We start from the raw sequence: 287425 nt of genomic DNA on the forward strand, positions 1-287425 counted from the left end.
TTACCTGTCCCCTGGAGAATCACCTTATGGGTCCTTCAGTGTTCACAAATGTCACAGCTGAGTGCCGGGGTCCTGAGCAGTGCAGGAACAGCAAGGGACTGCTGACATTTCTATGCCACTTTAGGGATGCATGCCCTGCAATGCCTGAGCTAATCACCAGTGCACAGCTCACCACCTGGAGCAGCCCTACAACCCCTGAGCAAACAAATCATGCACTCTCTTACTGATCCCAAAAAAAATTTATCCATGGCAAACCTAACAGCTTCATCCCAGTGGTTAGAATTTCTCTGGACAGATATTTACACATAGGGAATGTGTTACTAATAGAACAGTTCCTCCAACTTCAGGAACTCTCAGAGCTCATTTTAAATACAATCAAATGCATGGATTAGCTAACATTTGATTAAATGTCTCCAGTGACAGACTCCTTTGGTGCTTGATGCCTTTTGTGGATTCCTTGCACTACTCTTTACAGAGCCTGGCCTCAGGCAGGTATAATTTGCTTGCATTTACAGATAGGCTTTATGACAGTTTACTACCTGAGGAATAAACCCTTGTCTCAAACTAGGAGTTCTCTGTGCTAGGCACTGTATGGGGAAGAGGAAGACAGTTCCTGCTCTGGTCCTTACTTCCTCCCTTCCGTGTTGCTTTAAATATGAGCATTTATCATATGAAATCAGTCCTAAAACTACCATGTATTAGTTCTTCCATCTTACTGCATACCTAAAATACATCTAGGAACCTCTTAAAACCTGAGCCTCCTCCTAAGTGCTAACAGCACGTTCTCAAATACTTTGTCTAGACTCGAAATATGTTCAAGTATCAAGGTCCAAGTGGGGACAGACAACGTGTTTAGTTCACGATAAATTAACTGGAATGAAAGCTAATCTTCAAGGCTGACACGTTCTGCCTCACTTCAGCAGCCTGAAGGCAGGAATGCAGTTGACTAAAACTTTTTGCACAGGACATGGGAATTCCCAAAAAAGCTGATCTGATCATCTGTGGGCTCAAACATATTTTCCCAGTATGTCTGTTCTCCAATGCTTTGAAATAAGTCCAACCAATTGCACTCTCAACTTGAGATCCCCACATCAATGGCTACAGACAGCTACGCTATACAAACACGAGTCTAATTCAGATTTTTAAGCACATACAGAACAACGACCTCTCTCCAATGCCTGAAAGGAGGAAAAATGTAAGCATTTTCCTACACTCTTACTACAAAACAACACCTACAAGACTTCAGCGTTTTGTTACTATGAAAATATTCTGGATGCAAGGCTTCCCTCTAGTGGAAAATCCACGAATTTTTCATTAGGAGCTGCAGTTAAGGCATGGAAAAACAAACGCCGTAAGTACATATGATGTTGCTGCTGAAACAGCAAGTGGCAAGTGCATTCACACATGCCAACACAATTATGTTTCAACCTTCTGGGTCACTCTTAACACTTGACCTCCTCCTAGCTGCTACAGCTGCAAAGATGTGAGAAACAGCCCCTTCGACCTTAATTGCCAGTTCAGGACTAAAGGTTTGCTATCGACACACATATCAGGTCAGGATTTTCCATTAGGGCCTGGGTTTTGGAACAAGCTTATTTTCTATGATGAGAAGTTTGTCAGCCTTGGGGTATGTCTGCCTGCTGGAACATGAGAAGGAAAGAGGGTGTACTGTGTGAGGTGGCAGGACCCTTTTGCGAGATTAGCTCCTGAGTCAATGAGTTCTCTTGACATTTATGCTGTTAAAACAATTATTTGGTTGGTGCAGGGATCAGCAATAGGAATTTTAGAAAAACCACTACAAACCACTCTAAACAAAAGGTTTTCAAAGATCCAAAAAACAAGACAGGCAAGTAAACAAATGTACTGTAATTAATAGTAATCATAATCAAGGCATCTATAGCTTCACATCCAAACAGTGAAGGAAATTTGAAGGTGTTGCTAAGACTAGTGAAGAGCAAATGAAGCTTAATTAACCACAGAATACTTCAACAATCATAGGACTGCAGAACATCTGATGGGGGTGGGCAGAAAATCTAAGGTCAAATCAGAATTGTGCCCAAGCCTTGTTGCACACATATCCCAGTGGTGTTAGTCCTACATTCTTCATTACGTATTCAGGAAACACTGCTGCTACTCCTGTTGTTCTCAGCTCCTCCTTATGTGGTTTCACAGACCGTGAGGAAGGGCACAGCCACAGCAGAGCCAGACTGAAAGGCCAAGCCAGATAGGCAGCTTCTTGCACCAGAGGTGCAACATTTTTGATACCCTGCTAGTCATCAGGGATGAATCCTGAGCCATGCTAGCTCACAGTGCTGGCACAGTGTCCCAAGCAGCAGCACTGCAACAATAGAGGAGCTGCCCTGCTTCAGACCACTGCTGCCACACTTCCCCTGCACTGGGTTCTGGCCAGATGAGTCTGATGAACTCATTAACCACCAAATCAGAGCAGTCAAAACACAAAACACCTCTATCAGTTCAGGAAGCTCAATTTAGCTCATCTCTCTGAATGATCTAATGCTGCCAGGCTTGTTTAGATAAACGAGGTCTTGCATTCTGCCAGCCGCCTTGTGCTGCATTTGCATATTTTCCTTCTTTGTGCCGGGACACCTTAAGGTGTTAGGGTACACAGCACACCCTATCCAACTGCAACAAAGATGAAATTTGGAGGAGATCAGACTGCCAAGCATTTGTTACCCCAAGAAGTTCACACCTGCAATGACAGTCCTGAGGAAAACTCAGCAGGCTGCATGCCTCCAGCAATTCTAAGAGAAAACCAAACCACTCACTGCATGACAGAAGACTCAATTTCCAGAATTCTCTTAAGTTCCTATAACTGAAGAGGTACCCTGGGTGTTTTTTTTAAAGTCTGACTTCAAGTGTCAAGCTAAACAGCACAGGACTGGATAAGCAGTCCTATCTAGAGTGCCATAGCCTCTTTCTGAAGGCCTGAATTAAACCTCTAGCAAGAGAAGTATTATCACTAAAAAAAGAAGACACTGTATCACTTATAATGTCTTCGTGGTATGGTGCAAGTGCTTTTCAGGTGCTGCTGAGCCAAAACAATCCTATTATGGTCCACCTTTCCCTGCCTGAGACATCTTTGAACCAGCTGTTCCAGAGCAAACAGCACATGGCGAATACTTAAGACAAAATCACATCACCACTTCTCAGTGTAGTGTGTTACTATCACAGAACCACGGAACGGTTTGTGTTGGAAGGGACCTTTAACACTGCCTGGTTCCAACCCCCTGCCATGGGCAGGGACACCTTCCTCAGACCAGGTTGCTCAGAACTCCATCCAACCTGGCCTGGAACACTGCCAGGGATGGGGCATCCACACCCCATTCAAGTGCCTCACCATCCTCACAGGAAAGAATCTCTCCCTGCTATCTGATCTAAATCTACTGACTGCAGTCTGAAGCCATTACTATTTATAGATACAGATCTCAATCTGCTAAACAGTAATTTTTTTTCATAACTACTTACAGAGTTAACATTAAACCAGTGAATGTTGCAACTCAATATAAAAAAATGAGAATGATGGGTTAAAGTTTGATGTCCATAAATATGCAAAAATTCCAAACCAAAGACAAATGTGTACAAAATAATTTATTACAGCATAACATATGTTGGCAATATTTTACAGTGACTTTTCCATTCAACAATTTTTTTAATCTAAACAGATGACACACAAAGGAGAATTTTAATTAGAACAGTTTATTTGTCTTAATAAAATCCCCTCTTCATGAACTGGTATTTGCCTTTGAGGGGCTAGTTAATATTACTGAAATTATTTACACTGCAGTGAAATAAAAACAAACCGAGATTGAATAATTCCATTACAGTTTCCAGAAATTTTCTGTACAAGCCACAGTATAATTATGTTTCGATAGCAGTCTTTATAGAATGTAAAGCTGTCATGTGATATGTAGCCATTTTGTCTAGCAATGCTATGCTTTAAATAGGTATATTAGATTTAAACTTCCATTTTGATGTGTTGTATATTTAATAGTTAATGCACCAGAATAAAAAGTAAGAAAAAGGTTCATTATGATTTGCAGTCAGCCTCTTTGTGCTCCCTTAAACAGTTTTAAAATGTAAAACATATTTCTCTGTTTTGCCTTTCAGCACCTACAGCAATAGCATTTAGTCAGGAGAAATTCTGGAGTATTGGCCATAATACTTAAGTAGACAACTAAGACTTTTAATGGAGGTAATACAGCACACCCACCAGTGAGTTTTTATGATGTAGAGAAAAACTGTATTCCCCATTACTGTACCTTTTGCACTTGCACAAAATTGGAGCAGCTTTTTCATCCTAAGTGTCAACAGGTGAACAAATGGGGAGAAACCAGAAGGAAGAAGAGGAAAGCGGAGATGGAACAAAGGACAAACAACAGTATTCAAATTTGTTATGTCTTCTCAGGGAATTGCTTCAGGATATTAAAACTTTAAAATGTTAAACTGACCATAAAACTAAGGAAACAATAGCTATGGAACACAAAGTAGAGGGAATCGTTTTCCAAAAGCCTTAGATATTTGTTGGTTTGGGTTTTTTTACACAAACCTAATCGTCATATCTGTCAACACTGGTTCCATATAAGACACACACCTGACAAAAACATGCAACCCCCCTCCCGCCAATGCTTTCATTGTTGCTGCGCTTCAAAAGAAACCAAACTGACCAAAGATTAAAAAAGAAATCCAACCAAAACAACCCAGAAAAAAACCCCTAAAGAACAGTAAAGACAAAGAGGGCAATTCAAGCAGCACTTCAGTCTCAATCTGCTAAAAACTCTCAAATGATAATTTATTAACAATATATGTTCACATATACCTGCATATGTAACAACACTTAAGTGAAAGCAGTCTTTAATATCCATATTATTGTGAGGGAGGGCTGATGAATTATTAAAAGACTTAAACCTGTACAAGTATAAACATGAAAAATGCTGATTAAAGATGTTTACATAAATATTGGCAGTTTTCATTGGGAAGAAAAAAACCCTAATAGCATACTCCATTTAACTATCCAAATATTTTGTTTTAGATACCTGTTATAGATATTAAAATACAACCTGGAAAAGTAACCCTGATCTGTATCCAGCCAGCATGTAATGAGAGTCAGAGTTTCATATACATGTGTGCATGTAGGTATACACACACACAGGGGCTTGCACACACTACTTCAGATTTCATTGGACAGCAAATCATGGTTAATGGCCGTGTGATTCACAGACGCAATGCTGCTGTTGTCTTCGTTTGTGGCAGGCATGAAGGCAGACGTAAAAGGAAACAGTTTATGACATGCTGCTTGATATTCTTCACATTGAGCATGGCAGCTTCCAAAACTGCCATCAAGCAACGCCTCAAAAACCTTTGTTAATGTCTAAAGAACAAAAGCATCAGTTAATAAATGCAATTCAAAATTGTTTTAAGGGCACATATTGTTAACCATCACTAGTTTGAGCAAACAGGTTTCTCCATTGTATTTATGCATCTTTTACTTACAGGAAAAATTTGAAACCTTGCTCTTTCAAGTAATCATTTATCATGGTAAATGAAGCATGCACATTATCCTGCACTAAATTATACACTATTTAAGATCCCACACAGTTGTGGCTTTATATACTGTATCTTTTACCTTCACATTTTTGTCTCTCATATTTTTGTCCAATCTCGTTGCAACAGCAATTGCTTTTTCTTGTCTTGATTTGTCCAGGAAATACATCATCTTTGCACCTTATCACAAGACAAAACCCACAATGTTTAGTTTTTCTCAATGCCATACAACATATACAGACACACAGAACCTGAAAACTTACACATAAATGTGAATTAGACTTCTTACAAGTTTTAATAAACTATATCTTCCTCCCCGATTTGCAACCGGAAATTAATGAAACTAAAGCCATTTTGAAATTTATTAGAAGCATAAGGATTGAATAAAACAGGAGACCTGTTCCTGCAAAAGTGACACGCCTCACTTGACTGACAGATCTGCAGTAGAGAAAAGTATCACAGAGTACACTGATCTCAAGCCCTTCAAATCAGCAGGCTAAATGAAATCCATCCAACAAATACAGGAGTCAGTAATTCTCAGAGACACACTGAATTCTCTTTAGAAGTACTGGAGCTAAGTGAACAACAGTTACCAAACTGTGGAACATGGCCCAATAAAAGTTCAGGCCAGTCCACATGGCAGAACACAGGGCCATGGCTCACCTGGAGCTAAGGACACAGCTCAGGTATAAGGAAAGCGCAGCACAAGTTTGGTGCTTTGCCTGGACCAGACTACAGTGGTGGAAAGGAAAACACTGCATTATGGAACTACACAGCTTCTCAGACCACAGTTTACCAAAACTGGCCTGGGCATCTCTGCAAAATTCTATTCCTTGTATCATAGCTGCCTTATTTTAAAATCTCATCCTAATGTGCTGGCATTTAATGTCTTTTCCTTTGCCCAAGTACAGAGTCCAGAACCATCCCACTATGTAATCTACTGGAAAACCCAAAAAGCTTAATCATTTTACTGGAAAAGTTAAAACCCCACATTCTGGATGTTTTGTCTTTTGGTTTTGCTCAACTCATTTTCCCAATTATTAGTTTTCCCAATTAAATAAAGTTTCCTAGTTCTTACTGCTTTTTGTAGGTTTAAGAAAATAAATTGCTAGACTCAATGCAGAGCCATAACTGCCCAAAACACTTACATTAGCCTAGTTACTCTTGCCTAAAGTTAGGGAGGCTATGGTACAGAAATTGGAAAGAGGTTAGAAGTCTGCTTACAGTTTTTTACTAGTAATTTTAAGCTGAGAAAGCATTCATTTGTCCTCTCACTTAGGGTTTAGGTCTTCCAGATCTTCATATCTGCAAACTTTAATTAAAGATAACTGCTCAGGAAACTTAAAAATTGTACAGTAGGTAAGTCAATTGCCTCAAACCTGCTGCAGCATAAAGAGAAGACTGATACACAGCTGAAGTCCTAAAGCTACCAAAAACCTAGCCAGTGACTGTAGTGTTTTCCATAACACTGGAGGATCAGAAAATAAGATCTGTAAAGTAGCCAGTGAGATGCTCAACAGTTACAAGAGTGGAAGAACACATCTCTAAGAATTAGGAGCAACTGACTGCTGAAATATCTGTACTTGACTTCCCAAGTCTTGAGCCTGCTTGCAGGAAAGAGGTGAAAGTATTTCTCAAAAAATGCTGTCCTGAAACACAGATCTTATAGAAGCCAATGGAAGTTTGTGGTATTCTACCTAACCTTCCTTTAGAGCGATGAGCAATCCTCTGAAACGAAGTTCTTCCAGTTATTCTGGACAGACCCTGCACAACTTTTAAAGACCAGGTGAGGTTAGCAGTAAGCACTTGAAGTGCCTGATAAAACTACACTTGCTTTTGTTTCTTAACTGCTGGAATTGCATTTTATTTTCTCTACCAGCTTATCAAGCCACAGCAATATTTCAAAACTTTCTGTAATCATCCAATTCCATTTTCCTTTGACTTAGTTCCAGCAGCTACTTGTGGCTCTTCTATATAAATATTGTCTGAGTGTCAGATTTCAATATTTTCACTGCTGACCATGAAGCAGAAAAGCAAAGGCTGCATAACAAGGTCATCATGGTACTTTTATTGATGCTGTTGCTACATGATAAAGTTATGAGTAGGAACAGAAACATTCCAGCTGAAAAGAAAACAGGGAAAAGCACTTGCTGATGTATATAGGATTTTGTTTTATATTCTCTAATACTTAAAAAAAGCTGTAACAGGAAGGATGACAGTGCTCAAAACTTGAGTATCCATAGTGGTTTGACTGCACTTTTTGAAGGTAAGGAGCAGATTTCTTATGCATCTAATGAAAAAGTGAAGTACATTTAAAAAAAACTGTACAAGCAGACAGAAATGCCCCCCCGAACCCCCCCATATAAACATGCAATTTTACATCTCATTAGAATTTGTGTATGAATTCATAGAATGGTTTGATTTGAAGGAACCTTAAAGATCATCTAGTTCCACATGCTCTTCCATTCCCAGGGCCACCTTACACTGGACCAGGATGCCCTAAGCTCCATCCAACCTGATCTTGCAGACTACAGATAAAGATTCTGGATTTACATCACTTAAATCATCTCTTTTTCAAGAGCATGAAAAAGTTAGACAAACCTGACAGCTGGTGCTGAATGGAGGTAGCATTGTGTTTGAGAAATTCTTCATTAAAACTCTCCAAGTTTTTATTAACAAAGATTTTCTGCATTTCTTGAGTTAGGACCTTGCTCACAATTTCTGGGAGGTTACTATGGTCAGACACTAGAAGAGGGAAGGCGGAGGGGGAGAGAAGCAAAAAATTGCCATTTAAACAACTGTAGAAAACACTGAAATCGCATAAATCACTGCTAAAAGTTCCAGTTTTAAAATTTGTGCGCAGAAACACAAATCTCAGATCAAGATGTGTCAACACAAACACTGCTGATGCATTTATTGAGGAAACATTCATAAATTTACTGAAACATTCATACAAGGTGCTCTGTCATGTAAACTTTCTATTGCAAGTTCACCACACAAATTGTTTCAGTCAGAATCATTCTCCTGTATCTGCCACTTATTTTCTTAAATCTTAAGGTTTTCCAGGATCCTTAGAACACTCACTTTTCTGTGAAATCTAGCCAAAATGAGTTGTTGGGTCCACCTGGTGGATTAATAGAGGAAGGTGTAATACACAGTACACTGGGTAACACAGCCTATGTTTTCTTTGGTGAAAAAAAATCTATTTGTTTTTATTTTTCTTTGTATCAGTGTATGTTCCAAGAGTATACATCACAAAAATAGGAAATTATGTCCTTGCAAAATGTAACTTCTTATATCTTTATAATTACATATTTCCTACACACATACCAGCTTTAGAGAATTTAATCAAGCACTCATGTAGCCATGGATTATTCCTGTTGATAGCAAAAGCTCTTTTGACAGACTGTAACATTAACAGAAACTTTCCTGTAAGAAGGAGAAAAAAATATTAGGAAACCAAGATTAAGAATACAGAACATTTTCTCTTCATAATAAATTACTGTTTTCTTTAGTAAATCTAGTACAAATACTAGAAACATCAATTTCTATACAGAATTACAAATGAAGCTTATTTTCCCATTCAAATTGCTTAATAAAACAGAAGTTCTTGCTGCTCCAACTCTGGCAACACTGCACAGATGTTACCGCCTTTTTAGCTTTGGTCTCCTCTAGATAATTAAAGATCACACCACAAATACCATTCCACAGTATTTAAGAGTATATACCACAATATAATCTGCTGTTAGGGCTTTCTTTGTTTAAGGGTGACTAAACAAAAACAGTATTTACTCTATTATTATTGGATATGATGCACACCTCAGCTTCAGTCAGGTAAGTATTCCAGATCATTTTCTACTACACTTGAGTAACACAGGCTGAACTGAAGTACTAAAATTTTGCAAAGCAAAAATAAAATTAAGCAGTACTTTACCTTTTCTAAAGTATATTTCAAATGCTAATAAGTGTGTTTCTATATCATCTCCAATAAGATTCTTAAGTGGTATAAGGAACTTAATGGCTTCTTCTAATGGATTTTCTACCTGTTTTAATAAAAGAACAGTGAAAATTATGGCTTCAAATAAACATCAAACACAACCCACCAATAGTTTCTGTTATTCAAAGCACTTAAATAATCAGATGTCAAAGGTGAACTGAAGCTAGCTTTCTGAATTCAACTACACCATAAAAAATCTTGCTGTTTAAATAAAAATGTTAAAGTGTTTATTCATCATTTCATGTTGACAAAGACAACATCATTGCTAACTCTGGCACTGCTTGTGCACTCAGTACTGTAATTTAGCACTTAGGAAACTATTAAATACAGCCACCTTAGACAACAAGCATGAAGTTTACTGTGATAACAGAGGTAGTTCTTCATGCATAGTAAAATACTGGCTCATGCCTTCAAACTTTTCAAATTGCAATAATTTCTGTTACTTTTTCCTCAATTCACTGTATGAAAAGCAGATTTCTTCAAGAAAAATGCATCTGTTTGTTCAGTATCTATTTTAATGAAGCATGATCTACTGCTTGGGAAAAAAATCCTGAGAACTAAGGAAAGTAACAATATTAATATACAACTTGGATTTACTGAGGAAAAATACTTCTCTTTAGTGTAAAAAGAGATGGACAACAAAGAAGTACCTCTGCCTGCAAAAATGATTTTATAAAAATACCTAGATTCTTTTAGGAGAATCTGACAGCAAACCCATATGATAGCTTTTCATGATAATCATGAGAGTTTAACAAGGAAGACCATGCTAACCCTTTCCAGTTTTTCAGGAACCAGCTCTTCCCTGGGTCCACTAGTTTCCTCCTCCTCTTCATCTCTCTTTTTCTTTTGATTTTTTTGCTGTCGTTCTCTTTCTGCATGCTTTCTTTCTTCTTCAAGTTTTGCTTTCTTCTGTGCTCTTCTTTGCTTACTAAGCATTTTCTTCAATTCTTTGGCTGAGAGATTTTCTACAGATTAAAGTAACAGACAACATATAACGTATTTAATTCAAAATCTTGTTTCTCTCAAACAAGTCAGGTCATTATGCTTCTCCACACCTCAATAGGGCAAACTTTTAAGTGATTTCCATAACTACCAACAGTCACGAGAGTATCAGCACTACACAGGCCAACACTTCTGCTGGACTGGTATTTACAGCCTAACACAACACTTGATCTTGCATATTTTCTCTTACATGGCTGTTACAGAAACCTCAGTGATTCAAACCTCTGTGATTTTATGTCAGCTACATAAAGTTGTTACATCTGTCACAGGTTTTACCTTAGAAAATGAACAACAGTAATACTAAGCTCTCATTTTGACTTCAGCTCAGCTTGCTTCTAATGCCATCTAGAAACATCCAGGTGGATTTACACTCCATCTGAAAACATGCTAAACTTGGTACTTTTCATTAAAGTATCTAATACACAGCCATGAAAACTGCACTGATTTCATGCAAATGTCATGGAATAACTACATGGAAATTATCAGTTTAGCCAGAATAAAACTGCAGCTACCAGTCTGTTTACTGTGGTGTTTCACTGAGAGTAGGATTTTTGCTATATGTGGCAAGGCACAAAAAAACAGGCTCCCAAGGGACTAACACATCTTTTTTGTGGCTATGGCAGCATGACCTCCCTGCTTGGGTCATCCCTATTCTGATGCAAGGAAGCAAGTGCTCTTTTTACCCCATCCCCACAGTGCTGCCTACTCCCACAGATAAGCCTACTGGATCCCAATGAGCAGCAGGCAAATGAACTAACATGACTTCTTAGACACCACCCACCTTTATGATATATTGCTATCCTCTCTGCCACACTCTGTATATAATGTAAGATATATATATCTGTCTATCTTACATTATATACAGAAGCAAATTAAAGCTGGAGAGAAAAAAGTGCAAGTTCAACTGTTCAAATATGCCTCTTAATTGTTCATAGGCAGGTATAGAAAAACTTATTCACCTCCAAATAAAGGTAAGATTTTATTTGCAATATTAATTGGCACTTTTAGTTTAGCTTCCCTTTTCCCCCGTGTCAAATTTTTTTCCCTTTGAAAAAAGCCAGACATGAATTTCACTGCTTTAGTCAACAGCCACTGCAATGCTGGCAGTAACTGCGATTCCACTAAAGGAGAAGCGGCTATTTATCTGAAAGTAAAAAAAAAAAAAAAAAAATCTTAAATAACCAGCCATTGAATCCTCAGATTTCCAAACGACACCCCACTGCCTTCCTAATAATGTCTGTTTTCCATTAATACTAGTTTTAAATAATGTTCTAAATGTATTAATATTGCTAACACATTTACCCATTTATTCTTTGGTCCTCAAGTTGTGTGAAAAGTGGTAAAATTGAATGCAGTAGTAACTAGTATTACCATGTAATGTAAATACACAAGACAAAAATCAAATTCTTACAATTTAGACTGCTTTTCCACAAAATCTATTAACTGCTTCATAACTCATTAGTTAATATTTATCTAATGGCTGAACTGAATCTGATTTTAATGTTCTGAAATGTCACTCCTCCCCAAGTACTCCAAAACTACAGCTAGGTTCATTCATGTTCTAGCTCTACAAATAATGGGATGTGAACAGAGAGAACTGTAGCCTGTTATTCATGATCTCTTTTCAGTTATTGTGACAGAAGAAAAGAAAAATTTGTGTTCTATTTACTCTGTAACACATAACTTACTTAGCCTAAGCTTTTACATGTGTCATAGACATATGAGCCTTCATTAAAGTGTATATACCTGAATTCACTTCTTGCTCTTTGCTTTCATTGGTAAGAGGATTATCATGGAGCTTCAAGTAAATTTCAATTGCTGATCGGGCAGCCCTGAAGTAGAAGGCATGTTTCCTGAGCACATCTTCTAATCTCAGAAGGTCTACATAGGCACGGAGAGTCATCTTTCTCATGCAGTACGTGTGGAAGTCAAATTGATCATCTGTTATCTCAAAAAAATGCTTAAAAAAGAAAGAACACACACATATACTCATCCTTTACTTAGTCTGCTTTTTATTAGACAGAGGTGAATAAAGTTACAATTGATATTATTTACAGACAATATTTAACAAGTATAGACGTATCCTTGTAATACTGACTGGTCAAGAGAATCCATCGGTAGAGAAAAATCTCAGTTAAAGCCTATAATGTGATTATTCAAAGACTTAGGCACTCTAAAAGCCAACTGAAATGTGACTATTCTGATTAGAAACACAATTGTTAAAAGTCAGCGTAAAGTTAATGTAGGAATAGCTGCACAGAAGATATGGTATTTCATATTGAAACCTTTTCACTTCAATAAGTCTTTCACATAATAGTTAGAGAAGACATCTGTTAGAAATCATCAAGTATTAACGTGCTGTTAAAAGCCATTATACTAGAAGTTTTATATGCTTCTAGCATACAAAACTGTGCTGATTAAATCAATAAATATCTTCATTTGCATATGACCAATACTGGGGAAGCAGTGGGTGGTGTTTGTACCTACTTACCCTTTCTACTTCATGACATTTTTTCAAGGCATCACCGTACTTCCCAAGCCTTTGATAAGCAGCGGCACATTCTGTCTGGAACCACATACACTGCATCTCGTTAAGGTTCTCCATAGCAGAAGTTCCTTCCTGAAATAAGAGTCATCACCAGGTTTTGCTATTGTAATTTACCAACTGCATCTTTCAACCGTGCCTGGTTTCAGGCCATCAGGAGCAAACAATCAATCCTTCAATGTGTTTGGAATACAAAAGGAAATGAACCCAGTGTTCAAGTAAGAATAACACTTGTGATATTCTATGCTCCCCCAGACAGTCAAAGATTGAAATGATTTTAAAACCCCAATTACCTGAAGACTAATGTCTCAACAGAGTTTTTAAGATTAACTCATGCTTGTACACAGAGCCTCGCTTCTACAATTTGGGGGCACAAAATAACATTATTTAAAAATATTCCTTGAGTTCAGCAAACAATTTTAGCTGGCTTTTCTCAATCAGCTAAGTGGCATCCAGCAGTCTAAAAATCCACCAATATATTCACTGCTTTATCACGCAGTATGAGCAATTACACATTTCTTAGAACTTCTTTGTCTAAATAAGCGAAGTTAGATTTATACATGATGTTTTGACAAGAAAAAAAAATCCTAGGATTGAGACTTTATAATAGTTGTAATGCTCTAGACTAAGTGAACTGTTAAAACATCACATATATCATTATTATTATCATCCATTAGGTTTTCAGAACGGTCTATAGCAGAAAAAAGACCCAATTACACTCAACATTTAGTTACTAAGGATGATATCCTGTCTTTCCAGATGTCTATGATAAAGTTCTGTCTTTAACACTTCAGACAAGCAAACATTATGAGTTTTAGTAATCAAATTTTCAATCATTCCTAGAAATACCTAACAAGCTTGAATCCAATTTCGAGTGTTAACACACCTAGAATTTAAAAGAATGAAGGAGCCTAATTTATGTACTCCAGGATATCCCACAAAGTAGTCTTCATATTTAGTTCCATAAGTTATATGAAAATCTGGTATTTATGAATCCAAATTTTGCCCAATGTCAAAAAAATAGAATTTTAACTGCTTATTCCATCTTTTAGGGACAGACTCTGTTTTAACAAAATCTTTGTGTGTAATACTAGCTTAAAGGAATGAAATGTTCAAATATATATTAATTTAGGTTAATACTAAATCATAACAAATATAGTACACACTCCTGTGCAGTTAGATCAGATGGTACCAAAAGGAAACAAGGTATCCATCAGATGCATTTCAAAACCAGTATTTTGAAGTATGGCAAAAAAAATACTTCTGGACAACTACCCTTGAACATCCATTGTTTCCAGTATTTAGTGGGTGTAGACAACCGCAGTACTGTGTCTATGTCTGGGGCCCCCAGAGGGACATGGGCCTGTCAGAAGAGATTCAGAGAAAGGCCATGAAAAATCAAAAGGCTGGAACACCTGTCCTGTGACAAAAGGCTGAGAGCATTGAGGCTCACCCTGGAGAAGAGCAGGCAGGCTCCAGGGTGACCTTACTGTAGCCTGCCAATATATAAAGGAAGTTCATATGACAGAAAGACTTTTCACCAGGATCAGTAGCAACATCAACAGAGCAAAAGATATGAACTTAAAGAGGGCAGCTTTAAACTGAATGCAAGGAAAAAAAAATATTTTCTGTGAGAATGTGGCAATACACCGGATTGTAGCTGCCCAGGAAAGTTGTGGATGTCCTGTCCCTGGAAGTGTTCAAGATGGGGATAGACACAGCTTTGAGCAACTTGAGTTAGCCAAACATGTCCACACCCATGATAGTGGCATTGGACTATTCCATCTTTAAAAAGCTCTTTCCAACACAAACTGTTCTACGATTCTGTGTAGCTCCTTACCATCAGGCAGAGAAGTATTATAATAAAAATGGATATTAATAAATGATATTTGATCAAAAGTTATGAGTGAAAAATCATCAGAGGCAAGCAAAACACCTCTTAGTTAAAGCAATGTACTTGCCCTTGTGAATTTAGAGCACATCTCCTCTGCATCCTTCACCATATTTGCTCGCAGCATGTACTTAGCACATTTAGAATTGATAAATCTGTCTGCAGTATCCAAAGACTGTGCTTCATCCATCCATTTGGCAGCTTCCTTGATGTTACCTACATGCTGTTAGGGAGAAATTAAATAGTTAACTTTCAGTTGAGGCCCGCTATTGACCATCTCCTGAAATCTGTATTTGTTACTGGTATTTCTCCATCAGAACCCAAAGCCAGTGTTACCCTCACTCCCCCCACTCCCAGATTTTCTTCAGAATTAAAATTCCCTGTAATTTGTGACTGGCTTCGCAAAACCCAGACAAAAGGGTTTTAATTTCCTTCTTGACAAAACAGTGCCCAAAAAGAAACCCACATGAAAACTGATGCCTGTAACAACTGCTAACTGAAATATTACCCAAATAGTCACACCAGTCTGATGGGTTGATTTTTTTTTTTTTAAATACACTAGGTACTCCACGTGTCCAAATTCCCCTTTTACCTTGTAAATTTTTGCTTTTAAATAGAATAGCTCTATTAATGTTGGAGTGCTTGCAATTGCAGCATTAATGTAATCCAAGGCCAAAGAACACTGGCCAAGTTTGTCAAAGTGCTGTGCCAGGAAATACCGAACCCAAAGCAGTGTTGTTGGGGGCTCTTTCTCTCCATTTTCTGCAACAAAATGGGAAAGGTTACAATAACTAGTAAAGCTGAAGACTGCATTTGAAAAACGAACACAAAAACAAAGCTTGGCAAATTCAGCAAATATTTCTTGTGATGAATTATTTTACTAGAAAATATAGTAACTATTTTTTTGCAAGAAGTATCAGCACTTCAACAGTTCTTGATAACTTTCATGAACAGTATTAGTAGCTACAGGGTGATTAACGTAAGACCATAGAAACTTACCACTTGTACTAAAAAGGTCACAAGTTTTCAAAGAGGCTTCATAACCAGTAACAAGTTCCTGGATTGTAGAAACCTACATATAAAAAATAGTATGTGTTTAAGTTTTGCTTCACTATCATTTTAATAGTAACTAATACACTAGAAGAACACTTGAGCAAATTAGAGAAACTATACAAAAATAACTACTTAATTTGGAAAAAAATAGATGTATCTTCACATAGTTTACTTCACCTTTTGCAGATATTTTGATCACCCATTTTAACTAGTGATGCAGCAGGGAAACAGGGTTAATCTCAGGCAGCTTACAGCAGAAGGTATTCAAGTGCATATGATTAGTATCTTATGTAAAAATTCCAAAATGTAACTTAATTTAGGCTATTCATTTGCAAGCATTGAAACTGAGCCAATTTTTAAAAAAAGTGCTTTAAAAAGACCATTCATGAACTTCCCATAACAATGATGACACAGACTTCTGTGGTTTTTTTGGCAGATTGATCTCTACTATTAATGACTGCCATTTTGTTTGAAAAGTATTGTTGCCTAGAATGCAGGTTCCATCTTCTGACAAAAATCTCTACATTGACTGACTGAAGGGTAATACTTCCTGAAATCAGACCTTGTCAACAATATTGGTTTTCATTTCTAGGTTTAAGACTCAAAATTCATCCATGCATTTTTAACACACTATATAGGTCTGACATTCACAGTAAGTACAAACGTTAGTATCTGTGCATTTCATGGCAAGTATTCCAATTCCAGGTCCATGGCTCGAAAATGCCACTTAGTATTTCTAGACATTTTATGAAGTGCTCAACCTGTTTTGTACCTTCATTCAAAACATGCCTGCCATAGCCAGCAAGTAACCAATGAGCCTCTTCAGGTAACAAGAACAATATTACAGTAAAAATATGATCTATGTATATACACCCAAAATACAGAAGGGACTTAAAAATCTAAGACTCAACTGTAAGCACAGCAGGATAATGGCTACATTCACCATATGGTGAAATCTCCACATAGTAAAGACCTAAAACTTCAATGGTTAAAACTAAAGACGAACCCACATTTAAAAAGCCGATTGCAAGAGTAAAATAGAATTATAGGTAGACAGCAAAATTTTAAAAAGGCACGAACTGACAATGCATGCATTCATTTCAATATATACTTTGGGAGAGAAGGGAGAAGAGAATAAACCTTGTTCCAGAAGATCGAAGTATACAATTTGAAGGAATACCACTTTATTTAACCTAATCCAGCAAAATAGGCAAAAATGCTTTCAAGGAGAGCAGAGAAAACGACAAGCCCAAGTCACACACAGCCACTGTAAGTATCTCAGAAGTGTAATAAAATGTATAAACACATACATTCTGGAAAGCTCTGGGCAAATCTCATAAGAAATGAGTTTCAGTAGCAAAATCTCATAAAATATAATAAAATGCCACTGGACTTCAAATAACTACAAAGTGATTAAGGAATATGAAGAAGTCACAAGTAAATGGATGAAGGCAAACAAATGCATTAAGTTGTTCCCTTGCCTACCTCAGACATCTGTTCACTGGAAGAAATCAACACCCTCAAAATATTTGAAGATTCTTTTCTCTAAAAAAAGTTTAAAAGCAGAAACATCTGCTTTGGGTAGCAGGGTTGCATTGTGTATATGCAACTGTGTACGTGTTATTTTCTTGCTGATTTTCACTGCAATTTCCAAGTATTCCCAAAGTTTTCCTCATGTGGCTGCCACTAACCTCATAATCAGTGAGCTGTGCGTAAAGGGAGAAAGACTGCTTCATTTCTTGCATAAGCACACCCCACCACCAAATTCTACATATAAATGTTTAAATTATTGCACACCTGGGAGTACAGCTTCACATCTGGACAAAGACCAAGCTAGCACCAAAAAGAATGATATCACCATCCCTGAGCCACATGTGCCTGGGTCCCTGCTTTGGCTGAGTGCTAGTGACAGCAAATTACTCATTCCATCAGCAGCAGGCAGGGGCAGTGGGCAGACCTGGGACGTCCTTGTATAAGGGTCTTCAATCAGCTGACATGAACAATGAAATAAAATACTCTGAATCTTGAGGAGATGGAGAATACCAAGATGTGTCCCCTTGTAAAAGATGCCAAGTTCTCCCAAATTCAGAACTCTGCAGTGGTTCTGGCTTTTGCAGCTCAAGAAAATGCACTGTAATTGTCATTCTGGAAGCTACTATGAACAATACATTTGGAAACAAGTATTCTGTGAAAGCAACAGCTAAGAAAATGCAAATGGAATAGCTAGATTCTTGCAGACATATTCAATGAAAATGGCAGTATCTTTTTCCCTTACTTTTTATGCTTATGCTTCAGTCTGTTGCTAGTAATTTAGGAAAATAATTCTAGGTTGATGTGCCACTTCAGGGAGCAAATAATCTGGAAATATGAACTGTAATTTGTGTCCATATTAACTGCAAATTTAGTTGCAAAATCTGTCTCTTGAATTTGCTATTATCTGTATTCTAGAGATACCACTGCCATCATAAAGGCAATAACATTTACTATTTCTAAAAGCCACAGCATTCTTCATAATTTTATAATTTTCAAAATTTGAGCTGAGGTATCTGGAAATACCATAATACTGACCACAAGCTAATTTCAAACAGAATTATTCTAGGAAACCAGTGTGTTCTCTTGCCATTGATTTGAGAAAGCTTAAGGTATCACAAAAGTCATCAACAAATCTCTCATTTCATTACAAAAAGACTGAATTGATTCCTGGGGTCACCAGTTTCAGAAGCCTCTTAACCAAAATTCAAGCCTCAAACCTTTTCATAGGTCATTATCTACATCTTCCATTCATTATGGAAGAACAATGAGCTGAGCAGCAAGAATCCAAGAAGGAGGAAATGGGCTTTAGCCTTCTCATTTGCACAAAAAAGTGAAGTGCTCATTTTTCCTCCTATATCCTAAAGATTGAAATTGTACATGCTCACAAACCACTATATATTCTTGCCAACTGCAGTAATCCTGAAAGTTAAAAAAGCATCTTCCACACTTGGTACTATGTCAGCCAGAGACTCCACAAAGGTGGCAATGCTCTTCCATTCCTGTGCAGTTTATTTCCATTGGAAAGGACAATTTTTGTAAAGTAAACTTTCAGTAAATGTCTTAAAATGAATAGTTGAGAAATACAAACAGACTGTAATAAACATAATGCACACACACCTTAATTTCTTTTTAAATTAAATTTTAAATTATAAGTAATTATAAGAATCCAATTGACTTACATCCCAACTCTGAAATATCTTTTTCCATGATCACTAGTTTGCAATTACCTGATCACACCAAGATATGTTTTGTGTCCTCTTTTGTAAGGGACAGTTTAAGGGACTGTTTTCCAGGTAAATAAGTGATGACCAGAATTCTTCTACCATCTTTTGTAGCTATCACAGTGGCACCTACAGGCCAGCCATGAAATCAAAATATGTGCTGCATGCTATGCCATACACCAAATGACTCCTGCTACAGAAATTTCTCTTTAGAGATAAAGAGGGCTATGCAAGGTAAAAAAAAAAGGTAAAAACTACAGTAGCTTAAATTTTAGCTTTTTTTTTTTTTCTATATTCCATGTTATTACATGGAATTAAGTTGAATGAAATTACAAATGTGGGGTGAAATACATAATGGAAGACGAACTCAACAGCCCACTACCAAAAAGCAAGGATGCAAATTTTTCAAGTAAAAGGCTTAAATTCTCTGGTTTATTTATGCAACCTAGAACCTAACTAGATTCCATATTCTATTAAAACTATAATAGACTTCTGTTTCAATGACAACCTTCCAAACACCAATACAGTATTTCCTTCAATGAGACAACTGCAAAAGAAGGAAATGAATTATTGCAATGTACTATGAAGTGGTTAGACTTAAGCTGTATCAATAGTAATTTTCAGCTTGTTCATTTATCCATTATAAACACTTCATTTAAGTATTTTTGTTTTCAGTTGCTCCCATTAGAATTCTGTAAGAAGTTACTAGCACTTCCAGCACAAGCACAAGTCAAAAGCTACCCTATAAAGGCAGTTTGGGAAGCAGTCCACATGCTGACATTTGGCACAGGTTTGCCTTTGGATATCCTGAAGACACATTTAGTATGATCTGCTCTGTTCTCAAAGCCAAATGACCAAAAGGGAAACTGAATCCTGGTACTGAAATGTACACACAATAACCCCTGCAACTTTATAGGCTGGGGACAGTGTGGCTGGACAGTGCCCAGGCAGAAAGGGACCTGGGGGTACTGGTCAAAAGCCGGCTGAACATGAGCCAGCAGTGTGCCCTGGTGGCCAAGAAGGCCAATGGCATCCTGGCCTGGATCAGGAATAGCATGGCCAGCAGAAGCAGGGTCGTCATCCTCCCCTTGTACTCGGCACTGGTGAGGCCACACCTCGAGCGCTGTGTCCAGTTCTGGGCCCCTCAATTTTGGAAGGATGTTGAGATGCTTGAGTGCATCGAGAGAAGAGCAACAAGGCTGATGAGGGGCTTGGAACACAAGCCCTGTGAGGAACAACTGAGGGAACTGGGTTGTTTAGCCTGGAGAAAAGGAGAACCTTATCACTCTCTACAACTCCCTGAAAGGTGGCTGTAGTCAGGTGGAGGTTGGTCTCTTTCTCCAGACAGCAACTGACAGAAGGAGAGGACACAGTCTCAAGCTGCTCCAAGCTTAATATAAGTTGATTAGGAAAGTCTTTAATAGAAAGGGTGATAAAATGGTCTGCCTGGGGAGGTGGTAAAATTGCCATCCCTGGATGCGTTTAAAAAAAAGACTGGATATGGCACTCGATGCCATGGTTTAGTTGAGGTGTTGGAGCATGGGTTGGACTCGAAGGTCTCTTCCAACCTCATGAGTCTGTTCCGTGTGTTAATGAAAGTCACTTTCAAGCACAGTCTACTGCAGCCTACTCCTAAACAGCAAACAGTGTCTCTAAGAAGGTGATGCTGCTGCCTCAGAAAACAGTTTCACCTCAGTGCCAAATCCACAAGCTTCTTAAATATCAGTGTCTAATATTGTACCTTGATCTTTTAACAGAATTCAATGGATTCTGTAAGTTTGAAATCTCCTGGAGCTGGAGACTCTTTCATGTGGGAAAACTTAGGCTAATCCTTCTCATAACCTCCTACAAAGGGCAAGAGGAGAAAAACAGCTTTTCATGAGGTGACCTAACAATGCTTCTCTTAAGCAACTTCTGGGTACTTACTTGGTAATAATTAAAGTAGGTAGGTAGTGGAAAAATAAAAATTTAACAAGACTCTCACCTACTCAGGTTCCTCTGTCTCAGAAAGCTCCTGAACAAAAATATAAGAGAAGGATGACATAGAAGAAGCATTCTACTTTCAAAAGCCATCTAGTATCAGACTGGAAAAAACAGAGTGAAAGTTTTTGGTGCTTCTTATTCTGCACCTAAGCAACAGAACTCATTTGAGACATCCAGTCCTGAAGTACATCAACCTTCAGTTGCAGGAAAAAGACCTGCAACACTCAGGAATCAAAAATTGCCTTGGTAATTGGTTTACTGAGCAGGTATCTTCCAAACAGTTAGCAGCCTGAAAGTTCAAACACTAACTGTATTCTGGCACAAGGATCAGATATATTCTCTATGGGCAGGCCCTTCATTTCACAGACCGTGTTACATAGAGCATTACTTTCTGAATTTCAATATGCAGACAATTTCAAAGACAACTGTAGCACTTTCCTGAGGACAACGGTTTGCTGCTGCCCAACTTTTCTCCCTCCTTCAAACTAAGGGAGTAATTTCAGAAGAATATCACCTTATATTGATAAATAACTTCTACTGTTCTAGCAAAAGGACTTCTAATGCAGAAAAGCCTGGAAAAGAGAGGGAAAACAGCTGGGAGGAGGGGGTACCCTTTATGAACTTGCTCTTCCTCCACAGGATGAAGGTATTCTGTGCTGTAAAGTAAACAGGACAATTCCTAAAACAGACGTTCTCTAATCTGGAATCTGACGATCTCACTCAGATGGCAGGCAGCTTCTTATGATTTGAAGTGTTGATATGGGTGGTCTTCACCACTGGGAAGATGGATTTTTCAGTTGGTTCTGAAGCTCTGGAGCAGGAGAAGGACTGCAGAAACCAACCTGAAAAGGCAGTATTTCCTCATATTGCATTTTCACTTAAGGCAAAATGATGCATACAGGGGGAAAAAGAGCATATGTTCTTGCCCTTCAAGGAAAGGTTATGTCATCTGTCCTGGAAAGCAGGGACTGAATGACGTTTCTGCTTAAACAGAGAATTCTCCACTGAAGCATCTTTCCTGAACAAAACTTGTTTCTTGCAGATAATGCATGGTGCTGACAACACTGGTCCTGCCAGTCACAGAAACTGATCCCAAAGCAGCACTTGCTTTATAATCAGCAAATCAAATATCTCTGAATCAAGTGAGTACTTGTTTTTGAGAAACCAACTCCTAAAGATGCAAAAACTCCACTTCAATAGCAGAAAAGGATGTCTCAAAGGTAAATCAATCGCTAGGTTTACACTTCAAAGTACAACTGAATTTTTCCAGTATCTCTCTTCACTGGCTTTGCTAGTAGTGGTGCTGAAAGTGAAAGTTCTCTGGTTCCACAAGAATAGTATTATTTATTGAAGAATATGGAATTTTGTTGAGTCTGTGACATTGCTTTTCCAGCCCAGCAGAAGCAACATCCATTAAACTTATGTCTATTTGTCACTCTTATGCCTATTTGAGAAACTGAAAAATAGCTCTACTTATCAAAATATCTAAACCCCCTACATCTAGATATCCCCGTATCAACGGACTGAGATATTCAGAAACCATTTGCAAATGGCTTTGCCACAGAGTACCCAAAGGAAACTGCTGTTGTGCAACTTCAAAATAGTCAGTCCTCATCATCTAGAAGAAATGGAATACCTAGAGACTGAAAGACAAACAGCCTTTTAAGAGCAGTTAAGTATTATCCTTGTGCCAGAAAACATGTAGACATTAACAGAAAGTCCTTGTGACCAAATTAGGAATATCTTTCACAACACAAAGGAGCATCTACTGCATGCCCTTAGGCAATACTATAAATGTCTCTTGGGAAATGGAGAAGCAACAATAAAAACAGTCCACAAGAGTCCTATGCCAATAATTGAAGTCTGTCCCACAACAAGATTTTATTTAAGAGAGTGATAAGAAGGTGCATGAAGCAGTAACAGTATCACATTGTGCAGAAGTGGTATCAATACACCCTGAGTAACATTTATGAGCTTAGTACCAAATAAATTAAGACTGAAAAAAATATAACACAGTTGCTAGCTTAGAGTTCTGGAGAAGGCCATTGATGACAACATTGTCAACATTGACAACAGGGTTTGCAGCTGAAGCCTTTCTTCAGCTTTCTCCAGTATCAGTCCATTTCTGAGACAGTGCTAATCATTCACACACACACAAAGTGAGCCAACACAACAGAGCTGAAAGCTGAACCCACAAAAAAATGAAGATTCCCACTATAATAGGTGCTTCCTTCTTTTGATTCTATGTTCTCCATACCATTCTAAAGTGAACCTTCCCAGAAACAGCTTAGCACTAGAAAAAGCTCTGACACAGTGACAGCACAAACAAGAATGTCTCCTGGTGCTCACAGACACTTTCATAGTCTCCCTGGAAAGGGTTACTTGATTGCTTGTGATGGATGAGCCAGACATACAGCCTGGCAAGAAACTTGTACTCCCTTCTTGAGAAGGGTCTCTGGAAACACTGTGATGCAAGATCCCAGGTTCAGACCCAGTTAAGCTCTGCCCATATGGCAAATCTGCAATCTAAAGTTGCCATCCCTACAAATGCTGATGCTTAGATGTGAATTTTCAGGCCTGCAGAAATACTTAAGAATGGTAGCAGAGGCACACTTCTGATAATCTCTACTTAGCATGACCCCATCACATGATATTTAGCATGACCCCAACACATCATATGGTATTTCAGTCCAGGGCACTTTGACCATGGATTCCTTTCTGGATGGAAAAGGGAAGGAAGTTTCAAATAAAGAAGCTGCCAAAAGACTCAAAAAGAAAAAAAAAAAGATCATAAATTCAATTAACTACATGGGGGGAGGAGGGAAGGGCAGTAGGAAAAGTAAATTAAGTAAAACTTCAGTTCAGTTTACTTCAGTAAACTGAAGTAAAACACTTCCGTTTTTGAAGTGTTTTACTACAGCCTAATGAAGACAAGAAGCATGCTCATCTATAGCCAAGAGGTGATTGGCATGAATTGAGATCTACTTTATACCCAGACAAAGAACAAAACATGCCAAACATGAGCCAGTGTGCTCTGCACAAAAGGTTTGAGTTTGTGCTCTCCCAATGTAATCCACACAGGAAGGTGTTTATGGGCAGCCACCTAAGAAGTTGCATTTCCTATTACTTATTAGAATTCTATATAAATTAATATCTAAGATCACAGCACCTATAAGCTTAGTTTAGAGAAAAACCAAAAAAAACCAAAAAAAAAAAACAAACTCTGCAGCAAGGCTCAGACTGATTGATTTTGATTTTTTTTAAAGAAACATTTCTCCATTGTTTTAAAAATGCCATATCTACCTGCTTTCAAACATAAGATATTAACATTCAGAGTTATCAGTGTAAAAAGTAAAAGGTGTAGGGTATGCAAATGACTGAATATTTCCATTTTTAGTCATGGCAGCTATACACTAACTTGCAACTGCTTCCTTTGTCTCACTTGAAAAGTTTCTGCTCCACAACTTTTTATATAGCAGACACACCCTTCCCTTATCCAATGTGGTATGAACAAGTCCACAGAAAATATTCAAATAAGTTACTCCAATTGTGAAAGCGTAGTCAGCCTCATACAGACAACTTCCATTGCTTGCGTGTTAGGCTAACATCTGAATGCAATAAAAAAGTCACAATCAAAAAATATTCTACAACCATGAAAATCAAACCAGAAAAACAGGACAAGCACAACTTGTCCTTTACTTAACACAAGTCACCTTAAATTTTTTGTTCATCTTTGACATATACAGATATCAAGGATGTAGCTTTACTGTTTTGTGTAACACTCAATGAAATAGTTGCTTTAAAACTAACAGCAATTCACATATAGGTACATCTCTATTTTTAAATTTATTCAACTGAGCCATCAATACTCCCTTCTGCTTCCCTGAGAAAACCATTTTTAAATGCGTGCATATGCTTATGTTACACAGGGAAAGACAAAAATATGTAAACTGCAGTAGAACACATATCTTATGGTATCATGGTTAGTCACCAACTTCAGCATTTCTCAGTGTGCAGACATTTACTCTCAGGAATTTAGCCACAGAGCTACCAGCTTGTAAGGACTGGCTAACCACAAAGCAGTAATTCTGCACTACCATATTTAAAACCACTGGTGTCCATTGCTGCTAGCACTGCTAAAAGCTAATCTTGAAATAAAACAAATTATACTTCTCCTAGTGTCAACAGCACAAATGAACACACAGGCTATCTGAAACTAAACTCCAGAACAAAAAACTTCCTCCATTTATCTAAGTGAGTCTAGTTTGCATTTGTCATTCAAAAAATAACTTGTAACAGCTATTCTGTATGCTTGCTCTGGTGAAGCAACATGCCCTTAAAAATAATGCTATGTACAAGCATAACCAATTAGAAAATTTATAGCAGCTGTAGTACAATACAAATACAAATTCAGAGCACACCAATACTCTATCTAAGATGACACTGTGGTCATCACATGACTCATTTAATGAGAATCTGGTTTTCTGAAAGCTTTTCGACAAGTCTGGGGACTGCAGTAAAGAAAGCACATCACATAAGCAAAACATCAGTAGGAACAATCATGAGCAGAGATATGTAGAGCATTTCTTGTGAGTCTCCAAATAGGTTAATCCCAAGATAGATCACTCAAACTAGACAAGCTCTCTTGATCGAATAGTTCATAAATCAACTGCTACACCTGTCAGCTCCTGGCTTACATATTACCTCACAGACCCAAACTGTCAGCCATCAGCATGTTTTACACTCTCCATTCTCACTGCAGAGTGGACGCATTGCATCCTTGCTGTACCCACAATGACATTTCCATGCCTGCCCCTTCCTCTACTTATTTTAAGATATTTCCTTACTCCTCCTTATGATCCAGCAGCACAACACAAATGCTATCTTTCACAATGAATGTACCAGTTGTCAGACAGATCCTGGGTAAGTCCACTTAGCAAATCCCCCTCCTGGAATTTTAACTCAAAGACATTACTTCCTAACACTTGAAATGATGGAGCCAGTATGAACAAAGGGCTGTCCTTAGTTAATCTTTCAGAAATATTTCTTCTTAAAATGCAGAGTTTCCTCTGAACTAATGTTTTTTACTTCCCTATGTAATCTACCAATAATCTGTTAGTTCCTAACAGAACTAATGTTTTTTACTTCGTTATGTAATCTACCAATAATCTGCAGAGAACATCTAACTAAAAAAAATAAAAATCAACCAACAGTGGCAACTTGCTTTATATTGCTTTAGCTTTCCACATTAAGGAAGAAATATGGCTTCTTTCCAGAAAGGTTAAAGAAAGATCTTCACTGAAGACAGCCTACCTTCCTGTGTAGACAGTCTTACACCTTTTTTTGAGACTGTTGTTTCTGATGTTTCTTCCAGCCAGACATTTTCTGTCATCCAGTATTTCCTCACAGTCTCCATGATTTTAGATACTCAGAAAAAGGGCACATGTGCACTAATGTCGAGCTTCAATGGAATCAACCAATGCACCTGCAACACAATCGACGTAAACCTTGATGTTGACTAATTGAAGATCTTCACTCTTTGGATTTTTTATCTCATGGATACAGAGACCAGCATGTATGGGGAACCAAAGAGGATTTCTGAGCATTGATCAAGTACAAAGAGAATTTTCGGGGGAGGAGGTGAGGGTAGCACTTCAAGATCCATTTCTTGTGAGGAAGAGTAACAAACGAGGCTTTCCACATATATTTCTAATACACCTGGACTGTAGCTTACAGAATGTGAAAATTACTTTATCTCATGTAACTGCTTATACTTCAGGTTATTAGCTTCCAGCAGAAACATTCGGCCAAGAGCCACAGTTACATTCACCCTTGGCATAAACAACTCATAATAATAAAGTGGTACTCCTAAATCCTAGTTTTTACTTCTCAAACATACAAAGCCTACAGCTTATTCCTGACATAAGGATTATACCAACTACGCAAATTTTATTCAAGCAGAAAGATATCAATAGGATGTAATTTAGTCAAGTAGTCTTGCTGATTAGAAGCTAAAAAAAAAACTGATTAAAAGATTTAATAAACCTCCATGTTATACAGTAGGCTTTTTAAATGAGAAGTTTCACATAACTCAAGGAAACTCGGGAAAAATGGCTATACTTTGCTGATATCAGTATTTTTATAATAACAAAGCACAAAGCAAAGTATAAAAGCTATGAAACCACTTGCAGTATATAAAAAAAAAAGCCCAGCAGCTAGACAGAAAATCTCTTTGCCTGCACAGGAGACTAAGACACATCACAGTACTTAAATTTACACACAGACTATATTGTGTTGAGACATTTTCCTTGTAAATGCTCCATGTTTCTCAGCATATAAAAAAACCCCATATATACAGTCACATTTCACAACCTTTCATTCACCTTTCAGTAGTAGTTTAGGTGATTTTCCCAAAAAATGATCAACAAATGATGAAAATTAAATTGTTTATACCATTACAGAAATATAAACTATAAGTAAAAAAATATACTATATTTATATTTTTTAAAGCTGTGTTTTAAGTAACATTTCAAAGCTGTAGAGGAAAGCAGGATACCTTGTTAATAAAACTCCCAAAACACAATCACGTAAGTTTCTTCATGTTGGATGAAGTTTTACTATTATAGCCTCCCTGCTATCCTCCCATGGATCTCCCCTGCATAGAATTAGTTCACTGTAATTAGCCACCTACAATTCTTACTACATAGTCTTTTGGTTAAAAGTCACACAGACCAGAAATTCACTTTAAAATACATGTTTCCTCCAAGTATATTTATGAATTGATGATGCAAAAAACTTAGTATTTTATGGCAAGATCATCAAGTGAATAAATCTCTAACGGCAATATGAGAACTACATGTCTTAAGTGTTCTTAAGAAACTACTTTTTTTCAGAAATAACTGCAATTCTTCAAAACACACTATCATAATTGGCCCCAATACACACAAGCGCCTCTCATAGATTTTTTTTTTTAATCGTGTCTGTGGACTTTCCAAATTAGGACAGCTAGTATTTTTTTTTTCCTATTTTCACATGTTTAATCCATGCATCTTTTCAAGTTTGGCATTGCAGAAATGCTTTGATTAGCAACTCCACTTTTAGCTTATTAGCACATACAAAGAAAAAAAACTGAGTACAAATTTAAAGCTTTACAGACTCAGACACTGGTACTCAAACACTTGCACTGTTCTTTCAGCAAAAATGGCAGGGTGGAACAGACAATTGGGAATGTGAACTACTCTGTCTGCAAGTCAGGCTCTTAGATAATCCATTCTGAACTGCATGAGAGACTCATAAATCAGCTCCCTAAGAACATAATCTGCTAGAGTCCTATAAATTCTGTGTCTTTTATTCTCCCCTTCAAAATACGCAGTATAGAAAGAGCAAGAACTTTTCTGGTGCAGAATTTCTATATATTAAAACTCCAAGATGAAGATGCCAGCTCATGGGATTTGTGTTATCACCTCCCATAAAGCAAGCTATTTTTTTGGGCTAAAGGCCGTCTTCTTTTTAAACATATGGCATTGTAGTTGCCACTGTAGATCACAGTAAGGCACCAGGTACTGGGAACAGCAAATATAGGTAACTGTATCAGTTGGTAAAATTTGAAGTGCTGATCTCCAAAGCACAGCACCTCATTTATAAACTCACATATGACATCTTTCAAGCCTTAGACAACCGTGCCACTGAGCACCTCCCAACAGCTGTGCACTTACACAGTACATCAAGGGCAGGGCAACAGTACACTGACCCCACCAGTGTCACACCCACGGTCCCTGCTCCATCATGTTACCAACACCAGCAGCTTTGCTAGAAGAAACTGACTCCCTCAGCATAAACCTACTCAAAGTGAACATGAGCTATCCAACCTAAGAAATTAATCTGGATGCAATTATGACTTTATTAGACTTTTATTAGTATTTTGTTCTCCAGTTTTCCTTCATCATCTAGATGGGGGAAAACTCATATTCAGTGAGCATCTACATCAACAGCCTGGCCAAATGATTGCTGATTTCTAAGCTGGAAGTTTTCTTTGCACAGCTCTTTTTCTTTAATTGAGACTACGAGCAGATGATCACTGACAAAATACCAAATGCACAACACTTTCTATTAGAATTTGCACTGTGAAATTCTGCAGAAATAAAGACAGATACCATATGTGCCACTGAGAGCTCCAAAATCAAGGCTGATGAAGGACTGTATGGAAACAATTGTATGTGATCTGCTGATCACATCCCCAGCCTAACCCCGCTGCACTCTTTAATAAACAACCTGTTCTTGTGAAGCATCAGCTTCATGTGACCTGTAGTGAACCATGCATTTACTCACATTTAACATAAACCTAATGTGGGTCTACAGTTATTCAGCTGTGTTTTGAAGTTAAACTATGTCTAAAAGGCAGATTCTGTGACAAGTTTTTTCCCCTTGTGAATAGCCTACAGCAAGACATTCTAGGAAGTGATTAGGGCTCTGCTGTCAAATGGATATAAAAATCACAGCTGGAGATTCCAAATTACAGTATGTGGATTAGGGATCTCAGTGCTTCTGTACATAGGCATTCATGCATATCAGCATGTCAGTCTTTACTGCGCATTTCTGCACTGTTTGTTGTAGTGTCTCAGTGCTGCCACACTTAGATAAAATGCACTTGCCCTGGCACTGCAGCAGCAGTTCAGACAAGCTTGCCTGTTGGCAAGTGAACGGCAACAAGCTGATCCTGGACTTGCAGGTGAAACACAGTAAGAAGATTAAGAATCATGAAGGTTTGAAGAGACCTCTACAGCATGACTGGTTCAACCCCTTGTTACAGAACAGGGACAGCTGAAGCAGACTATTCCTGGCCATGACCAGTCATATTTTGACCATCTCCAAGAAGGCAACTTCACTACCTCTCAACAATCTGTTCTTATGTTTGACAACCTCTATAACAATTGTCTTTTCTTTTGCTCAAATATTCTCTTGTATTTTAATTCATGCATATAATACCTTGTCTCTGAGCAGTAATGAGAAGCATCTGCCTTGTCTTTTTTTCATTCTTGCCTTCAGTTAGTTACATACACAACATCCCATCTAAGCCTTCTCTTTGCCAGGCTGAACTAAATCACTACACAAAGATGTTCCCCACTACTGGCTGGAGTTCATGCAGCAGATGACAACACTGAGCCTGGCAGTTCAGTCAGTATTCAGTACAAATTACTGTCTACTAAGATGTACTTCAACATGTTGTCTGTGTTGTCACAGATGGTGCCAAAAGCCTTGCTAATACACAGGGATCAACTGCTGTCCCCTTGTATGGTGAGATAGTAATTTTGTTACAGAAGGCTATTAAGTTAATCAGGCATGAATTGCCCTTCATAAATCCATCCTATCTACTGTCCTTTGTGTTTGGTAATGGTTTCCAGGATTATTTGCCTTATCAGCTTCACAAAGATTGAGATCAACCTGACTGGCTCATAGCTCTTCAGATCCTCCTTTTTGTACTTGAAAACAGGAGACATTCACTCTTCTCAAGACTTTAGCGAACTCCATCTATCATGATGATCTCTCAAAGACTGAGTAGAAGTGCAATTACATTATCTAGCTCTGCTAAGAGCTGGGAATGCATCCCAATCAAATTTGACGTGCATACCTAGTATGTTTAGACATTCTATCCTCTAGTACCAAGATGTGTGTATTTAAGAAAGCAAAGGAAGTGACACCCAGATACTCTCAAAATTCACAGAAGTGGTGTACATTCTCTGCTGCCTTGATATACCAAACCTGATACTTCATGAGCAACTCTTAGAAGACTACCACAAGTGTTGAATTTGAAATGAGAATCTTGTTAGAAAAGATGACAAAAAACTACCATGGAAGGTGCTTTATATTTTACTGGATCCTGTCTTACGAAGAAGTGTGAAGTTGTGTTTCATTTGTTTTCCTTTTTCTTTTTTTAGCACACCAGCAAAGTTGTCAATGAAGTCACTGACAATTGGTACCTTCTGCTTCTCCTTGATACACAACAGGAATCCACTCTTGTACATGTGAAAGAATAAACACATATATCATCCAAGACAGCACTACATGCACCAACTAGGCATCAGCTGAGCAACGCACTGAAGTTGTGTTGTATGCAGTCAACTACAGAATGTATGCAGGTGCCTTAACTGAGTCTCCTGATTTAAAAAGTGTCCTACCAGAGGTGCAAAAGTGTCCTAGAAGATGAAAAGATAAATATCACCGTATCCAATGTTTGTCTTGGTGCTAACAGATATGAAGATGGCAGTTGAGAAGGTAAAAGAAACTTAAGTACCTGCTTGGGACAGGTCTTCCTCCCAGGAAGATGAGGCACATGCTGTATCTACCAATTAAAGCCATAGATGCAATACATGAAGAATAAAGTTTAAACTGCAGATTTAGTGTCACCATGTCAACACCACCATGATGTTCTCTATCACAGAGTGCTTTGCCTTTACAGGTAACTGTTACCCCAGAATTCTTCCATTTTATGATAAAAATTATCCAAATAAAGTTAACATGGGGGACAAAAAGGTCTGAGAAACAAACATGGAATGAACTTAGAGAGTTTTGTAGAGCAGTAAGACATTCATAGGGTTCCCTCAAGATGTCTTAGATAACAGCCAGGACCAAGAATGTGTTTCAAGGGGAATGATATGAACAGGCAAAGGCTGGTATTTGAGAAGTTGACTAAACTCAAGATTAGGTAAGAAAAATTAATATCAAGCTCAGAACACAAGTTCTTTAACACTAGTAACCTGTAGAGGAAGCTCTCAGGTCTTGTCCAGATCAGCCATTTCCTTCCTCCAAACCTCACGGGCGAGCAGAATCTGGAGTAATGCTTTTTACCATTTGTGAACCCTGCCTTAATGCCAGACTCATTTACACTACTTCATTATAACCCAGGGTTTTCACATTTAAAAAGCCTCAGGCTGCCATATATTGAATCGAAGGAAAGCATAGCTAATTTCTTCACAATGTACAATGGTTACTTCAAGAATCATCTGAAACAAACTGGTAGTGATGAACACTATACTTCAAGCATTTTTTTAACACAAAGCCATGAAGACAGTGTTGCATCAAATGATTTCTCTAATATTTTGCAGATAAAAAGTGATCTATGAGTATCAGCAATGATGTACCACTGAAAATAGTCTATATGATACTATAAACTTCCTTTGAATGAGACACTGGAAAATAGTGTAAGACTGAGCCCAGCAGTCTCTATCACCCTCCAACTGACCTTGCCTTCAGCTGGAAAGACACAGAATCTGGCTCCGTACCAGTGCAGCAAGTTAGGAAGTGATTAGTACATGCCTTTGGTATCTACAAACAGGGAGCACAGTAACAATTATCACTTGAGAAATAACTTGAACTCTTTACATCCTAACTCCTTTTACTCCTTTTTCATGCACATAACCCATACAAAATCAACTGCCAATATTACAAAAAAAGTAAGCAGACATTGACTCAAATGGTCTTTGTCCAACTGTTCATCCTGCAATTCAATGCCCCTCTCCTTATTCCAATATTAAAAGTAATTTTATGCTACAGCATGGTATAGAACTGGACTCAGGATACTAAATAGCTGGCACGATTTTTTAAAGTATTTTTATATTTTCTGTATTTTATGTTATTTGCAGTATTTTTATAATGAAAAGTTCTATCCACAGCACAATACACTGATCAAGTTAACATGACAGTACAGTTTCTAGGCAAAAGGCAATTGTTAGCTTCTTTTCTTATGGCTTCTCACCCTTCAGCCTGAACTACTTATGTCTCCTCCAGTCTAGGTGGCTTGACAAAGAAGAAACAGTAAAAAATGAAACCAGTTCACACACTACTTTCTCGCAGTAGCTTAACAGCACAAAACCTGAAGAAATCACAACCTCATCTGAAGGATTAAACCATGTCTTGTATAACTCCCTTCTAAAACTATGGAGAAAAACATAAGTCAGATCACTGACTTGCAAGCAGTGATGTACCACAAGTCTGAAACTGGGTCTTGCTGCAAAAGCATACACAGTAATTTACAGCAAAGCCAGGTTAATACCATCTACACATGAGGTTCTGTAGTTCTTTTAAAGTCTGCTTTAACATAATCATTAGTGGGTTAGCAACTTCCTCCTAAGAGGCATCAGTATTGCTGGGAGTGATGAAATCCAGCACCGCTTGTCCCAGGTTTTACCACACCATCTCTGTCAACTTTCTCAAGCATCCAAGTTTCACAGTTACCAAATCTTGAAGTTTCCTTTTCAACCCAACTGGGCAGTCAGATATAAGCCTCTGTACATCACAAACTGAACACAAGGCCAACACATATAATTTTTTTCTGCTCCAGAATTACAGGAAAGGCATAGATTGCATAATGCAATATGAAGCATATTTTAACTAGAGACTTATTAAGGAATGATTTACTTCTAAACAAGTCTTTGAGTATACATAGAGCTTTGTTGCTTTTTGGCAGTCTTTCTTTATTGAAGGTATTTCAGATTCTCATGTCTGGTTGCTGAAACAAAGTTTCTTCCAGCGATAACCTTAAGATTACTTTTTTAATGAAACAAACAGCTTTACATTTCCTACTTACAGCACCCTTCTGAGACTTCATCCAAAGGATCCTAGACAGTTCTACTTGCACTGTGAAGGAAGATTAAAACCACCTTTCCTACTTAATCAAAGTAAGGGGCTCATTCTTTATGACGTGATGAAGAGCAAGTTGCAATCCACACCCTTAATTTACACCAGTATTTGCACCAGTATGTAAACAAATTCCAAACCAGTAGCTGAAAAAAATAACATGCCATGCACCCAGTTGGCACTGCAGTGATTTCAGTTTTATTTTTGGTAGGGCACTCATTAATTCTTTCCAGAAGCAGCTGGGAAAGCTTCCTCAATGTTAGTTTCATAGATATGAAGTGCTCATGTAATAGATACCTAGCACAGCCAAAAGGCCAAGTACCATCTTAGAGCAATTAGTTAATAAACATTTTCCTGAACACATCTAACAAATGTTTGCCTTCTATACAACCACTCTTTTCTCCCTGCTGTTCATGAATCACAGACCTACCTTGAGCTCCAGAAAGAAGGAACTTCCTAGGCTTAAATACCAACTCTTTCATCAAGTCTTCATACCTATGCCACTTCAAAATCCAACCACAGATGACTGCACCAAACTACACTTGCTTCCAAAGAAACACAGGGGTAACTTTCTTCCCAACTGGTAGAGAAATCAGAATTTTGCTAGGTATTTTCTGGAAGGCATAACAATACTGACTACAATCCTCTTTCAGTCAAACTACACAAGTAATTTATGTGAGAAGCTAGTACTAAGCACCAACTTAGACAAATTAGATAAAAAATAGAATAGTTTCCTGAAAGATGTAGCACACATTAGTTTGTCACAATTTTCTGCCCTCGGCCCCTGAATTTTAGTAATTCTAAAATTAACTGTGAGGGAATAAAATTAAAGTTTCTTTTAGTTTCAAAGATTCTTCTGTCACACTATAGGTATAGGTAAACCTAACCAAGTGAAATGTAAAAGACAGCCTGCTTTAGTAAGAAAATAATTTGAAATATGACAAAAATGCTTTGCAGAAGTTAGCAGTACAAATAAATCTCAAGCAAGTTTGGAAAAGGCAAAGCTCTTGATTTTAATTAGTTTTTAGCATTAAGCTGGCAGTTTTGAGCAGCACTGATTTGGTATAATGAAGATGACTACCAGAAAGGAAACTTTCTGTATAAGTTTGCCTCAAAATATGGTAGCCCTCTTTTTTAACCCATCATGTCAAATACTAATTAAGTGCTAAAAATCTTTTCAGATGTCAAATGAATTAACACGTATCTTTCAACATCAAGATTCTTCACACTTCAAATAGCAGAGGTTAGACTTCCCTAGCACTGACTGTGCTTCTATCTAGATACCCCATGTATCATGACGTAAAAAATTTCAATTCCATTTCGCTTACATTGATAAGTGTGCATTAGCAATAGGCACTGTAAAAAAGCCTGTACTACACAAGTATCTTGTTTTCAGCTGGGATAGAGTTAATTTGCTTCTTAGTAGCCAGTACAGTGCTGTCTTTGGAACTTAGCATGAGTACAATGCTGATAAGACACTGATGCTTCAGTTGTTGCTGAGGTGTGCTTGCACTGAGGTGAGGACTGCTCAGGTTCCCATGGTCTGTGAGGCACCAGGGGAACAAGAAGCCAAGAAGAAGCATGGCCAGGACATATGACCTGAAGTAGCCAAAAGGATATTCCACACTATACAGTGTCATGGCCAGTATATAAATGGGGGGAATTGGCTGTGAGCTGTCAATCACTGCTCAAGGATGGGCAGGGCACTGGTCAGCAAATGGAGAGCAGTTGTCCCACGCATGATTTGTTTCTCTTGAATTTTATTCTTCCCTCTCCCCTTTTCATTACAATTATTAGTATTATTATAGTTTATTTTGATTCAACATTGAAGTTAAGTCCTTATCTCAGTTCACAAGGTTTAGGTATTCTTGATTTTACTCCCCATCAGGTGGGGTAGAGTGAGCAAGCAGCTGCATGGTACTTAAGTTGCCAGTTGAGGTTAAACTGCAACAACACGATACCAGAATTTACTAAAATTATGACAACCACAGAAAAAGTAGACATTACAGAAGTGTACTGAAGATTTCATGTTACAACCCTAGCAAATAAACTCTTTGGAAGAAGAATAATTTTAGTCCAAATAAAGGAGTATTCAATTCTGGTTGAAAAACTGCATCACGTATTTAGGGTTTTTCCAGATAGAAACCCCCTCTTTTCACCTAGTCATGAATGGATTAGAATACCTATAATGTTTGTGGCAAAGATCTGAAGAGATATTTGAAGAGACTGATCTAAATTATTCTGTTCTCTACACATTCCATTAACATGCTTTAGTTCAAAAAGTTTTTTTTTTTGGTATACCTTACTGTCAAGTTTGGAAGGAAGAATTACATCTGAAACAACAGCTCTTTTGTAACACAATTACACCAAAACAGAGTTTAGAAGTACAAAAATTATACACTGAAGTTTCAGCGAAAGACTGAAAAAGGAAACAAGCCTTTGTGGAAAATACTAATGTATTCATGCAATTCAGAAATGTACATAGAACAATAGCCACCTATTATTTTAAAAGCAATACTTCTGGTGACATCATAAACCATAAGTTGAAAGAATTCTGCAACACTTGCACTCAAAGCACACAAAATTAATGATCATCTTTGCATTTTCAAGAACCTCAGTGCACTCTGCACAAATCTGACTTCAAGCATTTGGACATCAAGTGATCATTCACAGATGATAAAAATAGCACATTAGGGAAAAAATGTTCAAAAACTCTAATTGGTAGTTTACAGGGAAAGCTACAAAAACTCTTAGATAGTCTATTAACAATTCAATACAGAAGACTTCATTAAAACCAAATAAATACTAAATTTTACCTTTTCTGGATTGTAATATAAAGATTTCAAAGTGGTAAACAAGGGTGGACAGCCTTTACTGAAGTTAACCCTCAGGAACTTATCCGTTAGTTCTCTAAATTTTTCACCTAGGAACAAAAGTGTGTTTGGTTATATGTCAGTGATTGCAAGTGTTATATAAATATATGCACTAACTGCTGTGCAACTCTGGATAACAGAGGAACTGAGAAACTGCAATTGAGGGCTTTAGTTTTTCCTGTTATTAAATAAGACACAAATATGCTCCACTTTAAAAAAAAAAAAAAAAAAAAAACACCAAACCGAACAGGGTAAAATGCTTAAGTTGCTAGTGTTTAGGAGTCTGCTGACAGACATGGTAACAGTCCTCAAACCTGCAGTGTATTAGAAAGAGAAAATAAGAAGTGCTGACTACAGAGGATGTAGCAAAAGCTATTTAAACAAACACTGAAAACACCCTATAATATTAAGAATAACAATGGAAAACTTGCAAAAGCTCCATCATCACAGGTTTTTATGAGTAAATTAGACAAATATGTATTAGGAGTAGTGCAGATATAAAGTATCCTGATTTGAGGAAGAAGGATGGATGACATGAATCCTTTGCCACTCTTCTAGTCCTATTTTTATTAGTAGGACATGACTTGTGATAGGATTGTTTCTGGAATTAGAAACAAGACTTACTGTTTCAGAAACATAAGCTCCATATCAGAATCACCTATATCAAAATATACTCAAGAAAGCTAAAAATCTGATCCAATTATATTTTCAGTTAAAAATTACAGTGCTAGCCTTCTGATAAATGCTGTTAAAAAAAAAAAAAAGCAGTACTTTGAACAGAAGACAGGCAGCCAGAAAAACAGCTGGTTTTCTTTGTTTATTCCTATGATAAAAGTGATTGATTACGGCTGGAGGGAGTGGGTAGTTGTTGTTGTTTGGCTGTGCTTTTTTCTATTATTTTTATTGACTGTGTTTGCTTTGCATAGGGATGAACTTTTTCCACACTTCAGTGCCTCCTCTGTTGTGGACTTCCCTAACTTTCTCAACAAGGAAGTACCACACTTCATGTAATACTAAGATTCACCCACAAAACTGACAAAACTGTTGAAATAAACTTAACTTTAATAAGAACACATCAACAATTTTAATAACAGCTTTTTTTTAGATATTCAGAAAATGCAGACACTACTGCTTTGTATATAGCATTTTCATTTACTTCTATCAGTTCTCAATTGTCCTACACTTACTGTTATCAGCAGTGTTGCTAATAAATACTGAGACTAATGAAAGTAATTCATGTTCTCACCTTGCTGTACTAAACCAAACTGCTGTATATAGAAACTCCTACTACCTGTGGATGGGGATCCATAACTGGACTGTAAGCACATGCTTTATTACAGAAGGATTAATTAAAATGTGTTGTCTCACAGTACAGAAACTCCCCTATTTAAAGAAAAAATGCAACTCAGTTTCTCCTGTTGAACTCTTCTAATTTATTATCTTGCTGGAAGAACCATAATTTAGAATTTCAGAAAGCAAGATTCAAGTGTCCATTAGAAAACAACAGGTTTAAAACAAATTAAAAAAAAAAAAAAAAAAAAAAAAAGGCACACAGCTGGGTACCCACCTATGACAAGAAGCAGAGTTACAATTTAGTCTGAGGCACACACCTTACCACAAGAGCATAAACAAATCTAAAAATGTGTGCACACGCACTTGATCAGTGAAATTGATGGTAACAGCCTTCCTCCATAAAGGTGGTTTCCAGCTCAATCAAGGAGCTGATTTGTTTCAAATACAAGGTTAGGATTCACAGCAGAGTCTGGACAAGAACTTGTCCTTTTAGCATAAGCCTGGATTTTAGAGCATTTTAATTTTTAAAAGCAATTTAATTTTGAATCAAATAGTGACAGCTGTAACTGCTCAGTGACCACACTGGAACAGTAACTGCATTTAATCAGAAATTCTATCCTCTTGAAACATGCCAACATTTTTCTGCAAAGATGTTCCTTTGTACACCTTCACATTCTCACTATCAAATTCCAGCCAAAAGAAATTCTTGTCTCCTGTACTTGTAAATATAGCAAATAATTTAGTAAACAGACTAATCTCTACAGGATCAAAAACAGTCTTACACATTCATGCCTGACAGGCTTAATAAATAAGTTAGCAGAAACAAATTTTAATTTTGAAAAATTCTTATTTGTTATAAAATGCTACAGAAAGTAGCCAAGAGATTTTTCTCGACCAATCTAATAATGGATTTTGCTTTCATTTATCCTATTGTTCCAGCATGTGCAACTAATTCTTGTTACTACACATATTTCTACTTAAATGAACATAAGCTGTGAAACTACACTGTCAGGTGTAAGGCCACCTAGAGCAAAACACAGTGAAATGAAGTCAACAGCAAAACACTATTAATAAAGATAGAGGAAAGCATTTTGCAGGTTATTTCCTTATTTTCTGTGTTACATAACAATCTTATTATATATTAAAAAAAACCAAAACAAACAATTACCCAAAACCCTCCTTTTCAAAATTAGCTGAAAAGCCGTAAAATTTGCCCCTGTATCTACAAATAAACTGAAGTATGCAGGATGATAAAAGGCACAAGTGGCAACTTTTTATGAAGCAGTTGAAATCTTTTTATTTTACACAGGAAATGTGTATGCACATTCAGACACATGAGCAACAGCAGGGGAGTGGACTAGATGCTCTGGAACATTAAAAGGTAGCAAAAAATGTGGCGCTCAGCAAATGAGCTAAACTAACCTTAAAAAGTTAAAAGCATGAGGAGGTATGTTGGGAATTTGCAACTGATCTCAAATTTATTGATATTTGATATCTAGCTTATGTACTTTCCCAAAGTCTTCTACTGTAATTTCAGCAGCTAGACAGCTACACACTAATTATACATTTTTATGGTATTTACCATTTCATTTAATTTCCTTCCTTCCATTTTAGAAGAGCCCAGCTTTCTATTTTAACAAGGATGCACACATTTTCCTTCCAAAACTGAGGATATTTGTGCACCATACTTCAAAACAAAAAATTTTGAAAGCGTAAAGTCACAAAGAACTTAGCTATAAAATGAAATAATTTGGGCTACGTAACACTGCAGATATTTTTCTTCCTTATCACATTAGCAGCACAAAGGTAGTTTTTGTTGTCAAATTAAGTTCTAATTGCTCTACAAGAAAGTAGGCGTACATTTTAATAGTAGAAGTATTCCTATTAAAGATACAGGAGGGAGTATGCATACATATATACACTCACACATTGAATTCAAGTGTACTATACCCTACATTTTTACTCATGATTCTTGACTTGAATGAAGCAGAAAAATTATGTACAGAAATTCCTACAATCTACATATTATTCTGTACTGTAGTTGTATCATCACAAATATTACATAGCTCATATCATATTTGAGTGTATGAAACTTTTCTATCAAGTCCTAAAACATAAAAGAATTATGTCTAACCCAAGAGAAATGCATACATTTGATTTGTCTACATTGTTCAAGTAGTATTAAATGCACAAGTAGGTATTAAATACACATTAAACAGCCTGATGAAAACTGCAGAAAAAATAGGGGAAAAAACTATTATAGAACAGATATGCAACTTGTTACCTGAAACAAAGTTTAAAGGTAATCTTCTAGGTGAAACTGCTCTGGGATGTCTTTTACTAACTTCTTCATAAATCTGAAGCCTCTCTTCTAAAGTGCCTATTATTAGCAAATACAATAGATATAAGTAAGAGACATAAAAACCTATTCTTCTAAATGTCTTTAAATTTTGAGAATTTAAGTGTCGAGAATTAATTGAGCTCAACTCCTTATGTGGATTTGGAACAATTTAAACATTTCATGTTACTTTTTCCAGTTAATCATAAACAAAAACTGTACTGAGAACACACTGTATATACAATACACAACTACCAGCATTAGCCACTCTAAGGATAAACTGTAAACAGGAGCATTACTTTGCACATTCAATCACACAGAGCTTGAGTTTGGTTTCTTTCAGTTGCATGATCGTTCAGACCCATTCAGACATTGTATTACATTCATAGCTTCAATTAACCCTTTTTCACTATGCATTCATTTCAGACACACTCAAAGCATTCAGAGAAACATGCTGCATTTCTAAACCATAAGTATACAGAGAGCACACTATACAAGTACACCTGTATTATAGGTCCTCTGGTGACAGCACAACCAGGGTACAATACTACCAAGTAAGTACTGAGCACCAAAACTCTTTATACCTTAATGTTTAACAAAAATTAAGCTACTTGAAGATTTTCTGCCCACTCCTCCCCTTTCCCCCATAATACGCTTTGGAGCTCCAATGTGGTTAGAACTTAAATAACACTAATCTTTTGCTTTAAAATGCCATTTTTTAATGTAAATAAAATCGATTTTGCTTAAATATTCATCAAATAATTTAAAACTGAATGTACAGATCAAGGCTACAATACACATGTATTAAATGTATCTGTTTTCCTTTCATAAGAAAAACAGTTTATCTTGTCACTGAGCTCAGATGTTGGGGAAGGGGGGGGAATCTATTACCCAGTGTCTCCAACAGATGTAGAGTTATAAAAGTAATAATAAAATATTGTTTGGTCTGGAACTAAAGCATATAAAAGCCCTAATTGAAGTCACAAGTTGGAGCTCCAGAACTTACCATGGGGGAGGAAATAGTCCTAAGACCACCTAAAAAATAAAGTAGCATTATTAGTTTTATAGAATTAGTATAGTTTTAGTCTACACAGGATTTTAATATGTCAAAAACTACGGGACTGGTTCTTTGTTAAAAACTACATGCATTCATCAACATATTTGTTGTATCAGAGAGAATAACTGAGTTCCTGGGTAGCTCAGTTTCTGAGACAGTAACTGTGTGATTCAACTCTATGGATTCACTGGGAAAACCACTCAAAGAGGAACACTACACTCTGAATATATGTAGCAAATTAAATAAATTTCATTACCCAATCACTAGCTGTATTCTCAGACCTCATGAGACCTAATGGTAAAACTTTCTAGAAGAAAGTTGGTTGAGAAATGTAATGCAGCTATAACATCTACAAATAATATAACTGTGAGCTTATGATTTATGATGTCATCAGAATAATTCCAATAAATTTTCAGTAATTAGTGAAAAAATAAATGCAAAGAAACCATTCCTGTATAAATATAAACACTCTGGAAAGTTATCCCTGCAAAACACTTAATATAGCATAAATAGTTGCAATATTGTAGTTTTGAAAAATGATCTATTTTTTCTGGAAAAACACAATAGTAGAAATGTGAGCCGGCACTGAAGCAACAAAGGCTTTAACACATTTATCACCTTTACCTTCTAAAGTGCCAACTTAAAAAAATAGGAAAAAAGGCATTTTTTTCAGATGGTCTATCTTAAAAGGCCATCTTAAATAGATATTTGGGTACTTCCTACGTGCCCCTAGAAGGAGGCAATACAAACCTAAACACGTTTTAAAATTCTAATTACATAAAATTGTGGCACATGATAGCAGTCTGATAATCAACTACTAGACAGGAATTATTAGCCATGTGGTTTCCAAGTTCACGTGTGGAAAGGGCATGTTCCTCATATAAGCATCTTAGTAAATGCCACCCTTAGTAAATGCCACGATAAATACTTGGTATTGGTATTTTCATATTTCAGCATACAAGTTTTTCAGTGAACATTTTAAAAATGAACTAACATACTACGTAATAGTCAATATCAGAAGGAACATCGTTTTCTGCCAAGTAGAACTTTCTAATCTAAAGCAGTACCATATCAAACAGTGTATCCTGTATCATACATATTTTCACTGTATCTGTGTAGCTTAACTTACTGGGTTGTAGGGCCTTTTCCAAGCCTTCATAATAATACCAGTTTTCTGCATTACGCTCAATTAACTCTTTGTATACTTCACCAGCTTCTTTCAGTCTTCCTAACTTCAGTAACATCTCTCCTAGAAACAACACAGTACAGAACTATGAATTACATCAGAAAACACATGTGAGTAAAGATATAATAAAGATATCTAATACAAAAACATAGATTCTAGATATATAAAATATACATCCTAGATATATAAAATTGTTCTTAAGCATACACAGATTATTAAAAAGAGGTCCTATTTTCCCAAAGGCACATGCTGTGTGTTATGAATCCTACTTGAAGCTACCACATACAGAGCTCAGAACACCCATCAGCTGTGAAAATAAAGACTATCTGAATGTCTGTATCTGAGTATTTAAAATAGCTATTGGCAATGTCAAATAAAAGCAACTCCCCCTTCCAGGACTTCATCATACAACTAGACCAGTTTTTATCAAGCTGTTTACTTAAGCACATTTTTCTCATCAACTAATCAGTTTTGTTAAATCACACTGGTTTGCTGCTAAGTAAATCGTTCTACCAGGTCTAGCTTGAAGGGAATTAATTTTCTTCACAGCAGCTCATGCCAGGCTGTGTTTTGGGATTTGTGACTAAATGTAGATAAATACACCAACATTTCCACCACTGCTAAGCAGTACTTGTAGACCATTAAGGCTTTGTCATTTTATTCCCACTCTGCCACTCAGCAACTAGACCAGGGTGGACAATAACGCAGGAGTGGACACAACCTGGCCAGCTGATCCAAGCTGGCCAAAGAGGTATTTTGTGCTATTTAGTTTCATACTAAGCAATAAAAATTAAGGAGGAGTGTTGGGGTAGGTAGCCGCTGCCGGGAGACTAGCTGAGCATCAGTCTGTGGGAAGTGTACAGAGAGCGTAAATTGACGAGCTGGGTTTGATTTTCCTTCCTTCCCCTTTCCATCACTCAAGCTATCTTCATCTCAATGCAATAGTTCTCTTCCTTTTGCTCTTCCTATTCTCTCCTGATTTGACGAGTGAGGCTGGGTGAAGTGAGTGGGCAGCTGTACAAGCAAGGAGTAGCTGAAGAACACATGCCATTACTCACACATATTCAGAACTCAGTATTAGCACTTCAAATCCACAAAACAACTGAGAGTTATTTTTAACCAAAAAGGTGAACTTCAGTATTCACTTCAATAAGTAAGTGCATTAGGAAGCTTGAAAAGGAAACAAGAACTTGATACTTCCAGCATAAAACAAGAAAAATTTGTTTGTACTTCGAACAAGTATTCTTTATGAAATTCTTTTTCGTAAGATTAAACCTGGATTGTAATAGTTCCGATTTATGGAAAGCTACTGTAGTGTACCAACATAATCTCTGAGATTTCTTCTATTCCCATGTCAAACCCAGAGAGACTACCTGCATCCACTACCAACTTTGGCAGGAAAAGTTATTTACTTGTGCACAAAATTGTAAATCTGTTAGTACCAGTTTTTCTATAGTAATTGTTACAAATAAATTGAAGACTTTACATGCTGTATTTTCTTCCTTTCACTGCTTTATCGTATCTGAAAGCTATTAGCAAAAATTTCTAACAAAACTGGGTAAGGGAAGAATACTTATGACTTACCTTTGATTTCTTCTACTATTAATTTATCACATATTTGCTTTTCATATGTCTCTATATGTTCCAAAGACTCCTGAAAAAGATCTGCCTCTCTCATCACTTGATTCTGATACAAAATCAGTTCACTATATTCATAATCTATTTTATTAGGAGGAACCTGGGGGGAAGAAAACAATGTATCAGTTAACATTTACCTGTACCTCAAATGCATGCTGTATTACAGAATACAAGAATTAAGCTAGGGAACATAATCAGGTCTGTTTATACACACCACCTGGACATTCAAAATGTACAACTTCCAATACTCACAATCAAATCAGATTCATTTAAGGATATCCATTGTAGTTAACATTTTAGAAGAAATCCTTTAGTTCTCCTTTTTCTATCACTGTGGCAAGCTAATTAAAAACTGAATTGTAAGAGTAAAAAGCAAAGATCTTCATACATTTTCTTTCTGAAGGACTTATGCACTGCACCACAATTTTGACATAAGTTCTACAGCAGATGGCTGGGGTCTAACAGCATCGTTTTCAGTATACCAGAGTTCTGGATCAAACTATTTCCAAGAGGAATGACCCATCCATAGCTTGACAACTGGAATTTTTCAGATAGAAAACTTACACCATTTCTTTCTAACCAAGTGTTCTCTACTAAACTTCAATCCCCCAGAAAATACAGCGCACAAGCATACAGAATTTTTCAAGCAACAGATAATTATTTTTAGGTCTGCCTGCAGTTGCAAACCTAGGACTTTCTAGAGGCTACAGTACAAGTAGTGGCTCATCCACCTTGCAGTGCTACAACAGCCAAGGAAGCAGGGCGACATTGAAAATTATTCCTTTCAGAGATAACTGCCTAAAGCGGATTTGGGCAATGAAAAGTCTTGCCAGAGTTATAGTAATTCTTTTCATACTAAATGCTCTTCTCTAATATACAAAACACTTCTCCAACTGCAAGAAAGTTAGAGAGCAAACGCAATCTCCAGAAAAAGCCCAGCAGATCAATAAAATCGTATTAAATGTACTGTTCCAACAAATCTGATTTTTTACAAAATAAAAGATGAAAAGCAGTTGAATTTCATAAATGTTAATGATATCTTTTCCTGTGACACTACATACTTTGTTTCTTCCCGAGCAATCAACACTTCAAAGTCACATCGGTCACTAAACAGTTTACTATAATTTTCTGTTCCCTAAAAAAGGCTTTGCCTTGGTCTTTAAAGACACAAATTATTTAGTAAGAAAAAAAGAACAGAAACAACCAAAACATTATACTGGCTGAAAGGAACTTTCTTATTAAGAATACTGTCCTAAACCATGACTTCCAGCCCTTTCTGAAGCACAAACTGATTCCATAGGATTTAGCATTTGTGACTACATTCTCTTTAGATTTTGAGAGCCAACTTTTACAGTATTGCTGGGCATTTTTAGAAATGTTTCCTTTTATATATAAGTGGTCTGAAAAACAGTATAACTAAATAAAATACTGTAAAGATGTGTGTATCTGACAATGAACTATGAAAATAATACCATTCAAGTACATTTTTTAGCAGCTAATACAGTATAGCAAATGATCACTGATGGAACAAGACTATACCATACACAAACTAGTCCACAGGTAACATGAAATTCTATACACTTCTCAAAGTAGCTCTCTCATCTACAGCTCCACTTCCATTTCCACCTTCGCTCAATTTTTGGTCTATATCACTCACTAGAAATCACTAATAAAAACATTGTTACCAGGAAAGCATTTTTTACTTCACAGAATGGACTCATGGAACAGGGGTTGAGCACTAAGCATGTCTTCCTGTTTATCCTTACTGCAATATCACGGAACCAAACTACAGAGCACCAATTCAGTTCTTTCTCCTTCACCTCCTCCTAAAAATATCCTTTCCTCCAATACAATACACCTATCTAAATTCCACAAGTAGCACAGCTTTTTTGGCACATCATGAATCGTTTTTAGGCCTTTGAAACACAGATTACCCAAAAACCCATAAAAAAATATATACACAATAAACAAACAGATATCAGTTGACCTCCTTGTGGCTGTTCTGGCTCAACAGGATTACAAAACAAACAAACAAATAACAAAAAAAATCACAAAAAAAAAAACAAACAAAAAAAAAATAACCAAAAAAAATCAAAGTAGCTCTCTCATCTACAGCTCCACTTCCACCTTCGCTCAATTTTTAGTCTATATCACTCACTAGAAATCACTAATAAAAACATTGTTACCAGGAAAGCATTTTTTACTTCACAGAATGGACTCATGGAACAGGGGTTGAGCACTAAGCATGTCTTCCTGTTTATCCTTACTGCAATATCACGGAACCAAACTACAGAGCACCAATTCAGTTCTTTCTCCTTCACCTCCTCCTAAAAATATCCTTTCCTCCAATACAATACACCTATCTAAATTCCACAAGTAGCACAGCTTTTTTGGCACATCATGAATCGTTTTTAGGCCTTTGAAACACAGATTACCCAAAAACCCATAAAAAAATATATACACAATAAACAAACAGATATCAGTTGACCTCCTTGTGGCTGTTCTGGCTCAACAGGATAACAAAACAAACAAACAAAAAAAAACCACAAAAAACCCAAACAAACAAACAAAAAAAAACCCAAAAAAAAATCACCAAAAAACCCCTAGAAAACAAAAAAAAAACAAACATCCTGAAAAAACCCCAAAACAAAACAAAAAAAAACCCCAAAACCACCAAAAAAACCCACAACAACCAAAAAAACCCCAAACACCCAACAAAACAATTAAATTATTCTTACACATAGAGTAAATCTACCAGAAAGATATCGCACTTACTATCACTCCATTTAAAAAGTTATTTTTAAAAGTAATTGTAAGGAAAGTCCGTTTTCAAAGATACTTTGACATCTCATCAATTTAACGAAGACTTAAATCTGTAATTCATCAGAAGGCAAGCTGTTAACAACCCCAGTAGTTAATCTGAATAATCAGATTGTTTATAAAGAATAAGATACTCTATAAAGACAATGTCCACACCATTGTCATTGCTGCTCAATACATCTTTACTCCTCCCCCCCCCCAGAAAAGTTGTGATTCTTCCACAGGAGATGTCCAACTTTCCCCTGAACTCAATTCTGCTGCTCCAGAATAATTTTTTTCCTCTCCTCCTGGACCAAAGAAGGAACAGCTTTTCAACCACAGGTCCCCTAACAACTGTCACTGAAAGAATGTGACAAGATGCAGCCAAAACATACCTAAGAGCAGACCCCCAAAACTCCAGAGGTTTTCTGTCCATATCTGTATTTGTGGGCCTGATGCAAAAATTAGGAATAAAATAAAAAAAAATTAAGAATAAAAAGTTGTTCTGGAAAAGAAGAAAGAAAAAATGGGACATACAACAGTAAAACAAATTGCATAGTTGTTTTACACCTTGGTTCCCAAAATTTTAATTCTGAACTGACTCTTACATAATTTTGACTTAAGCTGGGACAGCACAAGCTGTTACATTTCCTGCAGTGATGTCTACCTTTAACCTCATAACCTGTTTTTGACTGAAATATTGTGTGCATCTGGCCAATTTACAGCTTTCAGATGACAGGCAACATTGATCTTAACACACTAAGAGAAAATACACGATTTCCAGCGATAACTTAGCCACTAGAATAAAACTGTCAAGGATAAAAAGCAATTTATCACTTTAATTTGTTGATCAGCTTCCTGACACTATTCCTTCATTTTCCCTGCTAAGCAAGCTTCTTAGCTATTACTCGTCCCAAACCCAGCATACGGTTTTTACTAACATCACCTAGGGTTTTTTTTCTGTCTACAGTAAACAAAGGGACTCTGCCCTTGAGACAGCTTTCTCTGTAGTCATCTATCTTGCCATATTGTTCTTTTTTTGACAATAGGCTCATCAGTAAGTCTTGTTCTCTCAGTAATGAGTAATTTATGGATAAAAATCCCTGCTTGTCTGAACTAAGAGTGTACTTTACTTTTCACCCATAAGCTTGCCCTGAGGGATAGTTTTACAGTGAACTGAGTCAGACTAACTGCAGCCTGGATCAACAAAGGCAGCTCACTTCCCTCTATTATTCCCCTTCCTCTCTCCCCTCTCACCTCACAGTTATTCAGTTCAGCCAATCAATCCTTCCCAAGAGTAATTATCTTTCTGGCACTTAGTCTTCCTGAACCAACCCTCCACAAGTCAGCCAGTGCTGCACAAGGAAGTGGTGTGAGCACAGACGAAAAACTCAGATTGCTGGTTTTGGCAACAACTTGTAGCTAGATCAGCTGCATTTTTTGGTAATACTGCATCTTCAGAGATATTCATCTACAATCACTAAAATGACAGTTCCTTGATTTCTTTCTTAGTTTTACTGCTTAGTCTTGGCTGTTTGCATTCATATTTGAAAGGACAGAGTTGCCTGAGAAATTCAAGTAAATAAATATCATCATCCTACATTACCATTATTTCTCAATTATTATGACAACAGTGTTTTATGCAACGTGTTACATTTCTTTGTCTATTCATTAACGTGAATGGTAGACAGTATCAGGCCTAATACAGATTACCATAAAACTCCTCAAAAAGATCCATTTGTTAAAGAGTGCTGCTCACGAGTCATTTGGATACCCATCTTTTAACCCTCCTTTTAAACTAACACTCTTCTATTGCAGTCACATGCAATAGTCTGTAAAGTCCATCACAGAAGTTCACCTATCAAGCCGAGTGCACACAAATTACAGGCCAAGCAGGGAGATTTGGAAAGGAAAGTAAGCAAGATGTGTATCTCCTCAAAGATCCGTGCAATGTCCTGAACTTAATTATTTTAACTGCAGGACTGAAAAATCCAGACACCGCAAAAGCAGTATGGTTTGGGAATACTGTGGAAGAGCCAACGTACGGCAAAACTGAGCTGTGAGTTCGCCTGGGCTCTCCTGACTGTTCTGGACCCAACACATTGATTCTCTCTTTCAGTGTTTGGGGTTCCACCCGGGCCTGCATTCATCAGGGAGCTGGCACAACGAAACACAAGACTATTTTCAAGAGAAACGGAACTGATGTGTTCATATGTATTTTTAGTGTTTTGGAGAAGAAAAGAAAATATACCACTTAACTGTCTCTAACAATCTCAGGAAAAGAGGACAGGTTTGATGGGACTAATTTCCTACAAAACTATGTTGTCCAACATTCATAGCATATTCCTGTCCTTCAATGCTTAAGCAGCTTTTCCACCACTTACCTCTGACTGACACAATGCTAATCAACAGTTAAACCAGCTCATTGTACAAGTACAAGCCATCTTCCTATTTACACAAATTTCCCAAATAGCTCCAGCTTTATCAGAAAATGGCATCAGTGTTTGCGCTCATCTTAGGATCGTCTTTGTTTTAGGGTGAGATTTGAGATGGTGGTAACTTGCACAGCAGACTCAACCAATACAATGCACTCATCTACAGTACTTAAATCTGGCTTAGTCACTAGACTGCACAGTGTATCACGACAGCCCTCAAACAACCATATTTGCACACAACCTTTTAGAAAAGACAACAGCACTAACAGCATCACTTCCAAGGGGCCAATACGACTACTAAGCTCTCTTAGTCCTTGAAGAGCCTCAGTTTCTTATGCAACATTTTCTGAGTTTCCATCTACTATATATTCTTTCTTTCTAAGTCAGTCATTTTGACACCAAACTCACACTGGGCACTGCTGACTCATTTGAGAATGACAACTTTTTGGTTGCCAAAAACTCACAGAAGATGACCCAATTTTGATTGAAACTTATTCTTTTCAGTTTTTACTCAATGCTGAAGTCACAGCTCTTTTGAAATATCAAGCAGATATACCCAGCTTGCAACATCCTTTTTTTGACCATGATATGTGAACAAGACAAACACTGGTCTCTCCTAGCCATTTATTTCCTTTCTTACACTTAATCTCATATATAGCAACTCAGAAAGGATGTGAGATTTTTGTTTTAAAAACACAGTTTAGACATCAGGTAATATCTTAGTATTTTTACACAGTACTTCCCAGATGCCTCCCCAGCTGAATGGATCTATAAACATGTTTCTTTTTCTTTCCACATTGCAGAATAATCAATGCATCCACTCTGTTCTGCTAATTTAGACTTTGTAGCTCTGCATTATCACTAACAGAACAAGGGAATAGCCTCTCTCAAAAAAAGGTTACACTCAGTGATTTTAGGATTGTATACCATTTGATTTACTCTGGTCTCATCAACACCACATCTGACCAAAGAATCTCCATCTACGCATTCTTGTTACTCTGAAACCAAGCATTGATTTTAAGTGTACTAGATAGAGATACAAACCATTGACAATATTTATTTCATTATTTGTAGAGATGCAATGGCATGAGAAATGGCAGACTGGGTGGCAGGAGAAACGGCAAATGACCACATCCAAAATACTAGAAGTATTTTCTGTAGTTTCATCTACTGTAAAGGGGCAGGATCATCACAGGTTTTCTCTAGCTACAAGTCTCACAAACATTAAGTTACTTCACGTGAGACTACTCTTATAAATTCAACTCTAACAGTTTATTTCTCAAAGCAGAAATCTCCACAAATAACAAATTTATTCCCAATTCATAAATTATTTCTATTTCCAAAGAACTAATTCCTCAGATTCTATCCCTTATAAAAAAAGTGTTCTCTTGCCAGACCAGAAAATCTTACCTGCTGGGTTTTCCTAAACTCTTCAAGTAATTTTAAGGCCATATCATAATCTTTTAGTAAGTGGTATGCAATGGCATATCCAATCCAGGAAGCGCGTTGTGTGGGGCGCAATTGAAGCAGCTGGTATCTTGTCTCCTTCAGTAAAAGAAAAGCTATTTTAAAAGAAGAATTTTTAACCAGTACACACGTATCATGATTTAACACCAAGACAGCTAGTATTTTAAAAGAACTTTTGAAAGCCCTAGGCAACCTTTGAAATTCTAATAGCATGGCAAAAAGCTACACATTTCTGTTTCATAAATTTGGAGGTTACATTCTAAATACACAAGTCATGGAACAAAGCATAAAATCAATTTGTGGAGACACAGAAGGTGTAATTTCAAGAGCACCTCCTAAGGGCCCAAATTATTTCCAAAGATAGAGCTTTGAAATCTCAAAAAGCCCTTTCCACCAGAAAGCAGGAGCTCACTGCCACTGAAAGAGTGGCATTCATTCTCATAGACACAAAGTCCCCACAAACTACTGCAACACTTCTCAGAACTTCTTCCCGAGTCAAATCATATCCTCGGATCAGCGATTCTATTTTCCCTTTGCATTAGCAAATTCAAGGGAATTAACATCCTTAGTAAGGAGACCAACTAATGCAAAGCCCACAGTCCAGTCCTCTACTTCATATGAAACAGACAAATCAGTTCAGCCATTTTGAAACTACTCATTAACTTTGGATAAATTTTAAGGTTTTCTTTATAATAATCATCACTGGGATTCCAGAATCAGTCATCATGGGACAAGTTACTCACATACTAACAAGAAATGTGATAGTGTATTTCTTACCAAAAACACCTTCAGCATTTGCACCCAAAACACAGTTTGTAGGGTTCACAATTGCTTGGTAAATACTTGCTAATTTAAGTACTGTACCTTTTTCTTACTGTTTTAGTAAATAATTAGTTAAGAACTATTTTTACAAAGTGACTAGTGAATCCAACTGCACAGAGAAATATTTCTAGTTCTGCTCTCAACCTTATATAGAGCTTTACTGCAATATCTTTTCCTGGTTTCCTAAACAATAGTTTAAAATATTTTTGAAACAGATAAAGAGTAGCAATAGAAATACTACCAATAAAAGGCTTCACAGAGGAATAGAACGAGCGAAAGTGAGCAGCAATGAGTGGGAATTCAAAGATAATACTTACTCTATATCCTTCTAAATCCCTCATCTGAATCTGCAATAGAGAGAGATCTCTCAAGATCTGTAGGTTATCTTTATCTAGTTTGAGTGCATTCCGGTAACACTTGATGGCTTCATCATATTTCTTATCAGAACGCTGCAGAAGACCATAGACATGCCAACCTAATACAGGTTAAGGAAGATACATTTACAATTTTCACAAAGTATCTGCAGTGCGCTTGTGTTACAGGCCAAACAACTTGACATCTTCCTTGAAGATCAGTAATACCCTTACAAGTGAAGAAGGATTACTGCAGCCAGACTTTACTAACACACTGTAAAATATTAAATGCTTCCAAACTTGTTTTTAAATGACATGTTACTGCTTAAGTCACAATCAGAACCCCCTGAGCACTGTTACACAAACTACATTATCCAAACTCCACAAGACTGTAAGAGTTAGTCACAGATTTATTTAAAGCATGCTACCACAATTACAGTAGGAATTCTTACTCATAGAAGTGTTTCATTCTAACAATGGAATTCATGTACGATTTCAACTTTTCCTTGCTTGCTTATCTGTAACCTCAATTAGACTCCAGCTTTTACAGTAAGGAAAAAATACAGAACTCCACTTGATTCACTGACAAGGGGAAACTTAGCATTTTGTGCATCAGGAGTCTTTGTGACAATCTCAGCATCTTAGATTTCCATCAACAGTGTGGCATAGCAAAACAATCAGGTTTTGTACTACAAAGGATACAGACATGACTCTTCACATCGTTACGAAGTCCTTTACGAACAAATTCATATGCTTCCTCCTTCTTCCCTAAGCAGTTCAAGGTCAGTCCTTTCATCGCAAGTGTCTCTGTAAGAAGTATCAGATACTTATGTTTCTGACTTCCCATATGCCAGCTTCACAGTGCAGATACCCTTTGAAGTTGTTACACACTCAAGTCCCCCATTAAAAAATAAATTTAGATCACAATAGCAGCCTAGCACAGCTGAAGACTATTACATGGATCATTTCCTCTCTTAAAACTGGTCTTAAAAAGATCACTTGTAGAGCATAATGCAGATGTGACAAAAACAGACAACACAAACTTTTATTAATTAAAAAATACACTTAGCTGACTTTGAGGGAGTTAACAATAAGCTAAAGCAAATTTAGAGAGCTCCTCAATGTGTATTAAAGTTCTCGATGCAAAGACTAATGGGATAAAAGGCTGTGTCCACCACAAGAAACAAATCTGTCACAGACCGTTCCTCTGTTACAGACTCCTTACAAAGCATTAGTTAAGGGAAGCGTATTTACTGCTACCATATTAGGAGTGTAAGAGACCTCAATGCAGTAACATTTTAATCAACATTCTGAGAGGCACAGGATTTCAAACAGTATGTTGGTATGACTACTGCTCTCCCTCTTCCCCCACTCTTCAAGGCACGCAGTAGACAAGTAATTTGCATGTAATGCCTGAAAGCTGTTCCAGATTCATCTTTCAGTGTTTTTGTTAAATAAGAGGCCACTTGTTTTCGTCCCTGCCAGAAGATCAGTCACCTTTTTCATCATAATGCTCTGGTTTTCTTCCAACTACAACCTCTTCCCCAGTATTAATAGCAACAGACTATCTCAAGGTCAGCTGTAACAGCAGTTTGAAGTTTCATTGATAGACCCATTTAACACTTTTTCTGTACAGTACACCTATAAGTGAACGATGACCCAAAATTAGTAAGGGCTTTTTTTGGTTGTTTTTTAGCTGTCCTACATCCACACTGTAAGAACAGAGAAAGCCAGAATGATACCTTTCAAATAATATTAAGACATTTTAAAAAGAGTATCTGCACTGTGGGGAAGGGAGCAAGCTAATCCTGCCTTCCCACACCAGGGAGATAACTGCCCAGCCACATCAATCCATCTGTTTTGACACCTTCTCACTAAACTTGTGAAACTCCTTTTCTCTGAGGCTAAGGGTGACAAGTGCAGCTTTCCATCAGATCATTTTACTGGCTTAGTTCTGCCTCAGCTGTCCATTCCAGGCTTTACTCCCAAGCTTCAAAGCCATTAGTGGCTCAAAGCCACGTAGTATGTGGATTGCCAAGGCAGCTAGCTGTCCTGGAAAAGTTTAAGAGGCAGCAAGAGCAGAAAATACACATCTGTATACTGAGATGTTACAAAACCAGAAGTGCTAGTAGAGACAAATGCATTAGGTCAGAGCTGAAAAACCACTCTAGCTTTGAAGCAACAAAAAAACTACTTTTATCTCTAGGGAAGTAATGAAGACAACAAACAAACAGCAGACATGGATGGAAGCATGAAAAGGATTAGTCAAATATTTTGATAAGATTTGACAACATCAAGTAGGAAAATAATTTTACTGACACAGTACATGCACACTCAGTGTTAGGTTGCTTCAACACTAAAAAAAAAAAACCCAAAAAAATCCACTGTATCAGAAGGAAAGAGTCTGAATAATGTATCAGAAACCTGTAATACAGTAAGACTAGAGTATCCTATTGAGAATGTAAATAGAATTTAACAGATGTAAATAGAAGCAATATTCTGCTTCCCTGTTTCTACAATATTTATCAGAGTAGGATCACCAGATTCTGTCTTCAGCTTCAAGTATTTTAACACCAACAGTATTACACTTAACTCTGCTCCCTTCAAGCAACAACTTGGTATGCAGTACAGAAAATTTAAGCCTATGAACGTAACAAAAAACCCTCCAGATTTTTAATTTATTGGCAGAACACGTTCATATAATATTCAAAAAAAGGCTGGGCTTGCTTTAAATAGGAATGTAAGGAAAACCCACACTAGCATTCTGACCCAGAAACCTAGAAAGACAAGTTGGAAGCTTGACTGAAGTGCTGCTTCCACCATGTATTTCAACATTCCTGTGCACAGGAGTGTTTCACTGAGGCAGAGTGGAAACCTGATCTGAATGCACAAAGACTGAAAATCCAGAGTAATTATTCAGTCATAACAACAGAATCACATTCCACAACAGGCTCTTTTCTTTCTCAATAGTATGATATAGACTAATAAAACATTTAAGCTCTTGACAGAAGACAAAAAAATAATCTTGAGTCTGCAGTTACCTCCATGCTCAGCAAATTTTGGGTTAGAAAGGATCATCTTGCAGAACTTGAGTCCATTTTTGTACTGTTTTTGTTCGTAACATTTCTGTAAAAGATGTGAAATATAATCATTGAAATGCATTTAAAACCACAGTACCTTAACTACTATTACAAATGTAGTCACTCGTCCAGCAAGGCATGGTTATAAGATCACTAACAAACTCTAGGCAAATATCCCTATTCATATTAAATTGCTTCTTCTCAGCATTCAGAACATGCAACAAACACCCTACCTCATCGTCTACTTTTTAATCAAAAAAGTAATGCCTTTCCAACAAAAATAGGAAAGGGAAGTAGCAATATCTACTTCAACTTGGAAATTCTTAATAGAATATAAAATAAAAATCAGAGTCAGGAATCTTGACTCAACAGAATTTTTGAGGAGAATTAAACTCAACAGTATTGACATTCCTTTCAAAATCCCATTTCCCTGGCCTAGTGACTCCCCAACAAGACATCTCAAGACAGAAAACTTTCCTAGTTGCCAATACAGGCTTTTAGAAAAAAGAGAGAAACTATGAAGTAGGATACTCTTATAATAAACCTCAGAAATTGATACAGAGGTATCAGGGTGGCAGAATTTACCTGGGTATTAAAACAATAAAACATTCAATTTCTACCTGTAATAGTACAGCTAAGGGCTACTTATAGATATACTTAGAATACAATTTACCTAATTACTAGGTAAACTGGCAAACTCTATGGTTCAACTGCGGGAACACATGGAAGAAACAAAATGTGAATGTGGGTCCCTTTTCTCCTTTAGGAAGATACTACCTAAATCACTAAAGTTTTAGCAATTTAAATCAACTACTGATCACTACAGTGGATCACTAAGACCAATCTGTTTAAATCAGTTAAAGGCATGCTTGTGTCAGTAAGTATGAAAGCAATTTCAGGTCACTTAAGCTTTTTAACTGTAGAAAAACCACCAAACCAGGCGTAACTTGGCACCATTTTTGGTTAATAAGGAGTGTTGTCCTGCTGTAATTTAGATAGCTATTCTCAGGAGAAGACATGTAATTTCAGTTATGTGCTTGAGTGCTTTAGCAGTCTCTCATAGATCATCCCCACTCCATCAGTCTTCCAAGACAAATGCAAAACCTGTGTTAAATTAATATGGCAACAGCAACTCCTTTGCAATCAGAACAGATTATCCCATTACTTAAAAAATGTAATACAGAAGGTAAAAGCAATACAGAAACATACATATGCTCACTTTGGGGTAATTGGCTAAGGTAGCAAAATAAGGGTCCTCCCCAGTCTGTGAGGAAGGGCTTAACTGCAGACAGTTTTTTGGTTCTTGTTGCCTGCAACTCGAGACACTTGCAGCTAACCATGACTAAGTGCAGATTAAATCATAAAATAATTTAGGTCAGCAAGAACCCTTGGAAGTCACCAAAATCAACTCTCAAAACAAAAGAGAGCTAACCTTGATATTAGATCAGGGTGATCTGCCTGACTGCTTCTCTAGCCATCCTGCCAGAAGTCAAACAGTTATACTATGGGAATTCACATTTAAACAACAGCAACAGAAAAGCTCTGAGTGTTTGGCTTTTTTTTGTTTGTTTGTTTGGTTGGTTGGTTTTGTGGTTTTTTTTTTTTTGTTTGTTTTTGTTTTTTTTTTAACTGAGAACTAGTGTCAACGTATTTTACCAGAAATAACCTAGGTTGTGACAAAACTTGGAGTCCCCTCTAGGGGAAGGTGAAATTGTCCTATTCATCCTACCTTCTTTATTAACTTACGATGCTTTGTATAATTTTTAAGGAATCCTAGGAAAATACCAACATTGTGCTATGTACGCTTTCTAAACTTATTCGAGTATGCCTAAAAATTAGCAATAGTGAACATGCATTCACTGTTCTACAACTCTTGCAATGTTGAGTGAAACCCCAAATATACAGCAGTGCTTAACCAGAAGCTATCTGAGACAAGTGTGCACTTAAAATAGATTAACTACTGGATAAAATCAGATCCATTATCCTTGTTCTGACATTTTTATTCTATAGAGTTCAGTCTCAGGCCTAGAATAAGAACTGAATTGAAGATAATCAGAGACAAACGTGATTTTTGAAGGACAGACAAGATCACATTTTCTAAAGCCCAAGAGATGAATGGGAGAGAGAAATTAGTGCCCTCCACACTGAGAGGAAATGTAAGTTCAATATTCAGTTTTTTGGCTTGCTGACAAGACAACCAGCATCCTTCATTTAGGTTGAGAGAAGACCTCAGAAGCCCAAGTCCAATCTTTAGTCCAGTACACCCAAGTCCACCACTAAACCATGTCCCCAGGTGCCACATTTACACACCTTTTAAATATCTCTAGGGTTGGTGATCTACACCACTCCCTTGGCAGCCTCTTCCAATGCTGGACAACCCTTTCAAGTGAAGAAGTTTTTCCTCATATCAAATTTAAACCTCCCCTGGTGCAACTTGAGGTCATTTCCTCTTACCCTGAAGCTTTTAGGAGAAAATACCAACCCCCATGTCACTACAGCCTCCTTTCAGGTAGTTGTAGCACAGATGGACACTTAATAATTGGGAAGCCTGATGCCTCCATACATGTTCTTAAGTTTTTTAACTTATCAGGACAAATGTAGCTGAAATGCATTTGTTAGAATCTGTCCCACTGCATTGTCCTTGGTTCACTAAAAGCTCAAGTTAATTTGCTGAGTTGCTTTTTTTTTTTAAACTGTCTTATCAGTAGTGCTTAATGTGATGCCCCCATCACCCCTTTATGGCCATCATTTCCTCCTAAAGCTAAAATCAAATTGTGAATGTTTACACACTTGAAACCTCAAGAGGAAATTGTGGCAAGACCAAAATATTATTCAGAACTTCTGCTACAAAATGTTCCTAGAAAGATCCTACCTCACCTGGCAAAAATCTCATTTATTCCCTTTTTCAACACTAACTCAACAATATAATCTGCTTGTAGACTGCCATACCAATCTAGATACCATTTTGTGTACTTTCAGGTAAGTATCAAGTGCCTCTACACAGATGTCAAATTGGCATTGCATCTAAGAAGTAACTGTAACGGTAAAAAATCCTACTAACAAGGATACAACAATAAAAAACAAGAAAATATTTGATTCCTGTATTAGAATCCTTTGCTGCATCTACTTAGCAAAATGCCATTCATACATTCTAATTTTTTGTATGATGTCATTTTTTTAAAGACCTAAAATCCCTTCCACAACTAAATATAAAGAGAATCAAGGATTTGAATCTCCAGCATTACCTGTAAAACAGAAGGACTTCACATATCACTATCAATCACGTGTCATTTATATCTTACTTATATTTAACTCTTTACAACATCAGGTTAGTGCAGGGATGATTTAACAAACTGTATCTCCCTAGACATAGCATCTGCTGCTTTGAAGAAGGTTCTGCATTGAAAGAACAGTTACTTTTTTCACATACATAGTTTAAAACACAGTTAGGCAATTTTATGGCTGAAGAACATCCCATTGTCTCAGACATTAACACTCACTTCCAAGAAGTCATTTTAACAAAAAATAATCTCAACTGGTGACTTGAAGAGAGACTGCAGCTGCAGCAACCAATTCCCTTCCTCACTCCATGGCCCCAGTGCCTCTGAAGGTATTCAAGTGATGCATTATTTCACAAAGCATTTTTATGCGAAGACTAGATAAAGAGTGGCATGACATTCAAAGACTCAGGACAGCTATTGCATCAAACCAAGTAGTGTTAAACATAGCAAACTGACTTCCCGATCAGCTTAAATGTTTTAATAATTTAAAGTTGTTTAAGATGGTCTGTGACTGTAACAAAGCCGCACTGAAGTTCAATCCCAATTGTACACTGACCCGTCTAATGGTGAGCTTGTGTAAAGGGGGCTTGTAAGAAAGGTGGGGACAACATTTTAGCAGGGCCTTTGTGATAAGCTAAGGGCTGATGTTTCTAGGCTAAAAGGCCAATTAGGCTAATAGGCTAAAAGATCAATTCAGACTAGACATGAAGAAGACTTTTTATTATTATAGTGGTGAAATTGGAATAGATTGCCCACAAAGGTGACAGATGACCCCTTCCCGGAAATATTCAAGGGGATCTCATTTCTGAGCCATCAGATCTGGTCAAAGACGTCACTCCTAATGGCAGGGGGAGTGGACAACATGGCCTTTAAAGGTTCCTTCCAATCCAAGCTGCTCTGTAATTCTATGCGAAATTTCTTTAATAACAACACTGCAATTTAAAAACTAATTCTGCTGTCTCTTGATAAGAACTTATCAAACACAAAATCCAAACCTTGACCAGCATTTTAACATTATTCTCCGATTCTACTTGTACAGCCCACACTCTGTTGAGACATGTCTGCACATCAATAGGCTGCCTTGCCAGAAACATCATGGAGCATCAGAACCACCAAAAAGAAAAATAAGCACTTCAAACCAATTAAAGAATTTTAACATAGCTGCATAAATACAGCTTCAAGTTTTATTAGAAGAACAAATGAGAGAAACATTAGGCTGGAAAAGACCTCTATAATTGCCAAGTCCAGCTGTAATGTTCTCATTGAACCACGTTCCCAAGTGCCATATTTACATGCCTTTGTAAATACACCCAGGTTGGTGACTCAACCACTTCCCTGGGAAGCCTGTTCCAGTGCTTAACCACCCTTTCAGCGTGGAAATTTTTCCCCATATCCAATCTAAACCTCCCCTGATGCAACTTGAGGCCATTTCTTCTTGTCCTGTCACTTGTTACCTGGAGAAAATACTGACTCCCACCTCAACTACCACCTCCTTTCAGGCAGTTGTAGCAAGTGATAAGGTCTCCCTTGAGCCTCCTTTTCTCCAGGCTAAACATCCACAACTCCCTTGGCTACTCCTCAATAAGACTTCTTCAAAACATCATTTGTTTTAGTCTTCCCTGCTACTGTACTTCCATATAATCCTGGCTGCAGACCTCTCAGCACTCAACAGTTTCAACTTTCTTCTTGCCAGGTAGTGTCTTGGCTCCTGTTGCCAAGATTTTGGTGTTGAACTCAGGGAAGATTTTGGCAACACCTTGGATTCATTTTAAAAAAATTACTCTTCTCAATACTCTGTAACACTGATGAAAGTGCTGCTTAAAGAAGGAGACCAAGGACTAAATGTGGAACTTCACAGTCTAGGGAAAAAAGGCAAGGCTTCCATCAAGCCTTATGGAAAGAGTGTTGGAAATCAGTTATACTGGAAATCTCTCCCAGTCACGACGGTGGTCAAGTTCAGTACTAAAAAACCCTCAGAGTTATCAATGACACAGATTCTGATCAGCACCTTTTCCTAGGAGCTATCTCACAAGCACTTTTGGGCTGATCAAATTACTCATACACGTTTCTGACCAAAACCAGGCACAATCAATACAGGAACATCAGCACACTGTCAGTATTCTTAATTGGCATTTAACACTCGGACCTTCTAAAAAACCTTGTTTTACTGCACATCTATAAAAAAATGCCATCAGCATAAAACAGGCAATCTACTTCCTACAGCAGCTGACAAAATTAGTTGTCTAAGTACCTTAGATTTAGCAACACTCAGTAGTTACTGCTTCTAAGCTAATAAATAATTATTAAATTATTCACCAGTTTGATAGCAAGGTCTGTCCATCTTGTTTGAAGGCGTTCAGCATCTGTGTTGGAAATGCTCCTCTTATTACAAACTATGCGGATATTTCCAATGCTGATACACAAAAAGAAAGTATCATGATACCACTGAAGTTCAGAGACAGACTAGAAACCTCTCCATGAGGTTTTCCAAACAGCATCCCTCACTCCACACTGACTTCAGTTCACCAGTGTTTTAGAGAATGAAAAAAAAGTATCAGCTGGGAGGGGCTTCGGGTCATGGAGGCCAAGAAAGCCTTGTCTCAAGCATCTTAAACTTCTAGTCCCAGGGCAACCATTCCAGAGTATCAATGTTTTTCTACCCATTCTCCATACCCTACCAGGATTTCATATATGCATGGCCACCCCATGTCTGCTATTACTCCACTGATAAGAGCAGTTAACCTCATCATCTGAAATAAAAAGAGGAACACAATCTAGATACATCCTTGCTTGCTTTGATTGTTAAAATGGACAGGCTACATCATTCTTCCCCAGACCTGGGGACTTAGCAATGCAGAACAGTGCTGAGTCAGAACACAGAAAACGGTGTACAACAGAACAAGCAGCCAGCACTACATGGTGGTAACATTTTGATCAATGTATTAATGTCACAGTAATATCTAAGCTTTCACTACCATGATACTCTGTATACAACAAAAGGATTTTTGCTCCTCAACCAAATTTTCATAATTATTCAAGTTCAAATCATCAGAAGACGCAAAACTTGGTACATAATGCAGCTTGTAGTAATAGCTGTAATCACTTGCTGTTTATATTCTTCATTATTGGCAGAATAAATTCATATTCTATTTATTACGAGAAAGAACATGTATGATAAGACAACAGCCCTATAAACTACACCCCTTTTAAAAGGGGAAGCTATTATCAATAAACTTGCCTTAAATTAAGACCTAGTGCAATTTCGTGCTGTGCACACACACTCAAGACAATTTGAATTCCTAAAATGTCCTTTGCTTCAAAAGGGCAGAAATAAGAAAACAGAGTAGAAAGAGCTCTTGCTGACAAGTACTTTGCATTTTTAACTTTTACATTGCCTGACTTAATACAGTTCTCTGCTGTTTATGAACATGTGCGTGCCCCTGCAAAGCAAAAACCGTAACAGCAACACCAGCAATGAGACAAGTCGTAGCCCAGACAGGCATTTTCCAGTAATTTTCAATCTGCACTTTGTGCAGAAGTACTGAAGGGACCAATCTTCCCCATCTCCTGGGACGAATTACAATTTGCTTAGCAAGAACTCACACTAAGCAGGTGGCTCCACAACCTAGTGGAACTGCATCTGAGAGCAGTTAAGAAAATGAAACCATGAACACCACCACCGTTTTGTGGATCTGATACAAAACACAGTAAAATAAACATCAGGCTTTAAAACTTACGATTTTATTTTGGCATCTTCAAGCAAATTCAAGACAATTACCAACACAAGGCTTCAACAACAATTTAATCTCGACATTCCATACTTAACAACACAGTGATTCAGCCAAAAATTGCATGAATCACAGCAGATCAGAGCTGAGATCAGACACACCTGGTACAGGCCACTAGAGGTAAGATACAAGGGCTGGATGCAGAGCGAGAGGCTTTTGAGCAAGACAAGCTCTACTGCAGTTCTCACCAGAATGTTCTCAGCCTCCAGTTATTTGTGCCTCACCAACACTCCAAGCCAAAGGGTTTATCTTCACTCACAAGAAGAGTGGTGGGTCCCCACCACACACCCTTCAAAGTTCCAAACCTTTTTATATGGCTAATAATCATCATAATCATCAATAATAATCATCATCATGCAGCAAAGGGTTCCACAGTAAAACTACCTTTTTGTTAACAACTTCTTGTTTGGAGCCTGCTATTTTGCAGCCACCATTTCTACCAAAATCAAAATGAATCACAATAGCTTGAAGATAGAACAGAAGATTGAGAAGTTAAGTAGGTACTTGCCTTTCTCCCTCTAGAAGGTAATTTCATACTTCTCCTTCCAAGGAGGTTTGGGGGAAGAACCAAGGGAAAGAGCAAAGGACACTGCACTGCAAACATAGACTTGCAGTGTACTTGGGCAGTAGCATAACAGCCTGCTTCTTTCCCCAGGAGTCACCAATTTTCAGTGTATAGGGGAAACTGTTTTAACAAAACTTCAAATACCTCTAAAAATCTCAAATCTTGGGGCAATCCATCTCACAGCCCATACAAGGTCTGTAATAAATTAGGATTTCCAAGTCTTACATTCATCTACAACCAATTTTACTTGTTATGACACAACTTGCTCCAAAAACATAGAAGCTTTCAGGTGGCCTTCACTTTTTGTGCCACAAATAGTTCAGAACTGAACTCTTCTTGCTATTCAGTGTTTGTTCTGTTCCATATAAACAGCCAAATAAGAAAAAATTCCAGCATAAAACATGGAGAGACTTAACTCTGAAAAATTAATATTTTTAAAAGAAAAGCATAAATACAAGTCCAGAATCAAGAAACAACCCACAGCATTCCACAGAAGCCTGCTTTCTGAGCCTTGCATGATGACCTTCACAAACTCCTGTTGAAAAACTAAACCAAGAATATCTATTTGGAATTAAGTCTTCTCCGAATGAGACTCTCAAGTCACTGAGAGACGTGTGTGTGATTTTCTCTTATGAAATTCTTACCAACTGTTACCACTAGCCTGGCATCTATTTTCCACATTTCTGTCATTTCAGTAGTTTGCAGCTGGCCAGGCAACCTCACCACCTCATCTGAAAGGCCGTACGCAGGGAACTGCTTACACTCTTCCTAGGCTGCCTGTCCTCAGCAGCACAAGCAACAATCACAAGAATCAGTCTTAAGTTACACTTAAGTTACTGGTGTAACTTAAGTGACTGCTCCAAACTCCTGTCTTTTAAAGGAAGGGATCTTCAATGTTAGAGACTTCAAACTTCCACTGCTCCAGTGGTGGATTAATAATGGCTACCTCAGCTATGGTATCTATCTCATCTGGGAGACCCTAATTAGGATAACATAACTTCCCAATTGTCAAGTTTAATAGCTCAGTAACTCCCCCACATCATTCCAAAGAGACTGACTAGTTGCATGCATATAAACCATTATTGTTTCATTAAATAAAAATTTTAAAAAGCTTTCAGAATTCTATGGATAAGAATTAATTAAATCCTACTAACACCTGTATATTTATATTTCATCAAAGAATAAATATGTTAAGGTTATTGAAGAAGTTAGAGAACAAAAAGGACATTGCAGAGAAGTTAAACAAGTCATCAGAGAGGGCACTTTAAGTAATTTCTAACATTTCCTTACCCTGAAAAATTGAAAATGCATGCCTGAATGAACTGAGCAACAACAACCCACTGCTGCAAGGCTATATACTTCAACTAAAAAGTCTGGAAGTCAGCTGCAATTAAAGCAGCAAACCTTATTTTAGGCAACAAGAATATGAGGAATCTTCACTAAAAACCAAAGGATTAGTCAGTTACAGGCACGATACTATCCACACTTCTACTAAAGTCGAAACAAACATCAGACCACACCTTACACCTCATGAGCCTGGGCTCACACCAATACATATTAGAAGACAGCATTTCTTGAAAACAAAAACAACTTGGCAAGTGAGCCATGAAAGCAAGACAAGAACCCCAAGGCTTTACTCTAAAGCCTACTGGACTACTTACAAAAGACTACTGCCATGCCCTGTCCAGGCAGAGCTGATTTGATTCCATAAAGCCAATGTTTAAGATTAACTCTAAGACAGTTTATAGTATGGATTCTTGGGTAAAGGAAAAAAAATATCCAAGCTGCTTAAACTGAAACATTCTCTGAAGGTAAGTTTACAGCTCAATTTTAAATATACAAAATAGAAGATCAGGCTAAGTTTACTAGAAGTAAACACCCAAACACATGATACCAAACTTCAGCCTTAACAAGAAGCCTAAGTTACCATGAGTAGGCTTATTTTAGACAGCATCTGCCCCATTCACTTAAAAAGTCAGCTAAGCTGAAGACTGACTTTAATTGGCAAGAAACACATAAATAAATTCTTATTTATTTTCTCCTTCCATGAGAGGGGAACATATTCAAATACTTCATCCACGCCTTCTGTGGGGCTGTGAAGTGGAAGAGAAGAGCTTGAAGCTGCTCAGCCCCTTACTTCCAAAGAACACCACACCTGTAAGCACCAACAGGTCTTCCAGGGAAAGAGCACCGACTGAGAAAGTCTCTGCAGAACAGTGAAAGTGGCCTAAGAAACAAAACAGAACTGGAAGACAGAATAGAGCAAGAAAGGAGCTTTAGCACCACCTTACAGTAGTCCTGATCAACTAGGACTACTACCTATGCTACAATTGCTATTACTTCCTTGATCACCTAACTGCTAGTTTTAAGTCAGCTTGTTCAAGCCCTGCCAAGCATGCAAGCACACAAATTGATGTGGCTTAAAGACTATTTACTCAGCTTCTCGAGCAGACTTCTCAGCTTACACTGATCTCCAAGAGGCCACACTAGCCAGGGCAGCTCTGACAGCTTTGCTGTTACTTGGGTGTCCTGCTCAGAACATTGATAACCTGTCTCATATGTTTCATCCACACACCGAGTCACTGTGAAGGATTTCTCATTATCTCCAAATGAGTTTTCCCTCTCTCAACTGCTAATTCTCTGCAGAGCGTTCATAGACATACTAAAGTCTTATTATATATGAGTATAATTTCCTTGCATCTGTTCCAAGTGATTAAATCACTACATGCTTGTAGGGTCTTATTATGCAGCCTCCCACTTAATCCCTGCCCCCAATTTTGGAAATTACTAGGGGTGCTATGGGCATTTAAAATATTCTAGCAGTGCCAAAGTAAGCAAAAGCTGGTTTGATTAAAGAGCCTTTAGCACCACAAGCTATACCACTAAACAAAAATACTCTGAGACATGTCAAGCAACCAAAGAGTTCCATCTGTAGTATGCCAACATTAGTATTCCAGAAAGAAGTGCACCACAAAGAGTCAGAGCTAGTCAGAAAATAATTTTAAGAAATTAAGTTTCAAGAAGACACACTATATGAAGAGACAAGCCAGTAATTTTGTGACCAACACTTTAGGAACTGCAACTGGCCACTATACAGCACCAGTTAAAGGCTTATGAAAGTTTTAGAACCCAAGTAAATTTCTGCATGAACTTCACTGAAGTTTCATGTATCCCTCCTAAGCACTAATTTCCAACAGTTTTATCCACTGTTTAATATTAAAAAACACTGTCTAAAATATGATCTCTAGAAAAGCCACTCTATAATCCAATGAAAAAAACTTTAGAAGTGGCTGCTACTGTGAACTTGTCTGCTGCTAGTAAGAATAATCACTTAACTGTTCTAATATTAGTCACTTATTTTTAGCCGAGAGAAAGAGGAGTGCCAGAACGACTTACTAAGATGCATACCATAAGCATGCAGTAAGCAACAAATCACCATTAAGAACCAGTAATTTTTTTAAACCTGTATACTACACAAAGCACGCAAAAGAAAACAGCTCTGAAGAACTTGCTGAAAAAAACCAGCTCCGTACAGAGTACAGGAGCTTACTGACATTGCTTGAGCTCAGCTTCCTGAAGCCCAAATGTCTACGTCTGAACCACTACTGTGGTTCTGAAGCACTGAAACTACCTAACCAATTCAGAGAGAACTAAAGAAATATGCGCCTGCCAGCAGGATTACTTAGTGTGCTGCACAGACGTCCTCTGCCTGCAGAGTGGTAAAATGAAACAAAACACCTCAATTTTGTAGAGGCTGGAACTCCATTGCTATCAACACTGACAAGCTCGAGAAAAGGGGAGTGTGGTGGTTTTTTGTCTCGGGAAGGAGGAGTGAGGCTTTTTTTTTTTCCATAAAGTTTTAGCATGATAAAGTATAGTGATCGAGTTAGAAACTCACAGCTAAAGCGAGCTCATTCTTCAAAGCTATCTCGCAAACACTAAACGTCCCTTGCACCGTTAAGTCTCAAAGAGCGGAATTCGCCCAGCACAAAGGAGTTGAGACAAGTCCTCCAAAGGACACACAGAAGCAAGATACTTCATTCCACCACACGTCTTCAACTACACTCAAAACTGCTGAGCGAGCGAACTACTTTTAACCCGGTCCCTACACCAAAACCGAAGCTCTCGCTGGAAATGAAGCGCAGATGGCAAACAACCAAGCAACAGCAAACACTGCTCCACTCGCACCGTGCTTCGAGGTCTTCTCCTTCCGCGCAGCGCGGAGGGGAGCGGCGGCGCAGCCCCGGCTCGCCCCGCAGTCCCCGCGGCGGGCGGGAGGAAGGCGCTCGGCGGCCTGGGGAGGCTGCCGGGCTCCCTCCCTCCTTCCCGCCCTCCCGCGGCCGGGGGCCACACCAGCCCTTCCCGGCCGCCAACACGAGCAGGGGTGGCTCGCCCGGCCTGCTCGGCGGGCCCCAAACAAAGGAAGGAAGGAAGCGGGGACGAACCGGGGCGAGGAGGCGACGGCAGCCCGGCTCCCCCCGGCGAGCGCGGCCGCCGCATCCGTGTGCGCTCAGCCGGGGCCAACTCCGGCGGCGGGCGAAGTGACCCGGAGGGCACCGAGCGAGGCCGGCGAGCCAGAGGGAAGAGGAGGGAGAAGCGGCGGCGGGAGAAGGAGAGAGGAGCGGGGCCGGTGGCTCACCAGGATCCGCTTGAAGAGGTTGCTCTCCTTGGGCGGCAGCGGAACGGACGGCATGGCGCGGGCGGCCCTGGGACAGGCACGGCTGGCGGGGGTGGGGGCAGCCCGGGAGGGGCGGCTGTCGGTACGAGGGACGGGAGGAGGGGGGAACGCCGGGGAGGAAAAGCCCGAACTCGGCGGGGCGGCGGCGGCGGCACTTTAACTCATAGCCCTGCGCCGCCCGCCCTCCCCGCCGGCTCCCCCGGGCCCCTCTGCGCAGCTGCCGGGGCGCCTCGCAGCCCGCCTGACGCTGCAAAATGGCCGCCGGAGTCCCCTCGGCGCAGGCGCGGTGCCGCTCCCCCTCACGGACACCCCCTCCGCCCGCCCGGCCCCAGGGCACGGAGTGAGGATTCCCTCCGTGATTCCCGGTGCGATTCCCGGGGTGGCGGCTGAAGCGCTCCGCTCCCGGCGCTCAAACGGCTGCTTCGGAGAGCCAGGCTGCCCGTAAGCCTGGGTGGGAGGCGGCGTTGGGAAGGAGCGCAGCCTCTGTCGGCGGCGGGGCTCGGAGAGGCTCTGCGGGCTTGCAGTGCCCTGGCTGGTATTTAAGGAAACAACAGCAAACTTGGCAGCCAGGCTTTGAGCAAGCGGGGACGGCCCCCGTCGCATTAAGGCATTTTCAGCAGTTGGTTATGTAAAACTTCCCGACACCATCGTGCGTCCACAGAACAGCGGCGTTTTTTCATCGCTTGGCTCCTTCACCGAAGGAGGTCTAAGGTCTTTTATTTTTTATTTTTTTTCTTGTTATTCCCAAAAATCGTTCGTAAAAACAAAACCACCAACAACCAGGAACGCTAAAATTACATGGCCCAGGGCATTACTTAAAAGGAAAATTGGTTAAACTGTCAAGGTTACAACCAATTAAAAAGATCATCTTATGGGGAAAACAAACTAGGCGACTGCAATTAAAATCTCTGTTTATATAATTAACCTTTAAAAATATTAATTATATTTTGGCATTTATTTCAAAGTATCTTAGTTCTGTAATGATATGGCTACCCACCTACAGTCGCAGATGATGAACATGCTCGATATCCCCAAGTAAAGCAAGTGTGTGCGAAACAGAAACTCAACAAGAGCCAGTTAGAAAGTCTGTGTACTTAATATATTTTATTTGGTGCTCGGTGAGCAGATGGCTATGAGACTGAAGTTCCCAAGCAGCATGTCCTTGACTTGACATAAGCCTTGCCGAAGCTGATGACATGATAGCTGCTTTCCTTTCCAGCTAACAGAGGGAACAAGACAGTAGACAATTTCTTGGAAGAGAGTAACCTGCATGTCAGCCTAATAACTTGTAGACTAATAAGTAGAAAAAAAAAAAATAGAAAAGAATGTAAAGTATATGTTTTGATATGGTTCTTTATAGCTGAGCCATCAGGTTATGGACACTTTTAGTGAATGGTTGTTGGTTTCCACAGTGTTTTGTTAATCTGTCTAGATGTATGGTCTGTCATAAGGAATATCTCTATTGTGTTTATTTCTCACTTTTTTTGTTCTGGTATGCTTCTAATGATGTCAGTCAGCAGGGTCACTGATGATAGTATGTGTTTTCCACATGCAGTACCCAATTCACTGTTCTTTCTGCTATATGCTGTAGTAGTGCTGCATTGGGTATCCAATTTTTACAAAGCAGGAGTATTACTGAGAGGGACGGCAGCCTTGGCTTTGCCCTGCAGCATCATTTTCAGAGCCTGTTTGGACCATGGCATGTCTTCAGCACTTCTAACAAGTAGCTGAAGCCTCAACTCTAGGAACCCTAGTTTCTGTCTTGGCAAAAGACATATTATGCCTCTGGGCTGAATGATAAACCGATGCATCATGGAGAATGGTTAGACAAATGTTGTGCTAGGTGGACCTTTGATCTGAAGCAATAAGGCTGTTCTTAATAGCTAAAGGTCTCTGTTTCCTGATAGTACAAACACTGGAAAGAATGCTGTCTGAAAGTAGGCAAATTGCAAGTAAGAGGCAGGGGTTCAATTTGCATCTAGATGTGTCCATATTAAAAGTCTGTTAAAAGCAGCAAGAAAAGGAAAGCAGGGAGGCAATAAAAGAAACGTTTGTAGGCTAGCTGGGAGAGAATAAACAAAGAAATGAGCTTTGTGGGAAGGCAGAGCTCCAACTGAAAGTGAGGTTTGGGAGTGCAGTCAAGAAAACTTCTTGTCATTTAATCCCACTGTGCTGGGCAAAACAAAGCTCTCTCTACAGGCTTTGTTAATAAACAGGACTGTATTCAAGACGCGTATGATTCTGTCACCATTTTTTCCTTCAAACAGAAAGATTGCAGAAGTCTGAACGGTTTGGGCTGAAAGGGGAGAACAATATTGAAGTGTTACATACATTGTAACAAGTTTGCTATTTTTGCGGGGTGTGTCACTTTGCTCCTGTGGAAGTTGCGGGGAGATGCTCGCACACCACTAAACCCAGTTAGGGCCCCCTGGGTGAAGAGGGGCCCCTGCGTGGGCATGGAGCTGCCTTCAAGCCAAGCATGTTGCAAGGCTTGGAGCCTGTTCTGTCTGATGAGCCATCCTTTTGCCTCCAGTTTCTAAATTGGCAGGTTAATAGTGCCAGGTTTTAAAGTACAGGACCGCTGTATGTATCCCGAAGCCCCGGAGCCCAGCTGTCTTCCTGCTGTCACTCTTCCCTTCTGCACCCAGTGTCACTGTGGGCTGCTGAGGAAGGTGGTGGCACCCTGCCCCAAACAGCCCATGCCCCATAACCCCTTATCCTCACCAGCTCCATCAGCAGCTGCTGCTTCAGCCATGCAGGCTTTAAGGCATTGAAACAAGCTGTGAGAGGGGTAGAAGCAGATTCCACATCCTTCACACTCAGTTCCCATGCTGCAGTCTAAAAGCACACCATGAACTTAAGGAAAGAGTGTATCTTCCATGTTTTGAGTTTGAGATGCATGGACAGGTCCTGTGGTGGATGGTCCCTGGCAGCCCTGCTGGCTGCACAGAATCCAGCTCTTGTCTTGGCTGTGTTGCCCCTGCGTGCTCTGCTGCCTGGTAGGGGGGAGCAGGACTTTGTTAGAGTCTCTCTTTTCACACTTAAGTTAAAACATTCACCCACAAGGCATAATAAAAACTGAACATGATCATATTTAATCAGAGGATTTAATGCAAGAACTATTACTGGCTGGAGTATAAGCTGATTTGATTTTTCTTGGCCTACCTTCTTCTTTTTAAACCAGTTTTGGAGCATGAGGTCTACTTGCAGTTTCAAGTTATTAGGTTCTTGGTTGTCCTCCCAGAGAGGACCTTCTCAATATTTTTAAGTATCAAGTTGCATATTTAGAGTACCAATGCAAGTACAATTTTATTATTTCATTTCACTGAGCCCCAGAAAGTCATAGTGGAAGAAGAGTGAGATACAATGGGAATGGTGTCTGGCTCATGACATCTCTAATGGCACATCAATGTGGACTCAGGCCTGGGGAAGATTTCAGGGTGCTGTTTCCTGTGAACCAACTCTGGGGTGGGTCCTGTTCTCTGGAAGTGGTTTTCCATCTGTGTGCCTTGCCTCCTGTACCCACAGGCAGAGCAGAGCCAGAACTTGTCCTCAGGCCTAAACAAGTTGTCATTCAGGTGTTGAGCTTTGATCAGAATCCTATCCATTGATTGGTCCCGTTTTCAGACTTTTGGAATATATACCACACCAAAGCCCATGTTTTACATGCCAAATACAAGTTTTACCTTTTTATTTTTTTTTTTTAATTTTGTAGAATGAGAGTAGCTGGGAAGAAAGGTATTTTGGTGGTTATAGGTATAAAAAACCATTGCTTAAATATTTTTTTAATTAATTAGGGAGGTAGTGGTATAATATTTAATAATAGCTTTCAAAATGTCCACATACATAGAATGTTTGAAAGTGTACTTTATGAGGAAGCTGCAGCAGACTAGCATAATCAGAATGGTAATTTTTATTACTATTTTGTTTGCCTTTAGTAGAATAGCAATAATTCATTTAAATAGAATTGAATAGTGAGCTTTGACACAAAGTGGCGCTTAATGTGATTTTATTCAGATGTTTCTGAAATTAATCTTTTACTAACCAGATTCGCAGGGCGGAGGCTGCCTTTGCCGCCGGCGTGGCCGAGGCGCTGCCCGAGCAGCGGGGGACGGGAAGCGCGTTTTCCCGCAGGCATGCTGGGACTGGGAGTGCGCCCGCTGCACTTCCCGTCTGCCGTGGGCCCGCGGGCCGGGCCGGGATCCCAGCGGCGTCCGGGCGTGCGGACGGTGAGTGCCGGAGCCGCGCCGGGCAGCGCAGCCCCCGCCCCGCCGGTGCTCCCGCCTCCTCTGCCCGCTCCTGCCTCTCCCTCCCCGCTCCTTTCCCTGCCCGCTCCTGCCTCTCCCTGCCCCGTGAGCCCCGCAGCGAGGCCGGGCTGCCGGGGCGCTCCCTGTGCGGCTCTCGGGGGCTTTGCTGGGGGGCCGTGGTGGGAGGCACAGGTGTGCGGGAGGTGCTCCCGCGGCTCGAGCTGCCCCTGATCCAGTCGCTGAGCACTGGAGTGCCTCCTCCTGCCTGCACCTGCCAGTTCCCGTGTGCCTCAGTGCTGCTGCATGGCGCCGGTCGCATCCTTGCTTGTTAGAAATGCATTTTATAACCTCTGAAAGAGTTCGCAAGATTGAGAGTTCTTTCCTGCCTTGAAATTATTATTTTTTTTAATATTATCTTAATTGGACAATTATAATTGTCACTTTCGCTTACTGGTTTTTGTTTTGTGGTGTGCACGAGGTAATTTTAATCACACTTAAAAGTTACTAAAATCTGGTTTGGAGATCAATTAATAGGTCATTTAATGCTTATAGCTCTGTAAAAGTTATATGTCTGTTTATGCAAATAAGGTGTGGCAGCCCTATTCTGAGAAGGAGATACCTTTTTTATTTAACATAGCAAAATTATTTTGAAGCTTCTGACTTCCTTGAAGGTCTGTGTTAATTCATTACTCTTTTTTTTTTCTTTTTTTTTTTTTTTTAAACCCAAGAATCTTATTTCTGAGAGCTCAGGCAAAGCAGTACAGCAAATGTGTAATTATTTGAGTACATTGCTTCTTAACTACACCAGTAAAAGTTAGCTAGATGGTTGTAATTAATATGTTTAATGAATTAATTGGAATAAAATATAACATTAATGATTTAAAATTGAGTTGATGATGATCAGCACTTAGCCAAACAAAAGTGGGCCATGCTGATCTTGGAGCAAGTCCATATTCATCAGCAGAATTAGGTCTTTTGGCACTGAGTCCACTTATGCCTAAATCCAGGATCATAGATGTTGAGCCTGATTTGTGCCTTTTGCTGTGTTCCTGTTGAAGGGAAGAGGATCTCTCTGCTGCAACTGGTTTTAGTCACTATAGCAATCCAGGAGGGGTATAATTTGCTTTCTGTATATTAAAGCAGTCTTGAAGTTGCTGCTGTGGATTTGATAGCAGCTGCTGGCTGGGGAATCTGGGGAGGGTACAGAAGTAGAATAAAGGTCCTTGCCTCCTTCTGTAGGTAGTAAAACAAGCATTCAGACAAGATGCAGTACTTCTGATTCTACTGCATATTGCTCTTTCTTTTTTATGGACAAATGCATGACAGTAAATAGGTGAGAATAACGGGTGAGTTGAGTAGTTAGAGTGTCAAAGTAATTTGTTCGTAAAATGCATGAAGATGCACAGAAGGTCTTGTCACTGGTGAGTAAAAAATAATTTTTTCAGGAAACTGAAATGTGTGTTTCCAGGAGATCTTGTTGCAAAAAGGTTCATGCTCTTATTTTCTCAGAATCCACTTTTTGTAGAAATCAGTGGGCAGATGGGATCGTGGCACTGGCAGGGTTACTAGGAATGCTTCTTTGCATGTTAAACCTTTTCTGTGTGAGTAGCCCTAGAATAGGCGTGATCTCAATGTTGTCTTCCTGGTAGAATCTTGCACTCCAATATAAAATTTTAGAGCACAATAGTAATTCATAACAGAGTTTGCAATGTTGATGATAGAAGAGGAAATGATCTTTCATAGAGCAGCAGTAATGCTAAGGGGAGCCTGGGTTGTCTAAAACTGTAGGCCAAATGTCTCAGAAAAATACAGGAGTTGTATTTCAGAGTACCTGCTTCTTACTCACTTTTTGGATGGAAAATATTACGTTGTTTAAGTGTAAATATATCACAGTAAGGAGTTTGCAGGGGACATAAAGCACATAAAGAACTTCTCCTGTCTTCTTCATGTATGAGTGAGTGATTTTTTTGTAAGTGCATTGCAGTCCTATTGACTGATCTGTTGTGTGGTCATCTACTAATGTCCTCCTTTTATGTTGCAGTCCTATTGACTGATCTATTGTGTGGTCATCTACTAATGTCCTCCTTTTATGGTAGTGGATATAATTTGGCACATAATTCTGGACATTTCTTACATTCTCTGTATGGAATTCTTTACCTCTAGTATTGATTTGTCTTCTCAGCAACATTTTTCTTTCATCAGTAAGGCATGAAATGGTTGGATTTTTCTGATGAGACATACGGCAAAATGAAGCTATTGTCAGTAAAGCCTCATCCACAGGAGCTTTTCCATAGTATAAATAAACTGTTTGGGGAGGGGGGAGAAAAGACTTTTTACAACCATCAGTCAGTACAATGGTAGTGATAAGAGCTTCTGGTTTAAACTGGGACTAAAACAGGAATAGTTTTGTCGATGACAGTTGCATTTGTGTCAGTGTACTCAAACCAGGATATGGGCTTGATAATGTCCTTGTGTTTGTTTGTTGTGGGGTTTTTTAACTAGAATGCTTTCTTTTTCCAGATAACAACACTGGCCAATGTACTGTGAACTTTTAATTTCAGGTGGTGAAAAAATAAGAAACAAAATGAAGCCTTTCCGAAAGGTCTGCCTTTTCAAGAGCCTGCTTGCCAATTGCTGCTGTCACAGCCAACTTGACAGCTGTCTTCTCCCTCCTGTTGCAAAGAAGATAGGCTGCATGGTGGGACTGCACAACCATGGATTTTGGAGGCCAAAACCTTTATTGGACACAGCTAGATTCACTCTGTCTTTTAACAGTTGGCACAGAAAAAACCATCAGGATTCTCAAGCTTTGTGGAAGCATGAGGCTGTGCAGAAGTATCTGGAGTCTCTCAGCAAGGAATACCAGCAGGTTAGTCATCAGTTAAGTGCACACTCATTAAATGACTTTGAGCAAAGAGCCCTGAGGAGAAGATGTGCTGATCTGTCCCCCATTGCATCTGCGTTTCAAGAAATCAAAGAGGCTGAAGGAGAAGTTCAGGAGTTAGAAGCAATGTGCGCAGGTAAAGGAAAACACATCTACTTGATTGCTTCAGAAGAGCAGCTGTGCTTGTGATAAATGTCATTGCCCAGCCTTTGAGGAAAGCTTGTGAGTAAGTTCAGCCAGCCATGGAACACTCCCTGGTCCTCCCTGCTCCCAGGAGCTTGTGTGCTGCAAGGGCTTTCTGCATCCAGTCACATCCTTCTGTTTTTCATCTCACCTCACTTTAGTTTGGGGTCTTAATATGGTAATTTTGGGGGAGTAGGGATTGTCTGGAACCTCAGGAATATCCATCTAACAGAAATAGTTGGAAAGCATTCATTTTGAGGTTATTTTTTGGTTGAACTGAGAGCAGTTCGAACAGAAGAAAAAAATTAGCGAGGCTAAAACCTTTGATAGATGCAGACCTCAGCTGTGTTATTTAAAATGGGATTCCACCTGACCAGTTCAGTGATATTTATTGAGCAAATGACATGAACTTCCATTAGGCTCTGAGTTGTCAGCTTCCAATTTAAATGGCAAAAGCTAATATTTCTTTGAAAATATTTGGGGAGTCCTTTAAGGAATAAAGAATGATGGTTGTTTAAGAAGCTGCTGTTTTTCAATGGTCTGCTACAGTAGAAGTTGTGGTAAAAAATAATGAAAAATTGTCACTGGTTTTTGTATTATTTAGGAATAAGAAAGTACACAGTGAATATATAAAAGAATTTACAAAATAAGTAATGGTGCAACAATTGGGAAAAAAACCCAGTACTGTTACAGGTGTGAGGAGGTGCACACAGTAGGAAGGAAAAAATGGCATCCATGCTGCTACAGTGGTAAGTATTAAGCCAAGAGAGGGAAACAGTGACCTGCAGAGAATGGGGTGTGCATTAAAGCAGTGAAGGAGGGAAAAATCAAAGGACAGGAGAAATCAGTACCCAGCAGTGTAAACGGAGGAGGACAAAAGTTCATGGTGCTTTTCAGAGAGAGAGACAAGGGGTGTGGACAAAACAGTAAGAGACATAATAAAGATGTAAATGTAACTTATTTAGACAGGCAGAAAACATTTGTATACTTTAGTTTTAAAAATAAAATTATGTTTGTGCTTTTGGAAAAAAAATTGTTATTTAAAATGTTTTAATCCTCAACCCTCTCTAATTCTCTTCACTGGAGAAAAGAGGAAAACGAGTGAAGGAGACAAGGTACAAAAATTTAATGCTGAAAGATAAATACTCTTGAAATAATTTAAAAATATTAAGAAAACTCTGGAAAATTAATATTTCAACTTAGAAAGGCTGTTTTTGAATCAAATGAATATAATGAAGACTTCTTCTAATTCCATAAATTATGATGTGGAGGGATGGTGTGAGGTCTAGTTGAAAGAAGAGAAAAGAATGGTAAAAAATTACAGAAAATTAATTAAATAGAGCCACATTATTCTGTCTGTACCGTTTATCCTGTGGCCAAGTTAAAACGCAGATGTCCCCTTCCTTTGGCTATTCAGTGTTTTCCACTTAGCTCCCTGACTGACCCTCTTCTCTCTACTACCTGAATTCCTGACAATTGATGTAGGATTTTATATTTGCAACGCTTAGTGAAGCAGAAAAATATTTCCCAGTTTCCCTCTGGTGATGTGAGTCACAAGGTAGGTTAAGTGAATTCTGTTTTGAAGGGAGGTAGGAATGGGATACCAATCCTTTGAACCTTAAGCTCACTGGTCACCACCAGACCATCTCTCAGCACTGTTGACAGTAGTTAATTTGATACTGTTTATCTGACTGATCAATACTTTTTGGACCAGCTAGAAGTAGTTGAGAGTCCAGTTTTATGCTGCATCTGAGACAAACCTATGGTTTCCATGCTGGCCACGAGGCAGAAGGTTTTCACCTTTTCTTTGTTGCTTTGTTCCCTCATTGTTACTCGCAGCTGCTCAAAGCTGGCTTCAGCCATTCCCTCCTCATTTGTGTTGGTAATTGTCCAGTTGTAATTTAAATCTAGTTCAACTTGGCATGGTAAAAATGTGTGCTTATTCAATCAGACTTGCTTTTTAATTTCAGTGAGTAGAAAAGTGGACAGTAAGATGAAAAGGGGAGGGGGTTCCCTGTTTTAGCAGTGACAGGTTTTCCACTTGACTCCAACTGTCTTCCAAGTTTCTATTTAGTGTATAATCTATTATACTGACTGATCAATGTTTTTTGTTGCTGTGAGCTGGAGCCTCCATAGCAGAAAAGGCTTGGAGCTTCTGTGAGCTTTACCTGAGAATGTGTCGTAGTTTGTTAGTAAGCTCTAAAATGTGGGATGGGGCAGTCTAATCACAGGTAAAATATCTGCTGCTCCTTCTAGCACACCTGGAAAATACGGTCATTGAGTTAGCAATGTGCATCCTAGCTTGGGCTGCTCTTATTTGAGTATTTTATGCTGGCAAAACACTACAAGCTTTTCTGTTCTGCAGTGCATGTCTTTCGACAGCTGTGTTATAATTTGCTCTAGGTGAGATTGGCTAACATGTATTCCTCTTGTTCGAATTTAGAACTAGACAGCAGAGATGAGAAACAACTTCTAGAGCTTGCCTTAGAAGAGAAGGAAAGCCTGGATAAAAAAATGAACATGTTGTGTAGAAAGGTGAGCCTGAGGTAAAATTTTACAGCTTTGTAAATAAAGATGTCAGAAAGCCTTTCCTCTATGATCTTACTAGTAGATTCTGACACTTGAATTTAATGAAACAGAAGTCCAGCTTCTGTATTCTCCCTGAAAAGAAGTGGCAACATTAATTATTAATAAGCTTCTTAGTGACAATTGTGTCTTAGGAGATGATTGAGTAATTTCTCTTGCTTGCTTGTCTATCTTCAAAGGCTGAAAGGGATTAAAAAAGTGGTGAGTCTGTGCTACTGAGATTTGGCATAACATCCTAGTAACTGTTTGTGGCAGTGGACCATGCACTCTTGAGGGATTTCTGATTGGAACTTGCAGTCCTTCATTTTCTCTTCAGCTGACAGCATCCCATGAGTGGGGAAAATAAATGCAAAGAAGTTGAAACAATTCAGTGGAGACCACTGTGTTTGGGCTCATTTCTATACTCAGACTGAAATAATATGAAATGTGACTTTCTGAAAAATAAGATTAATCTAAAAATTGGCTGGGTTAGTTAATAACTTTGTCTTCATAGGTAGCTGGGGCTGGGATGGTGACCTGTCACCTGACTTGGCAGGACTGGACTTTCAGTTCACTTTCATGTGGATGCACTAGCAAGTTGCATTTCCACACTGACTGCACTGAGTTGCAATGGTCATTGGACAGCTTTTAGTCCTACTTAACTAGCTTGTCAAAGGAAGGCAGTGGTTGTGTGTGCTCAGGCTGTGGCAATTGTGAAGTTTGGCTGTAAATTTGATTAAGAGAAGATTCAGGGTCATGACAGAGATAATGGCATTCTTTTTTTTTTTTTCCCAGCTTTTCCAGCTTCTAGTGCCAAAGGAAAAATATGATAGAAGTCCTGTCATATTAGAAGTGACAGCTGGCAGAACAACTGGAGGTCAGCAAAGCCCCTGCCGTGAAGATTACTTCCAACCTCCATCCAACTCCATTAAACCTCTTATGGTTTATTCTTAAAGCTTTTTTTATACTTTACTGGCATAAAGTAATACTTTCTAAAGATGAGCATTAACCTGCCTAATGACTGGGGTTAGAGTTGCAGATAAATCTAAAAAGTGCTGTTTATGTGGTAATGCCTTGTAATTTTTAGGGGACATCTGCCAACAGTTCACTAAAGAAATGTTTGACATGTACCAGAGCTATGCCGACTACAAACGTTGGACCTTTGACATTGTGAACTATACACCGGCTGAGATAGGTACAGCAGTTCTTCAGAGATTCCAAGACAATGGAATACAGTTTCTCTGCTGTATTTGTCACACACTATTTGTCTCTCCAGGAGGCTTGCATCATGCTGCTGCTCATATTTCAGGAGAGAATGTCTACAGGCATCTGAAATATGAAGGAGGGACTCACCGAGTCCAGCGAATCCCTGAGACGGGCATGTCATCAAGAATGCAGCGTATTCACACTGGGACAATGTCAGTCATTGTCCTCCCTCAGCCAGAGGAGGTAAACTGTTCATTGGTTTGGTAAGGTGAACCCTGCTCACCCATTTTGGCATTGGAGTAGGTGTTATTTAAAACCATGTTACTGTTTTGGGGATTTCACTGATAACCAAGTGCTTCATGCAAGTCCCAGCAAATGAAACACAAGGGCTTTGACTCTGGGAGGTGATAGTCCTTGGCTCTGTACCTTACGTGTATAAATGGATCATCAGAAGCAACTTTGCAGAGATTTGCTGTTGCCTGAAATGGCATGTAAGTGGGTGATCATTTCTTTAAGTGTTCCAGCCCCAACAACGCTCACTGCTATGAGTAAGCCAATTTTAAATTACATCACATACTAAGACACAGAATATATCCAAGAAAATACTCATTGTTGCATAGTGATGGGATTCTGTACATCCTTTTGATTTTTTTTTGTTTAATGTAAATTATTGGTGCCCTTCTCTGGTAAATCAAGGACAGTCTCCTTTGAATGTGTTGGCTAGTCTGTCTGAGATCTCACTGATATGAACAGTTCTCACTTAGACCAATTTACACAAAAAAATAAACAAAACCAGATCCTGTAGGGTTTTCCTGCACTTTCTCCTGCTTCTTCATTATACTTTACTTGCAACATTGGTCAGATCTGAGTGTTCCTTTCCCATCCACTGAGCTCAAACTATGGTCCAGGTCATCATGGACTCCTGTTTCCAGGGTGGCAGTCCTTACTTGAATAGATCTGGATATGCCTGTTTTCTCCTCATATGATTCCAAGTACTGTTGGAAGAATCATTCAGGCTTGACTCATGAACAACATCCTTGCACTGCTGTTTAGATGTGGTTTTTAAATATTTGCTTATTTCTTAGCCTCTCTCCCAAAGCTAATGGTTTTGCAAACAGTGATTGTATTTTGTTTGACACATACACATACCTTGTTTTGTGAAGCACCTGGAGTAAGAATTTGAAAAACTAAGTGAAATCTTTAAGGCATCATTTGCTTTTCAGAGATATTTGATACTGCATTTTTTAAATTATAATGAATATGATTGTTACTTAGGAACAGTTGTAAAGGAGCAATTTTTGAGAAGTGATTTCTTATTAATGCTCACTGTCAGTGACATCCAAATATTTTTAGAATGAGTAGAAAGTAGTAATTTTCTTTGATTTTAGGTTGATGTTAAAGTGGATCCCAAAGATTTGCGTATAGATACGTTCAGAGCCAAAGGAGCAGGAGGGCAACACGTTAACAAAACTGACAGTGCTGTGAGGATTGTGCACCTTCCTACAGGTAAGTCTGGCCGTACTTTGCACTTTTAATCACACTGACTCTGTATCTTGAAAAGGAAGCTTGTGATCCTGCAGGTTGCCTCTGGCAGGGCTGGGACTTATACCAAAAAAAAAGACAAGTAGCCCCTTCTGTTTCTGTCCCTCTTGTAGCCAGGCAGTGTGAGAAAGGAGCTGTGTACCAGGGGCACAGTGATTATGCCAGTTCTGTCTTCAGAGGGAGGTTTTTCATGAATACACTGTCTTTGAAGGATGAAAGAACAAATGGAGTGTGACAGGGATGGGGTAAAAGATGTAAATAATTTGCACTGTGTGCTCTGTACCTTCAGGAGTAATTGCCACTGGCAAGCAAGGGCATGCTTAGCCTAGCTGGAATCTGTGTAGTTACATGACTGATTAAAAAGAAGGCTTGAAGATCTTCATTCAATACTAGATAATGCTATCATACGTTGGATAGAAAGGAAAATGTATATTGATGGAAGGACCACTCTGTCTTTTTTGGGATTTGTTTTATTGAAACTCAGTGAGCTTCTCTCCGTAAGATGCAGAATGACTTTAGGCACAGGAAATTGACCTGAAAACAGCTGTTCCCTATATGCCTTTTTCTTTCAGAAATGAAATGAGAAGTTACACATTTATTTTTAAGACCTTTATTTTGTTTTATCTATTTTTTCATAATTAAGTTCAAGACTCACCAGTGTTGATTAGGCACCCCTTTCTCCTAGAATAATGAATTTTCCAGTCTCCAAGAGCTTATCTGGACTAAGATTTTAAAAACTTGTGTTACACTCTTTTAAACATGCTCTTGTAGACTGTTCAAATTGCATTTTTAACATGTGACAGCTAATTGGAGTGAGCCCAGTTTCTTATGACAATGTCAGAAACTTGATTGCTTAATGAAATTTTAAAATATTCCTGACTTTTCTGTAGCACAGAACAAAACCCCCCCCGGTGCAGCTGTGACAAGTTTAAAAACGCACTAATCGTTCTGGCCAGTGTGTGAGGCCTTACAGACCAGCACTCCAGTAGTGCCTAATGTGTCAGAATGAATTCAGCTTGTTTGTTCTCTGCCCTGATGGGCTCTGGGGTGCCTCTCTGCAGGGCTGGCAGTGGAGTGCCAGCAGGAGCGGTCGCAGCAGCTGAACAAGGAGATCGCCCTGCGGACACTGAGAGCGAAGCTCTACCAGCAGGTGCTTGAAAAGCAGCTCAGTCAGGAGCAGAGCGCCAGGAAGCTGCAGGTGAGGCAAGCTGAGATCTGTGTTGTAGATTTGTTTCTCATCTCTTTGGGTGAGGGGACAGAGCAAGTGAGAGTGTGTGTCTAAACTAGGGGTGCTTACAAGGGAGGAGAATCTTGTCCTTCAAAATGGTAAGTCTGCCTTTACTTACCCCAGTGCAATGGTATTGTAGACTTCTCATGCAATGAAGAGAGACATCAATTGTGGCTGGAAAGAAGGGTCAAAAGACTGGCTGAAATTTTTCAAAAGGGAAAATTCAACCTCGTGTACTGAATGCCCCCATTAAGGCCAGAGTTGCGCAAGTTACGCATCAATAGGAACTTACGTTCAATGGAAACTAGGATCAGGAATTCTCAGAAGTTTCTAAAGGAGACTATTTTAAGGCCATACGGAGGTTTTAAGAGAAACAAGTAAATGAGCATTCTGCCACTATGCAATTAAGTAGCAGCGTATTTGATACAGTTTAGGTAACCTTTTGAGGAAGAAACAGTTTGCAGAAGAGTTACCTCAAGTTAGGCTGCAAAGTGTGCTTTTCGCTTGAAATGTCCTGCCATTCTTTTCCCATTCTTTGAGTATTTTCCCATTTGTGGTTCAAACTTCAACAGTGATCTATTGGAATAAAAATGCTTCAGAAGTAGAGAATGACTCCACATTTTCCAGCTCAGCTATTTAGTCACTTATTTCAGGTTGCATTTAACTGTATTGTCCCTGCAGATTATTAACCCCATCTTTGTAAGCAGTGAGCCATTTATCTTTTGTTACTAATTTCAGTTTGAGAGCCTTCAAAGCTGCATAAAATATATTTATATTTATATTTATATTTTTATTTATATTTATTTAAAAATAAGGTATGTTTAGATTAGATATTAGGAAAATGTCTTTACTGTGAGGGTGGAGAGACTGGAGCAGGTTGCCCAGTGAAGCTGTGGGTACCTCATCTCTGGAAGTGTTCAAGACTAAGTTGGATGGGGCTTTGACCAGCCTGGTCTAGTGAAACTAGTGTGGAATTTTCCTAATGCTTTGGAATTTATTCAAGAAATTCCATGTTCTAAAATACACATGTTGAATGCAGATGAAATTTTCACCAAAGCCCACTTAAACAGACACCTATTTATTTCTCTGAGCATTTTTTAGCATTTAATTTTCCATTTTAGTGGAGACCACAGTGTTTGGTGAGGTGTTTAATCCCAACAGTGCTACATTTGGGTTTCTGCTTCAAGTTAAAATTGTTATTTGCACTCTCACACTTCACCACTAGAGGGTAACTTCACTTCTTACTCTAAATCTCTTTTGGTGCTAATTTCCGACAGCCACACATTGACTGTGCTGCTTCCATTATTAATGGAGCCTATTTTCATTATTTTGTGTGGAAACTACAACCCTCTTTCCCCCCAGAAAACGCCACTTGTATATTTTTTGAAGTAAGGACTTTGGTACCTTACACGGCCTCTGAAAGCTGTGTGGTTCTTTCAGCTGCAGAGGGGGAACAGAAATGTGCTGGAGGATGTAGAAACTTGGTTTGTGATAGAGACTCACAGACAGTGCAGTTCAGTAATGCCAAGCCAGTGGACCACTAGGTTGGTAGTTGGAACAGACTGATCCTTTACAGTCTATTTAATTTATTTTAATATTTTTTTTATTTTATTTTATTCTGTTCTAGAGAACTATTTGGTTTTTTTTAAACACAACAGATTTTGTTTTTTCCTGCTTTGCTGCAGTTGGGAACAAGAGCCCAGTCAGAGAGGATTCGTACTTACAACTTCACCCAGGACAGAGTGACTGACCACAGGATCTCATATGATGCACGCAATATCAAGGTAAGGGCTGCTCATGAGAATATTTAGATACTCATATTTACCATAAAAAGAAAAAACTAACTTAGTGAGTACAACTTAAGATATAGATGTCTGTATATGAAGAAAGTAGCCAGTTGTGCTCTGACAGAACACTAGATTTAGAAAGCTTAAACTTTCTTTCCTTTCTTCTTGTAGTCTTTGAGATTAGTGGCACAGGCTGTAGCTCACTGGCTACTTCTCTGTGTGTTTTTCTCCTACCATGTGAGTGGAAAGTGACCAAGCATGTAGTCCTTAATGAGATCCATGAGTCCTTTGGCCAAACTGGGCAAGTGACATTTGAGATTCTTGAAGCATAGTATATCCAAACCAAAAACCTGACAGGAAGGACTTTTTATTTTTGTTAGGCCATTATTTTCTCCTCCTAATGCTGGAGTAAAGAATGAGAAAATCTTTTATGTTTGCATCACAGGCCACAGTTAAAAGAAACTGAAACTGGAATGTTTTCATTTTAAGATTATCTGAGATCTTGTGTCTGATTAAATATCTACATATGGCTTGAATCTTACTGATTGTTCAACCTGGAAAAGAGAAAGCTTTGGGGTGACCTAATTGCAGCCTTCCAGTGCTCAAAGGGAGCCTACAAGAAAGAGAGAGATTTTTACAAGAGCATGTAGTGACAGGACAAGGGGGAATGGCTTCAAAGTAAAATAAGGTATGTTTAGATTAGATATTAGGAAAATATCTTTACTGTGAGGGTGGAGAGACTGGAGCAGGTTGCCCAGTGAAGCTGTGGGTACCTCATCTCTGGAAGTGTTCAAGACTAAGTTGGATGGGGCTTTGACCAGCCTGGTCTAGTGAAAGGTGTCCCTTCCCATAGCAGAGGGGGCTTGGAACTGGGTGATCTTTTCTGCACCTTCCAACCCAGGCCATTCTATTATTCTGTTTACTGGGGTTTTTTTTTTTACAATGGGGAAAAAAAAAAAACCCCGTAATAATGGATTTAAAAAAAATTAATTTATTAAAAACAAAGTTTAGGGTGATCCCTCAATATTTTGGCTTAGGTATCCAGTTTGCTTTAAATGCTGTTGCATAAGGAGGAACACTTTTCAAACTGTACCCACAGGTGTCCTCCAGAGAGTGCAGGGCATACATGAATATGGAATGGTTCATGGTTAATGGCAGAGGAAATAGTTCCTTGATTGCATAAAAGTGGCTTTTGTTAGCCAGTTCCTTAGTGTTCGGATCTTTCTTGAGTGAAACTGGAACCATAAAGTGCCTGACAAAAGTTAGTTGAGCTTTGCTTGCAAAACAATCTCATTCTTGCCGTGGCCAACACTATTTGAATGAGGTTCTTCAATCCTTGATTGTTCTTGCAGGGAATTTTCATGTAGGTGCATGGGTTACGTGAAACCAAGGCAGTAGCTGCTTTTGTTGCTGCCAGAATCCATGTGCCTTGCACAGGCAGGCAGCTGATGTCCTGCTGCTGTCCACCACTGCTGCTTTCACATAGGAGGGATCTGCAAGGATGAGCAAGTGGAGGGATTGCAGGCAAAGTGCATTTCAGGGGTTTGAGTAGTTGGTGTTTCAGAATAATGCTGAAGAACAGTCAGTAATGCTTTTTTCTGCTTTTTTTTCACAGGAAATTCTAAGTGGGAAAGAAGCACTGGATAAGCTAATCAACAGATTACTGGAGTTTGCAGAGATAGAGGCTGTCACCCAATATCTAGAAAATTTGCAGGCTTTAGAAGGAGGAGTCTGAAGACCTCAAGTAGAATTAGAACAGAATTGTTGTGTTTGGTAATCGAATAAAACAGATGTGTTTGTTAGATGATATGTTAATTAAAACCTATTACTCTGTTTTTCAGGGTGTGATACTATTCTTTTTGTATCTTGGTGCAAGTGGGTTGAATTTATTGCAGCAGCCCTGGCAGAAAAGCATCAGCTTGGAGTTCTGCATGCACACTCCTCCTGTCTTGGCAGCTGGGCTTTGTTAAGCTGATCCTTCTCTTGACAGTATCGCACTGGAAAGGCACAGAATTGTGATGGTGGAGCAGAATAAATACCACATAGTGCACTTTTTATTTGGTGGTGGGAGATGTTTCTCTCCAGGTGAAAGAAACTGAGCTTCCCTAACATAGTCTAGAATCTTGCCTCCTGAATATGTTTATTTTTTTCCACTTGTTGTGTGAACTTCCTAAATTAAGTACCTTAGAAATAACTTTCTATTAAGATGCTTTATTTTTTTTTAGAGTAAATATTCAAAAGCAAAGTGAGTGAAGGGGTCAGAATGTTGTAAGAGAAACCTGTTAAATTTTTCCCAGGAATTCTTGGGTCAGCTTGTGGTGGGACTGGTCCATGTGCTGCAGTGTAGAAGAATGTGCTCTGGTTTTCAATTAAATTTATGAGGTAACAGGCAGCTCCCTGCCTCCTGGCAGAGAAAACGAGTTCATACTGCAGATGCATTTCAACAAACGAGGTAGCTCTGGAATTGAGCTCCCATCTTTGGGAATGTCTACCTTTGCCTGTCCTTGAGGGGATTCAGATGTCTACAGGGCACCCTTGGCTTTGGCAGGACTCGTGCTGATGTTTTGCCCTGCACGTGTTCAGCGCTGGCAAGCGCTGAGCACCGGCAGGCACTCCTTGTATGCCTGACTCAGGAATGCTCCGTGCTCAGGGTGACACAAAGATTGGTATTCTGCTCAGCTGGGTTCACTTGCCAGATCATGGCGTCTTCTTTTCATCCTGCTTATCCCGGGTTCTGCTGGAAAGCTGCTCTGCACTGTCTTCTGCATGAGAAGAACCAGTTCATTGTTGCAATTTAAATTATGCCTTGTGGTTGAGTTTTATTTGCATATTTGTTTTGTAATCAGGAATGATGCAGTGTGAGAAAATGTTCTTCTAAAGGGTGTAGTTTTTACTACTGCATATATAGCAACAATTGTAACACTATTCACCTATATTAAGAAAAACAGAATTTGTAGCAGGAAGAAAGCAGGAAAATTATACTCAGTTCCTCCATTCTGCAGTTATTTTCCCATTCTTTTACGTGTTTTATCAGCCACTTTGTCTGACAATTTCTCTCTTGCTTCCAACACCGTAATTACAAAAGCTTTGGGGCTTCAGTTGGGTTGGTTGGTTTGTTTTTTTCTTGATTGGTTGCTCTGCAAGTCAATCAGGAAACTTATCATCATGCAATTCAGGATTCATTTGGACTTTGACTTCTTTCAGTAAGCAGTCCAGAAAAAGAACCCTCCAGAAAGATCTGCAGCTGAGCATGTACTTTTTGCAGTGCGAACAGACTGGTAAGAACTAATATGATCAGCTGTAATAGGAGAATATCCAGCTAACATTGTTATCCAATTACCACGCTCACTTTGATTATGCAATTAAATGCACCAATTAATTTTATTAATTATATCTCTCAAACATGTCTAAGTTTCTCTTAAAACCTTCTTTAAAAATTTAAACAATAAGACTCCACTTCCAGGATTAGTTAGTGTCTGTGAAGTTCTTTACTATACAAAATTATTGAAACACTTAAAAATATGAGCCTCATTTATTTTACTGGAAGAAAATGATATTTCTGCAGGACCTTATGGATATTTGTGATTGATTAATTTTCTGTAGCCCTTTTTTGTTGATGGTTTTGTGCAGAGTGATGAGAAGAGGGAAAGCAGACAGCAGCTCCCCTCTTTACTATGTTTTGGATGTCCTAAATATAGGTATTGAAATTTAGAAGCTGAGTCCCTTCTGCCAGCTTGGCCCAGGAAATCCTGAAGGGTCTTTGTTCTAAGCTTTTCCTGCAATTGCATAGACGCGTATGTCAGCAAAAGACAGCTATGACATTTGGGATAGAGTGGAAACACTTCTACTGGAGGCCACTGCCTGCAATGCTCTGCTTTACCAAAACCAGATATATTTGCTTTTCCTCATCGAGAACATGTTATTTGAAAGTGTTTTCTCCAAACTTAAAAAATACTTGAAGGCATATTTTATTCTAAGCTCTTCCACCCCAGCCTTTCGGTGCGATGTAAGAGCTGAGAGATTGTGTTTGGCCATGGCCTGGCACTTGTCCTCAAGGAAGGGGTGTGTAGCATAACACTGCTATTTCTGAGGTGTTCTCAGGATGGAATATTTCAGCTTGGGCTTTTTGGTTCCTACAAGCAGTCAGGACTTTCAGCAGTGAAATCAATAGCAGGAAAAGTTACAGTAACAGAGCATGGGGAGAAGAAGGGTAAACAGTTTATTGGGAAAAAACAAACAACACAACAGAGCAAGAGGACGTTCCTCTGCTCAAAACAGCCTTCTGCAGCGTTCCTTGTCAAATAGTGTTACAGCAAACATAAACTTCCACCCTCTGCCTGGCTTCCCCTCGGCATTGCCTGGGGACCTTACCCACAGACGCCACGTCACAGCTCGTGCAAGGCACCAGCTTCACCGCTCTGCAGCTCCTGCTGATTGATAGGAAATGTAGTTCCTGGACCTCTTTCATTCTCTGCCGAGGTCTCACACAGCAGTGTCTCACCCAGCCAGCAGGGAAGGCAGACGAAAGCTGTGTGCATGGAAGCAGCAGCCCTTCCATGGCAGCGCAGAGATGGATGTTCATGCTCTGGAAAAGGAGGGCAGCCTGGGTACCTCACCTCGACTGCTTTCATTGAGTCATCGAGTGTGCACCTGACCCTCAGAGCACTGCTCATTGTTCCTCAGGCCAGCAAATATATGAAATACTGAATCACAGTTGGTTATAATCAAAAAGCTCACATATTCAGCTTTATTTTGAATGTTACTAACAGTAACTGCAACAAATCTTAACCTGAACTCAGTTAAAAACTTCAAAAATTTAAATCCGGGGCTTTTGTTACTCATAACTGATGCACAGAATGAACCAACATCCAGTTACTGCTTAAGGTGTTACAGGAAGGCACACAGATATTCTGTTGGTGGCCACAAAATAGAAGTATTTATTTTTAAGAAGCATTTCCATATTTACAGACCTATTTTAGTTTATATTTACCCCAGGCTCCATTTTGAACAGAATCTGCACCCCTAAAACTCCCAGGTTGCCCTAAACCCCCTGAACAGATGCACGATGGTACAAACACAGATTGTTCAAATGAAAGCTTTATTCAGTATTTTCATATAAATTCCACTTCAAGGGCCTGCAATACTTTGTAATTGCAACTGAGAAGACAAACCAGCTGTTTAACTTTGCAGACATTACTTTTAAACTAAAACAAACGCTTTTCAATCACCCCAAGCAAGCCATTAAAATCCACTGTCTCCAGTCCATGGTCTGTAAAACATTGTCTGCTGGTTTTTAACAGGCAGGCATGGTTTTACAGGTAAAATCAAATCTGCTTTTGAATCCTGGGAATCCCCCAAATTCTCCAGGAATCTCTGAAATCTGGCTCTCTGGGAATCCTCTTGGGCAAATTTAGCCTTTTTGAGATGATAATTTGCAACACTTTTTGCTTTGTATGGAAAATTTTATTCAAGTTCTATCCTGAAACACTTCACAAAGCTAAACCTGTTAATCACACAAACGGTTAACACAAATTCTAAGTTAAATAATTTAGCAGGTAGAAGGTGGGGGCACTTAAGAGGTAGATAGAAGCGAGACTGAAGAGGTCTGGCTGACAGAACCCAAGGGTTGCCACAGCTGATAGAAGGAGGTATAAAGACAGCTTTTGTACCAACAAGCAAAGGGATCTAAGGGCTGCAAACCCTGTACGAGGAATGGAATCTGTCTTGGGAAAAGGAATTATCAAGGAAATCAAAAGAGCACATATAAAGTCTTGAACTAGCTTGTGTGTTGTTGGAAAACAGACAGGGCTCTTCAGGTCACAGTGCAGACCAGGCAGCAGAATTGCTCCTGGGAGCCGGGACCTGGACACACGGTGGCTACAGAAGAACACAAAGCTTTCTGGAAACCTCAGCAGAGCAGGGGAGAAGGTGAAGGAGGACAACAGAAACACGGCACAGCGGTGACAGAGATTTGCATATCTGGGAATACTGGAGGAAGACAATTCAAGGAAGACAGCAATAATAAGGAAAGTACTAAAAAAGGGGAGACACAATTCAAAAAACACATCAAAGAAACCAAGCAGCATGAAATTGGTTTTTACTCCCTTTCTGAGATGCCAAAATTTGTGCTGAAATAAAATTTCTTTCAGGGAAGAAAAAAGAAAAAGGAGAAATATTTATACATGCACAAGTTAGTGAATTTAACTCAGATCCATGTCATGATCTCCCTAGCCCTCCCACTTCTAAAACAATATTGGAACTGGATGATGCTGCAGGCACAGATTTTATCTATGAGGGTCAAATAAAACTTTACCCTATTAGGAAAGTGTGGATTTCAATCTACAAATCTGCAGGTGAAGGATTAAAATGTATTTTAGCCTAAATAGGAACAAGGACTATTCTATAACATGGCTAAAATTGAGCAGTCTCTGCACAGCTCCTGGCATAGCAAATGCTCAACAAAATAATTTTTCTTTTTTCTGTATATGCAATATATTTTCTTCTGAAAGCATCACCAACTTCAGGCAGGCCCTGCTGTAAAAACACACACGAGTTTTATGCTGTGAAGCTGCCTTTCTAAGCAGACGAGGTGGATGAAAACATGAGGCAAGGAAAGAAAAATACAGAGCAGTGAAGTGACTGGCTCAAAACCACACAGAAGAAATCATCATTGGAAACTGCAATGACTGCCCCCTGCTCTCTGGCTCTCCTCATATTGCTCATAATGTCTATGACATCATATAAAACCAATGGTGTAGTCAAGGAGCTTGCAATAAAAACATGCAAGCAGATAAAAACACTCTGTCCGATAGAAAATAGATCAGCCAGAAAAGACAACGCTTGGCTGAAACAGTAAAAGGAACATTAATCTGTCAAAAGCCAGAGCAGCCCAAAGAAGGGTTAGCAGATGAGGAGCATAACAGTGGCAATACCTAGAAGGCTCCTATAACAAATTCCAAAAGCAGAAGAGTTTGCAGGGAGATGGGACAGAAGGGAGGGAGATCCGTGCAAAACAGATGTCCTGGAAAAGCAATGTCTGCCTTAAATCTCACACAAGACAGTATTTTTGTGTAGAGCAGAAAATATTTGGTTTAGATACACAGTAAGGAAATTGAATGACAGCATGGTGCAAAATTAAACAATTAGGTTTAATTAATTAACAATTAGGTTTAGGATATATCAAAACTCAACTGGCCCTTTTTATAACTTACACTTAACAAAGAATTAACTGGTCTCTGACTTTCAGAGGTAGTGGAGAGCAAAGTGCTGTATTTCTTTGTGAAATGCAGGCTTTAAAAGTCACATCAGCTAAAACCACATGTATGGTATTTAAACTAACTTTACTAGCTGTAAGCAAAGAAAACTTTTAATCTTTTTTCCTAATGTTCTGGTTTGTCTACTTAACACAATACAAAGACCTTTGACTCATATTACAACTAACAGCAGCTCCACAAGGAAACAAGTTTTGAACACTCATTTTCAGATGTCTTTAAACATCTGCTCAAGAGATTTAGTTACAGGTATCTAAAATCGCTGCCTGTGACCACTTCAAAGTGACAAAGCATTTTAAAGGAAAGATGCTAATATTTTGGGAACCTCACTAAAAGAGGAAAGCTATGCTCCTCAGAGGATATTAAAAGTGGAGCCTACAAACAAGCCCTATACTGCTCAATACAACTGTACTAATAAACAAAAACAGCTTTTCAGGAATCATAATGAAATGCATCTACTTTAGGCTTGGAGTAACAGAAGGAGGATGAGTACAGCAGTACAAAAAAAAGTCTAAGAAAATAAAGATTTGTGCTTGAAAGGAAAGCATGACCAGCTGGTAACACAGAGGCTGGCAAAAGCAAAGGAGCAGAAAGAATCAGATGAAGTGGTAAGTCACTGGTAAGGGTGCCCATGGCAGACAGTGGGTGAGTCATGTGAAAAGCAAATGAGGTTTAAGGAAGTATCAAGAGTTACTTTCAGTATGCTAAGAAGTATTGGTGACCTCATGCATGGCCTTAATCAAGGTGAACTAGCCCAGGGAAATCCATCTAGGCAAGTGTAGTCCAGGCAGACGCAGGCTGGAATGGGTGATGAGAAGCACTGGTGGGACACTGAAGATCCTGTCACACAAGGATGCTGTTTGTGATTTCAAAGAGAGAAGATGTGATGGATTCAAGATGAAGTGAAGCTACATAGCTCAAGGGCAGGACTTGTGTAAATTGGAAGACTAAACTGGCCACAAACACAAGAAAACTTCAAGTAAGAGCAGGCTCCCAGAGAAATGCACAAGTAAGAACAAACCCTAAAAAATAAGAAACTCTCCTGGGAGTACATGTTGTACATTCCTGCATCTCAGACTTGGAAGCATCCTGCATGTGTCCTGCATCTCCAAATAATAATCCAGGGTCAGATATTACAGTAAACTTTCAAATTTATCAGAACAAACATCAGCCAAAATACACCAACCCTGAGGAAGCCAAGAAAACACATGGGATTAAATACAATAATTCATTCTCTTCTAAATACAATAAAAGTCACAGAATAGAAAAAAGAACTTCAACTTCCACTGTAATACAGAACAAACCAGATTCCCTATCCTGCACTCCTTTCTCAATTGAGCCAACACATTAATAGTTGTTTTCTCAAAGAAATTCAAGCTCAGCAGTTACCAACTCTATTTTACTGGACTCTTGACAATTGCCTTAGCCACATTCCTTCTTTTTTTTTGACTGAGACTCTCCTGAACAAAACACTGTGAGCTTTAAGAACAGAGACATAGTTTTTAATAAATTCATTATCTGGACCTTTCTGGTTCACTGTTTGATGGCTATATTATATATAATGAGTGCAGCTGTATTCTGACACAGACAACAAATCCTGGTGATGCTAAATGCAGACCAATCCCACCAAGTGGGACAATCCTTAAGAAAATGTCCAAGTCATCTTGGACTCTGCAGCCATCAGCTCGCCTGATCTTTTGGTTTCCTCCCCTATGGTACTGAGAATGATGAAGTGTCAACACACTTAGGCCCTCTCAGCTTATCAAACACTGCAACCATAAAACACACACTTATCAACAGAAAAAACACAACCACCTCAAAAATGGTCCTGTATGCTGTAGCAGGGCCAAGTCTCTAAAGTATTTTTTCATTGAAATATCAGGCAAGTGGGTTTTTTGCTAGGAAATAGACAAAAAGAAAGCAAGACTAAAAAAGAAAACTCGGTAAGTAAAAGGAAGGAAAAGTTCAAGTAGACAACAATAAAGCAGGAGACAGGAAGACATCACAGAAACGTCTACTCCAACAGGGGTGGCTCTGGTGCTGTTACTACAAGTCAGGATTCATCAGGGTTAGATTTTCTGCAGAGGTTTAATACAGTTACTATGCACATACACAATTTTTCAGAACATCATTTGGAATGGGTGGCACTGATGTGACTAACTCTTCTAAAAACAGCTTCTAAATGATCAGTTTGAAATGCCGGCAGTCTCACCACCCACTCTTTTGCAAGTGATCAGAAGAAGGTTAGTAAGCACAATATTTTACTCGTTAGTGGAGAAACTACGCCACATAAACAATCTTGGGGGACGATTTTACTCTCTAGTATACTCTATTGATCCAGTTCCTCTATGAAAATAAAAGGTCTGCTTCATTTTTGTCAGATTAAGGATTACTACATTCTCACATACTTAGAAAAGGAGTAAAAAACCTTATGAAATGTATTTAAAACAGCATACACAGAGCAAATAGAACTTGGATGGCATGGTTACAATAAAGAATACATGTATTTACAATATTGCATAAGTAATTTAACACAAACTTCCATTCCAAAACCAATCACATCAAAATAAAATAAAAAAATATTAAACTCACATATGTTTTATTACCTATAAATCCTTAACTTCTATCCAACACTTTCTTTATAAAAGCCTGTTGAAAATATTAAACTTTTGATTCACTCTAGCTTAAACAGAATCTAAAATGATTTGTTAAGTATTACTGATCACTTAGTCTTTGTCTTAAGTTTCTGGATTTTCCATTTTCAAATTTCCTCTTCTTAAACGTTGGCACCCCTTCTGTCAGGTCTCCAAGGGAGGTGACTGTCTTCTCTTTAAATATGACTGTTTCCTCTTCTGGATCCTCTAGCACTGGGGGTGCTACATTGTCACTCTCTGTACTTGGAAGCTCCAGGTCCACTTTTTCACTGGGAGAAGAGAGGAAAATGTAAAAGGGTTAATCTACACGGAGAAAACAACATGGTGTACTGCAGTCAGCAACAGCTATTTTTATTTCACAAAACAGCTTTGAGCTAGATGCAGTCTTGCAGTTATCATCATGACAGGCATCAAGAAAAAACACCCATGTTCTTTGTTTCTTCTGCGTGGGCTGCCATAAAAAGTAACAAACGAATACCTCATTCTGTACAGAACGTATAGCATGGCCCAAGCACTCATTGTGTCAACAGTCCTGCAAGAGATAACAGGGCTGTATGTCTGTAAATTTAAGACTATTGAAAGACAGGAGACAGTGAGTAGTAGCAGTGGTTCACTGCCAGAGCACCACTGAGTTGTTTGCCTCAAGTGTCCATTCTGAAGGGACTGCATGGCAAAGAGACCCAGCTTACCAAATCAGACAGTGATCCTAAGGTGGGAGAGGCGGCTTCGGAGGGCAGGATCACAGCCAATACTGATCCAAACAAATCAAAGACAAAAACTAAAAATGACCTATCACTTTTAAGGGGTCAGCAGCAAAACACTGTGTTCCACAAGGATAACCTATGGCACAAGCGTATGACGAAGAAGAAGAACCGAAGAGCTGGCAGAAAGTTACCTAAATCACAGGTATTGCACCAGCACAACACTGCTGCAGAGACATTGGCCAATCCACACAAGAATACTTTTGCTACTACTGAGTGTTAGCCTGGTGTCAGCTCGTGTACTACACCCAGTCTGAGGTTCCAAGTGTCTAGGAAGAGATGGATCTGGCTCAAGCACCCAAACAGGAGCCACAAGAGTGATGGCAAGTTGAGAAAATGCCATTGTTGTAGTATCCCGAAAGTATAAACTTTCTGGAAGTGGTTGGCACTGTGGTTGGTCTAGACTGAATTTAAAGTAAATAATAAACAAAAAAATAATAAGAAACAAAAGATCCACCACAGGCATTATGCAGAAAAACAACCCTTCTGATCAGATGCACTTCATGAAAACATCTGCAGTTCATTGTTCTGACATGGGAGAGAGAGAGATCACAGGAACTCCTGGGGCAGCTGAATCAGTTTGTTGAAGGAGATGATGTAAGGAACATAACATCAGAGTAACAACATTTAAATATTTGATACTCAGCCTCTGAAAAAAACAGTGCATTACTATGATTCTTAAATCACTTCAATTTACTTTGTACTCATGGTGAACTTGTACACAAAACCCAAAACACCACCTCTGTCTGCAATGGAGAACTATTACTTAAAATAATCATTGTGAAAAGAATTGTATTTGAGCAACATTTCCAATCACAGTTGTGCTAATTCTGCCAGAATTCCAAGGAAAAAGCTTCAGTTCTTGCAAACAATATTATGAAAATAAGGATGGTAAAAAGCTACTCACCCTCCTTCTTCTTCTTCTTCTTGTTCTTCCCCTACTTCCTTAAGTGCTTTCCATTTCCCATAAGGGTTGTTCTTGTTAGATCCATCACCAGAGTATTCTTGGGAAGCTGATGTACTCTCCTCTTTATCCGTGGTTTCTTCTGACTTAACTTCTCGCCATTTCCCATAAGGGCTTAACTTTTTAGCTTTGGGAGATTTTTTCCCTTCCTCTGATTCCTCACCATTATCTCCTTTCCTCTAAAGAGGAAAAAACCCATCTTAAGCAAAAAAGCCTAAATAAAAACATAACGTAGCTTTATTTTACATCTTTTATTTGGTACTATTATTATCTACTTATTATCTACTATTCATGCTTTTCAACCAAGAGTAATTTATTGAAGCAATCAATTCATATTGCAATATAATCTACATACTTTTCTTCTTGAGCTTTATAGATGAAAACAAAGTCTTCAATGTTACAAGAAATTAAAGCAGGAAAATCCCATCTACCAAGGCTGAAGTTAGCAAACTTACAAACTCACCTGAAAAGCTTAGCATATCTTAAAATAAAGAGAAAAATTTTCAAATGCAACTTCCTTTATATGCAGATGCACACACTTATTGCTAATACCTGATAGCAGTTTGTAATGATGCACAGTGATACAAAAGTATGTGTTTCACCATTAACACCTGTCTAGGAATACATTTTGTATTTAAACTGCCTCTGTCTGTTCTGAATTACCAGCTTCAGGGAAACCATCTAACCCAACCAGAGACATAATCACATGTTTTATCTCAAGTTTTTAATTTATGTTTTAAATATATGATTGATACAGATTTTGTACCATGTGCTTTGTTTTTTCTCAATTTAATAAGGAAATTACAACCATGTCATTTTCAGTCCAAAGTATTCCCTGAAGGTCTATTGGCAGTCACATTTACCAATGAAAGGTTGAAGTCATCCTCACACTGAAATCCAAACCATTTTGGGGATTATTTCAGAGAGATGACAGTGACCTTTCTCAGAGACCATCACATGTCTTGTAGAATTCAAGGTACTTCAGGTGTGTTGAAGGAAAGATCATGCTTTCTATTCTGGAACAGTGCCACTAATGAGCCAAATAATTGAATAAAGATTCATTGTATTAAGTGCAAAATTTTACTTTCAGTCACACGTTTTAATCTCATTTCAGTAAGTACAGCCTACCACAAATCATCAAAGATTCAGTTATAATTTTCTAGTATAAGATCATGTATGCAAAATAAATCTGAAGAAAACTTACCTTGAAGTTTGTTTCTGAGCTCTCTGCTTCATCCTCACTATCTTCTGAGTCTGATTCAGATGCTGTTTCTGCAGGCTTGTCACGCTGACCCTTCTCATTTGAAGATGAAACAAAACCATCCGGTTTCTCCCATGTGGATACTGTCCAAGACATTTGAACAACCACATTATTTATGCTTCTTGTTTTCATCTGTTATTGCTTTGACAACATAACCTTTCAGAAGCAGTGCTGCCTTATGCAAAAATACAGCAAATAATTGAGCAAAAAGCTTTTGCCTTTGTTTGGTACATTTGTTTTAATAACCATAATCAGAAAGATAACATTTCTTCCCAGCAGAGACACAGTCAGGACAGCGGAGTTCACTGGTGTTAAAGCTTGTTTTAATTAGCTCTTACAAAAAAACATCACACACAGCAAACTGTGACCCTCTCATCCTTACACTGGACAGACAAATAAATTAATTGCCCTGTAGATGTGCCTACTTGATTTGAGCTGTTCATTGATTAGAAGGACATGATAAAGTAAAGAATGATAACTGCAAGCTTCAGGTCTCCAGGCAGCTAAACCCTTTTCTAGTGCTACTTTTCTTAGTAATATTAGGTCTCTAATTAAAAGAGCTCTCAAGCAAACAAGGAAATACAAACATCAATCTGAAAAGACATGGAAGTACAGACACGATACATACATACACATATATCCTCATTTTCAATTTAAAAGTAGTATTCCAGTATGTACACTGAGAAGAAATACTCAAAAAAAGTTGACTCAATGGTCTTAAAACTGGTTTTAGTAAGAATATGGCAAAAGTACACCAAGTTTCAGTCTAGAATTTTACATAAGCTTTCAGATGTAAAAATCCCTACTTTTTTTCCTAACTGCAAACAACACAACATGTAAATGCCTAGATGTATCTTGAAGAAGTAAAGATGTAAGAAACTGGCAATGCATGAATTTGCATGAACAGGGCAGTCTCTTAAAGTTACTGCTGTCACCTGGCTTCAGATTAGGAACTGAGCAATTCCACTTTCCCAGGTGCCTCATAAAGAGTGCAGTAGGTGCAGCCTCCCAGACTCGTAACAACAAACACGGAGCCAGCAGTGCCCTAAGTTACGTGTCTGACACGAGACACTTATAACTATTTATTTCTGTTAAAAATGTGTCTTGTCATTGGAGGATGGGATTACTGTTAACAGAACAGAGAAGTAATTTTCAAGCACTCCCAAGACACACACTTACAGCTATATAAAAGTGAGGGATTTTGAAATCTCAAAAGCCAAAATTCTGCCAAATGTGATGATTAGAAACATATTCTTCACAAGTGTCATATGTCCATGAAGTACTTAAAAGAACAGCAAACATAGTCAAAAATGTATCTGAACTTGAAAAGCAATGTTTAAAAATAACCAACATCTCCTTTCCCTTTCAAAAGAAATTGCAAATCCTTTGGGCAGGGGAGTGGCCCAGTGAAAAACTGAAAAGGTTTTGGATTAGTTTTATTGGTTGGTTTTTTTGGTTGGGTTGGGTTTTTTTTCCCCTATTCTTGGCATCATTAGCAATGCCACTTCATACCCAACTGCAGAAGGAAAACTCATAGCCAGCAAAAAAACCCACTTGCTCTCCAGAGAGGCATCATTGACCTTAAAATGATTCAAATAGATTTAGAAAACTTCAGATGCTATTCTGACGGAGTTACCACAAAGTTCCCCATGTAGGGAGAAAAAAGTGGAAAAGAAGTAGGAGGCAAGATTCTGGACTTTCTTATCAATGCTATGTCAGCAAGAGCAAAAGTTTAAGAGATTCTTAGTCAGCTCTACACGCTCATCAACACAAAATCCTGCCTTCTTCTAGTTTTCAAATTGTAATTTCAATATATATGTAGTTAAAGATTAATGCCTAGTTTAGAATTGCAAGTTGAATGTCCAAAAAAATCTCTGAAGCAAAAATGTATGCACACTGACAATGCAGCCAGAAAGCCACTGCTGACTTAAGCAACTATTTTATTCCAACTAAGCCAGCAACTAAAAAAATACAAAACTTAGTAAAAAATTCAGCTATTTGCAAAACAAAAAAAAGAGATTTTTCTGAAAACCCTCTCTCCTGACGCAGTATTTAAGAAGAAAGTATTTACCTCCAGTTTGTGTGTTATAGTAATAGGTATGACCATCTTCAGTGACACCTTCCACCCACTCTGCTCCCTAGGAAAAAGATACAGGAGCTCATGAAAAAAAATTTTCAGGACCAGTCAATACATCACTTATGAGTCTATTCAACCCCTGAGTACTTTTTGTCTGTGAGCACCTTGCTGGTTTAAACCTTGAATCCCTAATGTTGTTACAAAGTATTTCCTCTGACTCCAATAAGATGGAATTCCACAACTTAAAATACTGCAAATGCACCTACACAATTATTTCTCAAACAGTGGATAATTAGTATGAGGCTGCATAATAACTGTTGCCATACTGTTTAAATTTTTATATAGGCCATTATTTTACATGTTTGGGTATTCTCAAAGTATTCACCCCTGAGGCTGTAATTTCCTATTTGTGTCATTGTCTTCAGCGGAGACGGCTGAAAAAAATTCTCTAGGAGACTTAGGTCTTTGTGAGGGCTACAGAAAACTAGTACCAATAAATTTTATCACAAATTAAATATACCCAAACAAATAAAAATTTATCCCAAACCAGAACATTGCAACAAATAATTATAGAATCAAACTTTGCATGTCAACAATTTAAAGCACCAATTTCAACAATGCACTCTTTTTCCCTACTGATTAATAAATAAACATGAAATGTGGCTGAACTTGCGGGTATATATTTGTGGATATGTAATTTTTTTTTTTCAGTATCAGCTACAGTTATATAATCAGTCATTACACATGCCCTAACATCTTCCTTAAGAAACCAGTTTTCATCCCTTCTTACACACACAACTACTTCCCTGCTCCTAAGTACCAATACTGCCAGCTCTGTGTTGGGCAACTTCACCATATATTATTTTGGTATTAATAAATGTGTATGTGTATACAGACAGGCTTTTGCATACCTATACATTTGCTTAATATTGTTAAATACCAAATTGTATTTGTATACAGATTTGTATTTGTATTTGTAATTGTATGTGTATACCGACAGGCTTTTGCATACCTATACATTTGCTTAATATTGTTAAAGCTTTGGGGTTTCTTTAATAAAAGCACAGTCAGAAGCTGAAGTTCTTGCACCCACTCTGTAAACACAAAAAATTGTACTGATAGTTTCAGAGCAGGCAAAGGCACAAAAGCCCTCAGAATCAAGCTTTCTCAAGGTTTTGCCCTCAGAAGTTTCAGTGTGCTGGTTTTGACAAAAGAAGCAAAAGGAAAGTTTATTTTAAGGATAAAGAGGCTAAAAACATATAACCCATCTCTTTTTATTAAGAATTAGATCCTGAGCATTTGTAGACCTGTTGGTTAGAGGTTTTCAGCCAAAATCTGACACTAGGCACACTGAGTGTGACATAAATGCTAAGAAGCACACTTTCAGTCTAACTGGTTATAGGCAGCCTTCAACATGCCCCTTCCTGTTCTCCCCACTGCTTACCAAGTCTGAGCAAAACCTAATGTGATGTAAAACCAGGAGGGCTCCTGGCACAATGTGTTGCAAGTATGCCCTTTAATTTCTGGGCAGTAAGTCCTTGCTAGGGATCTGGAATGTGCCCAATATCCTAGCTCAGACTAAATAAGGGAGCAATCAAATGCTTGTTTTTAGTGATAGCAAAAATAACTCAAGACAGGACGAAGTCACTGAGCAGGGTAAGGGAGGAATGGCAAAATACAGCTGTGTGGTGTTAGAGATACTGGGGGCTGAAGGTGTGTGCCTCTGATATGGCTAGGATGAGCTAACTTCATATTGATGCCAAGAAGGGAGTGCCTTCTGGCCCCCAATCTGCTCTGCCCACATTGGCATTTTTTCTGATTATTCAGAATGCTGATAGCAGGGAAATAAGTCTCCAAAGCACTAACCTAAACTCTGATGCCTCACTGCCTGCACTAGGTCACTGTCAGGGTAAATATGTACCAAGGCCCATACAAGATTAGTTTCAGGACCACATCTTTCAGTGGAAGGCTACAGTAAGACTGACTTTACATATTGCAATGCTATGCATCGACTGGAAAGATAAAGTTGAAGTGCTGATTAACAAGTTGTGCAAAACCACAGGACAAGGGAATCAAAAAGCCAGAGTAGCATGCAGTGTAAAGACAGAGAGCTACACAATGTCAAGTACTCTGAAAACACCAAGGTTTTTTTGAACTCTAGTGTAAAATCCAACACTGGCAAACCCAACAAAACTGACATCAAATTAAAGTGTATATATGACACCTATCTTGAAAACAGGGAAATGTAACATCACAGGAATGTTGGAAAAATGCTGTTTTTAATGCTGTGAAGCACAAAAATCCTAGAGTGGTAAGTATCATGGAAAACCCCATTAATCATAATTATAACTTTTTCTGCCTTTGGACTATTCTGCAAGTTTTTCTGTGCCTCAAATAAGGAAAATTAAGTAATGTACTAAATACTAATTTTGCTGAATAATTGCTTGCATGTATGTTCCATGATTGTAAGAAACCCAGTAAAAACACAATTTATTATGTAACTATATCACAAAGCAAACACAAAAAAATGGACTTTTTTTTCTTAACTACCTGACAATGCAGTCTCAGTATTGCCTTAGATTAAGGAAGCTTATCGACTTCAACTGTGTAATATTTAGTTTTTATAATTACATTTCATTCAAAAAAGCTTTAACAGAATTTATTCAGAATTTCCCAAAAGCTTTCCATTGCTTGGAAAGCATGGGTTGAAGCATAAAAGAAGTATATTCTGCAGGAACCCAACCATCACTAATTACTTCTCTTCCCTTGACAGACAAATTAGCCAAATAGGATTTCTATAGTAAAACTGCAGTTTATCATAAAATATTCTACATATTCAAATTATATTTTCCTAACTTTAAAGGGCAAAAAATTTAGCTTCCTCAATCAGACAACTTGCAAATTGCTTATATTATTTAAGTGTTTACAAGGACAAAGAAAACTTTTAATAATTTGATTACCGTTTGTGAGTTTTGAGAGTTGCCTTGGAATCCTTTAGGTTTCTCCCACTGTGATTCTTAAAAAACAAAAGCACATTTCACTGCTTCACATTGTTCAATTTCATTGATACTTAATAATTTTTACTAGAAACAGATCTAAAGGATATGACACTGCTGCGTGCACACATATAAACAAAGTATATAAATATATATACACCACTCTGGAATATGAATAACCCTTGACCAAACGATGGTATGAACAATAAACCACAGTATCATAATTACAGCTGGCTCTACTGGAGCTAACAACCCTCCAGACTCTATTACTATGCCTGATACAGAGATACAGGATTTTTGGTTTAAAAAAAAACTATGAAATTATGAAAGACTACAGTAAATACTAATGCCAATTGTTAAATTTATAAGAAATAGTTTGTAACATTCTCATTAATCATAAAAGAGAGTTGCTTTTATATTCTAAAGTAAATCACAACTTGAGCTCCTCAACAGAAGTCAGTTAGATAAATCCTGTAATGTGGAAAGACACAATGAGTTTATTTCACATCCCTGATCACAAAGCTTCTTCAGGAAGAACACGGCTATCTTTGTGTACTTAACCCCTGGCACGCTAAACATTTCCAGAAACTGTGGAATTACTGTATTCTTCCATTATTAATCAACAGTAAAACCAGTCTGAAATGCTGGATACTCAAGTCTCAAATGTTAAATACCAAAACTCCATCTAAGTGTTCACATTTTAATTAACAGCATACTACTGAAAGAGCAGAGAAGTAAAAAAAAATGCAGATAGTCTTTTCTCACTTATATTTGGGAATTATATCTGCACTTGCTCCTCAGTAGCTTTTACCTCCAGTTTTTGTGTTGTAGTAGTATGTATAGCCTTCGGGAGATAATCCTTGCACCCACTCCTTTGTTTCAATTTTTGATGGCATTGAGGCGTCCGGAGGTGTCTTTTTTTTCTTTTCTTTCTTTTCCTTCTTCTCTTTCTTTTCTTTCTTTGCTTTAGTTTCCACTGTGTTACTCTGTGTTTTACTCTGTGTTGAACTGGAACCTACATCATCTTGGAGAAAAAAATATCCTTGAAAAAAGAGTACTATTCTGAACTTAAATATTAGTCACTCCTGTGCAACAGAAAATAGCAATCTTTGGTCTTATGAGTATTTTCACTACTGAGTGAAAATCATTAGTATTATACTCCTAGCAGGTGCACTTAAAAGACTACATTAAAAGAATCTTGCTTTGTACCACTATAGCATCATAACAACATCCAAATTTAAAATGATGAGTTACAAAGAAAAAAATCATAAGGATCAATGAGCTCTAACTGAACAACAAAAGAGAAAACAAAAGAGTTATGGAAAAGACAGTTGCTATAGGGGCCTGAAACTACAAACCTGTTTTTAAAGGATAATATGTCTTCAATGTCCAGAACAAAGGTACTTGCTGAGCTGCAAGCTGAATAGGAGATTCTCATCTCCACTGTTTCATACCAGTGAGAAGCCAGCCTCTGCTACTCATGGGAACTTTTTCCTCCAACTTACAAAAGTGAAATATAAAATTAATCAAAGGAAGCTGCACTGCTGATTCAAAGCACTAACTACAGCCTTTCTGTTAACACAGTTTAATTTTTCTACTCCAAATTTGATTGTTCCATGGATCAGGGGATACCATCGCTATAAATACTCTGTACTGCAACTTCTACTACTGGCAGTTTGTAGACTTCATTTTTTTTAAAATGAGCAACAGTCCTGGAGGCCTTCTCTCTCACTCCTAAACCTAATTTAAGACAAAACTCTCCTATTCAATATTCTTTCAATTCTGTCTTTAATCTTCTGGCAGCTGTATGAACTACCTGGCTTAATTCCAAGCCTTTTCATATCCTCTTGATATGCTTTCATTGCAGCCTCCTCCATTGCTGCAAATTCTTTTGACATGTTTTCTTCTTCTTTTGCCTTTTCCAAGCTTTTCTTCTTAATCTAAAACAAACAAACAAACAAAAACAAATCCCAAGAGAATAAATTAAACCAACCTGATAATGAAAAAGAATAAAAATAAGCATTTGTGCAATTAAGATATTTGAGTTACCTCACTAATTCTCTTTGCCACATTTTCTTTATGATTCTTTCCTCTTTCATGAAACTCAATGCTCTTCAAAGTAAGAAAAAAACCAAGAAAAGTAATATGTATTATACAATTTTAAAACAGTTAATTTTAGTTACTTAAAATTTAGTTGGACTAATTTTAGTTGAACAAGCCTAAATACAACCTGTTCTGAGAAGACTTACAGCAAACACTACAGCTCTAAAATGGCTATAGGAATACAGGAACACTGAGAAACATTCAACAGAGAAATTGTAAAATCTCACAGTATTAGATTCTATGAGTAATCTCATAGATACTATGAGATTACTATGAGTAATCTCATAGTATTAGAATAAGATTCATTTTTTTTCAAATAATACTGCTCAGCACACATGTTAGAGACAACAGGGAATCTGGGTTCCCTCTTCATGCTATCCTTCCACGTATCATCAGGATTTTTTTTGTCCCTGTTCTCATGCAAGCTTTTAAAAACCATATGGGTTATTTAGGGTTCCAAGTATTAGCTACGGCCCTTAATTACATTATGCTGCACTTCAGAAATATCTCATGAATTTAAACTAATCTGCAGCTTCAAAAATCTGAAAAAGAGAGAGAAAAGGAGGAAAAGGCAAAGTGTGAGAGTTGGATAACTAAGGACAACAGAACAGTCTGCAAACCAAAAAGCTGCCAGAAAGACTGACACCAGTAGGAGCTAGAAGGAGTTCAGAAGCTCAGGTACAACAGTGGTAGTCCTCATGCAGTTCTCACATAAAAACATCTGTGCTCATTTGGGTGTTCAGATGTTAGATGCCTAAGCCTGACCTTTGCACAAACTGATGTGCAGAGGATGCACATCCCAGGATGACTCATCTCGTTTAGAGACACACTTTATAAATTGCTCAAATCCCTCCCTTGACATGTATTTCTCTTCACTTACTCCGAGAAGATACCTGCAGTTCATGTGAGCTAATTAGGTATCTTACTGTAAGCCAGAGGAAGCTCAGCTCTAGGAGTATCCCTGGCATCCAGTCAGGAATGCAAAACCTACTGCTAAGGAAGACATCAATGTGTCTAGTAGTCTGCAGAAGGCATCTGCAAGTCTGAAACACCTTTCTGTAACCCAGTAATGCTTCTGTGGGCTGTGTGAAATGAAAGAAACCTGCTTTAAGAGCTCAGAGCACTGGCTGTACTGTGCCTACCACATACAAACAGTACAGACGCCAGGTTTTGCTTTCTACTTGCACATGAAAGTGAAGGACAGGTGCAGACAGTTTCAAGACAGACCAAATGTTAAGTTACAGAACTCAAAGAATAAGCAGGGTCAGATATTTAGTCCCTATCTCTACTGCCAAGGAGAGCAGCAGACACCATCGTGTATGTGGGTATCTGGTTCTGATGTAATATATTTAAAGCACTACAAGTATTACAAGGGCATTTTTATAGAACAAATTTCATGCATCAACAGACTAGTATCAAAAAGTGATGTTTAAAGCCTGTAAATCAAATTCCTAATATTTGAAATAATGGACATAGTATGGTAGACCATCGTACAGGTCTGTTGTCTGCTATCCAGCACTTGCAGTAATCGCAGAATTTTTTAGGCTGAGATTTCCAGTAATCGGCCCTGGGGAAAGAAAAAAAAAGATGTATAATCTGAAACAATAACCAAAGCCACAGGTTTTCATATATATTTATATATATGTTCAGAAACTAAATTTAGTCTTCATTGGGTGATTAAATACTAAGAGTTTGGTTTTCTTTTTTTTTTTTAAACCAAGCCTACCAAGGGTAGCTGTATTAACAACTGTGTCTCATAAAGCACAGTTCAGTATTGGGATTTTGACCATCTGACCCCCAAAAACTGCAGAATTTTTATAACTGAGTTGGTGTTGTAAGAACCAGAAATATGAAACAAAGCAAGCCAGAGATAAAAAAGCAGCTCTAGGTACCCCATTTTAACATGGAACAGTCAGAAAAGTGCCACTTGCACTGTTTTTCATAAAAATGCTGGATACTGTACACAGTGAACTCAGCAACACAAAGGTGCAGTTCTGGACGACACTGAGCTACTGTGGGGAGTGAATCCCGGACCAGATTCTGACCTGTGGGGTCACAGACACAGCAGTAAATTGTTTGGATTTTTTACACTGAAACCACTGTTTGGTTTCAGTGTAAAAAAGCAGGAATTTCTGACCCATGTAATTAGATAAGCAAGCAAACTTGGGGAAAACTCTTCAGAGCTGAAAAGTTAGGATATCAAAGTACTTAACAATAAAACCAACAACCTCCAATGGCTGTTTCTTCATCAAAAACTGCTTTCTAATGCCAGATGAGACTTATGTAGAAGCAATTCTATTTCTCATTGGCTTGCAGGAACAAACACAATGCTTTGGCTCACCAGAAGACATTTGAACAACAGACTTCTACATTTTTAAATTAAAATGACAAAGAATGAGGGACAAAATTTAAAAAAATATTCACAATTATGCTGATAACATCAAAAAAATTGAATCTTGGCTTTTTGTATGTAGATCACTGTACAAAGTTCAAGGAAAATACTTCCTGATATTGAATAAAACCAAAACTTCTTCCATGCACAACAATAACACCCTCAATCCTTATGATATGTGTGAGCAGATCTTTAATTACAGAAACAGACCTGATCAACTCAACTCCTACAATTGTAGCAGATATCAAAATACACTCTCCCCTCAGTGCTTCACACAAAAATACAATTGCCAAGAGGCTATGAGTATTTCAAAGTCTAAGTACAAAGGATGTACTCTGCAAAAATATATCAAGCTATAAGCAATAGCATGGTTAGCAATGCACAGCTTTTCAAGCAATTTCCTGGAAATCTAGAAAGAAGCAGCTGGGCTTTCCTCGATTTAAACAGAAATCTGCTCATCCCTAAATGGTGTACTTTAGAACTGTGTGATTACTTAGTCACACATTTAATTAAAAGGGTTTTTTTGAGACTTATACCCAAACATACTGGGGCAAAGCCCAAGAAATCTAATGCTCTGGCTGGAAAACCACCTGAGTGGGAGGGAGAAATTCAAAGCTCAGAAATACCTCAAGTTCACTTTTCCTGCTTGAGCCATAAATTGTCTCTAAACTGTTTGACATCATCTACAATAAATTTCCAGCTAAATGCAGGGTTAAATTTCCTATGGCAATGGACCAATTTTGATAGAAAACATAAACTAAAAAAAGCCTCACTGCATGTTTTGGATATGCAAGAACCTCTGCCTTCTTCCAAGTTTAACCTAAGACAGGAGGCTCTTTCTCTTCAACAGAATCAAATGTAAGTGCTAAAATTAAGACTGTACAGCTGCATCCACCACAAGTCAATACCTGAGAATTTGACAAGCCATAGTTTCACAGCTCTATTTTACACTGATTTCTTTCCTAAATGCTGCTGGTCACCACATCTGTTACAAACCACTGTAGCAATACATAGAGTAATCACTCTGGAGAACCTGAGGGCACACCTGTGGCTTCAGTACAAATCCACATCTTGATATAAGTATTTTAGCTTCATCTCGTATTGGCTTTCATAAAAAGTCTCTCTGCTGTTACATATAAAATAAATGTAAATGGTAGTGTGCACAGCTGTCCTAAGAACCTTAAATCCTGCACTTCGTGACTAATGAAATTGTGTAACTTATGATCTCAATTCTGCGGCTTATGAGCACGAATCTTATATACAACTATTTATCTTAAAGATTTTCTACTTGAATTGACACCACTGGAAAAAAAAAGAGCAAGCTCAGCTGAAATGGTCATTGAATAACACCTGCCACTATAACAACAGCAGAACCTGCAAAGTTCCAGTAGTGCTGCAATGAGAGCAAACCAAAGAGGAATATTTGGAAAAGAGCAGCAATTGAAGTGAAACCCCACTTTACTGAGGTGCTTCATGGGCTCCAGTCACAATTCAGATCCATGACAATTTTTTAAGTCTGTGATTGTTTTATCAACCTGACAAATACAGGCTTGAGAATAAAATAGTACAAAGGTTTTTTATTCTTGAATAACTGTGTAAAAGTCATGGGAAATAGCTATCTTATAAAGTCATTGCAGTCAAAATAGTACAGCTTTTAAGACTCCTTGTCTTCTGCCAGAAGTTAAGGTTGATTCTTGTTTTCAGCTCTACAGCTGGGCCAGCCTCCTAAGGACTAGACAGTTGGCCAGCTGAACAACACCAGTACAACTCCCTTTCTTCCTTTTACTAAAACAAGGAGACAGTCTAGAGTACATCACATCTGCATTGTCCAGGTTTGCAGGTTGAAGTTTAGCACTGCACACATTTTGCCAGGCGTGCCTCCCAAAAGGGAGCTCGGTGACACAGACCCAGAGAGAGGTGCCAGTTTTACTGCAAAGCTCTAACTCTGCAGAAGGGTTCTGGACCAAGTCTCTTTGGAGCCTGACTTTCACTGAGCAAATTGATTTGGTAGCCTGCTACCAGGGAACAGGGCAGCACCAATACAGATGGGTACTGGGCAACCTCTGGGCAAACTGCTGTAGACCCATCCAGACTTGGAAATCCCATACTAACTCACAACCAATTGGTGTCTCCCCAAGAACAGTGATCTTCTTTCAACTTTTACTGGTCATACCACTCAGAAAAAGAATGTACAACAATTTAGGGGACTAAAGGAAAAGGAAGGAAAAGGAGGAAATGAACATCAAGCTGGTTTTTTTGAACTCATGAGATGACAAAGTCTTGTCTGCAAACAGCAGAGTGTAAATTGATCAATGTTAAAAACATTTTCAGATTTCTGAAACCAATTTAAAACATCAGAGTGAACAAGAAGACGAGAAAGAACAAGTAGCAACTCTGTATTAACAATGCCTGTTACTTGCCATTCCAAAAAGATACGAAAACGGTGCAACTCAGAGAGAAAGCACTGAAACTCGGGTACTTATATTCTGCACAATGCATTTCTTGAGCCAGGAGAATCACATAGTCTATGCTGCAGTGACCAGGTTACGCATCCCAATGCAGCGTTTGAGAGTATGCAAAAAGGACAGGTTCAGAAGTAACCTGCAGAGTAACTCAAGTACTAGAGTGCAGGGCTCTGAACTCTCAACATGCAGACTGCTTCTCCTCACAAGTTACTGTACCAGTAATGTTTCAACAGGTGGTGCAAACAGCTTCCTTACAAAGGGAAGCTTTAAAACCCTCAGAGTAGCTATCTTGAGCTGAGACAGCTTTACGTGGAGATTGGGCCGGAGGACTTTGTTACTACCATGTACTGAAATCAAGAGGGAACGAGAAACAATTGGTGGTTCTGAACACAATGAAAAATAATTTTATTGTACAAACAAAACCTGGAAGCATTTGCTTTGAATAGCTCTGTTCTAAAATATCTGAGTTGAAATCCGGCAGGGATGCCGGGGGTTTGTATCCAGGATGTATCTGTCCAAATCAGAAGCCCTCAGGGGTAAAAAACAGAATACATGGGCTCAGCAGTCTTCTTTGGTTTGAGTATCTACAACCTCCAAACACTTTACAAGAATGTAACATCTCAGAGCTTTCTGCAAGTTTGAGCACTAACGAGCTGCTATGTGCATCATCGCCTTGAATACACGTGTGTGAGTAAGATTCAAGTTCTCCAGTACACAAGCAAATTAATTCAGAGTAGATACTGCAGCTGTTCTATAACAGCCAGTCAAAAGGACAGAATCTGTTATTATTTCTGAACACTTTGAAATACTGCATACTTCTGAACAAAAGTAACACTTCTGTAATGGAAAGAAGTACAGAAGAAAAAAAAAAGAATTCCATGTATTCCACCACAGACCCTCCTCCACATGGGAAGCTGTTCTAGAACAGCTAATTCTAATTCAAATATCCCAGTATTGGTGAGATCTAAAATCGCAATGCTAAGACTGGCAAAGTAGAAGAAGATCAAAAATGCTTTCTTGTACTGTGAAGTAGGTCCCAGTGCCATGGCCACTAATGACTCACACTCCCCAACAATTCACAGCAACTCTGTTCACTCATAGTTTACTAACTGTACTCTAAAAACTCTTCTTAGTTAAATATCCTTAACTTTTGGATTTTTTTAAAGGCATTTAAAAATAAGGTAAGGAAAAGATTATCCCTGACACTGTGAGTACATGGGACTGTCCTGCCTAACCCCAGCTTGCTGGCTTTCCAATAGATCACACAATATATGTTTATACGTGGGCTCCTACAGAGCAGAGCCAGATGAGAGTTTCATCCACATGAAACATAGCAGTTGTCTGGAAGGGCTTTGCTCTTCTGGCCCTCAAGTCATATATTTTTTTCAAGCCCTCGGTAAATTCTAATTCACAACCCAAATGTTTGCTTCTTTTTATCATTACACTAGCCCCCTGTGAACTACATACGAATTACAATATCCAATGGAAACCAGAGTCTGCAGAAGCTGCTCAGCCTGACCTGTATTTGCATGAATCTGCTTTGCCAGACCTCTTTTCAAAATTGTAAATTACAGAATCACAGAATCGCTTAGGTTGGAAAAGACCTTTAAGATCATTAAGTCCAACCCTTAGCCCAGCACTGCAAAATCTACCACGAAACCATGTCCCTAAGTGACACGTCTATGTGTCTTTTAGCTACCTCCAGGGATGGTGACTCAACCACTTCCAATGCCACAAATACTTTTAACATACAAGAATGCACAAAGATATCAGGGAAGGCAGCCTTCTGCATGTATGGAGCTGCAGTTCTCTAGGTCATCTCCTCTTACTTCAGCTGTCTTAAACAGTGAGGTAGAGTTGTCTCACTTCTCCCTGTCAACAGATGGAAACTGTCATCTCAAAACCAGCACTCTTTGCATCCGAAAGAGACACTTGAGAAGCATATTGAACTCCTTAGGTGTGTGTTTCATCCTTACACAGGGAACCTAAAGTGAACTGTCTGAGTCAGCTTTCAAAAGTTAAATATCTGAAGTCAGGGATATCTCCTGAGAGCAGAGGTCTGCTGCTGTAGATGCAGAAGAAGGATATGGGCTATGTCAGGAAGAATGTGATAAGAATTAGAAGAGAGGAAAAAAACAGCAACATAAATTGGGTCAGGAATCTGTTCAGGTATAATTTTAGCAATAACTAAAATTAAGAACACTGCTGTACCTTGTACCAGTCTGCAAGGCAGGCTCACATAGCTCACCATCAAGTACTGCCCCACAGACAGACCTCTAAAGAAATGTTTGAACACATCAAGATTTTTTTTTCAGCACGGAAGTTAGGATATTTTGAAAAGTAACAGAAACAAGCAGATGGACATACCATTCTATATGCCATTCTCACCTAATACAGACAGCGGCTTGACTTTTACACATCCCCTTCCCCAAAAGGTGGCCAGGTATTAACACAAATTTCCTAATGAAAGGCTTCAAACAGATAGTGATGCCCGGGTAAAACCAAGGCACAGGCAATTTTCTTCCTCACGCCTCGCCCAGAACCAAAGGCGGCAAAGGAGGCCGCAAGGTAACAGCGAGGGAGGGAGGCCGGGGGGATGGAGAGAGGGCAGGAGGGAGTGCAGGGGAGGGGAAGGGAGAGAGAGCGCGGGGGTGAGCAAGGGTACAGAGAGGGGGTGCAGCGTGAGGAGCCACGGGCCCCATCCCTCGCAGCGCTCCCGCCCCGCTCTGAGGGACGCCGAGTGCCCGCCGGCGGGAGGAGAAGCTGCCCGGCCTGGGCTGGGGCGATAAGAGCAAGACAGCGCTGCAGAAACAAACAACCTGAGAGCGGCAGGCCGGACGGGAACAGAGGGACCGGAGCGGCAGTGAAACACCTCACTCAGCGGGGCGGGGGTCGCCGGCCACAGCCGGGGCACGGCCGCAGCCCCCCTGGCCCCGACCTCCCCACGGCCTGCGGGGGCCCGGCCCGGCCCGGCCCCTGCATCACACGCCACCAGCACTGCCCGACCCCGGCTCGCAGGGCGGGGGGTTGTGCCCGCTCCCTCCCGGCCCCCGGCACTCACATCGCCGCTGCCCCGGCAGCTCGCCGCGCCGCTGCCCTGCGCTCCCCTCCGCTCGCCGCGCCGCTGGGGTGGGATGGGGCGGCGCCGGGAGAGGGAGGGAGCGCGGCGACGGGAGCCGGGAGGGCTCAAGCCGCGCTCTCCTCCCCGCCCTTCTCCACCTCCTGCCCTCACCCGCTCCTCCTCCCTCGTCCCCGAGGAGGCGAGCGCTCAGCGGGAGCCGCCCGGACCGGGAGAAGGAGCTGCGGCCGCTCGGTGAGTGCCGCCCGCCGCCCGCGTCCCGCGTTCGGGGGCACCGGGAGGCTCAGCCGCTTCCCCTACTGTGGGCAGAGACACCGCGGACCACGGGTTCGAGCCCCACCGCCGGCAGCGCCCTGTGCCGAGCAATCCCTGCCCCGCGGCACCCATGGGAGATGAAGGATGTGGGCAGGAGGGCGGTGACAGGGTGCGAAGGGGCTGGGGAGGCAGCGGGCCCCGGCCGGGCGGCGGAGCGCGCCCTGGGGCGGCGGCCAGCGGAGCCCCGTCCCGCCGGACGCCGCTGCCAACTTTCTGGGAGTTCGGCGGCGCGTGTGTCGGGAGGGCTCCTGCTGCCTACCAGCTTCACCTCCTCCCTCACCCCGCTGCCCCCGGCGCCGCCGCCCTGCCCTGCCCTCCCTCTGTCCCTGCCTGCCTGCCTCCCGGCCGCCCGCTTCTCCCGCCGTGGTGGGGCAGCCGCGGGAGGGGGGGCAAGGGCCGGCGCCGTGCCGGGGCGGGGGGGACGGGGACGACACGGTCACACTCGGGCGTCCCCGGCACACGGACCCCGGATCACCTCCTCCGCTGCTTCCCCCACAAATAAAACCCACCCCGGGCTGGTGTTCCGCAGCACACCCTCACCCCCTCCCTCCCCCTCCGCCCTGCCCTGTGTGACTGATCTCCCCACGGTTCTGCGAAAAAAGTCGTGTTAATTCACCGGCTGCAGCTGGCAGCCTGTTTGCTACAGTCACGCACAGGGGTGGAGGAGAAGCCTGCGGAGTGAGTCATGGCTGTAAGAGGCCCTCCGGTTGTTTATGGCAAAACCGGGGGGGTGGCTCATTCAACATGTGGGAAATACGGGGAGTAAGAGTTGCCTCGATCCATCCTACAAGGACAGAGCAGTGGTACCTGTGCCTAGCACCCTCTGCCCCGGCTCGCTGTCGGGCTGCCTGAGAAAGGAGGTGGGGAGGTTGCCTTTTCCTCTCACAAGGAGGGCTTGTGGTCAGACTGTCATAGCTAGCTGCAGGAGTTTTGCATTTGTCAGCATTTCCATTATAAGTGTACTTTTTATGTAGTTCACAACATGGCTATAAATATACGCCCTGGGTTGAAATTTAGTTGATGGTATCTTCTCTATCTAAGCAACTTTTGAAATGGTTCTGCTTAGATGCTAAGTGGAATTCCATGGAAAATACTGGCTTTTTATGTTTCTTTCAACTTTAAAGTTTAACTGCTTACACACATGGACTCATTTACAGCTGTTAGTCCAAAAAATTCCTTTCCCCTTGAGTTTGTTAAACTGAGGAAGAGTTTAAAGACTTTTCCTCAGTAGGCATTGGTCATTAATTAGTGCAGCAGAGACTCTGAAGACTCTTACAAGGTCTCTGCTACCTCGAGTGAGGGCACCCACCTACAGGAGGGACAGGGGACACTGTGTGTCTGCACAGCTCTAACCCCCGAGTGCCAGGGCAGCTCCAATGCCTCAGCACTACGGACAAGAAGCTGATGTTAAAATCAAGGCAGAATACGTTAACTTCCCTCTGTGGGATTTAATTTTTCTTTCCTTTTTTTTTTTTTTTTTTTTTACCTTGTCCGTTCAATTGCTGCTTCTGAGACAGGGAACAAGCCCAGTATTTAGGAGCTTTCGTTTTGTGTACCTCTATATACGCGCTGGATCTGGATCCCGTGAAACATGCCTGCCACCCAGTGGATGTCGCTGGTCTCTATATATTCTATACATTTACCGCCTCTCCCCTGTGCCCAGCCCTACCCCGCCGGTAAATTTGCAAAGCCAAGTGCTCAGGATGTCGGGCTCACCTGTCCGCCTCGCCACGGTGGTGTTGGTCGTGACAGGATGTGCCAAACATCCTTCCCGGCCGGCTCGGGACACAACATGTGTCCCCCCAGGTGTAGCAGCTCTCTGGCTGGGCAGCAGTGAGGAGAGGTGAATGGGGCAAACAACTGTGCACAGAGGGAGAGGCAGCAACGGGGCTGAGACAGCTGGAGAATCAGATTTTGCAGCCCCGGCCTTTGCCGTTGATTTCCATATAAACATAAAGGTTTTTGCCCGTGGTCTGTTGGGTTTTCTGGGAGCCTGGCCTGACTCCCTGGGATCTGCTTTGCAGTTTTGCTAAACTTAACCATCTGGAGCATAAATGAGTGTCTGTTTGGTCTCTGTGTACAGAAGATGTTTTGCAGGTCTAAGCATGTTAGAAATACAAGCCTTGAGTGTCAGAATTGCTGACTCAGTGTCCATAGTTTTTTGCTTTAATATATCTTAGTTTCCTGTATTAAAAATACGTGGATAACAGTATCCTTTATCTTACAGATTACTGTAGTGATGAGAAGCATATAAGAACCTAAGAGAAAATAAATAACTTCCTCTGTGATTTGAAAGCATTTGATGATGCTCTAGAGAACAAGGGCAAAAAGAGGAGTTTGTGTGTTAATTATAGCAAAGCTTCAGTGGGAAAAAATGTGACCAGGTCAGTTGCAAATACAGATTTATCTAATTAGAGATTGATGCATATGAGCACTAGGAGACATTTTTAGTTAATATAGACCACTTAGTTCTAATAATTTCTAAAATCTGCTTTGCTTATCATGCTTTTATTATTTTCCTAGATTTTCTTTCCCTTAGGAAAAGTGCCAAAAAGTAGATAGGCAGCCTAGGGTAGCATATTTGTCCACTGTCCTTCATCAGCTGGATTTGTAAGGTAGCACCTGGGACTCTGCTGTCAGAGCCCCTGTTGAGGGTAACCAGTGGTGGTAGGTCATGGCTGTGGTCTGTGTTGCTGTACTTGCTCGTAATTGCTTGTGTTGTCTGATCACCATGAGGAGCTGAGAAGAATGTGGATGTGGCCTAGCAAACACCTACTGAAAATACACACAGTGCAGTTTGGTTTTGGACATTTGACCAAATGCAGATGCACTTTTCATGGGGGCAGGAAAAGAGGGACCTCCAAAAGGGCTCCACCCCTCATTCAGATCTGTCTTCGGGAGGAGATGGAAGAACATTAAAGCCTTTCAAGTTTTCAGCCACGTATTGCCATTGGGAGACAGTATTTTCCCTAGTTTTGTTCTGAGAACAGCTCAAGTATTTTGGCTGAGTTCTTCTAATCCCAATCTGCCTCTTTCTGCACCCCTCACTCAGAGGTAACTTCTACAGCACATGGAACAGAATTTAGCCTGAGGCAGACATTCAACTTGGAAAATTTTAACCCAAGCAGTCAAAGTCTGGCCAAGTTACAAGCAGCTGGAAGCAGCATCTTGCATTGGAAGTGTTCAGCCTAAAGTGTTCAGTGTTGTAGCTGCCTAATAGGCAATGCTACAAGCTTCACCAATCCTGTGTGTATGTTTATGTACATGGAAATACGCTGCTGAATTACAATGTTATTTGACTGGTTACCGGGTCTACTAACTGTTCTTTTGATTTGTTGTTTGGGGTTTTTTTTTCCTTACTAGAGAAAGGAACTTAAACATCTTTGGTAAATGCTATGAATTATTTTCCTTACTCACATTATTCATTGTTTTCCTGGCTGAAAAATTGAAAACTTTAAAATGGAGCCTCTGAAATAAATGACAAGCCAGGGCTTACTTGTTCTGAATACTTCAAAATGACTTAACGATTGTTAAAGAACAGTTTACAGTAGAACTAAAGCAAATAGCTTCCCAGCATTTTGAATTGTAAAAAACCCACATCTCCTAAATTCCTAAGCTATTCATCAACTGCTCTATTGTAGCAGACTCACCCTATATTGTGTCCCTGATATATCTATTAAGTCTGCAGTGAAGTGTGAGTTTAAAACAATTGTGCCATGGAGTCACTGTGGAATAAATACCACAAACATTGGCAAAGTTGCTTCATAAATCTTTCTTAGTTTAGAGAGGAACTTAGGCGTGCCTTTCTTCTATGGGAGTGCAGCTGTTTCTTGTGAGGTTCCCTGGGGACTGGATCTTGGTGTAAGGCTGGTTAATATCAATATATTCACAGCTTATGTGATGATATTGCATCATTACCAGCATATTATGTGCAGGTTTGTGCACGTGTAGAACAAGTTACTAGTACACCATACTCCAAATAATTTTTTTAAAATTATGAGCGTCCATCAGAAGGTATTTTTCATGCAGCCACATACAGAGGAACCAGGATTGTGGTTACACCAGCACGATAGGGGATTGTCCTCAAACTGGTAATTTATTGAAAGAAGGCTTAAGAATTTGTGCAGAGAATCATCTCAACAGGAGTTTTCTTTGCAATGCGGCAACTGAAGTGTGGTCTTTGGCTGTGCAGCAATATAAATATTGCACAGAAGTAGGAAAGTACGTGGTATTAGTAAGATCACAGGAATTCCATGTCTGGTTTTGCTGCTCACACGTGAGGAAGGATATGAAATACTTACAAGAGCACAGGGACCAAAGTGATCCAGGGTTTGGAGACCAGGTGTCACAATTGCAGATTGTACATCTGAGGAAGGATATGGTGCCTGTATATATCATACATGTGTGTAAGGAAAATACATGATATTTACTTGACTATCCAGTGTCTGAAAGATGAAGTTAGGCATGTTGTACTTTGAACTAATAATTAGCGACGAGGGCAGTAGAGGATTGTAGTGGATTTGCAGTTGCTGAGAGTGTTTAAAGTTGCTGGGTTTTTCTTCCTAAAGATGTGCTTTCACTTGCTTTGGTGGAGGATGTTTTCAGTGTGTGTAGAAGGGGGAAGGATTGTACTCCATTCACCTGCATTTTTCCCTAGGTTGAAACAACAAGATTATTTGCAGTGCTTTCCGTGGATTGTAGCACATATTCCTACATTGACAAGATTACAATAAAGTGCCATATTTTAGAACTTGGCTGGTTTTCTCTTGGGTCAGGAGGACCATTTTTTCTTGGTGCCTAATTTGACTTCTGGGAGTGTGATTAATTATTGTGTACTTCCCTCTAGAGTATCACCACATGTGGTGGCAGCTAGTGACAGGATATCAGATCCTCACTTTACACAGTCCCCTCCTATTCCCAGGTTGGTGTATCATCTTTCTTTGTTCAGGATACTGTCAGTTATATTCAGGGGTGAGAAAGATTTTCTTCTGCCTTTAGTTAGGCAAGGACATTGCTCATTGTTCAGAAGTCAGCTGCTCACTGCTCTTCCCTGAACCATCTCTCTGTCCTTCGGGCATTGCTCTCCTGCAGCCGCATCTGCTGCAAGCAGACAGAGGCAGGCAATGTGCACATGGCCTGGCAGCAGAACACCCCCAGCAGTCACTAAAGCAGCAGAGGGTATGTCAGTGAAATCGTTTTGTAACCTGAAACATGACTGACTGCTTGAATCAAGGTGAAGCATTACCTGCAACGCTCCTTTTCAGGCAGCTTCACAATAAACCTGAAAGTTTAATTTAGCCTGGGAATTGAACTTGAGCCTAGATAGCTGTGAGATGGTGCTTTATAATTCCATAGTCCATTCTTTTTGATATAACAAACAGACACATTTTTTCCTCCTGCAGCTGAACTAGGACAAATATACTCTAAAGAGTCGAAATATTTCTTTCTGTAAAAAACATATTTTATTGCATGTACTGTAGTGTATATGGTATCAAAAATCTGATGTTCAGTCTTTTACAGTGGTTTTGGTTTGGCTTTTTCATTCACACTTTTAAGATATCCTATGAAAGTTTTAAGGTAATAAAACATTTTCTATGTAGGATGAGTTTACTGGAAGTTTTCTTGTTGAGTACAACTGAAACTTGAAGAGACAAAGTTGTTGCAAGTCACTATCTTTAGACTTGAAAGCATGTATATATGAGTGTTTCCACTGACTTGGAAATACCAAGCACTCCTCTCAAACATGATTTTCAAATACACTTTCCTCATCTGCTCTATTGAGATGTTCATGTTTGGGAAAATAATGACAGTACAGCTTTCTACGGTTTGGCCCATATGCCTGTTGCTATGTTCATTGGAGTTAATAATAATGCACTATTGATTTCTAGGACATGCAGGAGCCGACTTAATAACAAATGTGCAAATCAGATTGGATGCTTTCAGTTTTAAAGAGCTCTAGTTAGGCTATTTAATAAGTTTCTTCTCAGAAAATGGCAGAAACAGAGAACAATGAATTTGGCATTCTATTTTGATGTTTCGGTACTTGGATAAAACTTGTGTTAATATAAGATGATAAAGAGTTTTGCCACATTGTGTCTGTTTTGAAAGTGCATTCGTGGGTTGTAGTTTGCCACTTTGTGGCATCTTACCATGTTTGTAATATTTAGTGGGTTTCATTCCCTTCCTGGTTCTGAGGTGAAACAGTGTTTGAGGCTGAGATTAAAATTGTCGGAATTGTTAAGTGTCCATCTCAGAGGCATATAAAATTTTAACATAATACTGTTAAGTAGTTGAGCTATATAGCTGACTTAACAGCACAAACTTATGTGTGTAGGATAATGATGCACCCTGAATCAACAAATACTAGAAATAGTAGTAGGACTGTGTTATCTGTCAGGTTTGATTTTCCACCTCACCACAGCCAAGTCTCATTATAATCAGAATAGTCAAGAGTTAGGTGTTTTTATGGAATGCATTACACTGTACCTGTTGTGCAAACTTCCCATTTGGTGCCTAATCCAGCACACCTGTGGCCAGTGAAGATGTAATTTTGCTGACTCTCCAGAATTTAACTTCCTTTTATTTGTATGTGTGTACACAAATTTTTTTTTCTTGTTAAAACCTAGTACTGACACCCACTTGTCTACTTTAGGCAGTGGATATCCTGGTTTTTTCCCGTCGTGAATACAATAGTGACCTTAAGCAGTTACATTGTCTGGAGTTCCTGGTGATACAGGCATCAACAAAATTTAATGAGATGTTTCAGCTTGCTTGACCTTGTTCTGTGACTCATTATCATGTCATGGATTCAGGTAGAAAGCCAAGCACTCTCCAAGTCCTGGCAGAAGGTTGCTCACACCCTTATCTGCTGCTGCAGCTTCTGTTTCAGCATCTGCTGCTGCCCAGAGAGGCTCTGCCGCTGTGTCATTTCCAGCAGCTTGCATGTCAGCCTGTGTTGATGATTCTGGGCTGTGTTTGGGCTCTTTGGAGATGGGGCATGAGCTGGTGATGGAGCAGTGGAAAAACTGTAGGATTCTGCAACTTGCTGCAGACCTTCAAAGACCTTTTCCAGGCAAGGGAATATTGAACAGCATTCTGGTATCTGTACTCTGTTCTTTCATTCTGTTAAAAGGGAAAGGTATAGGAGAAATTGAAAGGTCTGTTGTTTTTAATGTCCACTGTTGATCAAGAGAATTATGGCAAATATGTTTGTTTTAAGGGAAGCTGAGAGTGGGCTTTGTCACCAGTTTACAGAAGAGGTGACAAGGTTATGCCATCCTGTGCCATGGGATTTAGTATTTTTTAAGATAAATGACAAGGGAAGTGGTATTGTGGGAGGACAGCAAGAGTGGTCAGAAGAAGGGTGGTGACAGTACTTAGCGTTCACGTACTGCCATAGGAACACTGACTGATCCAACTTTGTCGTTGTTGAATCCAACATTCAGTTATGTTGTGATAACAATGTGTTGTCTAAGGAACAATGAATCTCTAGAGCATAGTCCATAGCTGTGATGTCTGCTTGTCTTCTGCATCAGTCATCCCCCCACCCCTGCAGCTGGTCATTCATCTTCTGCGTGCATTTACTGCCCCTGACTTGCCAGCTGAAAATAGGAACCCTTCTGTTTCTGCCAAAACTATTTTGCTTAATTTACCTGGTTAAAACACTGGATTTTTGTCACTCAGAATGGACTGGGGAGCCTGGATGGCATAGCTGAGGCAGTTTGTGGTAACTGTGCTGAGAAACTGCTGGGGGGAAGGGTTAAGGAAATCAGTGGTGTGTTAGTGGTGATACTGGAAATGAGATGTATCCACAGAATCTAGAACTGTAAACCTTTCTCCAACCTTGTGCTGGCAGACCTGTGCCAGCATTTTATATTTCCCTCTGGTAGAGAGGAATTATACCCACATGTAGTTTTGTGCAGAGAATAGATCCCCCAGCACCTGCTTACTTCCACTAAGGTAGAGCTGAGCTCTTTTCTTGTGTGTTTGGATTTTCATGTGCTCTGTGCAGCTGGCTTTCACTGGACGCCTTTTCATCTTAAGCCATCCAAAACAAACCTTAAAGGATTTTTTTCAGATTTTCTTAGTTGACCTAATTTTGTGGGTTAACAGATTTGGTCTGAAGGATTTAAAAAAAAGATTACTAAGATTTTTTCAAAGTCAGTTTTCAAATGTTAGTATTATCATGTAGCAAAACTTGGCAAACATTACAAGTATAATATTTTAATTAATGAACAAACTGGTTTCTGATCATAAAACCATGATTGTGAGAGATAGAAATATACTTTTATATTCTTTGCAAATGACCGTTTGTGAATTTTTTCCAGGACGCGTCTATTATGTTAAATTATTATCATGTCCTTAAGATTAAGTATACCAGTATACTTCTATCATTATTTTGGGAGGGGAGGGGTGGGAGTGCATCTTTGTGTACCTCATTTGAGGTGAATCATTGCAAATGCATTGCCTAAAGTCTGATGTAGCTGCTTGCTTTGCCTCTGGATGTACATTTTGGGGCAGTCTAAAGCAGAGGTCAGACAGAACAGATTTTCAGGATGTTGTTGGCATAAAAGGTCTTCGTGTGTTTTCTGCAAGAAAACCATTATGTTAGCCTTTGTAGATGTTGTGTTTTGTCCCTCTGAAATAAACGCTGAATCAGAAGTGGGGGTTTGTAATCTGTGTTTTATCATTGTGTGTGACTAGCAGCTGAAAGGTCAAGTTATACATGAGACTGTTACTGTACAAGCCCTTCATTGTTTTTACTAGGTAGATGGGTTTTTTCTTCTTTTCCCAAATCTATACACATTAGTGAAAGAAAACAACTAATTTCATGTTTTCCTGAAGGAAGAGAAAAAAAGGTATTTTTAGAGAGAATGCCTTTCCTGTGGAGAATTACTGCAAAACACTGTGTTCTTCGCATACTTTGAGATTCAGGCTGGGTTTCAGATCTCATGTCTTTGCCTCAACACCTATCAAGAATACTACTTTTTTAAAAATTATTTAAGCCTTTAGGTCTCCTAGATTCACACTTTCCTTATTTCAGATTAACATCAAGACATGTAGTAGCATTAAATGTAATTAGACACTGTGTAGTTTGTTGGAGTTACTGGTTTATGATGTGGTGGATAACCATATCAACTCTCCCCATCTTTTTTTTTTGCAGTAGGAACATGTATGTTCAGATACAAGTTTGTATTCTGTAGATGTTATTATCAGACTGAGCAGTAGTCTTGCTATAGGTGTTTCAATAGGCAGAAGTATTTGTGCAGGTGTCCTTTAAGGGAGAAAATGCCTAATTGTGGTTCTTTTGCAGGATGACTGCTTTTTAGCGGAGCAACGTATCCTAAATGGGAAGTATTAGGGAAACCACGGAATTTGGATACTATGTTAAAGAAACTGGAGGATGGATGCAAGAGGGTAGCCTTATGAATGCTGTCACTGGTACTTGGTTGTTTGTGTGCTCCTACTTTCTTACCTAGTTGCATTTTCAAATCATGGCTTTCAGTTTGTTACTGAACTGGAGACAAGTAAAAATAAAAAACATTACTTACCATCTCCAGATAAGCAGGGAGGAAATTACAATTGTATGTGGATTCTGACTGGAGCATGATCAGAGCTTGGGTAGCTTAAAAGCAGATGTCTCCATGCTTTTGCTCTGGAGAGCCACCACAATCTAATTTTCCTATCTTTATTGCAAAATGTATTTGAATGTTCATTCATATGCCTGAAAAATAGGGAATAGAGCTGGGAATGAAAGAAAATAAGGTAAAACAAATTAGAAAGGGAAAGAAGTGAAACAAGGCAATCCAAACTAGCTTTCTCCTTCTAACTGGAAGAACATGAGCCAGGGAAATGAGACACAGAAGAAATTGAATAGTCCCACTGGTAAGGTTGTGGTGATTTAAACTCCTGTTGAATAACTGGGAGCTAGATCAGTGCTTGCAGAAGAATGCTGAGTTTAATTGATTACCTGTAGTGAGAAATTTACATCCCTCTCATCCAGCTTAGTGTGTGGATATTTGTTTACTGAAGGATTTTTTTGTGTCCTTTTTAAGAACAAGGTGTTACTTTTTGCTAAATGTGAGAAAAATGGACTCAAATCTGAATGCTGCTACCAGATAACATTGGAGACCAGTTACATGTAATTAACTTAAATCTCTTTCCCCTTGTCTCCTGAACATAGTGTTAGTGTGATATAGTTTTGAGGAGATTAAGAGCATGAAGTGTGAACAAGCAGTTTTTTCACCTAATTAATGATCAGATTTTCTAAGTGAATGGTAACCATCAGTGAAGCACCAGAGCTTTCCCAGTTGGTTATGACCAAGGGTTCAAACTCAAGATCTTCCAATTCCTTTTAGACAGTCTGGACTTTGCTGTGCTTTACAAATGAGGAGGGAGGTACAGAAAACCCCTGGTGGTTCTGTGGGGAATCAGGTGTGGTTGTTACCTTGGGATTGGTGCCAGTGATTTGACCTTAGAGGAAAGTAATGGCGAAAGTGAGGCAGTAAGGCCCCATCAGGGATGTGGAGAAAAAGAGTATATGAATTAGAAGCCTGCCACCAGCTCTGTTTTATCACATTTTTTTTTCCCCCAGAGGATTTCAACTCTTTGCACTTCTGGTGTTTAATAAAAGTGAAAATAAATGGATGACAAGGAGGTATCTTTTGAGGCTTTGCTTGCATAGCTAGTAAAAGTGTATTTCTGCTCTGCTCAGAGTCAGAGAGATGGTGTGGATGAACAGGTGTCCAAAGTCAGGTTGGGTGGGGCTTTGAGCAACCTGGTCTAGTGCAAGAGGTCTCTATCCATGGTGAATTGGGTGGACTAGATGGTCTTTGAAGGTCCCTTCCAACTCAAACTACTCTATGATTCTGTGATGTTGATGCCAGAGGGGAGCTTTTTAACAAAACGTCAGCAGCCCTGTGGAGAAGGACTTGGGGGTTCTTGTGGATGAAAAGCTGGACATGAGCCAACAAGTGTGCGCTTGCAGCCTGGAAGGTCGATCACATCCTGGGCTGTGGCAAAATCGGCATGGCCAGCAGTGTGAGGAGGTGATTCTCCCCCTCTGGAGATCCCAGCAGGAGTGCTGCATCCAGTTCTGGAATCCTCAGCAAAAAAAAAAAAAAAAAGACAGGGACCTGTTGGAGCAGCTCCAGAGAAGGGCCATGAAGATGATCAGATGGCTGGAGCATCTCTCCTACAAAGTCAGGCTGGGAGAGCCTGGGAAAGAGAAGGCTCCAAGGAGACCTTATTGTGACTTACAGAAAGGAGGGATAGGGACTTTGTATGTTAGATAGTGACAAGAGGCAATGATTTTTAAATAAAAGTGGGCCAACACAACTACTAAATGATTATACACCGTTTTCTCCATTCCTCTGTTTTGCTGTGTCTATGTAGATTAACAGTTTTTTGCTGCATTAGCTCTGACCTGCAGAGCCTCAGGTCAGGTCTTCAGCCTATTCCTTTCTGCCTACAAGCATGAACTGGACATTGCACCTGTTGATTTGTACCCAAAGTGGGGTGCTCTCTCCACTGTTTTCTCCCTATATGATCTCCAGCTTCCATTTCACCACAAAAATGCTAATCTGCATTTTCTGATGATGCAGGTAGCATTTTTCCTGTGTGGTGGATTTTCCAGTGTGTTGTATAATTTGGTTTCATAAATCTCTACCTCCAAATCTGACTTTTGCTGGAATGGGGACAAATAATATATTTGGGTAGCTTTGAAAACATTCACTACATAATGTCATACACTTGAGTAGAAAGGGGAAATTTAGTATGTTTTTGTATATTAAGGAAAATTTGTATAGTTTCAGAAAATTAAGTAGAAATAATGCACCTAACGCTGTTACAATCACCTGGAACCACAACCCTGAGACAGATTGTTTAGGAACTTCTGGGGAAGCAGCAGTCTGCTGCATGCACATAAGGATTAGCAATAAAATAATTGAAGGGTGCTTGTTTAGGGTAGGGTAGTTCATTTTCTCATGATACAGAGTAGCAGGAAGTAAGCTGCTGCTAGCTTATGCAAAGCAGCAAGGGATCATATCATAAAACCAACAGGCCTGAGGATAAGAGCAATTAATGAAAAAAAACCAAAACCAAAAAAGTAATTTTCTTTACTCTCTCTCCTTCCTCAGTGAGATCATTGACTACTGTCATAAAAATGTTGTTTTAATTATTGTTATTCTGAATATTAAAATTAAATTAGTTTGATGTTACTCTTCAGTTACTCATACAGGAAGATTTCTGTGCTCTCAGTCACAAGTGGTATATTTTTGTCTGTTATGCAAAGCTGGAAAACATTTCTAATAAGTCTTGCTATAAATGGGGAGCATTAAAAGGAAAAGTTCAAGAAATAAAATTAGTTACAGAGAAGCAGTAGATGAAACACTGAATTTAGGCTACTGTGCTAGAATGTGAACTCCTGTTCCTTGATGGTAGAGGGCGTTGAGATCACTCAATTCTAGTGGGGTGTTTTTCAGAGCACAGGTATCTTTAAAGCTGATGGACCTTCATAAATCCTAAATAAATGCAGGACAAAATGGATTATAAGTTTAAACATATATATATTGAAATGCTAAAGAGACAAAATTAGACTGAAATAATAAGTATGAATTATATATAGTACTTTGAGTGTAACATTGAGAATATTAAGCCTTTATGATAGGTTATTTGGGGAGAATATTGAACTGCTTCCATTAATAACAGAATAACCTCTGCTAGTAGAAAGCAGGAGGAAAATTACATGTGGGAAACTGTGCCTGCCATAATGAGTTCTTGTTCTCTTAGCCTCTGCTTCCCAGTTTTGGTTTCAGGGCTCCCTAGACCACAGAATGAAGAAAGATGATTCCTGGGAGGTTTTTGGAAAACACATCATAGTAGCAGCAATTCTCTCTGGAGGTGAACCTCCATGCCTGCTTAGGATGTGTCCAACTGCTGTACCTTGTTTTTATGGGCAAGTGACAATAGCAGAGGTGATGGTTTGGTTTCTGACTGATCGACAGGATCTCAGTCCTGCAGGATTTGCTGGTAGGACTGCTTGCCTGGCTGAAGATGAGCATAGAGATGGAAACTGTTGTTTTTGTGACTTGGAATGTAGCTGAGAGATAGAAATATTGATCTTCCAGCAGCCAGTTCCCCTTCCCAGCAGTGCTGAGCTCCTCAATACCCCTCCTTTTTGTGTCCTGCAGTCTTTATTTTTTTTTTCCCCTCTCTTCTTCATGATTTATGTATTCACCAATTGGTTAATGTAGCATGTATTTGGATAGGTAAGCCTGCTACTAAAAATATTATTTCCTGAACAAGCAAGTAACCAGGTTGCGTTTCTAGCTAACTGTTCTTTAATAGCCAGGTCTCAGCCTGAGTGAGTTGCAATGGAAAATTGATTCATTCACATGAGCTTACTTTTTTATAATTTATTTTCTATCTCGTGCCTCTCCAAGTTACCACTTTTATCTTTCTCCATTAATTAGAGCAGCTGGAAGAGCAGTAATAAACACACTTTCCTTTCCTTTGTGTTCACATCCTGAGCACTGCAGAATTTTGCATTCTTGTAAGCATCTGAAATATTCGTGGAACTCTAGCTCAACATTTTTCTAAAAATGATGTTTATCTGGATTTCCTTTAATTCCATGAATTTGGTCTGCATCCATAACAGGGAGTCAGTACAAGTGTGTGAGGTAGCCAGTGTGGCTTGCATAAGGCGGCGGGATTGAAAGGATAAAAAAAATTGCCATGGAAGTAAACATTTTTTCATCTGACTGGAGCAGTAGAAAAACTTGCAGCAACCACCCTGACACATGCATTTGTCGAGTGCTCTTTTTGTTATTGTCAAATGTGGATAAATAATTCCCTGGTACTTCTTTAAAACATCAACAGTAATTTCCGGTAGTGTGGATGGCGTTCCGGGACTGCACAGCCTCTGAAACCTAACTCTCTGGTCTTTAAAAGAAAATGAATTAATTAATTAAAGGAAAAAAAAAAAAAAGATAGAGAAAAAAAAAAGAGGCAGCTGCAGAAGTGCAGCTTTGGGTCCAGAACTGTCTAGCTAAGGGCGGTGCCTAGCTGTTCTTCCTCAGGAGAGGGTTTGATGGGGAACATGATGATCCCTCCCCCTCTGCTCCCACCCTGTAAAGAGGCCAAACAATAACAGCAATACTGACACTGCTGTGCTGTAACTTTGGCATGTGTCTGTGCACTGGTGTCTGTGCACAGACCAAAGTATTTGGTCTGGGTGTACCAAATACTTTGTCTGTGATTAATAACATTCCTTGCATAGAAACTTCTGAAAATCTCAGCTTCATTCTTGATTTTTATACTGATAAATACAGACATTAAAAAATCCGCTGTGAACACTGTTTTGGTTTTTTTTCTCTTCTTCCCAGTATGTGTTTATTATTCATGAATGTGTTGCAACACCCAGAAATGTAATGAGTGACTCACAGAATGAGCAGAGGAAAAAAATACAGTTACAACTTTTTAATGAGGATTTTTAGCCAACTACAAAGTGTCCCAGTTGAGAAACCCCTGTTGGACTACATAAAATTTGACCAGTCCTCTCTTTTATGTTCCTTCTGGATGTATTTGCAACATAGTGTCACTTAGTATATATTTCTGTTCATTCGCATCCCGGATTTTTTTTCTTTCTTGTATCTGGGATTGCAACATTCAGACATCAAAAAGAAAAACTACAGAACAACATGTTTACAAATAGTTCTGGATTTTGTGTTTGTGTGTGTAAGAAAGGAACAGAGTAAAGGCCACGTTTACCGCTACTGGTGTAGTAACATCTCTAATGGTTTCAGATTAAGCTGGTATTCTTCAAAAATTATCCTTGCAAGGATTCTGGAGCACATACAACCATCCTGTTAATGCAGCATAGCTCTGGAGGAGTATAATAGTGGGGGGATCTGAAGCTTGTGGGATAATGTTGGGTGTGCTGTTCTACTTCAAGGATCAAAACTGACTTTCTTTCTGGGAAGAATGGTTCTTATCCTTGGAACGTCTAGACTTATCTTCCATTCATGTTGTTTTGAATTTTATCAGTGTTTATAAATTTTACTTTGTGTCTTGTACCCCCTTACCTTGGTATGTTTATTGCACAATAGTGGGAAATCCGTATTTGCTTAAAACCTTTGAGTGTAAATCTGTAGAGATAGATAGGCAACCTAATACTTGTCTATCTAACCAGCTGTACCAATAAGTGATCATTTCATTTGTGAAGTTAAGGATCTAACATAATCTTACTGCAGTCAGGGTTATACAGATTTGTATTTTATTAAAGTGTATTTTAAAGGAATTTTCAGGGCTGATACACATACTGTGTGAGAATTTGGAATAAATCATGATATTGCTATGCCCTGGGTTCTCTTGGGATATTCAGTAATTCAGTAACAAAAATGAGTTTATTTTGGTTTTGTTTGTTGCAAGTATGTTGTAGTGAGGTGTTTTGTGTATAAAATAGTGTTACTTTTACAATGCAAAGCTGTACTTGGGCCTTAATTAGAATTATACTGTTTTCTGCCTTGTTTCAGAAACAGGTTGCGCCTTTTCAAAGAGTAAGCCCTTCTAGATTTAAAAAAAAATAGTAAATCCAGATAGCTCTTTGTTGGTATAAAACACATTCCTCTGTCCATTTCCTTCTGATTAGTTGCCTTGTTTCTTGTAGAGTCTGTGCTGGAACAGTTTCTGCAGATGGCATTCAAAGATGTAAGGAAAATTGGCCTTTTTGTGGATCAGTTTAGTGATTCTGAATGAAGAAATGGAAGTTAGCAAATTATAAGTGAATTGGATTTTAGGATGCCAAAGCTTTAACTGTCTGTCTGAGTGTGCTTACCAATAGCATTAGGTGACGCACAACGATTTCTCATTTTTCTCTGGAAAACCTGGTAACATTGCGTTGTATTTTGAAAATATTTGCAGATCATGGTTTAACTCTTTTTGTTTCATGATTTTTGTGGGGTCTAAAGCTCACTGAGAGAAGTAGTATGGGGTATAAATTTGTCCTGTCTCTATTTTTGTTTCTTTGCGTGACTTGCCTTTGAGCTGTGGGTTTACAAGCGTGACTTCTGTCACACCTACTGGCAGGGGTATTTATAGGATGTTAAATAACTTTAAGTGCACTTTCTGAAACAAACAGGCAGGGAGTCTGCAGAAGGAGGACAACAAGTGCTAGCTCAGGTCAGAAAGCCATGGGTTAAGCAGTACCTCTGTCCCTCCCCTCTGCCTGTAGCATTCCCAAGTAATTTTTTTTTTCTTCTTTTTGTGACTGTTGTGCAATCATGTGAATCTTAGGGTGAAAAATTTACCTGAGTGCAGGCCCAGTGTAGTAGTTATTAGTACCACAGAGGGAGGTCTGGTGTCTTTGGCTGGCAGTGTTCATCACAGTCTGATCTAGTTCAAGAGCAGCCAGCATTCCCCATCCTCCCCAGTCAGCTTTCTGCCACAGTAAGGCATTTAATAGGATCAGTGGAAGGTACCACATGGATCAGAACCAGTGCAAGGAGAGGATGGGAAGGGAAAAGTGCGGTTGGGGCTGGTAAAGAAGTGCTAGGGAGAAGTTGGAGCCTGGAGTTTCTGGCTGAGAGTGAATCAGAGATTATCCTGTGTCAGAGCTGTATCTACTACCTAGATTTTTGCAATTCTTTTCCTCCACGGCTTGCTTGTCAGTAGAAAGAAGAACATACCTGGATTTTAAACCATTCTCAGAAATATTGAGAAGCAGTACTTCTCAGCAGAGGCAAACCTATAACAAAAGGAGGAAGGAAGGAAGGAACTTGAAAGAGTGAGGAAAAGTACATTGTCCTATAGGCTTGTCATTGCTGGGATGTGACCTAGGAATACCTTAGAGGTGATCCAAGAAGAGTTTGTGCAAGGCTGTACAAGGTCAGGGGTTTGTAGCTGTGTGGGATGTTGCTGTACTGCTGGCAAAGGCAGCATCTTTGCCAAATCTGCCTTCGGTAGGAAACACTGGAGGTGCAGTTGGAAGGACAAAATGGGCGAGGTTAAAGCTGCCTGGTGCTTGATTATGAATCCATTTAATTTCAGACACCTCTCTAGCCCTTCTGCTACCAGGGAATAATTTCTGGACACTTCTGCTACCACAGACTTGAGAAACACTCCCTTATGTATTTTGAAAGATGACATTTAAACATGAGAGGGAAGGATTCCAATTAAACACAGATGGCCAGGATACCTTCCCTCTCAACTTTTGAGACATATAGTGGCCTTTTTATATGCACTTTGTTTACTATCACCTTTCCTTTCCAACAATTCAACTGAAGTTCAGAAGATGAGCACAGTGTAAAAGTAGACTGTATTTTCTCAAATTCATTGTGCTCTACTTTCACAGAGTGCACTGAAATATCACTGAACCATACCTTTAAATTGGAAATTAAGAACTGATAGCTGCATGGGCTGCTCTCCAGGTATCATCGACATTTCTTCTCTGAGATTCTTTTCTATTGAAATTTCTGAAAATGCAAGTTTGTAGATGGCAAACAGTTGTCTTAAAAAATATCAGAAGTGTATTGCCTGAATTTGTGATTAAGTTTTTAAATAACACAATGGTACAAATTTTCCTGTGCCTAAAGTCCTCCTTCCTTTGGGCATAGGAGTATTCTACTTTATAATCTGATGCAATTTCTCCATATGTAAATATTTAGGTCATTATGCATCTGGCAGCATTAGAAACCCACAACAGTGTCAGCCTGTGTTGTATGTGGCATCTACCCTCACGGAAAGTGGCAGCCCACAAACCCAACGTACCAGGGCAGTGACACTGTGATAGATGCATATCATGTTTATTGGATTAAAATGTGATAGCGCTGCTGTTAGCGTTTCTTGGTGTTGTGCCCAAGGAGAAAAGAAGGTGCAGGCGTTTGGGTGTTAAGACTTGGGTGGAACCTGGTTCAAGTGTTGTCCTTCCATAAACAGTGTCATGTTGGGTGTGTATCCATTGCTCAGGTGTTCTTTCGGGCAGTGCTTGTGAATGGGATTGTTGGAGTTTTTCCTTCCCTTCCAGAGATGCCTGAGATGAACTGTTTTGCAAAGCTTGAGATAGTGGGATCCTATAAAAACAAATGCAAACCAGAAGCTTCTTAAATCAGATTTTTATCCAGTTTTGAAACAGAGTTTGATGAAGCCCCAAGTCTGTATGAGGTGATTGTATGAGCCTGAGCTGGGAGCAGGGTGGTAGGATCTCCTCTTGCAAGAGTGGATAGGAGTTATAGCATCTTGAGCTGCATTAGGAATGACACCACAGGGTGCCACATAAATGGGGGCTTGCTAAGGCTTCTCATGTGGTGAAGTTGTGTATAATATAGCAGGAAAAAAGCCAAACAAAGAGTTTTGGATCTAAATTTTCTGCTCCCTTTCCTTCATCAAATAGTATTTTCTCCTCCCCAACCCCCATCCAAAACTGAAAGCTGAACACATTCACAAACCTTTCTTTTGGCTTGTGTTTATGAGACTAAATGGTATGTCTTTCAGGTGGTGTGTCCTCGCATGGTTTCAGTGTTTCAGGCTGCCCCTTGTTCAGGAGAGCTGCTTTGTTCTGCTCCTGTGCCTCCTGGCAGCCCATCTCATCCCGCCCTTGCAGACCTGTAGCTTTCAAAGCTAGTTGTGAAGGAGGGAGGCGATTACCAAAGCAGGGTGTGAAAAGAGAAGCAGCTTGCTTGGGTTCTCACTTGAGGCCAGCAGAAGTGAGAGCCACATCCAGGTCTCTGCCAGTCCAAGCCTGCTGGGCTACACTGCTCCCCTTGGAGCACATGATTTGGCATGTGTTTCTCTGGGAGCTGGGGCCAGCAGCAATGTGAAAATTGTATTGTGCATCATTTATTTATTTATTTGTACAGCCTTAACTTTTCTGCTGTGTGCTCCACCCTCTGCCACGCTGTGTGACTGCACAAATATTTGCTCTGGGAAACAGTGGGGGGAGTAGCTCAGTGAGAGGAATACGAGGCTGGGATGGAGTGGAGGGCTAAAGCTGTTTAAATTGGCTTAAGTTGTGCTGTTGGTCAGTGTCTAGCTATGTCTTTTGGGCAAACGGTGATCTAAGTTTCGTGGAAATACTCATCCCAGCAGTGGGCAAGGTCACTTCTTCTTCAAGCCAAAATTAAAATTAGCAAGAGACCTGATACAGTTACAGGGATGAACATCCACCTGCATTCTCTCTTGCTAAATATGTTTACATTTTACATATGCATTTAAAAAAATACTGCTTCCAGATTTAGCTTAGAAGTGGCAAAATGTTTGCATAGCTTGTGCTAGTACATCACTGCAAAATGATTTTTCAATTTAGTTGACTGCTTGGATAAGAATGTGTTGTTTCTTTCCTCTCTAAACATAACTATTAGACTTTCTTTAATTATTAAAATAATGCTCTCCCTCTGCCAATGTTACAGTTCCTTGTAACTGCTGTGCACCTGGGTCAGATTTCTTCCCTCTGTGCCCCATGATTTACAAAGGGTTTTGCAGCACAAGAAACAAATGCTTTTAGATGTAAGATTGGATTAGACTTAAGTTGTTGGATAGAAGGAATATACATCTGTTGTGAGAGGTGGAAAAAATATGGTAACTAAAATAATGACACAGTGTTTTCTCCTCATGGACTTTTTTCAACTGAGAAATACAAATGAAGTCATATTTTGATAAAGAGCTGTAGTGAAGATATTTAATACTGACTTAATTGATACTTTTAATCAGTAAGTCATAAAAAGTGTGGTGCTGCTTCTTTTTTCACATCTTTCACTAAATCAGGCTGCAAAAATAGGATAATAAACTGCATCTAATAAAGTCATACATGGGTATGCCCTTTAAACAATAAACTGGGACCCACTTTTGCTTTTAAGTGCCATGCAGGTGTCATAAGGACTCAATTATTTGGAAGTAACCCCAAAATTTTCTTCTTGGTAATTAAGCATAACCAGTAGTTGGAGATATTAATGTCCATAAAACCACGGGTTTTATGCAGCAAAAAACTTGTGGGACTACTGGTTAATTATTACTGGGAGCATTAATGACAGCTGTCCTGAAATATGTTTGACTTTATCTCAATGTGTTTGCTAGAAGTAGCTTCAGGTTTTTCTTACTCCCATCTTCCCTGCTCATTGCAAGGTCCCTGCAGCTTCCTCTCCTCCCAGTTCCTTGCCAAGCCGTTACAGCCTCTCTGGTGGCTGCGTGGCTTGGGTCCCTGTGCCACGCCTTCTCTTATGGCCACTGCACTGCTTTGGACTCTGCCTTTCTGGGAATTTGTGGAAAACCAGTGCACATGCCAGCCTGCAAACAGAGCATGAGCTTACCCTTCCTACAGAAACAAGGTGGAAGTAACTGTACCCACCGTCTGTGCCACGTTTTTAAAATTACACTTCTGTCAGGCCTTTCAGCGTGCCCTATGCGATCGTAGAGCCCATCCCTAGCACCTACACTACTGAGGGTAGGGGGCTTTCAGTGTGTTGTTTCTAGGCACAAGGCTTTGTTTCAAGAATGTGAAGAGCGTATCAGAAATTTACTGGGAGTCCCAGGAGCCCTGGCTCTGGCATTGGCTGTCTGTCCGTGTTCCATTGGATACTGCACTTTAAATAAATTTCCCCAACCATTTTGGCCCTCCCAAAGTTTCACTCCTTTTCAGGAGTTAACCAATTTGGTGTGAGCAAGATGATATTGGTTGAAAAGAGAAGATGTTCCACAGAAAAGTGTTTGTTCATTTAATTTAGGATGAGAGAACACAGTCTTAAACCGTGCCAGGGGAGGTTTAGGTGGGACATTGGGAAGAATTTCATCACAGAAAAGGCGGTTCGACGTTGGAATGGGCTGCCTAAGGAGGTGACGGAGTCACCGTCCCTGAAGGTGGCACTTGGTGCCATGGTCTAGTTGACAGGCAGGTTTTTGGTCATGGGTCAGACACGATGATCTCAGAGATATTTTCCAACCTAATTGACTCTGTGAATTATTACTCATGGAGGGTGCGGGGTGGGATGTTTCGTAAGGATCGGAGGCAGCGGCAGGGAGCGGGACGGCGGCCGCGGGTCGGGCGCTCTCCGCACACGAGGGAGTCGGGCCGAGCGGAGCCGGGCGGGTCACGAGGCCGCCGCCGGCCCCTCCCCCCCGCGCCCCGCCGCCACCTGCGGGCCGGGCCCGGCGGAGCGCCGGCCGCCGCCCCGGGGCGTGTCGTGTCGTTCCGAGCCGAGCCGCCCGGCCCCGCGGTGAGTCACCGTCCGGGGCCCGGGCACCACTTCCCCCTCTCGACAGGAGCCATTTTAGCTGTACGACGCTGCGGGGAGGCCGGGGCGGCGCCGCGGGCCCCGCGGCCGGGCGGTACGTGCTGCCCGGGGAGCGGGAGCCGGGCCGGGGGGACGCGGGGCTGCGGGCTGCCGGCGGCCGCTGCCGCTGCCTCGACGGGCGGCCGCGCCCGGGGCAGCGCTCCGCAGGCGTCGGGAGAAGCTGCGGGGAAGAGGGAACTTCTGTAAAAGCGCAGCAGCAGGGAAAAGCGAAATATAAATTGGGCCGTGAGTAAAGGGACGTCTCGGGGCAGCAGCGCCGTGAGCTGCCCGAAGCTGTGCCTGTTGCTGCGGGCAAAGGGCACCGCGGCTGTGCTTCTCGGAGCAGCGCGCTGCACAAGTGTGACAGCTGGCTTGTAATTCTGCTGCGTTTTATACTTTTGTCTCCTTTTAAGCGTGCGGGGGTGCCAGGCTGGCTGCCGGTCGGAGCCCTCCAGCCGCCGCTCAGCGGGCTGTAAAATTCACGTATTTTATTTATTCTGAAGCTGCGTGTGCCTGGACTCGGCTAGCATGGAGCAGAGCACGGTCCGGAGTGATTCGGGCAAAGTGTTGGCTATCAGCGCTGCGGCTTTAAACACCTTCGCTCCACTGCTGTTCGCCTGTGTGGTCCGTGGTGACTTTAAAATGGCAGATTTAAAATATAATTTCTAGGACAGATCATTCTCTGTGCCCTTAAATTGAAGTTCTCTCTCTGCCGAAACAGAGCCATTAACGGCAGCCGCCGCGGTGTCGTTTCGAAATAGAAGGAGTTAAGTTGTTATGCGGGCAGGTACTCACCTTTTCCTGAAAATGATTAAGAAATGGAAGTTATGGTGATGGTGTACATGGCAGACCAATTAGAAAATAGGCTTAGTGGTAGTAGTAATGGGAGAAGAAAATCTTGGAGGTAATTGTGGTGCGTCAAATTGCTTCTTAAACTTCCAGTGGATGAAAACCACCTTGATTCTCCTAATTATGTACTTCTGAACTCTAGCAAAGTTTTTGAAAAAGAATCTCTGTTTTCATCTTTGTTGAACGAAAATGTTCTTTAGAAGTTTTGTCTGAGTGTATAACGTTGGACTGTATATTTCCGTCTGTCACTTGAGAAATCAAATTCGATATCTTCTTGCTGAAAATTAAATGACAGGGCACTTGAGCTGTTGTGCACAGGGGAATACTTTTCAGGTTCATTTACTGTCTAGAGCCTGTATCTGAGAAGGATAATGGAGTCTTGCTTAGTACGGTGATCAGTTGCAGGGAGGGAGAGAGAGGGAGGCAACCATTAAGTAAATGGTCATGTTTTGGGTGAGGCTGTCTCTTGTCTTCAGCCTTCCGAGTGTTCAGCCGTATCTTCCTTCGGCATCTTACAGTACAATGTGTTTTCACTATCTTTTCATTTTACTTTTTTTTTTTTTTTCTTTCTAAAAGCAACAAGTTTTGCAAGTGTTTGGGGGATTTATTTGGCGCATTGTTACATGTTGAAAAATCACAGATAAAATTACAGGGGAACTACTTGGGAAAAAAAAAAGAGTTATTAATAGAAGTTTTTTTCTGAAAAATTCTTATATATATTTGCATCTTTCTTTTCATCATCATGACTTTTACTTTCAGATCCTAGGGCTCTCTGCTTGCAACTGGTAGAATATGACTCTCCCTTTCCTTATCTCTTTTCTCCCCTTCTTTCTTTCGCACCAGACCCTGTTGAGACATCCAGCCCTAAAAACTTGAGGTTTTAAGTTTTTCTTTTTAAGTCATCTCTCAAGCTGCAGCTGCTTATCTTGGGAAGAAGGCTTTTTTGTTTTCTAAAGGGTAAGTGGCCTCTGCTATTTTCTCTTGATCAGGGCTTCACAGAGGAGCAGTTCCTCTTTGAAGGCAAAAGCTGCCATATTCATTCTCTTTTGCTGCTGTACAAGAACCTTGCCAGAGCTATGGACGCATCTGTGGTACAGTGGTGGAGCTAGGAAAAAGTGATTTGAAAGTCTTCCCAAGACTTACAGATGACAGCTTGGGCAGGTCTAGAAGGCAGAAAAGTGGATTAGAAGGTACAGAGAAATGATGTTAGTTTTTGTATAGCTGAAGCCCGTGTTTGTCTCAAAAAAAAAAAAAAAAAAAAAAAAAATCCCCCCTTTCCTCCCACCCCCAAGGCAAGGATCTTTCAGTTTGGATTGTTTGTGATTGTTGAGAGAGCCATGGGAGTGGTGTCATCAGATGCCAGTTAGCTTGAACATTATTTCCAGATCCCTGCCTTTACAGAAGTGTTGGTTTTCTAATATGCTCTTTTCTCATGCGTTGAATATTAAAACTGTCAAGTCCATGGAGTCTTGGACCTCAAATGAGAAGGAAAAAGAGGTAGACATCTAGATGTGAAGAATGTTGTCAGCCTGGTATAGCCTGATGTTTAAGGATTGCTGAAAACTCATACTTTGGTTGTGTGTGTTACTTTTTAGACACTTGATGTATGAAAAAAGCCAAATACATGAGGCATATTTCAGCACAGCCATATTCAAGGGAGGGAACTGTGACAGGACTGTGCTCAGTGAGCTGATAGAAAAGAAAGAAAAATGGAGGATTTCCCTCTGTGTCAGAGGAGAAGCTGTGATCTCCAAATCAGCTTTCTCTTCTTGCAGATGTTAGCAAAAATTTCTCAGCTTTTGCTTGCAGATTTTTTTGTTTTCACTGACAGTTTTGGTAACTCACTGGAGTTTTGTTGAGTGTGTGAGAAGGAGCAAGGACTTTCCCCCACCACAGTGATTCAGCACAGGAGTGGCAGGAGGTGGAGTTCACCTTTCCAGCCTTGGTTACAGTCTGCACCATAAGTTCTGAAACTTTGCTACCATATTCCAGTGATTTATGGTGCTTATAATTTTAATGCCACTGACGTGTTTTAGAGATTATTTGCATTCTTAAATTTTGCTTTCTTAAATCTTACCTAAGTGTTTCTTCACAGATAAAGTAGTTGACAGAGACTATACATACTGGAATTTTAAGTCTTTTGCTTATCAAAAGTCTGCAGCAGCCATGTGAAAGGCTCTGGACATTTTCACTTTCCTGACCTGACCCAGTCTATGTAGAGGTAAAAGCGATTTATTCTTCAATATAAGCCTGTCCTTTGGCAAAGCTTTCCACTGTGTCAGTGGTTGTGCTGAGAGGATCCCATTGGCTAGGGACCAAAGTTTATGCATTCTTACCTTGGTGTGCTTTAGGCCTTACCTGTCAGCCTTCTTCAGTGTTGAATCAGAGGGCTGGAGCTCAGGTCATTTATTTGTCCTTAAAGAGATCACTCCCCTTCTGTCATGTGTGAGTTTGTACTAGGTTCAAGCAGGCTTCAACGTGAAACTGATAGTAGTTTGCTTAGCCTGGAAAGAACCTCAAATTCCTAAATTTGCGTGTAAAATTTATTTCTCTCTGTATTGGGGGAAAAGATATTATGGTTAGGATAATTTGCTAGGAATAGGAATGCTAAGTGCATAGGTTGGAAACTGTGGGAAAGAGTTGCTTTCGGATGGATTGAATGTCACTGTCTTCATCTATAATTAGACATTTTAGTCTATTTCTAGGACACCCTATATTTAACTCATCATCAACATTTCTGTGTGAATTTACCAAATACATTTTTTGTTTTGAGGGGAATGTTCTGCACTTGAATATTGCCGTTGGCGTACTAACGGTTTCATCGCTTCACTTGCGAGCTCCTTCCGCATTTCCTTCACCTTCTTGCATGGTAGTGGTTTGACTTCTGAAGTGGGCTCAGTGTAAATGTCATGCTGCACAGCTCTTGAGTTTCTGTTTTGGAAGAAAGGGGTGAGCTTGGGTGATTCAAATGTTTGTCTGCTCTTGAGAGAAAGAAACGTTTTTACTTATTCTGGCTTCATATTCTGTTTTGTCATGCTGTATGTTCCTCTAGCATTACTAGTGTTTTTCATGAGATCCTTTGACAGAGTGAATAAAGCTGACAGATTTAAGAAAACTACCTTGCTCTTCTGAGCTTTGTATCAAGTCACTTCTGCTGTTCTCCAGTTTTCAGTTATCTTGGTGTTTATTCAGTTTTAAGTTGCAGCTAGGGAAAGAAGCAGCAAAATATGATTGTGAAACTACAGTTACACTTTGTGATACCCAGTGCTGACCACTGTCAGAAAATTAATGTTTAACTTGCCCTACAAACCAGACTCAATTTCAAGTTAAAAGCAAGGTGACAAGGATACTGTCAGTTTCCTCCTCTTTGTGCCTGCTGCATGTGCTGCCCTACATAGTTTTGGAGCTAACAAGAGTAGTTTCCCAACAATGTAATGACATGGTTTGTTTTTAGTGGAGGCTGTCTTTCCAACCAGAAGATGACCCTTGTAGGAAGAGCTTTCATGAAAACTGTATCTTGAAGGCACCAGGGCTTGCACATTGTCTGCTGATGACAGAATTTGCCTGGCATTGTCCTCGGAGGTGGTGGTTACATTATCCACTCGCGTCCTCTTGATGCATTTTCTGTTTTGTGCTGTCACTTCCCCATCTCCAGAGCCTCTGTAAACTATTTACTCTCTGCCGCTGTTCAAGCTTTGTCCCGATGCCTGTAAATTAAGCATGCAAATGAGAGTATTAGCTATCAAAAAAATAATTGTGAAGCTTATAGGCTGTGGAGGGCAAAGGGTTGCACACATTGCAAGAATTCACTTCCCTGTCTCGCGGTGCCTCTGATCCAGCTTCCGGAGAGCTCTGTGCGCCCAGCAAAGGGAGCCAGGTACTCTTGGTGGTGAGCTATTGAGAGGCCATCCTGTTGGTTCGGGTTTTTTAAAAAAGACCAACTAATGTTTATTTCAAAAAGAGAAAAGAAGGAACTGTAGAGAGGAAGTGTCTATTTGGGGACCTTTTTCTTTACAGAAAAAAAGATGGTTTAGTCATATGAATGAAAATGAAACTTTCTGTGTTGAAAAACAGTCTGAAGTTTCCTGAGGATGGCTTGCAGCATTTTCAAATGTGTCAGTCCTTTTTTGGTGAAAAAAGTGTATTTATTTTAGTATCAGTTCAAAGCAACAATGAAATAAGTTGCTTTTGAAGCAACTAACTGAAACATAGTTTAAGTTTGTCTGAACAGGCTGTAATCTGAGCAACCTGATTTAGTTGAGGGTGTCCGGGCTCACAGTAGGGGTGTGGACTAGATGACCTTTAAAGATCCCTTCTAACAACAACTATTCTATGATTCTTACACAGAAACCATTAATTTAGACTATTTAAATGTGGACTATGAAGGAATTTCTGGAGAAAAAAGCAGAAAGAAAGTTACTTTTGGCAGAATATTTTCCTATTTGGGCACTTCTGAAATACATGCATCTGATTATGAATGCTTGATGTAATGCAACATTCTGCCATTTGTTTTTATGAAGACCTAATTGTCTTTTAGTATGGGCCTTCAAATGACATGTATTAAATCTTGTTTCAGTGGTATTGGTCTAGAAATAATTCTCAACAGTAAGAAATATTGAGAAACTTTTGCCAGACTACAAGATAAGATCTTGGACTTGCAACTGTTTGTTTTTTTTTTTTTGTTTTTTTTTTTTTTTTTAATTATAACAGGCATATTTGCAGAAAAGGTTTAATACTTTTGAAGCAATGTAGCTAGAAGGGTATATTTTACGTATAGATTTCCGGTGTTTGTAATGTTTAAAATTTCTCTTATAGGTGCCATGTGTTCAGGTGGCTTCAGAAGCATTTTGTTAATTTGTACTTTTACACTTCATAAACAGAAAAGCTGTGATGACATTTATTGATATATGATGATGTGACATCTGTGGTTTTGAGGGGAGAGACGGTAGCAGTCATTACTCACAAAGAGCTAGCTGGGTAAAATCCCATTGCCTTGAGAGAGGAAACCCAGGACGACTGATGCATGCATGCTGCACAGATGCAACAAGTCAGAAAAAAAAGGAAATAAAAAAAATCAGTGTGAAGTTTGGTGGGTTCATTTTTTGCTGCCTTAAGTGAGGATCTCTAGGTGGGGTAAAATCTCTACTGTGAGGAGAAAGTAATTTCTATCTGATAGAGACTGCCTTTGGAGAACCTGTTACACTGTCTGTCACGAGCAAGCCTGGTATTTATTAACTAGATGGGAGAATAATGCTAGTGCCTTGATGCTGGCTCCAGTATTTTCACATACCATGTGCTTACAGAGCTTAGGTGCACACTGAAGGTTCTTCAGCCTCACACCAGCTGCTTTTTCACTCATAAGTGAAGGCAGTGTGTGTGAAGGCAGCGTGTGTAACTTCCCTGCTGGCTCGGTGGCACATCCCATTAAACCCATGCAGCAGCGGTTTGCATGGATGTGCCCTGGAGCACAGGAGGGAGGTTTGGGCTAAGCAAGTTTTACTCGGATAGTGAACTCTCCTGGAGGTGATGGGTTGTAAATCTTTAAACAGCTCATTTAGCATCTGCCCAGGCCCTTAGCTTGCCCTTAGGTAAGACTCAACAGTAAAGCTGTATTAGTTGAGGTAAAGTTGCAGTTTAAACTCTAGACCGACGTTTTTGTGAGCATGCGAACCTGCACCAGTCTAATTCAATTTAAAATGTGCCTTAAGCAAAACAGTCAGAGGTGGGCATGGTCATTCCTGGATGTTTTCTTGGCAGGAGCATTCATCCAGCTGCTTGAGGACTGCCATCCTCATTTTTTCTCGCTGACAGCATAGATTGTTTTCTAGTGCTTTATTGCCTTCCCTTCCTATCCGCAGACCAAGCTGTTTGTGAGAGCAACCTTTTCCTTATCTAGTTCAGCCAAGATGAGCCAAGTTGGCAAGTCAGATGTCGATGCCACAGAAGTTGCTGGGCTGGTTCATTGAACCAGGTTTGGGATTGATTTCAGAGCGGTGGAGCTGTGGAGTTTGTAACAGCTGGGATTGAGCAACAAGGGGAAGGACAAAGTAGCACAGTTGTCCTTGGAAAAGGACCATATTTCATGGCCAGTGCTTCAGCAAAATGATACTTAGGATGATTGACTTAACTCTCTTCTACATGTCACATCAAAACTTGTTTTCCAGTGAATTATCTGAACACCACAGCTGGATGCTTCTGATTGAGAAGCATGTATTAACTAGTAAATTAAGTATTGGCCAAAGTTATGTAAAGGTATAAGTCTCGATAATGTAAAATGGGAGGAAAAAGTGTTTGCTTGTTAATTTGGGATCACATGCAAATAAAAGCTTTTGGTGAAGGCAGAAGCTTGGGCTTTTTTTTCTTTTTACTTCTGTGAGAAGAAGGGGAAGGAAACGCAGGGATGAGAACTGCATTGCTGCAGTTTTGAAAGAATGTTAACTTCTTGCTTTGTTTAAAAATATTTTAGTTATTCCTGTTTGCTAAATCAGGTTATTGAAATGAAATGATGACCTTTGCTCTGAGCCTGAAACAATCCAGAAGGAAAGCAGGTGTTCAAGAAGATTAAACCTCTTACCTCGGCTAAGAAGTGTTCTAGTAGGACTGAGGCTGAGGGTACCATATTCTTGCTGAGACTAAAAAATGTAAGAATGAGGAAGAATTTTAGAAGTTGATTATGGTCAGTTGCCAAGAGCAATGCCATGATAAATTATTAACTCATTGCACTGTACTGCCTTGTAGTGCAAACAGAATAGCTGGTTATTGTGCTCTGCTTGGTAAGTCAACACTGTAAAAAATTCCTCAGTTATCTGGAAAATGTCTTCTTTGGGGTGTTTATTAAAGGGATACGGTAGAATTAAAAATCAGGTTCCCCTCTGCTGAAGCTGGTAAAAACCAGTAGAAATCCATGGAGACAATTTCTTTCTGTCTGGGAAGCCTGGTCAGCGATTGTCGGTCAGCTCAGTTTCGCTTTTGCTCCTCTCCTCACAGTGCTTTGGTGAGGTGTGGTCCCTCCTACCTTCCCAAAAAACACACCAGAGCCAGGCAGTTGGGCTGTTAGGTACAGAGACATGAGGCAAGTTGACTCATAGCTATTCTGCTGGAAAAGCCATTCTGTGGAGACCACTCCTCCCGTGTTGGCTGTAACTGAGTCAGATGAACATATGCAGGAGCGTGTGGGCACCTTCCTGATGCCGTGCAGCAGCGGTCTCAAGGAGTAAATTTTCAGTCTTTTAGGAATTAAGCCTCCTGAATTTTGCTTTGCTTTTATAAATGTAAATACCACAACATTTACCTTTTCAGTTTGCTTCAACTATATAGAGCTTGGAAACTTAGATGATTTTAAGGTGTCCCAAAATAGTTTATAAATGAACATTCCCCCCCCCCCTCTTATATTAGCCCTATGCTTCTTACACTAAATTTCTAGGTTAATAATCTATAATTCATATAATAGATATGAATTTGCATGTAAAGATTAATTTTTGTGTTTGTTATGCTTGGAGTTAGTGCCATAGTAATACACCATGAAAATAAATACGTATGAGAATTTTGAAATGTTTGCAGTGGTAAAATCTGTTGTTCTGTAGCAGGACACAGATGAACTTTCAGGGTTAAAAAGAATATCCAGCTTGAGAGCAAACCATTTCTGGACCAGTGTCAGTATCTGCCACCCCAGTTTTCTTAGGAAAACATTGAATCCTGCCAGTACATGTTGCAAGATATGACCAACGTGACTTACGAACTAAGAAGCAAATCTGCAAAATGCTGTTGGCTGCATAGTATTGTTGGAATCTGAGATGGAAAATACTTTAATACTTTTTTTTTTTTCAGTTCTCCTTTTGCCAATCCAGCAAAATTTAGTAAGGTTCAGTTCATGCTGCAAGGCTTTTTTGTTCGGAAAGTCTTTTGAGCTACCATTACTTTTTTGTATCTTTCTTTTTTAAAAAAATTGTTGTCTGTTTGGGATTACTTGAGTACTTCTCAGGGGTGGGACATGTGTCTTAAGTGGATGTCAAAAATGCTGCTGAAGCAAACGTTCTCTTAGTGTCTCATGGGTCCTAGTTTAGGGCTTGCATCCTGATTTCCAAGGCATAAAGTGTTCAAGCATTCAGTGACATGGAGTGATGTAGTCTTTTCTTTTGAGGCAGGGGACACCTGGGGTTCTGTGGAATAACCCAGATGGTCACAGAACTCATGTGGGAGTGCATGAAAGCCAGGGACAAAATATGCTGTATCAGAGTAACCTAATTGAGGAATATGTTTCTAAGTTAGAAATGAGGAGAATTTGGACCCTGTTCTTTTTCAGGGAATTGCAAACCTCTGACTTTGAGGTGGCTGTTCTACAAAGAGTGCTAGTCACCAAATGAAGGCATTTTTATTCTGAACTGTTTTGGGATTGGGACAGAGACCATGTTAGGGTGGAGCACCTTGATTCCGTGAAGGGTAAAATGTGTCAGATACTCCCTGAAATCCCATGAAGATGTGTACTGCTTTTAGGTTTATGCAGAAAATTCTCCCACACTACAGCAATATGTGATAGTGTTAGATCAATTAAATATCTACTGGTTGATATATTTCCCAACTTAATTACATGACTGACATGTCTTCTGTTGCTTTAATTGGTAACCCTGCAGATAACAGCACAAAATTGGTTTCCCTCCATTTTATACCACCAGTTGGTCATTGATGGAGAATGGATATGAGGCCATCTTAATAATTTCTCGTCCTGCCTGAAAATACAGTTTTTAGGCCGACTAAGGAAATTATGTTTTCTGACAGGTGATATTATGGGGAAATCTAAGACTGAACAGAAGACAGCTTACAGAGGGGCTGAGTATAGCGTATTGCTTCACATGCAGATACTGTAGAAGTTATAGTTGTGCTAGAGTTTCTGCTTTTCACTGAAGTTGTGCTTTGTGTAGCAGCTGGTTTACATGCTTACCATGTGGGTACCAAATGCTTCTTCAGGGTTTCAATTTTGCCGTAGACTAATAGGTGTGTTACTCTAGGTATTAGTGTTGGAAAAGCCCTGTAGATTGTTAACTTGTCCCCATTTCTAGGGCAGGTTGGTTGTAGAAAAGGCTGGTAGTGTATTTGGCAATGGGTTTTTTCCCACTGGTTGTAGTTCACATCTTAAGATTTCAGGAAGAGTCTTTAAAAGATTTCATCTACCAAGTAAAGTAACTTAGTTTCTTGGTGGTGTACAAGCCTGGTTGAGGAAGATCGGACTTGGAAACCTCCACAGCTGGCCTGCCTGTTGTCCTGGACCCTGTTAGATGAGAACGTGTCACCAGTGTTTTGTACACTGCTTCGGTGGCCTTTTGGGGCCACATTTCAATACGCTTGACCTGTTTGCATCTTTTTCCATCCATCTGGCCGGCTTTCTGCATGTGGGCCTGACTTCCTCCATTTTTCTCTCTTCTGTTTCTTCAGAAGGTGTCCCGGAGTCTCTGCTCCTGCCGGGTGGCCCGTGCAGGGGGACAGACCTGGCTGTGCGGGCAGGAAGCTCTCGCGGCTGGGCCCGGGTATCTCGGGCTGCGCTTCCTGTCGTTAAACCACGAGCCGGGGAGCAGATGCGCCGGGGATGGCAACAACGCCGCCTGCCCCAGGCAGCCATGGTGTAACCAACTGTCTCCTCCGCGCCAAGCTCTGCGCCCGTGCCACTGGGCCTTGGTGTCCCTCCCAGCCCCTTCTTTAGGCACCTGAGAGTAAGGATCAGGGTTTATTTAGTTCAACAGAAAGCAGGACTTGAACTCTTGAAGTGTGAATTGTAAGAGAGTAACCATGGGAGTTATCCTGGCACAGCGAGAGCTGAGATCCAGTGGTTCGTTTTCCACAGCTACCAGTGTGGGAGTTTTTAAATGCGTATGAGAAACGGGCAGGTTGGGCCTCAAGTTGTGCAATTTCATTAATGTCTTTCTTGGCAGGTAATTGCCACATTACCTGACCAGTTTTTATTGTAAAATCTGTGATCTTCTGAGTGTTTTTTTTTTCTTTTTAATTATTAATTTTTTCATCGGAATACACTTGTGGTTTGGAGACCTCTCTGGCTGTCAGTTAAACAGCTTTTTAGAAATGCACAGAAAAAGCTCATAAAACTTCTATTGTAAATGATGAAATTTTTTTAATGTAGGTTGCATGATTTCTGAAGATATGGATGTTATTGCAACATAATTAATTTACTGAAACTAGAATTCTAGTACTATCTACCCCAGCACCAGATTTTAGAGAACTGAGTAGTCTGCACATCAAAATTATTTTAGAACTGAAACTGTGCATACATTTCAGCCTTTTTGTCTCATTTGGTGATCTTTTCTTCCTCGTGTGATAGCACAGCTCCCAGAATATTGGTTTTTTTTTCTCTTAAACTGTATGTTTGTTGACTGGCCAGCATTGAGTAGGGATGTCTTTGCCATGTGATAAAAGGATTCTGTACTATATGCTCTTTAAAATATAGGGTCTCAGCCAGAGGGTCACATTCCTCAGGGTGGGGAAGAGTAGAAAGATTGTAGAGGCAGTGAGACTGGATGGATAAGGGGTTTGGGGATTTTTTTTGCTGTTGGTTTAGGGTTTTTTTTCTCCTGCCTTGCGCTGGGCTATGGGGCGCTCTGCATGGCAGCTCGCATGAGAGGTTTTGAGAGCTGCACTCAGGCAGGCACCGCTCTGAGCTCCTGGTCCCCCGGGTGTCTGCAGGGCCAGGAGCCAGCACCACAAGGGCAAAACTCGGCATTTTGCCTCTGTGAAAGGCACCAGCTCTCACATTTCTAACATAGCTGCACTGGAAGTCTTTCACAGCGACAGGATGATTCTGCTGGCCTTTCTCCCTTTCAGGTTTTGAGCACTGTTCTCAGTACTGTCATGTTTGAGAAAGGAAAGGTACAAACAAGGCAACAACCCCTGAGGGGAACACATAGTAAAACACCCACAAAACTGCTTGAAGTGTATGGCATCTTGAAAAAAGGCATCGATTTGGGGTTTTTACCCACCCCCACACAATTCTGATATTATTTCATTGTATGTATGGTCACAGTAAACTACTGAGACTTCACAGAAGCAGATGAAATGTTAGACAACAGAAATGAAAAAAAGAAAGGAGGGTGGAGGATAAATTAAAGGATGGATTAGAAACTATGTAAAGCAGCCTGTCTTTGTATTACCTTGTTTATTGTACTACTTAATCTTCCATCTGCCACTCAGCTTTCCCTTGTGTTTTCTTCTTTTGCTTTTTTTGGGGGGGCTTTTCTTGTTTGGTTGTGGTTTCTTTAGTTCTTTATTGTGGGGTGTTTTGTATAGTTTTTTGTTTGTTTCATTGGGTGTTTTTTTTTCTTTCCTTTTTTTCTTTGGGTTTTGTTTGTTTTGTGGTATTTAGTGAGTTGTTATTTTTTCATCTCTTTTTTTCTTCTTTTCGTTTTTTGTTTCTTTTTTTTTTTTTTTTTTTTTTTTTTTTTTTTTTTTTTTTTTTTCCCTCCTGACTCTGTATGGGTTGAATGTTCTACTGGGAGAGGAAAGGGTAGGTTAGAAGTGATACAAAAAAAATTCTGCCTCTGGTTCCTACGATAATTTGCGTGTTTTCATAACAGAGATGATGTCTGCTGAGGAGCTTCTTGCATGATGAGGCTGTGGTGCTGCAAGAAAAGCTGGAATGTTTGTTTTCCCAGAGACCTAAATGAAAATTGTCAGAGGGCTGGAGCAGTTATCCTGTGAAGAAAGTCTAAGAGAGTTATTCAGCACAGAAAAAAGACTCCAGGGAGATCTTGTTGCAGCCTTTCAGTGTATAGATGGGACTTTTAAGAAGGATAGAGATGTTTTACCAAGTCCTGTAGTGCCAGGAAAAGAGACAATGGTTTCTGACTGAAAGAGCATAGATTTAGGTTGGGCATAAGGAAGACATTTTTGACAATGAGGGTGGGGAAGCACTGGTAGAGGCTGCTCAGAGAAGTTGTGGATCCCTGAAAGCTTAGGTTGGATGGTGCCGTGAGCAATGTGATCTAGTGATGGATGTCCCTGCTTCTGGCATTGGAGTTGGACTTCAATGATGTTCAAAGGTCCTTTCCAATCCAAACCATTTTCTGGTTCTTTGCATTGGAGCCTGCATCAACTCCTGATAATTTAGAGAAGTCAGATGTGACCTAAGGAAAGACCATCTTTCATCTTCAGGAGCTGTAACCTACCTTTGCTCCCATTCGTTATATGGAAAACTTAAAGCAATCTTAGTCCTTTCTTATGGAAGTCTTAGAGGTTCTTAGAATGAAGGAAAGGTAGGAACTATCTTATCCTTGTGGGTTAAAGTGGGGAAGAGCTGCTGTAGGAGAAATAAGTCGCCTCAATTCCCCTTCTGTGCATGACACTGTTAAGGTTTCTCTTTTGGGAAGCATGAGTGGACTTGTGCAGTTGCCCCATTCAGACAATGCTTGAAAGAGGGGGACAAATGCATGCTGAAGTATCTGTATTACTCACTCTGCAGAGCCAAGGGGAGGTAGAAAGAGGTCTCCAGGTTTGTGAGCCACTGGCTGTGGTGAGATTGTGCTGCTTCCTTTTCCAGGCTGAGACCAAGTTGGGCACACGACTCAGCACAAGGTGAGGGGGTGATTTTATGTTTTCCCTGGGTGATTTGGTTCGCCCCCAAATCTGCCTGCTGCCGTGCTTCCCGCCACAGCTGGGGAATCAGGCTGGCTCACAGAGCCCAGTGGTGAGGGCTGCAGCTGGATGGCACAGGCACTTGTGCAGCAGCCACCTCTGATGCCTTATTTAGTTCTGCAAAAGACAAGGGAACTTGAATGATGAAATGAGGAAGAAGTGAGGCTTGAATTTCTCTTCACCTGGTTGGTGGGAGCTCTGAAAGTTTCCAGAGAACACTGATTCTGTAGGTGTTTTCATGCAACACTCATAAATTCTGTGTCAAGTTCATTTCATTAGCAGTGAATTTCTGTGTCTCCCAGGAGCAGGTGTGTGCTCATATAGGAGTGACTTAGGCTTCAGTGTACACTTCCCCAGACATTACGAAATGAGAAATACTGGCCTGTCCAGACACTGCCTTCCCTGGAGGGACCTTTGCAGACCCTGTTCCTTTTCCATAACACTCTTAAGAAAAATATTCTTGCTTTTTTATTTTAATCTTGTTGGTCTTTAAGTTGTGCTGTGTCACTGTTTGAAACTCCATGGTGGGAATTGTTAGTCTAATAACAAATCAGAAGATAATTTTTATTCTCTTAATAGCCAAGTTCAGTAGTTTGAAATTCCCCAGACTAATAGTCTCCCTTCTTAATCCCACCCCATGCAAATACTTTAGAACATGAATTTAGGCTACACTGATCTGTAAAAAGAAAAATGTACAAATGGCATGGGAATAGTTTGTCTTATTCTGCATAGCTGCAAGTTAATGTATTTATTATTGTAATGATGCTAAACATCATGAAGAATATGCATTTTTAGGATAACTGGAATGACTATATTGCATTTCAGAGTGCATTAAAATTGGGACCTTAAAGGCCCAAAAAGCTAACTTTTAATTATGTCTTGAGTGAATGTTCTTCTCCACTACAGCTGTGTAAGCAGCTCTCAGCTTGAGGAGTTTTTAAAGGCATGATTTTAGATATTCTCCACTTGATTCTTTAACGAAGATTTTTTTTTTCTTCAGACTTAAATTACTTGGGTCTGTAACATTTTATGTCCTGGATAGATGTTCAGTACAGCAGATACGTCTGTATTCTTCATACTGTTAATGCTGCTTCTCCAATTCAGGCAGCCTTCAGTACCTCATTGACTTAACCCAGCATCAGCTTTTGGGGAAGGGCAATATTGAACAAATAAGTGAAGGGCATTGTTTTTAAAAAGGCATTTGGTGGACTCTTACTGTGCAGGATTAAGAAGCAAAGACATCATCATGCTCCAAGTCCAAGGACTGGTGGATGAAAAGCTGGACATGACCCAACAACATGTGCTTGCAGCCCCAAAAGCCAATTGCATCCTGGACTGCATTAAAAGCAATGTGGCCAGCAGGGTGAGGGATATGGTTCTGCCCCTTTGCTCTGTTTCCTGGGAGTCCACAGATCTGTAACTCTGTGAAAATAGCACAATTCAGTGAATTTCTGTCTTGGAACCTGAAAGGTAATGATTACCTTTTAAAAGCTGGCTGAAATGAGACAAACGTATGCAAGAGGGAAATAAGAACAGTGTAGAAACATTTACCTCTCAAAATGTTATTCTTAAAGCATAACAAGTGATTAGTGCTGAAGATGCTAGTAGGGAGAAAGAAGGAAGATGATGACCGAGGCTGGAGATAAAAAACTCAAACCTGCAGCTTCTCTGCAGGGATGAAGGAGTCATCTCTGGAAGGTGTAGAGACAAATGAATTGTGTTGCTTTTTAACACATACAGTGGGGAGATACTCAGTGTGTTCTACACTGAGATTATTGGTATAACCTGCACATAGAACTCTTTGTGCTATGTGCTCCACACCCATAAGTAGTTGGCTGTCTAGTAACAAGGTGGTTTGTGTACCAAACAAGTTACAGCAAGAGCCTAAGGTCTGGGTTTTGTTGGTTTGGTTTTTTTTTTTCTTTGTTTTGTTTTTTGAAGTCCCTCTGGCTATGTAATACTCACATTTTCTAACCAAGACCATGTCCCTCCCTCCATATCTCAGTGCTGTGTGTATGTAGGTACTTTCTTAAAGTTGTATCCAATCTCAAGTTCAATTTTAAGCTAATGTTTTGAAAGTATTTCTTGAGTTCAGAGCAAACTGGTCAGCAGGTGACTTTGTTCCCTTTCCTGCCTGGTGCAGATCTTACCTATTGTTTTTTACTTTAGCATATCTGGAGTATTTTGTTCCTTCTTGTCTTTCTCTTTGGTGAGCTGTGACACCGGTACAAATTTTCCATGCAGAAAGCACGTCCCAGTTCAGAGCTGTGACTCATGCTGAGGGAAAATACGCAGTTACAGCCTTCCAACCCAAATTAGCCTTTACCCTTCTACCTGGGAATTTAAAAGCTTATGTCCCTCAGTCTATAATTTTCAATAAATTTCAGATTTTTTTTGTTAGGCTTTAGATGGCACATGAGTTGCAGCTACAGTGATTTGTAAATTACAATACATTGGAAATCTGACATAAGATTTCACCTCAGAAAGGTGTAACAAATGTCTTGCTTGGGAGATTCTCTTAAAGATGTGGTTTGTTTTGGTCTTGTTTAACAGACCAGGTCAACTCTGGCCTACACAAATGCTGTCTGAGCTACTGTAAAAAAACCTGTTTAAGCCAAAAATTAAGTTGAATGTTCTTGTGCTAAAAAACTCCAGAAAAGACAAATAGTGAAAAAGGCTACCCCAGACTTGGAGGTTAGTGGGAGGGAGTTCAGAAGTCTGACTGAGGGCTCTGACTTCCCTGTGTGCAGCTGTTCCTTATCAGTCTGCCTGACTGTAGGTGTGGTTTGGTACTTTGCACCTCTTAAATTATCTTTCATTGCCATTTCTACAGACTTTTGAATTAAGTAATTCTGCTTGTGAGATGTTAGGAGGTGTCGCATTTTCTTGGGTTGGGCATCTTTTGTTGCTTTTTGGGTTTTTTTGAATCTATATGAAAGCTCAGTGCAAGTATCAGCTTTGTGATTTTGACAGTAGGAGATGTGCCTTAATTTTTCCAAGAGATATTCTGATGGAGATTTGTCTCTCCCGTCCCAACCTCATGAGTAAATCCCTGCCTGTGTTAGGACTAGTGTTGGACTCTCCAAACCTTTAAAACCAAAAAATTCAGAATACTACTTGCCTTAGTTCACTTATCGAACTATTTCAGAAAAAACTTCTGAAAATAAGTAATGTCAATTGCTGTGGCTGAATGGGTGACAAAATGGACCTTTGGGGATGTTTAGAGAAGGTGTATGTTGGGACACTGTATATGTGCTCTGACTGGTTACAGGCTGGGGAAAGCAGGTGACTTCTTGCCTGGTGCAAAAGTTCTCACTGATTAATTCCTGTGGTATAACCATTGGAAATGCTCACCTGAGTACTTAATTTCTTATATTTATTGGTAAAGGTAAATGAGGATCTTTGTGGCAAATAGATTAAAAAAGCTTCAGGCATGGTTTGCAAAAACATGTTTTAACTGATAAGCCTTATAAATAAGACTGAAATATGTACCTATATTTTACTCATCTGTGATTGTTAACCACAGTGCTAACTTAAATATAAATAAAAGTGTTCTTCTAAATAAGTAGAATCTCTCAAAGACCAAAATGCTTGTCTAGTGCTGAGTTAGAGCAGCTTACAGATAAGTTAGTTGTCGTGCTTTGTGGTATGGGCTGTACTGGTTCTCATTACAAGTCCTCTTAGGCTTTTTCTTTTTTTTGCTTTGCCTTGACTGTGTCTGTGATTCTTATCTGAAGGAGTAAAAGTTACTTAAGTAAAGATTTAAGTTAAAGCAGCATGTAATTAAAAGCTCTTCTTGTGTGTTTCATCTCTGCTCTCTTGAATTAGCTTGCTCGTAAGATTGTAATGGTCTATCGCCCTATATTCTCAGCTTTAACAACGTGCACCACTGGTCCCAAGAAGGAGGATGCCTGAACAACTCTGGATGAGTTGTAAGAATATACATATTCATTTGTTAAAACTCTGTTTAAGTCCAAGATGCATGATAAGCATGTAGGAAAGCTAAGGTACCAATCATACATCACAAAATAGCTTGTGTAGTCCTCTGAAGCACTACCATTGCAGCTGGTGGCCATGGGATGCTGCTCCTTTTGTTTCAGCATTGCAGGATCTGACTTGCCACTGTCTAAATTGTAGGCCCTAGTCTGTGAGAATAGGGTTAGCAGGACACCTTCCAGAAAGGGAAGTTGGGCTAAAAGCCATCAGGGAGATGGTGGAACAGCCAAGGCCAGGGCAGCAGCACATCCTGGCTGGGCAGAAGGAAGCCGGTGTTGCTGGGAGAGCCGTGGGCTGGAAACACCTCCTCCTTGTGCCATTCTGGTTCCGTGCTGAGAACACGCCTGCCTGCCTCCTGCTCTAGCAACAGGGCTGAGGGGAGGCAAGGAATCAGTGTAATCACATCATCTTGAACCCAGAATGGGGGCTGGGGTTTCTCAGACCTGCTTACTTAAGCAACAAGTGCTTCCAGATCAGGGCTCTTGTTGGAGGTAGGGTCTGCAGGTGCAGGTTTGTTCTTGGGGGCATCTTGGAGCCTCTGTTCTTGGTGTAGCCTGCCTGTGTTCCACAGTTCCTAAAATGAAATCTCACTCCATCATTTAGCTGTGAGGTAAGAAGGAAAAACGACTCCTCTGCTGCAAATGTTTCGTAGGTGATACAGTCTAACTCAGAATAAATGTTTCTCCTGTTAGTAGAAAGGGTTAAGCATTGAGGGCAGCAGGTATAGGCAGACTTAGGTATGTGATATATTCCACTGTTTTGCAAGGTGCTATAAATGTTGGCTCCCTGTAATCTGATACCAGGGTAGGACAGGCTAACCTAATGGAGGAAAATAGACAGCAATGTAAAAGAACTGGAAATTCAAGTCTAGCTGACTAATACCAGCCTGCTCCAGAGGCTTTTGACTGTTCTTTTTGCTGACAGCTGACAGCAAATGAGAGGCAAACATGGCCTAATCTGCTCTGTATTCTTACAGCTTTTTTAAAGACACGGCAAAGGTAAGACCCTTTATATTTCTCAAACTGGCACTTGCTGAATGCAGCCTTCAACATAAACACTGGTGACAAGAATGAAGTACCAAACTGAGGCTTGAAGTCCAAGTCTGTGAGTTTGGGAAAGGGGAGGCCTCAGCGGGTTCTGTGTGGATTAGTTTGTGCCCCTTTCTAGCTGGTGCACACCCATTAAATTCAGATTTCTGAAACTGCTCAAGTACTTAAACGCAGAAATGCAAATAACACAGCACTTCTATGGCTGTGTCAGAGAGTAATTTTGAACTTATTAAAATATTTTGTTTGTTGTGCTTGACAGTCCAGTTAGAAGAGTTTTTAAAAAATTAATTGCAATACAAAATCCACAGAATGCTAAAAATCTGTGTTGCAGAAGTTGTAATGGAGTTTTTGCTGAGCTGGGTCCTGTAGCAACTTTTGCTGAAAAAGTCCTGTGGGAATTTAACTCCCTGATCTAGAATTACTGGTGCTTGGCTGGAAGAGGTTGCCTGGAGTAAGAAACTTTTAACTTAAACTTGATCTCTGCTGTCCTCTTTTTTTTTTTTTTTTTTTGTTTTCCTCTTATATATATATATAGCACTTATTTATAGTGCAGCTAAAAAGAAAGTTATTGGTTTTGGCCATCAGTTTTTCTTTGGTAAGCTTGACTTCTACCTGCAGGTGATTTAAAAATAATGACTGTGCTACTAATTTATGGGCAAAATGGTTTTTAGAGAACGATTGACAGTTTTATGTCAGTATTGGATACAGACTAGCAACTGGTAATTTGTGAAGTTTGGCACCCTTCCAAAGCAATTATATTTAGTTTCTCTGATCTTTCTTCCTTTCACTGCCACTACTTCATTTTCCTCTGTGTATGTGTTAATCAAAAGAGCAAGATCTTTCAGGGTCAAACAGTTCTTCCCCCCTCCACCCCTCTTTTACAGGTATCCTCATATCCTGTTTTAGCTGTGTTGGAGCTCAGCCCTTCAGCTCTTTCTGAAAGATCCAAGGGATCTTTCCCTTAGAAATCAATGAAAGTTGACTTATCTGCAGCTCTGTTGTTATAGATGCTTGTAGGCTTATGGTCTTAATGCTCCATAAAAGGTGCTGTTAAATGCAAGAAATCACTTAAGGGTGCCTTTTAAAACATTTATTTTGTGTCACTGGAATAATACATTTGGTTTGCAAAAATTTCTGAACCCGATTTTGGATTTCATAAATTTACTGTTTTCTTGATATCTTTTTTAAAAACAGCTTTTTGACATTTTGTGCAGTGTGAAAAATAGGAAGATATATTTGATGCTAATGTTACTTATTAATGCTGGTAATTTGGTTATCTTATTACAACACATAATACCAGTCCGCTCCCTGCAAATTTACTATTGGATAAAATAGCATATACTAATTGTTATAGGAGAGGAAGTAATGAGAGATCTTTTGTTTTCCTTTCTCTCCATAATTAGTATCACTTACCACTTGGTGAGCTAGACTAAGTGGACATTTGCAGTGTCATATCCAACTTGTAGTCCATTTATTCTGGTTTTGCAATGTTTAATATATTACTATATTTCTGATGGAGACTATGTAAATCTGAAAGTGCGCGTTTAACAGGAATAAAATTACAGCAAAATCCTGCATTAAGAGACATGTGATTGTAATCTGCATTACTGAAGATTTGTCATGTGTTAAGACAGGTCTTTTCCATTGTTTAAAAAGAAATCCTTATGTATTGGGGCTGGTTTGGTCTAATTACATTGAGCTGATTTTAAAACATTTTACAATTTCCTAAGCTTTTTACTTCTGTTGTGTCTGTAGCAAGGAGTTTGAACAAGTACATCTAGGCTGATGCATTTTTAATTGCTTTTCTTTCATTCTTTCAAAACTAGTTGCTTGTTGGCTTGATTGAATGTCTCCCTGGGAAATATGATCACCTGATTTTCTCCTTTCTCTACCAATATGATGAATTAACTACAAAAGGCAGAATCAAGGGGCAGACCAAGTTAGTGACTGCCAAGAGTTTTGGACCAGCAAACCACACTTCCCAGCCCCTGCATTTACTGGACATTAGTGTGTTTGTGTACCATTTTGCAGTAGGAAGAGGAGAAGCAGGTCTTTGCTATGAATGTTATGTTTTCAGCTGGTCCTTGGATCCATATTACATTACTGCAAAAGGCCATGCTTTCAGAAACATTCCACATAACAAAACCTGATGGTTTTGTTAGGATAAGAGACCTTTAGTTAGTCCTACAGAGACTTCTTAGAAAGATGGGCAGTCATGCTGTTGGTTGCCAGGGAGCTCAGTGTGATGGTGTGCTTGTGGCCAGCATTTTTCAGGTGGTGAAGGCCTGGCTTACACCCCCTCTCCTTTTTGACAATGCTTATGCACAGATGTTAACTTTCCAAGACCAAGATGGTCATACTGCCCTGAGATGTTGGTGCTGCTCCATTCCCTGGCTGGTAGACAGACTCTGGAGTTCTTGCAGGCTTGGCAAACTGTGTGCTGTCCCCATGCACTGCCTGGGGGACACTGTCCTTTTTTGTGGGGGGGCAGTTCATCTTGTTTGTTTGACTTTCAGTGGGTGAGGAGGAGAAGCTCAAACTATATATTTTCCCAGCAGCACTGGGGTGTTGATGAGCAGCAGTGGGTGGAGGTGACTGAACTGGAAGCAGAGAAGGAGGACTTTTGTGTATCCCTTGTTGTATAGAGATGTGGGAGATTGTGGGGGCTTTTTAATCTTTGGTAGGCAAAACAGCTGCAGCAGAAGTTAAAAGTCAAGTCAGCAGAAGGGCACACATTTCATACATATGCTTTGGTGCATATGTGCTGCACGTGCCCGTGGATGTAAAGTGTGTTCACGCAACTGCAGCTGATGTGTGTGCCTGGCTCCATGTGTCCTGCAGGCACGTAGAGTAGGGGCTGTGCTGTGAAGCAACATTACGTGGCTTTTATCTAACTGTAATTGAAATAAGTGATTTATCTGTGACCTGAGGCTTCAGTAACCCAAATTCAATCTGAAAAGTTTCAAAGCTGTATGGGTAGCCAGGTGATGGCTTAACCACTTCTAAAAATTTACTGTGCTCTTCTCTTTTTGGTGTTTAATATGCTGAAAGTTGGGCAGCTGCAAAATGGTGTTTGAATTCACTAAACAGTTTTGATTGGGATGGAAGGAGAGCTGGGGGCTGGCAGGCAAGGAGGAAAGGAGGTCCAATCTCTCACATGATTTAGGGAGGACAGCTGAGTGGAGTTGTCCCATCGTGAGGGATGGGTCACATACCATCTCCTCAACCTCTTCTTATACTATGCAGTCAGTCTATGAAAATGCAAAATTCAGTTATTTTCATGTTGGAGGAATGGGGAAGCAGGAGGGTGGATTTGGACCCTCTATTCCCCCTGGAGTGTCCTTGCTCCCTTGCTTTAGGTCAGCTAACTTTTCCTGTTGAGTTGGCTCTACTTTGCTAGAGCAAACATTGCAGAGAGGTAACTAAAACCCAGCCTGGCCTTTCCTTGCCTGGTCAAATTAGGGAGGCTTGCTCTTAACAGATGCTCAAGCACGATTTTTTTGGATCTCAAGAGTGTCAGTAGAAAAACCTGTCTCACCTCAGTATCTTTCAGGTTGCTCTTGAGGACTGGCCTGTTTGTGGTAGGCTGATCATTTGTTGCTGCAGCATAAATCAATTACTTAGAGTGCTCTATATCTACACACCTACACTGATTTGAGGCTGCCTTGACACATTGAGCATGCTGGTGGAAGAGGATACAGAGGAAAAAAAAGCCTCAACCATGCTTTAATTTTTTTCAGCTTTCCCAGCAGTGCTCTGCCAGGTTGCTGGGTTTGTGTACAACAGCTGTGTTACATAAATGTGCTGAATAAAAGTGACTTGAAAAAATATAAGGGAGCATGGGAGATTGGAAGAAAAAGGTTTTCAGGGGTGGAGGAGTCTGTAAACAGTGGTGGAGCCATTACTGTTAGTAGTCTGGAAAGGAATCTGGCCTCAAATTAAAATATTCAGGCTAAAAGAGGTAGTTACAAAAAAAGAGATGAAAATGTGATTTTTTTTTGTGATGGCAAAGAGCTTGTTGCTTGCAGTTGTGTTTTTTCCTCTTTGGAGTAAACGTCTGTTTTTATGTCAAGTGGGTTCAATTAAATTTCTTTGATATTGACTGGATTTTGTGTCAGTTTGGGGGTTTTATACTTGTTTACATTTAACAGATAAACCCTCTTACTCTCTGTCCTCCTTGCTGTATATGCACTGAGAGCCTGTGGTTTCCAGACGGGCTGCAAAACAGGGATTTATTGATACTGATGATTTCTTTGTCCTTAATGGAAGCTCAGCAAAGGTCACTCTGTTGGCTTTTATTATATCAGCTGCCCTGTGCACAGTTTGCCCTAGGCAGCATGGATGCTCTCAGAAGACTCGAGTCTGTTCCTCATGTAATTTCTTTCCTTCCTCAGTTCTACCCTCTTAACCATGTTGTTTTTCTATCTCCTTTATTTTGTGTGAGCAGTAGAAAGACTGAGCCTTCAGAAACTTTTTGTGCCAATGACATATATTAATTTGTTCTTCTTGTCATTTCATCATTGCAGATGCCCTGGGTCTAAATAAATGTTTCAAATCCCTTGTCTTGTGCAAATTGTGGTATTACTGGATAGTAAAAATTAGTCCATGAAGAATGACACAGAACACTAAACGGTTAACATTTATACTTGGTGTGGACTATATATAAAGATAATTGTTGGTCTGGGATTTCAGCATTAAAAGAACTGCAATATTATTCAGTTTTGCCCTCCTTTTTAAGAAAACCTGACTCTATGATGATACTTGTTGACTCTTCAGAAGGTGAACTGACTCTGGGTTGAACTATCCTTAACCTCTGCTGGTAGAATGGAGTTGGAAATTTGAGTGAAATGGTGTTGTTACCATCCATGTGTTTGACCTCATCTGAGATGGTTCTCAGTCCTTTTGTTCAGATTTCTTTAATCTTCCCTTTCCTCTCATTCAGTCCCCTCTTTTCTCTGTATCCAAGGTGGTGTAGGGAAAGCGGGGGCTCAGTTTACATTTCTGTTAAGTCACAGCTTTGACATTTCTAGGCTAGTGCTAATGCTACAGACCATCTTAGGAAATCAATGGGAAATTCCAATCTCAAGTGATTTGTCTCTGTGTTGAATGAGTGGAACTGTTTCATCAGTAACTCAGAATTCAGATCTGCACTTGAATCTTAAAGCACTAAGCTGGTTTTTATTTTAAATGTATGAATGATCTTATTAATTTCATGAGAAAGGCAGTACAGGATGATTACAGTCATCTTAAATGGGACTGGATCCAGTAGCTTCCTGGAGGCATCTTTCAGCTCATCTGGGATGCTCTCAGTAGCAACACTTGAGTCTTCTAAGCTCGTAGCTGACCTTTAGCAAATTTTTCGGTTTCTGCCTGGTACTTTGGTGTCTGCTACACCTGCTCCAGTGTGGTGCCATTGTTTTATTTGGTGTTCTGCATTACACTGCTTGAATGACAAGGTAGTGTGGCCTATACTAGCTCATATTATCAGGATTTGAAGGAGAGTTTGTGGATTCCAACATGAAGCCTAGTTGCAATAGGCTTCATAGGTTCACCATTGTGACCAAAAACGTTGATTCTAGAGGTATTTCTTAGAAGTTTTGTTGAACTAGCTCAGTCCTCAATGGGCTAGGATATAAAGGTATAAATGGTAAATAGTGGTGGGGAAAAAGTTATGATGTCTAGCTGCTGTTTAGGACAGAATCCTACAGTGCACCTTCTGGGATACCAGAATAGCACGTGCTAAAGCTTAGATTGGCTGAATATGCTTTTTGACAGACTGATTGAGGAGCTTGTTTCTAGATGTTGAAATCAGTAGATGAAGGGGTTTCCAGGGGGATTGAAATTATTTGAGTTCTGTTTCAAGGATTAACTAAAATCAAGGTGTTTGTTTATATTGTTGTGTCTTAATGCTGCTTTTTATGATATATTTGTACAACACTTAGTAAAAATGAAAGCAAAACCTTACTTCCTTCGTGGTTCTGAAAATTTGATGTAAATTTTATGATAATATATATTGAGTTCCCTTTCTCCTAGGACTATTTGTATGTAGTCAAGCTTACTGTGCATGTGAATAGAATTTACACATTTTATGCTGTTTGCAAATAACTTATTTTCTACTTGCAGATGTATGTAAAATCAGGCAGGGGCTAAGTGGCATTACATAGCAAAAACAGTAGTTGTGTTTGTGTTAGCCTATAGACAGCAGGACCCTGTGATAGTTGAAATAATGAAAGCGCAGTTTATAAAAAAATAGATGCGAAGGAAAATATAGCTGGTTTAGAATTCTGCTGGCTTCTGTGAAAAGCTGCTCTTGTTTTCTTTATAGCAGAGAAAGTAATATGGATTAAAGGAAAGCACTCTTGCATTATTCTGCTGTGCTGTTGTTGCCCAATAGATCATTCGCTGTTACTATACACTGCAACAGAAGTAATGAAAAATATCCTGCAAACACAAATAGTCTGAGTCCCTAACCTTTATAAGGTTAGATGTAAAAGCTCACTAAAGCTTGTTCACTCACTTCTCTTTGGATTTGGTACTAATGTTGTGGTAGATGTTTCTTTTGTAAAAAGAATGTATCACTTGTCTTTATTTATAGAGCCCTTGGTGGTTTTGGGGTTGGGTCGTAGGGGAGAAGGAACAGTCTCACATCACTGCATCATCACAGTGCAGAACTCATAAAGCAGCTTTTGACTGACCATTCCTACAGTGGTATCAGACGATTAGGAGTTTCATGTTAGCATAGTGTGACTGGTTTAAGCAGTGTTTGTGTGGATAAAATGCAATATGCTGCTGCAGTCTCTTAAATTATATTAAATCAGGATAATTAGTTTTGCATTGAGAGTTTTGTTGTTTCTTTTTTAAAATAAAAAGGAAACATTTCTTTATGGCTTTTAGTAAGTTTACCGCCACAGCTTTTGTATCTTATGCATTTAGTGTACATTTTGGTATTGTAGTATCTACTGTAAAATATTAATATTTTACAGAATAATTAATAACCTGGCACTAATGGAAGAAAATGTCAGCTCCCAGTGCATGTGGGGAGCTTTTAAAATTTTTAGGGTAGCTTGACCTCCAGTTTTCCTTATATTTAGGAGCTTACTGGGTAGCCTGTGTCTCCAGCATGTCCTTGGTCCCGATTTTGCATTGACTGTATTAATTGTTATTGACCTTAGAAAGTTACTTCGTCTTAAGAACTTGTAGCCTTTGTTCATACATGTGGCTTCAGTCAGTGTACTGGCCGTGATTATAAACCATTGCAGTATTCTGGCTCTGAACAATTAGCTTAACCTCCATTTAAACAGAAGTCTCCATTTGGACAGCTGAGGAGGTTCTTGTGTTTCCCTGTTTGCCTTGTGATCCTTTACAGTGAAGTTGCTCTTCAGTGATTAGAGGGTGTGACTTAAAATATTATTTCATCTTGTTGGATAGTTACAATTTATTCCTAAGCAGGAACCAATATAGAAGGTGTACTTCTGTTACTTTATGTAAAGTTTACTCTATGTAAATTTCCATACCTGTCTTCTCTTCTGAAAAAGTTGGTATATCCCTGTTGGCATAGATTGACCCACTTGAATCGGTGTCTGTAGGCAATATTAAACTATATATTATAGAGCTGTATACTTCATTTTCAGGCTGGTACACAGGATGATAGGAGTCTAGGATGGGCCAAGTTGTGATTACTCCCACTATGCTGGCAATGTGTGTCTACTCCCTAATGGCATCCACATCTTCTAAAAGGCAAGGCCAAATAACTAGATTTAGGGAAGTCACTTGGGATTATATGGTTGCATGTAATGCTTTCAGTGCCATAACTCTGACAAAGTATGGAGAAAGCCTTGTTAACTATTCAAGTCAACCACTAAAATGGCAAGCGTGGGGTTGAAATGGTTCATACAGCACTTCCTTCTCTGTTCATGCATGCAACTCTCATTAAAGCAAATATTCTGTAGTTAAGGTTGTGGCTAATCTTACAAACCTTTTTAACAGCTAATTAGGGCACACTTTGGAAGTTGGGCAGGTTCTCCTTTTTGCATAATCTTGGGTTTCCTGATTTCTTAGAAGGGTAGGATCTAGTGACTTAAATGCCTAAATGCTCTACCATCACTACTTAGGAATTTGGGAATACCACAACCTCTATAGGAAAAGCAGCTGTTACATTTCCTAGAGTGAGGGAGTACGAGTCTCTGACATGATCCTCCCTAATTAAATTGCTTGGCACTGGGGAGAGGAGGATGATGTTAATTTTTTTGAGTTTCAGCCTACTGCAAAAACAAGGGAAAGTTAAACCTCCTGTACAGAGGCAGATGCTAATCATCACCAATGGCACTGACATTGATTTTCCTGTGGGTCTCACTCTGGATCAGTACATCTTACACCTCTGCCCCTTATTCTTTTGTCACAGCAACTCTTAATCGAAGGCAGTTTCAAGAATTTTGCTCAAAATACTAGGAACCACACATTTTTCTTCTTTTAAAATGTATTGATTTAAATTCCTAGGCACCAACACACTCCTTAGGTTCCTAATTCTAGACACCTGCTCCCATTATTTTTTTGAAATGGTAGATTTTTAAATTAATGTCTGGGCCACCTGAGTTGTATATGAAGAGTTCTTTTTGTGCTTGCCTCTTTCCCCAGAGGTGGTGCAGCAGCCTCTTGGTCAGCTCACCCTAGCCGAGTTTACCTTTGGCACTGATGAGTAAGTAACAACACGGGAGCTGTGGGCAGGCATCCTTTCACTCAAGCTGTTTACGTTCAGTAGTTGGGGATTTTTTTTTTCTTTGTACTGTGCAGTTTTTTGACAGTTCTAATTTGCCGTGACGTGGTCAGTGCTGTTTCCTTCCGGCTGCTTGCGAGCCTCTGGTAGAGATAAGGGTACATTTACAGTGCATTTTTAATATGAAGCTGAAGATCTGCTTCATGTAGGAATGCGGGCACTCTCTGGATTGTACAAAGAATTTGTTTCATCATTTTGACACGGGGATTCAAGATCCAGAACATTTTACTTGCAAAACAACAACTTTGTTAAATTTGAACTGTGTGTAAAGAAGAAATGTGATATACTTGGGGTATCCTACAGCTGAGTAGGTCTGTCTGAGTTTTGTATTTTTACTTGTGAATAAACTGTGAAGATGAGAGGTACTAATGAATGTGAAAACTGCATATCTGAATCAAATGAAAATATAGATTTTCTCTTTGTTAACTTTCATAACATTTTCTTAGTCTCATGCTTTTAATATGAAACACTTTGAAACTGATGTCTTATTTCCTGAAACAGTTTTGTTTCAGGTAATGAAAGTTCTCATATATTAATCAGTAAAAGTAATACCTTTGGAGTCACAAAAGTGTCTGACTTCCTTGGACGTAGATAGAACAGTTTTAATACATAGAAATTTTTATTGCCACTGCTACAGTTTCACATTGCTAAAGTAACAATTCTTTGATTATAATTTTTTTATTTTTCCCTCCACAGTGGTAAAGGCTATTGAGGCGGGAAGAACAACTCAGGAAAGGATTTGCCTTGGTTTGTTTTGCTTTGAGAAGAGAAGAACCCAGGAACACTGATGATCTAAGAAACACAAACATTGATACTCGATTCATTTTTGTGAACCTGCCTTTCTGCCCAGCTGGACCTCAGTGAAGCTTTCTGTTCTTTCACATTCAAGAATATTTTTCTTTGTATGTGGAGCTGAGACCTGGGAATGCGTTATTATGGCAGCAGTTGTACAGCAGAATGAGCTTGTGTTTGAATTTGCCAGCAACGTCATGGAGGATGAGCAGCAGGTATGGGATGGTGTAAGAAACCATATTTGTACAAGTTGGTGTTAGGAGTATTATGAAACAGAAGGAAAAAATGTGGTGTAAAACACAAAAAGGAAACATTGAGGTCATTATTGTTGCAGCAGATCTTTGTGCCGTTTCAAAAGCTTCCTGTTGCTTCCTGTAACTTGCATGCACGGAACAGAAATTGGTTGAAATGTTATAACCTCTGCAGTATTGAAGAAACATTCTCCTCCAAAAACATTTTTCCTGTTTTGCTGATTTTTGCCAGTAGAATCCATGCATGTGGGATGTAGAATTATCAAAATTACAGTATTTTATAGTAGTTTCAACTTCTCTAGTGTGCTAGGATAAAATTCTGAGTAGAAGTAATGGTCACCTTGCAGATGACTGGAAGGGGCAGTATGTACCTGCTCACTATCTGTTATTTACAGATTAGTTTCTAAATTGTCTTACTGCATGCTGGTTATTCAGAAGTAAGCTTGAAAGTAATTTACATTGGTTTCTTTTACACTACAGGGAAAATATGTCTGTTTCTACCTACGCAGACTCTCAGTTAGGTGTTGATTATTTAAACCACATCCTGTGAGTCCTGAAGCTTCAGTGTAGGATTTCTATTGTAAAAATCATGCAGCTTCTCTGTAGCTGGTGGTTAATATTAGAGCTTGCATTCATTAACAAGAAAGGAGATGTCTGAGATTTTTTAAAAGGCTAAGTGCCATGACAAACTGTTCCTTTTTTGTTAATGTAAAAAGCATTTATTCTTCTCTCTTAAAAAAATACCCTGCTTTTTGTTTTATGATCTTGTCTCTGGTTTTCTGTATGGCCTGATATCTGGCTGGGTCACTGGCCTGTTTCTGCTGTCAGAGTCATGCGATCATTTCAATGAACTGAGTGTTGTCTGCCTAAAGTGCTAACTCAGTTTTGGGTGGAATTAGTAATGTAACTTCCTTCCCTGTATTTTTCCAGAGTTTGTGGTAGCCTGGGGATTTAGATATGGGAATTGCACAAGCGTAGTTAAAAATGAGCCTTACTTATTACGTCTGCTGGTTGTTAATTGCTGTCTTTACTTTACAAGCCAATAGGAGATGGGAGAATTGAGGTAGGGAGGGCTACTTCAGTGTGGTTCCTGGGAGGGGTAGTGTGAGCAGATATGGTTTTGTTTCGTTTAGCCATGCATTCTGCTTCTTGCAATTTCTTCAGATGCTCACCTGAGAAACTTTAAAAATACTAAAGAGTGCTCAACAGGACAGTAAAACCCTTCTAAGCAGAGCTTTCTCCAGCTTCAGAACAAACTCAGCCTTGATGTTTATCTCATAACCCCACTAAATTCTGGTCTGGATGAAATCTAAGAAAAGATTCTGTAGCATACCCGAAAGGTGGTGAAATCAAAGATGTGAAAGGCTGGAGATAGAGGGTGCATAGCAGGAAGTCCATTGCTCCAGTCAGATGCAAGCTCCTTTTAAATCACTGGGTTCACTTAGTTCAGATATCAAAGATGCAGGTAGCCAGCTAGCTGGCTGCCTGAAGCTAAATCTTAAATGCCCATTTGTAGAAGAGAAGTCCTGCACAGGTGAAGACCTGGGAAGCTGGAACAAAGTTTTGTTTGGCTGAGGGCTCATAGTACATTAGCCCAAAAAGACTGCTTCTTGCTTATACTTGATTGACCTGCTTCTTACTACACTTGTGCTATTGCTACTCATAAAGTCTTTAAGTTCTTCAATTAGTTGTATTTAGGGATGGACGGCACAATTTATGTACTTTGCAAAAATATTAGCTCTGTGTTGGGCAAAAGCATTTTTTTAGATCTTCATTATATACAAAAGGTGCCATTTAACTCATGTTTTGATAATTATGTTTGCAATGCCCCCACAAGCTGGAATTTTAAGAACTTTGGTACTTTTCCTCTTGTCAAAGCTTTGCCTGGAGCTCTCTTGTGCCAAGAACTCTTGGGATATAGGACAGCTGTGGGGAGAGGTTCAGGGTCTAAGTGGCAACTATGCTCAGTGTTTCAGGAAAGTCATAATTCATGGCTATTTTCTATTTTTTTTTTTTTTAAGTCTTGGTTAAACAACCATAAATTATGAACAGTTCATTTGCAAATGTAAGCATTCAGTGGCAGATGCCAATGGGAGGGGCTCAATCACATGGACCCGTGTGAACGGGAAAGGCTCGCTCTTATCAGCTTTATTCTTTGCAGTTTAGAAAATAATGATTTTTAATTTTTTTGTTATTCTTGGAGGGCTCATTTATCACATAGTAGATCTGTGGTGAGGAAGAAAAGAAGTGAAAATATCCTTGAAATTTTCAGAAGGGAACAAGTGGCTTGGGCTAAGGCTACTGATAACCTGTCTGGCTTCTGCTACATATCAGGAATCTAGTTAAAATAGAGAGTTTGCTTTTTTCCCCCCCTCTTTTCTGTGTTTTTGTTTTGTTTGTTTGAATTCTTTTGTTGTTGTTGTTGTGAGACAGAGGATGATGGCACAGACAAAACTGCGTTGGAGTTCTGCAGGCTTTGGCTGAGTCAACACTTCTGCCTAAACCTGCTTCTCTTCCTATCTGAAGGTTCTTCTCTCAATGCCTTTTCATTTAGTCCTTTGTGGACTTTTTGATCAGGACATTCTTAATTTAAAAAACTGAGTAAAAGCCATAGTGGCTAGATCCATAGTAGGAAGCTTTAAATGGTGGCAGGGAGAAGTTGAATCATTACAACCATTAAATTGCTAACATGGTTCCCAGCATGACTGCTCTATGTCGGGCTGTGCTCTCTCAGGTGGCTCTGATGCTTGTAGTAACCTGTGCCTGAAGACCTTCTGTACCTCTGGCATTTGTTTCTCTCTTCCTTTCTTCTGATAAAGAGGGGTTTGAGACCTTAGATTGAGTCATGACTTCTGCACCATCATCTCAAGCCTACCTTTGCTCATCCATGTTCCGTGATATCTCCATGGGCCTTCAGAAAGATTAAGCCACCTGGTCAAGGTGGAAGTCTACATTTTTTTGGCTATTTCCAGCTTCTGCAGAAGGTTCATTCCCTTTATCCATTTGCAGTTTTATGAAGACTTTAAGGAAAATATGAAATCTGTAGTGAGGTTGTCTTCCCAAAAAAGTGAGCCCCATATGTCTGCCTGCAGCATCCCTCTGTGCAATTTGGTCCCTTCTCAGATGCTGGCAGTGGGAGCACCTTTAAAGTGGAAAAGCTGCCTCTGCACAGGGACTGTCAGCAAAGCAAAACTTCAAAAGCTGTTTTCTAGTCACTAAGGTCACTTCCCCTAGTTCTATTTAGGTTTTTGGGGTGTTTTGTTTGTTCTTTTGGGGTGGGGGAAGGGTTGTTTGTTTGTTTTTTTAATATAAATGGCCATCTGTATTGTGAGTCTGAATATTGTTGTTTGGTTTAAAAGAGTTGTTTTTTCCCCTGAGGTTGCTTTCTCCTTTTTTTTTTCCCCATGTAGTTTTTCCCTTCTACTATCTATTGCATATATTTCTTCCCACCCATTACTCACTCGCACAAAATTTATTCCACATCAGTTAAAAGGTAGTCACCTTATTCCTGGGACAAGTTGTCATCCTTAAAGACTTGTAGTATGAGAAGACAGTACCTCCAAAGCAGAAGAAATCCCCTTCCTTATTTTCCATTTCTGTGGTCCGGATGGTGTTTTGATCTTCTGTCAGTTGGTGACAGTTCATGAGACAATTTTCAGAGAAAAAGAGAAACACCTTGCCAGCATGTCAAACACACTAAAAGAATTAGAGAGCAGAAAGGAAGATTGCTGCCTTTAGCCCTTAGAGAAAGACTAAAGGGGTTCAGTTTTCAGGGGACTGTGGAATATAACCAATGCTTTCAGGGACCTGCTCATGGGACTTTCTATGAACTTGATCTGTATGAAGTTTGCATTCCTCTGAATTGGTAAAGGTCTGTCTACGGGGATTTGGTGTCTTAAGATTTGGGAAGGTTTTAGCAGTAGCTCAATTGCTTTATGTGTCCACCAGACATGGGAAATGGGTTGAAGCCAAGTCAAAGCTTTGCTGGAGTAGGGTGTCATATTTCATCTAGAAATTTAAAAATAGACAGATTGTTCTTCTACGGGTCTCTTTATCTACTTCTTGAAAATCATTGCTGACACTTTAATTTGGGACTTTTAAAAAAACTTTGGGATAGTTTACACTCTTCCTTTTTGCTAGGGCTTATAGAGGGATGTTTGTATTTGAAAGAAACCATTTTGCAACCTTGCTATTAGAGAGGTAATTTAATTTGTGTTAATTGAATCACTACCTTGTAGTTCTTAATTTAATGTTTTCCCTGTGTGTAATTCCCATTACACACTAGATTAAAAGGGAGCCATAGTAAAAAAAGGGCTCTTTTGCAGTTCTAAATGTGTACAGTTATTTTTCTGTCTTACAAAACAACAGAGCAAGAGGAAGGTTTAGATTGGCTCTCAACTGGGATTCAGATGCCTTCAGTGAAATCAAGAACATTACCTCACAATAGTCATGTGTACATCTGTGTATATTAGTATTAGCTTTTAAAACTGTATGAAAGGCTTGTTAATGAAATCATAACCAACTGCAAATACTGTATTAAAAAGTAATGGCCACTTCCACAAAAATGCATTTCAAATTAAATTGGTTTCCAATTATGTGAATGCTTTTCTCAATAGGAGCATATTAGAATTTGTTCTTCCCTTTCCTTTTCATGACCATGGCAGGAAGGAAAGTCCATACATTTTACCACTGTAGGGACTGAGTTGAAAGTGGTTATAACAATAGTTTTAAAATAATAGGCCACAAGAAGTGACATTTACTCTGATTCTTCCAGTTCAAAACTGTGATTAAGTTAAAGAAAAGCACATTTAAAGTGTCTCACTAGGAGTGAATGCATTTCTGTTCATCTCCAGCCTTTTGGAAGCATAGTGTGTCAGCAGCTTCCTTGGTAGTCCGGCACCAAGTTCAGATGAAGAGGTATTGCCCTGTCATGGGGGTTTCTCTGCCTGCAGACAGACATAGCAACCATATCAGAGAGTTGTGTATATGATGATTGTTTCTAGATATGGTCAAAATACAGTTTAATCTGGCAGAGCAGTTCAGATCTGATCATATGTATCAAACCAAGTACTTTGGAACTGTGTGAAGCAGCACAGTTCAGTACCATAGGAAACATTCTGGTCAGTAGTGAAGCATATTTTAGAAACATGTGGATGTTTGGGCTTTTGTAACTAGGTTTCATAGCAAAGTGAGTTGGGTGTAATATAAATAGGGCTTTGAGAAACTGATCAGAAAACATGTGACAATCACTTGATTTTATCTGTTTTGTTTATTATTCTGAAACGTTTTTCTACAACTCATCTTCTCAGAGGCCAAGCCAGTGGTGTGAGCATCAGTCATTAGTGAAGGACAGAGCTGAGCCAAAGTAATTTTCTTCTCCAGAAGAAGCTAATGTAAGGCTTATCTTGAGCACAGGCAACTCGATCTGTGCCTGCAGACACTGCAGCTATTGAGCCGGTGCAAGGGCAGAAGCGGGGCGAGGAGCGCGCCTCGCTGCGCAGACGTGGCGGGGAGGAGGAAGCTGGCCACTTGCTGATGAGTGTGCAGGACACAGCTGCCTACACCACCAGGAACGAGCACCCCAGTGCCTCCACTATTCATAGTCAATGCAGAGAAAGAGGTGGTTTTAGGACATGACATCCTATTGTAGCCTAAAACTGGGCAGGGAAATTGTGCCCTAGAAATGCCATTTCTGTCTGTTGGCTGGGAAGGAAACTTGGGGTTCCTAGCTCATGTCCAAGTGCCTGCACCACAGCTGTCTGTAACTTAAATCCCAAAAGTTATGTATTGTGGCATATTACTGAAACAGAGGTATTTAAACTAGTTGTAGAACATAATTGTATCTCAGGAACGAGGCTGTAATGGACCATCCACCTTGTAGCTTATGGAATGTATTGTTGAAAAAAAACATTTTTAAAATGCATGTAGCTTTTTATTTTTCTTCTCTCTTAACAGTGCTTTATCCATTTTTATTGATGTGGCTTTTACTTAATCAAATCTATTTGTTTATTCTTCCCTGGAAGCAAATAGGATGCTAGGATCAGTAAACAAATAGGATGCAAAATGTGAGCATGACTTTTTCTGAGGAGCAGTAGGGACCTCTTGGCCATCAATGATTTCTGGTTTCTCAGCTCCAGCACGATGCAGCATTGGTTAGAGGCACCCGCAAAGGTCTGGGGTAGCAGCTGTCTCATTGTGTGACTTGTTATACACCTATCATCTGGTGATAAGATTGCACAAGAGAGCTTTAACTGGTCTGCACTTTGTTCGTTTTTATTGATCTTCTACCATATTGCTCTCTTTTGAAACATGTTTCGTAGAATAGGTCATTATTTGTTGGGTCTTTTTAAAAATTTTGGTTTTGTTGAATTTTTTTTTTGTTTAGGAGACTGTCCATGATAGAAGCCCATTAAAATACTATTTTTGGTTTTTAGTTCTTCTTTTTTTCCTGATTGCCCTTTACCACACTTTTTGCTGAGGCATTTTTTACAAAACACAGAGCAATTTAAAGTGGTAATTACTGCCTTTTAGAACTTGTAATTGCACTTTCTATGTTCAGTACTTATGGTCCAGACTCTTCCCTAGGGGAGGCTTACTGCCATAGCTGTTGTCTGGGTTGAGCAGATAGCTCTGCTGCCATTTTCCGTCGGTGACGGTGTGCGCAGTGGCAGGAGTGAGAGATGAGTAATTCTTAAACAAGGGCATAATCATACAGTTGGTTTTTTCCCTTGGGTTTTTAACTTCTGTGGTTAAAAAAAACTTCTTCATCTTTCTTCCAATACCAGAAGGGAGCCTACAGGAAAGATTGAGACTATTTACAAGAGCATATAGTAGCAGTACAGGTGGGAGTGACTTCAAACTTAAAAGACAGTTTAGATTAGATATTGGGAAAAAGTTCTTTACTGTGGGGGTGGAAGGGTACTGTAGCAGGTTTCCCAGAAAAGTTGCAGATTCCCATCCCTGGAAGTGTTTAAGACTAGGCTGGGTGGAACTTCGAGCAACCTGATGTAGTGGAAGGTGTCCCTGTCCATGGCAGGGGATTGGAACTAGATGATTTTAAAGTTTCTTCCAACCATTTTATGATTCTATGATCTATACATATCTGTGCTCTTTTGTGGATGGTGGAACCAAATGTACATATACTGGTTTTCTCAGAAATATGTTTTAGAAACTTTTTAGGTTTTTTTCTTGTTTTTAAGCTTGACACATTCATAATGTGTTTTATTTTTGTAGTCAGGGAACCTTAGAGTTACACTAGACTTTCTTTGAACCTGTTCTGCTATCAATCTGCTATGACTTTCTTTCTGCAAATGACATTTTAAAATATTCACTTTGAAAAATACAGTGTCTGTGGTAGATGTTATTTGCTGAAACCTCTTCCTGTTGAGCGGCTGACTTTTCAGAGAGTGTGCTACTTGCTATTATTGCTAGTCAGCTTGATTTCTGTTTCCCAGCTGCATCTTTTCTTCTGTATCTGGTGTAAAATGACTATCAAGACCAAAGGATGATGTCTAAATGCAAACTTTGGAAGGAAAGTGGTGAGGGGGGTGTGGTGTGAGTAATATCAAATTACTAAAGCCATAAGAATTAGAGAAGGAATGTATTACAGCACATACATAAACCTGTTACACCCCTTCCTTCTGTAACAAGTGTCCCCTAAAATGGTGATTTTCAATTAGTGTCTCACAGGGAATTTGGTGCCTGTGAGAGCTTTGTCCAGTCCTCACAGCCACAGGACTCCTTCACTCTCAGCTTGATGGGAAGAGCAAAAGGTGAAGGTGTTTGCAGCAAGTTGCTCACCCAGTATTATTGCCAGCAAAGTTTAGCACTTACTGTGCTGTGCCACTCCTCTGTATTGTCAGCTTTAATGCTGCAAAACTGTGTCGTGCAAGTCTGGTGTTATGTGCTGAAGTACAGCCAGTGCAGTAGATACTACAGCAATATTCAGCCTCTGGCTCCTGGTGGACACTGCTGCTATTTGCTTTCAGGTGCTAAAAATCATCTTTAGTACTCTGTCCTGACAGTTTAATATCCAGGTGGTTTAGTACAGGTCTGTTGAAATATTAGTCATTAAGTGGCTAGATTGGAGGCAGTCTAACTAATATTTTGTGGGTTTTTTCTCTACCCCCCAGCTTGGTGATCCATCTATTTTCCCTGCTGTCATCGTGGAGCATGTTCCTAGTGCAGAACTCCTACATAACTACTCTGGTTTAACCTGCGTGGATGAACCTAGTGACATGATCACTGAGAACTCTCTGGATGTTGCAGAAGAGCAAATCATAGAAGATGATGATATCACCCTCACAGGTTGGCAATAAAACCATCTCTGTGCCGCTTTGCACTCTCTTGGTGCAAAGACATCTCTGTGTCTTTGTATCAAAGTGGCTGTGACTAATGGAGGAAGAAAGTTAAATGACAAAGGGCAACAGGGAGCAAAATGAATAGTGGTATTGAATGCTGTTAATTCTGTACAAGACAGAGAAAATAGCATTAATATTGTTAGCAGGTGGCTTCCAATCCCAGCTGCACAGCTGATAATGGTGAAAAGTTTCATCCATCAACAGTGTTTAAGGCAGAGTCCTGCTCAGAGAACCAACAAGGTTTTTCTTTGTTCTTCCTAGGTTTTGTTTGCTTTTAATTAACGTGTGGTACATTCCTAAGTAAACATATATACCAACAAGCAGGAATATGCAGCTTGAGTAGATGCTGCTTTTAACTTTCTGAGGGTATACAGTTATAAATTGAAATGTGCATGCTAGCATGGCTTACTGGTGTAAGTATACTCAACATAATATTAATTTTGGAACTCTAGTAATGATTCACACCTAAATACAGGGGTTTTTTTGTAAATGCTGTTAGAAAAGGTAGCCTTAAAGATCAACCAATTTCCAAGAGGAAAGCTCAAAAATCTGTCACATATTTTAAAAACAACCCCTCAGTGAATGTATCTATTTGAAGTGCTTTTGCAGAAAAATCTCAAAGACAGGATAGAGAAGTTTTCTTTCAGCCACTATGTCCACACCTGGATTGTCTCCAGGGATGGAGACAGCTTGCTGGTTTCACTCATACTTTTGACATTATTTCCAAAGACCTGCTCTGATACAATCTTTTACTACCAAATGCAAAACAAGAACTCAACATTAACTTGACATGAGGAACAGTTCACAGAGTAAATTGACATGAGCTGTTCTCAGTGTTTTTCATAGTAGTGAATTATCTGTGAACAGACTGTGACCATACAAATAAGTTAGGTTATTATTCAAGAAGGTTTTCGATACTCAAACAGTATTTCATGTTGAGATCTCTTGCCAACTAGCTATTCATATTAATTATTCACACTACAGCTGGCATTTCCCCAGTGTGTTACTTAAGCACCACTTAATGCATCCGTGTGAATTTCATAGCAGATAATTTTTGTGAATCCATATTCACTGTAATATATTGTGTGTGAATTTTTACATGCATGAGTAATTGTGAAACTCCACTTTTGTGAATGTCCTTGTTAACCTTTTTTTTTTTTTTTTTTTTTTTTTTTTTGGGTTGTTTCTGGTCACTTGAGAAGGGTTTGCAAATTGCTGCCAGAAACTGAAAATATTTAATCCTTGTAACTGATGGTGTCCAAGGGTTTCTGGGATACTTTGGAGTCAGACAAGTACGGTATTGTTCCCATCATCCATTATAGTTCAAGAAATCTGGTTTTCTTTAAAGGCAAAGTCCTTAGAATTGAGAGCTGCCACTTTACAGAGATGATTGTTGTGGAGGAGATGATAACGAACTATCTGTTTCACAGTCTCCATCCTGTGCATGCTGTGGATTCCCTTTAGAAGGGGAAGGAGATCAATGCAGGCCGAGCCAGGACCAGCATTGTGGCTGGAAAGCTCCTGCTCAGGACAAGGAAAGCTCAGCCCTTGGCCTCTGGCAGGAAGCTACCCAGCCTGACTGTAGTGGGACAGAATTTGGGGCCCAGAGGTGTGAAGGCACCCTACAGGAGATGAGAGGACACTGAGGAGGGAGGCTCCTGTTACCTCCCTGCCCACTGCAGACAAGCAATGGCTGTAGCCACAGCTGCCCAGTTGAACTGCAAGACTGCTGTGTGGAAGAGACTCTAGTTCATGTACAGCTTGCTGTAGACTGCCTCTGTAATGAGGCTAATTATAGCTGAATTTTCCCACCTACTCTATTTTTCAACTGCTTTTTTTCTTTTCTGCCTTCTTTGAAGTTTCCTTCTTGATTTTGTTTGCTCTGAACAGTGAAATGTGTTGTTTTGCTCTTTGAAGTTAGTACCAGTCTTTTCAGTCACTTCCATGTTATGCCTTTGAGAGAGGATCAGACATCATAAAGACTGTACTAATTCCACATTAAAATATTTATAAGACTGACGTTAATAGCAAACAAAACTGAAACCACCATAATTTATGACCAAACATTACTGAGCGATGACTGCTTAATATGAAGGATTTAGGTTTTTTAAAGTGACTAGTTTTTCAGTATTATTTTATGACTGCTGTCCACTGGGCTTCTCTTTTCTCCTAGATTAACAGAAATTAGCAATAAGCCTCATGAAACTGAAGCAATCAGTTTTTAGGGATCTATCTGCAGAATAGTACACGCTGATAAGTTTTTTCGTCTACAGGATGTAGCTTCGGCCCTTCAAAAGCACATCTATCACATGTTGTTAATTGACCTGTCTTATAAATTATAACTTGAGAAAGCTGTAAGAACAGCATCTGTTGCACATAAAGCCCTACTGAGACATGGACAGCAATCAGCTTTTCAGCTATATTAATGCTCATGCTGTAAATTTTTTTTTTTTAATGAATAGACAGACGTACCTTATCACCCTCATCTTTAAAAGCACTTTTCCCTGGAAGAACTGCGATGGCAATTTTATAGTCAGTTGTTGCCAGTCATGGGATTTTAAATGATTAACTATCATGTAGTAAAGGGTAATTAACAAAATTAATTGGAATATTTGGCTTTGAATGAAGTTTTATCTCTAAAGGGAATATTGAAAATTTTTTTTGCTGAAAAATACAGGGGTTAATATTTTGTGCAGAAGGACTCTAGGCCAACTTGTCAGAATGTACAATTGCTACACTTTGTATATCTTATTAATATGACTAGTTATGAATATAGGGTGCACAGGAGGGAGGAACTAATTGGATTATGTAATTCCTGAAAACATTTTTTTTTTACATTCTTGTTATAATTTTTCTAAATTTTGTCATGTTTGCTGAGTTTTTTTTATTGAAAACCACAATTAATCAAAGTCTGTCATTTTGTCATTCACCTGTTCTGGCATTGTTTTCATGGGATCAGAGAAGTGGCTTCACTGGGACAGTTTGGGGGGGAGGGGATGAGAGAGCAGGGACAGAAAATTTGCATTTAGATACCCTGTGCCATGGTCTGAATAGGGAGCATGGAAGTCTGCATATTCATGGATCAATAATGGTACTTAATAACCAGTTCATTTTGAAGTCTGGTACCATTTGCCTTGTACCTTTTGTGAAGCTCTAGCAGTCCTGCACAAACACAGCTTCTTTGGTGGTCATTTCTGATGCTACCAAGAAATCCAGAGTAGTTAGGTAGAAACTGAACTTCATAGTGTTAATCTGTGAGGATTGTGAGTTGATGAGATGCAGGTTGTAAAAAACCAGGTTTTGGTTTCAGTTACTTTGTAAAGAAATTATTCACAGCTGCCTGTAGCTCTGGTAAAACCAGAGGGATTTTTTTTATATACCTCCTCAATGAGATAATTTTCTTTACAAATTGTAAGGCCTTATTTAAAAAAGAAATGGTGATTTGCAGGTCTCCTGAAATACGTGTGTTTTTAAACTTAGTTTTCCAGTGTCAGATAACAATCAGCTAAGGGTGGATACTAAAATGTAAGTGCTTAAATTTAACAGCCAGCTATTCTGCAAAAGGGGGTCTGTCCATGTGTAATGGCTCGCTTCTTTTAGCAACTTCTGGTTTCTTCTGACATAATTTTGAGGTTCTGCAGTCCCTGGTTTTGTCTCTACTAAAACCAGCAGTGAATTTAAACACAGCTATGACTAGCACAGCCTTTATCTCAGCCTGAACAAGGACTTGTGTTGCCCACTCTCCAGAAACCAGCAGTGAATTTAAACACAGCAGTGAATTTAAACACAGACTAGCACAGCCTTTATCTCAGCCTGAACAAGGACTTGTGTTGCCCACTCTCCAGAGCTTCCAGCCACCAGGGAAGCAATGGGAGTGGGGTAGCATTGCCCAAGGTGGTGTAAAAATTTTAAAAAAGACACTAGACAGGAGTAGGGGAAGCAGGACTTTGAACTGAGGCGGGGAACTTCCAACATGAAGCATAATTTCAGAGAACGCTGTGTTTGGGCAAGCCCTGTGCTAACGCTGATTCATAGGGAGCCTGGATTCGCAGTAACTGGGCAGAAGTTGGCATGCAGACACAAAGGCTTATGTTTGTGGCTTGCTCAGATAAACAAAAACTTGTAGAGTACCCTGAGAAAAAACTGAAGATATTTTTAGGTGTGGTTCCCCCCCTTCTCTTCTTCTCCCTTTTTATTCTCCCTTTTTCCTTTTTTCTTACCCATTTTTTCTTCCCTGCCTCTTTTTCCCTTTTTCATTTTTGTCTTCTAATATTTTCTTCCCCCTCTCCTTTTTTCCTTCTTTTAAAAAAGCTTCTGCCTATTTCAGATAACCTTTGAAACCTGATACTTTGCAGATATTACACTCCCCACTGCCCCATTTTTTCAGCTCTGACTTTGGCAAAGAGAAAAAAATAAACCATTTAATTCCAGTTCTTAAAACGGGGACTGTATCATAACAGCCGGTGACTGCAATACCATTCTGCAGCATTATAGAAAAGGTAAAATAAGAGATGCCTTTGGTAGCTGAGCTGGTTATCTCTGAGCACTGTCTGATGTTGAAGGATGCAAATGAGCACCTTGCTGTTAAAAGGACAAAGAGGTGGTGCTCCACTTTTTCTGTGAGGTGTCCCACACCTTGAGTTCTTGTAATTCAACTTGCTAACCCAGCAATACCCCCAAAACCTTTTCAGACATTTTATAAATCTCAGTTGTCTCACTATGTGATAAAAAAAGCATGAAGCCTGGCGTGTGTCAAGTGACAAATGTTTGGATCATGGACCAGGGACAGAGATGGGAGGAAAAACCACAACCCTTCGTTCTTTCAGCAGCAGGGAAGTATTAACTGGTCTTAAAGCACTTTGTGAAGTCATCTTCTCAGAAGATGCTTGAAGGGTGTTGGCAAGAGCAGTGGAGTGGTTAAGAAACTTAATTTTGCCATCCTGTGTTTGTGGATGGAAAGATAGTGCTGCTACTTGTAGAGGAATAATCTGGTGCAGGTAGCTCTGCTGGCAAGCTGCAGAGTGAGATGCAGATTGAGCTCTGGGTAGGAGCCAGACACAAGAGGCTGTGAACTGCCAACCTTTGGGATAACCAAGGACACCAGGGCCAGGCAGGAAATGAACAGTGAGAGAGACTGTAGAAGCTGGGAATCCTGGTCTTTGGATAAGAAAAGAGAAGAAGACAGGTGACAGCAGCAGCAATGGGGTGGATGGACACAGAGAGGAAGAGGAGACTTGCCCACAGACGGACATGAGGCTATGAAAGCCTAGGGATTCCTTGGCTGGGGTCCTCCTTGGTGGCACCAGCTTGGGCTTGGTCTGTTCCTGTGTTACAGTGCTGTGAATAAATGGCTTTATGGAATGAGGCATCTGAGACTCTGCTGTGGGAAACCCAGGGCTGAACCAGTGAGGAAACCTGGTATGACTGTGGATGGGTGTGTGGGGAGCCAAGGGGGACACGTCAGTCACAGGAGCCACCCGCTGTGAAGGGGCTTTGACCCAGCAGTGGCAGTCTCTGGCCTTGGGGTGTGACTGCCAGGGAGTCTCATGAATGGTCAGACTGGGAAGTTTCCTTAACATGCTTAAACTTTTTGTGAACAACAAATTTTATCAAGTTCTATGTTTACATTATTTATATGGCTATTATAAGTTCTTTCATTAGTCTTGGATAGGGATGGTAAACTTGTAGCCATATGGTATAACAGTGATGTAAAGCTGTTAGACTCTTCCTCACCTGCTATTATTCAGAGTGAAGAATTGGCTCTGCTCCATCACCTTAGTGCCTGAAAGCCAGCAGGTGGGTTTGGTCCTCCTGCAGCTCGCTCTGAGGAAAGAGCAGACAGCAGCAGCTCTCTCCTCCCTGCCCGCAGAACTGAGAACCTGAGGGTACACTGCTGGCTTTAAAACTGTATGTAGTAAGCCAGCCATGCTCCATGACTTGGGCTGAGCTGGATCGCGGCAGGCTAACCTTCCTGTCCATTCAGACAGTGTCAGAACTCAGAACAACTGCTTTGGCAGTGCTGTGTGCATTTATTTATATTTGTATGATGTGACATCCTTCTTGAGGTCTTGGTAATGCTGGTAGATGATATGGGAAGTTCTCATCCAGATAAAACTCAGATTCAGAAGCATCAAGTCACCAGCACCAGTCCAAGAGTGTACATGGTCACAGACTGAATGGGATGTCCCATCCTGATGGACAGGCATTCCCTAGAGATGCTGTTTGGCTCTTGGGGCTGAGATGCCCTGGGTCTGAGCTCCTGAGCCTGTCAGCTGCCTGACAAAATTGTCAGTGATTTGCTATCCTCTCTTGCTTCCAAGGTCAGTTCCACAGTCCATACTCACTTTCTCTTCATGCTATCCTCCCCCCCAGCTCTGTGTTTCTCATTTCTTAAGACTGGAGGTGTCAGCCAGAAGGTGCAGATCCTTAACAGTCTGAATGTCTTTGTCAGATATAGGGTGGAGGTGGTCCTGTAGAAAACAGGGTGAGTTGCTGTGTGGATCAGGGGTTCCCAACACCTGTATACTTTATTCTGCATTAGTCTGAGTCACTTACACTAGGTCCTCAAGGAAAAATCCAGAAGGAGGATTCTGTAAATCACAGTGGGTGGAAGAGGTAGGGCTGATGTGTGGATGCCAGCATTCATCTTTGCTCTCTCATAATGATACAATTGCTGAAGCTGTAAACATTTGTGATGAAACCAGGGGGTTTTGGTTGGTTGTTTTTTTAATTATGTAATTGCTTAGTGCTAATTCAACTGGTTACTTTGTTGTTACTGTGATATTTTTAAGGTTAAAATATAGAAATTCTGGCATAAATTTCTTGCTTTTGTGTGCAGAAATATTCCAAGGTCATTATATTGTGTTTTAACATGTATGTTTGCTTGTTTTGTCAGTCAGTGTGGTTTTTTGGTTTTGTTTGGTTTTTTAATGTGACTGCCCCCAAAATTCCTCAAAGCTTAACAGGGATGGGGGTGTAAAGCCTGTGAAAGTAACTGAGATTTCTTGGTGTACTAGAGAGGGGAATATTAATGCAGCCTTTTTTATCATTTTGATAGATGCAAGTGAATTCCCCAATGTTACATCAAATTCACATCAAAGGATAAGGAAGCTCGGCCCAATCATTTCCATTCAACAAACAGTAATTTCTAAAAGGATGTGTTAAACAGTTTTTAATGTTTATGTTTAAATGTTTATGATAAATGTTAAAATGTTATTTTTCATGCTACAGTTATTTTGAAAAAAATCATCTGGTAAAACACTCTTCCCGTTAAACCAGTATTATCTTTTTGGAATAGCTGTTATTTTGCAAAATGGTATTTTATTGGATTTTTTTTGTTGTGTACTCCCAGATGACCTTAACATGTACTTCAAGCATTATAATTAATGCTCAGGAGCTTTGGGTTTATCTAATGGCTGCCCTGATGAGACTGATGAGGAATTGTCTAGAGGACAAAAATTTTGAAAAGCTTGCCAACCTTCTATATTGCTTTTCATGTTTCATGTTTGCTTTTCAGTGTGGTCTTGGATCCTGCCCTGTGAGACCTACCTGTAATTCCCATGAATTTGAATGGTTTAGGATTCAGCTACACCTTTACATCACATAGTCTCTAATAGAACTTGTAGAATATTTACTTGTCTCTCCTCCAGGCTAAATGACTGGATAGTTTTGATGGGCATCTCTTATTTATGGAATTCACTTATGTTCACAGAACCACAGAATTGTTAGGGTTGGAAAAGACCTCCAGATCATCAAGTCCTACTGTCACCCCAGATCCCCCCCCATGTTAACCATTAAATCATGTCTTCAAGTGCCATATCCACATGTTTTTCTGTGCATAAGATATTGGAGAACCATAAGAAACTAGCAATATTGTGTTTTTATATAATAATCTCTGGAATATTGTGGTAGTGATATTTCTTAGATTCATGGGTGTTATGTTTTACTGCATGTGCTTGGTCAGCAAAGAGAGGGGTTAGAAAGATGAGGCAGAAACACAGGGTTTGTTTGGGGGTTTTTTAATACATGCAATCTGAAAAATGTTCTGTACTAAATAAATGAAATTATTGCAGTGTGCATTTTCTCCCCAGCTAATCTGTTGCTACATGTCTAGTAGCAGACCATCTCTAGCTCTTTTTCTTTTTTTTTTTTTTCTGAGAATGAAATACGAATAAATATCATGTTAAGCTTTAAGTCTAGTTTGTAGCTTCTTAAAATTTTTTTTCTCCCTTGCTTTTAGTTGAGGCGTCTTGTCATAATGGAGATGAAACAATGGAAACAATTGAGGCTGCTGAAGCACTTCTTAATATGGACTCCCCTGATCCTATGTTGGATGAAAAAAGAATGAGTAAGTTTTTTATAAAAACCCAATCTGTATTTGCCAGGTTTATTTATGAAAGGAGGAGGGATTCACTGCAGCATGGTTGCATGGAATTGGTAAGATTTTATTTGTAATTTCCAGATACGTACTATGTACATATATAGAATGTACATAGTTTGGGTATCAGAAATCCAGTGTTGTAGGCAATGAAGGATTTCATTGCCATGCCAGAGCTGAACAGGAAAGGAAAGAGTCAAAAATTGCAGAGGGAAAGTGTGAATGAAGTTGGATGGTTTAGATTGCAGTGTTTTGTTTGGTTGTTTGTTTGTTTGATGTTTATGTTGTCAGGATAAAAGAATATACACTTATGTTTACAGATTGCCTTAAATATGAATGTGTGATCAGCAGATAAATGTGCTTTTTGTGGGGTACGTTCTGTCATTAAATTGTTCTATTTTAGTTGTGCTTCTGCTTCTGTGTAAAATGTCGGCACATAGATGGAATTATGCACTTGTCTTCTCTTACTTGAAAGACTGAAGTGTCATAGTTTGATTTTATTCTATTTTTGAGTTTTTGCTCTAAAGCCAGCTTTTAAAAATCTTCATGGCTGTGTGAAAATACTCCTTTTGTCCCTTTCCCTTAAGCAACTATGTTTGGTGCACCTGAAGAGGAAGAAATGGTGCCTCCTATCACACACGTGTCAGTCACGCTTGATGGGATCCCTGAGGTGGTGGAAGTTCACCAAGCCCCAGACCCTTATGCTGAGTCACCAGAGACTCCAGAATTTGAACAACCAAAGAAGAAAAAAGGTAAGATGCTACTGGAGAACAGCAGTGTGGAGCAGGAGAGTAGGTGGTTGCTTCTTTGTGGGTGTCTGGAACCATTCTGGGTGTCAGGCCAAAATAACTGAGTGAGCTCAGCCAGAAATGCAGGGAAAGCATTTTCTTCTTGTGTAGTGTGAGCACATGTACAGGTGTTTAGATTAATGATGTTGTAGAGGTAGCAACGATGGCTTATCCTACAGGAATCTCTGCTTGTTCCAATTTATAGTTTCTTCTTCAGAGCAAAATTGCAATACAAGCCATAGAGCTTTTGCTGCTGAGAATCTGGAAGTATTTTCATTAGCTCTTATTTAGCTTCAGCTGAAGATACTTGATCAGTTCAGAATAGGGGATGAGAATGGGGAGGGATTTTTAGCTTTTCTTAAATATTACTGATTATTTTCTTATTAATAAAATAGCTGCATGCTGTAGTAAGCGTTAGTCCCATTTGTAGTAGATTACATTTACATAGTGTGGTGATGTTCCACTGCAGTCAGTGCTGTGCCAGAGTCATGAAGTGGTGTTAGCCAGACATTCTGCTCCTGTTTTTCCATGCTGCTTCAGCAGGGACCCCATTAGAGGCTCTGAAGCTGGTGTCTGCAGGAAGAGAGTCATGCTGTACATATAGATGTTAAAAGCTCTTGTAACAAATTAATATAAAAAGAAAAATAAACAAAGGAGGTTATGTTTCTGGAACTAATCCTGGGGTTCATCCTAGATATGAGGACTTTAACAGGCTCCCCTGTGTAATAGCCTTCCAGAATAAGGCTTCTACTACCCAGCCATACTCCCGTGGAATAGGAGCATTTTTTCTGCTACTTTTGCTGCTAATTCCAAATGTTGGGAATTGTTATGTGTGAGAGAGACTGTATTGGCCTGTGAAGATCTTGGGGAAGCCTCCTGAGCCCCATGTGTGTCACAAGGTCTCACAGGGATGGGTGTGGGTCTGGAAGTCTTCGATTCCCCTGAGAAAGCTGAACTGAAACTGCAGTGGAGGAGAACTTTACCAGCAGCTGCCCCAAAAGTGCTGCTGGGGAAGCTACTGTGGCTGTGCACACTACTGTGAGATAACCAACTGTAAGAGGATTTTAAATTGGGGGGTTTTTGTTTGTTCTTCTCTTCCCTTCTTCTTTTTTAATGTTGGCTGCTGTGTGGGTTAAAACAAGGAGCTGCTGTCTGCCAGACATGTAACCTCTTTGGTTTGATGCTTTCAACTCTTTCGTGTTGTGCTTCTGCTTACTCCCACTCCTTCCTCCTCCCTAGCTGTAGGTTAGAAAACCAGTTTCTTCACAGAAAATGTGTATTTGTTTTAGGAAAAAAAAAATGCTAGAAAAGATGCATGAGCTTAGTGTTTCGTTAAGTACTAGTTTTCAGTGAACTCAAGGCTTTGTTAAGTAGATGGTAGGGTCTGAGTGAGGTAGAAGTGTTACTTCAAAATGTCTGGGGATTTGTTGTACAAAAATTGCTGCAAAATGTGATGAAGTTTATAGTGCACTTTGGGATAATGTGCAGTGGGTGGGTGGGATTCTTTTGGGGTTTTGTTTGTTTGTAAGTTATTTTTTTTAAGTACACTGTTTCCCTTCTTTGGCCAGTTCTGAGGCATGGCAAAGGATGATGATCATTTTGTCCATATCAGTCATGATTTTATAGAGTTTTTATAGATTCTATAGACTTCTTTTATAGACTTCTAGCATATATATATATATATATATAAGCCATTAGCTAAAATTACAGGGATTCACAGTGTAGAGCATTGCCAGCTAACTGGACCAGAGTGGCACTGCCAAGTAGAGCTCCTCCAAGAGAATATTCACCAGAAGCAATATGTTGGTTTCACTTCCTTTGTTAAATACATTATATTTTAGATATATGTCATTTATTTTGTTTGTACATGCATTTTTTTAAACAAAACTCACTGAAAATAGTGCAAGAAAATGGATTTTACATTTTCTGGTGTGATATAAGATATTTAATCAGGATTAACATTTCACTGCCTAATGTCACCTTAATTTGTAGCATGAATATCTAACAGGAAGTGTTTTACAGCCATGGAAATGGGAAAGTGAAAACACTGTCCAAAATTATGGTAGGCCCACGTAAGGCTTAGGTCTTTCTTTCCTTCTTTCTATCCTTCCTCTTTGTAAAATTATCTCCTAAAAAGGGATGTAGTGATGTACTCTGAAAAAACAACAAATTCATGCTCTATTGAAGCAAAGGAGGAAGCATGCTAGTGCTTAATAGCCTTTTAAAAAATATCTTCTTTTAAACAAAGGAAACATATCTGATGTGTCTCTGTTAACTGTTTTTTGATGGTATCAGTCAGTGCCTGCAGATTACAGCTCACAGTGTAGTCTAAAACTATCCAAATAAAGTATCTCTAGCCCAGATATACAGCAGTAACAGCAGTACATTTCTGTAAACAAGTTTCACATCCTTCACTGGTTTCTAATTTTGGATGACTTCTTACAGAGTCCTGAAGTAGTCTAGGCTGAAGAAAGAAAGCCTAGAATTGCTGTTGCAGTCGTATTCATATGTAGTAGCCTAGGTTATCTCTAATCAGAAGTGCATACATTATATGGGATCAGTACTTAAGTTTCCTGAAGCTGACTAGGTGTAGTTCAGTCTTGACCTAATTGAGCTCTCATCCACTTAATTTCCTTTTAAGAACTGAACTCATTTAGACATAATGTCTAAATTAGTGATATCAAAATAACACTCCCTACTCCTTGATGGCTACATTTGCACCTGTTCAAGAGGGGAAATGAGACAACAGAGTCTTCCCACAGCTCTAACTGGGAAAGCACTTAGCCAAAGTTACCCTGAGGGCCTTCTTGTTCCTTAGAAGCTCATCCATGCGAATGACATCTAGGACATTTTAAGTAAAATAGACATTTCTGCAACCTCCTGTGGTGAGTGGAGAAAAGTTGCTAAAAATGTACTCCAGTAGTTCTTTATCCTTTCATATCATGATATGTTAAGAAAACAGTGTTGTAGGTTTTCCTCCCTCCTACCTTCTTTCAAATCAAGGACATTACTGGCCAAAACAGTGGGTGTCATTTGTGTCCCATTCTCAGTCATGAATCCTGTCTGGATGAAAGCAAGAAAATTAGAGGTTTCATTTACTCACTATAGCTGTCTCAACTAGCTATCCCATGCCTCTCCTTCCCATGCACTGTCAAAAAAAAAAAAAAAAAGAAAAAAAAAAAAAAAAGTATAAAGATGGACTTAGCAAGATTGCTAATGTCAAAATGTGAGTGCTTAAGTCAAAGTTTCTTATGATTTCTCTGTAGATACTGAAAGTTGAAGATGAAGGAAATACTGCAGGCTGTCACTGAGCTGGTTTGTTGGTTTTTTTTTCCAGAGCTAGTAAAAAACTCTTGCTCTGCAGCAGACCTGTTTCCTTACTAAAACAGCCCCTCAAAACAAAACCAAAACTGGAAAGTTAAAGTGTATGGGATTGCACAAACCTTTTGGTCTTGCCTCTTTAGATCAACTCTTTTGAAGTGCAATAAATGCAGGAAAAAAATCCTTTGGATTTTTAACTATGGCAGTGTTCTGTCTGAATGTTTCTCTGAGTCTTGTGTATGCTTAGTCTATTCTACCTCTCAAAAGATTACAGGTAACAATATAAGTAACATCAGTGTAGTAATGGGGCACTGCAAAACCTGATAAGATAAATTATTATTTAATAAGAAAGTTCTGAACGTTTCTCATTAATTACATCACCTGTAAAAGCTGCCATTGCAGGGAATGAGAACTAATAAAATAATAGATTCAAGGTTCTATATTGAAAAATATTTTGGCATGACTTAGCTTTTTTGTTCCCTTTTGTGTCAGTAGTTGATTTCTCAACATTTTCAAATGAGTGCTCTTCATTTTTGTAATCAGTTGTATGTAAATTCTTCCTTTTAGTCTTCCTCACCAGAAAGTCACCTTGCTTATGACTTTAAAACCTGGTATTTTTTCAGAGCCTGTTACTGTTTCTTCTGATTTTCATAAACGAGTTACTTCCCTTTACCTGCAGCCACTGTAAAAGTGGTGTAAAAGACAATAGGACTGAAAAAAATGTTTGTTTGAGATGACAGTGTAGCTTGCTGCTGTCAGTGTACTTGCAATAGATTAAACAAGGAGACGAGCTTGTTTTGTCCCGACCTTCCATTTTGGCAATGAGTGTACATGATGGTGCTCTGTATTTTATTCAGCTTTTCCTGTTTAAGCCCTTACATATAGTTAATAGCTTATTTTTCTCATCTTGTCTGTTTCAAGTGCTCTTAAGAGTACATAAATAGCCACAGAAATTTCCAATGTACGTGGACTTCAGCAAAGTGCATAGGGTAGTCTTTTTTTAGAAGTACAGTAAGAGTATAAGAGGTCCATCCTGCCATGGAAAAAGGAGTTCAGCACAAAACTAAGTTCCCAACTTAGTAGAAATTTAATCTTTTTTGAATTGCAGAAACAAATCTCTTCCCTTTTTAGGTTTTTGATTTTTTTTTTTTCCTTAAGTTGCTGTTGACTTACTGATCATTTATTTCAGGGAAGAAACCAAAACCGTCTCGTTCTGAGTCGCCTACCACAACTCCAAATATATCTGTGAAAAAGAAAAACAAAGATGGAAAGGGTAAGTCCAAATAGTTGTCCCCAAAATGTTTAGGAGAACATAGTTCCTGAGTGTTCTGGAAAAAGAAAAAATTCACCAGTTCACTTGTGATGCAAACATAGGTCTTGTGTTCAGGGGTGGTTAACATCTCAAGGCAAGGAAAAGATGAGCACATGAGTTTTCTTGGTGAAATACTCAGTTCCTTGGGAGAAGAATGTATTTGTCACTTTAGTTGCAAGGGTTCTTGGAAACTCTTCAACATCCCTGCAGAGTTTGCTGTGTTTTGAGTGAAGTCTTGGGGATTGCTTTGCATTATATTAATGCTTCTTAGGCTGTGGTTATTTTGACAGATGATCTTTGCAAATGTGTTCCATCTGTATGTGTCTAATTCTGCACGAGGCTAACCAAGCCTGCCAGTTGGCAGCAGGAAGTACCAAGTCCTGAATTTTTAAAAAAATTATAGCTCAGTTTGAACACTTGGGCAGAAAACTTGGGGGTTGGATACTTTAATTCCTTCTGTATTTAAAAGGTAGAAATAAAAAGAAATGCCACATAACATACAATAAATAATTTCTCAGCCTGAGCTGTTCAGTAGTGCCTGTGAGTTTTGTCAACAGCTGTGACAAAAGGCTTGCTTTGCTGTGGGGTCCAACGCTGCAGCCGTGCCCAGGCTGATGTTTGAAGGGAAGGCTGATTCCCAGCCCCAGCGAGCTGTGCTGCCCTCAGTGGGAGCTGGAAATGAGCCTCCCCTGTGTCACAAGGGCCTGCTGCATGTGACACAGATGTGCTTGCATGCATGCAATACTTGCCAGGACAGCAGCCTAGCCAGTCCTGGACACTGGTGGCAAAAGAATGACACACTCTTGAGGTCAGAAAAATCTCTACTCTGACAAATGAGTATGTGGGGGTTTTTTTCTTTAGAAGAGGTATTTTCTGCAATAACAGGAAGAAAAACCTGTTGGCAGTCAATAAATATTTTACATGTTAATGCCATCAATTTAAAATATGCCTTGTTGTATTTTTTTTTAATTAAAACCTGATTTTTATGTAAGAATGAAAGGAGTATCAGAGGAACATCCAAGTGGTGCTCAGATGAAATTATAGAAGATATGGAAGCAGCTAGCCACAAAATGAAAAGGCAGAAGAGTCTAATAGTTCTGTCAATGATAGCAAGGATACTCCATAATTCACATTTGTCCATTGTTACAATTGCTAATTCTGGAGGGAATGAAATGGACCATGTTGCCTCAAACCACTACTTGTTATGAAACCCACTTGTTTTGCATTTTTAGGAATGCAGAATTGAAGTAAAAAGCATAGTAATATGACCATTCGTGGCAGGGAAGCAGCCAGAAAATCACAAGAGCTGCCTGTCTGTTACCTAGGGAGAACTTTCATGCTAAAATTTACAAGCTCTCCATACAATTACATGATATGATGCATAGAGAAAACTGAATTTTCCACATATTTCTTTTTCTGCTGTGACTCAGAGGAGGTTAAATATTCTGCCTGTAAGTGAAGCAAACCTGTTTTTTGCAGCCAGTCTTTTTCACAGTGATTTTTAGTGGCTAAGCAGTTACAAATTTTCAGGTTGCCTTGATGCAGTTGAGCATTTTTAGTCTAGACTACAACAAAACCACCCTGGATTAGGTGGTAAATGGCTGGGAATGCTCTCACTCCTGCCTGACGTTGTGTCTTGCCTAAGCAGTCTGGTTTTGGGGTATCTGAGGGCTGGGAGGCTGGTTTATGTAAGCTGGGAGACATTTGTTGCAAAGGCAGTGTTTTTTCTCTAGGAATGCTCATTTTTGAAGCTTCCACCTGCTGAAGGAGCTGCTAACATTTTTGTATAGGCAGTGCTGATGACTTTGATGAATATTTGCTAAATATAGTTTATAATATAGTATTATAGGAATTTCAATTTTTAAGAGATCTCTTATTGGAATAAGGTTCAGACTAATGGTCATAAAGTTGAAAAAATCTGCTGGGCTAAATTGAAGCTATGAAAAGAGATCCTGTCACCTTCTGATCTGCTGGGCATCATTTTTTGTGAAACTTCAGCACATGCTATCCTTGCTGGTTTTGCACAGCTACTTGTGGGAGGTGATACAAGAAGTTTTTTCTTGCTTTCTCAGACTAACAACTAAGAAGCTTATGTGCAGCTTCAGATTCCCAAAAGAGCATCAAACACCAAAAGCCTTAAAAAAAAGGCAGGAAAAAAGGGTCTCATTAGTTGCATGAGTTTAGACTCTTTAAATGTGGTTTTGGAAAAAAAATGCAAATTTTTTGCTAGTTTTAAGTATTCACCATCTGTGATTTTAATACTCTTTCTTTATATGTGGTAAACACCGAACAGATGTGATGGATTTTCGTATAAAAGTGTTTGTCCCCACTTGTTTGTAAAATGAAATTTGAATGTTGTCTACCAGCAAGCACAAGCACTCACTGTATTAAAAAAAAATTATCTTTTTCTGTACTTTGTTGTTGAAGGTTTGCCTGCCTCAGCATATATCACCGATTGCCCTGCATAAATCTCATTGTTAAAGGCAAGGATTTTGTTTAGCCTTTTAAAGGATTATAACACTCACCTCGATTCCGCAAAGCATCTAAGCAACAGCTTAATTTCCAGCATTTTTAGGGGGTAGAACTGAACATGTTCCTTTTCAAGGTAAAGCAATAGTGACTGCTTCTGTAACTGGATTAGGCAGGAGGGAAATGTGCACATTGGTGATTAATGCTGTCTAATGTTGGTGGTCCAACACTGGCTGTAGGTTACAGAGTGGCTGGGGTATTTGGACACCTAGATTATGATAACTCACAAGATTATATAATAACTTCTCTTCCCATGTCCTTCCATCACTATTTCCTAGTCTTGATGATCTATTATAATGTATTTTATAAAGATACCAGCTTCTTAAGATTATTTGCATCATTAATAAAATATGGCCAAATAATTTTTCTTTGTTTTTTTTGTTTGTTTGTTTGGTTTGGTTTTTTGTTTGTTTTGTTTTGTTTCTGAAATTCTTTTATTCTAGGAAATACAATTTATCTCTGGGAGTTCTTACTAGCACTGCTCCAGGACAAAGCAACATGTCCTAAGTATATCAAATGGACTCAAAGAGAGAAGGGCATTTTCAAACTGGTAGATTCCAAAGCTGTGTCCAGGTTGTGGGGAAAACACAAAAACAAACCTGACATGAATTATGAAACAATGGGTAGAGCTCTCAGGTATGTGCATTTTTAATAGTAGATTGTTTTTGTTGCTTTAATGTTTGTATGCATTATATGCCTCATCTAATTTGAATAACACAAAAATCTAGTATTCTATTAGTTTGGGAAATCAAAATGTTATTTCAGCAAAATAAATTAGCTAACTAAAATTAACCCTCACTAACCTCAATTCCAAGTCAGTCACCTTCAGTTTCAGCATAGACTTTTTTCAGTACTGCTGCAAAACTGCATCTTCACAGTCAGACACAGATGAGTAAGAGACTGAAGATTTCAAGTCGGGCAAACCTTTTACACAAAATTTCAATCTATTTTCAGAAAAAACCTCTCCAATATTCATGTTTATTCATCAAGTTATTTCTACTTGTTGCCCACGATTCCATCTCCAATGGAAAATACAGCTTTAGAATTCAGTTCTGGTTTCACTTCTCTGAACTTGTGTGTACAGACATTTCTAAAACATAGAATTGTGTGCCACTGCCTGTCAGGGTGGGAGTATTCTCATACATAAAAAACTGTGCAAAATAAGTAGACAACCATGGAGCTTCAGTTTTATCAGCTGACTGATAATTGTCCAACTGAGCCATATGCATTTTTTTTCATTTCCCCTTGCATAATTTCAAGTTGTCCTACTAATTTGTAAACATAACAGAAGTAGGGCTCTCCTGCCCTGTTTCTTTCACTTTGTTGTAGCTAAAATGTCTGCCTGTGCTCACTAGTGAACAAACACAAATTCAGACTACTGAAAGAACCGTAGGAGTCAAAAGGAGAATTGAAAGTTTTTTTACAAAGTGTGAGTTGATAGCAGATCTGCCAAGTCATTGAGTTCTTTTCTTTGTCCTCAGAGTTATCTAAGTTTGAAGTTAAAAGGTGGCATAAAATACCAGTAAAAAAAAAAAAAGTTGTTTGAGGAAAAAAGTACACTATTAAATTGGTCACTTTTTATAATGAAGAAACTAGACGCATAAAAGTTTTTGACTTGCTGGTGCTGTGTTTATTTTCTGGGAGTTTTGTTGCTTTGTTTTGTTTTTGGCAGAAAACCTGTGTAATTTGATGTGTGTGCACTTTAAACAGATACTATTACCAAAGGGGAATCCTTGCTAAAGTAGAAGGTCAGCGCCTGGTGTATCAATTTAAAGACATGCCAAAAGATCTCATCTATATTGATGATGAAGATGCCAGCCCTAGCACTGAATCATCAGATTCAACTCTGCTCTCACCTGCTGTGGCCAACAGAAACCAATCGAGCAGAACTAGAGCGTCTGCGAATGCAGGAACAAAGGGAGGATCAGCCTCAGTCGTAAAAACAGGAAACTCGAAGCCTGCTAAGCTGAAGGAGCAAGTAGAAGTTGTACAGCAGCAGACACCTGGCTTGACTTCAGAAGCTTTGAGGACAATGCAATCTCCACAGCCAGTACAGCCCACTCAGCTTTTTCGGACAGTTCATGTAATGCAGCCATTGCAGCCCCTCACAGAAGGACAAGCAGCTGTAACAAGTAATGTTCCAGATGAATCATTAAATTCCTCAGTTCAGAATATAAGGTAAGAAAATGTACAGAAAATAAATATTTGAATAATAATAAATTCACTGGATGATGGCTAGATAGACTTGATTCTTTGTTTTACTTCCAAGAAATGCTTGTCTTCCAGTTTGGTTGAAGTGACATGAGGTCTTTGTGGCTTATCTTAGGAATTTAGAGTTACTACAGCATGACAGGTACACAGATAACTGTACTACCTTTGGTGGAGGGAAGCTCATCTTTTCCATGGTGTTAGGCCTGATGCATATCATTTAGAAAGGAAAAATATACAACTTCCCTTTAAAAGTGACATTGTCAGTTCTGTCCCACAGCAGAAGCTGTGTTTTCATGTCTGTTTTTACAATAGTGTCCTTGGTTTTGAATTATACATGGTGAGTCTTCACAATTATTTTCCTTCTTGCTTCTTAATTTTTCTTTGTAAGAATTTTTGCCATCTTTTGCATCTTTTGTATTGTCCACAGTTACAAGGAAAAGCTCCATATTACCTGCTCTTGCATTTTGCTGCTGTTACAAGAACAAGTTCTTCCAATTGTAGGAAACAATTAACAGACTAATCCTTTGGGAGCTGTGCATCTGCAGACATTTGGGAGCCAGTCATGCTTCCATGCTTCATTTATGAGTCAGCTGGCTGACACTACATAGCACTTAAGCATCATGACTCTTTTGCACTTACCCCTTGGTAGCAGGATTTACTTGTAAAAATGGACAAGGGCAACATAGTAAAAGGAAAGCAGTACAGACAAAATTGAGGCTATACTGAACCATATAAGTCAGCAAAACAATAATGCTAAACATGAAGAGGGGGAAAGTTCAGCAATTTGCAGAGTTAAATAGCTCTAGGATAGACCTACACTCGATTATCGATCACAAACATTGTCAGTAGTATAGATGTTATAAGGAATGGTAACAAGAAATAGAAGTATCTCTAAGACTTAAGGCAGGCAAGAAGTCCAGCCAAATATTTGGAAAACTATTCAGTGACATTATGACACCCAGTTACTGTATTACAGTATTTCCCAGTCAGAGCTTGGGTAATAAACTAAGGGAAAAAACAGTAGAGATTATACATGTGTGAAGCTCAGATGAAACAGAAGCCTTAAGTCCTTAGAATTCTGTATTATGTTGGTTAACATCCATTGTTTTTAACCAGAACATTATTCCATGAAGTCTCTAACTGTACTTAGCCGAGATGGCAAAGTGAAGAAGTTCAAACAGAAGCATCAAACCTTTCCAGAATGGTATAGAAGTACTGCTGATTAAGAAAGTTTATACTAAAGGGTCTGAGCAGTTAGAGTGAAAATAAAAACTACAATCCAGACTTTTTGGGTGTTCTTTTAACCAAGTTGGGACATGCTGCAAAATAGGTGCTGATGAGTCCTGTGCAATAGACACTGCCCATTTCAGGCTCTCAAAATACAATTTATGACAGATATATTTCTGCTCAGCTTCAAAAGGTAAGCTTCAAATAGTTAGTTGAGGTAGAATGACATACTGAATATTTTTCAGAGCATATGTTTTAGGTCTTATTTTATAATAAGGCTGAAACAGTTTGTTCAGACAGCTGTAAATCTTAGGCAGATTAATGTACACATTCTGAATTGCTGCAGCAGGGCTTCTGTAAGGGTTGAAATGAATGGTCTGCATGATTTGAGAATGTACAGCAGGTATGACTACCATTGTAGACTAAGAATTCACAAACCTTCTGATGTATGCACACACTCTGTGGGGTTGTGGTTGGAGCCACTTTATAGTGTGGGAAGCATGAGGACAAATAGCAGCTTTGGTTGCCAATTGCTGTTCAATGGCTGGGGCATGTAAATAATCAAGATTGTCTGGGCAAAACAGCAACCAGGATCTGGTAATGATCTTCAAAAGGTTTTCTTATGCATGCCAGTTAATGGTTGGGCTCTGTCTTGAAGTGTGAACATCTTGAACCCATATAATTTGTCTTTTGCAATTTAGTTTCTAAAGTTTTACTCAGGTAAATGTTCACCCCTTCTTCTTCATGAAAATAAATGTTTTTTTTTTCCTCTGCAGCAATTTGCTTCTCTTCTGTTGTGAGAAGAAAAAAATAATAGAGAAAATATTGAGCATCTTTGAGGTCAAAACAATTGGTTTCTTAACACTTAACCATAGCCTTCAGAGAATGTTTGAACGTGCATCTTCTCTGCTAAGGTTCTTGGTAAAAGAATCATATTTGAAGATTGTTGTGAAGTGCTTGTGTCATCATCCCTGACCTGCACTAGGCAGCACTGCCTGGTACAGACCACTCCCAAAGCATCACTGGGAGAGTGCAGCAGCCCAAGGCTCAAGTTCCCCAAGGCCTCTTGGCAATTCTCAAAGGAATGGGCATGTTGATGTAAATCTATGGTTGGCTCTTCACGAGACAGGCAGTGACTTAATTTATAGCTGCACAAAGCTTGTATCTTACTCTGAAGTGGAAAGGTCTTGGCTTTTGGATGGCTTTTGATGTGCTTTTTGGAGAAGTTTTGGTGCTGCTCTATGAAAGGGAGACAAGGAGAAGTGTTAGTTACAAAGGATAAAAGTCTCTTCTTCAGCCCCAGTGCTTAAAAAGAAAGACTGTGATGTGCTAACTGAGGCTTGGGAAACAGGGCAGGAGCAGGGTCAGGTCAAGCAAACTGGGTTTTGCTGACTGAGGAAAACATGTCGTATCCCCAGTGGGAATATTTGGAATTGTAAACACACTGCTGTTCTGCAGGTCTAACTGTTCTGGCTCGATGTATGCAGGCACAGTAACTGCAGACTCCAGTCATGCAACTGAGAACTGAGTTTGGCACCACATGTTTCCAGTGAAAAGACAAAACCAAAAATGCCTCTCTGGATGATAATTTCATTGCTTACTTTTTCCAATGAGCCAGCTTTTATGAGGAAAAAAAGGTTTCTTTGAATTTCATGTTTGTAAAATTATTCTGTTTAAACCAGAATAATGGACACAGGTTAACCAGAATACTTGGATTATTTGAGTAATTGTGTTTGGCCTTGGAATTAGGAGGCACTGGCCTGGGATTCAGCTCTGCATACATTGGCTCACTTTGAGCAATAAAATTGCTTTTGTTGAAAGAAAAATCCTTTCTGTTGCTGCACAAAGTGCACCTCTCGTGTTGGGCTAGTGACTTACCTTACCTAGGGTATCCTACAGGCCTGAAAGGTGTCCGTGTTTGGACAAGTAAATTTCTCCCTTAAATCATGAGGACTGCAAATAAAGACAGATGCTTTTGCATTTACCTTTAATGTAGAGTAGTAGTGATTTGAGATGGAGGGAAAAGAGATTATTATATTACTTACGGTTCAGAGAATATCATGTAGGGAGTAATTTTAATTTATATGTCTGTCTCTGCTGTTGGCTGTACGGGACGTGGCTGAACCTTCTAGCTGGCAGCTCTATATGCCAAGAAACTTGCAATTAGCTGACTTCTGACAAACCCTGTGCAATGTTGTCGCACACTTCAGGTTCTAATCTGTTTCTGTCAAAATTCAGCTTGCTGTTTCCCTTCTGTACTTGCAAGTTGTCATTGTGGTAGCTTGGACAGAGCACATTAGAAGACCAGAATCCTGACTCAGTTCTGTGGCTGGGGGAAACCTAATACAGGCCACAGAGATAATGGGATATGCTCTCTGTGTTCACTTCTGAATGGGAGAACCTCGACGTGATGAATCAGCCACAGTTTTTGTCTTGATCTTTTTGCAACACTCAAGGTAGAAGATTACTTCTGAAGGTGACACAAGCATGGATTACAGTGGCAGGATCCAGATTCAAGAGGAAGTAGCTGAATGTGAATCATGTTTTTTCAGGGCATGAGCATTCTGAGTAAGAACAGTGATGAAGCCAAGAATTCACCAACACCGTGTATTGGTCCCAGTAAGCAGAGTCAATTGCCTTTGAAAGCCATGTGTACCCAAGCAAACACATGCTTTCTGCTGTTGTTCCATAATCTCTTTCTGTGTCCAGACTGTGATGCTTTGGTGGTCTGACTGCAGCAATGCTGATGCTGAAAAAAAAAATAATTGTCTAGCAGGAGTTTATAAACTCTGAAAAAGTGATTACAGCTGCTATTTCAAATGAAGTGTCTTCATCTCATACCTTATATAGACATTGTCTTGTGTAAGTTGCACAGTGAACGTCAGCATTATTTTCTGTAATCATCCTTCACACCCTGTCTCTATTGGCTTTGCTCGAGCTCACATAACCCCACAGACACAGGGAACCAGTCTGGCACTGTCCTGAGACTTTGCATTGACCATCTGCTTTCAGTCCTTTTTTCTTGAATGAGAGCAAGAGTCCCATCTGCATGATGTCTGCTGGTGTTGTAGCCCATCACTCCTGTGCCATTTCTACAGGTCTCCTGATAAAAACCATCACAGGTGTAAGTCTTGGTAAAGGGCTCCCTAGGGCTCCCTGGGACTTGATGGGGAACATGGGCAAAAGAGGATGATGCCAGGTGTAGACTTGCAAATAATCAGAAGCAGCTTCTGAAGACCTTCCTTTGATCGGCCACCATCAGTGCACGTGCTTCGCTTCTGTTTGGAGTTAGGCAGCAGTGTTCTGTCACTGCTCCAAAGGCAAGCTGCAGGCTTAAAAGCTCTCCAGCACACTGACTAGTAGGTATTGTTGGATCTGGCTCACTGCTGCCATTGCCTTCCCCAAAGGAAGGGAAACGGGACTGTTACAAAGAGCTCATCTCTGTAATCTCTTAAGTGAAGGCTTGACTGCAATCCAGGTTGCATGTTGGTGAGAAAAATGTCCTTCCTGAGGGAGGTGCTGGTCAGAAATAGACTCAGTGGGCTTCTACAAGAAACTGTGATTTAGCTTACAAGAGGGTGTGTTTCTCAGAACACATTTCCAATATGAACAACTTCTATCACAGCAAAGACTTTGCTTCTTACCAAACATTTTGATTTTCCTGCAGCTGAAGAAGACCTTTTCTTAAGCCCACTTCTGATTTAATTTCTGAGATATGCAAGAAGGTGGCTGTTTATTGACAGAAATTACTATAGTGTCACGTAATCAGTTTAATTTTGTTTCTGCACAATAAGAAGATACCTATAGGAGCTCTCTTTCCGTGTCTTTGGCACTGCTGAAAGAGGTGGAGGTTTCACAGCTTGTTTTAATTCAGGTGACTGGGCAGTTTTGAAAAATTCTGGAAAGAAGACTGTTAGACTTTGTGGTTCAGTAAAAAGGACACATTGAGAGTCCTCTGCTTCTGTCCTCTCTTACCTCTCTCTATGTATGTCTTAATATTGCTTTGTTTCATTTTATTACTGTGCTGTGAAATACTTGGTTTACCTTGGCTTGCAGCTTCAATATTTTTGGTATCTTCTCCATCTCATAAATGTCACATAAATTACCATAAATAAACTTGTTTTTCTTGGCTGTCACTATTTATCTCTTGATGAGCTAATAAGATATTGCACAATTCTAGGCCATTAACAGTAAAAAATGGCCCAAGAAATAGATGATCATTTTCTGCCAAGCTAAAATGACTTCAGAATTTTTGACATTCTTTTCTCAGAATGGCAGAATTTCCTTTCCATTGCTGTTGCTCAATGTTCTTGTTCTTTTTGAAACCTCAGTGGCAACTTTTAAAATAATCACCCAAAAGATTTGTACCTTAGAGAAGAAAGGCTGTTAGAAATGCTAGTGAAATGCAGGAACATAGCAAAATATAGACTTAAAAACACCTAAAACAGTGTAGCCCAGTGTTAATAAATCACCTTAATTATTGTGTACTTTTTTTTTTGTAAAACAGACAAAACTATTAACCAAGCTGTATATTTTTCAATTGTATTCACGGCAAATTGTTTAGGGAGATAAATTTTTAGTTAGTAATCAGGTTTAACAACTAAGGCAAAAGTCTTGCTTGGCTACCATTAGCATAAATAAATATTTATGATGTGCTTGTACAGCTACCTGCTGCATGCAGGTAGCAAGCACACCCTGTGTGTGTATGCATATACATGTATGTACAAGTTGATATACATATGTATCATATATTTGTATCTTGGCTGATGGAGAAGACAATGCATCTGGAGTAAACATCAGGCATGGGACTGCCTTTCAAGAGAAATAAAATGGCCTAATATGAAGATACTAGAGTGTGCTGAGACAAATGGTCTGGTTTTGTCTCTCAGAGCTGCTGCTCCTAGTACTTTGCAGATACCTGCATTGATTAGATGCAGTTCACACATTTTGAGCTTATCCTTCAGAGCCACTTGGCAGCTAGCAGCTTTTATTTTTACAAAACAACTAAGAACAAGGAAGTAGCTTCAAGGTAATAATACTTGGAGGGCATACCAGCACAGGCTAGCAGCTTTAGCCCCTGCTTTTAAAATTGCAGCTATTGCATTGTTCTTAGTCCTTCAAACTCAGGTTAGTTTCTTCACGGATTAAAGAACTGGCTTGGTATCTATTCTGATACTTTCTCTCCTTCATAGCTGTTCCACTTACATTGCTGGTTTCTGTAGACTTTCCTGGGTTGAGCTGTACCTATCTGACATTTTGATTTTATTGCAAGTTTATTTAACTGTTGGTAGTTTACTTTTTTTGTTTTTTAAAGAACCTAGTGGCTGCCCTCGTCCTGTTGCTACTTCTGACACAGACATTAGTGTTTTTTCTGTCAAGGCCCCAGAGGAATTGCTGGGGGAAAAAATAGTTAGCACTGATAACCCTTAGGAGACTTGGTATGAGCCTTGGTACTGTCACTCTGAGCCTTGCGCTTTAGGCTTTCTTGTTGGCATTTGCTGTGCCAGCACCAAGTTCTCCAGAAGTTTGAAAGAAAGAAACAATCACTCTAGCTGGTGCTTCACCTTCAACCAGCCCCATTTCCATGAACTTCTTCCTTGGGATTTTTTCCATTGTGTGAAAAAGGAGCTCAAGATTGATTCTAGTGTCAGTCACATCAAATTTTATGTCATGGTTATGATGGCTGCTGTGATGAGACCTGCGTGGGTGCCTCATTGGCAAGGATTTGGAGCTGGTTTGCTGTAGCAGCACTGCTGGGTACTGCAACTGTCTTTCTTGGGAGGAAGAGAAAGTTACAGATGGAAATTTTGTTTCTCATATTACCAAGCCCTATGTGATCTGGGGAAGAGATTGCCTGCAGGAAGGACTGGCAGCTGGAGGATGCTCAGGGAAGCACCCACGTGCTCTGAGCCTGATACCAGCAGGGTTACTGGGCCTGCTCCTGCTGGAGCTGCTTTCGGAGCTCAGCTAGAGGCCTTTCCCGGAGGACTGTGCTGAGTGGGACATGAGAAACCTTCTACATATATTCCTGTACTTGTCTCTGCTGCTGCACTAAGAAAGGGGGAATGCAGCTCCCTGTGCAGCTGGACCATGACCAGCAACAGCATCTGCATCCACATTGTCCCGTAGCTTCAGCACCACCTAAGTCCTGCTTTGGTAAGCTTTTTGTTGCAACTGTGGTAGCCAGAGTATGGTTTTCAATGGAAGTTTTGAATATGCTGAATTAGATTGGTCTGGTCAGTGGCTAAATGTTGAAATGCAGACTTACACAGAGCTGTGAAAAATAAATTCTATATGGGTAGAAGGAGTGTAGAATGAAGGACATTCTATGGTTGATGTATGGCAGGCAACCCTTACAGTATATCTGAGGTCCAGTCTTTAGAAAGAACAGCAGGCATTGCTGTGCAAGTATGAACATTGACAGTAAATTGCTTTCCATCTAAAGTGATTTCAGCAGGGGTAGAAATAAGCTAGGAGGTGGAGATAGCTATTTTTTTTATTTTTGAGAAAACACAAGGGAGAGTTTAAAGGGGAGGAGGGCAGGCAGGACTAAACATGGAAGAGAAGATTGGAGAGAACTCTGCATGACAAACAGAAGAAAAGAAAGATTGCCAGAGACAGCATGGCACGGTGGTATGGAACAAGCTGTGTCAGGGTCTCAAAGCAGTTACCCTTCCTCTCTTCCTCTCCTGGTAACTGTTTGTGTTTTCTGGTGGTTTGGTTTTGTTTTGTTTTAATTTGTGTGGCTGGGGTGTGTTGCCACGTTTAAGTAACCACTGTGTAGCTACTGCAGTAACTGGGTACTCCAGCAATACAGCTCTTAATCCTCTAATGTTGTCCCCAGAGCTCTACATCTATTGACAGTCACACAGTATCCAAGTCTATTAGCCTGCAAAAAATGGAATCACTCCTAACTTAAAATGATGTTTTGGAAGCAGATTCTGATCAGTTGTTTTACTAGAAGGTGTGTGTGAGCCTGGCAGACAGAGAACTCTGTGTCCTGGAAGTGTGGCAAGGTTGTGCCCAGACACTGCTACCATGTGGATACTTTTGAATACAGTTAAATGTATATGTGGATGTCAGGACAAGCAAGGCCTGACTTAGGCTTGTGATTTATTAATTACTTGGTGCAATTTTTGAAACGGATGTCAAATCTCTCTTCTGATGTTGGTCAATGCTTGAGGTAGAGGTCTTGGATGTGATTCTAGGTTTCCTGATGAACCACTGAATGTCTCAAAGGCAGGCTGTGCAGCTTGGTGATGGCAATATTGTTCATGTGGGGTACCTTTACTTTGGGAATCATCTTGCTGAATTCAGGGGTCAGGTCCAGTTCTTGTTTATTTAGGAGAGGCTCTACTACCTCTTTTGGAAATGTTGGGTAAATGTAATGTTTATGATGCCAAATGTTTTTTTTTTTTTTCTGTAGTATATCTATAATTATTTTTTTTAAATTCAGCATAGAAGTGTTCTGATACAATAATCTTCTCTAATCTTAGCAGGACTTTGCAGACTCCAACCCAGGTTCCAGTGGTTGTTTCTCCTGGAAATCAGCAGCTGCATGCTGTAACACTCCAGACAGTGCCTCTTACTACAGTGATAGCCAGCACAGATCCAGCCTCAGTAACAACAGCACAGAAATTCATTTTACAAGCCATTCCTACTTCCCAGCCCATGACGGTTCTTAAAGAAAACATCATGCTACAGTCTCAGAAGCCAGTCTCGCCTCCTTCCTCGATTGTGCTGAGCCCAGCACAAGTTCAGCAGGTGCTCACCAGCAGCGTGCAGACAATTTGCAATGGAACAGTCAACATGGCTTCATCTCCATCCTTCAGTGCCACCACCCCCGTGGTGACGTTCTCGCCCAGCAGCTCACAGGTGGTGTCTCAGCCATCAGGCACGGTGATCACTTCGGTCATCAAAGCACCGGACACGAAGCAGGTTGGCCTACAAGAAGAGGAAAAGGAGGAGAGTGACAAAGTAGAAGATGCTGAGCAGTCGGAGCAGAGATTCCAGCAGCAACCGTTTGTGATGGTAGTGTCCAGTTCAAATAATTTCCCATCTGATGTGCAAGTGAAGCAAGAAAATGAGCCATTGGAACCCAATTTGTATTGCTAATTAAATAATTAAAAAAGAAAAAAAGACCCTGTGGATGATTATTTTCATAAATGTGATGGGACCTTTTCAGTTATGTATATATTATTTGATTCTGAAGCATGATGTTGCAAAGCTACTAAATTTCTGCAGTTAATTCTTAGAATTCATGCTTTAGGATGGTTTTGATTTTCTGTTAATTGCTAAATGTTATCATAAATAAAATTATATATTACTCATTTTTCAAAGTACAGGCATGAAGGAACATGCTTTTTATGCTATGAAGACTTTCTCCTGAGGTTGTTGGCCAAAGTTTCAAACTTCTCTTATTTTGTTGTCAGTCTGTTGCTGATTTACATTGCAGTAATGTTATTGTAACCTTTTCTGTTTAATCTGTATGTGTATCACCTTTGGAAGCAGCAGATAGTTTTAGTAAGACAGTTTCATTCCATGTGTTTGAATTTTTAAGATCGAGTATCTGTTTCATATCAGTGAATGACATCAGTTTTAGACTTTAATAACCAGGTATCCTCTTGCATTTTTTGCAGCACAAGTTCTTGTGTGTGCAAAATTGAATATACACTCCTATTGAGAGTACTCAAAACATATATTCCAGAAATGGACAATGCCATGTCTATATTTTATATGAAAACATCAGATATATTTAATTACAGAAGCTAACAGCATCACTACAGGTGCAAATATTTCATGCCATTTTGCAACTATGAAGCTTAACAATCTTGCTTTCTACTTCAGATTATTTTGTAAGGGGGGAGGAAAATTAAATATATACAATTTATGCAGGTTTTTGGAGATTAATACTGCTAAGAGTTCTTGTTTTTGATTGTAAATACTGTATATTCAATGTTGCAGGGAAGTTTTTTCAGCTAATTTTTTTCCATACAAATTTTTGATAGATGCAAATAAGATCAATAAGATCGTTATGTTTAGAGGTCTAATGTTATATGTATTCATATTACTGAGTGACTTTGTATTTAAAGACAAATTTTTAAATGATGGAGCCCATTGAACCTTGGGTCCTTCTTTTGTATTTTTAATTGGTTTATTATGAAAATAAATCAAATCGAAAAACATTTTTCTGTATTTACTCCAAAATGTTTTTTATTATTATAATGTTTTGACAATCATAATAATTAAGTAAAATACAGTGAGAAACAGGACAATGTGCTTAGTCAGTGTGGGTCTGTGGTGGAACATGAGCAATTCACAAATCACTTCTGAACAGACTTGAACGCAGTGTGCTGTCGGTATCCTTTGAAACAGCAGTAATGTATATTTTTGTAGCTGAACTGAAGGTTGAGCTAAATGCAGGAACTGGACTTAAACTTCTCCTTTTCCATCACTTCCCAGTACGTTACAAACAAACAACACAAAATTCTGAGTGTAATTCAGAAAGGTTGTTGTAGCTTGTATGATACAACTGACAACCCAAACTATTAGGGCTTCAAAAACTTGCATGTTGCAGTGTTTAAGCAGAGGGTAAGTTAATAATAAATATTTTGCCTGGTATTATGATTCTGTCAGTATAAAATGAAAGTGAATATGACTTTTGAAGTTGAAGTTTTATTGACTGGTTGGTAAGGTTAAATGTAATGTTAAACACTAATACTAGAAAAACTAATAGGAGCAGAAGAGTGGCAGAGAGAGTATGGTCTTGCTGCTTGACAGAAGAAACTCTGCAAACTATTGAACAAGCAATTCTCTGCCACAGCTGCCGTGTTAGCTCAGTGTTTCTTCCCTCTGACTCTTTGCAGTCAGGCTTCCACCTGGAAACCCAGGGCCTCACCCCATTTACAGGAAGGCTGGTCATACCCACACCGGTGGTTGTTTATCTGGCAGCGCTCCCTGCAGCTGGGGAGTGCCAGCAATATTTTCAGGAATGTGGATAAGCTTTGTGGAAGCATATCTGGTAACAGTCCTCATCCTGAGGGCTATGTTAGATTGATGGAAGCACTGGAGAGGGAAGCTATTTTTTTAAATCAAACTATAAAATAGGGACGTTTTCCTGTATTACAAGTATTTCATAATTCTAGAAAATCTGAAGTGATAATGCTTGACTGACATTAGTGTTTTTAGATACAGGGAAGTTGCTTTGGTGTTTACTGGAAATGTGGGGGGAGGAAAAAAAATTGCACCATAAGGTTACAGCTTCACCAACAAAACTTCATGCCATAGATGCAGCTATTACACATGGAAAATGATCTGTCAGTTTAGTTTATGTCAGTTGGAGAAGTGGCAGAAATCTCCAGCAGCAGACTGTTGTGTAACAGACAGTAAATGGAATCACTCCCTCCCCATATCCCTTGGGCTTCGGTGTGCCAGCCGGGTGGATCTGTACTTTGAACTCTCTTGGATATGGCAAAGGAAGGGAGAAGCTGGAGTAAATCATAAAATGAGAGCTCACATTGGGAGTTTGAGCAACCCCTCCCCTGTCACAGCTGCCTTTGTGCCTGTGGCAGCAGCCAAACAAAACACAACAGCTAAAATCCCAGCCACTTCTGAGTCAGAAAATAAAAATTGAGGCCGCACTTCTTTTCCACACGTGTGTGAAGCCACGGAGGAGAAAAAGGCACTTGTTTATTTTTGAGGCATTTCACAGAAGGAAATGCCATTTGGAGGAGGTGGAGGAGGATGGAGGCCTCAGGCTGCCTTTGCAAAGTCCTGTCCACCGCCCCGTTGTCCTGAACACGGGCTGGGTGCTCGGTGCACAGCACCAGCTGACACACTGAGAGGTATTTCTGGTTTTTATTCTGATTTGCACAAAGTAGGGAGCTAGGTGGTAACCCACAAAAGGCTGGTTCTCTGATTACTAGAACTTCGCTCTGGTTATAAATTTTAACAAACAAGGGCATCAGCCTTCACTGGTTATAGATTATATAACTTTTTTCCTTAATTAGTACTCTAACCCCTATTGCTAGTGGTATCATAAACTGCACCAAGGGAGGTTTAGGGCAGACATTAGGAAGAGTGAGGGCAAGTAGATATTGGGACGGGCTGCCCAGGGAGGTGGTGGAGTCACCGTCCCTGGAGGTGTTTAAGGAAATACTGGACTTGGCCTGGTTACCATGGTGGTGTGTTCAGTCAGGGGCTGGACTCGATCATCTCAGAGGTCATTTCCAACCAAACTGATTCTGCGATCTCTTGCTTCTCACGCCTGTGGACGCGGTTCTTCCCTCCCTCTGAGCTGGGGTCCGCCTGGAGGAGGTGCTCAGGGCTCAGTGCTCCCCATGTCGCTCTGCCGCGGTGACCTTTCCCCAGTCACTGCCCAGCCCTGCTGACTTCACTCCTGGCGGCTCCCGTCCAGACAGCAATTCCTCTGGCGATTGTCTTCCCTTTTCCTTTAAAGCGAAAGATCAGCCAGGCGAACGATGCTCACAACACAACTGCGCAACTACTTAACTGGTCCAGCTACAGCTACCGGTTAACGACTGACAAAAAAATCTGCCGACGTTGATACAAATCTCTCAAAGGCCGAGCTTCCCGCGGGGGGCGGGCGCTGCGGGGCAGGACGAGGCGGTGGGAAGGGCAGACAGTGCCGCTCCGCTCCGCTCCTCCGGGGCCTCCGCTCGGGGCGGGGCCTGCGCGGCCGCTCCCCCGCGCCTCCCGGCAGCCCTCGCGCGGCGCGGCCTTGCGCGGTGCGTGCGGCGCGGGCGCCTCGGCGGCTCCAGAAGTTTCCTGGGGGCGACGGGCGGCATGGAGGGGGAGGCGGCAGCGGCAGCAGCATCGGCATCGGCAGCGGCCCCGCCACGGTGAGCGCCCTCCCCGGTCCTGCCTTCCCCGCTGCCCCCCAACCCGTCCGCTGACGGCGTTGTGTTTCCTTGGCAGGTTCTCGGACGCGGACGTCGACCGGGACCCGGGGGCGGCGGCGCAGGTGAGGGCCGGGCCGGGCCGGGGTCCCCCGGGAGCCTGGCTCAGGTGAGGTCGGGCTGCGGGGGAGCCCGGCACAGACCTGGCACAGTAATTCGTGCTGCTTGTGTGGCAAAGAAGGGGTGGGGGGGGAAAGCAAAGCAAACCAACTTTCTCTTCCGTGTAGGTAGATGATAGCTCACAGAACTAAATCAGTTAAGATTTGTGGGTGTAAAACCCCCAAGCTTATTGAAGAGAGATATTGCATCTTAGTTTTTATTCTGCCCTGGTCGTTTTGGTTTTTTTGTTTTTTTTTTTTTTTTTTCCTCTCCCTATATTTTGTGGGCACCACCACTGATCTTCCTTTCATCTCGACAGAAAATAATTTTTATGCAGTGAGAACGATCATTCACTGAAACACCCTCCCCACGGACATGGTAGAGTCCCCATCACTGGAGGTTTTCAAGACACGAAAGGGCAGGTTGCTAAATACTCTCATCTAGGCAAGCTTTCCCATTAAAGGTTAGATGAGATGATCCTTTGAGGTCCTTTCCAACCTGGCCTGTTCTATGACTTCATCAGTTAATATGTTTTAATCTGTTTTCTAAGGTAATTTTTACTTAAAACAGACGGTTGGTGAGAAGACAGAACTGGAGGGTGGATAAGTGTTTCTATTTAACTACTTGAGAGGGGAGAGGATGTAAAAGGTTAGTACTTCTTGAAGAGAGTGGGTGGTAGAACCATTAAGTGATACTAAATTATCTTTCCAGAAAGAAAATGGTGAAGCTAAATTTTTCAGTTATTTGGGGTTTAGGCTGTAACTTGTAGAAGTTTTTCAAAAGATAAGTTACATTTATAAACCAGTTTGGAATAGCCAAATCTGTATGGCATAATAAAACTAATTCAAGATGTAAAAAAAAGAGTAAGTTTCACATTTTATGGTTAGAAGAAAACATGAGCAAACAAACCAAAAATCCCTGACACTAAAAGGTTTTCAGAAGTATTAAGGAATACTGTCAGAATGTGTTTTTGTCTTTTTTTTTCTTGGATTAACATAGCTGTTTTGCTTTTCTAGCTTATCTTTCAGTTTTTTGTGCATTCAGTGCTTCAGAACATTATGTAACACATTCTATAGGCGTTATTTAATACCTGACACAGTAACAGTGGTGTCAGTTTAGGCCTTGTTTTACAAATCTCTGTACTGAGAAGGCAGATTGGGCTCGGTGGTCTCTGAACTGCTAAGTGCCACAGCTCAGAGTAGCATTCTGCTGGTTTAGAGGCTCAGGTCTCCAGGTGCTACACTGTGCTTGCATGGGCTTATGTGTGGTCTGTATGTTCATGTGCTTTGTGTTTCTAATCTGGGGGACAATTCTGTAGAAATGGTGCTGTGTAATGCTTTCATACCTGGCTGGGCTTCTGTCCAGTTAGTCTGGGATTTCTGCATTGTGTCCTTGGGATTTTTGATTGCTTTAATTCCTGGAGATTGTGCTTTGGCTTTCCGCACCTGGATCTGATGCAATTGAAGGATCATCATCCATCTTCTAACACTGTCTGAATGACAAAGCTGTGAACTCATGAATGAATTCTCATTTAAAGTTGAAAATGTGAGCTGCTATGTGGAGACAGAAGGCACCTTTGATTCATGCAAACTCTTCACTAAATTTTTCAGTGTATTTAGAAACATCTGCAATTTGGTCACATGGTAAGGGCCTTTAGAGTCAAATTATGCAGAAAGCACATACTTGAGTGTGAGGACAAAGTCTAAACTTGTTCTAAGTAACTGTTGCTGCTGTCCATAGTCTGGAGTTCCCAGTGCTAGTCCAGCATTACTTGGCTTCTCAAATAGCTTACAGGAGTTACTTGCTCCATGTGTGTGCCTGGATGAGATGTGCTAACTTACTGATAAAAAGCACTCAAAGAGAGAAGTTTTACACTGTTGAAAATGCTTTGCTTTGCTTTCCTGGGGTGAGGGTTGGTTTTGTAAGGAGGATCCATTAATATGTTGCTGGCTCTAATCAGTGCATCTGTCATCAGCATAAATCACAGGAAATAGTGTTTGGGGTTAGAGGTGATCTGTCAAAGCAGTGTCTCTACACCTGCATGTGCCTGTGATGAGTGTCAGAGTCAGCCCTTGCTTGGTTTTGAATGTCAGAAGTACTTCACCTCTCAGCATAATATGAACCAGTTTTAATATGTGCATTGCCTCTCATCCCTACCATGTGGAATACCTGTAGCCATGAGTATTTCCATAAAGACAGCTGCTTTTGTATGACTTTAAATCTCAGGAAGGCATTGGTACAAGTAGATCAAGTTACTGCTGTCTACTGCATGCCCCTTTCTTCAGAGACCCCCAGGGATTTAGATTCATGTGCTGTATCTCTAGAGGAGTGTGTATCTTACATAGTAAGAACTTGTGCCCCTGCTAGAAGAAGCTGTTCTGGCCCCGTAAATGCTAGATGGCATATACACTTTATGTGACATCTGTTATAAAAAGACACTGGTCTGAATTAGAGCTAAGGCAAGTCCTCCTTCTCTTCTTTTTTCTCTGTCTTGGTGGGACAGAGTTTTGGCAACTGTGCTGTACAAATATTTCTGCAGGTTTAAAGCTTGTGTCTTAGCTACATTCATGCTTGCTAGATTCCAGGTGGAAGTCTTAGTAGAAGTCAGCTTAGCAGGGCTACTGTAGCAATGCAGTCACTTTTGGAAGACTGGCTTCTAGCAAAGGGAAGAAATTCTCTCACCCATAAGGAGAGAATTGGAGATGCTCTTTCCAGGTGTGTGCTTTGAGTTGCTGTGATTTTATTCTGTGTGCAAAGTCGTGAACTTTTCTCAGAGAGAGCAATGTGTTATTATTTCAATCCATATATCCTGTGATTCCCTTAACAAAGGACTACTTTATGCTTATTTCCATTTTTCAGTAATACCTCCTCTGAACCCTGTGCTCCATAAATCTTTCGTTCTTCTGCTTTTGTAATCAGCATAAATTGAAACAATCTCTTATGCACTATAATATGTGTTACATGGTATTTCATAGCATCTTGTCTCCACACAACTGTTCTGATGTACTGTGCATTAACTTCTAAATTCCTAATACTGCACTGCTCTCTCAAATCCAGTAGACTTGTGTACAAGTATGCTGAGAATTGTGGGAAGGTTTTTGGAATAGAGAGGATCATCTGTGTTAGACTTTATGTTTAGAGCATTTGAAATCCGACTTCCTTCGCAGTAAGAAACAGTCTGCTTGAATTTGGTATAATTGGCAGGTTCCTTGTACTTCGGGATCTGATGTTTAGCTTTGTGCTTGAGAGCTAAGCAACAGGTAAACAGAAATGCCAGTTAGCATTTTGTCTTCTGAAATGTCTCTTAGTTGACAGAGTTTGATACTGTGTTTTTATGAGGATTTCTGAAGTACTGTTTCATTTTTTTTAATGTGTGTTTACAGGAACTGACAACAGCTTTGGAAAAGAATCCAGATGATGCCGAATGTTATTGTCAACGAGCTTATGCTCATATTCTTCTACAGAAATATGCTGGTAACATCTTCAGTCTGAGAATCTTTTTACAAGTGTATAACACATGTTTTACAGGAGATGTCTTCAATCTGAAGCCAAATACAGTAACAAGAGAGTGTGTTATCTGTAACTTGATATGCTGGTTTTGGTGTTGGTACATAATCTTGTCATTTTCTTAGATTGTTTTGTTACAGCAAAACTTTCAGTGAAATGAGTTTTCTAGAGTCCCAGCTTTCTATTTTATTCCAGTCTAGTATTATCTTGGCAGCTTTTCATAAGCAGAATTTTTAGGCAGATTTTGAGATTTTTGCGTTGTGGCTTCCATGGTTGGTAGAGACTGAATTCTGTCATGGTAGGAATGTAATAAGTGAATAATGCCTAGGAAAAAGATTGACTGAATAAGATCTGGTTTATTTTTTCTTTCCAGTAAAAACCAAACAAACAGAATCACATTTCAGATCTAAGCAGAGTGGCTAAATGAAAGTTATGCTGCATCTTACTTAAGAGCTCTGCAGCTCTGTGAGGGATTCATGTGTGGCAGTTGTGGCTAGACTTAATTCAGACAGTATGATTTGTGTGCAAGCTAAGAAAGATAACATAGTTCATCCTAGAAAAATTCACTACTTAAAGACTTGACAGTTCACTGCTTTTTATAACATTATGTTTCTCAACTTTAAACTGACTTTCAACAGATGCGGTTGCAGATGCAAAAAAGTCTCTAGAACTCAACCCAAATAATGCTATAGCGCTCCTTAGAAAAGGGTAGGTATCATTTATGGTACTTTGGGAATATTGTGCTAATCTCTAGGTCAATACTAGAGCTTGGATTATGGTTCTTTGCAAAATTTTTACAGCACTGAGAATGAATAAATTCAAAGCCATGCTGCTTGCAACCCATTTGTAATAAAGCCATTTAATTTGGGGTGATTATCGTAATGACCTCGCCATTTTAAAACCACACATTTTGGGTAATTTAAATTCTTGCATGTCCTTTTAACCAATACAGCGTGTTATCTACCAAATGTGGACTCCACTGAAAAGTAATCACTGTTTTCTTATATTTTTTTTTTATTTGTGTCAGGTTAGGTGAATATCATATCAAAAACTATGCATCTGCTTTAGAGTCTTTCAGAGAGGGACAGAAGCTGGACAGTAAGTATTCAAGTTTATTGCCTGTATTCCTTATGGGTAATGTGTTAAATTAAAATGGAGACCAAAGATTTCTTTTTTAAAGGCTAATGTATTGCGTCCCTAACATCTGTTGTCTGACTTTTGAGAACCTTTATTCCATCACTGCATGAAAGTGTTAAACTGTTTAAAAATGTGTATCAAAGTTCTGAACAATTAGTAGCTGATTTTTTTTTTATTTATAAATGTTTTCCTGCTTCCTGGAGGTCTTGAAGATAAATAGTAGCAATGTTGTAGTGTTAAGTGTCATAGGAAAAAAATTTAATAGAGCAGGCTCTTTACATATAGCTGGAATTTCTTCTGAAACAGTTTGATAGATCAGTCTTTAGAAAGCATGTGCAACTTGGGTGTATTCAAACTGACAAAGTGGATTTTACCTTGCATTGCATTACCACTTAGTTACAAAAGCATATTTATTATACCTCTCTTTTCGTCTTACAGTGTTGGCTTTCTGGCTGGACTTGGGCAGTTTTTAGTTTGGGAACACTTAGAACTTTTTTAAAACCTGACTTCATTCAGTACGCAGGAAAGGAGTTGTTAAAAACAGAAGGCTTTAGTAGAACACATGGGGAAGCACAAAACAAAGCAATTGCAAGATGGTTGTGACCCCTTTTTCTTCTTTTCTCTTGTCTCCTATCCCCCCTCCCCATTATAAACAAAACCCCGTCCTTTCTTCCAAACAGCAAGAAAAGATGGTAAAAAAAAAAAAGCACCTTGAAAGGTTATGCAAAGTGTGCTAATCTGATAAGGATTGTCATAGTCTCAGATCTTTTCAGTGTGTTGTCTTATCTGTAATAGTAGTGGCTGGGACATGTAGGCGTAGCAAAAATATAATTACTTTGCATCTTCCAAATAAATTATCTAATCATCAGATTTAAAAGTGGTGTTTCATGGAAGTGGGAGCTAGTGCTTGATGCTGAGTGATCCTGCTCCTTATTACTCTTGTGCTTGTTTAGCCTCTTTCAGTGCATTAAGTATGCAGAAAGCTACTATTTTTAAAGTCTTTCCTTCTGGATGAATATATTGAAATGGCCCAACAAAGGGTCTGAGTGCTGAAGCCATCAAAGGTGAAGTGGCAGAGCAGTGTTGGGCCAGTGGTAGAAGGGAGATGTGGTGAAATTTTAGCAACTCGCAGCTGTCAGTTTAGGCTGCTCTGGAACAGGAGTTGAAACTAGGAAGTTTCATTAAGCTCTTTCTGTATTGGTAGTTTGGATAACTAGGTGGTTTCCATTATTTTACAGTAGAGAGACAGGTTTGTCTTTGCAGTCTAGTCTGGTTCTCTATTTTGTAACTTTCAGTGAAAGGAAGAGATTCCTTCCACTGACCTACGTTACTTTCCTTACTTGGTAGGTTACTTTTTGTACATCACCACGCTCATCGCTGCTGAATTTAATTGAGTGTCTAATCTTTATTTTTCATACTCTTGCCCCACCCCAGGCAACCAGTATCAATTTGAGGTTTTTCATGTGCATGGATAACCTCACATTCTGTTGATGTTGTAGAGTACAACACAGAGCTGCAGATATCTTTTTGGATAAGTCAGTGATTACCAGGGTCCTCTTTGCTAATTCAGAATCCCTGAAATATGGCACGTTTTCCTGTGTTGAATTGCATAATTTTTACCTGTTTGAATTTAATTTGCTGTTGTTTTGCTGCTTACTCAGTTGAAGAGTTTCTGAAGCTTCCTAGCACTTCCTGATTACTCACTTATCTGGAGATACTTTCTGCTGTGCTTCCTCTATCTCATTACAAAATTCTGTAGCCTGCTGTGAGATGAGGAGTCTCCTGGAGGCTTTTTTAAAATTACAGACTTAGTTGATTCTCTTTCGTATATTACCTAATTTGCTGGCAAGTTTGTGTCAGTAACAGAGTTTACCTTTATGGAATGTTTCATGGATCCCACGTGAAAACAATTGTTAGCATAAGCATTTTGGCGACACAATTAGCTTCCAGTTAAATGCAGCTAAATGCAAAGTGAACAAAACACAGAGAGAAAATTTGCGACATACGCTAAGCAGGTGATGAAGAGAGACTTCAGCTGTTGCTGCCTTGGGAAGAACTGCTGTGGTAGGGAATTCTTTGCTGGGAAAGCTGGTTTCTTTGCCACACAAATGGGCAGAAGTACTTGGAAGTACATGGATAGTTTCTGTTCTTTGTTAATGTAAGGGCTATTTTAAATCTCAGTTTGGAATGCTGACAAGGATGAGCTTCTTACTTGTGCTCATCACGGACTGACAGGCCCAGGGTACCACAGCAATGTTCCCATTACCCACCTACAAGGATATCAAAGTAGAACTTAATGTGATGAGCTGTGGAATGTACGATGTTTCTTGATTTTATGAAATAACATTAGAAAGCAATACTCCTTTCGTTCAACTGTGCGATGCATGCAGATTTTTGCAGTTCCTATTGCCTTAGAAGAACAAGTGTAATCTGGTACTCTTCAGTATGCTATGTAGATTTAGGACAATTATTCTCTAATTTTCTTTTTTTTTTTTGCTGTGATCACTGAACAAATTTAGTAAAGCTGCAATGTGGTAACTTTTTAAAGAAATTTCTTACTTTTTTTGTATTCTAGGAGTTAGTATATTTTAGTCAGTGAAGACCCAGGAAGGTTTTCTTAACTACAGTTTTTAGTAGAAATAAGTTATTTGGGAGGATAATACAATTTTAGAGAACAAAATTAATTTGCCTCAAATTTTAAAATGTGCCAGGATGTAGGGAAAAAGTGTGATCTGTAAAAATAGGGAAGTTAACTCTGGACTTTTTTTTATAGGTTTGCATTGCATAGCAGTCTAGTCATAAGCCATAGTTAAAAAGCGAATTTCTCACCTGCTGATGAGGGAGGCTGGATCAGTGGAGACTTTGCTTAGACTGCAAAGTTTGGAAGTCTTTTTGGCTGCAGTGCTAAGTTTTGAAAATATTGATTAATTTAGGTTTCAGGGGAGCTCTGCAATTCATATAATTCTGTGCTCTGACCAAAAGTAATATTAATTTTGAACTTGCATATGTTTTTTGGGGGCTTTTTACTATTGTTTTCCAAGTATCTCCAAGACTGAAGATTCCACACTCCCTTTGGGCAGCGTGCTTCAGGGTTTGCCCATTCTTTCGGTAAAAAATTCAGATAACTCTTAAGATATCTGGTCAGATGGCAGAAGAAAAATTGAGATGAAATGGCTTGGGGAGTGGGATAGCAATTTTATGTCCTAAGGTGCACCTCAAAATTGATGTACAGTTTATATTTGGAGGGTTGGGGTACATTGTATAGCTGCAGTGGAGTCAGACTTGCTGTTACCTGCGTGTCTGCTGGGAACTTTTGTTGAGCTTCTTCATGTCCTTTGCCTCATAGTTAACAATGTGAATTCACTTGTAAAACCAGAAGAAATTCAGCTGTTCTTAGTAGCTGGTCAACATTGTTGCTACTTTTTTACTTTCTTCACGGTGAAAGAGTTTTTGGGAATATTGTTGAAATGAAGTGATTGCTCTGTTGTTAGACTATCATATTTCTAGCTATTTTTCAGTGAATTAATTTCACACAACAGACCATCTCCTGCATTTCTCTGAAGAGAAAGTGTGACTGTTTGAAAAAGTAATTTAAAGAAAAATGGAAAAATGTGTAAAACTGTACGTCTTGCTTTCTAAACAGCTACATAGGAGTTGAACAGATTAGAAAGGAATAGCATATTTGTGTTAGTTAAATAAAATCTAGTCTCCTACAGATTAATTACAGTTTAATGAAATATGACACACAGTGTAGTTGTACAAAAAGACTTAAAGCCTAAGTGAAATGACAGAGCTTAAAGGAAGGTTAAAGGAAATAACACCTTTTTTAGTAAATTGATATAAGTTTGGGATGGATTTGTTCCAGTTGGCAACTGAAAGGACTTTTTCTTCATGCAATACATATAATACTTGAAAGAGTTTTAATATTGCTGTGTTTGATCTCTTCTAGATGTAGATGATACCTTTACTGTTTGGATTAAAAGATGTGAAGAAACACTGAATGGTAAGAAAAACCACGTTTCCTTAGTGAGGGATTTGCTATGCCCTGTGCTTGGAAGCTGTGTTATGTTTTTCAAAGATTCACTGCTTTCCTCTTATTTAGAACAAAGTAATTTGTTCTAAAAGAAAAATCTGTTTTAGAAGTCATATTTTTCTGTCTCATGTTTCTCTTGGAGTAGACACCCTTAGCACTTGTATGCTTCATTCAGATTTATAGGAAGATTTATATTGGGTTTTTAGTGCAATAATTAGCTGTGCCATGAGAGTACCTATTTAAGGATCAGACAATCATAATTAATTTTAACTTATTTTCATATACAACTGTGAACTAATTTTAACTGTAGGAGTGTGTGTCAGCTTGCTATCTAAAGCCTACATCAAAATAAGTGTTCAAGTCTTGCAGAGGGTAAAGTTGGAAAGAGGTAGAAATTTGGAGATTTTGCTGCTTGATTCCATGTGGAAAGTGCCATAGATGCTAATGGCTGTTCTGGTGACTTACCTGTGGTAGTCACTGAGTGTAAGCATAGTTTCCTTTCATACCTTCCTGCAGACAGACAGTCCTACAGACAGTTAACTCATCCACTGAGCTTAGGCTGCCTGGAGATTTTGCTGAGAGAGTAGGGCAGAATAACTTGTGTCATTTTTTCCTCCTCCTATTGTGATGTTCCCTCCTCTCTGTGCTGCACACTGGAGAATGGGACAGTAGAACGAACATGTTTGTGTCGCTGTGTTGACTAAAAACCATATAGAGGAGAACCCTTATGTGTTGTATAGGGATGAGCAGATTTCTACTTTGTGAGACATTTTTTTGCTAGGTTTAATTTTATTTGGAGGAATGAGGTAAGTGATAGGCATGCATTGTCTTTTTTGCAAAGAGTTACTTTGGGCAACAATTTCTTCTGAAAGAGGTTACAATACACTTTTATCTTTAACATTGTATTTATATTTTACAGTGTTTTGTTTTATCCTGAGTATTCACTGTCTTGTCTTTCTTGAACCATTTTCTTAATTCTCTGATACACCAGCAAAATAAAGGCAATAACAAAGCAATAACTCTGATTTCTTCATTGCAGCTTAATATGTTTTTCTCTTTTTGTCAGTGTTCATTATGAAGAAGCAAAGGGAACGTTTGTTTCTTTTCAAATATGTTTAATCTGAAATATTTTAGAAAAAAATAGTTATAAGAGGGGAAGATACTGAGTTCAGATACAAGTACTACAGTATATTTAGGGTCATGTGAGTGAATTTGCATCTCATTCCCCAGTGGGAAATTTCAATCTCATTCCTCAGTGGGGTTTCCCTAGCATGAAATAAAAATGTGATGAGAGCTTTGTGCTATTCCTGGGGATGGATGGATGATATACCTAGTGCAGACTCCCAGACGGTTACTTTTTTTTTTTTAACCTATTTTTTCCTGTGATGTTGTTTTTATGAAAAAGGGTATGTATCCATTTCAGGTAAGCAAGGGAATATAATGGAAAGTTTGTTGATTCAGTTCATCTGAACACGCTTTATATTAGAGTTGTTGGTTTGCACAAGTTGCTGGTTGAAGTCTGATAAAAAGTAGAGTGTCATGAAAGCAAAATACTAGAGGTAGAACTGGTGTGTTTCTACCTCCTCTGCTGTTGAGACTGGAGTGAATGCAGGATGTCTGGAGTAACTGAAGCAGCTAGGGTAAGATTGTGCCTTGTAAGATCAATATGTCTTTTGCTGAAAATGCAATTTCTTTTTTTTTTTCCAGCATCACAGACTGATTTGGTAAGATATTTTCCTTAATATGTTTACTATTTTGACTTTTCTGTTATGCTAGAATATATTGTCTGCTTCAGTGGCTTCGCTTCCAAGCTTTAAAAAGCATCTTTCATATTGTGTGCAATTCTGAAGTATTTAACTTTTCTTCTGAACATGAGTGCTTTTGAGACCAAGGCTACAAAATTTGAGCCCTGGAAACTCTTAGGAATGGTTAACAAATCTGGCAATTACTGTGCATTCATTGAGATAAATTTTAACTTTCTGGCTTGCAGTCTGCAGCCTAATTTATGAATTAACCAGTTGTGGTTAAATGTGTTGTCACTACTAACTTCTTTTTTTTTTCCAGAAGCTTGCAAGTGGTTTGTAGATCTTTTTTCTGTTACAACCTACTCAATTTTCACTTGCCTTTTTTTTTTTTTTTTTTTTGAAAGTCTTATAAGAAATGTTGAAATTGACGTCTCCTTCTGGTTTTTTTCTTCTTGGGACAAAAAAAAAAGAGGGATCTTTGCATTGGATATCCTGCTACCTCTTTAATAGTTAACCTACATTTTTTACACTTTGAGAATAGGATAGAGGAGAAAAATGTACAGGAAGCATGGTGATAGTATGTAAAGACAAATCTTACATTTAGCAGGATTTTATGTTTAAAAGTTGAACCTTGAGTTCTCAGACCTATTTCAGGTTTCCATGATTTATAGATTAGCAGTATAGTCTCTGGATGTTTACCAGGTATACATCTTATCCAGGAAGAAATGAGTTTAAGTTGAACTTAATTGCTATTTATAAAATATATTCAAGTTACAGACTAACACATTTAATGTAAATTGAAACTTTTTAATTTGTAATCTACCATAAATGATTGAACAGTGGAGAACTTCACCTGTAAATTAATGTTCGCACATAAATCAGGGAAGGGGTGCAGCTGAATCAGGAAAAGGGGAGCAATCGGTGAAAATTATTTATGCCTTGAAAAATACTTCATGGTGTATTTTCACTTACATTGATGTAACTTTCTTTCCAACTGAATGTGCTTCAACTAGAATATGCAGCAGCCTCTGCCACCAAAGATCAAGTAAGTTGACTTCAGCTTTACTGTGAAATTTGAAGTTGGCGTGTTTGCACTTTGGCTTGGGGATTGGAGAAGCAGGATAATGACTGTAGGAGGCGTTTTTGGGGCAACTTCAGAAATGCGGCAGTCCAAGTGAAGTGTTACTTAGTACCATCACTTTTGCTCAGACTAAATGGTACTTCCAGGAGGTTAAACCTAACCAGGAGAGAGGGGAATAGCATCAGCATTCTGTCTTCTATTTTCTTATTCTCATGCTGAGCTTGATTCAAAGCCTGTTACATTGTGCCTGGTATAGGTAATGTTTTTGAGCTATATTAAATATTCTGAACTAAGAAGTGAATGAATTAGGGAAGTGATCTAATTTTATATGTGTGTTATTAAAAAAAACCAAAAATTGTTCCTTCTTTTTTTTTTCTTTTTTCAAGATATGACTGGTACCAAACAGAATCTCAAGTAATTGTGACCATAATGATCAAGAATGCACAGAAGGATGATGTCAGTGTGCAGTTTTTGGAGAGAAAGGTGATTTGTATTCGTTATTGATACTCATCCCTAAATTCCCTGAGAGGGCAGTACTCAAGCCAGTGAACATTATGTACTGCAGTAGCACAAAAAGAATGGGGATGGAGCTGTCCTGCCTGAGCTTCTCTTCTGTACAGTTGTGCTGCACATGAGGGTATGCCCAGTCAGGTGATTTGGGATTGGTTGCCACAGCAGTGTCCATAGGACTTAAACACAAACAGTAAGAGGTGTGCGTGCTGCAAGAGAACATCTGGAACAGCTGCCTGTGTGGAGGGGTGGGGGAAGAACTGATCTGGATTTAAATGTTAGACTATACATGCATGTGGAGCAGGACTGGGCACAAGCACAAGGTATTCTCAAAATAGGTATGAATTAGTAATGTTTTGCTCTAGGACAGTTATAGAAATAGACTGGGTATTGGTGGGTGGGTTTTTCTTCCATTTGGCACCACTAAAATTGTGGCAGCAAAATATATTTTTTAAGGAAGTACAGTAATGCCATTAATGAAGTACCATATGTTGTACAAATGAATTTCATGTTTATTTTAGCTGGCAATATCGAAGAGTTGGGTTCTTATTCTCAACTAATTTGATACTTCATTAAATACCAGAAGTGCTTGGTTATTATTATCTGTTTTAGGTTGTTAAAATAGTCTGAGCACTTGTTCTGTAGTTTGCTTGTATTAGAAGAGAAGCTGCAGATTGTTTTCATGTTCCATTATTAATATGTTGATACTCCATTTGTTGTATAATTCCTTCCCTAAAGATTTAAGGTCCAGCTGACAAGATAGTAGGTTTTTTGAGTATGTGTAGCAAGGACTGAAATCTTCCATTCATTTTCTAATGTATCTTAGAAACATCTTGTCCAATAGTGAAGTGTAATGGCAATGTCTGAAATGATATTAATCACTTAATATCTGTGTGAAATGACGGTCCTTTACTTGAAAATGGACGTGCTGTCAAAGCTGACCAGAGATGTGTTTTCAACTTTCAACAGATGAATGCATCAGTGAGACTTCCATCAGGTGAAGACTTCAACTTAAAACTTGACCTTCTTCATTCTATAGTGCCAGAGCAAAGTACGTTTAAAGTGCTTTCAACAAAGGTAAGCTTCTTAAAGTAAATAGTTTCTTTGACTGTTGCCACCCTGAAAATGTTTCTGTTCTATTGTCTTGTCTCTCTGCAACAGTCATAATATCTTGCTTTTCATATAGAGATGCTTTTTTTTTCTTCAAGGTGTCTTTCAGCTGATGGGAGACTTTCTAAACTTGTGCAAATATCAGAAACAGTAATATGATGGTGCTTATTGAAGTGCTAATGAAAGACTTATGTTGATGATTCTTTCACTTGCTAGAGAAAGAAGACTATAATCTTCACTATTAAAATTCAGGTATTACAAAGCATGAATACCCTTCTACAAAACTTTCAGGAGCCAGTCTTGCCTGGTGAAGCATTGTTATCTTTGTGTGCCTGAGAAATGAAAGTCAGACTTGGAAGATTTCACTGAAATTGTTCTCTACCCTTTCACAGCTTCTTGCTGGTAAAGGTTAGCCATGTGGTTAACTGTCCGTGGCTTTTCAAGAGAGTGTATTCCATGCTGTTCCTGGACATAGTACATGCCTGGAGACACTTGAAAATGGCATGATGTGAGAGAATGCTTCCGTCTCAGCATTTTGCTTCTTCTATATTACAAGTATAGAAAAATAGGGAACAGTGGTCTGGCATAGCATTTCTTGTTGGCATAATGGATAGACAGACATGCTTTGTCCACAGAGCCAAGCCTGAGTCCCCAATGCTGGAATATGATGTTGATTCTTTTCTTGTATTTCAGCAGTGGCTCTACAGAGCTTATGGGAATTCTCTTGTATACTCCTGTTTCTTTTTACCTGTTGTATTCTCAGAAAGGTACCTATGAAATCTTGCATAATTTAATGGAAGAGGGACTTCAGGATGGCATGAGAGGATGGCCACAGAAAGTTTGTCTTGTTTTTCCACTCCTTGTACAAAGAAACCTGGGCAGGTTGCATGATTGAGCACTTTACTTAGGCCCCCCACCGTGTAGGAGCTTACATGGCTCAAAGTATGTAGAAATTCTGGTAGTCCATTAGTATTTGTATTAATTTGAGTGGAATGAGGACAGACCTTGTCAGGAACAGTAGCTGTGAGGTCCAGTTTTGTTTGTGTTCTTACCTAGCTTGTTTTACACTTTTAATTTTGTTTTGAAGTTTACCATTACTTTCTTAGGAGGCATCTACATGAACTGAGTCCTGTGAAATTCACTTGACTTTGTCTTTTCCACAGTGGCGTCTCTACCCTGGGCTTATTTCTGAAATAATCTCTAGTAGTCTGCTGCCTATTTTACTTTGAGGTTCCAGAAGTGGGGTGGAAGGCTGAGTTACATTCAGGCAGTATCTGAACTGTAAATATTTTGCATTTCTTTTCAAATGTTACTGTTCCTAAATACTTGTGAGAGACTTATTTTTGAGATAAAATGGGTAAGAGGTAACACAGAAAGTGCTCTAACTGCAGAAGTAAGGGCTTCAGCATGTCCTTACTTTTGTAGAAAGGAATAGTATGAAGCTGCCTGTGAGGGCGTAGTGGAGGAATACAGTTTAAACCATGCCCCAGCTAGTTGTTGTTTTGACCACCAGGTGGAGTCTGGAAGAAAAAAAAATTAAAGGCATCTCGATGTTAAGTATGCAAAGACTTCTTTACAGGTTTAGAATATTTTTCTTAGAAAAATATTAAGCGCTTTAAGGGAATGATGCAGCCTTAGTGTTTGATTACCAGAAATTCAGTTTTCTTAGCTTCATGTATGTACTTGGCTTTTATGAGCAGCATGGCAAACAGGCGGGTAGTACTTTGAGTAAATTAATCTTACTGATTAAAACTTCTCAAACCATTCACGTATTATTTTGTACTATTTACATGAAGTCCTTTTGTAAGGACTTGTAAAGAAAGACATAATCTCATTATCTTCCCAATTACAAAAACTTGTTACTATGCAATCCTAAAGAAGTTGAGTTTTCATGGGATAGAAACAGATCTATTCCTGTGGATTATTGATTTCAGGTGAGAATAACTTAATTTGTTCATACTGCTTTATTTTGTGCTGCTGCTTTCAATGTGTGAGCCACATTGCCATAGTATCTTACAGTCATCACTGTGCAACAAAGACTCTGGCCTTTTTCACTTACGTGAGCAAATATGAGAAAACAGTGGAACATATGAGCAGGCTGTGTGGTGAATAGTTTGGGTCCATGAACTTTGTACAACTAAAAAATTAAGGGATAGAGAATGAAACAGCAGAACTGGCAGAGAGTAGAACAATCCTGTGTATTTTGGAACTAAGAGGAGCTGTAGAGGGTTTTCTCAATACTGCTTGAAATTCAGCATCACTTGGCAAATGCAAAGGCATGAAGGTAAGGATGCAAACTCGGGAGGAGAAAACATCCTTAACTGTATTTGCAAACTACAAATTCTGAAGTGGCTGCAAAGAGCAGACAGAACTCATAGACTCCTGAACTGGTGCTTTCAGCAAGTGTTGACAGTGGTGAAAAATACAATTGCTCACATAAGAATTGTTTCTTTCCCAGCGAGGAAATTAAAATTATGCCTTTGTATCAATCCATGCTGTGTCAAGCTCTGAGATACAAAGTCTGTTTGAAAAAAACAGGACTAGCGAGTGTTACCGAGGTAGCATAGGTAGATGTTTTGAGCTGTTTGAGTAGTTTCTGTGAGCAAAAATAAGTTAGTGTTTGTCATCTGCAGACTTTGACTTCAAGCTGTGAACTAGAAGATGTAAAATATTTGATGCCTACTCAAGGACAACATAATGTGTGGGTGAAGTCCAGTTTTGAGATAAAAATTGTAAATTTGTCTTCATGCACCCTCTAGTATTTTATATTCTCCAATTGTCAACAGTTTTACAAATGATACAGGCTGCCTTTAATAGTGACTGTATCTATTATTGCCATACTTGAAGCCTTTTTTTTAATCTAATTAGAAAATTTACTTGCTGTTCAATAGATAACACTGCTGGGAAATTGAACTTTGAGCTGATTATGGTTCCTGCTCACATTTAGTGGCAAGGCAACAGCAAGAGTTGCCTCTTGTTTTTCAGCATTTAATTCTAATGGTTAAGGCCTCAGGTTAATGTTTGTGTTAGAAAATGCTGAATACCACTGAATTGAGCCCTTCTCTTGCAGGTACAGTTGATTAGCAGTACAGTTGGTAGATCATAACTACATTAATTGATGTTATTGATTGTACTCCTCATCTGTCTGAGGTATCTGACTGTAGCAATCTGATCAAGCAAAAAGTAACAGCTGCTCTAAAACCAGTGTAGAAATTTGAGATGTGTGTCTTACAAATGGAAGCTGAAAACTGTGTGGCATTCAGCATTTCACAGGAGGATGGCACCTTTAGTAGTGCTGCTTGGTTTTTTACTTCTTTCCAGAAGAGGGAGCCAAAATGTAAAGGCTGGACCAGGTTTGCTCTCTGCAAGTTGCCTGGGTGCAGTTATTCTGTGACCTAGTATGCATACTGTCATTGTGCTCCCTTTGTAGAAGGAAAAAGGTATAAAAATCTTAAATTAGTGACTAAATATGTTTAAGAAAAAACTAGTCTTTCTGTATCTGTCCAAGAAAATATGTCAGGGAAGTAGAAATGTACAAATAGTGTAAGGATTTCTACTGTTATTAAACAGGCACAATCAGCCTCACTCTCTTTTCCCTCTTCTGCTCAGTCTATCAGTCAGTGCATTTGAGATTCCAGGGGGAATATTCTGCAATGTTCTCCTGAAAACTTGTGTAACATGAACAGTTTCTGTAGGTCTTCTGATGAGTTCTAGGTGGTGCTTGGGATTTTCTTCTCCTCAGACTTAGAAGAGGAAAGTGAAGATGACTGTGTGCTTTTAGTGCCTGTGGTTATGACCTTGAAGGAAACTTGAGGTAGTGCTTTCTGGTTTTCCCCCTATCTACAGATAGACTGAGGACAATTACTGTGAGTTTACACTGTGTCATGCTTTGGCTTTTTGCAGTCAGTGACTTGAGGCAGTGTAGAGCCATTTGAAAAAGTGGTAAAACGTGGTTTCTTTAGTCTACAGATAGACTGAGGACAATTACTCTGAGTTTACACTGTGTCATGCTTTGGGCTTTTTGCAATCAGTGACTTGAGGCAGTGTAGAGCCATTTGAAAAAGTGGTAAAACGTGGTTTCTTTACCCCAGAATTGTCCTTTAATTAGAGATCAAAGTTTTGCTGCAGACCAGGGAGGTGTTAGAAAGCTTCAGCCTCTTTTACAGTTGACATTTTTTGCTTAACAGAGATGTCAAGAGAGAAGCACACTCTCAGCAGCTTCATGCCAAGAATATGGTTGTGTGCATCAGTGGAATGTTGTTTTTTTCCTTGAACCAATATTTTGATTTGCAAAAGCTGAAATACCCTGTGAAGCTAACTGGAACTGATGCCTGTTGCTGAATGTAAGGGAAAAGGCAAAGAGTGGCACTGTTTCACACACTCTTGGACTGTCATCAGAGTCTCTATTCAGAGGCAAATGTACACAAATAGATAAACAGAGGAACATATCTATTTTAACTGAAGTTGGGTCTTACCACTGCAGTCCAGTCCTTAAAAGATACTTTCCTCTTTAGGGTACTTGCATTAAATTGCTTGTAGGGACTTGAATGCGGACTTGGCTGCTCTCGAGTACTTGTTTTCACTGTAAGAGTATCATGCAGATTGATATCTCCCATGTATATTCTTGAGCATTTTCTATAAATTATAAACTAATATTTAAGATAAATGGATAATTTTCTGAAATATGTTGCATCTCTTAGGTAGGGCTAGTTGGGGCAGTTTCTTGGGTAGACCACATTGAAACCTTCACTATGGTTGGCACGATATTTACTTATTGAACAATAAGTTTGATTTTATGCTTTTTCTTCTGTATTAATGAAGATGGATTTGAGACAGATTTAAATTTGGTAATACTCTGAGAACTATTATTTTATACACGCATATAAGTCAGTGCCCATGCTTTATGTAACTGCATAAAAGAAAACGATGCATAAGGGGTTTAACTGTCTTGAGAACTATTGGAATAATGATGGTTTACATGGAGAATAAAGTGACAAATAGCTTTAGAATACCAAAATGATCTCTGTTGCTAGCTTCTCCTCTAAAATTAAAAAAATTTGTGTTGGCTATGTAATATCAGTCAGAGGAAACTTGAATCTTTTTCCCACAGTTCCCCATAGTACATGGCTGGCAAAGAAACCAAATAAATCCCTTCTGTTGCAGTATACTCCCTATAGAATAAATTTCTTAATTATCATTTGTACGTGATAGCACTGTAGAATTATTTTCGTCTTAATATATTTTGTTTGAAGTTATGGACCAAAAATCTTGGAATTTAGACTACAAGCAATATATAAAAGGTGTTTGAATAATTAGGACACCAAAACTGTAGGCATATGTGCTCTTAGAGGCACATTTGAATAGTTCTTATATTTTTAGAAGACTGTTCTATTTTTCCTACAAAATTCATGAGATGGTCACAGAAGGACAGCTCTAAACACTTAAAATGTACAACTCAGAGAAGGCACTCAGTAGTTCAGTAAATAACAAAGTAGTTGATTAGAAACACGGAATTCCTGTTTTCAGGTGTTTGATACAGCAGAACACCAGAATTGAAAAGGGTATTTGTGGTAAATCTTAAAATTAATGTGGCTGCACTGTTGTTTAAGCTTTGCCAGTTCTGACCAGAGCTTGACAGAAATTTGCCAGTGGTAAATGAACTTGCCCTTACCATGGACTGTAAAATGTAACACAGTAAAAATTAGGAAAAAAACCAAAAACCCTTGCAGTTTGTCAGTGTACACCAGAATCTTCTTTTAGTGTGGAAGATAAAAACTCATCCCCTTTTAATGTGTCTCAGTTAGACTGACACTGCCTGTCAAGTGAAACTTGAACTTTCAGAGGTTTCAACTTTTTAACAGTAAGTATCTACCTAGGAAGCAAGTGTTGGCTAACTAGTGTTGATCTTTACCAAAGGGGATGAATTATTTCTTAAAACTGGATTAAATGCTCTTTTATGCCAGTCATCCTAAAATAAGGTGTTGTTTTATTTTTATGGTATCAATGAAATGGTTCAGAATAGGTTTTGAGAGGAATTTCTGATAGCTAGCACTTGGATTAAGCCCCGGACAAATGTGTCCAAATCTCTGGTAGGCTTTAAAAAATTGATTGCTTCTATGACTAAAAAACTCTGAGTAGAAGAACCTAGTGAGTAGAAAGTACCTGTGTCCTTTCACTGTGGGTGGTGTTTCTTCTAGACAATAAAATCCCTCTGAGTAGAAGTTTACCTGTGTCCTTTCACTGTGGGTGGTGTTTCTTCTAGACAATAAAATCCCTCATTTGACCCTGTTCTCAGAAGAGTAGGTTTCTCTTAAGATGGTATTTCAAACAATGAATTACTCTTAAAATTCCATGTGTCTTTTTTCCTTTTTGCTTTGTTTTCTTTGAACCCAAAACACAAGGGACTTTAAAGAGAAAGTGTATTATATCTGCATTGGGATTTTTTCTAGATCTAGAGTCCATATCCCATTGTCGGTTTACCTGTGCAAGAAAGGCACTGATGTCGTGAAGCAAGTCCTAGCAGAGGGCTGCCAAGATGGTCAGGTGGCTGCACAGCTTGAGCTACAAGGAGAAGCTGAGGAATTAGGCTTGTCCTTAGGTGGCATGCAGAGCATTTAATTTGCAGTTAAATTTTCCTGTCTTATATACTAAAGTTGGCACAAGGCACACAGGCATACGTTTTATGAAATATAAATGTTGAATCAAAGTAGTTGGCAAAGCGTTGATGTATTTCTCTTGCCCAAGTGAATTTTTTTCAAAGGAGAGGGAAAAGCTAACAGTACTTTTTTGCTAGATATGACACAAATGTCTGTACTGATGTGTTACTTTTCTGTGTGATAGCTGTCAGTATCTGTATTAAAACCTTCATTAAAATGCATTCATTGCCATTTGTGCACGTAATTGGGACTCCCTGAGTTGTTCCTTCTTAGATCAAATAGAGCTCTCAAGTTGAAGAAACATGCGCCTTCACAAGCAGAACTTTATAGCTTTATATTTTTGGAAAATGTGGTTGTATGATGGTATGAAGTTAATGATTTCCCTAGCTTTGCTGCTGCCTGCCACTTCGCCTAATGAGTACCTTCAATTGAAGTGGATGTAGTAGACAGAGTAGAAGTTTAATCATGTCAGAAATACATTCTGTCTCAGTTCTTCAGCTGTGTGCACTTCCAGCTTGGCAGGGTTGAAGTGGTTTAGAGTTAAGAAATCTGCATCTTACATTGAGAATTAGTTTGTGTCATTGGCTTCTCCTTAGGGCTGTTTATTGTGCAGTACTGTTTTAGAGAGGAAAATGTAAGGGCTAGTGGATTAGAAAAGAAGGGGGATTACTGGAGCAGCAAAACTAAAGTTGTGCCTTATTTTCTTCTTTTTATGCATGGGCAGAGTACTGTGATGAATAGCCAATAGTCTTTATAAGGACCCGTTGAGGAGGATTGTATTCTGAGAAGAAAAAAGTCTATGTTTAGTAGCTCACATCAAGCGTTATATTGCATTAGAGGTAAGCTGTATTTGAGATACTGGCAGGTATTGGTGGAAAGCCTGAAGTGTAAGGGCAAGAGGAGTTAGTGAAAGAAAAACAGAGAAATTGAAGAGATGGAGGGGAGAGCAGGTTCAGTATCAAGCATCTGCTTCCCAGCACCCCCAGCATGTTGGGAGATGCACTAATAAGTAGAGTATAAAATCTAAACTTTAGAGCCTCAACTGAAATGCACAACTCAATTGATAATAGAGTCTCCTCAGCTGAGAAGAGTTTATATAAGAAACCAAGGAGAGTGGTTTTAAATTAATACTCATGTTCACTTGTAACTAATTAGTTCCGTTGTAAGTAGCTAATTAACTTAAATGTTTGGCTCAGGAGATCCAAATCCACCGGGGAACCAAAACCTGCTAGTTCTGCCACTTGTGAAACTACTTGATTGTCTTATATGTAGATGTACAAATATATTTTGCTTCCTTAAGCTACTAACAGAGCATTAGATTTATTGAGTGTAGATGCTAAGAAATGAACTTCAAGGTTCCAATTTTCAAAATGTTTTTAAAAGAGTGAAGGTAGCTTTACTGACTTCTTTTGGTTTCCTGAAGAGTAATTCTTCTGCAGAGTTTAACAGAAATTACTGTGTCCGTACAGATTGCGATATTAAACTCTGAAATACAGGCCTTTTTTAGGGATGGTAGGTTGATCATCCAGACTAACAGCATGTTGATTTTATTTGGTTATTTTTGGTTCTGTGATGTTACTTTCAGAACGGATACTCTGACCTAATTTGTGACTTGTCAAGTGGCTGACAATATTGAAAAATCCAACAGATGCAGGGAGCAGGAAATCAAATACATGTGGGTGTCGGACTTAGAAGTTTACTGAAGCTCTTGCCTGCCTTGAAGGACATTTCATGCCTCTTATCTTAAACTTTTTGTTGTTCTCAGTACGTGTTAGTGGTGGAAAATTAAGTATTTCAACTTATCTTGGGAATTTGTAGCTTCCTGAGGGATAAAAAAATAAAAAGAAACATTCGTAACTGAATATTCTGTTTCTTAAAATTCATTGTGATTGCAAACATGGAAGCATTAAAACTTCAGTGAGCTAATTGTTTATATTTTGGTAAGATATCTCAGTCTGTTGCTTACCAGTGATTGATTTCACAATGGATTAAATAAAGTTCAAATTTCAGATCAACATAATGCTGGGCAGTGAGCTTGCTGTTTGAATCTAAGGTTAGCTTTTACAGTGGTGCCTTTGTTCTGGGGTCTGCAGGGATCCCCAGGTTGTAGTGGCTTTATGTGGAACTAAGAACTTGCTTCTGCTGAGCTGTTTGCAAATAAGGAAGCACTGAAGTTTAGCAAGCACTGATTTCAGTTAATTAATAGCATCATATGAGCTTTGTGACATCTCCTTAAGTGAATAGGAGTGATGTTAGACAGTCCTTGTTTTGCAACTTCGTAACCCTGTAACCAAAGGAGAAGGTTAATTATGAAAAAAACATTTCAGTATGGTTGTCTGAAGGGATTATGTGAAGTTGTGAATAGGGCATGACATACTTCACTTAATTTTGTTTCTCCTATGGTAATTGCAACCACATCCATTTTTAATTGCCAGTTTTGTCAATGAATACTTGACAATTTTCTCCATAGCAGTGTTTGTTCATTGAACCAAATGAATGCAGCTTCTGAATTTCTCCAGTGGGAAGATCTGCATAGTCCCAGGGTGTTTCTCTGGTTTGTGTAGTACACATCAAACATGGAATTTTTTGGTAAATGAAATGTAAACTTAGATGAAGTTGGATTTTGTAGTCTTTCAAAACTGCTGCTTATTAGAGCTGACTGCCAAGAACGGGATGCTTGAAAGCCAATACCTTGGAGCCTGGCAATGTAAAGACATTGGGACTGATCATTACCTTTGGGATGCCATAATTTACAAAAAGAATCAAGTGAATAATAAGCAAAAGAAAGTTAAGTGGTCCTAAACAGAAGCGTAGAAGTCTGATACAGAAGCTGCACAGGCACAAGGGAGCTTGTTTGATGTGTGGCTTGCACTCAAGTAACTTTGTCTTGTAAGGTAGGTAAATTTGGCTGTGATTCAGGTTTCATATTAGAGGCTGTGTTTCTAAACCCAAAAGTTTTATTTTCTTACAGCTACAGGATCTGACTACTTTGGAGCTACATGGCAGAATTGTTTGCATCTGGATTAATTTCTTCTTTGTCTTGTTTTGTAGGTTGAGATAAAAATGAAGAAGCCAGAGGCTGTAAGATGGGAGAAGCTGGAGGGCCAGGGAGATTCTCCTAAGTTAAAACAATTTACACCAGGTTTGTTCTCTGAACTATTTAGTATTAAATGGTTTATTTGTATTGAGTGAGTTACAGTTATTAATAATAGTTCTGTGTTAAATATTGTTTATAAAATCACAGCTTCATATTTGCAATGAAAAGCCTGACTGTGAAGAATTGACAGAAAGTCTGCAAGCTATTATTGAAACATAGGTATTAAATTTAGTCATAACCTCTGTTAATCTGATGAATTGTTAAGGGTATATATATGCTTGTCATTAATTCTGCTTATCTGCTTAGGTCCCTGTTTTGTTCTGTACATTGTTAAGTGTGTGTGTTGTGGTTTAGGAATGGTACCTCCCAATTCACTGCCCCATTGGGACTCTCCCAAAGGAGACTGTCGAGGTCTCACTCTCCTTTCCCCTCCCCTTTCTCACTGCAGTGGGGTGGAGTTGAGAATTGGAGGCGCAATAGGTGAAGGGTTGAGATAAAAACAGTTTACTTGAAACAGCAGTTAAATTAGAAAAAAAACCAGTAACAGCAACAACATTAATAATAAAAGGCTACAAAAGAGAGAGAGATTTACATGCAAAATGCACCAGTGGACCCCGGGTGACAATGACCAGGGGATGGATGGCTTCCCCCTCCCCACACCTTTTTCTTGACTGGAAGCCCTGCCCTCCTTCTGGGATGCTGGAGTCCCTTATTCCCACCCCAGCATGATATGCCCTGGTGTAGAGTATCTTCATGGCCATGCCCACTGAGCTTCACCAGTGCCCACCCACCCCTCACCACTACTCCAAAAACTTAACTCTGTCCTGGCCAGACCGAGGACAGCAGTTGTTATGTGACCTGTTGTTTAAATAATTACTGTTTCCCTAAGTATTGCATTTTGTTTGGACACTAATACATTGGAGTTTTTCAATACAGATAAGCATTCTGTCTTTGACAGAATTTGAATTTCCTGATGTATTGATTTCAGATTTTTTTTTTATTTAGCTCAACTTATTCTATGGTTCTAGGCTGCTGCTTTGTATTTTTTTCTGTCAGCCAATATCTCATTTTGATATCAATTATCTGTGTTGCTGTTGGCCAGCTTTTTTTGGATACAAAATTACATAACTCTGTTTACCTAAAAATAAACTTCTGCATTTCTTAGTTTCCTTTATTTTTGTTTCTGCAATGCTTCTATCAGTTCAGAGGAGTCCATTTGCGTTTTCATGTCCCATTATCATCTCTGATTCATCAGGTACATGTGTCTGTGTTCTCTGATGTTCACAATGTCGTAAGAAAATGCTTAGTTAACCAACACTTCTGTTTTCAGATACCCAGCACTTATACCCATCATCGTCTCACTATACAAGGAACTGGGACAAACTGGTAGTTGAAATCAAAGAAGAGGAAAAAAATGAGAAGTTAGAAGGAGATGCTGCTTTAAATAAACTATTCCAGCAAATCTATTCAGATGGTACAGATGAAGTAAAACGTGCCATGAACAAATCATTCGTAAGTCTTCATTCTTTTCTGTGAAGAAACTTGTGACTTTGCACACTGATATGATTTACTAAACTTCGTATATGTTGGGAAAAGCCTCTGTTACCAAAATTTTGGGTCTGTAAATGAATAAATTTTGGCCATAGGTCTGTTGAATATACTGGTACAACTACACTCACTAAAAGCTGGCTGTACTCTGATGAATGTGACTCCTTATAAATCGAAGGTTGTGCTTTGTCACTGGTCTCTTCATTTCAATCAGTGTTACCAGAAGAAGTATAGATTTGGCTCATGTAGAGCTTGAAGACTTGCCAGGGGGTGAAAGGATCAAATTCCTCTTGATTACATGAATCTAGTTTAATTTGTAGCCATCACAGGCAAGAACGTGACTGACCCTTTAAAAGCTTCTTGTTAATGAAGCAGCATCTCACTGTGTCCACTAGTGATAAAAGTACTGCTGGGCTGGAGATTATGGAATGATGGCTCTGTCAAATTTTATTTCATAGGTACACCTTTTCTGTGTAATCACTACTCTGAAGTTTGCTGTAGGAACTGTGGCTTTTATATTACTGGAATGCTCAGCAAACTATATATATATTTATATATATATTTATATATGTATATATTACTGGAATTACAGCAAACTAAACAAGCTCTCTCTCGTATTGCAGATGGAGTCTGGTGGCACAGTTCTGAGCACCAACTGGTCTGATGTTGGTAAAAGGAAGGTAGAAGTAAATCCTCCTGATGACGTGGAATGGAAAAAATTCTAATCCTATTTCTGATCTTTACCATCTATGTGTTGCCATAGTCATGTACTGACCACGATGTATGGACATAGCATTCTTGGATTCAAAGCACTGAATGTTCCCTTGAAAACAGGAATTGTCTGTACATTTTGCGTGCTTTAGAAATTCCTTCATCTGCAGATCTTAAAGATATACTCAAGAGTGGAACCCTATTTTTATCATCTGTCTTAATTTCTGGGAATTGAGTCCATCAGTCCAAATTTTCTACCACCTTTATCAGCTCTCCTCTTTGGGATAGGGTGATCTCTAATGGCTGGTCAGGATTATTGCCTTACACCTGGTATTTCTGTTCAATAACTTATTAGATCTTGGCAATTTTGGGTAAAAACACTTTTCACAACAGTGTTAAAATTGTTTGCTCCTTAACTCTGCTAAATAAAACTGTAAATACAACTTTTTCTATAAGGAAGCTGCTTTATTTCATTTTTAGTATCTTTTTTTTTTTATAGGGGAATCACTTAAAGCATATAGGTAAGGATAAGGCAAGGATGTAAATATACTGCTTCAAAAGAAAAGCTGGCATGTATAGGAGCTAAATGTGCACTCTGTGAAGAGGATGAGATTACTATTCTTGATGCAGACACAAAACACCTACTTTGGAGTCCTTCCACCTCTGTGAGAAGTTGAACTGTAGTCACAGTTGTGGAAGATAGCAAGTTTGTTGTGACTGGAATTTTTTACGGAAAAGTAGGTCCTCTGTCTACCTTCTAAATTTAAAGTAAATTTACCTGGAATCAAAGCCAGCAAGCAGTTGCTTTAAGTTACGTAATTTCTGAATAATAGAAACTGTTTAAAGAACAATTTGTATGTCCTTAATTGTTTCCATTAGTGCAGCTTTATTGTCATGACCAAGTTGTAAATAACAATAGACAAAAGGAATTGAGAATCTATGTACTGTCTGTGCTTGTACTTCCTAAATACAAGTTTGCAGGGACCTAGAGATGCTCAGAAGCCATCTGGATATGCTCCTGGGCACGTGGCTTGAGATGCCCTTTCTCGAGCAAGGGGGTTAGACAAGGGCACTTCCAGGAGTGCCTTCCAATCTCAGCCTTTTTGTGATTCCATGAGAGATGAACTCAGAAGGTTGTGCTAAATGTGCCTTGTCTGTGTGCCACTGTCTCTTGGGAATTCAGAGATAGCCAAATGTTGTCATCATAGAAACACCATGAATTGCAAATATTGACAGCACCATGAAGGCAACTTCATTCCTTGCTAACCATTGGATGCTGTTTTAAGTTTGCTACTTTTCCTTGCTTTCCTAATTATGTGGGGTTTTCTGGACCATTTGTTATTCTGCCTGTTGTCTTTGTATTGAACGTGTTATTTTCCTATGGTGTCAATTGGATGAGCTTGGTAAAATAGACAGGCTGTTAGAACAGGTGTTTTTGATAGGACAAGTGAAGTCTGCAGCTGTTAGGTATTAAATGATGATTGAAAATTAAAGAGGAGGAAGGAAGGATATATTCTCTTCCTCCTGAGGAATAGGAACCTAGATTTTGCAGTGATGCTGGCAAAGTGCAATGGTTTTTTCCCCACTACTGTTACTATGCCTGTGCAGTAGAGAGACAGCAAGGCTTTAAAATCATGCAAATGTTGAAAAGAGGGTTTTTTGGATGTAGACTATGACTACAAGGGTTGACATTATTGCAGTTTCTTGATGCACTGAGATCATGATGATGCAGTGCAGGCTGGCCAGTGATTTCTTTTGCCTCACTTCTGGCTTCAGAATTGATACATGTTTTCCAGAGTTGAAATTTGATAACCTTTAGAATGGATTTTGCCCTGCTCTTTGGATGCAATGAACCGAGGTGGATTGGATTTAGGAAGGGTTTTCTATGCCTTACCTCTTGACATTTACTGAACAGTGTCTGCTTCTTGGAGTTTCTCAAAGTACAAACTTGGGACATGTTTCAGAGAAGAATTTTTAGCTTTGGTGTGAGGCTTTTCTTGACCTTCAGAGAATTCTGAGTAGCTGGTTGCTCAATATGTAGAGCATTTGCCCATCCATAAGGGATGCTAACATTGGAGTTGATTTGATTTCGAATAGGTACTTGAACTCCATTCTCCCAGATAAGTGCTTTGCTGCTTTTATTTGTGCACAAAAGCATTTCTTTCTTTTAAATGTAGAAGGAAGACAAATGTCTGAGTGCTTCACTTTGTCACAAAATTGTGTTCTTGTCTCTTGGCCAGCCTTGCTTTATAAATGTCATTCAGAGTACTTAACAGAGCTTAGAAAAGGCTTGCTATGGGGCAAAGCCTAGGTAAACCTCTCTTAAATAGAAATTAAAAAATAATTTGAAGATGTTTTCTGCCAGTCAAGTTGCTCTTACTTACTGAAGAGAATGTAGCAGAGGTTCCTTTGTCTTTCACTTACTGAAAGACCATGGGAGCATTATGTCAGATAAACACAATATATTCTTGTATTAAGTGGGTACTGTTTCACTGCTTTGAGATTCAATTCACTTAGCTTAAGGCAAAAAGTAAAATTAAATGCACTGCTACTTACATACTCTTGAGGCATGTAATGCAGATATAATGCTTTAGCTTCAGGCTAAAACTTGTAGCAATCAAGTGGTAGAGTTCTCTGTCCATCTCAATCCTGTAAACGAAGTTCGCAGGTCTAGACATAATTCCAGCATATTCCTGAGCACTGGCAGATAATTTGTGTGTGTTCCTCCCTCACGTTAAGTTTAATCAATAATGGCATGTCTTGTTGCCTTATAGGTAGAGGGGAATGTATGGGGCGGGGGGGGGTGGCGGGCGGAGAGGGGTTGGGTTTTTTGTTTGGAGGAGATTGGATTAAATCAGTAGGCAAAATTTCCTTAGAAAGCTGGGGGGGAAGGTGCTTCATGAACTTCACAAACAGTGTGTTTTGTTCCTGTCAAAATGCACACACACAAAATGGTACCAGAAGCTGTAGATCAAGAGAATGCAAGCAGTAGCTTGGGCATTGAATAGAGGTTCTGAAAAAACACCAGCAACAAAGTGAATTTCTGTTGGGACTGGGGAGGGTGAGTGGAATATGTAGCAGCACTGATAATGAGTTGGCTGGAGGAAGGGAACTGCCTGCAAGGACAGAGTGGATGATGTTTTAATTGCATTCTAACTACCTGAGGGTTTTTCCCCAAGCCTTTTGGTCATCTGTACATAGTACTGTCTGGAAGACTGAGGCAGTATCACTTCAGTGCTCTGATGTGATGTGATGACCTCAGTGATCTGTGTACGGATGGAAATATTGGAAGACAGCAAGATGTAACAGTTCCCATTTAATACCATAGATTGCTCTCTGCTCCTGCTCTTGGGAAAGATACCTGCTGCAGGTTAGGGCTGCCTCTATCGTCTTTGATAAATGTGCTTGTGAAAGACCAGTTGGTAGATGTGTATTTGTAAAAGGCCAGCTGAGCCTCTCAGAAGCAGAAGATGGTGCTCCTGGTTCAGTCTCTCTTTTGCCCTTTCTGAGCAGAGATTCTCTCCACCCAGACATGTCAATCAGCAATCATTGCCAACTGTAGTTTTATGCTTCACTGCTTTTTTTTTCCCCCCTGTACTGCATGGAACAAGTGATTAGACTGTTCTTCACTGCAACTTTCTTGGATTTTTTTTGTGCTGCAATAGGGGTGAAGTGTTACATGGGAGGTAGAAGCCAGATTGCCCCATGGCTCCCAGCTGCTTTTTGCTTTCTCAATGTAGATAAAAGTGTATCCTGTATGAAAAAGGAAAAAGGGTTCATTTAAGTCGGGAGAAAGGAAACTGTAGATTTAGTAAAAAGACTCCTCCTGCCTTCCCATCACTGGCTTTCACTCTATTTAACTGTGTGAGATTGCTCCCTGTTTTCCATCTCTTTTTCACCAGCCTGGATTTATCCCCTTTTTCTGCTCTAATCTGCTCTGCCATTCTAATCCTCCTAGTAAAATCACATGGGTAATTAAGTTTTAAGGATAGTGGAACTGCAGTGCTGTGACAAACATACACCCACCTGTGGTGGGAGACACTGTTGATGACAAACTCATTCCTCTTCTCCTTCCCTAAACTTCAGCCAAAGGAAGGCTTTCAGTTTTCTGCTGGCCCAGGGTCAGATTCAAGGAACACACTGCTCCATACTTCCCCAAATGCTGACATGTTGTAACCTCTTTAGGGTGCTAAGGTATTACATTTGTGATGGCAGTGAGAAACTTACTACTTTACTGGTAGTGAATAGTGTACAGTAGTGAAAGGATCACTCTGGGTGGTTAGAGCTGGAGTCTAAGCCACAACTGCAGGGAATATCAGACATCTTTTCACACCGTTGGCTTTTTGGTTTTACTGCCATCCCTGTGTTGTCTCAGAACTTTTCCTTCAAAATCAGATTTTGAAGAAACAGTTGTTTTTTTCCCAACCTTGCTGCAGCACACGATCTTTACTTTTCTCTCTTTGAATCTGATATGAAGGTAAATAGGAATTTGCTTGCTTGAAGCTTGAGTTGGAGGGGGCATTTTGTTGCCTACATCTTGGAAATGGATAAACATTAAGGTCACTGTGGCTTTTGTGGCATGGTGTGTACAGACACGTTCTCAAGATGTACATGCCGTATGTGACAGCTCTAGATCCATGCTTTTTGACTTCTTACATGCTTTGTGACTGCTATAGAAAGCAAATGATTACAAGCTTTTCTTAAAAATTAATTTTGTTAAGTATGTGTAGACATGAAAATCACCTACAAGAAAGTTGGTTTTGTGTCTTCAGAAGGAGGCTGTTTGTTATATTGGGGGACACAGAGAGAAGCAGGTGACACGCTGCCTCAAGATGCAAAAGAGAGCAACAGTCTAGTTCACGCATACACACAGTCACATTTATCTCTCTCTGCCTCCGGTGTTTCACTTGCTGATGCCCTTCTTTCCCTCTTCAGACAGTTCTTGAACGAGTATGTGAAAGAATTGTTACACCTTCTACATTGAAAAAAGCACAGAAAGCAACTGGGTTTTTTTAAATGTGTTTGTTTAATCTGCAGTAAAAAAAAAAAAGGAAACTGACTTTTCTAAGCCTATGATAGATGTACTTCTAAAACAACATAATGATCAAGGTAATTTTCAGTTTAAAAAGCAGAAACTCACATTTAACAGGCCTTGAAATCCCACTTTAAGAAGTTTATAATTTAAATATTTCAAAGCAAGTCTGTCCTTCAGATTAAGGGAAGGTGAAGTTTATACTAAAAAGCTACAATAGAACAAAATATTGAATTCTACTCTCATCTTATTCTCATTTAACACTTTGCTTTTTAGATATGCAGTTTAGCATTCCACATGAGGTTGTCTTTATTTTCTTTAAGCCATGATTATGTCAAATTAATTCCTCTTTTCTCTGTGTCACGCAGTGTTAATAACATTACTGGGCTTGCAACATCTCAAGAGCTGTTTAGTCACAAAAATGAATGCTCCAGAAAGCAGACTTTAAGAAAAGCTGAACCATTTTGTTAATAAAGATGATGTAGATGGCTCCATAAACTTGGAGGTAGGGTTCAAGATACATAGTATGGATAAAGGCGGTGTAATACCACTATTTTTGTTTTTCAAGGCTAGAAATACTAAGTTGTTCCAGCTTTGAGTGTTTCAGCTTAGTACCTTCCTTAGACATTTAATGTGTAATGGGATCAATCCCAATAATTGCAGAGTTTGCCTCAGCAGAAAGGGTGAGGTGAGAAAGGAGAGGAAAAAAAAAAAGGCATTTCTTTTTTTTTCCCCTCCCTTCTGGTAAACAGTTTCTCTTGTGGGGAAGGGATGTGAGCTTCAGCAAAGCTAAAGGAACTGGTGTGAATGGCTGCTATCCATGTGAAATAAAGAGGGGTTGTAATCTTGTGTCAGAAGTGTCTAGTTCAAGGATTTATAAATAACAGTGGCTGTTGTAGATTCTGAAGGGTCTTGAGACTCCTTGGTCTGTAACTGCATGTAAATACTTTTGCTGTAGTAGCTGGATAGCAGATACTTGTTAGACACTACAGTGGTATCATGGATACAGGATTCTTGATGCTGGGGCTTCTTTGATGTTGGGATGTGCAAAGGGTTTTGATTCTGCAGCCACTCACATTCCCTTCCACAGCTCCTTTTCCTGCTGTTTGTTTCCGATTTAGCACAATGTGCGCTTTCCCGTGTCCCCTGGAGCAGCTTTGTGGGAAAGGTATGCTGTAATTGGTTTATAACCATTCATAATGATCTGGCAACTCTGAATAGCAACAGGGAGCAACTTAAGTTGTGATTTATTTAAGTAAGTTACATGGATTAAAGGCACTCCCAAGTGTACAAGTTGAGCTAGTTGCTTAATTGGGTGTAAATTTTCACATATAGCTTGGAAAGAGAGGGGTTTGTTTTGAAATGCTTTATTTTGATGTATAGGCAAGCTTCTGGACTGCTAAACCAATTGTAAGCAAAGTTTAATATTGTCTTTTTTTGAGATGTCTCAGTTTTTTAATTCAGCAAGTGCTAATATACCCTTGCTTCTTGTAAAGCTAATGGAATATTAACTTGGGATTTTAATTTGCAGTTGGAATATTTGACCTTGCTTTTGGTGCAGAAAAACAGGCTCTGATTTTGTAAGGCAGGATCAGTACTGCTGCTTTGGTTTTAGTCTTTTACCAGTTCATTGTATTCCTGCTTATTTTGTCAAGGCTCCGGTTTAGTTTTTTTTGTTTTGGTCAAGGGATTTTCTCACACAACGCCCATGATACGAGCAACCCACCAGCTGCAGGGCATGATGATGCGGCAGGCGGTGCGGCAGCCCTGGTAGTTGTAAGGCCACGGGTGGTAGCCCATGAGGGGCTCGCAGATCCGCTGGCACTGCGTGTAACTCCGCCGGCACTCAATGCAGCACACACCCAGGTGATCCAGCATGGGGTCAAAAGCCATCCCTTCACCTTCCTGCTGCTGGAATGTAAAATATTAAATGTCATCCCAGTGTTCTCATTCTCATGGAATAGCAGAATACATCCATGCTCCCGTTAACCCCACAAAGGGTAAAACCTGCAGCCTTGGGCTGTGGAAATTGACAAAACTCCCACTTAGTGTCCCATGCTTTATTATTTTTTCTTTTGTCTTGCTCTCTGTGGCAGAAGTGTAGAATTGGTGCAATCACCCTTGCAAAATGGAAAGAACAACAGGCAGCTCTAACTTGAGTATTTTTATTCTACTGTCCTTGCAAAAGCTCCAGCAACAGTAAGCTCCTCCCAAACTTTAAATATTAGTGATGGAAATTATTTCAAGATACCTGAATCTTTCATGTAGGTGAGAATTCCTGAAATATATGATGTGGGTTTTATTATTAGTTTTAGATTCTGTATTTTAATGCTTTTTACAGCACTTTTAGGAAATTATTCCTCTGGTCCCCTGCAGTTTTCTGAGGATTTGGCTTGTCTCTGAGTCTGGTTCCTTCCCTCCCATCCCACCACACTTAGGTGCATTGTTGACAGTGAGAATTGTGCCTGTTCTGCAGCTGACAGTAAGGAGTTAAATGGAGCAAAGCATGCACAAAATACCTAAAAGCCTTTACCCTTCAAAATTCCTTTCCTCATTTCTGGGGGAAAAAAGGTAACCTGATATTCTACTTTTGGACACTTGGGTTGTTCTTTGCCCACTGGTGTTACTTCAAGAAAGGCAGCAGTAATGCACAAATGCTGAAGTACCAGTTATCTTTTTACTTGAGCATTTGTCATTCATTTTTGGAAAGTAGCAGCACAACAAAACAAGTGATACAGAAAGGTGCCAGCCCTTGTCTGGGCTTGTATAGGACATTAGTGACAGCTGGGTGTTTTTAGGGACCCCAGCAACTCCTTCCCAGTCCTGAGAGTAGGCAAGATGTTTCCTTGGTCAGGATTCATTATCCTTGAATTCAGATGCTTGCACCATGAACATCACCTGAGCTCATCGTCCAGGCTTCACTTACAGTGAGTAAATAGCTCTAGGGAGGATTAATTTCATCCTTCAGGAAAGGCCTAGAGCATAATTAATGGTGCTTGTCAGTCCAGTGACTCGGTCTCTAAGAAAGCCTGGTGACAGGCATGGTGCAGTCGCTGTTGGTGGAACCTCACCCTGCGGGCTGAGGGAAGTCTGATGGCTGCATCTGTCTGGCTGTTCTCCATTTGGCCCAGCTGCCCCCGGGCTGGAACAGCAGACCTGTGGCCGTTGTGCCTCCAGAGGCAGGGCATCTCAGACCTCATGGAGATGGTCACGTTAGTGGCTGTGAGGAGAAGCTACATTCCAGTGCCACTGATGTTTTACTGACCTCGTGAGAGAGTCGATTTAGATCCACTTTATTTGGAGTGATTAATTTAAGTTTAATTAAGGGATGTCAACTTGGCAGAATGCTGTCACAGTATAATGATCTCCTGCTGTTACATAAATGTCAAGTCAAAGCTGGGACTTACTTCCAGAGCAGGAGGCATTTATCTTGTGACAGTGTTGTATTAAAATGACTTACTCCTGCTGCACCAAATGGTGGGTGTAAATTGTCTGGCGCTGGTGCAGCAGACTGGAAGGTGCCTCCTGCACAGCCAGTGTTCCTGCAGCGTGGCAGAGGTGCTGGGACACAGCAGGGCGGCTCCTCTGCTCTTTCTGGGGGCTGCTGCTTCATGAAGGGTGAGAACAAGTTTTACAACAGTCATCCTCCACCCACTGCTGCTGTCTCAAAACAAATTCTTCTCTGTCAGGTTATTGCTAGTCTAGGATTGCTTACCCTCATAGAGAAGAGGCTGAGAAAGAAATTTATTTGGCTGAATATTTATCTCTTTGCACCCAGATGCTTCTGCTATGTTCCCCTGTAGCAGTCATGTCTGGTACTAATTTGTTTGAGAGCAAAGCATGTTTCTAGCTACTGGAGTCTCTTCACATAGTAAATGGTGGGTCTCAGCTGTCTGATCAAGACCAGCTTTGGTTTGTTTCTAGAAGGTCAAGATTCCTTGTCAGATCTCCAGTGCTGTTTCTATATGGATCTGGAAACCTCAAAGAGCAACTTGGCATCAACTTGCCTTAACCCTGTGACCTCAAGCACTTGTGCTTGTTTCAGACTTGTTTCAGAAATCTAAAACTGGGAGAAGAGGACAGAGGGAAGACATTTTTGAGCTTCTCAGGTGTTTTACCAGTCTATTATTTCCTAGAAAAGGTGAACAAGCAAAGACTGTGCAGATTAAATTAAAAAAAAAAAATTAATTACAAGCCCCATATTACCAGTGTTACCTGTCCAACACAGTCCTGAGCTCTGAAGGAAGATTACAGTGCACATACTCACGTTGTATGGGTTGTCTGGATTAAATGTTTGATCAGTTTCTTGTCCCATTGGCCTGGTTTCATTAGCCTGGTGGCCAAGCTCTTGAGTCAGCTGCCCCAGTGACCTGGGGTTTACTTCTTCAGAAGCAGCTTCCAAGTCTTCCTCAAAGTTTGGTTCTGATTGGCGCTTGTTTCTCTTCATTTCTCTCCTCTGGTTATCTGAAGAAATAATCACCGAGGGACAATCTTACCTTGAGTTACTGTAGTTATGACACTCTTACCATGAGTGTCATTGTAGTTACCTAATATTTCAGTGATTTCTTTAAATATATAAAAAAAAGGAGAGAATGGAGGACAGAGAGAAAACTGAAACTGGGCCTTGGCAAACTTGCTGTGCATTGCCACGGGAGCTGCTTGCCTTCCTATGTTGTGTCTGCAGCCAGTGCCAGTCCAAAGCAGTGTGATTGCCTTTCCCTTTCTCCCTCCTGTCTCCTTGAGGCAAAATTTGAGGAGATTTGTTCAGGGTTTTTTGACCCAGCCTGTAGTCACAAACCCAGTAGCAGTTTCCAGCACTAGCAAGACCAGCTGTTCACATCTCACATATTTTTAAAAATGCTTTTATGGCAGGATGATGCCCTGCTTTCAAGGATATCTGGTTCTGGACAGCTTTGATACTACTCTTTTGTTGCCCAGTGGGATATGCAAGATCATGAAGGGAAGTGGAAAATATTGGTAGCTTGGGTCCACAGGTGCTCTAAAATGTGGTAGTTTTTTTTTCACACGTGTTGTCCCACCCAAGTGTTCTGATATTAACTGGACCAAGGAGGAACAAATATTTTTGAGCCTTCTCTCCTTCTAAGCCTAGAAGTTACCTGGTGGAGTAGCCATCTTCCTGGTGACTCCTGAACACCTTTGCTAAGCTTGCCTAAGGGCCCCAATTTCAGAACTGGGACTGCCCCAGGGTCTCATAAACCATCCACCAGCTGGCTGGCTTAAAGCATCTTCCTTCCACTCCACTGAATTCCTCTGGGGAAGCAGGGTAGAAAACAGGACAGGCTATGGTCTCGAATTCCTGGCCAGTGTTCCTGCTACCTGGTGTCAGCTGCCTACACATTAAGGGGGCTAGTTTAAGCTGTTGTCTTGTCTTTCTCTAGAAGGAGGCTGACCTCTCTGGAAATATTTCATCTCCTAGCAAGTCACCCACTTGGGCTATGCAAATTGTCTGAGTAAATACAAGGATGGAAAATATCTAGGGGATAACTCCAAACCCACAATCTTGGCACAAGCCCAGGAAGGCGTGGGCAAGGGAGGAAAGGAGTCTGGTTTCCCAGATGTGCTAGTTTCAGTAGCAAGCCTGATGAAGGGAAGGCATTTAGATGAAGGGAGGGATAACATACTTTTCAAATAAAAGAAATGTTACCTTTGGGATATGTTGGTCGCAGCCAGAAAATTGGAAGATCCCTGCAAAGCTCTAAAATTTTGGGGCTTAGGAAGCTGTTATGCTTGATAGGCTCATCTGCAGCCACCCAGATAAGGGAGTTTTTGTCAAATCTCACAGGCATGATTTCATCTTCCTGCAAATAGAAGAGCATAAATCCTTTGCTGCTCAGCGAGCAGTCATGTGCCTGCTTGCTGCTAATTCTTGAGCACCAAACTGTATAATTACCCGCTGCAACTAATACTGAGCATCCCTCTATGTCATGAATGTGAAGGAATCGTGCTGAGCCAAAGCCTGGGGAAGGGCTGCCTCCACTGAAATGAAGGGCAGAGCCACTGTCAGCTTTGCTGGGGCTGTGATTTTACCCATCTCACTCCTAGAAGGCTTCTGCCCCATGCATGAGGGCTGGGTGTCAGAGGTCTCTGAGCCCAAAGCACCAGAATTTCAGGTGGTAGAAACCAAAGTTCTACCTCCTTCAGCAAAGCAGCAATGAAATACCAGCAAAACCCAAGTCCCTCATCTCTTCTTATGCCTGTTCTCATTTGACATACTCCCACTATATAACTCTATTTACAATGTGTGTATTGGGGGGGGGTGGTGAGGGGTGGAATCTTGTTCTAAAAGTTTTAGAGAGGATTATAGCTTGAAAACTGCTCCAGCTTCCAGTTTTAAGTCAATGTGATCGGTCTGATTAAATGTCTTGTTTGGTAAAGCAATTCAATTGACCAAAAGCTTGAAGTGCAAGTTAAAGGAGCCTGTCTTTTTGAAGTATACCCTGCAGGTTTTTGGTTCATATCTTCAAAGTAATGTAGGAAAATGCCAGTGATTGATTCTTTAAAGTTGTTAGTTCAAAGTATTATTTTACATAAAATGTGTAAGTATTTTATAGCAACGGTGAAATATTAAAAGAAAACTAACTTTTGAATCACGAAAACCAGCATGATTTCAAAGTTAAAATTCTAAATTGCTTTCATAAAAGTCATCAAGACTTGTTATATAACTGACTAAATCAATTTATTCCCTTGAGTTGTTGTTTCTTTAGTGTTTATTGATTTATTTTGTAGGTCTCAAGTCATTTAAGTTTGCTATCCAATCTGTCTACTGCTCTTTATTTACATTCTCCCACTTAAGCTTTTATCAACATCAGAAATATCTGACTCTAATTTTCAGAAACAAAAATATCCTTTGTTTCTGTTTGAAATGAGACTTGTGAGCCAGAACTTGGGTATCTATAAAACTCATTTTACTCAACAATTTTTGTAGGTAGTGTTGCTATGATGCCCATTGTAGGAAAACAGCATATGCATACTTTCTCCTAGATACTTCCGGAATATATTGGAGAGACAACTTGGCCTAGAAAAATAAATACTACTTTGCCATTCCTGTAGTACACCTGGCCTGGAAAATCGAGTGACAGGGAAAAGTTAATGTCTTAGTGGTAGCACTAAGCTGCTTGGTGCGTGTGATTCATTGCAACAGTTACACAGGTGATGCATCTTGGGAGAAGATGCACAAAAAACAGGACAAGGAAATAGTTTTACTGTCAGCAGGTAGAATTAGAAGTAAGTGTTTGATTATTTAGGATAATGTCTTCAGGTCTGTGACTTTGTTTTTACAAAAAGATGAAAAATTCAATCTTTGACTTCAAGCAATAGCACTAATTAAGTCAAGGCCAGCTGCCTTTAAAATAAGGCAAGGCAGGAAAGATGGAACTCTCTCTCTGGAATTCGTGCAAGTTCTCTTTCCCATCATGGGGAAAATCCTGCCAGCGTCAGGAGGCTTTGTAACATTTGTCAGCTTTTCTGACTCTATTAGGAGTGATCTTTTTCCCCTTAATTTTAAAGCAGATGTTCAGGAGTCACAGCACCACGGCAGGGAGGTGCAACCGTAACAGCACCTCTCTCCCCACTAATTGTATCTTGCTTTTGTTCTCCCAGGAGCAGAGCAAACCCAGGGAAAGGGGCTGTGGATCTCCTGTGCTCTCCTGCCAGTGACTGAGCCTCCAGCAGCATCCAGGCTCAGCTGGACTCAAGTCACTGGAGCCACTCCTGTGTGAGCAATAAGTTTGGGGTCTGAGCTCTGGGAAACTCGGGCTTTGAGCACGTAAAGCAGTCAGCTTCTTGGGCAAATGTGAGGTTTGGTAGTATCCGGGTGAGAACTGCAGCTTCTGTGCTGGTTGTGATGCAAATTCTAGTTAACGTAAAATTAAATTTTATGCTAAGAAGGCAAAGTCATATTTTTTAGAAGAAATTATTTCTTGTGAGTTATTTTAATTTTTGCCATGTTTTCCACAATTCCGTTTTACTGATTAGAGTGATGGAGTTCATGCTTGTGCTCAAGAGCATTCATGGATATCTCCTGGGATCCACCACAGTCCTCCTTTGCATTGACTACTTCCACGCCCTCCCTTCCAGCCTTGTGCACAGCCTGGTCTCAGGCAGGTGCTCTTGTCACGGAGATCTCCTGTGGATCTGGCAGAAATCAGTCTGTGGCTTCCACACTTACTAATCTACAACCTCTCACCATGTCCCTGGACACAGTGACATGTCTGACACCAATCTTGTTTTTCTTACCTTTCAACCTTTCTTACCCTTCAACTCCTTGTAACCAGTCAATGAATTCTCAACTATCCTACCCTATGTTTAACAACCCTACCATGAGCCAGAGTGGCTTCCAAATGCCATTTTAATTTGTATTTAAGTACCTCCTTTAGGCTCTCTCTATACAAAGATTAGTTTAAAAAAAACCAACAAACTACCCCTTACCAGCTCAGATGAGAGGCTCGCTTTAGCCATAGCATCAACTTCAGGGATGTGGGCTTTTGGCTGAGCTTTGATGTAGCATTTTTCTCCTTCAGCAAAACGGATCCCAGTTATGCCCTGCAAAAGCAGAAGGCAGGGGGTTGTGCACAGCCCTCCAGCTCCTCACCACCCCCAACAAAGTGCCTCAGCTCTGCTAAAATTGCCACTGAATTTTCAGTCTGAAGGTTAACCTTATTTAAAACCAGAAGCCATAAAACACTCTTCCCTTCATCATTTTAGCTTCACAATTTTGGCCAAATTGGTCTAGAAGTTTTTGCGTGATTTCTGAAAGTGGGGGGGTGTTTTATGTAAGTGTTCCCATGCAGGCTGTAGGCTACTTAGAGTACCTCTGTTAAGGAATTAGTTGACATGATTTGAACTGTAACTTAGCACCTAACGTAGGCAGTCTTGAAATTGTGCTAGCTGGTGGCATGGTACCCTTGTGACACAGTTTTACAAAAATGTGGGGGCAGTTTGGTTCAGTCTGTACAATTAAGTGACTGTGACAGCAAAGGGAAGTTTGTGACGGGCAGTTTGGTGCAGAAATCTGTGTGGGACTTCATCTGGCCTCCCCTAGAGTGAAATGCAATTGCATAAACTGTAAGTGTTTAGTTTTAAGCAAGAGAAGGAGCAAGTCTCCTGCAAGCTCTGGGATGTTACCTTCCAGCCCTGTGCCAGCACCTCGAGCATCAACATCTTGCCATTGTAGTTTCTATGGTTCTACTGTAGGTTTTAGGTATCCATAAAAGAGCTCTCTTCTACATTAGAAATTTAGATAAATTTAGATTTTTGTGTTTTTCATGTGGGTGAAAAAGCTCCAATCAGCCACCTAAATATAATTACCTACTGCCCTTTAAGTTGTGCTGGTTTTCTGCCTGGCCTCTAGCTGCCAGGGGAAAGAGGTGTGGGTGTCAGCATGACCCCTCTCATCTGCCTTGAAGGGGTATCATGGATGCCTTTGTGTGCAATTTTGGGTGCCACACTGAAAGACATTAAACTGTTAGGGTGTGTCCAAAGGAGGGCAATGAAGATGGGGAAGGGCCTTGAGAGGAAACTGTATGAGGGATGGCTGAGGTCTGTTCAGCCTGGAGGAGACTGAGGGGAGACCTTGTTGCAGTTAGGGGAAGAGGAGGGGCAGACACTGGTGAAAATGACAGGATCCAATGGAATGGCCTGAAGTTGTGTCAGGGGAGGTTCAGGTTGGATATCAGGAAAAGGTGCTTCACCCAGAGGGTGGTTGGGCACTGGAACAGCTCCCCAGGAAAGTGGTCACAGCACCAGCCTGACAGAGACCAAGAAGCGTTCAGACAATGCTCTCAGGCACATGGTGTGACTCTTGGGGATGGTCTTGTGCCAGGAGTCGGACCCAATGATCCTTGTGGATCCCTTCCAACTCGACACATTGTGATGCAGTGCAGCATGAGATGGATGGTACTGGGGCACCTGAGCCATGTCCTGTGTGTCTGCAGTCTTGTGTAGCTGCACACACCCCCTTCACAACAAAATGACTAGAAAAAGCAGTGACAGAGGAAATGGCTGTGCAAGGATGGGTGCATTAGGACACAAGGCTTTGTGGTGTACCAGCTGTTCTAGGAGTACCCTAATATTGCCAAATCCAAGCCTTCTCTGACCATGCAGTCATTCTGGCAGTGCCAGTCAATCTAGAACTGCTAATGTAAATACCAGTCTATTGGAAGCACATCTCTTCAGTTGCTTTCTCCTTTGTGTGCATTCTTGGCTGAAAACCCAAGTGGCATCATCCTTTTGCTGAGGCTGTCCCTGGCCCTCTGTAATTACAAGCAGGCACCGTCCCTGGGAAGTCCCGTGAGCTGGTTGGTGTTAGGAGCTGATTCATAACCTGGTTGTGACGGGCAGTATCTCACCAGCAACACACGTGGAGGAAACATGAGTTCAGCATCTCTCCAGTGGACTGGTGCTTTTGTGCAGATGTGAAATGGCAAATCAGAAGGGCTCGCTGTGGATGCTCCTACTCAGCTGCCAATAATATTGCTATGGTGATGCTAATGGGAGTTGCATAAAGGCAGAACCACAGCTGTTGGGAAAGTTGGGGTCCAGCATCTTCTGGCATGGATTTGTTCGTTCTTGCTGAAAAGCCAAGGAGCTGGATTTCCTTGCCTTTCTAGATCCAGCAAGGGAAAGGTGGCTGCTCCAGAAGCAGAGATGCTTCCTAGCAGCAGTATCTTTGTTTTAGGCACTGCTTTGACTTACAGAGGGCTTAACTCTGAAGTTGAGTGTTTTGCACCTGAGAACATTTAACTGCAGGCTCTGGGCCCTGAGAATGGGTTTGTGCAGCATCACACAGATGTGCCTTAGTAGCCCAGGGCAGCTCACAAACCTACTCTATCCGAGCTGCTGAGCCCTGCTGAGGTTTGGCATCTGTTTGTCCAGGCCCTGTGCTGAGTAGCCACAACTTGCTGGGGTGCCGAAGTGTGTTTGCTGTCGGCCCAAGTGTCCCAGCACCTGGCATTTGGTGCACAGATGCATAAATGCTAAATGCTTCCATCCTCTGCCATGGGGATGAACCCAGGCCAAGTCCTGGAGAGCAGCTCCCATCCTTGACCTCAAGGCAAAGGAAGCTCCCAAAGTCAAGCACTGCAGAGTGGGCTTTCCTTGGTGTCTCTTTGTCTTACTGTATTGACCCTCTGCTCCTCAAACAGGTGTTTGGGGGAGGTGTTTCTGCCAGTGCACACCACTTGAAATCAGGTGAGGGTTGTGTCACAGCCTGACAGAATGTTCTTCTAGTAGGACCCCAAGGTCACATGTCACATTTCTGCTCAGTGGTTTGAAAATGCAAGTATTTACATGAAGTCAAACCTGACGCAGCCTAATCCACACCACTTCCTGGAGTGGTACCTGGCATGGCTGATCTCCAAAAAGCACTTAGATTTTTGTTTTGGAGGAAACTGCCTGTCTCCCTGAGAATGCAAGCCAGGAGAGCAAAAATGTCTGCATGGATGGTTGGAGGCTGGAACCTGAGGCTAAGTGGGGCAGAGAAGTCAGGGCAGAACAAGGTGTCCTTAAGAGTCCAGCACTGGAGTGTGTTCCATGAAGGACAAGAGTGGCACTACTTACGATCTGAAAATCATGGACTTCAACTGCCTCTTCACTCCCGCTTCCTGTTTTGAATGTCTCTAAGTTGTTTCCAGCATCTATTTCCATTGATCCATCTTGTACTTTTCCATTAATGCTCATAGTATAGTGAACGTTGTACACCTGGAATCAATAAAAGAGCGGTAGCACATGCCAGTAATTACTTATTGCCTTCCTCCTACACCAGGCAATGGGTCAATCTGACTCTCATATCCATATTTAGCTCCTAAATTTTGCTGCTGCATGCATTTGATAACCCTCCAACAACCAACACTGCACTACTTCAGCATTAGGTCCGGCTGGCAGTGGGGCAGCCAGCTCTGAGAGGTTGTTTGGCCTCCATCCTTGGAAGTTTTCACAGCCTGACTGGATAAAGCCCTGAGCAACCATCTCTGACCTCACAGCTGTCCCTGCTCTGAGCATCAGGTAGGACTAGAGACCTGAGATCCCCCTTCCAGGGAGTGCTTATAGTTTTACTTCAAAACCAACATGGGGTGAGTCCACACCCATGTTCACTCTGGCCTAAAAGCCTTCTTCTAGGACAGTTTAGGAATTGCTTTTTATGCTGGCATGATTCCCAAAGGACAGCAGGCGTGAATGTCCTACTCTGAAGGAGGCCAACCTCTGTTTATCTCTTAGGATGTTCTGCTGAGGCACAGGAAAACAGGTTCCTCTTGAATACGAACACACTTCCCAGCTTGTAATGGATGTGAACTTTGTTTAAATTGGATCTGAAGTTGTATAGGCTTGTATTTTCCTTGTCAGCATATTTGCCCTTATCCTATTTTCAATGAGGAGAGCTACAGCATGGTTGTATTTGCTGGAGAACCACAATCTGTGGAGGGGTTTTGTGATTCTCCTGTGCAGCTCTGCTAAAAGTGCTGCACAAGCAGTTTATTTTGGGTCTTAAAAAAGCCTTTACAGCATTTTAATGAAAAATTTACACTGACAGCTAGAGACAAATTTCTTCTTCTCTCACCTTCGCTCAGGGAAGTCTAAGGTGCTAAAGATTTATGGCTCCTCAGTTATACACAGCCACTCCCATATTTCTGCTTTCTAGGACTCCTGTTGAACGTGGTCCATAAAACCAGACCAGTGTATGTGGTCTCCCCCTGACAGGGGTTGAGCTAGAGTTGAGACTTTGATACTCCTGTCATCTAGGGAAGAATTTAAAGATATAAAATAAAACCAAGAATTTAAAAATTGCATTAGTTTTTTTTTAATTAATTACTCTGGATATAATTTTTGCAGTTGCTTCCTAAACATTTGCAACTCAAGTGCAGCTTTCTGAGTTTGAAGGCAGCTTGGAAAAATAACTCTCAGCTTTCCCAGTGTCTTCACCTGGAGAGCAACTTTGAACCTTAATGAAAACTATGAATGTGACATATTTTGTATGGCTAAATTTAGATGACAGGAGCATTAAAAAAGGGAAACATTGTCTTGTACTCCACAAATGCACCTACCTGCTCAGAGCTGAAAGCACTGTCCCCTGCCTGTGCCACCACTTGCATCCCTCTCCCTTTGCAAAAGCCTTGCTTTAGAGAAGCACACGGTTCTTGCAGCATGTCTTAGAGGTCAGCAATGTGTCCTGTCTTTTTGCTGTAAAACCTTGTACTTTTCTTTCTGATTATCTGAATTATCCTTATGTGTAGGGGTGTATCTCACAGGGCCATGGCTCCTGGAATTCACACAAGGCTCTCCTTGATGAGGGCTGGCGTGTGGCCAGAGGCAGTACAAAACTTCCAAAGTAAATTCAAGGATACTAATTTAATTTATGGAGAAGGGTACATTCATGTGTGTACCATCATGTTTCAAATATGTTTCTTTCTGTTTACACAAATTCTGTGTAAACAGAAAGAAAAGTTAATCTGTAAACATGTTCTAATGCTCTTAAGTTTGGGTCTTTAACTGATCACCAGCTTCTCAGTTTCAATCTTTGCATAAAGCGTTTCTCATGTACCCCAGAAACTGTAAATAATAAAACTTAACTTTAAAAATTGCTCCACAGCTGCAAACCTAAGTGTATGCACAGTCATACAAAGCACCAGAACGAACGGTGCCTGTTAATGGGTTAATTATAGCATTACATACTTGAGGGTCCAGGTAGAATCTGGACTGAGAATGCAGATGCTATGAAAAAAGAATTTACACATTTCAGTGTTTTTTTTGTCCTGAGAGCTGGAGTTTGCCCAGCTTGTGAATCTCTGGGGACTTGTTGGGGTTTGAGTTCACTGAAGATTTGTGAGCAGAAATCAATGTAGAGTCTGTGCTCTCAAAGATGTGTTTCGTCTTCGCTAATAAATGTGCTTCCAGGAAGCTCCATCCACACAGCCACCAAAGACAGCGATTATAGGTTTGGGTTTTTAGGTGTTTGGGATTTTTGAAAGGAAAAAAACCTACAGGTCTGCTTAAAGACCTCTTTATAGACCTCGCAAGGAGCGCTTCCAGCCCGTGCCTCTCCGTAGGTGCGAGAGCTCCCCGCCCACGCGGCCCCGGTCGGAGGTGCTCCGGGGCCGGCCCGGCGCGCTCACCTGCCGCTCCGTGGCTTTCCAGAAGTAGAAGGCGCCGATGGCCCCGGCCAGCAGCAGGAGGGCCCCGGCGATCAGCACCGCGGCCCCGGCCTTCAGCAGCCGCCCCGGCCCGGGGGGCGCGGCCGCCGCGTACGCCTGCGGAGAGCGCGGGTGGCAGCAGGGACAGGGCAGGGACCCCCGGCCGGACCCGACCCGACCCGACCCGTTTTGTCCCGGTCCGTCCCGCTACATTGCGACCTGTCCCGGCCCCACCCGTTCCCCACCGTCCCAACCCGTCCCGACTCGCTGGGTCCCGTTCCATCCCAACTCATGCCCACGCGCTTTCTCCCGCTCCCGCCCTGTCCCGCCCGGTGCCTGCCGGCAGCACTCACGGGGGGCAGGCACAGCTCCACATCGTCGGGCCCCACTCGGGCGATCGGCACCTTCTCGGAGCCCTCTGCCATGGCTGCCGCGGGACGGAGAGCTGCCCGGCCCCGGCCCCGGCCCCGGCCCGCGGGGAGGGCAGCACCGCCCAGCCCCGGGCACAATGAGCCCCTTGAGCTGCCCGGCAGCCGGCGGAGCTCCGCGGGGCTGTGTCCCCCTGCCCCATCGCCGTCCCCTCCAAGAGACCCCTGGGTATCGTCTCCAGCTCCCCCCTTCCCGAGGGGGTCGGGGATGTAGAGGACACGCACCCCCAGCACGCCTTGGCGGAGGAGAGGGGTACCCCGTCAGACAGACGGCCGTCATGAAAAAAAAAAAAAATCTTTTAAAATAGAACAACGTGTTAACTGATTTTTTACACTTGCCACAGGAATTTACAGGCGCTGGAGCTGACAAACCGCGGGTCGGTGACTGCTCCACAAAACACCTCGCTGACTGGCACAAGCCAACACCTCCGGCTGAGCCCCGTGTCCAAGCTGGGGACAACCATGCTAATATTGTACATGGCAAGCTTTTAAAGGCTACAACTGGCTATGTGTGTCTATCCGTGTGTCTATCCATGTGTCTGTCCATGTCTGTGTTTCCTTCACGCCCCTTATGGATGTCCTGCCTGTACTTACATACACATGCCAATGTGTGCACGCTTTGATGCTGGCAAATAAACTATGCTGGACCCCTTTGGGGCTGATGGTGTAAAACACAAAGCACAGCATCCTTCGTAAGGCTGGAAACTGAGACACAGACACCAGCTGCAAAAGGAGTGTGATGGGGGCGTGGGTCTGAGTTGTGCCCCCTCCTGCCCTGCCCTGCCCTGCCCTTCTTGCTCGGTGGCCCCGCTCCAGTTACCCAGACAGGCAGCAGTGGGGGGGTTCATGTGGGGAAACCCTGCTGCGCGGGGCCCATCTCACCCCAGAGCAGGGCCTACACCAACCAGCTCTGCTGCAGCAATATTTTTTTTTTCAAAGTACATGTCTCTACTTATTTTTCTCTTCCCCTTTCTTCTCCATTTTGCTCATCTGGCAGGTTGTTCAGTTGTTACACACTGCTGATATGTTCCCTCTGCCATCTTAGAATTTCTGGGATATTGATAGTGGAAGCCAGCTGATGACCTTATCCCACCATGGCTCATCCCACAAAAGGAAAATCTGGCCCCCACTGCTGATTGCCTACACCTGATATTCCTCTGTGCCCCACTCTGTAACAGCAAAAATCTTTGTTTTTCCATGACTGAATCCCCTTAACTGAGTTAACCAGTAGTTGAAAACCCATCATCAGGCACTGCAAAAGCAGAGAAAGCTCAGGCTCTCCTGACCACCTTGTGTTTGCTTGCTTGGGGACTGAATCCCAGAGACATACAATTCCCATTTTCCTCCCCTTCAACCTAAATTCATCCTTTCCGTCGATTACTGTCGTTAACGATCAGACCTTCAACCAAAATTTAACGGGCATAGTTGCTGCTGAAAATAAACACAATCACAGCTCATTAAATCAAAAGCAAAACCCACTGTGCAACTTCCTAAACTAGGACATATTCCAACCCGCTCTTGAATGACATACTGTGGTAGTTCGGGCTAATAATAAGATTATGATCCTCTTCATTAGCAAGTATTTTGTTACACCAAAAATCTCGTGAATGGATATGTCTATCTTGGCAAAATGTAAGAATCCCAGCCTTTGATCTCAAACCTTCATTTAGCATCTCTGCTTTAAAAAGACAGATTTATTTTAAGGTCCCTGTGCTTGTCTCCCATGGGAAAATGTGCCAGGGAAGGAGTGCTTGCCCAGGAAGAGCTGCTGCTCACAGGGGTTCAGCTTGTTTGAGCTGCTTCCCTGGGACTAAGGCGAGGAAGCTGCTGTCCCTCCCATCCTGGCATGAATCTGAGTGCCCAGTGGCTCCTTTCTTGGGAGGTGACTGGAAGGACAGAGGGAGGCTGAGCTGTTTTGTCTGGCAAAAGTGTGGCTGAGGCTGCCCTGACAGGGACTGTTAGCAAAGACACTACCAGTGCAAGAATGAATAGGTGGAATTCTGTGCTGGATATTCATGAAGAGCTCTTCACTCCAGTGCTGTGCGGTGAAATGCAATATTCCCCCTGGAGCAAAAAGGATAGAGTGGGAAGGCTCACCCCCACCCTACGGATGGGGCAGCAGTGGCCCTGGCAGGTTTTGGCATGGGCAGATTTGAGCAACTCCAAGCAGTGGTGCCAGCTGCAAGCTGACCCACAGGGATTGGTGCCTGGCTGCTGGTCCTTGGCAGGCTGTGGTGTGAGATGGGTCCTGCTCGCCTGGGAAGGTGTGGGTGGGAGAACCAGTCCTTTGGGAGGGAGGTGTTCTGCCTAAACCCTGGGAGAGAAGCTGTGCGGCATTTCCTCCTCAAGTCAAGGTGCAAATACCCCAAGTAATCCTCCAAACATATTTTTCTCATGCAGGGAACAATCCCAGATTATTTTTTTCCCAATTCAGAGCATCACTGCCTTTTCTTCTTTTGTTCCATAGGCAGAGGAAGAGCAGCATGAAATTTCAAGCAGTGAAAAAAAATTGCTCCTGTTACAGGGTTCACAGCTTAGCACCTCTAGCTAACCCCTGTGCTCATGCTTTGCCTTTTGTGTGGGCACAGAGCTGCTTTCCTCGGAGGGTGCAGGGAGTGCATCTTTTACTGTTTGATTGATTAGGTGACAAGAGAGAAAACAGGAGTTTTTAGACAGATGCAAATCTGTGCAAACAGCTCCGCATTCAGCAGCTCCAGACTCTCGCTGCAGAGTGCAAAGACGATTGCAACAGCCACTGTTTGCAGGGCTTAGGACAAAAAAAACGTGACTTGCCTTTCACTGGCTGAACCCTTCATTTGCAATAAAGATGATGGTGATAGCAGTGTCTGAGCTCAGTCTCCTCTCTAAATAACATGTGTGTGCTCAGCTGGATTAAGCCAACTTCTGAGACTGGAAATCATAATAACAGTCTTTTACAGGACAGTCTTTCTGGTCGTCTAATACTATTATCCTCTGGGCTGAAAAGCATTCCAGAGCACTTGGAGTGCTACGATGAATGTGAGGCTGTTTAGCTGATAGTACTGGCTTGTCTCAAGGAAGCACATTTTCTCATTATTTTCAAGTTTAAAGAAAAAGTTTAGAAGAAGAAATAGAAATATTAAAAATGAGAAGGATTTGGTCATGCTGTGTGCTTTTCTGAAAGTCTCTTGTGGTGCCTTATGCATTTCATCTTCATTTTCTAACTGGTCTAAATAGTTGTTTGAACTCCATTATGGCCTGAATGAAAATGTGTGAGGGTTACTGAGACTGGGCACCTGATTCACTGCTCTGCTTTTGCTTGGCTTTACATCACTATAACATCGTGCCAATTCAGGTTCCACATACTTGATGTCTCTTCAATAATAACCAAAGTCCTTGGAGGAAAAAGTCCTTCAGAAAAAGAAAATATTGGCTTTGGTATTGTGGTGGGCTAACCCTGGCTGGATGCCAGATGCCTGCCAAAGCTCCATCACTCCTCTCCTTGGCTGGATAGGGGAGAGAAAATATAACAAAAGGCTCATGAGTCAAGATAAGGACAGGGTGAGATTAGTTTGATTTAGTAAATTCAAATCAAAGTAGGATGATGAGAAATTAAACCAAATCCTGAAAACATTTTCCCCCCACCCCATCCTTCTTTCCAGGCTCAACCATACTTCCAATTTTCTCTCCCTTCTCTCCTGCAGTGGTGCAGGGGGACAGATAATGGAGTCTGTGGTCAGTTCATTACATGTTGGCTCTGCTGCTCCTTCCTCCTCAGGGAAAGGACTCCTCAGACTCTGCCCCTGCTCCAGTATGGGGTCCCTCCCATGGGAGACAGTCCTCCATGAGCTTCTCCAGCATGAGAACTTCCCATGGCTGCAGTTCTGCACAAACTGCTCCAGCCTGGGTCCGTTTATGGGTTGCAGTTTTTCAGGAACGGGCTGGGTCCCCCACGGGGTCACACATCCTGCCAGCAAACCTGCTCCAGCTGGGCTTCTTTCTCCATGGGGCCACAGCTGCTGGCGGGAGTCTGCTCCACATGGTCACAGCCTCCTTTTGGCATCCATCTGCTCCTGGAGTACCCCCTCCCACTCCTTCATTGACTTTGGTGTCTGCAAGGCTGTTTTTCTCACACATTCTCACTCCTGTCTCCATTTGCTGTTTTGCCAGCTTTTCCTCCCTTTTCTTAACTCTGTTACCCCAGAAGTGCTACTGCTGTCCCTGATGGGCTCAGACAAGGCCAGCGGCACATCTGTCTTGGAGCTGGCTGGCATCAGCTCTGTTGGACACTGGGGAAGCTTCTGGCAGCTTCTCACAGAAGCCACCCCCACAGCTCCTCTGCTCCTAAAACCAGTTATTTAACTTGTGACAGCCTAAGAATTTTGATAAACTCTAAAGATTCTTGCTGGCAGTGAGGCCAAAGGATGAAAACCCACGTATGTTTGTCATCATCACAGTGCTCATCTCTGTGGTGTCCTTGGATACTGCTGCTCCAGGGATGCTCGCTTTTCCTCCTCTCCTCCCCCACTGACACAGTCCTCCCTTCTCTGACCAGCAACTCATGAAATTTCAAACACCAAAAACATTGCTTTTCCTGGTAGGAAATTCTCCCTGGAAAGCCCTGCAAGGTCCATGCTCTAACGGTACTCTCTGGAGAGGATGAGCATCCCGGTTTGCCTGCTTGGGATGCATCTCCAGCAGGACAACCCAGTGCAGCTGAGCTGGCCCCAGGATGGCTTTAAGCACACTTGGTGCAGGATTCTGCTCATCCCAATCCTCCCTCTTCTCTCCTTGGTTGGGTGAGGACATATGGCCCGTCACAGTTTGCTCTTCCTCACCCCAGGACACTAAAAGCTGATTTGTTTTTCCTCAGGGCTGGCTCCCATCTATCCATATGTCTTCATCTTATTCTTCCTAATTTAGCTAGTGGCTGTGCCTTCTGTTTTCCTTGAATTAAAGAAATAAAATAAAATAACTAGCTGTCATTACATGCTTTCATTCCTACCTTTAATGATGTGGTCTCTTTTGTAGCTGTTCTGTGCAAATTGCTCATAGGCTACTGTCTTAACCTCCAACCACAGCTTCATGCTTTGGAGGTAGTTATTATCTTAAACAACTTGGTAGCATCAATCTGTTTCTTTCCCAGAGGCTTCTTTACACTTTGATGAGAAATCTGCTAAGTCTCTTTTTGCTTTGTGGCAAAGGCTGAGCCTAACTTTCTTTTCTTTTTTTTTTTTTTTTTTTTTCCTCAACCAAAAGCACCCATGAATCAACTATATTTCTCTTTTTCGATCTATGGGCTGCTCTCCTAATAATTTCATGACCTGACTTTAGAGAATATTTCCAATGAGATTGTCCCACAGGCGTCTGCAGCACCAGAATGTTTTTTACAAATCCAATCTCTTGAACTGTGTATTTTACTCACCCTTCTGACAACACTTTAAACATTTTTTTTGCTCTCGTCACCTCTGAGAGACTTTTGAAGGAGCTCGTTCCAGCAGATTTAATCCTTATTCACCTATTCTCTGTTCTATTATTTTGCCTCTCACATCAGGCTTTTTTATTTTTAGCCAATCTACAATACTTCTTCTCCCAGATTAGACCTTTTTATTTAAAAAAATATTTTTTTTCCAAAATGCCCTCCCTCACATCAGATTTCATAAACTAAGCCTAGGAGACTGAAAGAACCATGAGAAATATTAGTGCTGTGGGGCTTTTTGTCTTCACAACCCTTTTCTTGAGCTTGCTGGCCCTCAGAAATGACCGTGGGATTACAACACATCCATCAAGGTGTACCAGGGCCTCTGTTCCCCACTGAAGGCTGTGAGAGCTGCATTGCCTCTAAGGACCTCTGTGCTTAGGTTGGAATATGGATGAGAAAAGGGGTGAGTTCCTGCTGGAAAGTCCAGCAGACAGTGCTATGACTTCACTTTCCTTATGAAATGAAGCACTAGCAAGAACAACAATTTTGGCCTGGCTGGGGCCAAATCTCCTATCTCAAAGAGGTTATTTGGTAAGCCTGGGGCAGCAGGGCTGTTGTGTGTGTCCAGTGTGGACTGCTGAGGGGAACAAATGCTTGAGAAGTAGCATGAAAAAAGCTGTGCACCTTTCACCTTGGACAGCTTGGAAGAGTGAGGGATGGAGGGAGGAATGGCAGCCTGTGGCCCTAGAGGCCAGGTGAGTTTGGAGAAGGAATTGTGAGCTGCTGGGAAGAGCTGGCTGCTCTGGGGCTCACAGCTGCTGCCGCCTCCAGGATGCCCAGAACATTATCAGGGCTTGCCTCACAGCACCACAAGCAGCCATTTCCATGGTGTTCCCAAATCCTAAAAGGGGAACGGTCAAATAATTTTATCTCCACGTGTTATAGCCCATCTGCTCTGGGCCATGCATGGCACGAGGGAGAGCTGAGGGTGGCAAACATCATCACAGAAAACCTTTCTGGTTGGAGAGGGGGTGGCAGTCCCTTTGTCCACCAGTTTGTGGACATGGGTCCTGTGAGTGCAAGGTCAATGCCCAGCACACCTGGCTGGGGGGACACGGGCTGGGGATGGGCATGGACTTGCCCTGCTCTTCACCAGCCGGGCTTTCGCGTGGCTGACAGACCTGGTTGCTGCCTCAAGCTGTTCACCTGTCCTTGCATAGTGTGTCAGGGACAGCAAGGACCTATCATCAGGGTAGTTTTGGGGCTGGTTTGGGGGATAAGAAAAATTAGCTCACAGAGAGCCAGATAAATGGCTCTGTAGCATCGAGCTAGGTGGACAGAACTGCCTTGCAGCTGCTCTGCCTTCCTGTCTTCTCTCTCCTGCAATGTCTCTCCACCATCCATGGCCTTGGTGGCCCAGAGGAGAGGCTCAAGGTAGCTGATTTCCTGGCCTCTGCCCATGGAAAGCCAAACTTGTGGTTCTTACCACACACGACTTCCCTTTCCTGCAAGGAGGTAGTTGCAGCTGCCCCAGAGTATCTTGTGGCCATAAGGGAAACCCGCCTTCCATCTGGGATCAGCAAGTGGCTTTGCGGGAGGAACGTTCTGTGTGCAAACTTGGCCTGATGAAAAGAGCTTTGTTGCCTCACTGCCTTCAGCTGGTTGGTGCCGAAGAAACCTGGCCTCCAGCTGTGGCGACACAGTTTTAAAGGCGGAAGTGACTGGCACAGCATTTGCTCCGTGGTCGAGATGCAGCTGGGTGGTCCCTTGTGTGATGAATTAGTTAATGTGTGAAGAGCTCTGAGGAGGGAGTAAAGCACGGAGCATTTCTTGTGCCTTCTGAGGATAATGCATTTTAAAGATCAACTTGGGTTTGCCTGCAATGTGTTTGTTTAATTATTTAAAGCTTGTTAGCATATTTTCCTCAAGGGATGGAAAATCCTCAGCAAAAGGATCCTTACACCAGAACAGAGATCGCCATTGTGCACTGAAGGTTTGTGCTCACACCCAGCCACCAGCACTGATCCCATCACGCTGTGCAAATGCCCACCTTCCCAGCTCCAGAGGATGCTTCATTCCAGCCTCTTCTTCACACTCACCAGTCATTAAAAGGCACTTTGTGGGGCAGCTAGGGTTATAAGGGGTAGGTACCTGGTATGGAGAAGGCTCTGAGCTCAACCTCAGCCTTTTCCAAGCCTTTTATGCATGGTTCAAGGTGGGATAATATTAAGACAGACAGAGAAGTACACTTGGGATTCTTGTCGATGCCCAAAGAAGAGCTTTTTGGTTCAGGAGTCTCATCTCCACATGGCTGCACAGTGCAGGACTGTATGAGAAGGTGCAGAGCAGGTTTGGGAGCAAATGGCCTTGCCACAGGACTAAATTAAGCGGATCCCAGGTGCTCTTGCTCTGTCTGGAAACAATTTCTTGCTCAGTTTTGCTAAGCCCGCTGTGACAAATGGCACGTACAAAGCTGACTCCACACTGCTGAAATCCCAAGGGATGGTGCCTCTCTCCTCATTGCTACCCACCTTTAAATGACAGCTTGGAAGCTCTGGCTCCTCTATGCCACCTAGAAGTCTGACCTGCAACCTCCCACTTAAGAGGGAAAAAGCTCTCAATTGCTCTCAACTTTGAGAGAAATCACTGTGTTTCATGTGGGTAGAGGTGTGTGTGCACTGCACTCGGTGAGGTGGTGAGACAGGGCTTCTCTTGAGCATCACTGTCACACCTGGAAGGTGTTACACAGCAAACAAGCCATGCCAGCACCTCCTAGCACCTCCTTTCACCTCCTTCTGTTGCACTGAGCCACGGGTGCTGACAGAGGTGCCATCCTGACTGCGGGACAGTTTGGAAACATTTTGGACGTGGTGTGAGAGAGCATCAAGGCTTTCCTCTCCTCGGCATGGTTCATACCAACTTCTCCATGAAGGAAGAGATGTCACCTCTCTAGCAGCTCAGAGATTTAGAGAGTAAGGGGGACCTTGCTTTCCCCATCTGGGACGGCACATGGCACCCAGTTTTCCCAGTTTTTCGGTACAGCAGGCACTGAGGTACCTGGATACTGGAGCTGGCACCATGTTGCCTTGTGTGTGCTGGAGGCTGTAGCACCATTTTCTTTCACTGCAGCACAAATTGCAGGGACTGCAATTAGGGATTGCTCTTAGATTTGCTCTGACATTGTAATGGGGGACCCCAGAGACTGAGCACTGTTTACACTGGCAAGGCTTGACGTCCTCATGGCATTTGAGCTGGGTCACCGCAGATTCAAATTGTTGTTGATTTTTATTTTGTATTTACCCATGGAATCTGGACTCAAGGCTCAACTGGGGCATGGTGGCTGGTTTCCACGAGGTCCATCCTTCAGCCAGTTTTACAGCCGAGTTGGCTGAGGTGCAAAGAGGTCAAGAGCCCTGAGTGAAACACGCCGAATAGGAGGCTCATTAAGGGCTGAACTCCAGACCCGTGCTCCCAGTCCTCTGCTCTAATCACCAGGCAAGACATGGGAGAGCCTCATGGGGCTGATGCTGATGAAAGAAGAGTCAACAGCTTTATTTTGCAGCTTTATTAGCAAAACGATGTAAAGCCAACGTGCCTGACTCTGTTATTGAACGAGTAATCTCCGTGTGCTTACACTCAGAGCTTCCCAGCCGTTTAACTAGGAGACTGAACAATAAAGTATGTTCGGTCTGAAATGGCTAGAGCAGAGGCAAAGCAGGAGGTAAGCTGTCTAATTGGAGAAGTTGCAGCGGGATTCTCACCCCAGGGGTCTGTCCTTTGGGATTAATGGTTTGCTGACATCTGGGTTGCGTGGCACTGCTGCCTTGCCCTGGGTCCCACCAGGACTGATGGCAGGGAGCCAGAAAACAGAAAAATAACTCCCCAAACTCTTACAACAGAGATGATGAAGATTTTTATGCTGTCAATATGGAGGCTTTTGGGAGAAATAAACTGTCAGCTTCTACCCTGAGACATAGGGGTGTGACTTCTCTTGGCTTCCAAAGCCACCTAAGGAAAGAGCAGGAACAGGGAAATACAGGCTCTTCTCCTGACACCAGGGGTTGTCCCAACAGAGAGAGCCCCACCACCTTTTCCCATCCAGTTTTAAGGGCCTGAAGTTTACACTCTGCTGAGGGATCTGGACAGGCTGGATTGATAGGCCAACACCAGTTGTATGAAGTACAGCTTGGCCAAGTGCAGGGTCCTGCCCTTGGATCATAACAACCCCAGGCAGAGCTACAGGCTGGGGGCAGAGTGGCTGGAAAGCTGCCCAGCAGAAAAGGACCTGGGGGTGCTGGTCAACAGCAGCTGAACATGAGCCAGAGTGTGCCCAGGGGGCCAAAAATGTCAGTGGCATCCTGGCCTGGATGAGAAAGAGTGTGTCCAGCAGGACCAGGGCAGGGCCCCCAGTAGTCAGCACTGGTGAGGCCACACCTCAAATCCTCTTTCTAGTTCTGGGCCCCTCACTACAAAAAAGACATTGAGGGGCTGGAGTGAGTCCAGAGGAGGGCAACAGAACTGGGGTGGGGTCCAGAGCACGAGGCTTTTGAGGAGGGTCTGAGGGCACTGGGGCTGTTTAGGTTGGAAAAAAGGAGGCTCAGCGGAGACCTCACCACCTTCTACATCTCTCTGAAAGGAAGATGCAGCGAGGTGGGGGATGATTTCCTTTCCAAAGTAACAAGAAATAGGACAAGGCAAAATGGCTTCAAGCTGTTCCAGGAGACATTTAGATTGGATATTAGGAAAAATGTCTCCATGGGAAGGATTGTCAAACACGGAAAAAGCTGCCCAGGGAAGGGTGCAGCCTGGGGGTATTTAAAGACACGGCATGTGGCACTCAGGGACATGGTTTCATGGTGCACTTGGCAGTACTGGGTTGAGGGTTGGACTTGATGATTTTAATGGTCTTTCCAACCTAAATGTTTCTATGATTCTATGTCAGCTACTCAGGATGATGCCTTCATGGCAAATGCATGGGCGCCTGTTGCATGTGGCATCCTCTTCTGGTTTGGCAAAGTGGTCCCAAGTCCATCTCTGTCCAGGCATGCACCTGTTTGTGGCATGCCAGGCTCTCGAGGCAGGACTTGGACTTCTGTCTGCAGTCCTTCTCAGCTGCAGGCAGTACTGAGCCCTCGGCCACCACCAAGGACAAATTCCTTTTCCCTAGATGGGGTGCCTGAACTAGTTAAGAGAAGGAGGTAGCAGCTAGAAGTTGGAGGAATCACCATTCAGAGACACCCATTTCTTTCACTCCTGTGAAAGAGACACTGCTGGGTACTGGCTCAGATGCAGAGCTTTGGGGGCCACCAAACAGGTGAGATGTGTCCCACTACCAACCACTTGTCACTTGCCTCTCCCTCTGGGAGTCTTTCGAGATGAAACCAAGTCACTGCCCCAGATCCCGTCCTCCTGCTTCTCTTTCCCCTGTGATCCCATTGGAACCATCTACTGATGCTGATGAAACACTGAACATGGAGAAATAAAAAAAAATTAAAAGAGTATCCAAATGTGCTACAGCTCAGGGACTAAATCAGACACATATGCTACAAACCCCTTGGGAGGGCCATCACCCCAGCTACTCCACACCACAGTGCAGTGGCTCACACAGGCTCAGAGCTCACCGTAAATCAAACTAAAGTACTCAGCCTGTTGTGAAATCCACCCACACCCTTGCTTTTTGCAACCTCGGGAAGAAAATGGCAAATTAATCCTTTTTTAAAAAGGATGAGTCGGTTCCTTGTCATTCTCTGCGTGGCTCAGGATATGATAGTTTCTGCTGCATAAATACAGATTGTTTCTTTTCACAAGTTCCCTTTCATCAGACTGAGAGGAAGGCCTGGAGGTTGTTAAAAAATGTGAAAGAAACTTGCTTCCCAATTAAGGTCAATCTCTTTTATCAGAGTCTTTGCATATAAACCTCACTTTCATAAGGATTTCTGTAAACTCCATCCCCAGCTCTGACGAACTGGGAGATGCCCAAGTCTCTGAAGGAGCTGGAGAAGAGGCTGCCTTCTTTCCCGGCTCGCAGCGCAAAGCAGGAATCTGATCTGTCATGATGACTGAGAACATGTCACAACAATCTGTTTGCGTTCTTCAGGAAAGAAAAACATCTTTCTCTCCCCAAGCTGTAAGCTAATTTGGAGATTTTGCAAGCTGACATGCAACCTGATTAAAATGACCTCAGGCCAACAATTCTTCTTAGGCAGCTCCACAATTAAAGTCTAGACCTATCTGTAGCTGAGGGATTTTTTTTTTCCCCTTCAAATCCCTTTTAAGGAGGAGAGTTCTGTGTTTTTATTTTTAAATCTACATATTTGGAATTTTTCTTTTACACTTTGCTTCTACTGTAGCAGAATGTGCTAAGGGGATCTATATTTTTTCACATTTTGAGCAGATGAAACTTGTACGCAGAAGCCCCAGTTTCTTGCCTGCTGGAAAAATATACTGAATTTCGGAGGAAATAATACATGAATAAACTCGAGGACTCTAAGAAATACCCAAGGCACTTTGTGGCCTACATAAATCTGCCCTCTGAGGTAAAAATGTTGTGCCCTCAATTTTCCAAAGTCAGTGGATATTTTTGTAATGACCATTGCACTGCTACTGAAATCACTTTTTTGCTTTTCGCAATTAGTTAAGCAGTGGGATCAGCTTATTAATCTGCTGAATTTTTGTGAGCCCAGAGGTTTGTCAGGCAGCAAGCAATGGGACATAAATGGGCACCTTCTGGCCAGATGTTTTTCAATGAGTAACCCCTAAATTTAATTCAGTGGTCTGGGGAGATTTGGTGATTTGTCCATGAATGTTTTAATGCCCGTTTCTTTAAAAAATCACTGGTCATCTGTCATTCGTCATTCACTGGAGGTAATTCCAGGAGAGATTTTTCTTCCCCTTTGCTGATTTGGCTCAGCCTGGATCATCATCTGGTTTCTAGTTTGTCAGCTGGCTAAAGTGATTGACAACTTGTGTTTTGCTAATGCTCTTCACAGAGTAATGAGATCCCCTAAAGGGTTTTATTTATGAATTCAAATTATATACTTTTGAATTACCAAGTAAACTGGAGTGACTTGCAGACTAACTTTTTAGCTTCCCTGAAATACCCTGTACAGCCATGGTTATTTGACACTGGTTCCAGGCCCCCGAGCTGGGGTGGGAGTTTTCCTGGGTGCAAGGGTGGGATGGTGACAGGGGATGCCGGTGGCTTTACACTGGGGACCCACGGTGGGTCACTGCGTGCCCGTCCCCAGCCCGGGCAGCTCCCTGCCTTGTGTTTCTCCGGCTGCCTGGGGGGGTTGAACACATGGGCTTTTCTCACCTGATTGCACCACCCTGCCTTGGCTTTAGCTCTTATACAAGACTTCTCTTCTTGGATTACTTCAAGAGGAATTTGCCTCCTGGCTCATTTCTTTCTGCAGACACTGCTCCAGCTCAGAGGTGGAAACTTCCCCTGAGGAGGTGAAGGAGATGTCTCCTGGGAGCAGAAACCCTAGGAAAGTCAGATGGAGGCTGTCTCACTGCTCACAGGCAGGCTGGGCAACCCCCCCTCCTCCTCCTCATGCCCCAGGAGAGTCCCCATTCTGCCCTGCCATGTTCTGCTTTCCCTATTTCTCACAGGTCCTCATGTCCCAGTCCCAGTCCCGAGTGGGAGCTGACAGAGCCCAGACAGCTGGCATCTGTTTGGGGAATAATACTGCCTTTGGTGAAGTTACACCTACAAGGGGAGAAGGACACATTCCCTGACCCAGCTTGCTCCCAGGACCCTCCCAGGCCATGCAGGAGCTGGGTCAGAAGCTTTTTAGAAATCATAGAACCATGAAATGTTTGGGGTCAGAAAGGACTTTGAATATCACCAGGTTCCAACTCCCCTGCCATGGGAAGGAATACCTTCCTCCAGTCCAGGCTGCTCAGAGCTCCATCCAACCTGCCCTGCTTCACAGGATGGGGCACCTACGACCTCTGTGGGTAACCAGCGCCCCATCACCCTCATCTCTTCCTAGTACGTAATCTGTATTCTTTCTTTCAGTTCGAAGCCATTCCCACTTGTGCTGACGCTATACGTCCTTGTCAGAAGTCTCTCCCCAGCTCTCTTGTAGCCCTTTAGAAGGGCTGTAAGGGGCTACAAGAAGGCGCTACAAGGTCACCCTGGAGCTTTCTCTTGCCCAGGCCGAGGACGGCCGGCTCTGCCAGGCCGCCCTCACGGCACAGGCGCTCCCTCTGCAGCGCAGCCCTGCTGCCGTGCGCGCAACGCAGCCGCCGGCTCAGGGCTGACCCTCCTGCCCCGCACCAGGCTGGGAACCCCCAGGAAATAAGGAGCTCGGTCACCAGAGAGCTCCTCGGTCGTACCACACACTACGATTTTAGCACATCCCGCTGCCTCTCGGCTTTCCGGACGGGGCCGCGGGCGTCTCCCGGCCCCGCCCCCGCGGGCGCCCCCCGCCCCCGCCGTTCCCGCGCGTCCCCACAGGGCCCCAGCGGCGGGGCCGGGCCCGCACCGCCCCCTGGCGGGACCCGCCGGCAGCGCCCCGGGAGCGCCGCCGCTCCGTCCCGGCCTCGGGCTCCGCATCCGCCCCGACCCCGCCGGGACACGGGGGAGCGGGGCTCTAACAGGGCGCAGACCCTGGCTGGAAGGTCCTGTTCAGAGGGACCGCCCGCCCTGGGTGGATGGGGCAGACGCCGTGGGGTACCGAAGGCTCTCTGGATCATGGATGCGCTTGGATGTGCTCCCGTGTGGGCTGCCGCTGGCAGCGCGGGTGCCCGGGCGCAGCTCCGCGCGGGGCTGGCACCCGCTGCGGGCTCCGGTGCGGCTGCGGCCGGGGCAGGTTCCCTCGCCATCGCATCATGCCTTCCAGCCCCGTTCCCTTCACGCCTTACACTTCTGATTGTCTTGGATTAAACATTACCAGAGGAAATAATACTAATAGCCTTTCACAGCGAAGAAATCAACTTCTAAGGCATTTGTTATGGAAAGGATTATAATAAATTAAATGCTTAAACTAGCACTGTGCAAGCATTTTTGTCTTGGATCAAAATGTTTGCACTGGCTGTTTAAACATTTAATTTATTATAATGAGAAATATCATTGTAAAAATAAGCATGTTAATTAAACCTGAGTTTTGCAAATGTGAGTCATCCCATGTGGACACAGTATAATGAATATAGACAGGTAGAGTCTGCATGCCCTTTTTTTTCTCATTAAGAAAATTAACATTTACATCTTTAAACCCTGCAGCTATTAGTTATTTTTAATGAAATGTGTTGCCATTTCAAAGTTAAGCTCTTATATGATGCAATCAGATATTGCTAGGTCAGGGAAGAACTTTGCAAATTAAGTTGCAGAGAAGTTGTTTGCCACAGATAATTGATTAAAGTTGTTACATGGATAATCAATTTACGCAGTTAAATAAATAAAAATAAATAACTGCTAAGAAAACCCAGGTCATGCCAGGGTGGTAAAACAATGCAGTACCCCGGCCATCCTGGGGCCCAAAGGAGCCATGAATTTGGAAGCGACAGACTGAACCTCTTTGTTATCATCTGACAGGGCACTAAGGGACTGTGGGGACTTCTACAAAGGCGATTTGGACAGTGATGGCTTGCTGCTGGTGTGAGTGAGAGAGGATGGAGGCAAGACTCTCTTTCTCTTTCAAGTGAAGTGACTGGAAGAAATTTTTTCTACCTTCTCATGCCACTGGTCTCTGGTGCATCCATCTGGTCTTGTCCTGGATTCATTGCATGTGTCAAGCCGTATGCTGATATGTAAACAAAACGCACTTGGATTTACTCCCAGCTCTCTCACAGATACGTGGCATAGCCTTGAACATGCTCCTTTACCTCCAAGGGTTCATAAAATGTTTTCAGCTACGGCCTTGCAAAGGGTAGAGGTAGTGTTACTCTGTTTTAATTAACATCCTGCCAAGCTGTGTGTTCAGAAGTACCTCGGGTCTCTTGTAATTGTACATTTCTCCAACAGGCAAAGGTCACAGCAGGCTGCCAGCCCTGGCTGGATCCCATTGCTGAAGTGATCTAGCCCCCAAGGGAGGGAGGGAGGAGAGGGAAAGTCTGGTGCAGAAGTGAAATTAAACTCTAGGGAGGGAGGAGACCTTGGTGAATTATTTTCTAGGAGCTGCAGCAGAGAGCTGAGGCTGCAATGCACTCACTTAGACACACATTATACAGTGTATTTGGGTCACACCCCAAATACGCTGTATACTGTTGCCCCACACGCATAGATTCAGGTAGCAAATTTGTAGACAAAACCAATGTTAAAATTTTGATTTGCAGAGGTGCCTCTTCATGCTATTCTCTAGCTAGTTGTCCACTGAACCTGCTCTTAGTGTCTGCTGTAGGACTTTTGGAAAGTCAAGGCTCTTGAATTTCTTCCAAGTCCAGTGGACATGTTTTGCATGGGAAAAGAGGAAGAATTAAGCTGAGGAGCCTCTGTACATAATGACATTGCTTATTTAACTAGGGATCATCCTCTCAAACCTTTGTGTGTTTGCAGCCTTTAGATGGCTTAGTCCCCCTTCATGTAGGTCCCTGTCTTCCCAAACTCCCTGCTTTTTTTTGTCTTCTCACTGTCAATGGAAGAGTTTTCTAGGTGAAGGGAGGAAGTTGTTGCCCTTTCTTCTTCTTTTTGTTCCTCTGAACTCTCTATCATCATGACCTCTGCTGACATCCTACAAAACTCCCCTCTTCTTGCAGGACCAAATTTAAGTTATCCCGAAGCTATGTTGCTTTAACCACAAAGGAATATTTCTACACAGAGCATGAACCTGTGGGAAAAAAGGAGAACTTGTCTGCAGGGACCTTTGGGCTGGTTGTTCTTCAGTGAGTTGCCCCATCCTGAGGGGATGGAGCACATGGCTGTGGTACAATGGCCATGAACAGAGAGACCAACCTGGACAGGGTCAGGACTCATCACCCTGGCAGAGGGCTGCAGCCACCAGTCAGGGGGGTAAAAGCTACTGGGATCTGGGCTGCAAAGACAGGGCTGCTTGGCAGACATCTCAGGGAGAAATGTCATTCCTGTCACCCAGCACTGGGCCATCCACTTAGGAGAATGGATAGGAGGCAGCCTCCACTTCTGGCCTCCAGCGTGTTCATCCAATGTCAGTTAAGGCAAAGGTGCACAACTTGGGACAGTTTTCAGACCTGAAAGATGAAGTTGCCACAAATACCTCTACATTCTTCAGCAGCATTTGACTATAGCACCACACAGCATTACTTCCTTACCTCAGATGTGGGGCTGGTGGGTCCTCCTTACTCAAAAAGTACCCTCTAGGCACAGTAGCCAGCCATCCACTGCAGCAGGAGCTGACAGGCAAGTGGGGTTTGCCTGCTGCAGGCTGAGTGCTCATGCATGTGGCTCTGAAGATTCTAATGCCCACTCAAAAATAATTAATAATTGCCAACTGAATGAACCCACTGGCTTCTCACACCCAGGCTAAGTAATTGCATTTCTCAGCTTGGCGGCCATCTGCTTCCTTTCTATGGGCATCATGGGCAAGAGTGTGAAATCAGCTTTGCTTGTCCAGCTCAGGAGAGATCTGTATCATTGCTGAGGGGGAAACCAACTCCAGGGAGCTTCTCCTAACCATCCATTTGAATAAGGAATACTTGAAGACCGTGGTGTATATGGTGGGAAGTAACACTTCTCTTCAGTTACTAATCCACGTTCTTCAAGCTAAATTTGAGCTTAGGTGACAGTTGAAGAGTCAGTGGCACTACCACTAGTAATGCTAAGCCTTCAAATTATCCAAAAGGCTATGTTTTCTCCTTGATCAACCTTGAAATCGATTAGAAACCTCCTGAGGTTTTACGTTACATATAAGCTGATCTACTCTGTTGGCTGCTGCTCAAAACCACAATCCTATCTTCTTTCCAGGCCCTGGGGCCCTCTTCTCTCTCTACTCCCTTCCTAGCATTTGCTTGACAATGCAAAGCTGGATGAGCTAAATGTGCAGCAATCTACCTGATTTTGTTACTTTGGTACATCTGTCCATGTGCAGATGACTTTCCTGGGTGGTGCTGTCAAAGGAGTCAGGGGAAAATGAGGCTGGAGCTGGAGAGGATGGACCATCCCTTTAGGTGACACTGCACTCACCTGAATTTCTATATCCACAAGATCTGTTCCTGTGTTTAGGATAGGTGCCTAGTCTGCTGTCATGTACAAAGGTGAGGTAGTCAACACAGTTATGGGAGACTAGGGAGCAATAGTGAAAAGAGAATGCAGGTGCCTACTGTGAGATGTTGACCTCCCTAGACCCCCTCACCAGCTCTCCTTGTCTGCCATGGGAGTACAGGTGCCTGTCATTCATGTAGACTCTACACATTGGCCACAGAAGTCACATCTGTCTGAATCTCCAGCTAAACCCCACCTGGTGTCTCTCTGCCTTCAGGGTCTGGGCTAAGGCAGCATTTTCTCGCACATTTTCATCACATGTTTTGCATGTGTTGAAGACACAGGATTAAGCCCCCACCCCAGAGGTCACAGCCTCATACACTTGCAAGCGTGGGTGCTGCCACCCTGTTTTAGGAGGAGTCCTGTTCCTACAGCATGCACTGCAAGAGCCAGAACCATGCTCCTCAGTGGTGTTTGACTCCATCACACATCTCAATACATAAAGCACCCTTGAAGGCATTCAAGTGGCATGGGACAGAAGAGCAGGTCAGTGGGAATTTAACTAATTTTTTGGCTGAAGCACCAGAGAAGGCATCCATGGGATCTTGTCTCCTTGGTGTGTGTGGTGGGTAGACCTTGGTCAGCAGCCAGACCCCCTCCCCATTTCTCCTCAGCAGAACACGGGTGGAAAATCAGATGAAAAAAGCTCATGGGTCACATAGATACAGAGATCACTTACCAATTACTGTCATGGGTGAAACAGACTTGACTTTGGGAAAATAAATTTAAATTATTGAGAGTTAAAACAGATTTAGAGGCCTACCTAAGGTCTCCAGGGTGTCAGATGCAAGCCCACGGTCCCAGAATATGAATGTAGCACTCAGGAGACATATGCAGCTATGCCTTAATGGCTGTGAAGGTACACCTTGAACAGAGGCTGTGGGAATTACCCACTTCTATGTTTCATGTCCTAGAAGCGGCTGTTTCTCCCCAATGACTGTGGAGGGTGTCAAGGGTGCTTGTCTCCACTGTAGGTGACTATGAGAGATTTCAGCAGGAGCAGGCTCAAGCTCAAGCAGGCTCAAGCTCAGGAGCAGGCTCAAGCTCATGTCAGTGCTTTTGTGACATCCTGCTGCTGTAGCCAGTTTGAGCCATGGAATTAATGCTGGCTCAGTGAAAGAGTGCTGTCTCCAGTCCTGTGTCTTGGCACCTCCTCCTCACCTCTGCCCTCTGAGCCAGGGAAAGGCAGACAGGAGAAGGCAGCTCTTTGTGAGCAAGAAGTTCTGTGGTCATGCACTCTCACCATGCAACATAGGGCTGATGTCACACCATGCTTGGCAAATAAATGGAATTTAACTGATAGGACTGCTGCATTAATTTCTGAAGTATGTTAGCAAAAATCTCAGGATAATCAAAAACTAAGAAAAAACTAGGACACACACAGTGAAATAGCATCAATGGAGCAAATGTTTGATCCCAGGGACTTAGCCCAGGAGCTAAGCCTTGGGCTTGCCTTGCACTCAGCTGTGCTTTGGGTGGTGTGTGCTCTTATCTGATGGAGTTTGGAGACTTCCTCGTCTAATTTTGGGCATGTAAAAGTTACAGGAGTCTAGACTTGCCCTTACAAGAAAAGAGGAGATCAGGAGCTTCAGTAGTGCACCTGAACAGTCCCTGTTGCCTGGCCAGGCCAAGATGAGAAGCTCTCAGAAGAAGTCTCTAACTTTCCACTGACCAGAGAGTCCCTGTGAAACGATGGGCTCAGATTTAAATACCAAGTGGTATTTAATACTAAAATCCCACATTTTACAGCATGTGGGATGCCAGAACAGACAGATTCCAAACCCCAATGAGACTGTAGCTGCTTGCTGTTGGAAGCTGTTATGGGAACAGGAGCAAGTGACTTTAGTTTCCTACCATTTCTTGGCTGCCTTGCACTGGGTTGACCCAAACTCCTGATCAGGCAGTGAGGAGCATCAATCCACGTACAAAAGGGCACAAGCTCTGTTGCAGGAAGCAGCACAAATTTGATGCCAAAACCCAGTGGGATGAACCGTTCTTCATCTGTGACTACCTCCTGTTGGCCCTGCCAGGAGAGTCTAGAACGTGCTGTGAAGGTGTTGGGGTATGTAACCCAGGCTTTTGAACTAGATGAGGAAGAACCATCTTATCTTGGACAGCCTGCTGTCAGACAGAGACAGCCCTGCTTTTTTTTGACAGAGAGCCTTTCCCTCCCTGAGTTCAGTTATGACTAATTACTTCCCGTGCAGGCGTTGCTGCTCTGCCTCACTGGTGATTAGCCAGAAGGGAGGCTACCAGCTTTCTTTCTCAGCACCCATCCTTCAGCCACTTCAGCTCTAAATTTAACCAAGATGACCCTCTAAGTTAATTAGATGCATCATGATTTTTACTACCAGACTTTAGAGCAATCACCAGAAATGCTCATTTCTTTTCCTGACCATAGGAGATGTATCACAAATGTAGCTTCCCAACTGAGTCTTGCATCAGCCTGCTTTAAATTCCCTTCAAGTACAATCTCTGAAACTCTTTGCCCACCACAGATCTTTACACTGTGGCATTTATGAAGCCCCAGTTAAAACTCAGACCCTGTGTGCATAAAAACTTGATTGGCTTCTGCCACTCTTGCTACAGGAGCTTGAGGAAGCTAGAAATTGGGAGAGGAAGGGGATTTTTGTTGGTTAAGGGACATACAGGTGAGAGAATGTTTTCGGCTTACATTTTGAGACACAAAGCCAAATAGAGCCTTGTTTATACCTAAGAAAGTTTTATATTTCCTTGGTGAGCCATGTTTTATAGATATGTATCATACCAATTAGATAAATAGTTAAAGAACTCATGATAAAACCCCAAAGCTTTGCCTTGTACAGATTTTTGGATTATTGATTTTTACAAAATGTGAAATTATACAGTCCACATAAGGAGCAGTTCTCCCTTTTGGAAAACTTAAATCAAATATTAAAACTCCAGTACAAGTGTTACTTCTGGTGTAAGCATTTTTTTGAACACAGGAAGAAATCTTCATGTTTCATTTTGTTTCATTAAATGCTATTCTATACCTGATTTCAGCAGAAGAATTTGAGATCTGCTTTTAGCTTGAAACCCCATAGGAAGGAATTTCAAAGCTCTATAGGAATTTTTTTCCAGGACAGTCATTTCAGTGAGAAGAGAAATAGGTACTATAGAACATGTCAATATAATCAACATTTTTGATTCTTGTTTTATGCACCTTTGCCTTGATGTATAAATGTATGTACACAAACACAGGCCACTGTCCTTTAGTAAGGCTGCTTTAACAAGATGTAAACATTTGAGCACACACCATAGAGCCTGACTCAATGTCTCAGCCAGAGCAGAAAGAGAAGCGCTCGGGTGGCTGCTGATGCAAAGACATCAGCACAGCATGAGCGTTTCCACTGATGAACAGAGCTTCGCTTGCTTCACTAAAATTGCACCCCTCCCCACCCGCAAAGGATCGAGCTGGAAGAGCTCAGACCAGGCAGTGACAAGCAAAGGCTGGCTCTGTCACCCAAGCCTCCCTCCCACACAGCATTAAAAGCTTTAGAGCTAAACCTGCAGAGGTATTGCCAGAGACCAACGATGGGCAAGACTAAAAGTGGCTCCTTCCCACTGCATTTCCCAGCACAAAATACTTTTGCTGACCTGTGAAGACCTCTATGCAATGAAGCATGAAATCCATGAGCAGAAACCTCCGAACATCACAAAACCTTTATTAGTGTTTATCAGTGATACAGATTACAGGAACCAAAGGCAATTAAATAACACTTAAGTTGACCACAGACTCAAGAAATACAAGTCACATTTGGCAAGGCAAACGTCTCAGTACACTGGATTGCTTAGGTTATTATTACACTGTGAAAGAGGAATTTCCCTTACAAGATTCTACATACTCAGGATATTATTATTATTAATTGTTATTACTGTGTCTTTCAGACAGCTCCTTTGGCAAGAATTTCCATTTTTAAGTATTTATTATATAAAAATATAACAAATTTTCATTATGTACAAACATTACATTACACAATGTACAGGTTAAAAACACTACAAAAAATGGCAGGCCATGGGTAAACCAAAAGCAAAAGAAAAAACCCCGATGTAGAAAACATGAAAAGAAATTTAAATACTGCACATTTCATAAAAATTACATTAACTACAAACAATTTTTTTTTTGTTTGCAAATATCAAACAGTACAGATCTGATTGGAAATCTTTCCCAAACGACTTAATTTTTAAGGCACATCTTGCATATTTACACATACGACACTGGATCTGGTCAATAACTTAAAGGCTCTCGGGAGTGACCTAGTTGTGTGCGCAGGGAGGGGTGCACTCGAGGGGGAGCACGCTGGGCTACGCCTTCTCAGTCGTCTCAGTCTGGGGGCCCAGGTATCTAGTCGAGGGGGCTGGGAACAGGGGCACCCCGATCTCCTGAAGGTCAGGAAGCCGTGCAGGGCGTGGTGGGGAGAGGAGCGTGATCGTCCGGTCAAAGTCCCTGTGCAGCACCTTCTCGTAGACGCTCTGAAGCCCGACTGTTTTGGGCAGCTGGGCTTGATAAAAGTTGTCCCTGCGAAGGGGATCCCTGGGCAAGGACGTGCTCTTGCAGAAGGTGGAGAGGGGTGCTGAAGGATATGGAGAGGGATGAGGGTTGGCTCGGCCACAGGAGGGGCTCCAGCAGCGGTCGGAGTGCCCCAGGATCTTGCATTCAGCTGTGCATGCCCACAGACCTAGAGAGAGATAGGGGAGGAGAAACCTGTCATTACTGCAGGAATAAATCCACACTGTTCACAATCCTCAGAGTTACCAGTCACAGGATGATTCACTGCACTGACGGTAGGAGTGGGGAGGCGATGCTTTACAGCACAACAAAAACCTGTGCTTGGTTAGGTAATGTTGTTTTGCTGGGGACACTCCTCGCAATTCTAGCTTTAAGGGAACCTTTTTTTGGGAAAAAAATTCCAATCCTCCAGCACTTCTGGAAATTGCTAATTTGTGCTGGGCTCTCAGCGCAGAGAGGAACCAACACCTAGCAGCCTGCTACAAGGAGATGGGCAGTTTGAGCCATGCAGTGTCTGGCTTCCCCTTCCAGCTGCCCTGCCTGATCACTGTGCCCCACGGACGGGTCCCTCCCTCCACCTCCCCATGCACCCATCTTTCTGTCTGAGGTCCAGCGGGGAGCAGCGTCAGAGCCCTTACCGTTCTGCATGTGTGTGATGAGATCTTTCTTCAGGGCATCTCCGCTGATATCTGAGTCGCTGTCATTAAAATCACTGTCGCCTTTCCCGCTGTCTTTGCCACTGAACTTCTCTGCCTCCCGGCCAGAGATGGTGTTGAAGGAGTGTCCCTTCCAAATGGCCACGGGAGGAGCAGGCTCCTTATTGTAGCTCGGAGTGGCAGCAAAACCCTGCTGGTGGGGAGGAAAATCAAAGGAGACATGAGGGAGGGAAGTGGTGAAAGGTAAACCAACATTAACTGCCACCTCTGCAGTTAATTCACATCCTCCAAGACACCCCCCAACCCTTTTCCCCACTTCCCTGTAGTGGGACCTTACCTCCCCACTCTGTCCCCTCAGCCTCTTCTGACCCTCGTAGAGGCAAGTGCTGTCACTGCCGCTCTCAGTGGTGGAGACCTCTTCAGCCGCTGGAGAGGGGTCAGGGCTGGTGAAAGAGGTTTTGCTGGGAAAGGTTCGTACCTCAAACATGTTCCCCCTCTGGCTGCCCTCCTCCTGATGGCCCTTCTCCAGGTGGGAGATGTCTATTTGGTCCTTCAAGGCAGTTTTGTTTTTGATGTTGTTCCCCTTCTTGCGCCTGTTGCAGGTGGTGGCAATGGTGATTATAGCCACCAGAAGGAGGGTGCAGCTGCCTGCCAGGACAATGATCACAATCAGAGGGATGTCCCACTGCAAAGCCTTTCCTTCCCAAGAGCTAGGCTTGGCTGCTATGTCTTGGATACTGGACGGAGCAGTGGCAGTCACCAGGAAGTTGACTGTGGCAGTTGTGGCCAGGGGAGGTCTGCCATTGTCTGTCACAGTGAGGATGACCTTGAATAGCTGTCCCAGCTCTTCAGAGAGGTCACCCCTCAGCACAATGTCCCCAGTACCGGAGTTGATGGTGAAGAGGTCTTGCTGGGACTCTTCCAGGAAGGCAAAGGTGAGCTCAGCATTGGCCCCATCATCTGCATCTCGAGCTTTGATTTGGGCCACCAGGGAGTCACGGGAGGTCTTGCTGGACACACCGATTTCCACAGTCCCATTGGTGAGCACTGGGTGGATGATGACAGGAGGGTTGTCGTTCTGGTCCACCATTCTCACTTTGACAACAGTGCTGCTGGAGAGCTGTGGGGAGCCACCATCAGTGGCCTGGATCCTCAGGTCCAGCTGCTTGAGGATCTCGTAGTTGAATGTCCTGAGGGCATAGATGGCCCCAGTGGCGGGGTCCACCGAGACATAGGTGGAGATGGGGGCCCCCATGACCTGCGTCTCCAGGAGCCGGTAGGTGACCTTACCATTGTGGCCAAGATCAGGGTCACGAGCCACCACAGTGGTGATATAGGCACCCGGGGGGTTGTTCTCTGGTACAGCCACCTCGTAGAGGGGTTTGGCGAAGAGTGGCGCATTGTCATTCTCATCGCTCACGCGCACTGTGTACTGGCGGACAGTCTTGAAGGGCGGCGAGCCCAGGTCCTCAGCCACCACGGTGAGGTTGTACTCAGGGATGCGCTCGCGGTCCAGCGCCGCCGTGGTGACGATCATGTAGCTGTCCTCGTAGGCTCGCTGCAGGGCGAAGTGGTCGTGACCACGGAGGCTGCAGCGCACCTGCCCGTTGGCGCCAGAGTCGCGGTCCGTGGCGCTGACGAGGGCCACGAAGCTCTCAGTGGCTGCTGCCTCGCTGACGTAGGCCACGCCAGCAGCACTGGCAGCGCCACGGAGGGCACTGATGCTGATGCGCGGAGCGTTGTCGTTGACGTCGGTGAGGCGCACGACGACGGTGCAGGTGGCAGCACGGGGGCTGGCCCCGCGGTCCTGGGCACGCACGTCCAGCTCGTAGGTGCGGGTGCGCTCGTAGTCCACGGCAGCCTCCAGTGTGAGATGGCCCGAGCGCGGGTCGAGGCGGAAGAGCCGCCGTGCCTCAGGGGGCACCTGGCTGCTGAAGGCATAGACCACCTCACCATTGGGGCCCTCATCAGGGTCAGCAGCATCCAGATCGAGCAGCAGGGAGCCGGGCGGTGCATCCTCAGGCAACTCCACCGTGACTGAGCTCTGGGCAAAGGCTGGACTGTTGTCGTTGGCGTCGAGAACGCGGACATGCACGGTGGCTGTGCCTGAGCGTGCTGGACTGCCACCGTCCTTGGCCACCAGCTCCAGGGTGTAGGAGGGCTGGCGCTCACGGTCCAGTTCCTGGAGCAGCACCAGGTCGGCACAGCGTGCCCCATCCGCCCGTGTCTGTGCCTCCACACCGAAGTGGCTGTTGAGGGAGACCTGGAAGCTCTGGATGGAGTTGGAGCCCACGTCCTCATCCACAGCCACCTCCAGCGGGAGGCGAGTGCCGGGTGCAGCACTCTCCGACACCTCCAGCGCCATCTGGGCATGGGGGAAGCGCGGTGCATTGTCATTGATGTCACGCACCTCCAGCTCCACGTGCACCAGGCGGTAGCGCTCCCGCCAGCAGCTCACCACGTCGAAGGCCAGGACACACTGGGGGGCTTGGCCGCACAGCCGCTCCCGGTCCAGCCCTGCTTCACCGATGCTCAGCTGCCCGTCCTCCTCCCGCACCCGCACCAGCGAACTGTTGCTGAACTGCCGCATCAGGCGAAAGCTCATCTCCCCCGGCGCCTTCACCGGCATCTCGTCGGCCAGAGTACCGATCACCGTGCCCGGCGCGCCCTCCTCGTCGGTGCGATACCTCACCGTCTTGCAGCGGGACAGGGCCAGCAGGCAGGCGGCGGCCAGCAGCCGCAGGGGGCTCATGGCAGCGGCGCGGGGCTCAGCCCGACGGCGCGGTGCGGACGGGATGAGCGCGGGGCCGGCCGGGACACACCGGGAACGCTCCGCCGCCGTCTGCGCCCCCCGCGCCGCCGCGCCGCCTTTCATAGACGGCGCTATGCAAATGAGCAGGCGGCGGAGCCAATGGGAGGCGGCGCAGCGCGGGCGGCGGGCGGCCCCCGGCGCTGCCCGGGCCGGGCCGGGAGCGGGGTCGGGGGGCGCTCGCCTTTGTTTTCTTTAACTCTGCGGGGTCTGGGGGTTTGCTTTTTTCTCTTTTTCACCCCCCTTCCTCCGCACCGTCGCTATTTCTTTTCCCCCATTCATTTATTTCTTTTTTCTTCTCCCTCCTCTCCTCCCGCTCCCGTCTCTTCCCTCTCTCCGGAGGCGCGGCAGCGGCGCTGGCGCGGGGAGCGCGGAGCGCAGTGCGCGGTGGGGTTTGTTAATCCTGCCAGCAAGTCGGGACAGGTGCCGTGCCGTGCCGTGCCGTGTCGCGGCGTGTCGCGGCGTGCCGCGCGGGCGGGGGCGCGGGGCGGGCGCGCATTAGCGGGGTGCGGGGCAGCGGCATTCAGCTGCGCCCGGAGTGGTGTGTCACTCGCGTGAGAGCCTGTGATCAGCGCCGTAAGTCGCCTTTCAGGAGGTGTCCCCGCATGCTTTAGTATGCATGTCACCGCCCGGGTTTCTTAAGCCTGGGGCACTAGCAGGCGAGGAAGAAAAAAAGGAGGAAAAAAAAAGTTCCAAATAGGATTTAGCATAAGCTTGAGGAGATTTGGAAAGGTTTCAAAGATCAGGCAGTATCAAAGGCTTATGAAGCCCTCGTTAGCTGTAGAAATATAATAGCATGGCAGGCTATCCCATTCGAGGAACCAATGTCTGTATTATTTCACTATGACAGGCTAAAGGGAGAGAAAGTTGAACAGTTTCCACAGAGGAGTTGGACTAAGTTGAATATAATGAGCAAACGCCACATGTATCCATTATGTCCCTCTATTCATTCCCAATCACTGCCATAACTCTTTGACTAAACGATGATGAGCGCTGAATTACACACAATGCCCTGCTCATATTAAAATACATTTAAGACCTATCCCTCCTGGTGCCCTGTTACGCCTATTCACAGGATTTTCTTTTTGTCCTAATAGGGCCTCTCTGGGAAGCAACACCAGTCTCGTTCCAGAAGAACAAAATAACAGCATGAGGCTGAAACCTGGCACGAACCGGGGGGAACGAAACCATCTGCCCCGCAAGGCACCGAGGCCCTGCGCGGAGCCCGCTGCAGCCTCCCAGCCCCGCAGTGCCTCAGCAGCCGTGGGGAGGGCGCAGGGAGAAGACCTGATGGGGAGGAAGATGGGGGTCCTGAGGGGGTCCTGAGGGGCAACTGCTTCTCTGGGAAACCTCATCCTCTCCTCTCCTCTCCTCTCCTCTCCTCTCCCCATGTCTCAGGGACCCCAAGAGACGCATTTTAAAGCAAGAGGGACACAAACAGAATGCGGTCCGGTCCAACCCCGCGCGGGTTTCCTTCGAAAACCTGGGGTAAAGGCGCTCGGCTCGGCACAGGAGCGCTGTCGCATCCCGGGGCTCCATCCATGCCGGGCTGCGGGGCGCTGCGCGGGGCGGCACGCGAGCGGGGGGCGGCGGGCTGCCCGCAGCGCCGGCTTATGGAAATGGGATTTAAATCGCGCCTCAGCCCCGGCTGCGGGGGCGCGGGGAGGGGGGCACGCTCCGCCGCCAACAAAAGCTCCCCGAACGCGCGGTTTCCATACGAACAAACCTCCGCGGGGCTCTTTTCTCCTGCCCGCGGAAGCTCCGCAGGGGCCGCCCGGCGGGGCGGGGAGCCTTCGGGCCACACAGCCCTGAGCCGGGCCGGGGTCCGCACCGGGCAGAGGTCCGAGGTGTAGAGACTGGGACCGGGCTGCCTGGGAACGGGGCCGCTGGTCGGGAGCGGGCAGTGGGCAGCGGGGCGGCCCCTCGTGTGTAACAGGATTATCTTTGCCATTTCAAGTTCCATACAGCATGTAATTTATTTTTAATTAGGATTAGATCGAGCAGGGAAGGAGACCAGACCTTTCCCCCCACCCCCCCTCCCCGCAAAGGGATGGCTATTCCACGAGGAGCTCTTATTCTTTACAAAAAAAGCCAATCAATCGATAAACCAGGACCTGTGTTCACCTCCCACGCACTTTGCAGCAGAAAAGGGTGAAAAGGGCTGTATTTTCAATGTGTGCTCAAGTATCTGAATCAGAAGGGGAGGCTTGGAAATCCTTTACTTTCCCATCTACCCAGTCCCACTCTCACATGCTTTCTATCCAAACCCATTTTTAAGAGGGACACAGCAGGGTCTTGCACCTCAGGCTTTTATTTTTTTTTTTAATTTTTTTTTTTCTTTGTGTGTGTGTTTTGTTTTAGAATTCAAATGCACTTTCTGCCTGCTTGGGTTATTCTTTTCCCACTGTTGTGACTTTGATTTAAAAAAAAAAAAAAACCAATGTATCAGTCTCTCTGCTTTCTCCCCAATAGAGCTCACCACAGAAATGTTCTGAAAGGCTAGTGAAGAATCCTGTTTTATAGCTCAAAATAAACATACGGATCAGCTGCATTAAAAGTACTTCTTTGAAATATTGTGGTTAAACAGCCCAGATTGGTTGATTGCTCCATGTGGGGACATATGTTCTTGCAAACTGTGCGTATTGTTACTAATGGGGATTCTCACACCACAGCCTTTCCTTTGAATCTGAGGCACTGGTGGTTTCTCTGGAGCTGTTGCAAGGTTGTTTTAATAATTTACCAGCTCTCTTGCACTTAGTGTTGTTGCGGAGACTCAGAGCGTGCAAAGAAGGAGGTGTTTTGCGGTGTCCAGAGGTCTGATCTCTGCTGCCAAGCTCCTTTCTGTACCTCTTTAGACACAGAAATCAAAGTTGCTCTGAGAGATGGGTGCCAGGCAAAGGAAAAAGCAAGGCTTCCCCTTGCACCTCTGTGAACCTGGGATCTTGGGTAATGTGTTGCTCCCAAGGAGGGGGAGCACTCCTAGATCACCAGCCTGTTGCCAATATCAGTCAAGTAAGTGATTGCCAGCAAATCACTCCAGGTTTCTCTTTTTCAGCTTTAAACTTCTTTCTTCCCCCAGTTCAGATTTTGGAAATAAAGTTTTGGGTGCTTTTCCCTCTCCCCAGGTAGTTATTGCCTTACAAGGGGTGGCAAAACCCCGGGATCTCATCCTGTTCTTCACTCCTCCAGCTGAGCAATGACACTTAACTGTATTTTCCCATCACTTATAGCACAGTGGGCTCACATATGTCTCAAGGTGTCGAGTGTTCCCAGTTCAACAGAGTAAGGCTTCCCTCCTCACAACAGGTGCCTGGCATCCTGCCCAGGGATCTCTGTTCATGGAGGTAAGCACGAAGGTCTTACATTTTAGAGGTGTGAGAGAAGGCAAGGTTCCCACTGAACTCCCATCTAGTATCTCAGGACCACACGTACCTTGAGGGAGAGCGTGCAGCTTCATGCAAGCATGGGGCAGTGTGCTTCCCTGTTCCCAGGAGATCTTAAGGCTATCAAGCCTTGGCTGTTGAAAGTGCCCCTCTCTGGCCCTCTCAACACAGACTGTATGGTGAGTGCATGCCCTGGGAGTGGTGGGGCGGGACCCCTTGTAGCACAAGCCCTGGGGTGGTGTGACTGCCTGGTGGGAGAAGCCAGGCTACCTGGGCATGGTCTCCAGCTGGTCCTGCTCACCCACATACCAGAGGATCTGTTTGACCCTCTCTCCAGACATGAAGTTGAGGTGCACCATGTCCCCCCACCCCTTGTCTCTTAGCCTGCAGAGTGGTGGCATGGCCCTCCCTTCCTGGAAACTCATCTCCATGCTCAGACCCTGCCTCTTTCTTCTTGGGCATCCCTGCAGCTTGGCTGCCTTGGAGTGATCTACAAAAACAAAGGAATTCCTTCTGCTTCAGGGTCTAAACAATCCCCCCTGTTTAATCATTTCTGCTGAAACTAAGGAAGTGTGGGTTAACCTGTCAAGCTCCACAAGACCAGGCTGACCAAAATCCCTGGAAAACAAAGGAGTGGAACGAAGCGGCGAAGGGTTTTGTTGCTCTCTGGCTGTTCGTGTTGGAGGGTAGCATGCAGCATTGTGCTTCTGTCTCCAGCCATGCTGGCTATAGAAGACACGGCTGCAAACCTTCCCGTGAGCTGCGGGTTGGTACCAGGGTTATAAATCATTCTAATCATTTGTTTATTTGCTTCAAATGCTACCCTGCCTGCATCTCCCCTCTGTGAAATGTGGGTTAGAAGAAGGAGTTTGTTTTGCAGAAGAAAGAAATTGCGTGCCTGTACCCCCTACCCGGCAAGCACTTTTGATTCCACAGGGAATTTATTTTTTAATTGGATTAATTTCTAGCCTCTCCCGGAGTAGCAGCTGGGGTCTTTGATACAAGAGGTTAAAACAAAGGGGCATGAAACAAAAGACCAGTTTTCTGCATTCCCCACACAGCGTGGGCCTCGTGTGAGCTGCCTGGAGGTATCCTTGGGGCAGTGCATTCCTAAAGGTCTCCCCATGTTGTCCTCAGCTAGGATCTACTGCAGGTTTTTTGGGGGTGTTTCCTGGTCTGTTTTGCTGGCAAGATATCTGAATATGATGCTTTGCTGCCTAACCCAGCTTATGTTCCCACATAACCTTACTCCTTGGTGTGCCTTTCATTTTCTGCTCTTCCACCCACCCTCCCACAGCCCACCCCTTTTCCAGGTCTCTTTACTCTCTACGTTTTCTGCCCCAGAAGAGATAAGTGAGACTTTTAAGCTGTTAAACCAGGAGGCAGGTTCTCATGTTCTCAACTCTCTCATCTGGAGGAAGGCTCAGCCCCACCAAGGTCTGGGATATTCAAGTATTCAATTGTCATTGAATGCTGTGGAAGTTGGACATATTTTATCTTGACTCAGTTTCAACCCTTTATGTCTACATACTGTGGGTGCATTGGGCAGGTGACAGGCCAAGTCCTGCTCTTTGCCCACTACGAGGACTCTTAGGAGATCAGAGATGCCCTTAGAAGTAACTACTTTATTATGCACATCCCTTCTGGCTATTTGGCCTTGGTGTCTTTGGTTTTAGGGAGTGCAGGTAGCAGAGTAGCTATTAATGTCTGTCTCCAGTCTGGACTTTTAGAAGAAGTGCTTACCTTCTCCATAGCTTGAGGTCTGATTAGATCACTGGGATGTAAAAGCGGGGAGTTTCACAGCTTCTCTCCCTGGCTGTTGTGAATTGGTGCTCCTGCTCCATGGCTGCTGCTACATGCCTGGCTGGGATGTCTTTCATAGCACTTTGAAGGTGTCCGCATTGATATATTTGGCTTTCCTCCAGCAGCTCCTTGTTTCCTCCTGGGTCTCATTCACACTCTCCTCCTTGAAGGACTGTTTGGAATTTTAGACTCTTACAAATGATGAATGGGTGGAAGAAATACACCTCTTAGCTCCCAGAAAGATGTACAGTCCTCTGCAAATACTTATGTGTGGTGGTTGTGATGGGCTCCAGTGATTTCCTGAGAAACAGCTCCCTGGCTATTTGGTGTGCAAAGTCCCTTTCTGCATGTCCTTCTGCTGCCCCTGCCCAGCCAGTGTCACCCACCCAGTGCCACACTAAACAAGTATGGCTTGGTCACTCTTTGGGCTCTGCCGCCTTCCTACAGTTTCAAAAGCCCCTCCCAGTAAGATCATATTCTCATACAAGCACAAGGATAGTTATGTACATGCCAATATATTTTTACTATGCCCATAAACGTAGCCTTCCCATTTCTCTGCTGTCTATATGCTTCCAGTATCACCCTGCGCATGTGATTTCTCACCCCCCCACTGATACATCTGTGGCATAGGAGGGGACATCGGGAAGCAATCCTCGTTAAGGTCCTGGAAACTGAGAAGTTGCATTAGCATGATGCCATGCTGGAGCTAATTAGCCCAATATCTCAGCGGGGTTAATAGGCTTGGGCACAGTGCCACAGCTTCTGATTCCAAGGCTGAGGGGGCCTGCAGGTTCTAGCCCTGATCTGCTCCCGGTTGTTTCCCAGAGGATTACAGTGAGAGGCAGCACGGGGGAAGAATGCGACAGAGAATCAGGACTCAGACATGTGCCATGAGTCCCTTCCTCCATCTCTCTCTCCTTCTCCCCCCTGCTTTCCCCCTTGTCCTCCATCTTAATTGTGCCTCAGCTTGCAAAGTCAGAGCCCCCAGCTGTGAAGGACTAAGTCTCTTCTTCTCCCAAGCTCCTGAGCGGCAGCAGGCTGTGAGCAAGAGTGTGCCTCGTGTCACTTCTGCTGAAGAGGCTGTGAGAGCAGGGCAAGAGCTCCGACGCAGGCGGCTGCCGCACTTGGCCGCCTGCCAGGGCAGGAGCACACTCCGCGAGCATCCTCCCTCAGCCGGCTGCTTCCAGGGCTGGGAGTCTGCCCAGCACCAGGTTTTATTTTGGCATAGTGAGAAGCACCCCACAGCTGAAGGATGTGGGGGGAGTGGTGGTGAGTTCCAGCAGGCTGCTCTCCTTCATCCTGGTTTTGGGATCATCTCCCTTTCCAATGTGCAGGAGGGCTCAGTGTTAAATGTCCCTCTCTGCCCCCACCCTTAATGTGTTGAGTGATGGATTTTATCTTTGTTGTCTGCCAGGGTGTTGCTGCCTGACATGTAGCCAGCTCCAGGCAGAGCAGGGCAGGAAAACAGCACAAAGCTGTACAGAGGAGGATGGAGAGCAAACACATCCCATTACTAGAGAAATGGAAAGACTTTAGATATTCCTACTGAGCTGAAGAGAAGTAAATGTTTCAGAAGTTTGGCAAATCTGATTCTTAAATAATTTTGGTGCTCTTGAGCGTTTCATTCAGGATTTTTGCTTTAAGGTTTTCTGCTACTGCATTCTGCTGCATTTCAAGAGTTTGGGGTGTTGCTCAGGATTAGATCAGACTGCTTTTGGAGGCCACTGGTAGACTTTTTTTTTGGACCAGCAGCAGCACCTGCTGCAGCACCTCCAGACCTGTGAAACATTCCTCTACTCACTGTTTATCTTTCATGCATGGCATTTGCTCATTCTCCACATACACTTCACTGAAGGGGTCTGGCTGAGGAGGCAAAATGTTGGCCTGGTGTGCTGTGACCTGGGACTGGAGCTGGTCACAGAGTGGAGAGGACTAGAGCTGTTTCCATGGCTGAAGGCTGCATGTGTACCACAGCCCTGAAGGGCATGTTTGCCCATCTTTAGGAGTTAGCCAGTCAGTCCCCAAATGTCACCCGTCCCTCCTGCACCTGTGAATCTGCATCACAGCAGGATGAGGAGGCAATTTGGAAACCACTGCAGTCTCTATGGCTACATCGACAACACTGAATGAAATCCTCCATACTCTGGCTCTGCTTAGCTTACTTCTGCAGACATATTCTATGAAGATATAGCCCTTTTACAATTTGTAAAACAATTTGTAGATTGTTTGCCTTTTCAAATTTAGCCATTTGGTGTCTTCACTTATTTAACTCACTTTACAAAGAGGTGCACATTGCTACTCTGTGTCTGTGGTTTTTGCATCTGGAAATACAGACACCATCACATACTCCACGCATGAGCCCCAGGAAAAAAAAATATAATCTGCCCCCAAAGTCTGCAGAATTCTGTTCTGAAAAGTTAAATAAATTGTTATCGCTTCTTAAGTGCCATAATAAATGTATGGAATGATCTCACATAAAAGCTGGAGGCTTAGAGAGTAGGTGCTAAAGAAATGCACCAAATTAGACCAAAAAAAGAGGCATAAAATCTATGTTATCCCAAAAGATAAGGGCTGGCGGCTTAAGCGACTTTGCTGTTTGCTGCTGTACTAAACATCAAATTCGTTTTTCTGCCTAAAATAATTTGCATCTCTGCAGTGAGCAGATCTGAAGGCTTTGTTTTTCCAGAGAGGTACATGGTGGTGGGGGATAAGTAGGAAATGATGCAGTCAGGCACGGTTTGTAAGCGAAGGGTCACAGATGGGTGAAGGCTCGCCGAAATTAAAACTAACAAACAAGCAGTTGGAGATGCTCTTGGAGCATCCTGAACATTTAGAACTGAAGAGGTTTGAGTTTGCCTCAGCAACATTATGTATGTATATGCATGTGTTATATATTATAATGAATATGATAATTACAGGAGATAATTTATAATATATGTGTATTATATACGAGTGCCTCCTCAGTAGGCTAAAACAATGCCATGAGAGTGTAAAGAAATGTGAAATCTAATTACTGTAGCTGTGTAAGTGAAGTAATGAGGAGCTTGAGAGTGTGACTGATATGCAATTAGATACTAAACTAATGAGCAAGCTGTCTACAGTCCATCAAAAGAGTGAGGGAGGCTTGTGCAAGACACTCCTGGCATTGCAAAGAGGATGATATACCACATCCAAATGCAGCTCACTAATGACTGGAGATTGTGTGCTCAGCTTGGGGATAAAGCCATTAACCAGTCAAAAAGCCCTGTGGCAGATCCACAGGTGATACAGACAGTAAAAAGTACAGAATATATAGAACTGCAAATATATATAAGAGAGCTGCAGCTTGGATTGAAGGTTCTGGATTAGTGACTCCCCAGAGTTTGGTTTGCTGTGCTATCTTACCCCAGATAAAAGAGTCAGGGTGAGAAATTGGTGTCAGGTTGTGTCGTGTGGGTGGCAACGTAAGTCTTGCCTTGGGAGAGCCGGGCTGGGAAGGGGCAGCAGAGAGTCAGGCAGAGATAGTGGAGGCAGAGGCAGCAGGCACTGCTGGGGAAAGGCACTCAGGGCTCGCTATGCCCTGTAATAACAATATTTACAGTGGATAGATGTCTGTCTTCAGGAGCTTATTGTTCGTCATGTATTAACTGTTATAAGCCGAATAAGCTGAAGTTTTCCATCCCAGGTGTTGGCTGTTAGTTCTTTCTAAGACAATGTTTCAGGTGAAGCATATTAGTTATCTCCTGAACGGAAACTAGGGTAAATTTATCCTAGGTTTTTTTATGGTTGTTTTGACTGTGGGATAAATATCCAGGGTCTCCCCTTTTTTAATGTTTTAATTTGAGGATTTGACATTTTGCAAGAAGATGCAGGGAGGTGACTTGTGCCATTTTGGTAAGCATTCAACCATTCAACCAAACTGAACTACACATTTTAAATTGTGCAGCCTGTAGGAGTTAAGTAGAGTAGAGATTAAGCCGGTAACTTTCCCCTCTTTTTTCCTGGTCTGCCACAACTTGAATCAGTATTCTGGCTGCTTGAGAGACAGAGCCAACTATTTGTCTGGTATCAGGAAAGAGCCATCAAAACCCTGCAGCAAAACATCCCTAATGCTCTTGATTTCTAGAATGGTTGGCCACGATAGCCCAATGCCGGTCGTGGCTCCATGCTTCCTCAAACAGGACATGGTCTGTACAGTAGACCTAGGGTTTGCAACTCTGGGGACAGCTGCAGGAGACCTGAAGTTACCCTTTTCCAGGGTCTGTACCTTAAAGTCCAAGGGATGTGAATAAAGCATCATGGATTTTGCAATGTCAGGTCCCACAGAGTGAAAGGAAAGCTAGCCTTGAGTGTTTCAGCTTAGGTGTGCAAAATTAGCAGATATTAATCTACTAACTTGCAGCTCTGTGTCTCAGCTCACCAGCTGTAATGCGGAGTTAATGATACACCTTCCTTCCACAGGTTCATTATGGAAATAAGATAATTAACATCTGTGAATCACTCTAATTTAAGAGCAGGGAAGGCCAAAGAAAAGTCTATGAGTAAATTATTGCTTCCATCCTGAGCAGGGCTTGAGTGATGTGAGGAAATTATGACCAAGGAGCAAGGACCCAGAATATGCCACTGAAGCTCTTGGGTCTGTGGAGCAGAGTAGGAGAATGGTGGAGAAGTGACACTTCTCTGGCCAAAAAAGGATTGCATCACAGTGTTGCAAAGACCACCTTAGGCCCCATATTTCCTAGTTTAAGTGCCTGACTTTGCAGTCTTACCAATGTACTTCCAGAGCAGTTCTCTTGGGTGTCATAGCCATGGAAATATATAGGTCTGTGGAGGGAAAACCCTGTCCTGTTTGCCCTGTAATGACACAAGCTGGCATGATGGAGGTTTAGATCAGTAATTGCTTATTAAGCTACAAACTTTGGCTGCCCAGGTGGTGACTTCTTTTGTTACTGTCCTCCAGGTATACAGTGACCTTCTTGGTCTCCTTTCCCCTGCAGCTGTAAACCTTCTTTGCTCTTCCTGCCTTGAGGAAGAAACCTCTGCATGGGACTTTCTTGCTTTGCTGCTTTGGGAATGTGGCTTTAGAGAATAAATAGCAGCAAAGCTTTATTTGGAGGCTGCAGCTTTTTGAGGAAGAAAAGAGGCTTCTAAGGTGTTCAAAGGCTGAAGACCCCAGTGAGCCTTAAAGCAGAGCTGTGCAGAGCTCATTTTGGGTGGCCAAAAATGACACGCAGGCACAGTTTGGTTTAGGCGTGCCTTGTGAGTTTGAAAGTTCAGGTCTTGGGCTCCGTGTGTGTCTTCTTGGGCAAGACATCTCCTTGTGTTGCCATTAAAATAGCACTCCACAGAGGGCAGTGGGCTCAGCCTGCAGCTAGGTCCTTTTGAAATCCTGAAATGAAACAAACCAAGCTGTTGATTTTATTTTTCTAAAACCCTTCCAGACACCTAAAATCTCAGTGAAGTCTTTATGGATGGGAATTTCCTCCAGACTGACTCTTGGAGAAGAAGTGGGCAGGGAAAGAGAGCTATAGTGTTTCATCTGGTGGGGTAAGCTGGAAGCTGGAGGTCTGCTCCCATTGGCATGTCAGGCCTGTCAGCAGCATGGCAGATACAAATGGCAGGGATGCAGACAGGTAGGGCTCTCTCTACAGAGAGTGAGATGGGCTGATGGGAAAATTTGGGCTGTGAGCAGAGGGGGGAGAGGGAGGACCAGATGGGGGGACTGGGTGTTAAAGGGACTTGGTGGGATTATTTGAAAGGGGGAAAATATGGGTATACCCTGGAGGGATGAGAGGGAGCTGTGAGATGGCAAGTCTGTGGTACAGCGTTGGGGAATGTTACTGGGTTTGGGGAAGTCTGGGGAGCTGAGGTCTTGGTGGGGAAAGTGATGGGAGAGATATGGTGAGAATGCTGGCTTTGGGGACAGCAGCTGGAGTGGGAGAAGCTAGGCCTGAAAGTAGCTGGGGAATTTGAGCTCTGAGATGGTTTAAGAGGTCTGAGACCACAAATGTTTGGATAGGCACTTTGTGAGAAACTGAGGAATCTGGACTGGGGAGGGCTGAGGAAAAACCCCTGTCTTTGGGGGCAGCAAGGGCATGTGTAGGGCTGAGTTTCTGGAAGATGGGGGATTTTAGGATGGCCACCAATAGGCATCATCCTGTCCTAGAGTGCAGGCAAAGGCCTGATCTGATGCTTGCTCCCAGAAGGCTATCACATGTCTTCTTGCTATCATAAATATGGTAATCCTAAGCAGGCTGGGAGCTTCATCCATGCATGCATCAGGCAGCTGGACTCTCATGTTAGATATATCACCTGCACAAACCAGCTGCCATTAAGTGGGGACCAGACTGGTCTGGATGTGTTCATCCCTTGAGCAACTCACCAGGTGATCCTATTTATATAATAAATTCTCACCTTCTCCCTCTGCTCCTCCTTCTGTGGCTTGTCCCGCTTTCTTTCCACCTCCTGTTGAGACTGTGCAGTTGCTGTCTTTTCCGTCACTCTGCAGCACGTCTGGCTTGCTCTCAGAGAGTAACCCTGGAAAAAACAGTGGATATCCTTATAAATCCTTATAAACAGATGTGTATCGCAGCACAAAGCATTTCACGGAGAGTGCTCCCATGCTGCAGAATGTGTTGTTTAAGGGCATGGTGTCAGGGCATGGGGGATGGTTGTAGGGTGGCTCTCAAAAAGCATTTAGAGCTTCACATGGGCAAGCTCAAACTGTGCCTAGCATGTTGGCTGCCATCCTGTGTTGAAGACCATGTCTGACCTAAGGATGGGAGCTGTCCTCGACGCCTGCCTATTTAAATTCATAATATTTCACCTGAAATCCTTCTCTCATCATAAAGAGATCAGCAATTACTTATTACAGAGTGCCATAGGTGTACATGGTGCTTTATGAACATATGAGGAGACAGATTGCTGCCCTGAAGAACTCACAATTGGATTTAGACAAATACAGTAAGAAAGGAAAAAACTATCAGGCTTGAAACTTTAAGCAGACAAATAAATGCCTGTATGCAATTGCATCAGTTGCAGTCCATGGAAATATTCTCTTTTTTTTGATTCAGATGTTCAGCTGTGTCACATCTACTGCTGAAGATGACAGACTGCTAGTTCCTCAGGTATAAAATGCTTATATTTTAATGCTTGTTATGTCATTATTTATTAAATCAATTTAAATGTAAAAATCAACTGAAAGGACAAACTTATGTTTAAGGATGACCTGCAGCATCTAAAATGGAGACACTGACCAAACTAGTAGAAGCAAGGTCAGATTTTGTTTAGTTCAGATAATTTATGCCCAAGTTGTAATGCTGATGTAATTTATGTTGCATTTAGTGCTTTGTTTCCTATGAAATTTGACTGTGCAACAGTGTGATATGAGTAATACTTTATGACAGTATTTTTATAGATGAGGCTTGTATCTAATGTACACAGAGATTTTACTGGTCTTTCTTGTGAAAGGAAGAAAAGAAGGAAGAAGGAAAGAAGGAGGTGAAAAGCACAAGGCAATAGCTGTGTGGGATTGCATCCCCTAAATCAGGAATAATACTTTGCTTACTTTAATTTTTTGGTTTGCTTTCCTGAAAAAAATAAAAAAGAGGTAAATGTATTTTGAAAATCATGGACTGACTAACGTAGCTCTAATCTCCAGAGCAGCTGTGAGGTAGCCCTCCTGTCCTCGGCTCCATGCCTCTTTTTTCAGGCTTTTTGTTTATCCCTCAGTGAAGAAGTCCAGCCCCTGTGCTACAAATCAGCTGGAAAAGATCCTGCTCGTGTGCTGTGAAAAAGTGCCACTGAAGTATGCCCCGTGCAGCAAAGGGAACGGTCCTGAAAGGCAGCATGTGGATTTATAAAGTATGACAGCAGAAACAAGAGGTGTTGGTTATTTTTTATGGGCAGCCATTAAAAAAAACAAAACAAAACAAAAAAAAACCCCTCTTATTTATCAAATCTGAGACAACAGTAATATAACTGGCTTCTCGAATTCAAGGTGAATCAAAGGAAAATTGTGTCCAGGAGGACAGAGTTGCTCAGCCAGTACCACTATGGCATGGCCACATGACATACCCAGCGGCAGGGACAGGGCTGTGAGTACAGCTGCCCGCAGACTCTGCCAAGGAGCCAGATGATGCTGGAAGAATATCTTTCACAGCTCTGGATCTGGCTATTCTTGGCTTGTTCTCTGGCTGTGGGAGCTGGAGCTCATTGCTGGGCAGATAAACAGAGAGACTAATAAAGAAGATGAGGAGCTGTTGATCGTTCGAGCAAATCGGAGATGAGCTGTTAAGCAGAGGAGCACGGCGATCCCTGTGAAAAATCACCTGGTGGCTGACACTTGGTCCAGGATGAAAGTGCCTTGGAATAAAACTCTACTCTCCCCCCAAGCAGTCCCTCTCCCCAAATGATTAAATCCTGTGCATAATTACAAAAGTGTAAAAAGCTCTACCTCTTTCATACACTGATTTTTTTTTTCTAATTCCCATAATTGGCAAGCGGGTGTACATGGGGGAAAAAAGGGGAGAAAGCTTTGATTTTTTTTTTTCAAGCTGAAAACGTGCAAGCCCTGTGTGGGTTAGGTCCTTTAGATATTTAAAAAGATTGAAGCAACTTCAAAGGAGACGTTCTGTTCTATCAGGTTAAGTATATTTTAATATTAGAGAATCTTTTTTTTTCAAGAACAGAGATCCGTTCTCTTGAGGAAATAACACATTCCGAAAGATTTTATCCAGAATGGTTTTTCATTGTTTTTAAAGAGACAACACAGGATTTTAAGCATGCCGAAGCTGGTAAATGTCCCAATTTCTGCTTATCGGTGTTGACTGCTCTGTGTTATCAGGTTGATTGTTGATAGTTATGTAAATCAAATTTTTTTATCAACATACTGCTGGGTTTTTTTTTTTGAAACAAGAAGGGAGAAGCATTTGGCAATAATGTTTTTATTTACCTGTTATGAAAGCCAGCATTTTGTGGCTGAACAGGGTGCAGAGTGCCAGCCCTTCAGTTCAGAGACACAAGGGAGCTTTCCTAAGGAGGATTTGCTGAATTCCCTGCATATGGCCAAGAATATGATGAATTACCAGAAGGCAGAACTATTCTTTCTCCCATTCAGGTGTCTGTTTGAGCTACATCTCCCACCCTGCCTGGTGGATTAAGTGCATTTCTCATGAGCAGTGTACTTTAAAAACAATCATGAAACATGTGCTGGACAAATGGGAAGGTGAAGGTTTAACAGAAAAAGGATGAAAAATCTTAGGAGGAGGGTCACTGTGACAGCTTGAAGCAGTGGTGTGGAGTGTAAGGTGTTGTGAGGTCATGTAGGGATGGAGCTGCAGAGGTTCCAGGCAAAAGCAATGCAAAGTGTGGGGCCCATGGATGTGTGATCCTCCTGGAACTGCCATTCCAGGCCCACTGGCGAGAGATGGTGCATGTGGCAAAGATCTTCTCCAAACCTTGAGGGACATGGGGATGGGGATATGTGACTCTGCAGAGCAGTATCCCACGTGGCATCTGCTGTGGCATATTCAGGCTGTGATACAGATAATTTGATCTGTTTTTTCAGAAGAGGAAAAGGTAGAGGCCGTATTTCCATCTTCTGTTGTCAACCCTGGCTTTGGCAGCAAAGCCTCTGTGTGGAATTCGTAGCCAGCTGGTTTAACATCTGGGCAAGAAGTCTGCAGGGAAGTGACTGCCTCTTAGCCTCTTTTCTCTCTTTTTATTGTAATCCAGATAATGAAAGCAACGAGTGGCTGATCTGCCCCTTGTGAACCCCGAGGAGATCCAGCTGCCAGCTTCTGAACATTCTTGTTATTTTAGATTAACCTCCTGGCCTGTATGCCTTTTGGGGGGTCAACACCAGAAATAAGGCAGTGAGACAGTTGAATGCATGAGTAGGGTTGTTTCTTCCTTTTTGGTTCAGACTCCACATAACAGCTAGGATGTTTTAGTCTGGGAATAGTCTGGAGAATGGCTCCTTGCCAGGTTCTCCCAGTGTGCAGAGTCAGAGACCAGAAGCATGTGGCAGAGGACTGTTCCACAGGTTTTCTTCTGTCCCATCCATCACAAATGGTAGGATGAGGAGGAAGCTCTGTGTTTGGTGAAGGTGCTCCTGAAAATGGCTATCCAGGGGACATGGGATGGTGGAACAGGTGACTGTTCTCCCAGTGGATATCCTCCCACAGTCTGTGGGAAGGCAAGCTGACTTGGGACATTCTCCTGCTGGGATCAACACAGCCAAAGGACAAAGTATCCTGTCTTGTTAGATCCTGTCATTACTAACAGTGGTTAAACGTGTGTTTTCATGTATAACGTAGTTCATCTGTCCTCAGTCAGCCAGACTTCTGTAGCTGAAATAAGATCACATCCTCATTGTGTATTAGTCACTCTGAAAATTCCCTCTGTATTTGATGCCTCCTTGTCCTTCAGATCATTATCAGGGGGATTTTAGTTTTACTACTGGGGTAATTTTAGGCTAGAGTGATCCTGAATGAAATCTTGATGAGGCAAAGTAAAGAAGGAAAAAAATAGCAATCTTGGAGCTTCTGCAGTGCTCATGCGTGCCTTATGATCTCTGCATGAAGTCTTAATGGTGCACAGCAATGAGCAGAGTACATATGCTCCATAAAACAGATGCTAGACA

General features: G+C 41.1%; 7 protein-coding genes across 21 annotated transcripts; 3 read left to right on the forward strand and 4 right to left on the reverse strand.

Annotated features, from left to right (window-relative positions):
* Nucleotides 1-3596: 3596 nt before the first annotated feature.
* Nucleotides 3597-67666, reverse strand: NAA16 (N-alpha-acetyltransferase 16, NatA auxiliary subunit). 3 transcript variants are annotated; one of them, XM_041467095.1, is made up of 20 exons: nucleotides 67535-67666; nucleotides 55223-55307; nucleotides 52884-52988; nucleotides 52146-52303; nucleotides 50950-51084; nucleotides 44252-44405; nucleotides 42611-42730; nucleotides 40371-40466; nucleotides 36737-36843; nucleotides 15997-16069; nucleotides 15590-15759; nucleotides 15068-15220; nucleotides 13053-13181; nucleotides 12308-12521; nucleotides 10331-10524; nucleotides 9497-9605; nucleotides 8893-8991; nucleotides 8164-8307; nucleotides 5645-5742; nucleotides 3597-5389 (listed from the first exon to the last, which is right to left on the reverse strand). In XM_041467095.1, exons 1-20 carry the CDS (start codon nucleotides 67586-67588, stop codon nucleotides 5189-5191), a joined length of 2598 nt encoding a protein of 865 aa, XP_041323029.1. In that variant the 5' UTR covers nucleotides 67589-67666; the 3' UTR covers nucleotides 3597-5188. The 3 variants fall into 3 exon arrangements, 2 of the variants coding, with proteins under 2 accessions (XP_041323029.1, XP_041323030.1); XM_041467096.1 differs by lacking the exons at nucleotides 52884-52988; nucleotides 55223-55307; nucleotides 67535-67666 and having other exon boundaries at nucleotides 50950-51101; nucleotides 52146-52273; XR_005955094.1 differs by lacking the exons at nucleotides 3597-5389; nucleotides 5645-5742; nucleotides 8164-8307; ... (4 more) ...; nucleotides 13053-13181; nucleotides 15068-15220 and adding an exon at nucleotides 26601-26772 and having other exon boundaries at nucleotides 15700-15759.
* On the forward strand, nucleotides 67426-85050 carry MTRF1 (mitochondrial translation release factor 1). 4 transcript variants are annotated; one of them, XM_041467098.1, is made up of 11 exons: nucleotides 67492-67610; nucleotides 71622-71802; nucleotides 74382-74840; nucleotides 77331-77422; nucleotides 78248-78329; nucleotides 78540-78647; nucleotides 78729-78901; nucleotides 80047-80164; nucleotides 81262-81398; nucleotides 83114-83212; nucleotides 84831-85050. In XM_041467098.1, exons 1-11 carry the CDS (start codon nucleotides 67587-67589, stop codon nucleotides 84948-84950), a joined length of 1593 nt encoding a protein of 530 aa, XP_041323032.1. In that variant the 5' UTR covers nucleotides 67492-67586; the 3' UTR covers nucleotides 84951-85050. The 4 variants fall into 4 exon arrangements, with proteins under 4 accessions (XP_041323034.1, XP_041323032.1, XP_041323033.1 ...); XM_041467100.1 differs by lacking the exon at nucleotides 71622-71802 and having other exon boundaries at nucleotides 67426-67552; XM_041467099.1 differs by lacking the exon at nucleotides 67492-67610 and having other exon boundaries at nucleotides 71727-71802; nucleotides 74341-74840.
* A 3244-nt stretch (nucleotides 85051-88294) lies between these two features.
* Nucleotides 88295-111333, reverse strand: WBP4 (WW domain binding protein 4). Of its 3 annotated transcripts, XM_041466968.1 has the most exons (10): nucleotides 111221-111272; nucleotides 104797-104869; nucleotides 103249-103311; nucleotides 103016-103139; nucleotides 102011-102223; nucleotides 101164-101219; nucleotides 98198-98264; nucleotides 96070-96209; nucleotides 94809-95044; nucleotides 88295-93409 (listed from the first exon to the last, which is right to left on the reverse strand). In XM_041466968.1, coding segments are annotated over exons 1-10 (1182 nt in total). In that variant the 5' UTR covers nucleotides 111223-111272; the 3' UTR covers nucleotides 88295-93201. The 3 variants fall into 3 exon arrangements, with proteins under 3 accessions (XP_041322902.1, XP_041322904.1, XP_041322903.1); XM_041466970.1 differs by lacking the exon at nucleotides 104797-104869 and having other exon boundaries at nucleotides 111221-111327; XM_041466969.1 differs by lacking the exons at nucleotides 103249-103311; nucleotides 104797-104869 and having other exon boundaries at nucleotides 111221-111333.
* Nucleotides 111334-111339: 6 nt separating this feature from the next.
* On the forward strand, nucleotides 111340-198457 carry ELF1 (E74 like ETS transcription factor 1). Of its 5 annotated transcripts, none has more exons than XM_041466963.1 (9): nucleotides 111340-111472; nucleotides 160810-161120; nucleotides 169289-169463; nucleotides 177756-177863; nucleotides 178481-178645; nucleotides 183192-183275; nucleotides 186287-186479; nucleotides 187554-188021; nucleotides 196778-198457. In XM_041466963.1, exons 2-9 carry the CDS (start codon nucleotides 161049-161051, stop codon nucleotides 197394-197396), a joined length of 1884 nt encoding a protein of 627 aa, XP_041322897.1. In that variant the 5' UTR covers nucleotides 111340-111472; nucleotides 160810-161048; the 3' UTR covers nucleotides 197397-198457. The 5 variants fall into 5 exon arrangements, with proteins under 5 accessions (XP_041322897.1, XP_041322901.1, XP_041322899.1 ...); XM_041466967.1 differs by having other exon boundaries at nucleotides 196781-198457; XM_041466965.1 differs by lacking the exon at nucleotides 111340-111472 and adding an exon at nucleotides 113128-113229.
* Nucleotides 198458-200998: 2541 nt separating this feature from the next.
* On the forward strand, nucleotides 200999-226876 carry SUGT1 (SGT1 homolog, MIS12 kinetochore complex assembly cochaperone). Its single transcript, XM_041467057.1, has 13 exons — nucleotides 200999-201142; nucleotides 201219-201264; nucleotides 204682-204772; nucleotides 205444-205513; nucleotides 205833-205903; nucleotides 209892-209945; nucleotides 211683-211699; nucleotides 212734-212765; nucleotides 213188-213284; nucleotides 214281-214388; nucleotides 224129-224219; nucleotides 225505-225686; nucleotides 226346-226876. The coding sequence occupies exons 1-13, from the start codon at nucleotides 201087-201089 to the stop codon at nucleotides 226445-226447; spliced, it is 1017 nt and encodes a 338-aa protein (XP_041322991.1). The 5' UTR covers nucleotides 200999-201086; the 3' UTR covers nucleotides 226448-226876.
* A 6284-nt stretch (nucleotides 226877-233160) lies between these two features.
* On the reverse strand, nucleotides 233161-246034 carry CNMD (chondromodulin). Of its 2 annotated transcripts, none has more exons than XM_041467059.1 (7): nucleotides 245963-246034; nucleotides 245592-245726; nucleotides 243043-243183; nucleotides 239914-240027; nucleotides 237131-237284; nucleotides 235733-235929; nucleotides 233161-233373 (listed from the first exon to the last, which is right to left on the reverse strand). In XM_041467059.1, the coding sequence occupies exons 1-7, from the start codon at nucleotides 246032-246034 to the stop codon at nucleotides 233161-233163; spliced, it is 1026 nt and encodes a 341-aa protein (XP_041322993.1). The 2 variants fall into 2 exon arrangements, with proteins under 2 accessions (XP_041322993.1, XP_041322992.1); XM_041467058.1 differs by having other exon boundaries at nucleotides 233161-233376.
* A 21480-nt stretch (nucleotides 246035-267514) lies between these two features.
* PCDH8 (protocadherin 8) lies at nucleotides 267515-271624 on the reverse strand. Of its 3 annotated transcripts, none has more exons than XM_041466996.1 (3): nucleotides 269285-271624; nucleotides 268789-268999; nucleotides 267515-268319 (listed from the first exon to the last, which is right to left on the reverse strand). In XM_041466996.1, the coding sequence occupies exons 1-3, from the start codon at nucleotides 271556-271558 to the stop codon at nucleotides 267946-267948; spliced, it is 2859 nt and encodes a 952-aa protein (XP_041322930.1). In that variant the 5' UTR covers nucleotides 271559-271624; the 3' UTR covers nucleotides 267515-267945. The 3 variants fall into 3 exon arrangements, with proteins under 3 accessions (XP_041322930.1, XP_041322929.1, XP_041322928.1); XM_041466995.1 differs by having other exon boundaries at nucleotides 268789-268996; nucleotides 269144-271624; XM_041466994.1 differs by having other exon boundaries at nucleotides 269144-271624.
* Nucleotides 271625-287425: the final 15801 nt, after the last annotated feature.

This window comes from Pyrgilauda ruficollis, unplaced genomic scaffold (assembly GCF_017590135.1).
Source record: "Pyrgilauda ruficollis isolate IOZ18807 unplaced genomic scaffold, ASM1759013v1 scaffold20, whole genome shotgun sequence".
NCBI classification, from domain to species: Eukaryota; Metazoa; Chordata; class Aves; order Passeriformes; family Passeridae; genus Pyrgilauda; species Pyrgilauda ruficollis.

Excerpts from the sequence above, each read along its gene's own strand:
- MTRF1 (XM_041467098.1), top strand. The coding sequence starts at position 67,587 with ATGGCGCGGGCGGCCCTGGGACAG. Across the intron at positions 71,803-74,381 it reads GGCGTCCGGGCGTGCGGACG|GTGGTGAAAAAATAAGAAAC; the intron begins GTGAGTGCCGGA and ends TTTTAATTTCAG. Across the intron at positions 78,330-78,539 it reads AGCTGGCAGAACAACTGGAG|GGGACATCTGCCAACAGTTC; the intron begins GTCAGCAAAGCC and ends TGTAATTTTTAG.
- SUGT1 (XM_041467057.1), top strand. The coding sequence starts at position 201,087 with ATGGAGGGGGAGGCGGCAGCGGCAGCAGCATCGGCATCGGCAGCGGCC. Across the intron at positions 214,389-224,128 it reads TTAAAGTGCTTTCAACAAAG|GTTGAGATAAAAATGAAGAA; the intron begins GTAAGCTTCTTA and ends CTTGTTTTGTAG. Across the intron at positions 225,687-226,345 it reads GTGCCATGAACAAATCATTC|ATGGAGTCTGGTGGCACAGT; the intron begins GTAAGTCTTCAT and ends CTCGTATTGCAG.
- NAA16 (XM_041467095.1), bottom strand. The coding sequence starts at position 67,588 with ATGCCGTCCGTTCCGCTGCCGCCCAAGGAGAGCAACCTCTTCAAGCGG. Across the intron at positions 12,522-13,052 it reads AATGTCATGAAGTAGAAAGG|CATTTTTTTGAGATAACAGA; the intron begins GTAAGTAGGTAC and ends TTCTTTTTTAAG. Across the intron at positions 8,992-9,496 it reads TGAAATATACTTTAGAAAAG|GAAAGTTTCTGTTAATGTTA; the intron begins GTAAAGTACTGC and ends TCCTTCTTACAG.
- CNMD (XM_041467058.1), bottom strand. The coding sequence starts at position 246,034 with ATGGCAGAGGGCTCCGAGAAGGTGCCGATCGCCCGAGTGGGGCCCGAC. Across the intron at positions 240,028-243,042 it reads AAGTCCATGATTTTCAGATC|GGCATAACTGGGATCCGTTT; the intron begins GTAAGTAGTGCC and ends CTGCTTTTGCAG. Across the intron at positions 237,285-239,913 it reads CGAGCCTCTCATCTGAGCTG|GAAGATGAAATCATGCCTGT; the intron begins GTAAGGGGTAGT and ends TTCTATTTGCAG.
- WBP4 (XM_041466968.1), bottom strand. Across the intron at positions 103,140-103,248 it reads TGGCAAAGAGAATTAGTGAG|ATTAAGAAGAAAAGCTTGGA; the intron begins GTAACTCAAATA and ends TGTTTGTTTTAG. Across the intron at positions 95,045-96,069 it reads GCTCAGAAACAAACTTCAAG|AGGAAAGGAGATAATGGTGA; the intron begins GTAAGTTTTCTT and ends TTTCCTCTTTAG.
- PCDH8 (XM_041466994.1), bottom strand. The coding sequence starts at position 271,558 with ATGAGCCCCCTGCGGCTGCTGGCCGCCGCCTGCCTGCTGGCCCTGTCC. Across the intron at positions 269,000-269,143 it reads TGAGGGGACAGAGTGGGGAG|CAGGGTTTTGCTGCCACTCC; the intron begins GTAAGGTCCCAC and ends CCTCCCCACCAG. Across the intron at positions 268,320-268,788 it reads CATCACACACATGCAGAACG|GTCTGTGGGCATGCACAGCT; the intron begins GTAAGGGCTCTG and ends ATCTCTCTCTAG.
- ELF1 (XM_041466963.1), top strand. The coding sequence starts at position 161,049 with ATGGCAGCAGTTGTACAGCAGAATGAGCTTGTGTTTGAATTTGCCAGC. Across the intron at positions 169,464-177,755 it reads TGATGATATCACCCTCACAG|TTGAGGCGTCTTGTCATAAT; the intron begins GTTGGCAATAAA and ends CCTTGCTTTTAG. Across the intron at positions 188,022-196,777 it reads TCCTCAGTTCAGAATATAAG|CAGGACTTTGCAGACTCCAA; the intron begins GTAAGAAAATGT and ends CTCTAATCTTAG.